This window comes from Choloepus didactylus, chromosome 2 (genome assembly GCF_015220235.1).
Source record: "Choloepus didactylus isolate mChoDid1 chromosome 2, mChoDid1.pri, whole genome shotgun sequence".
Lineage (NCBI taxonomy): Eukaryota > Metazoa > Chordata > Mammalia > Pilosa > Megalonychidae > Choloepus > Choloepus didactylus.
The window spans coordinates 191,844,639-192,083,184 of NC_051308.1; the positions used below are offsets into that span (position 1 = coordinate 191,844,639).

At 40.0% G+C, this 238,546-nt stretch overlaps 2 protein-coding genes and 1 pseudogene across 5 annotated transcripts; 1 reads left to right on the forward strand and 2 right to left on the reverse strand.

Annotated features, from left to right (window-relative positions):
• The first annotated feature begins 24,402 nt into the window (after positions 1-24,402).
• Positions 24,403-178,261, forward strand: USP24 (ubiquitin specific peptidase 24). Of its 3 annotated transcripts, none has more exons than XM_037827113.1 (68): positions 24,403-24,949; positions 55,371-55,536; positions 56,797-56,864; positions 74,140-74,283; positions 74,997-75,119; positions 83,062-83,097; positions 83,464-83,529; positions 87,090-87,155; positions 90,142-90,216; positions 90,795-90,953; positions 92,123-92,237; positions 92,439-92,542; positions 93,753-93,860; positions 94,058-94,153; positions 94,245-94,406; positions 94,584-94,631; positions 99,947-100,054; positions 100,716-100,865; positions 101,510-101,641; positions 102,469-102,580; positions 105,063-105,139; positions 106,099-106,239; positions 106,429-106,482; positions 107,485-107,600; positions 109,078-109,144; positions 109,292-109,402; positions 110,148-110,246; positions 110,341-110,514; positions 113,398-113,483; positions 113,646-113,739; positions 114,791-114,946; positions 118,417-118,514; positions 124,857-124,952; positions 125,075-125,303; positions 126,007-126,166; positions 126,976-127,131; positions 129,334-129,404; positions 130,131-130,291; positions 132,339-132,400; positions 134,246-134,437; positions 135,380-135,497; positions 137,587-137,731; positions 139,881-140,000; positions 140,642-140,767; positions 141,403-141,501; positions 142,426-142,508; positions 142,902-143,043; positions 143,263-143,382; positions 143,782-144,002; positions 144,319-144,443; positions 145,553-145,694; positions 146,140-146,290; positions 147,254-147,349; positions 148,015-148,118; positions 149,579-149,692; positions 154,161-154,257; positions 156,654-156,770; positions 157,165-157,257; positions 158,889-158,991; positions 160,623-160,744; positions 161,652-161,765; positions 165,062-165,127; positions 167,648-167,714; positions 169,599-169,677; positions 171,800-171,875; positions 172,274-172,360; positions 172,739-172,849; positions 175,518-178,261. In XM_037827113.1, the coding sequence occupies exons 1-68, from the start codon at positions 24,629-24,631 to the stop codon at positions 175,578-175,580; spliced, it is 7,860 nt and encodes a 2,619-aa protein (XP_037683041.1). In that variant the 5' UTR covers positions 24,403-24,628; the 3' UTR covers positions 175,581-178,261. The 3 variants fall into 3 exon arrangements, with proteins under 3 accessions (XP_037683041.1, XP_037683042.1, XP_037683043.1); XM_037827114.1 differs by having other exon boundaries at positions 55,374-55,536; XM_037827115.1 differs by lacking the exon at positions 24,403-24,949 and adding an exon at positions 39,368-39,382.
• A 1,293-nt stretch (positions 178,262-179,554) lies between these two features.
• On the reverse strand, positions 179,555-203,575 carry PCSK9 (proprotein convertase subtilisin/kexin type 9). 2 transcript variants are annotated; one of them, XM_037827116.1, is made up of 12 exons: positions 203,119-203,573; positions 199,860-200,051; positions 197,672-197,795; positions 192,064-192,197; positions 191,275-191,416; positions 188,932-189,128; positions 187,539-187,722; positions 186,404-186,577; positions 185,924-186,072; positions 184,963-185,140; positions 183,174-183,355; positions 179,555-181,460 (listed from the first exon to the last, which is right to left on the reverse strand). In XM_037827116.1, the coding sequence occupies exons 1-12, from the start codon at positions 203,314-203,316 to the stop codon at positions 181,248-181,250; spliced, it is 2,067 nt and encodes a 688-aa protein (XP_037683044.1). In that variant the 5' UTR covers positions 203,317-203,573; the 3' UTR covers positions 179,555-181,247. The 2 variants fall into 2 exon arrangements, with proteins under 2 accessions (XP_037683044.1, XP_037683045.1); XM_037827117.1 differs by lacking the exons at positions 183,174-183,355; positions 184,963-185,140 and having other exon boundaries at positions 203,119-203,575.
• An 18,551-nt stretch (positions 203,576-222,126) lies between these two features.
• LOC119514020 lies at positions 222,127-226,049 on the reverse strand (annotated as a pseudogene).
• Between the last annotated feature and the right edge of the window lie 12,497 nt (positions 226,050-238,546).

Consider the following 238,546-nt stretch of genomic DNA (forward strand, 5'->3'; position numbering starts at 1 on the left):
AAATACAAGATACAAACAGAGCCTCTGAAAAAGAAAACTGCAGTTTGGAAGGTACTTCTCAACGTCTATCAAATTTCACCCACCAGTACAAACTTTAACTTCATCCATAAAGCTATCCCTGGTGACAAGATAATCCCTGCCTCTCTGTAGTGTGACTTCTGATCAACACCCACTGACAATAATATGTGCCCAACAGGCACAACTGGGGATGAGGATGCTATGCTTGCCAAAAAGGCTCGTCTTCAGGGATGGAAGACCTGGCTAACTAAGCCAGCTCTTCTTTGGCCAAGACAATTTCTCTGAGAATCCAGTCCTGTGAATTCCCTGCAAAATGGAGCATCCTTCTGGCAGGAACAGGCCAGGAATGATCCCAAACCTGGGGCAATGGCTTCAAAGCTGGGCTGCATGCTACCACTGGAGACCAGCTGAAGAGAGTGTGATTTTCTCTTCCTCTTTCATTCTTTTCTTCTCTCATTCCTCCTGTAGTGTAGGGCTGGGTGATTTAATCACTCATTATGAGACGAAAACAACCACAACTTTCTCATTCACTTTAACCATCTCTCCTGAACAGTTCTATCCAGGGGGAATCTGCTGAGTCAGATTTTTCTTTCACCTGGAATTTCAAGCTCACTTATATTAATTGCTAAAATTCACTACTTTATTTTATTTTACTTTATTTTATTTTATTTTATTTTTGCCACAACTGAGGTACAATCTCCTCTCTTCTGGGCCCTGCTCTGTGTCCCAAGGAGCTAAGTGCCATGGACCATATCCCTTGGGCTTCCTTGCCCTCTGGCTCCTAGTTGGGTCTGGCTGATAAGACGCTGGAAGGAGATTGAGAGTTGGAGGAGTGTGAGGTCAGTACATTTTCTTCCCTCCCTCCCTGCTTCAGCACAGTGGTTGGGGCGATTGTTGCATCCCTCTACAACCTCAGTCCCTGCTGGGCAGCCCCTCCTTCAGGACTCAGGGGTGGCAGAAACTTCTCACTATGGCTAGTCCTTGGGTGCCTCAACAGCCTTTGTTATTTTCTTAATCTGCCTTACCACTGTAAATAGTCCCTTTGTTCAATCTCTTCTGAATTACATCTGAGTATGCTTTCTGCTTCCTACCAGAACTTGCCTTTTTCCCTTTTAATTAGGGGAACAAGGGACAAGCAGTTGAAAGTTAAATGACAATATGAGACAAACATAATAAAATACATGAGAGGAAGTTTAAGTGCCTGTCAAGCAGGGTCTCTAACTTTTTCCAGGTTTCTAATTTAGGATTCTCAAAATCTGTCTCAAAAACACTTTCTTGTGAGTTATAAGATGCCAGTGTGAGTAAATTTCTGGCTAAAAGACGTTTTCAAACCTCAGTTGGTTTAGAATGTTTTGTCTGCCTTTGAGCAACAGTGATTAACTTGGAGAGTTACATGAATTTTCAGAGTTGATTTTTACATGCAGACATTAACTAAAATTCTGAAGTAAATAAAAATCTATCTTTACCTTCCCTTTCCCTGCCTCTTCATCCTGCTCTGGGTATCTTCTTCGACAGGAAAGCAAGGAGGCGAACTCATACAACAAGCTGTTAGTGACCTATTACAGTACTTCCAAACCTAAAATGATTCTAAGATAGTATATCTGGTTTTTACACACCTCTCACCCCTCTGTTCCTCCAATGTCTCACACATGCACATATGCACACACACACAGAAATCTTTAACAGAATGTACAGTTGGCCTGTCCTTGCCCCATGGCCACAGGACAAACCAAAGAGATAGAAAAGATATGAGCTTGGACAAATAATGGGGAAGTCATCAAGAGAAAGCTGGGTCTATGTCTTGAGCAATATTGGGTCAATGTGATCATTTGGTGGTAGTGGTGGCTCAGAATATAGGCAGCATTTCATGTTTCTTTTCTTTTTCAAGGTTGCTAAAGTTTGGGTTGCTTATCCATCAGACTTCTGTATAACAGCGACCCTCCCTCAACCATATCTTGTGCTTTCCTCTGTTGTGTTGACAATTATCTTTTTTTCTTTTCTTCTCTTTTGTTTTTTTTTTTTTTTTTTGCCTCTTATTCAACTATAGCCAGACTGCTCCAGACAATCTATCTATTTAGTTCCAGAAAACTTTCACTTTCCATTAAAGGAAATACTATGGTGGCGATTTGTGACTCATGGGTTATCTTCTTTTCTTTTTATTTCACTTCTGATTAATATGGCACCTTGTAGTAGCTGACAAGTAGGCATGTTAGTTGTGTCTTTATTATTTCTTAAGATAAGAGAGTTTTATTGAGACATGAACTTTATTAAGGCTGGTGGATTGCTTAATACTGTACCTGCACTGAGTTCTGTAGTGAGCTTAGTCATAGAAAGTGCAATCATCCCCACCTCCCCCAAATAATGAAAATAGCACCTGGTAAATGAGCAGATGGAGGTGGATAAAAATTGTATGACTGCTCCAAATCACACTGAACAGCTTCCCAATGACTTGGCCTGGCATTTGAGATTCTCGGCAGGCTGCTTCCTACCTGCATTCCCTCTAACCATATTGTCCAACTGGACCCTGTATTTTTAAATCGGCAGGCTGACTTCTCTGCCTTATTCCAGAATTCAGTACCATTGAGGACCCAGGAATTCATCACAGCATTTATTCCTTCCCTCTTTCATTCACAAAATATTTAGTGTGCATCTACTATATTCTAGGTCTTAGAGAAGGCAGGGCTAACACAGTTCAGAGATGTCTCAGACCCAATGGGTAAGATTGCCTAATTCCATGATGCTTTAGCATTGCCTTTGGGATTTCCCACTAAGCTACGTTTCCAAATTATCCTCTATTAATAATAAACATGATATTTCACATCTGTCTTTACCTTTTATTATATTTCTTGAAATTGTTCAGAACCTGGGAAAGGAAGAAGTATGCAAAATTGTGTGTGCATGTGTGTTTATGTGTACAAGAATATGTTTTGTAGGAAAAGAGTCCACAGGATTCATCCCTCCTCAAAGTTACCTATAATCCCAAAAGAATTAGGAATACTTGCTCTGAAGATTATGATATGATCTCTCCCTTCTCTGAGGGCCCAAGTCACTTGTACCTTTCACAGCTCTTACTACATCTAGCAGGGGTTCACTTCTTTCCTAACAGACTATTAATTCCTTATGGGAAGACTGTATCTTATTGAATAAACAAGCTACAGACTTTGGAATCAGACAGACCTGGGATCAAATCCCAATTCTGCCACTTACTAGCTACAGTCATACCTTGAAGGTATTGCAAGTTTGGTTCCAGACCACTGCAATAAAGTGGGTATCACAAGAAAGTGAGTCACATGAATTTTTTGGTTTCCCAGTGCATGTAAAAGTTATGTTTACACCTCTCTATAGTCTATTCAGTGTGCAATAGCATTATGTCTACAAAAAAAACACTGAACATACCTTAATTTAAAAATACTTTTTTGCTAAAAAATGCCAAACATCTTGCCTCAATATTAATGGCTGCTGAAAGATCAGGGTTGTGGTTGCTGAAGGTTGGAGTTGCTGCAGCAATTTCTTAAAAGAAGACGATGAAGCTTGCTGCTTCAACTGACTCTTCCTTTCATCAAAGATTTCTCTGCAGCATGAGACGTTGTTTAATAGCATTTTATCCACAGTAGAACTTCTTTCAAAATTGGAGTCAAACCTCTCAAACCCTGCTACTGCTTTATCAATTAAGTTTATATAATAATCTAAATCCATTGTTGTCATTTCAGTGTTCATAGCATCTTCATCAGGAGTAGATTCCATCTCAAGAAACCACTTTTCTCCATAAGAAGCAACTCCTCATCCATTCAAGTTTTATCATGAAATTGCAGCAATTCAGTCACAACTTCAAGATACACTTCTAATTCTAGTTCTCTTGCTATTTCCACCACATCTGGAGTTACTTCTCCACTGAAATCTCGAACCCCTCAAAGTCATTAATGAGGGTAGGAATCAAATTCTTCCAAACTCCCATTAATGTTGATATTCTGACCTCCTCCCATGAATCACAAATGTTCTTATGACATCTAGAATGGTGAATCCTTTCCTGAAGGTTTTCAGTTTATTTTGCCCAGATCCATTAGAGGAAGCTACAGTCTTATGAAATGTATTTCTTAAATAAGACTTGAAAGTAGAAATGACTCCTTGATCCATGGGCTGCAAAAATGGATTATGAAATGCTAAATGCTAAATGCAATGCTAAAGCATCATGGATTTATGCAAAATTGTGTGTGCATGTGTGTTTATGTGTACAAGAATATTTAGTGTGCAGAACATAGTACATGCACACTAAATATTTTGTGAATGAAAGATGTAAGGATTAAATGCTGTGATGAATTCCTGGGTTCTCAATGGTACTGAATTCTGGAATAAGGCAGAGAAGTCGGCCTGCTGATTTAAAAATACAGGGTCCAGTTGGACAATATGGTTAGAAGGAATGCAGGTAGGAGGCAGCCTGCCGAGAATCTCAAATGGAAATCCCAAAGGCAAGCATGAAAACAACATTAATCTCATTGTACATATCCATTAGTGCTCTTAGGCAACCAAGTGCATTGTCAATGAGCAATAATATTTTGAAAGCAATCAGGTTTTTTTTCTGAGCAGTAGGTCCCAAGAGTGGGCTTAAAATATTCAGTGAACCATATTGTAAGCAGTTGTGCTGTCATCCAGGCTTTGTTCTTCCATATATAGAATATAGGCAGAGTAAATTTAGTACAATTCTTGAGAGCCCTAGGATTTCTGGAATGGTAAATGAGCATTGGCTTCCATTTAACAAGAGAGTCAGCCTGTCTTTTGAAGCTTTAAAGCCAGGCATTGACTTCTCTTCTCTAGCTAGAAAATTCCTAGATGGTACGTTCTTCTAATAAAGACTGTTTCATCTATATTGAAAATCTGTTGTTTAGTGTAGCCACCTTCATCAATCATCTTAGATATTCTGTATAACTCGCTGCAGCTTCTGCATCAGCACTTACTGCTTCACCTTGCCTTTTTATGTTATGGAGAAAACTTCTTTCCTTATACCTCATGAACCAACCTCTGCTTTTCTTCTACAGCTTCCTTACCTCTCTCAGCTCTCAAAGAGTTGAAGAGAGTTAGGGCCTTGCTATGGATTGGGCTTTGGCTTACGGGAATGTTGTGGCAGGCTTGATCTTCTATTCAGACCACTAAAACTTTCTCCATATCAGCAATAAGGCTGTTTCATTTTCTTATCATTCATATGTTCACTAGAGTAGCACTTTTAATTTCCTTTAAGTACTTTTCCTTTGCATTCACAACTTAGCTAACTGTTTTATACAGGATGCCTAACCTTCAGTCTATCTCAGCCTTCAACACACCTTAATCCTTTCTAGCTTTTGATTTAAAGGGAGAGATGTGCAATTCTTCCTTTCCCTTGAACACTTAGAAGTCATTGTAGGGTTATTAATTGGTCTAATTTCAATATTGTTATAACTGGGGGAATAGGGAGGCCCAAGGAAAGGAAAAGCAACCAGGAACGGCCGGTCAGTGAAGCTATCAGAAGACACACAGCATTTACTGATTAATGGGTGTGGTTGGTGATGCCCCAAAACAACTACAATAATAACATCAAAGATCGCTGACCACAGATCACTGTAACAGATATAACAATAATGACAAAGTTTGAAACATAGTGAGAATTACCAAAATATGACACAGAGAAACAAAGTGAGCACATGCTGTTGGCAAAATGGTGCCAATAGACTTGCTTGACACAGGGTTGAGCAAACCTGCAGTTTGTAAAAATCTCAGTATCTACAAAGCATGATAAAGCAAAGCACAATAAAGTGAATCTCAATAAAACGAGGTATGCCTGTATATGATCTGAGGCAGATCACTTAATTTTTTGATGGTCTGTTATTTTGCTTGAGCCCTATCATAGTCTTCTGAAAACACATCTCCCTTAGCCTCAGGAGAAAGCATGAGACTCAATCTAAACAAAACACAGTACCAATTTTCCTAGCCACACAGATGGACTGCAGAGGCACGTGACCCCAGCTGCCCAGAGGCCCTCTCCAGGAGTTTGCTAAGTGTGTTTCGCAGGGCTGCAGAGTGCTCAGGGCAAGCCTAAGCTATGGCACCACCATGCTTCCATCTTGAGAAGATGTCTGTTCATAAAAGAAATGACTAGACTTGGCTAACAGGTTAACAGAGATAAGAGAAAATGAAACTTGTTGGTTTCAATAATCCAAGCGTCTCACTCATATGAGATAAAACCACCCCTTTTTATTTAAGCTAGTTTGAGCTCAATTTCTGTCACGTGCAGTCAGTCCCAAGCCTGTTTCCCCATCCATAAAGTAGGAATAAGAATACCTATCCCTGGAATTGTTGTGAGGATAAAATAACATGAAGCAAAGAATGTGATCATTCTGCTTGTGACTGTCTCATTTCAACCAGTACCATTTATTTGTTCACCAGTGTGTCCCAAAATGAGTTCCAAGGAACATTAATTACACAGGTTGTTACTAGGTTTTACTTCGGGGGGGGGAGGGGAATGGTGAAATAATTTGAGAAATGCTTGGTTAAACAAAATTCTTTCCCAAGGGACTACCCAGAGTTTCTAATCTTCTCATTCACATCACGAATTTCCAGCTGGGCAAAGTAATATGACCACAAAACCCTATGTCAAGTAGCATCTATGAACCCATTTTGGCAGCTTCTCCCTAGGTGGCTAATTCAGCAGATGTGGCCAGCTCTTCTTCAGTGAGAGTTTGACTGTCATCATCCAGTTCTTTTTCTACTAGGGCAGATTCCCACTCCAGTTCTGATAATTACTAGCTGTGGGTCTTGGAAAAGTTACTTTAATTCTCTGGGTCTCAGCTTCTTTAACTGTAGGGTGAGACTGTTGGACTCCAAGACCCTTAAAAAAAAAACACCGTACTCTCTGCTTGTATGATTATAGAAGGTTCTGGGGGAATCAAACATAATGTATGAAGGTCAGGAAAAAGTCCAGGCTGATGAGTAAGAAAAAAGTGAGCAGAAATGGCAGATAGCAATTAAGATTCACTGCAGTCACTTGAACCAGCTCGGCTTTTTGGAGATTTTATGCCAACGTTTCTAGTAAAATCAATCTCTAAGTCAATGTTCTTAAATAGAGGTTTCTAATGGCACTAGATTGTATGGGACATTGCATTTTAGGTTTGGATGAAATAAAACTAAAGCCTTATTTTAAAAAGTTAATATAACTGAATATTTGCACTATGGATCCTCAAAAGCCAAGAAAACCTACCAAAAGAGAAGGTGGGGAGCAAAACTCATGTTCTTCAGACCTCTGGATTCCTGAATAACTACGTTGTGTTCTTTACTTTCTTATTCAGTTCAAATTTGTCCAAGGCAGCTTTAAACCAAACTCTTTTCTGCCATCCTCAACTAACCTACAGGAAACCTTCTTAGGGATGCTCAGTAAGGGTAAATGAAATAATGAAGGTGAAAATCCTTTGAAAACTGGAAAGCACTTCACAAATATAGTATTTACATTATTATTCATAGCATTTAACATGTAATTTTGACTTTACCACAGATGTGACTTCAGGCAAGTAATTCATCAGCTCCACCTTTCATATAAAATGAATGCAGTAAGGGATAGGAAAGACTAACTAGAAAATGATGAACTCCTCTGAAAATTGAGGGTCACGGCAATGCTTACTAAGTAATAGTAACCATACAACTGTGAAGTTATAAATAGCTCTGCTACTTTTTCACTTGTTGCCATTTTGATTTAGTTCATTAGCTCCACTAACCTATAATTAGTACCAACACCCTGGAAAATTAATCCAGCCTGGTGAGTCAACGCTGGGGAAATGAAACAGACTTCGAAATCAAGTTGGAATTAAGCTGAAGCCTGAGGGCTAGGTCTTCCTGGTTTCAGAGGGAACTAAAAGACTCAAACTCTGATTTTTCAGCTAAATATAAGGGAGTCCATCTTTCGATTTTCAGCGACTGCATTTCAATACTGCTGTCAAGGTAAACATATTCCTTATTAGAATATTCAGTCAACTACAGAATAGGAAAGAGAATTGCAAGTTGTTACATTATTGCTATATATTCCTTCTAAGCATGCAGCTTTGGAGAAGCTAAGCATGCTAATAAAATGAAGAGAAATTTCCCAAATCTTCTCATGGCAGAGATTCTGGGGCCAGCTTGACCAGAAGCATTCTGAGGGTCTGCAGCTGGCACAGGAAGTTTCTCATTGGAAACTGCGAGGTTGCTAAAATCTGTGGATTCACAGAGCCCATGGCAAGTAGTGATGAAGAGGAGTCCCAAGTTACCCAAGTCAAGAGGCCACAAGCAGATCAAAAGGAGTATGGAAAGATGGAATATGGAGACAACTGGCCAGTAGCAGGGAGATAAACATGAAGATCAGTAGACAAAAACGGTCAGTGTGTGCTTCTGGCACTTTCCCCAGAATAAGACTTGCTGTATTTGGATGGCATATAGCATCATGTAAAGGTGAGTTCTGCTGAGTTAAAGGGCAGAAACTGGGCTGTCAGAGAAATAAAATAGGTCTTTTCATTTTTCCTTTTTTTGTAAAATCTTTTCACTTTCCAAATCAAGTAACTCCAGTGTTCTTTCCTTGTAAATGCTTATTTATCAACTTTAACTGCTGTTTTTCCAAGTGTGTGCATATGGTATGATGGTGGAAGTTTGCAGGCAAATGTTCATATTAAATATCAACCCACCTAAGGTAAAGTCATCCTCTTCCCTTACAGTCAAACTATGACCTTGGGAAATACCACCACTATTCTTTTAATCACCCAACCTTAAATTCTTGGAGACTTTCCTTTTCCTTGATCATCACATCCAGTTGCCAAGATCCTGAAAAATCTACCTTACTTCTGCACACTTCTTTTCATTCTTATATACTCAGCTTTTTTGATCTCTTATGCCCAATGCACTAATCTTCTTAAAGCACAGCTTTAATCATGTAATTCTCCAACTCAAAATGTTAATTGGCTGCCCAATGCCTAAAGAATTAAGGAAAAGTCCTCAGTTTGTCAGTCAAAACCTTGGCCCCATGTCCCATGTCTCCCCTCCACTTGGCAATCCAGTAAGATGCACTTCTTTGTGCAGTGGACTCTGGATTCATAGCTCATCCACTACAAGCAGAAGACCTTCCAACGTGGAGATAGAGGGACCAATTTGCAATGTTCACAGGATATGTCTGCCCAATAGTGAGAAGGGCTCAGGTCAACCCATTGCTGCTGCTGAAAAAATAATCATTACTGGACTGCAATTGGGTCGGTCCTATTATCTTCTTTAGTGAAGGCTACCACATTAACTTTTTTTTCCATATTTTTTAATTGTAGAATATAACATATATATAGAAGTGATAACTCTCCAAGTGCAATTAACAAGCAGTTAGAGAGCAGATTTCAAAGAATATCATAGATCACAGTTCCACAGTTTCAGTCACTTCTGCATTGTGAAATATAACATATATACAAAAAAGTAATATCTTTCAAAGTATAATTTAATAAGTAGTTATATAGGAAATTTCCTAAGTTGTTATGATTACAGTACCATAGTTTCAGTTATTTCCTTATTGTGAAATATAATACATATATAAAAAGGGGTGATAGCTTTCAAATTACAATTACCTAGCATCTCGATAGGCCAAATGACCACAGTATGATAAGCCCAAGTCAACAGTAGTCCCAAAAACCTTAAAGAATAACCGGATCCCTATCTGAGACTCTATAACAGTTTCACTCACTAAATTTTTTCTTCAGAATCTTAAATCCTTCAGAGAACTCCTATGCCAGCTAAATCCCCAAACCCAGAGGCAATAGCTTCTTCAAGAACATCAACCAGATGTGTTCCCTTTTCCCATAATGTCAACACCTCTTTTCAACATGAACAAGTTAGGGTGGTCACTGCCTAGATATCCCTGAAGAACAGGAAAAGTGATTAAACTAGAGGAGGGGGTAGCATCAGACAAGATGGAATTTAACAATGCATTATGAATACTGAGTCTCTATATAATTTTCTTTTTCTTGTTTGCTAGGGTATTAGAATAGCTAGAAGAGAAGTATTGAAATGGTGGAACTATAACTCATAGCATCCTTTGAAATTTGTTCTATAGCTACCACATTAACTTTTTTTTTTTTTAATCTTCATTTTATTGAGATATATTCACATACCACGCAGTCATACAAAACAAATTGTACTTTCGATTGTTTACAGTACCATTACATAGTGGTACATTCATCACCCAAATCAATCCCTGACACCTTCATTAGCACACACACAAAAATAACAAGAATAATAATTAGAGTGAAAAAGAGCAATTGAAGTAAAAAAGAACACTGGGTACCTTTGTCTGTTTGTTTCCTTCCCCTATTTTTCTACTCATCCATCCATAAACTAGACAAAGTGGAGTGTGGTCCTTATGGCTTTCCCAATCCCATTGTCACCCCTCATAAGCTACATTTTTATACAACTGTCTTCGAGATTCATGGGTTCTGGGTTGTAGTGTGATAGTTTCAGGTATCCACCACCAGCTACCCCAATTCTTTAGAACCTAAAAAGGGTTGTCTAAAGTGTGCGTAAGAGTGCCCACCAGAGTGACCTCTCGGCTCCTTTTGGAATCTCTCTGCCACTGAAGCTTATTTCATTTCCTTTTCACATCCCCCTTTTGGTCAAGAAGATGTTCTCCATCCCACGATGCCAGGTCTACATTCTTCCCCGGGAGTCATATTCCATGTTGCCAGGGAGATTCACTCCCCTGGGTGTCTGATCCCACGTAGGGGGGAGGGCAGTGATTTCACCTTTCAAATTGGCTTAGCTAGAGAGACAGAGCCACATCTGAGCAACAAAGAGGCATTCGGGAGGAGGCTCTTAGGCACAACCATAGGGAGGCCTAGCCTCTCCTTTGCAGCAACCGTCTTCCCAAGGGTAAAACCTGTGGTAGAGGGTTCAACCCATCAAACCACCAGTCCCCTATGTCTGTACCACATTAACTTTTTTTTTAAATGAGATTGTTCACATACCATACAATTATCCAAAGATCCAAAGTGCCAAAGCGTACAGTTGCCCAAGGTACCATCATGCAGCTGTGCATCCATCACCACAATTAATATTTTTTTGAATTTTTAGAACATTTTCATTACTCCAGAAAAGAAATGAAGACAAAAAAAAGGAAATTCAAATCTTCCCATATCCCTCACCACAGCTCCTCTGTTACTGACTCATAGTATTACTATAGTACATTTGTTGCTGTTGATGAAAGAATGTTAAAATACTACTAACTGCAGTATATAGTTTGCAAAAGGTATACTTTTCTCCCTATATGCCCCTCTATTATTAACTTCTAGTTATAGTGTCTTACATTTGTTCTAGTTTGTGAAAGAGATTTCTGATATTTGTACAATTAATCATAGCCATTGCACATTCAGGATTCGCTGCCCAGGAGTCACTGTTTTATACATTCCCATCTTTTAACCTCTAACTTTCCTTCTGGTGACATACATGAATCTGAGCTTCCCCTTTCCACCACATTCACACTCCGTTCAGCACTGTTAGTTATTCTCACAATGTGCTACCGTCACCTCTATCCATTTTCAAACACCTAAGTTGAACCTAGTTGAACATTCTCCTCATAATAAGCAACCACTCCCTTTCTTTAGACTTGTTCTAAATCCTGGTGACTTATATTTCATGTCTATGAGTTTACATATTATAATTAGTTCATATCAGTGAGACCCTGCAATATTTGTCCTTATGTGTCTGACTTCACTTAATACAGTGTCCTCAAGGTTTCTTCATCGACCCATTTTTTTAAGACAGTTTTGTTCACATCCCATACATTCCATCGATGGTTCCCTGTATAGTCACGTATGTATGTATTCACCACCTTCACCACTATCTATATAAGCACATCTCCATTTCTTCCACAAAGCAGGAGGAAGAGTCAAAGAAGGTAGAGAGATGAAAGAAAAAGAAAAAAGAATGAGAGAAAAAAAAATACATGACAGCTAGGAAGCAACAAAAGGAAAGATAGCATTAATCTAAAGTAGAATAAAGGGTCAGACAACATCACCAATGCCAAGAGTCCCATACCCCTCCCTTATGTCCCCCTCTTATATACATTTAGCTTTGGTATATTGCCTTTGTTACATTAAACAAAGCATAATACAATGTTTCTTTTAATTATAGTCTCTAGTTTGCAATGATTGTATTTTTCCTCCAAAAACACCTTGCAAGGTTGACGTTCATTTGTTTTCCCTTGTGTAAAAACATATTTGTACATTTTATCGCAATTGTTGAGCACTCTAAGTTTCACTGAGTTATAGAGTCCCAGTCTTTATTTTTCCTCTTTCCTTTTGGTGTCCCACATGCTCCTAACCTTCCTCTTTCAACCATACTCACAGTCATCTTTGTTCAGTGTACTTTCATTGCTGTGCTACCATCACCCAAGATTGTGTTCCAAACCTCTAACTCCTGTCTTTTCCTATCTGTCTGCAATGCTCCCTTTAGTATTTCCCATAGTGCAGGTATCTTGTTCACAAACTTTGTCATTGTCTGATTGTCAGAAAATATTTTAAACTCTCCCTCATATTTGAAGGACAGTTTTGCCAGCTATTGGATTCTTGGTAAGCGGTTTTTCTGTTTCAGTATCTTAAATATATCACACCACTTCCTTCTTGCCTCCATGGTTTCTGCTGAGAAATCCACACATAGCCTTATCAAGCTTCCTTTGTATGTGATGGATTGCTTTTCTCTTGCTCCTTTCAGGATTCTCTCTTTGTCTTTGACGTTTGATAATCTGTTTATTAAGTGTCGTGGCATAGGCCTATTCAGATCTATTCTATTTGGGGTATGCTGCACTTCTTGGATGCGTAATTTTATGTCTTTCATAAGAGATGGGTAATTTTCATTGATTATTTCCTCTATTATTGCTTCTGCCCTTTTCCCTTCTCTTCTCCTTCTGGGATACCCATGACACATATATTCATGCATTTCATATTGTCATTCAATTCCCTGAGACATTGCTCATGTTTTTTCTTTCTTTTCCCTATCTGTTCTTTTGTGTGTAGGATTTCAGGTGTCTTGTTCTCCAGTTCCTGAGTGTTTTCTTCTGCCTCGTGAGATCTGCTGTTGTATGTTTCCGTTGTGTCTTTCATCTTTTGTGTTGTGCCTTTCATTTCCATAGATTCTGCCAGTTGTTTTTTCGAACTTTTGATTTCTACCTTATGTATGCCCAGTGTTTCACTATACACTTCATCTCTTTTGCCATATATTCCCTAAATGTTTTGAATTGATTTAGCATTAGTTGTTTCAATTTCTTTACCTCAGTTGAAGTGTAAGTTTGTTCCTTTGACTGGGCCAAAACTTCATTTTTCTTAGTGTAGGTTGTAGTTTTCTGTTGTCTAGGCATCTGGTTTCCTTGGTTACCCCAATCAGGTATTCCCAGACCAGAATAGGCTCAGATCACAGAAGGGGGCAATATTCAGTATCAGGTCTCCTTGAGGGTGTGTCTTAGAAGATTGACACACTCTTTGGGGCCTCAAGCTGCTGTGCTTTTCCTAACCTGCCCAACAGGTGGCACCTGTCAACCTGTAGCTCTTGAATGGTGTAAGGAGGAGTGGTCCCCTTAGTCCTTAGTTTCTGTTTTGGCTGTCCCCCCCCCCCCCCAACTCTAGGGTCTGGTTCTGAATGGGAGGCTGGTAGTAGAGCTGGGCACCACCTCTTCCCTCTTAGGGAAGATACACCCCCTAGGTTTTCATTTGCATCCAAAGAGGCTCTTTGTCTCTCTGACTCTGCTATCTCCACCCTTGTCTGGGTCAGAGAGCTGAGAACTGAATATGGCTGAGGATTTATCCACTGAGCTGCCCAGGTTGAGAGAGAGAAAAAGGGACAGAAAACCCCCCTTCAGGGCCAGTTTATGGTCCCCCCAGCTTCACTCACTGTCCAGAGATAGCACCCAGTCCTCTGGGCACAGAGAAGTCCATCGGCTCTTTAAGCTCAGTCATTACTAAAAGCCTCTGTCTGCTCGTTGTGGATTTTTAGCTTTTATTGAGCAGTCCACATTTGTTAATCAAAACCCCAGTTGGAGCTGGACTGAGGTATATTCGCTTGTTCAGAGAGTGCTGCTCTCTATCATAGCCAGGTTTTGCATTTGGGCTGCCATGGGGGAGGGGCTCTCAGTGCGGGTCCTCAGTCTTTACTTACAGATTTTATGCTGCGATCTCAGGTATTCCTCCCAATCCAGGTTGTTGTATGATGTGTGGACAGTCATGTTTGTCCCCCAGCAGTTATTCCAGATTATTTACTAGTTGTTTCTGGTTTTTTATCAGTTGTTCTAGGGGGACAAACTAACTTTCACTCCTCTCTATGCCACCATCTTCTTTCTCTGTCCACATTAATTTTTAAATGACTCCCCATTTGTCAATGCATTCTCTCTACTAAGGGGTCTAAGGGAGGAACTTCAGGCTTAAAATTGTATTTTCCTCTCCCTTTTCCCAGTTTTCTCCATTTTCCACACTGATTTTTTTTTTTTGCAGTAAATACTCAGAATGCAGATTCCAGTATAAGCAATTCCTCTCTTTCCACAATATGATCACTATATGCTTTTTTAAACAAAATTGTAGCAAACTGAATCCACAAATAACATATAAAAAGAATTATACACCATGACAAAAGAGGATTTATCCCAGGAATTCAAGGTGGGCTTAACACCTAAAAATCAGTTAATGTAATACACCATGTCAATAGAATAAGAGAGGAAAAAAAATGGTCACCTCAATAGATGCAGAAAAAGCATTTGACAAAATCTAACACCTCTGTTGATAAAACACTCAAAAAACTAGAGAAAAGGGAACTTCCTCAACCTCATAAAGGGCAGCTATGAAAAACCCACAGCTAACCTCACACTTAATGCTGAAAACCTGGATCCTTTCCCCCTAAGATCAGGAACAATATATGGATGTCCACTCTTGCCACTTCTATTCTAGCCAAGAGGTTCTAGAAAAAGAACTTTTTGGAAAGGATTAGATAAAACTATCTCTGCTCACAGATGATATGATCTTGTAGATAGAAAATCCTAATGAATCCACAGGAAAACTATTAGAACTAATAAGCAAGTTCAACAAGGTTGCAGTATACAAGGTCAACATACAAAATTTAATTGTATTTCTATATATTTTCAATGAATAATCCAAAAATAAAATTAAGAAAATAATTCAATTCAAAATAGCATCAAAAGGAATAACATGCTTAGGAATAAGTTTAACAAAAGAAATGCAATATTTACACTCTGAAAACTTCAAAACGTCATAGAAAGAAATTTAAAAAGGTATAAATAAATGAAAAAATATCTACATTTATGGATTGGAAAACTTAATATTCTTAAAGAAGACAATACTTACCAAATTGATCTACAGATTCAATGAAATCCCTATCAGAATCCCAGCTGACTTCTCTGTAGAAATTGACAAGCCGATTCTAAAATTTGTTTGGAATTGCAAAGGATCCAGAATAGCCAAAACAGTCTTGAAAAAGAACAAAGTTCGAGGATTCACGCTTCATGATTTAAAAGCTTATTTCAAAGTAACAGTAATCAAAACAGTGTGGTACTGGCTTAGGATAGATGTATAAATCAATGGAATATAATTGAGAGTCCAGAAATAACCCATGTGTTCATGGTCAACTGATTTTCAACAAGGGTGCTTGGATATTCAGTGGGAAACAGAACAGTCTTTTCAACATATGATACTGAGACAACTGCATACCCACAGGCAAAAGGATGAAGTTGGGCTCTTACCTCATACCAGACACAAAAATTAACTCAAAATGGATCAAAGACCTAAATGTAAGCGCTAAAACTATAAAATACTTAGAAGAGAACACTGAGGTGAATGTCAACAACCTTGGATTTGGTAACGGATTCTTAGATATGACACCAAAAACATGAGCAACAAAAATAAAAATAGATCAATTGGGCTTCATCAAAATTTTAAAAATTTGTGCTTTAAAGAGCACTATCAAAAAGTGAAAAGACAGCTAACAGAATGGGAGAAAATATTTGGAAATCATTTATCTGATGAGGAACTTGTATCTAGACTATATAAATAACTCTTAATGCTCAATAATTAAAAAAGACAACCCAATTAGAAATTGGGCAAAATATCTGAGTAGACATTTCTTCAAAGAATATATACAAATAAGCAGCAAGCACATGAACAGATGCTCAACATCATTAGTTGTCAAGGAAGTGCAAATCAAAACCACAATGAGATACCACTTTGTACCCACTAGGATGGCTAAAATAAAGAACTCAGATAATACCAAGTGTTGGAGAAAATGTGGAGAAATTGGAACCCTCATTCCCTCTGCAAGTAGGAATGTAAAAAGGTATAGTCACTTTGGAAAACAAAATGAAAGCTACTCAAAAAGTTAAATATAAAGTTAACATTTGACCCAGCAATTCTACTCCTAAGTATATATTCAAGAGAAATGAAAACATATGTTCACACAAAAATTTGTATATGTTTATAGCAGCATTATTCATTATAGACCAAAAGTGGAAACAACCTAAATTGCTATCAGATGATGAATGGATAAACAAATGTGGTCTATCCATACAATGGAATGTTATTCAGACATAAAAATGAAAGAAGTATTGATAAATGCCACAACATGGAAGAACCTTGGAAACATTATGCTAAGTGAAAGAATCCAGTCACAAAAGACCACATATTTTATGATTCCATTATACGAAATGTCCAGAATCGACAAATCTATAGAGACAGAAAGTAATTAGTTAGGACTGGGCATGTGGTGGGGTGGGGTACTGGGAATGGAGGAATAGGTGGGTAATAGGATTATAGCTAATGGGTATGAGGCTTCTTTTTGAAGTAATGAAAATGTGCTAAAATTGACTGTGATAATGGTTGCACGTACCTGTGAATCTATTTAAAATCATTGAATTGTACTATTTAAATGGGTGAATTATATGGTATGTAAAGTATATCTCAATAAAGCTGTTACTAAAAAAGCCAGTGCCAAAGTAGAGTATTCAATATGCCAATTGATGCTAGTTTTCTGGCTGCTATTATTACTTTTAACACATATATAAATTTATACTCTTCAAAATCTGGTGTATGATATGTCAGCTTACTTCATATTTTCTAAAACTAATTAAAACACACCTGAACTCCCATTTGGCATTGAAACATTCAATTGCCATCATTATTAGGGCTCCCTACTCTACTTCTAAGAGGGATTTATAAAGGTTGAAGGGATCTTCTTCTAGAGCATCAGGAAGGGCCTCTGGTACTTGGTAAGCCTGCACAGACTAAGGTCCTTGCAAGGTTCTGCTGCTTCCCAACCCTGCTAGAGATAGGGGGATTTTGTGGAGGCTAGAAGTCCTGAAACCCTGGCAGACACCCCTTGAGCTCTACTTCCTGGGGAACTGTGAAACAGCAGGGCAAACCCTTACTCCTCAAAGAATCCCCAAAATACTAACTTCTTCACAGTCGTGGAAAATCATCCTCAGGGACCGTTCTTTTTACTCCCAACCTTGGTGTACTTTTCTCCATGTTCTCCTCTTCTGTGGAATTTCTGCTTCCAGCAATAACAGATCATCTTGTTTAAGGCCAACCTTTTTACTGAGAACGAGAAAGTTTGGCAGAATAGAAGAAATATCTTTCTGAAAGCATTGGAAAGTTTCCAGGAAAGTGAGAACTTGAAGGGCCAAATCCCAAAGAGAAAGCACATACAGATAAATAGACAAGCCCACCCTTTGTCAGAGCTTTTCCCTTTGAAGGATTTGGCAATTCCCAAGCAGCAACTGAGAGGCTTCTCAGGCTGAGACGAGAAAAACTGGAGATCAAGGGTCATCTAAAGAGGAGGTACTTTAGTAAACACCCCAGGTTTTCATTTGGTATGATCCTCTCCTAGGAATGTCAGGAATATTTCTAGGGTGGTAAGGAGCTCCTGCCTTATTGGCAAGAGGATCCTGATCCATCCCTTGGGAGTTGTCCAGCCAGGACCCCAAGGTATGAATCTAGAACCTGAGGTGCTAGGGAAAAGAGTTCTTAGTGTTATCCCATCTCGGATGGCATTTGGTTCAGGGCCCCAGGCTTCCTCTATTCATTTTCATACTTGCACAGCTTGTGCAAGAGCTGCCAACTCTCTCAATGTCCTCTCTGGAGATAGGCAAACCAGCCACTTGTGCTAGCCTCCAAGTTGTGTGAATACTGGTGTTCCCCTTTCTGGTGTATCCACTGGGCTATGCTGTCTTGGCAATCATTTCCACTGTCTGAGTCTTTGCCAAGATATCTGCTTCTCTGTTTCCCAGGAGGGAGGTTGCCTGATGGGCAGTCACATGGAAGACCATAACATCTGCCCATGGGTGTTGTAGGCGGTCCCAGATGTCTTGCCATAGTTCAGATCCCATAAAGGATACCAATTTATAAGTCATTTATCAGCTTCCACTGAACAATCCATATTGCTAACCCTTTCATAACTGCCCAGGAATCAGTACAAATGGTGACCAGGTATGGTTCATTCATAAGAACCGAACAGCTCTTATCTTGGCCCATTGACTATTGTATCCCATTCCTATCTCCAGCCACAGGGTGTCCATTGTCAGTTGTATGGCCACTAATGTCCAAGATATTGCAATAATTCTGTGGAGGTGTCCCTTTTCCCTTTATCCATCAAAGCTTTTTTAGAAACTCTAGGGTCTCTTTGTATATGTTATAGGCAGAAGGACTTGTAATGCCAGTGAGATAGGACTAGATGTTGTGTCCCCTCTGCTATAGATATGTTTGGCACCACACCAAAATGCCACACTGGGCTACTGCAAAAGCCAACCTTGCAAACAGCCCACTACCAATCCCTTAATGACATACACAATTTTTATTTCCACTGCCGTATCTCTTGTGGTGGCCTCCTATAGGCTGTTTGTAGTAAAGCTTGGTATACAGCTAGAAATTGCCTTTCTAGGATGATATAACCCTGCTCAGTGTCTTTGAAGAGTTGAGACCCAAATCCTATGTGGATCCATGTCTTCCCATTCCTTTGTCATAGGGCCCACCCCATTCTGTCCTCTATGATAGAGATATCTATCTCAAAGGTTGCTCTGGAGTCACAGTTTGTAGGGCATCTGCTTGGGCTACTAAAATTTTTGCTTTGGCAAAGGCCTCCTCATCCTTGTTCCCCCAATCCCATACTGTTACCTTTTTCATTAGCCTATACAGGGAGCATAGACATTGTGCTAAATAAGGAATGAACATCCTCCAGTAACCCAATAATTCCAAAAAGTCTGCACTTCTTTAACCATCTGTGGGTAAGGGTAAGCTTGGACCTTACATATTATAGTAGAAAGTAAAACGCAAGTCTTACCTGACCATACCACCCCCATGAATTTGACAGTGTTTCCTGGTCACTGTCTTTTCTGGGAGATGAATTCCCCATACTCTTTTCTGGAGGCTGCCAGCCCCTCTCTGTGGCTTTCTGTAAAAGACTTGAGTAAACAGAGGTTAGCAAAATATCACCCATATAGTGTTCTACATATACTCCTGGAAATGGACCCAAGGCAGCCAGGTTCCTGGCTACCATCCATGATAGATAGTAGGGCTATGTATATATCCTTGAGGAAGGACCTGGAATGTCCACTGTCATCTCTCTCATGTAAAGGCAAACATGTCCTGTGACTGTTTACCTATTAGTATACTAAAGAAAGCATTGCTAAATCCAGTAGCACAGTAGGTCCCTAGATGGGTTGTCACTCTCTAATATTTGGGCTATATTGAGCATAGCAGCATGGATGGCAAGAGTCACTTCACTCAGTTCCTGATAATCTGTAGGCATTGTCCATTTTCCATCCAGCTTTCATATAGACCAAACTGTGCTACTGACTCTATGCAAAAGTTAATTTGTAACTTTTCCAATTCCAAGATAGTTGCAAATATTTTTTGTGCCCCTCAGACAACATTGTTTAATAGTCACTGTTCTCCTTGATCATAGTAGGAGGATAGGTTTCCACCACAGCCTTGGTCTGTTTTACCTTATTCTGTGTAAGGGGACGAGCATTCAGAGATGCTCCCCCTCCCTAGCCCTTTGTGCTGATTACCTCAACTGACCCATCAAACTCACTCCCACATTCTAACAGAGTCCATGTCTTTGCATCCCAATCAGGAGCTTTCACATAGCCAGTATTTACACTTTAAGGGAGCCTTTTCTCACACCTTTTTGCATACTGGCAGGCCAAGTTGACCTCATGTCTTGTTCCAACTGCATGTCTTCATCTAGTTTATGTACTTGAGCCTCAGCTGTTAACTTTGCTTCAATAGCCACTCTTATGGCCCACAGGACCTCCCTACTCCAGTCACAAGCAGCTTTGTCTCCTTGCTAAATAAGTGCAATATTAGCCCTTCCAGCTGAGAGGAAAGATCTGCCAGTGATTTGGGAGCATCACCATGCTCCTGGGGTGGCCCATAGACATCCAAAAGATGGAGCCCCACATAGAACCTTGCAGCCAGTCCAGGATTTCCCCAGTTGGTTCCTCTTTTCCCCAGTCCATTTCTCCAGAATCCTGCTGACTATACCAACTGTTGAATTCCCCTGAACCAGCTGCAGGACCTGACACAAAAGAAAAAAAAAATAGGGGAATACCCAGCTGAGACTGTTCCAAATCACCTTATAATGGGACCAGTTGAAACTCTGAAGAAAGAGGCACTAAATTCCAGTGTGATCAGTCCAAAAGCATTTATTAGGGAATCTTACACAGATCTGCAGCTTTCTCACAGTGGACTGTGAGATGGTAAGAAGTTCACTCGAGTATGCCTGTGCCAATGGAGACCACTCTTCAGATTATCTATATTAACAAAGGTGGCTAAGTGTCAGGGGCTTGTGTGCAAATATTGGGAAGACATCTGGGTATGTGCTCTTTTCTCAAAACAAGATGCACTCAAGGTGGCCTACATGTAAGGTTATAGCAACCAAAGCTCAGCACATTTCCAGGATGTTACAGGAAGGGACTTCTGAGGAGGAGGACAGGGGCGAGGTCAATCCTTGGACAGAGAGGGGATACTATATGCATCACACATGTCCTCACTGCAGTTACGTTAATCTTCCTAAAAATTCAAGTAACATCACTTGCCTCCTCTATATAAATGTTATGGTGGCTTCCCATTCCCTCAAAATAAAGTTCAAACTCCTTATCATATTTTAAGTGGCCCTCTGGGATCTGGTGTTTGTCTACATTGCTAGCTTTTTTCTCACTACTACCTCTTTAGAATGCTGCATGCCAACCCTGCTCAAGTGGCTTTTCAGTCCTTGAAATTCCTTTCCTGTCACCCTCTGTGGGGCCTTTGCCCATGCCGTTCCTATTCCCTGGGACTCTCTCCTGTCATCTCATAATCCACTCTTGGCTTTTCTACTTTCTGTCAGATTATAGGTTAAATAGCACTTCCTCTGGGAAGCTTTCCAGCTGCCTCCATAATGCCCTCCTTTACATCCTGAAATTCCCCTCTCAAAGAATCCATCATACCTTATGATTATTGCTCATTTGTGTGTCTCCCTTTATATGCAGTAAGTTCCAAAAGGGCAGAAACTGCATGTCTTGCTCATAATTGTCTCCCTAGTCTTTAGCCTGGCTCAAAATATTAAATATTTTAAAAGTTACTTAATTACTATTAGAGAACCTCATGTCTTGTCTTCAAGACAGTACATCATACATCTCTTCTAGACCTAGATTTTTTTTTTCTTTAGAAGCTTCTAGAGCAGGATATATGTGAATTGAAAGCTATTTAAATTTTTTTTCGGTCCCTTTAACATTTTGTTTTTTATTGCAATAAAAATAAAAATGTAAATTGAAAGTATGAATATTCATACTATAGGCCTCTCCCTGCTATCCCAATTTAACAAGGCTTAAAGTGCTGGCTTGCTTTCTTACATGCAAAAAAGTGTGATTATACTACTTGCATCCTCAAATGACACTCTGGCTTTCCAGTCACTCCAGGATCCGGTTCAAAAATGGCCTTCCTTGTTTTTTGTAGCCTTTTGTGGCTTCTTTCCAGTTTTTATCACAGACTTGTTTTTTTCTGCTTCCTCTTCTCCACTAAGCACAGCTTCCTCTTCATGTTCTATAAACCTGCCACTGTTGATGAGTCTTTTTATGTGCCATCTGAATTGGTCTGCTCTGTCTCATGACCTCTTGGGTTCTAGTTCAAATTTTAATGGTAAACAAATAATGTTTTCTTTACCCGTTACTTTCTCTCTTCTTGTAATTCATTTCTTACTTTGATCACTGAATTAACTCTTCAAAATGGCAAAAATTGAATGTTGTCATGTTGCCCTCATCACATTTTGACTACTTTTTGCACTGTTGCAGTGCCAAGAACAGTACCTGGCATCTAGGAAATATTCAGTATATACTTTTTTGAATAAATTGATTAAATACCTCAGCATGTACTCTATATGATTATAGGTTGCTTATGTAGATTTATAATTTCAATTTTTTGTTTTTCATATGCCACAGATAAGTATAAAAAATTTCATTGAGTAAAGTTGATAAAACTTACTGAAATTTTATTTCAACATATACATTGTTGATGTACACATCATGACCTGATCCAACTATGGCCATTCTTCTTTAGCAGGTTCTCTTCATTGAAGAATGTAAGAATAAAGACAATTTTTTGTAATTTTCATTCACAGATTAAGATTCTTTACTTCGTTAGTATACTAGGCAGTCTTTAACCTATAATCCAGTCTTCAATTAGTGAGACGGATATAGTTACTTCATATAAACAGCAGTGATAAATTCACCCTGTAAATCACATTACTGGTGTTTATAAACATAAGAAACAGGTTACTAGGCAAGAAGGGTTCATGGTCCAGGGAAGAGGATGCTAACAGATAGAGTGCAGAGAAAATTTCTGGGTACTGCCACTAATTTAAAATTTGGGGTCTGTGGAGATCTTAGTGATTGTCGGGTTGGCAACATGAGGGATTTGTTGGGATGAGAGAGAAAGATTATTTAGTAGACTTCAGGTTCAGTAAGAAGCCAGGGTGAGGGTTTAGGAGATGGACTAAGAAAGTATGAAGTGAGATAAGGAAAAGGCATCAGGATCCAGGGAAAGTGGGAAAAGAACCTAGGAGAAGCATGAATTGAAGGAAATGAAGGAGGAAAAATAGCAAGGGCCAGGACTTAGAGGATTGGTTGATCTATAAATATGGCCCTAGAACGTAATATATGGCCCTAGAACTCTAATGCTAAAGGTGGAAAGAGAAAGCAAAGCAAGCAGTCCTTTAAAAAGGGGGGGAAGAGGAATGCTCAAAGATAAAAACAAACAGGCGTGCGATGTCCCCCAAAAGGCAGGAACAAGGGGAACTCGGAGCCAAAGACTGCAGTAGAGACGTGGGTGGGTGGGTCAACATCTGGAAGGGAGTAGAAATCCGAGGTGTGTGTAAGTGTCGCCTAAGGGGGATGATGCAGTCTGGGATTTTGGAGGTTTTCATAGAGCACTCAGATTTAGAGTTCGGTTTGAGAAAACATATTTCAGACGCTTAGAGAATTTCAGCGAAACGGTTTGGTAGATTTCAGTAAGGTTTGGTGGAGGCAGGTGGTCAGTCTATGTTAGAAGGAAAATTCAGTAAGGGTTAGAAATTAATTTCAACAGGTTTAGGGTCTTTTCAGTAAGGACTGGAGGGATTTAGGTTAGGTGAATGTGGAGGTCAATTTCAGCTCGGGTGGGTCGATACGTCTGGTTTGGGGACAGAATATAAATTGGTGTTGCGGTGCATTTCAGACAGCGCTGTGGGTGAATTTCCATGGGATTAGGGTTAATTTACTTCAGAATTGCGGTGCATTTCAGGCAGGGTTGGAGGTAGAGAACAGTCGCGGCTGAGTGAACCCCATTCAGGATGGGGTGCATTTCGGGCCGCGCCGGGGTGAGCAAGCCCAGGACGGGGAGTCCAGTCGGGACTCGGGGAAAGTTCGGGGGTGGGAGCGCGGATACAAGCACCGTCAGGACTGGGAATTTCGATCCGAACGGCTCGGGGGCGGGGGGGTTCGAGTAGGCTCGGAGCGGGCTGAGCGACATTAAGCACTGTGCGAGGTGCACTTGGCTCCAGCCCCTCCCGCTCCCGGGGGAACCTGTTGCTGGAGAAATGGGCGAGCGGCGGAGACGACAGAGGATCCTCCCGCGCCTCTGCTGGGGCCTCGCGGCTGCCCTTTCGCCCTAGAGACGCTCCGCGGCGCAGTCTTTCCCTTCGCTTACCTTACTAAAAGAGAAACACAAAACCCCAGTACCATCCCTCGCTTGTAAACGGCGAGCCTCGCCGCGGCTCGTGCCGCTTCCGGGAGCGGAGGCGCGGCCCAGCGGGCCCCAGGAGGAGCCGGAGGAGGGGAAAGGGGAGGGAGGAGGCCAACATGGCGGCGCGCAGGGCTGGGCCGGGCGGCCGCCGCGCTTGAGCGCTCCACTGTTCTTGTTCAGCTCGCGGCGCCCACGCCCGCACCCAACCTGGCCCCAAGACTGCGGAACACGCAGGGCAGCAGCACAGGGACCCGCCTGGGCGCGGGGGCGGTGCGGAGGCAGGGCCGCGAGGCCGGGGACCCGCAGCTTCGCCGCTTGCCGGCCGGCGCGGCCCGGAGGCCCGAGCCATGGAATCCGAGGAGGAGCAGCACATGACCACACTGCTGTGCATGGGCTTTTCGGACCCCGCCACCATCCGCAAGGCCCTGCGTCTGGCCAAGAACGACATCAACGAGGCCGTGGCACTGCTCACCAACGAGCGGCCGGGCCTGGACTACGGTGGCTACGAGCCCATGGACAGCGGCGGCGGCCCCAGCCCCGGGCCTGGCGGGGGCCCGCGGGGTGACGGCGGGGGTGAGGGCGGCGGCGGCCCCTCCCGCGGCGGGAGCAGTGGAGGCGGGGGCGGCTTCGACCCCCCGCCCGCCTACCATGAGGTGGTGGACGCTGAGGTGAGGAAGGGGCGACACGCTACCCTGGCGCAAGACGCCTCTGGGTTGGAGTTCCGTGGGGAGGGGACACACCCATGGCCTTGGAGCAGGGAGCAAGCATTGGGAGGGGGTTATAATAGAGGAGACCCAGAAAGAGAATGGAGCACTGGGCTCCAGTCTGCATCGGGGGGGAGGGGGGGGGTGTCACCGGAATGGGGTCACGTGGGGAGAGAGATCCACCCAGGAGGGGTCCGAATGGAAGTTAGGGTCGGGATATGGGAGGGGTCTCCTAGGCTGGGGTCTGAGCACGCCAAACGAACTGGCCAAGGCTAGGATCGGGTTTGGGGAGGAGGGTACAAGGTTAGCATCAGAGATGGAGGAAGACTTTATTTAGCCTGGCGTGTGTGATAGGAAGACTCGTTTATTACCGGGGTGGGTGGGGAGTGGGGTAGGGTCAGAAATGGGGTACTAACAGACGAGGCTGGGCTTGGAGATTTCGTGGCACCAGGTTTAAGTGTAAGATGAGGGGAGGCACCAGGTTCAGAGTCTGAGAAAAAGTGGGGTGGGCCAACCAGAGTAGTGGCCTTCGGTGGGGTCAGAGGAAAACTGCTGGGTTTAGGAATGAGGTTTGGATTTTAACCAAGGATCAGAAAGAGGGGAGTTTGAGCAGGGTCTAAAACGAAGAGGGTCTGGGCAGGGGCAGGGAATAACAGAACTTGATTTAAGGTGGGGAGAGGTCCCAGCTGCAATACGTTCTGGGTGGGGGTGGGTGGGAGGGGTGGCAGCTTTAATAAGATCAGGTATAAAAGCAGTAGGGATTGGACAGAGAGGTTAGGGTAAGAGGCCTGGACAGGAATCACATCTGAGGAGGGACTAGGCAGTGGTGGTGACTGGAATTGGAGGATGAGGGGGATCACGTTAGGATGAGCGGAGTATTGGTCACAGATACAGTCAGGGAGGAGGAAAAGTTAGACCTGGGAGAGGGATTATAGTCCTACTGGAGGTGATATGCAGAACAAGAGGGAAAAGGTCAAATAAAATGGGAGTGGGAGAACAGTCTGTTGAAAAAGGTGATGGAGGCCAACGGCCTTGATCAGATCTCAAGTCTAGGTAGAGAAAGCTAGGCCTGTTTAGTTTGGGATATGAACAAAGAACATGGGAAGAAAAAGGACTTTTACTAGTATAAAGACAAAAGATTAGCCAGAAGTAATAGCGCTAGTGAATAAAATTACCTTGCAGAAAAATAGCAGCTTGAAGCAGGAATTTGGGTCAGATTCATTGGAAAGTGCATTTCAAGGGTCCACTTGAGTAGCTTGGCCTGATCACAGAAGAGCCCAGAGCTCAAATTAGTGGATTTGTATTTTTAAATAGAGGTATGAATTTGGATAATTCTTAATGAAGCTAAACTTTCTGAAAGGATTTTTCCTGTGTTAGGTTACATCCTTTGAATTATGTGCTTTTGCAGCAGTTGTTATGGCAGAAGTAGCTTGAAAAATAGGGTAGCACTTCAAAAAAAAAGTTACCTTTCTTCACAAGCTTTCTTGGGTCTCCAGATTTTCACACATTTGATAGATTGTCCTCTGTTGTATCATTGACTCAGCTGTATCATTGACTAGTATATGGAAGTAAATATTGTTGTGATTCCTAGTTTGGGATTTTTTTTTTTAACCCCTACATAGTTAATTAACTGTACTTAAGTAACTTTAAGAAATGAGCTTCTCTTTTCCAGCCCCTCTCATTCCATCCAGTTTAGAAATCAAGAAAAAAGCCATTCTGTTTTTCTGAAGGTAGCTTCTGTAACTTTACAAAGCCCAGTTTGTCCTCCTTTTAATTTCCCATGATTGACAAATCTAATTAAATTATAGTGCATGGTGTTATGTTAACATTAGTTTATTGCTGGTGCATTTAAGTATAAAGAGTTGGGAGTGGCTTATTTGACATGAATGGCAGGCTGTGGAGTTTGCTTTCAAGTAAAAGCCAACTTAGTCTTCATATATTTCCTCTTGACTTGTGGATTTGACCTAGGGGAGACTGCCTCATTTACTTTTGAGAGTACAAGAGGGACTGATGACTGAGGCTGCTTTTACCCATGAAGCACGTTGGCAGAAATGCAGGCAGACACTTTGCTGACACACGGGAGTCTGGTGAGAACGTTTGACTCAGTTTTTGCCCCTGTGGTGTTAAAAATCTTCCTGCATGCCACCTGTACAACTTGTTGATCATCCTTGCCATAGACAATGGGAAACTGGAGCTTTTGATCTTGGGAAATAGGGAAAAGTGCTAATTATTGTTGGGCATCTACCAGTGTGTCAGGCACTGCTTAGGGTGCCTTATACATTTTATTTAATTCTCCGGGAGATAGTTAATAGCATCACTATTTCAGAGATACGATTAGTTAGTTTCAGAGCCTGAACTTGAATCCAAGGCTCTCTGGCTTCAAAGCCAGTGTGCTTTTTTCAGTCTGCTCTACTCATAGTTTTAGGATTGGATTCGTTTGAGAGAAGTATGGATAAAATGGAAAAATAAAGAGGGAAAGAGACATTTGTCAAAGTCTAGGAATGATGTGGTGAGCACTGAATCAAGGCATTAGCAATAGAATAATGGGTAGAATGAAAGGAGAATGATAGATGTATAAAGCAGAAAACTTTAGAAATTCATAATTGGTTCAGCACCCTTGTTTTACAAATGGAACCCTTCAGGCTCCAAAGGGGAAGTGGCTTGCCCCCACAGAGCCACTTATTTGAAGAGGTGGGGCTAAAACTCAGTCCCTTTTACTAGAGTCCAGAGCTTTTTTTCTCTACAGCTGCCTCCCTTCAGAGAAAAAAGGAACAGGACATAGGGTTAAAGGGGATGAAGAAAAAGGAAGTGTAAAAAGACTGGGTAAAGGTTTTCAGACATAGTATAATTTGCCCTTTTTATTTCTAAAAATGATTACCTTATTTTAGATTATATAAATTCATATTTGCTGCATAGGAAATTTCTGTTTCAGTGTCCTCTAAAAATGTTTGGGAACACACATTAAAATCTAATTTGTTAAAAAAGAAAAAGTGATTGAGTTTGTTTTATATTTGTAGTTTTGGAACAGGAGTGATGCTTTCATTCAGTAAACATTTAGTGCCCTCCATATTCCAGGGCCTTGCGAGTATGGTGGTAAACAGAACATGGAGGTTACATTCTAGTGGATCTTATTCCCAACCTCTCATTTTACAAGAAGCGTCTTCCCAAGGTCATGTAGCTAGTTAGGTAAATCAGTTTAGTAATTTGGGGCTCTGCTATAATTAGGATTTCTTTTAAAAATTAAAATTTGGGAAGTAAAAGCAATGGACATCTGGTTCAGTAGAAGCAATGATAATACAGAAGACCCAGATCTAGCAAAGCACATGGATCTGCATAGAAAAGCACCTCTTTAATATCCTTCAATTAGGAATAGGTAGTACTTTGCAGAAAAATTGTTTCGTTGTTACTAGTATGTGGTTAGATGTAGACAAATGTATAATTCTTGGTCTGGAAGGGACTTTGAGAAACTCTCCAGTTTTGATTTTTGAATAGCATTACTTCAGAACCATTCCAAGTCAGATAAGAGTCTGTTCTATTATTAAAGAGAGTGAGATCTCACAACTGCTTGAAATAACTTATCCTGATGTTTAAGCACCCCCACTGTCAGAATTCTTCATTGTTCTTTACATGGGTAATGTAAACCCCTCCGGCCACTAAAAATGTTCACCTGCCCTCCACAGAGAATCAGGAGAGTTGGTCCTTTAAGAATTGTAATCCTATCCAGGGGTCAGTAGAAATCAGAATCAGTTACTATAGTGGATATTTTATAAAATTTAACAATTATGAAATACACCTGATTCGTTATTAAATCTTATTTTGTCTTTAGGAAATATTAAAATGGAATTTTTTGCAGTGAGGTTTCATATTAACTGAGGTGTTTAGTTCTGTGGTAACTAGTATTTCCAGAAATGACATTTAATACTGGAATCCAACAAATGTTTCTTATTTTGTTTCTGTTTTAATGTGGCGTTGCTCTTGGGGGTATTTTGCTAGATTTTGCAAGATTTCATTGTTTTTTTTTTTTAAATTAAGAACACAGAGCTGGTTCTGGGTTATCTCTAAATCACATAAAAATCACATTAATTTGTTGTTCCTTAATTTACCTCATTTCTGCCGTTTTTTTTGGGGGGTGGTCAGTTATAAATGAATTATACCACCAATTTTTATATATTAAGGTTTATATTAATATTCATGTTCTTTTTTCCTAATATAAAACAATCCTAGTATATTTCGATGTGGACTTAATATCAAATAAGTAAATTTTGTTAACTACTAGTGATTTCAGTTTACTGTAATGATGGGTTAACCACCCAATATCACTTCAAGGCTTAAGAATAAAAACTAAAATAATTCCAAAAATTAGTTGAAAGTAGATGAAATGAAAATAGTGAATCTGAAAAACAAATCAGGATAGCCTAATTTTGAAATAAAAATTTCTGTATAATCCAGTATATGTATGTCCTTCAGGAAATAGGCTGATGAGTTCATCTCATGGTTGGAGTCTCACCTTGTAATTACCTGGCCATTTGCTGTTAGCATGAGTGTAATTTGGCATGAAGGACATGCCTTTTGTGTGTCTGTCAGTTTGTGGTTCTAGTGAAATCATAGTAGAAAAGCATAATAAAACTGTTAGGTTAAAATTTGAAACTAATTGCAATATTAGACAAATATAATATTTTAATAGTTTGAGGAAACGGTTTCAACTCTAATACAACTTAAGTGGCAGACATTCAGTGTACTACATATTTTTTGTGCTAAATGCCGAAATATCATAAATATCTGTTATTCAAATCTGAGTGTGAAGGTGCAAAAATTTCAGTTTTAATAAGAACTTTTATGTTTAGAAAGATTAGTAGAATAATGCTTTACCTGGAGTTTATTTGGAGTTCAGTTTTCCAGGAAAATTTTTCAAATTTGGAACTCCTGAGAGAAGTAAAGAAGTAAACACAAAAATACGTAAGATTGAACCATTTCAAAATGCCCCATAAAATCGATGCTTTCATTCTCATGCATTTCACTCATTTGTGTTTCCACTTGATTTTAAACATAGTTCTGATAAGTTTTAATATTCGAGTTCCTATCAAATTAAAAGGGTTTTTTAGGAATCCAAACAAGAGGTGATGAGCTGTTAGAGACAAATGTTTGACAGTGGTGAGAAGTGACAGCTAGCGGCTTGATGGTGAAGGAGAGAATAAAAACTTTGCAAGCAGACTCAACCAAAGCAGGCTAGCCAATTTGTACAGGGTGAATTGAAATAGCTTTATGTACCTCATTACCCTTGAGAGGATAACTATATTTTTAATGATGCCACACTCAAGAAAAGGTTCCAATATGCTCTATTTAAGAAAGTTTAGAAATATATAACACATTTTTTAAGGTTTTAGTTTTTTTTTTTAATGCTGGAGAAGAAGATTGGGAACTAAAGAAGTGAGCTTGAGATACATGGGAAATGCTTTTATAAGGGACATTTGACTCTCAGGATGCTAAATTATGGAAACACTATTAAAAAAGTTGTGCTTCGGTTTCAAAAGAGTAAATGTTTTTTCTCACCTTCCTTCTGGAGAGTTTAGTTTCTTTTTTAAACTTGTATTTCTCATTCTCATTATTATCATAGGAATTTTTATTGTTCAGTTTTGTCACATTTTTCAATCACAGTTGATTTATTAAAAATTTTTGTTAAGCTCATATTGGTATTAGGTGACGTTTGTTGCTGATAATCTCTGATGAACTTTTGGCAAAGTATTTCATAAACATTTTGTTATCATAATGTGTTTATGGGTTCACTTTTCTCTCCAACAATGAGAAACTTGGCTGCCACCATTGGTGGCCTACATTTTTTATTTCAGATTTGAAATGTATATGTTGTGTGAGGGAAGTAGAATCTGTTTTAGAGATGATTACCTTAACTAGTTAATAGAATGTATAACTTAAGATTTTTTTTTAATTTGTTATGAAAAAAAGAACTAATGCAATTAGGTTGAAATTTTATTGTGATAATCTTTCTAGAAATTAAAGTGGTTCAACTATGATACAATGGCCTATGGAATCTTTTCCTAGGGCTGAGTTGAAGATTGGATTTTCCTTTTAGAGATGAATAATATCTTAGGTGTCCATCAAAGTCTTCCCACTTAAGCTTTGTTATTCCACCATGCAATTTGCTTTCCTGTGGTACCTAGCCAGTTATTTGTATTGTGAAATTTGATTGGCATTATTTGCTGTGCTTTCCACTTAAATTTGTGTCTATGTCAGAAATATTTATATAGCAATAATTTAGAAAACAACATGATACAGTCTCTCTCTTTGTAGGTTTTCAAAATGGTTTCTGAAATTAAAATCTTTTTCAGAAAGACTTCTTGTACAGGTGTTTTATTGGCAAGACTTCAGTTTCTTGCCTGGTGTGCTTTTAGAACCTGGCTTTTCATTAACAGGTCAACATTTCTTTTGTTTCTTTTTTCTTTCCATTTCTCACTCCTATATTGTCACTTTTGGTTGAAAATTGAATTATTCTCTCAAACCGATAGCTGGGAATCTACAGTGAAGCATTTTGTTAGCAATTTAAAATATATTTCAGATCTTGTGAATGGCAACACCATTCTCAGTTGTTCTAGAATCCTAATGCCAGTCTAAGTTATCCTACACTCCTTACTCTCTTTTCTTATTGAATAGCCTGTTGATTTTAACCTCTCCTGCTCCTTCTCTTCTTTATTTCCCCACTGTTGCTGCTCTGGTTTCATTCCTTTTTTCTTACTGTTCCTCTGTGCCACAACAGTGATCTCTCTAAAACGAGAAAAGGTTTCTTCATCTCCTTTAGGTAAAATCTAAACTCTTTCAAGGTCTCCAGGCTCCTATTTGGTTTTATCCCCTACTTTCCTGTTCCCTCATCTCCCTTGTAGTTGAGGTGCCATCTATTTCCCAGTTCTCACCAGCCTCCCCCGAACATCTAATCTGCCTGGCTAACATCAATTCAGTCATCAAGGGTAGCTGAAATGCCCCTTGTGTTTCGGATATACATGTATCCCACCACCACATCCTTCCCCTGTATTTGTACACATACCAGTTAAAGCAATGAACTAATTTTAAGTAAAAAATGTTTGCTTAAAAAATGGGAGATGTTACATTCTGCTCGGGGTTCTTTCGTTTGCTGTCTGTGTATCATTGGGCAAGTCAGTTTGCCTCTCTGAGCCTCAGTTTTGTCGTCTGTAAAATGGGGGTCTTGGACCAGAACTGTGGTTCAGTTTTTCATTCATTGTCCTCTTTGAGAAATTAAATGCTCCGGTCCTCTCAGAAAATAGCAAATGTATATATACACAAATTTTGATTTAAGCTACAGCTAAAATATTAATAGTGATTGTCTCTGGGTAATAGGACTGGAAGATTCTGTTTTTTTTTTTTTTGAAATTAAGAAAAGTTTTATTGAGCTTCTTAAAAGTTTATAAACTTTATTAATGTAAAGACAAACTGAGCTGTCTATTAAAACGAGAGTTTTTTTAAAAGCTAAAGTGTTGAATAATTCTTAGAAAAATTATGCGTGTAATCCAAAATTATTTTAAAACTTTAAAAAAGTTTTTTTTAAGCTTTAAAAAATGTAATTCATTTTTTTACCTAGTGGAAATATAGAAAAAAGTGTAGTTTCCTGGCATGTATTAGGAACTATTTTTTTAAATCTAGAATTCATATTTGATTATCTAGTTATTAGATGGCTAATAAAAACTATGGCCCAGAAGATGCAATTCACCAGTATTTTTCAAATTTGAGTCACAATTTAAACTTTGATGGAGTCTCCATTCCTGTTGTTGCTTTTCCTGCCCTGCTGCTCCCCTCCTCTCCCACCAAGTCTCAGTGTTGCATAGCATTTTGCCTTAAATATTTTTAAAATGTTAGTTTATTTTTTTATTGTAGCAAGAAGCCTGAAGACATTATTATATATGATTCCAGTGTGTGTTTTGATTGGCCTTTAGGTTACCTGCCAGATTGTGAAGACTCTCAAAGGTCTGCAACTATATTTTGAAAACATCTGCCTGTAAATCATATATATATGAATCATATATATGTGTATATATATATAGGCCAAGGGGGCAGAATAGAGATTCACACTTGGTTGTCCCTTCCTTGTGGCCTGTAGCAGTGTTACAATTGTAGGGCTGTTGGTAGCCTCCAGACACAACATGACCTGTTGTTTTCAAAAAGGATCCCACTCATTTGACTAAATGTGTTATTTATATACTTTAATGTATCACTCTCATATCTGTCTGTACATTTTTAAGAGTGTGTAGGATAGAAACTCTAGATTTGTGTTAAGTAATGGTACATAACCTGATTCCAATGATAAAAAATAAACATTAAACTGAAAATGTCAGAGAAACAAAACAGTCAGTAGCCTGTTTAACAAAAGTAGTCGCCATCCAGTGGGATTTTATTGAACATTTATTGTGTGCTAGGTGTTGGGAACACAGTGGTGAACAATTCAGACATAGTCCCTTCTCTGTGATACCTTCAAGGCTGGTAGATGTCTCATGCCCTACAGCTAATAAATTATTCTGATTCAGAGGCCTTGAAGAGTTGTGGCTTAAATATGGAAGAGCTTAGACCTGTCAAAAGCATTTGGATAGTACCTCAGGAATTTTTTGTGGTGTAATTTGATCTGTAATGATATCCATTGCCAGAAACCAAATGATACTTCTTTAATGCCAAGGAATGTACAGAATTTGCATTTATTTACTTGTTGAATGTTTAATATACTAGATGATTCTCTCAACCAGTATCTCTTTTAAGAATAGTGCTAATTATTACTTCAATTAAATGTAATTAATTTTTTACATGAATTAAATGTAATTATTTTTACATGATTATGTAAGCTTTATCCAGAAAGAACTGGTTTTATTCTAGACTAAAAATCTCTCACAATTGTGATAATAAATAATAATAATAATAATAAAAACTATTTTAAAGCTAGAGAAGTGGTAATGATTTTAGAAAGACTTATGGTGGAAATAGCAACTGTAAATGAAAACCTGTCTGAGATTAGTAACAATAGCAATCCTTAATTTAATGTAAGTGTTTTGGTTTTTATGGTCAGTTTTATTTTGGAGTGGACTGTCTGTGTTAAAATAATACTTTGAAAATTTTAGTAATTTTCATTTTGTGAGATTTACTTCTCATGATATCTGCTTCATTTTGAAATGTTTTGGTGAGTTATTGTAGCCATAGATCATTCTGTATTTCATTAGTAACAGTTATGGTGTTATATGTATCATATTTGGTTTTGAGAAAATGTCTTGTAGCTATTGAGCAACCTGTACTCTCAATGTTGAAATTTGTACCAATTACTACAACAAAATTGCATTGAAAATTCGTACCATAAAAACATTTGGTTCATGATATGTAAGATATCTATAGGGAGTAATATGTAATAAGGAACTCCTGTTTGCTTTTCTTTACTTTGAGCTTTATATAGCTGAAGTATAAAACATTTCTGTGGTAAAGGAATTCCAAGTGTTTGTTAAGGGGGATCGAAGATCAGAAGCAGTACAAAGTTACCTTGGATTCGTCCGGTTCATAGTGATTATAATATGGGAGAAAAATATTATGAATACTTAAAAGATACACTTCATAAAACAGAAAAGTTATCTTTACAACTGAGAATGTTTCCTGCCTCCCCCTTTCCCTACTCTGGTAAACAAAAGTTGTCAATTTAAAGATTAAGGTTAAGGATTTGTTTCAGGGCTGGAAGGGACCATGGAGGTCTTGTGGTGCTAAATCTTCTCAGTTTAGGGATGAGGACTTTGATGCTTGGCTCGTTAGAAAAGGCAGGAAGGGAAGCCAGCCTTGCTCCCAAAATGTGTTTTGTACACTTTACCATACTATCTTTCTGATAGGAGAACGTCTTTGACTATAAGGTCATTTTTAATGTATCTTTTCTTAAAAACTTTCTGTATTTTAATCGTCACCTTTCCTTTGTTAGATACCACTTTGTTTGGGGAGCAGGGGCAAATTCACAGTTAAATTCACTTTTTTATCGTATGGATTATCTTACTCTTATATTTAGCATTTTTAACTTCAGCTGTTAATAAGTTTATAAAAGATAGTGGACAAGGAGAAGAAGGTGGAGCAATTGCTATCCTTCTGAAGGTGCTGTGTTAGTCTATCGTCTTAACATCCTTATACTTGTCCACCTGCCAAGGACTAACAGCCCCCTGCCTGAATCTGTCCAAGTTACACATGGGTATTGAGTACTGAAAAATAAGCTTTAACCATCAAAATACTAATCTCTTGCACAGTATGCTACATAATTTAATAATTTGTCTGTTTCAGATGTGTATTCTTTGCTTACTTAAAATTGCCTTTCTGTTTTCTAGATACCAGACAGTTTTCATCATGAATGCCAAGTGTAGGTTTGAAATGAAACATTTTGAAAGTGAGCTTGGAATGGTGTTAATGTGCTGAATATGTAATACTTGCTTTAGAGTATATATTTCAATGAATGCAGAAATAAAACAGTGCATATTGCTTAACTGTTAGAGGATACCTTTAGGGGAAAAAAGCAGCCTTAAGATATGCCAGTTCCTTTATGACTCCTTGCCTGTGCACCTAGTTTTTCTCCTACCTGGCATGCCCTCCTTATCCTTCTCTCCCCTTGCCATAGTGAACCGGGAGAGTTGATGTGTAGCCCTGTGGCATCGACCTGAGCCTTGCATTTAATCCTTGCTCTACAAAGTAGATTTAACACAGGCTTATGGTTGGCAGAGATAGATAATGATTATCCTCTTTATTGCAGTTGGCTGACTCTTCTACCACTTTTTCCTTTTCCATTGAGACTCAGATGCTAACATACTGCATGTACTACTGTTAATCCAGTTTGGTTTTGGAGCTTGATACCTTCCATTACACTTCGTTCCACTTATTCTTCCTCTCCACCTAGGTAAAAGTCTCTTCTTTGAGTTTGAATAGACACACTTAGATCTGTCATTGCAGTTATCCCACTGTATTGGAATTGTCCTTTATTTGTCTGTCACCCATACCAAGTTGTGAGTCCTTTGAGGGCAAGGTCTGGTCTTCTGTATTCCAGTAAAGTCCAGGGTAACACTTGATGTAAGAGGTGCTAAATGAAATCAAAGAATATAGTTTGGAAAATATTTAGTTTGCATCACCATTTTGGAACACATTTCCTGCATTCCTGTGTATCAAATAACCTCCTAAAGCTTATTCTTACCCTACACCATAGCTCAAAGATAACATAAATATTTTGGTAGTCTTATAGCAGATTTTTGTCATCGTGTTTGCCTTGTATTACAATTTGTGGGAAGGAACTTTTTTTTGAACTGTTGCTAGCCTCTTTATAATGGACACTGTTTTGGACATAGTACATGAAATTTGAACTTTGGCATATAGTACCACACCCTTTGCTTTTATAAGTTTTTTCTTTAGCATGCATAGAAAAATATTGCACACAGGAAGGAGCATAATGGATTCTAAAAGAAACAAACTTTTTTTTTTTTTTTTTTTAACCTTTAGTAGAACTATTTGCCAGTCTGTTTTGGTACATGATTTAGTTGAGCTCTGTTTCAGTAAGGAGATTATTTGCAGGGGTTGTTTACTTTCTGCAGATGAAAGAGAAAATATGTTTCAGTTTAATTAAAACATAAAACTGATTTTTAGTAGTGGTTTGTGTTTCACATTGTCATATTTGTTTCCTTTATCGTTGACACTATAATCATGATTCACGATGTTACTTTTAATCCAAGTGAATATAATTTTGAGTGTATTAAATGTAATTTGAGTATGTTTTGAGGTAAAGCTATTGAGGCATGTTCGTTTATTCCCCTTCCTTCCCAACTCAATAGAAAGATGCATGGAGACGGTTAGGATAAGGGAAGAAACAGGAGCTTGAGAAGCCACTTGTTCAACAGTGACCAAATACTTACTGGATTCATTTGGTTCTGGTCTGACTTCTGAGAATAAAGAGCTAAGTAAAATACAGTTCCTGCTTTTAAGTTCACAGCCTATTATAGTGTTTCTCAAGGGTGAGTTAGGGGTTGGCCAGCACCAGATCAAAAGCATTTGGGTTGCTCCTTCAGAATAAGCTTGTCCCAACTACCCAAGGAGATTCAGACAGATTAGAGAGTATTGGGTAAAAAGACTTAAATAAAGTGTTAGAAAACGAACGTGTTATGTCAGCTACTAATCTAATGTGGCTGTAATTTGATGTGTATACTAGATGTATTTTTCTCAAGTTTTTATCTTCAGCCATTTCCAACCTATGGAAAAGTCGAAAGAATAGTACAATGAGCACCTGCTTACTGTTCACTTTGATTCAACACTGGCAAACATTTCATGGTGTGGTGATCACCTGGTTGTTGGGTAGGTGATATTGTTTCAGAGATGAAGAATATTAGAGAAGAAAAGATTTGAGGCAGAAGAATACTGTATTCTTTGTAGATATGGTAAATGTGAATTGCCTTTAAGACACCAAGGTTGAAGATAGAAAAAAGAGATACAGCAGAGAGATAGAAACATTCATCTGAAGCTTGAAGAGAGGTATGGGCTACTGTTTATTTTCTGCCTGTTTGCTAGTCACTATAGTCAGCCCTTACCAGGATTCCCTCTCATGCACTTTGGTCCTGCAGCCATGCGTTATTCTCTATTTTTGGTTGAAGAAACTGAGGCACATAGAGGTTAAGAAGCTTATTCAAGGCCACACAGCTAGCAAATGGTGGTGGACTGAATCGACATTTAGATCTGTTGTGTAGGAATATGTAGTAAAGGCAGTTTCAACAAAATAAAGACGGAAAGCTAATTGCTAATGCTAGATAATCACTTAACTAGAACTATAGGCATATTGATGGATTAAGAAATAGTAGTGCTTTGGGAAAAAAAAGAAATTTTAATTGGTAGTCCTCTCTTCTTACCTTCCCAAATGTTGGTTTTGAGTACAGTTATGTAAGGTTTTTTTTGGTTGGTTGGCTGTAAAAACATTTTTGCCTGCATTCTGGTGTGCTTTGGAGGCTGTGCCATTCTACCAGTTTTAGGGGGAACTGGAATACCTCTAAGTCTGCTTAATCTAGAAACTGAGATTTGGAGAAACTTTGACTTGTATTCTTGTCACACAAGGGACTATAAGAAATATGACCTTGGGTGAATTGCAATTCTTAAATTTTAGCCTCAGTTAGTTTGCTTATCTAAAAAAATGATGATGATAATTCTCATCTGAAGGTATCTAAATCTCCTTTCACCATATCCCTCCATCTTCCTGCTGTTGCTGTCTGTTAAAACTGAAGGCCCTACATAACTCCAGTCACTGGGAATGTTCTAAGGAAATTGAAACCAGAACAGCTACCTACTTTTTTTGTTCCTGGGATCAATGATCTATAAGTCCCAAACTATAAATTTAAATGAAAGGATAAATCCTCTATGTAAGGTATCACTTTGAATTATAAGACAACCCCTTCATTTTTATGTATTCTAAGCACATGAATGACAACTGGTGTTGTGTAAGGAACCATGAGAAATCCAGCTTTTGTAGAAAAGTTAGGAAATTATTTACTACTTATAACATGGAATGAAAATGCAGTCCAAGAAAATTTGCAAACAGAATTGAGACACAATGTTTAGTAATTTGGGGACTGCCTGCAAATTATTTACCCATCATCTCCTTTTCTAGGAGGCATTTGCTTTGGTGTGAAATAACAGAAGGAATATCAGATCTGTGAATAACTGCCTCTGAATTGCTTTGAAAATTATTTAATAAATAAGACTGACTATGTCAAGAATTAATAAAAGTGGTTGTGAATTAGTAACTTGGGAGCAGATGTTCATGTTTTCATGTTTTTCCAAAAGCACTTTAAATATATGATATGAATTGTTTGTTTTAGCTGATAGACAAATCTATCTTAAATCATTGTGGAAAAATCAATCTGACACATTTACTTATCTGTACATTGATCAGAAATTCAGAGTTTCCACTGAGTGCATTGTTGGCTAATAGGAAATTCAGTAATTGAATTTAGTATTAAAATAAACTTTAAGCAGCATTGGCAGTCTCTTGTCCGTTAAGTTGAATAATATTCTTTATCCGTGTTTGTTGAGTCAGTGAGCAGATAGGAGCTTATCTCTATACAGCAGGCAGTACCTGCCCAAGTAAGATTTGCTTCTTTAAATAAAGAAGTCTTACATTTTAGTGGTATATCCTTGTAGAGTTCAAGAACAACCAATTTTTGCCTTTTGTAAAACTCAATGAAGGTGGTTTGCTAAATATTAAAACTCATTATTAGTTTAAAAGCTTACACAATGATTTTTTTTTTAACTCATTGCAAGGGTTAAGTAAATTACATTTTTTGTTTACTCAGCTCCCAATAAGATACTTTCTGTATTCACGTTGGTTCATCTGCAGTTTTCAAATGGGTAAGTTTTGGGATATGGGTAGACATATGTATTAATATGTTTAACTGTAAATATAAGAAGTATGTAGAAAAATATTTTTGTCAAAATAATCGAAGTGTTAAGTCTAAAGATCTTTGCTAAAACTTTGTGTGGGTAGATTCACACTCTACAGTGAGTACATATATCAATTCATGAAAAACTTCAATTCCAACAGTTAAAAGTACTAAAATTGTCCTTTATATAAGTAAATAGTAACCCTCATTTAAACAATTTACAAATAGATGATGTAATCACAACTGTTTTTGAATGCCTAGCATGTGCATGACTATCAAGTATTATGGAAGTTACAGAGGTCTTGTTTATATTTTCATTTGTATTTATGGGCATAAATTAGATTACATTTTTAGGAAATAACCTAAAATTTGAAGATTTATGATTATATATATCCAGCAATGCTAATTGTTTTGATCTTAATCCTAAACTGGCCAATTCAAAATCATCAGTAACACATTAGCTCTTCTGTATTATTTTTTCTTGGATAACTAAATACACAATATTCAGTGTTACCAGAAATTTTCAGGTTAAAAGTAACATTCATTACCAAGAATTGATTGCAGAATTCATTTCCCTTCTGCCTTAGTGCCAGAATTATTTATCTTTAACAAATGCTACATTTACATTAATATTGTAAAACGTTTTTTAAAAATTAACTACTTTTAAGTGTTAGATGAAATTGATGTAATGTCATAATAAAAAGCTGTAGAGGCATTGCCTCAAACAGTCAAAAAGGGTAAAAACATTGAGGTTTTATTACTTAATCCACTTGAGAAATAAAGTGGGATTGGTTTTTAAATAATATCTGTAACCCTCTGCCTAGAATGCCCTCTCCCTTAACTTCAGACCGTGTGCAATGCACATTCCCACTGCTCATGCATGCACAGTGACACCACAGGCTGGCTTGGATCCCCTCCCTCTCCCTTGTCTACTTTCATATAGTTCAGCTTTTTAAAGACAAAAGTTGTGTCTTCATATCTATCCCTAGCACTAGACACCTGGTCTGGAACATAAGGAGCGCTCAATAATTATGTTTTAATCAATTTAGAATCACTGATCATTAATGTTTATTTGTGTCACTTGGATTTGGCATCTAATGAGAAAATAGTAAATTACATTCCAGACTTTGTCTTAAAAGCCCAATGCATTATGTCTGTTGGGAGCTATTTTGCAGTGGGGCAAATCTGAGCTGTTCTGTGCATGTTCTCTTGCTCAATCTGTAATTTTTGCCAAGGACAGGCTCTACTCAAAGTGATGACTCAAAATATTAAACCAACCTAAAATATGGATTCATGTCACTATTTCCCCCTCTGTGATTCTCTCTCTCTTTGTGTTGGCAGCAGCCTCCTCGAAGTGTAGTGCTGCTCTGTATCATTTGGTAACCCTTGTGTACAGCATGTCTTTTCCTTCCTTTTTTAAGACCAGGAATATTAACTACATAGGAAGCAACATAAAATTTTTCCATCAAGTCTTCTATTATGTTTTAAATTACTGTGTTAAAATAATGGGCATTGTCATATTTTTTATTATAGAGGGGTATGTACAAGTCAATGTGTTTTGAAATGCTTAGATAACGATATTTGTATACTCACTTGTGTTTAGTGACTATAATTGTTGAACTCATTTTTGTTAATCAAGTTTTCTAATAACAACTTTATTGAGATATAGTTCACATACCTTTTTGTTTGTTTTTCTTCTTAATCATATCTTTTATTGTGGATTATAACATATATACATAGAAGTGATAACTTTCCAAGTGCAATTTAGTTTAACACATAGAGAGCAAATTTCAAAGAATGTTATGGGTTACAGTTCCACCATTTCAATTCTTTCCTTCTAGCCTAGCAACTAAGAAAAAGAAAATTGTATAGAGATTCAGTATTCATAATCCCTTGTTAAATTCCATCTTGTCTGTTGCCACCCCTTCCTCTAGGTTGTCTAGGCAGTGACCACCCTAACTTGTTCATGTTGAAAAGAGATGTCGACATTAATGGGAAAAGGGGACACATCTGGTTGATGTTCTTGAAGAGGTTGTTGCTTCTGGGTTTTGGGACTTAGCTGGCATAGGAGCTCTCTGGAGGATTTAAGTTTCTGAAGAATAAACATAGTGAGTGAAATTTTTATAGAGTCTAGGTAGGGATCTGAGTATTCTTTAGGGTTTTCAGGACTACTGTTGACTTGGGCTTATCATACTGTGGCCATTTGTCATATCTAGCTGAAGCTTGCATAGGAGTAACTTCAGAACAGCCTCTTGACTCCATTTGAAATCTCCCAGCCACTGAAACCCCATTTTGTTACCTTTCTTTTCCAACCCTTTTGGTCAAAAAGGCATTCTCAACCCCTCAATGCCGGGGTCAGTCTCATTCCCAGAATGCGTGTCCCATATCTCCAGGGAGACTCATTCACCTGTGGGGTCCTGTCCCATGTCAGCGAGGAGGGTGATGAATTTATTTGCAGAGATATGCTTAGAAAGAGAAAGTCCACATTTGAGCAACAAGATGTTCTCTGATGGTGACTCCTAGGCATAATTACAGGTAGGCTTAGCCTCCCATTTACAACCATAACTTTCCCAAAAGGAAGCCTCAAGATAGTATGTTTGACTTATAAAGTTGGGGGTTCCTAAATTCACATAGCATATGTTCTGGCCACAGTAATCCATCAGTATCTCACATTATCATCACTTATTTTACAATCCTCATCACTCTCCATTTTAAACAATTCTCATGATCCCAAACACCCCATAGCTTTTTTCAACCCTCAATTATTTGTCCCTAGTTTTTCTGTGGTACTAGTAAGGTATTCCTATTAATTATAGTCCCTAGTATGCACTAGGTAGATTTATCCCATATACCATTCTATTGTCAGCTCTCTGTACCAATGTCATACCTTAGAAGTATACTTGTAAGCACCTATTCATATTAGTAGTGCTGATCTGTGGGGTATATGCCTTTAAATAAACCTTTTCAATCCTATTTGCCTTCCATGCAGCTCTGATACTTATAATCCCATTAACAAACAATCATCACCCCTATCCATTCCCATACCTTTGAATTCACCCTCATTAACATATCTGAACATATTAGATTATCATTCGCCCTTCACTAGCTTCTGTCTATCACTAGGTCTCCAGTATTCTACATTATAAGGCATTGATCTTACATTCTTCAGGGAGTTCATAGTAGTGGTAACATACCATATCTCTCCTTTTGTGTCTTACTTATTTCACTCAGCATTATATCTTCAGAGTTCATCCATGTTGTCGTATGTTTCAGGACCTTGTTCCTTCTTACTGCTGCATAGTATTCCATTGTGTGTATATACCACATTTTGTTTATCCACTCGTCTGTTGAAAGAATACGTGGATTATTTCCATCTCTTGGCAGTTGTGAACAATGCCAATATGAAAATTGGTGTACAAATGTCTGTTCACGTCATTGCTTTCATATCTTCTGGGTATAGACCAAGAAGTGGAATTGCCAGATTGTAAGGTAATTCACTAGCTCGTTTTCTGAGAAACCACCAAATTGTCTTCCCCAGCGACTGTACCATTATACATTCTCAGCAGCAATTAATAAGTGTTCCAATTTTTCCATATCCTCTCCAGCATTTGTTGTTTTCCTGTTTGTTTACTGATTGCCATTCCTATTCGTGTGAGATGGTTTTGATTTGCATTTCCCTAATAGCTAGTGAAGATTAACATTTTTTCATGTGTTTTTTAGCCATTTGCATTTCCTCTTTGGAAAAAAATGCCTTTTCATATCTTTCATATCTTTTGCCCATTTTATAATTGGGCCATTTGTACTATTGTTGTTGAGTTGTAGGATTTCTTTATATATGGAGGATATCAGTCTCGTATCAAATATATATGATTTCCAAATATTTTCTCCCATTGAGTTGGTTGCCTCTCCACCTTTTTGACGAAAACGTTTGAGCACAGAAGCTTTTGACTTTGCATTCCCATTTATCTGTTTTTTCTTTTGTTGCTTGTGCTTTGTGTGTAAGGTCTAAAAATCTATCTCCTATTACTAGGTCTTGAACGTGTTTCCCTGTATTATCTTCTAAGAGTTTTATTTTGCTGCCTCTTATATTGAGATCTTTGATCTACTTTGAGCTAATTTTTATATAGGGTGTGATATAAGGGTCTTCTTTCATTCTTTTGGTCATGGCTATCCAGTTCTCTCAGTTCCATTTGTTGAAGAGACTGTTCTGTGCCATTCAGTGGATTTGGGGGGCCTTATCAAAAATCAGTCGACCATAGATCTGGGGGTCTATTTCTGAACTCTCAATTTGATTCCATTGATCAATACCATGCTAGTACCTTGCTGTTCTGACCACTGTGGCTTTATAGTAGACTTCAAAGTCTGGAAGTGTAAGTCCTCCCACTTCATTCTTCTTCTTAAGGATGTTTTTGGCAATTCAAGGCCCCTTTCCCTTCCAGATAAATTTGATAACTAGCTCTTCCAAGTCTGCAAAGTAGTTTGTTGGAATTTTGATTGGAATTGGGTTGAATCTGTAGATCAGTTTGGGTAGAATTGACATCTTAATGATGTTTAGCCTTCCTATCCATGAGCATGGAATATCTTTCCACCTATTTAGGTCCTTTTTAATTTTTTTTAGTAAAGTTTTATAATTTCCTGTGCAGAGAGAGGTCTTTTACGTCCTTGATGAGGTTTATTCCTATTTAGTTGATTTTTTAAGTTGCTATTGTGAATGGAATTTTTTTTGATTGCCTCTTGAGTTAGTTCATTACTAGTATATAGGAACATAACTGATATGTGCATAATGTTGTATCCCACCACTCTGCTGAATTTATTAGCTCAAGTAGCTTTGTCTTTGATTTCTCAGGATTTTCAAATATGAGATCATATCATCTGCAAATAATGACAGTTTTACTTCTTCCTTTCCAGTTTGGATACTTTTTATTTCTTTGCCTTGGTGAGTTGCTCAGGCCAGAACTTTAGCACAATGTTGAATAATAGAGGTGACAGTGGACATCCTTGTCTCGTTCCTGATCATAATGGGGAGGCTTTTAGTCTCTCACCATTGAGTACTATGCTGGCTGTGGGTTTTTCATATATGCCTTTTATCATACTGAGGAAGTTTCCTTCAGTTCTACCTTTTAAAGTGTTTTTATCAAAAAAGGATGTTGAATTTGGTCAAATGATTTTTCAGCATCTATTGAAATGATCATTTGGTTTTTCCCTTTCCATTTGTTAATGTGTTGTATTTCATTGATTTTCTTATGTTGAACCACCCTTGCATGCCAAGAATGAACCTCACTTGGTCATGGTGTATAATTCTTTTCATGTGCCTTTGGATTCTGTTTGCAAGTATTTTGTTGAGAATTTTTGCATCTATATTCATTAGGGAGATTAGCCTGTAGTTTTCCTTTTTTTGTAGTATCTTTATCTGGTTTTGGTCTCAGGATGATATTAGCTTCTTAAAATGAGTTAGGTAGTGTTCCTCTTTCTTCAATTTGTTGGAAGAGTTTGAGCAGGAATGGTGTCAATTCTTTTTCGAAAGTTTGGTAAAATTTCCTTTTGGCCCTGGGCTTTTATTTGTAGGTTGGTTGTTTTTGTTGTTTTGTTTTGTTTTGTTTTAGCTTTTTAAGCTTTGTTATAGATTTGATTTCTGAAAGGCTTTTACAAATACTGAAGATAGCTTCCAGATCCTCTTTCTTCTTTTTCGGATCTTTGGAGATTATATAAACTACCGGATTTGATGAGTGTAGTTACCATCAATATTCCAAGGAGAAAAACATTCATTGACTTCTTGAAATTATAATTAACATCAATAAATTACAAGTCTGAATAATTCTTCCTTTTTCATAAAAGGCTCAATATAGTTTTAGAAACATGTAGAAAACATTTTTGCGTTTAGATAAGCATTTTAAAATACAAGGTAAGACTACAATGCAGTGACAGGTATTCTTCTGACACTTGTTAACTGGATTAGAAGGCAATCTCCAGAATTCCAGAAATGTTCTAAACAAGTAAAGCACAAATGGAAATATTTTAATTTACAATCAGGATAAACTATATTCAACTAGGAATCAGGCAATCTGGGTTCTAGTCACCATCTTGCACAGTATGATCTTGATTCAATCTCTCAACCTTTGAATACTAGAAGCTCCATCATAAAATGAAAGGGGTGAACTGAGGTCATCTTGAATATCCTTTCCAGCTCTGTTAATTTGTAGTGCCGTGAAATCATAGTTACATGCTCCAAGCTGTTTTGGGTTGGGGATTTTAAACCCTGAAATCAATTTATAGTACTTTCTGAATTTCTACTTCTTTTTTCAATCTTCTTATTAATCAAAAAATACATTTCCATGTTTTTCTATATTTAAATATGTTTTCCTATTTAACTGCCTTTTCATTGTTAGCAGTAAAAAACTTTGTCAAGGATGTATTTTTTATTTCTGAACTCTATTTATCTTCACCTTGCTTTTTTAATTTCTCCAAGGTCTCTTTTGGAGTTGTGGAGGCCAAAAGCTTCACCACTTTCTCATGAGATTTACCACCTTTAACCAAAACCACATCACTGTTCCTGAGTTCTAAGTCCTTGGATAGGTATATTGACAGAGCTCTGCATTAGCCTCTTCTTTTGTGGGAGGTGCTGCAGTAGCTACATTTATGGCTTCAGGTGTCAAATCTTGTTCATTGCACAAGCTTTCTTAGGCATCTCGACATCAAAAAGGAACCAAGTGGGCTTACAAGTACCAGGTCCTGCCCTGAGTGGCCTCAGCCAGCAGCAGAGCCGTAGCATCCTACATCCTGGGGAAGCTCAAGGTGTAGGTAGATTTTTGATGACTGATTGGATCTCTTTGCTTGTGATTGGTTTGTTGAAGTCTTCTATTCTTCTTGGGTCAGTCTGGGTTGTTCATATGTTTCCAGGAAATTGTCCATTTCCTCTATAAATTGTCTAGCTTGTTGGCATACAGTTGTTCGTAGTATCCTCTTATGATTTCTTTTATTTCATTATGCTCTTCTGTAGTCTTTTTGATATCGTTTAAACCTTTGCCATCTCATTGAAGTTGTTTTGGAGATTTGTGTGTACTTCTTTAATTAATTGCTCCAAATTTTGTGTCTCCTCTGGCTTTTCAATTTGTTCATTTGGTTTGTCCATATCTTCTAGAGTCCTCAGGTGTTTTACGATTTTCTGTTGGCTTTGGAGCATTTTCTTGTCTTGATAAGTTTATTTTGGGAAATGCAGGATTATTTGAGCATTTATATATAATTTAGCAGAGCTACAGCTTGCTGGAGTGCAGTTTCCCTATCCTACCAGCAGGTGGCATTCTTGAGCCACCTCTTACTCTCAAGCCAGCCTGCCCCAAACTTCTCTTTGTGCTGGGCTGAGTCCAAACCGGGTGGGGATACAATCCAATCATGGAGAACACCAGTTCTCTGTGTGCCCTGGGGACTGCCTGCCCTGGGATGCAGTGTGGGCCCTGTGCACTTCGGCAGGGAGTCCACTCGGTGGCACCCTCCAGCTCAAACACGTATCCACTCCCTGCCTGCCATGCGCCTGCAAGCCTCTGGCATGGGAGGGGCTCCAGATGTTTCCCTGTGGCGCGCTCTCCTATCCCCACTTCTTGCCCGTGTACACCGTGGACTTCCATGGGGAGAGAGTAAATGCTGCTTCCTGGATTCTTTCACAGGAGTTCCCAGCTGTCTGACTATATATGACCACCTCCCCAATTAACTGCTAAGGTGGGTGCACAGGAGCGGAGAGCCACTGCTCACTCCCTTGTCCAGCCGTCTGGCTGCTGCCACCCGGGAAGTGGTCCTGGCCGAACGAGCTCATCTTGTCCCTTGAGGTGCAGTCTCTCTGTGTTTTTGTCCTCATCCCATCATGTACTGTACGGGTCTCTCCATGGCCAGACACACCAACCACGGTCCTAGGTGTCCTTCAGCTGCTCTCTGGTTTCTTTCATGGAGGAGAAGCTTGCTCCGCCTCGCCCACTCCGCCATCTTCCCAGAAGTCCCACATACCCTTTTAAAATATACATTCACAGAGTTGTGGAGTCATTGCCACTATTTATTTTAGAACATTTTCATCAACCTAAAAAGAAATCATGTATCCATTGGCATTCCCTCCCCATTTTCTCCTCTTTTCAGCCTCTGGCAACCAGTAATCTATCTACTTTCTGTGCCTATGGATTTGCCTATTCTGGACATTTAATATAAAGGGAATCACAATACATAACTTTTATGTCTGGGTTTTTTAACTTAGCATGATATTTTTGAAGTTCATCCTTGTTGTGGCATGTATCAGTAGTTTGTTCGTTTTTAGTGCTAATGTTCCATTGTATGGATGCATCACATTTTGTTTATCCATTCATTAGTTGATGAACATTTGATTTGTTTCCACCCCTTGGCTATTTTGAATAATGTTGCTATGAATATTTCGTGTACATGTTTTTTCATGAACATATGCTTAATTTCTTTGGGGTACCTGAGAGAGGAATTGCTGGATCATATGTTCATTATGATTAACCTTTGAGGAACTAACAAACTTTTTTGCAAAGTGCCTGCACCATTTTATAATCCCACCAGCAGTGTATAAAGGTTCTAAGTTCTCCATGGCCTCACCAGTTCTTCTTGTCATCTTTTTTATTTTAGCCATCCTAGTGTGTGTAGTAGTATCTCGCTGTGGTTTTGATTTGCATTTCCCTAAGGACTAATAATGCTGTGCATCTTTTCATATACTTATAGGCCATTTTGTATCTTCTCTGGAGAAACATCTATTCAAACCCTTTGGCCAATTTTATTTGCTTTTTTATCAAGTTGTAAGAGTTCTTTTATATTCTAGGTACAATTTCCTTATCAGATATATGATTTGTAAATATTCCCTCTCATTTTGTGTGTTGTCTTTTCACTTTCTTGATGGTGTCCTTTGATGCACCAAAGATATTATAATTTCCATGGAGTTGAATTTATCTGTTTTCCTTTTGTTGCTTTTACTTTTGGTGTCTTATCTAAAAAAAATTCCCAAATCCAAAGTCATGAATATTTACTTCTGTGTTACATTTTGAATTAATTTTTTGTGTATGCTGGGAGGTTTAGAGTCCCAATTCTCTTTTTTTGCATGTGGTTATCCAGTTCTTCCATCACATTGTTGAAAAGTATTCTTTTACCACTAAATTGTCTTATCACCCTTGTTGAAAACCAGTTCACCGTAAGTGTAAGGGTTATTTCAGGAATCTCAATCTGTTCTTTTGATCTGTATCTTTATCCTTATGCCAGTATCACAGTGTCTTGATTACTGTAGTTTTGTAGTAAGTTTTGAAATTGGGAGCCAGACTTTGTTCCTTTTCAAGATTGTTTTGGCTCTTCTGGATTCTGCACATTTCTATGTGAATTTCAGGATCAGCTTCTCATTTTCTGTAAAGATACCAGCTGGATGAAGATCGCGTTGAATCGGTAGACCAATTTTGGTAGTATTGCCACATTAACAATATTAAGGTCCAATCCATAAACATGGTATGTCTTTCTATTTACTTAGGTCCTTATTTTCTTTCAGTAATGTTTTGTAGTTTTCAGTGCACAAGTCTTATATTTCTTTGTTAAATATTTTATTTAAAATAAGTATTTAATTTTTTAATGCTATTTGAAATTGAATTTTTTTGTTAATTTCATTTTTGGATTTATATTGATCTTGTATTCTGCAACCTTGCCAAACTCACTTATTAGTTCTAGTAGTTTTGTGTGTGGGGGGGTGTGTTAGGATTTTCTATATACGAGATCATGTCATCCATGAATAGAGATAGTTTAATTCATCCTTTCCAATTTGAATGCCTTTTAGTCCATATTCTTGCCTAATTTTCCCTGGCTAGCACTTCCAGTACAACATTGAATAGAAATTGTGAGAGTAGACATACTTTTCTTGTTCCTGATATTAGAGGACTTACAGCATTCACAATTAAGTATAATGTTAGCCGTGGGTTTTTTGGTGGATTTTTTTTTTATCAGATTGAGAAAATCCTAGTTTGTTAAGTGGTGATGTTTTTTTAAAATCACAAAAATGTGTTGGAATTTGTCAAATGCTTTTTTTGGTCTTTATTAGGATGATCACGTGGTTTTTGTTCTTTATTCTGTTATTATGGTATATTCTATAGATTGATTTTTGAATGTTAAGCCAACCTTGCATTCCTAGGATAAATTTCACTTACAGTGTATAATTCTTTTTATATGTTGCTGGATTCAGTTTGCTAGTATTTTGTTGAGGATTTTTGCTTTTATATTCTTAAGGGATCTTGGCCTATAGTTTTTGTTTTTGTTTCTTGTGATGCATATGTTCATTGTTAATATTAGGGTACTATTGATCTCATAAAATAAACTGGGAAGTGTTCCCTCATTTTCTGTTTTTCTTTTTTTTGGGGGGGGGGAGGGTTGTTTCTAGAATTGGTGTTCATTCTTTAAACATTTCTTGGAATTCACCATTAAAGCCATCTAAATGGTCATGGACTTTTCCTTAGGGGAAGTTTTTAATTATTCATCAATCTCTTTATAGGTCTATTCAGAGTTTCTATTTCTTCTTCACTCAGTTTGGTTGTTTGTGTCTTTCTAGGAATCTGACCATTTCATATAGGTTTTGTAGTTTGTTGGCATACAATTATGGATAGTATTCTCTTATAATCCTTTGTTTTTCTTTAAGATGAGTAGTAATATCCTCTCTTTCATTCCTGATTTTAGTAATTTGAATCTTCTCTCTTTTTTTCTTGATCAGTATAGCTAAAGATTTAGCAGTTTTGTTGATCTTTTTAAACAAACAACTTTGTTTCATTGATTTTTTTCTGTTGTTTTTCTAGTCTCTCTTTCATTAATTTCCATTCTGCTCTCTATGCGTTCCTTCCTTCTACTTGCTTTGGATTTAGTTTGCTCTTCTTTTTCTAGTTTCCTAAAGTGGGAGGTTAGTTAGATTATTGATTTGAGATGTTTCTTCTCTTTTAAATATAGGCATTTACAGCTATAAATTTCCCTTTAAGCACTGCGTTAGCAGTATCCGTACGTTTTGGTATGTTGTGTTTTCATTGATCTCAAAGTATTTTTATATTTCCCTGTTTCTTGTTTGAACCATTGATAACTTAGAAATGTGTTGTTTAATTTCCACATATTTTGAATTCCCTGAATTTCCTTCTGTTATTTCTAATTTCATTCTCTGGTGTTCATTTCAAATTTATTGAGGCTTGTTTTATGACCTAAAATATGGTCTATCCTGGATTATGTGACATTTGTACCAAAAGACTATGTATTTTGTGTTGTTGGGTGTAGTAGTCTATATATTTCAGTTAGTTCTAGTTGGTTTACGGTGTTAAGTCATCTATTCTCTTAGCAATCTTCTGCCTAATTGTTCTATTTTTGAAAGTGAGTACTGAAGTGTTAACTATTATTGTTGAACTGTGTATTTCTCCCTTCAGATTTGTCAGTTTTTGTTTCATGTGATTTGGGTCTCTGTTTTTAGGTGCATATGTTTATAATGGTTAGGTCCTCCTTATGGATTTATCCTTTTATTATTATAAAAGAATCCTTTTTTTGTCTCTCATAACAATTTTTGTTGTCAAGTTGATTTTTTGTGTGATATTAGTGTATCTTTTTCTGATATGTAGTGATTTTAGTCACTACAGGTCTCTTTTGGTTACTGTTTGCATGGAATAGCTTTTTCCATTCCTTTTATCTTTCTGTGTATTGACCCTTTTATCATTATGAAACATTCCTTTTTTTTTTCTAGTAATATTTTTCTTAATGTCTATTCTGTATGATATTACTACATCCACTCCAGCACCCTTATGTTTGCATGATCTTTTTTCATCCTTTTATTTTAACTGTTTGTTTCTTTGAATCTAAAGTATGTCTGTTGTAGACAGCATATAGTTGAGTCATGTTCTTTTATACATTCTATCAATCTCTCCCTTTTGATTGGAGTGTTTAGTTCATTTACATTTAATATAATTACTGATAAGTCAGTATTCACATCTGTCATTTTGCTGTTGGTTTTCAATATGTCTTATGTCTTTTTGTTTTTATAGTCCTCCATTACTGATGTCCTTTGTATTAAATAGATATTTTCTAGTTTAATATTTTAATTACCTTAATGTTTCTTTTTATACACACACACGTGTGTGTGTGTGTGTGTGTGTGTGTGTGTGTATTTGAGTTATTTTCTTAGTGGTTGCCTTGGGGATTACAATTAACATCTTAATTTATAATGATCTCATTTAGATTAATACCAGCTGAATTCCAATAGTGTACAAAAACTTTTCTCCAATGCAGCTTTGTTCCCTCCCCCTCCGTTGTTCTATTGTTGTCAAATTGCATCTTTATACATTATAAGTCCATTAACATAGTTATAATTATTGCTTTATGCAGCCGTTTTTTTATATCAGATAAGAGAAGAATACTGCATTAATGCTGTCTTTATATGAGAGAATGGTGAGGGGGCAGGGAGATGGTGAGAGTGGGATTAAATGTTCATTGGTAAGTTTTTAAGAAAATGAAAGCTTCTTTAAAGCAAGAACTTTTACTGGAACAATATTCATAAAAATGTCAGCATGATTAGTTTTTAAGTGGTAGAATTGATGTTTTTTATTTTTTGCTGTATTCATATTTTCTTAATTTTGTACAATGAACAAATGTTACTTATTTGGTAATTTAAAGCAAGTATATAAAATTACTCAGAAACCAAATTATGTGTGCTACCAAATGGAATGGGCTTCTTGAGTAGAACATACTAAGTATATTTTAACCTTTTTGACCACACTCTTTGTGATTTTAGGTGAATCCCTACCCCATTAATTAAATAGATCCTTCATGTGTAAAATATTAGTATTGAATTCTCTTTGATTCTGTCTGATCCAGATTTCTTTTATATATTTATTCAACTAAATTGTTTGTATTTTAATTTTGAAATAATTTCAGATTACAGAAAAGTTGCAAAAATAGTACAAAGAATTTTTGTATCACCTCCAATCAGGTTCTCCATTTTATCACATTTGCTTTATTATTCTCTCTCTCTGTATATGTATGTATTTACATATCCATATATGTGTGTGTAAAAGTTTGTGTGTGTCTATATATACTTTTTTTTGTTGTTCTTGTACTGAGAGTAAGTTATAGACTTGATGTCCCATTACCCCTAAAAATTCAGTGTGCCCTAAAAATGAGCATGTTGTCTTACATAACCACAGTATAGTTATCAAAATCAGGAAATTAATATTGATCCAGTGTTAAAATTCTTCGAAGTAAACATAAAATAAATTAAAATTCCTGTTTCAAGATCCAGTCCAGAATTCCATGTTGCGTTTGCCTGGCATGTCTCCCTAGTCCCCATCAATCTTTTGGGACTCTGACATTTTTGAAGAATATAAGCTAATTATTTTGTAGACTATGTTTTGGGTTTCCTCATGTTTAGGTTCAGTTTATACATTCTTGGCAGGAGTACCACAGAAGTGATACTGTGTCCCTCACAGTGCATCACATCAGGAGGTACACATCAGTCTCGTTACTGAGGATGTTACAGATCATTTTTCTATCCCAAGGAAGCTCTCAGTTTTAATAGCTGCTTGGTACATTTGATGGTTTCATATATGATTTGATTTATAAACTCCTGTAGAAATTAATTAAAGATGTACCATAGTAATGACACATATCCACTTCAGAATCAGTTAACTGATTTTTTGTGTGTGTTTTTATATGCCTTGATTCTTTCAATTTAGCTTGCTAAATTTATACATTTAGCAATTATCCAATTTTGAGACCATCTTAAATTCTTTACTCTTTAGGTCTTCTCTTGGTCCTTTAAGCATACTTGATTTATTTATAGTGCTTAAGAATTAAATGCATTTCTGAATTATTGTGCTTCAAACCCTGAATTTTCCCTATCCATTATGACTGTAAACCTACTTAATCCATCATCTTTCCCTCATCTCCCAATTTACATTGTCTTGTATTCTGGTTTTAGGTTTTAATCCCCTTGTTTTTTTGTCCTGTTTTCATCACAATTTCATGATGAACCTGAAAAAAATAATCTGAGTTGAATTCCTTTAGATGTCATTAATATGGAATTGAAACTAGTTTTCTTCTATGTGCTTTTATCATTTTTGCTTCATATGTATGGTCTTTTCCTTCATTGACTTTACAGGTGGTTTTTTTTTTTAATGAAATGATTTTATTTTGTAATGATTGAATCATAGAGTAAATTGTGAAAATATTTATATTTTCAAAGAAACCAGAGTAGGTATTAGGCAATTTTGGGGCAGGGGGGAGGGGGTGAGATTCCTTTTGCCTTATTTTAAATTACATGGTGGAAACGAATGGAAAGGCTGACAATTACCTTACTGATAGCTGAAACTTTGTTTGCATAAATTACTTTTTCATTTAACAATATTTATTAAATACTCCTACTTTATGGTAGTTATCAGTTGCTGGGGATATAGAAGGTAAAAAACAGGGCCCATGCCTTCATGGACAATGAGGGGCAAACATTAGATAAATCACAAGTAGATATAAATCACTGCTGTGAATAGTGCTGTGAAGGAGAGGTTCAAGATGTTAAGAGGTTATAGCTATTGGAGGAATTTGACCTAGTTTAGAAGTTTTGGAAAGACTTTACTGAAAAATTTAAGGATGTGTAGGAGTTAAGTAGGTTAAAAAGAGTAGAACTGTGAGTTCAGGAATAATGCATAGAATAATCATGTTACGCTCATATATGCTGGGGGAAAGGAGTTCAGTGAGGGCATGGATGAGACAGTTTATTTCTGCTACATGGTATGTAGGGCCTCCTCTAAAAGACTTGAAGGCTGATGATGTGGAGAGCAAATATGTATATACAGTTGAGGAGACCAGTTAGGAAGCTACTGAAATAATCTAGGCACAAATGATGGTAGCTTGGACTATGAAGTAGCTGTGAAGAAGGATAGTAGTAGATGGATTTGAGAGAGATCTAGGAGGTCGAACAACAGGTCTTGGGGTGGGAAAGGGAGAGCAAGCTGTTAATAAGGATTCCCTGGTTTCTGGCTCAAAGCTGCTAGATGAGTGTGGTGCCATTCACTGGGATGGAGAACCCAGGATTAGGAGAGGATCATAATTTGGGTTGGAGCATGCACTGAATTTGAGAATACTTTGAGATAGACGAGAGAGGGCAAGAGGTAAACAGTTATATATGTGTGTCTACAGCTCAGAGAAGAGGTCTAACTAAACTGGGGATAGATCTTTAGGAGTCATATGCAGTTAGGAGATGACTGAAATCTGGGGTATGGATGAGATCATGCAGGGAGATAGTCTGAAGTGGGAAGAGGGCTTAGCACTGTTTGAGATTTGCGGCACTCCAATATATGATGGCCAGGAAGAGCAGGATAGGCCAGAGAGAGAGAAGATGGATAGGAATGCCAGACTCACGGGAGGATAACAGAAGTCTGCTGTCCTGGGAGGTGAGGGAAGAGTCAAGATACCATTTCAAAAAGAGGGGGTGGGCCAAAGGGTTAGTAATCCTGAGAATTAAGATAAGGACTGAAAAATGTCAGTTCTCTGGTGACCTTAACAATAACCACTTTGGGGAACTAGAGACTGTGGAATCCAGATTGGTGTTGTGTGAGGAGTGAGTCAATGGTGAGGAGATGGAGATCACACATTTTAGATAACTCTTTGGAAAAAATTATCTCTTCAGTGAAAAAAGAGGAGAGGAAGATAGGATGGCTGTCGGAGAAGGTCCGTTTGATAATTTTAATGAGAATTGAGAGAGTTCATTTTTGAAGAAAGAAATGAGGTCACCTTCTAAGAGATGGAGTAGGGATGCCAGAATTATTTGAGATAGTCTTGGTGAACGATGTGAGAAGGAAAAATGAGAGTGGAATCTACGTTGTTGGTATTAATAGTTAACGTTGATTAAACATCTGTATTAAATGTTAAAGTAGTCACTAATTTATTTGCTTTTTATCTTAATTCCTTTTTGTCAGAAGAATGATGAAAATGGAAACTGCTCAGGGGAAGGAATTGAATTCCCTACAACAAATTTATATGAACTGGAAAGCCGTGTTTTGACTGATCATTGGTCCATCCCTTACAAGCGAGAAGAATCACTAGGCAAATGCCTGTTGGCTTCTACCTACCTAGCGAGACTTGGTAAGTTTTCAGACCTCAGAACACATGAAGAAGTTGTTTTGTTAGGAGGCCTGAGTTTAATCTCAGCTCCTGTCATTGCCTGTCTGTATCATCTTGGACAGATCATTGAATCTCTTAGTCTTTGTTTATCCCTTCTGGAATAAAAGCTTTAAACTAAATCACCTGTCTTCTTCAAGCTCCAATAGAATATAAAACTCTTTAAATTATATTTGAAAGGCATTATAGAAATTGAAGTTTACTATATTCCACAGAAACTTAGAGCACTTTAGGCTTAATTCAGCAGTTTAATTTTTTTTTAAGAGAAGAAAGTAATATTTATTTAACAAACATTTTAGTGCTTATTAAGTACCTGGCACTTTCTTAAGGTCTTTACAAATATTAAACTAATAGAGTAATAAAATATCACTAGGTTGAAAGACTGAGTGTTGCTATAAGGAAAACATCTATCAAAACTATAAAAGAGAAATTTATTTTTCATTTTGAATTCAGTTATAGAGAAATTGGGCCACTCTGTGTGATTTTTTTTTTCCTTAAGGGTGTGCATAGTTTACTACAATGATTAAATATGAGGTACCTCAAAAGAAATATTTATTAGGATTTGATTTCACTGCAAGCAGTATGCTTTTATGATTGATATAATACTGGATTCTCAGCAGCAGCATTTATTGAATGCCTCATAGCATCTAGATACTGTGCTAGGCAGTGGGTCTGAATAAAAGAAAATGCATCCAATAGTATTCCCAATGATAAGCAAGATCCGTTTTGAGTTTTTTTAAAAAATGCATTATTTCCAAAGGATGATTTTAAAATGGATTCATTCATTCACTTAGCAAGGATTTATTTATTACTAACTATGTGCCAGATTCAATTCTTTGTATATTATGACACAGAATTCATCAATTTGTTTTAGCAAGTAGGGTAATTTTGGCGTTTGTTGAGAATAGTCATGTTTTTATAGAGCTGTTAAGGAAAACAATAATGGCTGGCAAGTAGTGGCTGTTGGTGATTTATTAACTATCTATTCTGACATGGAAATGTAAGTTCATTCGTTTCACTTCTAATTAGTATTTATTTAGTCTAATGGTGGAGTTGTTTCTTAGCCTGTTCCTACATCAGAAAGTATATATTCTGCTTTTAATAATCCCTTAAAAATCAAGGTTTCTCTGATAAATAATTCCAAATGTATGAATTGGAAATGATGTATATGATTTCTATAACTAAAATCTAAATAAGATATATTCTTTCATTTATTTTACTAAGGTCTTTCTGAATCTGATGAGAATTGTAGAAGATTTATGGATAGGTGTATGCCTGAAGCATTTAAAAAGGTAAGAAAAATATGATAGTCTGATTTTTTGGTGGAGGTGAAGGTGGACAGGGTTTTTTTGTTTGGGTTTTTTATGTGTGAGATCAGTTTATGACTATTGTTCAACTAAGGAATCCTCTAAAAACATAGCTTGAATTTGGAGTTTATAAATGATTTACTTCTTTTATATTCAGTTGTTTGCATATGTCTTCAGTTGAATATAACTTTTACTTCCTATTATTTAATTGTTCAAGAAGAGGTTAAGATAATTATACTAAGAAATTATATGTCTTAGTAAGCTAAGGCTGTGGCTCTTATAAAAAGAGAATATTTGTCAGAAATAAACCATTGTACATTTATTATTTTACTGAGACAGAAGCAGACACTTTAAACTACTGAACGTTTGACTGGATCAGTTATTCTTATTGGCAAATGGGATGCATATGGCAGTCCGAGGTGTAGTAGTACACTCACTCCCATTCTGGTCACATCTCTTACAAAGCCATTTTCCTTAACACCAAGAATGGAGATCATAGGAATCATGTTTCTACAAGCGTTCTGACTCCACCCGATGCCCTTTCCATTACATGTGTCTTGAATCCTCACAGAAACAGGCACTATGTTTGTCATAAACATGTTTGTTTTCCCCAGTGTATAACCAACTGCCTAGCTCATAGAGAGAGCTCCTTAGTAAATCTTTGTTAAATGAATGAATCTCTTGCTGTTTTGTATTCCATTTTTGTCCCATATGCAAGTAAGTCGCTAGAATTGCAGATGGATAAAGTTTGCATTTATCTTAAAACCCAGTAAAGCAAACTGTTCATTTGCAAATGGTTGTTCTCATCTACATTTTGGTAGATAGAATCACCTTGAGTCTAGGGTTTAAAAATAACAAAGTTAATTTTATAAATAAAAATAGCATCATCTTTGAAAAAATGGAGTAATCTTTTAAAATTGTCATTTCAGGGAGAGATTATATGGAATCAAACTTTATTTTCAGTTTGGATGAATTAATCTAACAACTAGTGATATTAAATTGTTTTACATTTTTAAGAATTATTGTACCTTTTTTATAATAGCAAAATTTTTATGATGTAACATACTGTGGCACATTTTTATAGTGTATATATTAGTGTTGAGAAAGAAAATACAAGTTTATTCAGATCGTGGAAAAGGACTTATTAGTTTAAGGAAAGAACCTTCAGGCTAATGATCTCCAGATCCAAAAAACCCTGTTATCAAGACAGTCCACCAGAAAGTTGCATATTTGGACTATAGTACTCTAACTTTATTATTTCAGGGAACTGTGCTTCAGCGAACTGTTTTATATTGTGCCCTCAGCTCTTAGTAGACTATTAGTAACAGTTTGCACAATAAATGGTCACATAAAGAACCCATGTTTATTTGTTAGTTAGTAAAACTACAAGCACGAAAATACCTTGCATTTTGTTTAAAATTTTTAATGTAAAAATGTGTACAGGCATACTTGAGATATTACAGATTCAGTTCCAGACCACTACAATAAAGCAAATATTGCAATAAAGCAAGTTACACAACTTGGTTGGTTTCCCAGTACTTATAAAAGTTTTATTTACACTATACTGTAGTCTGTTAAGTGTACAATAGCATTATGTCTAAAAATATCAATTTACATTCCTTAATTTAAAAATACATTATTGTTAAAAAAGTGCTATCATCTGAACCCTCAGCAAGTCATCATCTTTTTGCTGGTGGAGGCTCTTGCCTCCATGCTGATGGCTGCTGACTGATCAGGGTATTGTTGCTGATGGTTGGGGTGGCTGTGGAAATTTCTTAAAAGAAGACAATGAAGTTTGCCACATCAGTTGACTCTTGGCTCTTCCTTTTATAAAAGATTTCATATGATGCTTTTTGATAGCATTTTACGCACAGTAGAAGTTTTTTCAAAATTGGAGTGAATCCTCTCAAACCCTGCCACTGATTTATCTACTAGGTTTATGTAATACTCGAAATACTTTGTTGTCATTTCAGTATTGTTTACAGCATCTTCACTAGCAGTAGATTCCATCTCAAAAAACCACTTTCTTTGTTCTCCATAAGAAGCAACTCTTCATCCATTCAAGTTTTATCATGTAATTATAGCAATTCAGGCACACCTTCAGGCTCCACTTCTAATTCTAGTTCTCTTGATATTTCCACCACATTTCTTTCCAGAAGATTTTCGATTTACTTTGCCCAGATCCATCAGAGGTATCACTACCCTTATGAAATGTGTCTTAAATAATAAGACTTGGAAGTTGGAATGACTCCTTGATCCATGAGCTGCAGATTGGATATTGTGTTAGCAGGCATGAAAACAACATGAATCTCACTGTACATTTCCATCAAAGCTCTTAGGTGACCAGGTGTATTGTCAGTGAGCAGTCATATTTTGAAAGGAATCTTTTTTTCTAAACAGTAGGTCTCAAGAGTGGGCTTAAAACATCCAGTAAACCATGTTGTAAGCAGATGTGCGGTCATTCCAGGCTTTGTTCTTCCGTATATATAGGGCAGACCTTAATTCTTAAGGTCTCTAGGATTTTTGGAATGGTAAATGGGCATTGGCTTTACCTGGAAGCACAAGCTGCATTAGCTCCTAACAAAGATAGGCAGCCTGTCCTTTGAAGCTTTGAAGTGCAATAAAACGAGGTGTGCCTATATGCCAAATGCTCTCAGAATTAAGGGCTATTACAGAGGATCTAAGATGGCGGCATAGAGAGGAGTGGAAGCTAAGTAGTCCCCCAGGAACAACTAAGAAAAACCAGAAACAACTAGTAAATAATCCGGAATAACTGCAGGGGGACAGACATGACCATCCACTCGTCATACACCAACCTGAATTGAGAGGAATGCCTGAGATCACAGCATAAAATCTGTAAGTAAGAACTGTGGATCCAAATCAGGAGACCCCTCCCCCACAGCCCAAGCTACAAAGCCGCGTGGTGCCAAAGAGAAGCTTTCTCCCAGCAAGCGAATATAGCTCAGCTGAGCTCCAACTGGGGTTTTAATTAGTGAGTATGAACTGCTCACTACAAGGTATGAATCCCCAACAAGTAGACAGAGGCATTGGGTGATGACTGACCTTGGAGAGCCAGGGGGTTGCCTCATACTAGCTCTGTTACTTTTTCGACTCAGTGGAGAAAGCCTCAGCCATTTTCAGGCCCAGTTCTGTGACCCAGAAAGGTGTGTGGCACAGGCAGAGAGCGACCATTGAAGTGCTAATGACCTCCCCCTAAGGCATCTGTCTTCTCTAAGAGGAAAGGGGTGGGGCCCAGCTCTACTACCTGCCTTTCATTCACAACTTACACCAGTCAAGAATTATAGGCTAATCTTTGCATCAGGCAGAGAGCGCCCCTGCACGGCCCGGCAGCCTGGGGCTTCCCTTGAGGGATGACACGCACTAATGACGTAGCACAGCCTTCCCTCAGCAGAGTCCTGGAAGATCACAGCTTAGCAGGGGGGCCCACTCGGAAAACCCAGGGACGCTATGTCAATGCTGGTGGTTTGTGGGTCAGTGACAGAGAAAATCTGGGGCAAAACTGAAATGAAGGTTTAGACTCTTGCAACAGCCTTGAATCTCCGGGAACACCTGGGAGGTTTGAATATTAAAGCAGCCCCACCTCCCTGACCACTCAGACACACACCCCACATTCAGGGCGGACAGCTCCAACAACAAACCCGAAAAGTTCATCAGCTGAACCCCACAAAAATCATTTTCCCGCACACCACAGAGACAGAGTTGGGGAGAACTGACTTGAGGGGTATAGGTGACTCGCAGACACCATCTGCTGATTAGTTGGAGAAAGTGTACGCCACCAACTTGTATTTCTGAAAAATTAGATTGGTTTTTTTTTTTTTTTTACAACTTGAAAGAACCCTATCAAGCAAAGCAAATGCCAAGAGGCCAAAAACAACAGAAAATCTTAATGCATATGATAAAACCAGACGATATGGAGAACCCGATCCCAAACACCCAAATCAAAATATCAGAAGAGATACAGTACTTGGCACAATTAATCAAACAATCACAATCGAGGAGTGAAAACATGGCACAGGATATAAAAGACATGAAGAAGACTGTGGAACAGGATAAAAGGGACATAAAGAAGACCCTAGAAGAGCATAAAGAAGAAATTGTGAGATTAAATAAAAAAATAGAAGATCTTATGGAAATAAAAGAAATTGTTGGCCAAATTAAAAAGACTCTGGATACTCATAATACAAGATTAGAGGAAGTTGAACAACGACTTAGTGTCCTAGAGGTCCACAGAAAATGAAAGAACAAAAGAAAGAATGGAGAAAAAAATCGAAAGGATCTCAGGGATACGACAGATAAAATAAAGCATCCAAATTTAAGACTCATTGGTGTCCCAGAAGGGGAAGAGAAGGGTAAAGGTCTAGGAAGAGTATTCAGAGAAATTGTTGGGGAAAACTTCCCAAACCTTCTACACAATATAAATACACAAAGCATAAATACCCTGCAAACTCCAAATAGAATAAATCCAAATAAACTCACTCCAAGATATATTCTGATCAGACTGTCAAATACTGAAGAGAAGGAGCAAGTTCTGAAAGCAGCAAGAGAAAAGCAATTCACCACATACAAAGGAAACAACATAAGACTAAGTAGTGACTACTCAGCAGCCACCATGGAGGCGAGAAGGCAATGGCATGACATATTTAAAACTCTGAGAGAGAAAAATTTCCAGCCAAGAATAATTTATCCAGCAAAACTCTCCTTCAAATTTGAGGGAGAGCTTAAATTTTTCAGACAGACAAATGCTGAGAGAGTTTGCCAATAAAAGACCGGCCCTACTTCAGATACTAAAGGGAGCCCTACTGACAGAAACAAAGAAAGGAGAAAGAGATATAGAGAATTTTAACAGACATATATAGTACCTTACATCCCAAATCACCAAGACACTCCTTTTTCTCTAGTGATCACGGATCTTTTTCCAGAATGGGCCATATGCTGGGACATAAAACAAGCTTCAATAAATTAAAAAAAAAAAAAATTGAACATATTCAAAGCACATTCTCTGACCACAATGGAATACAAATAGAAGTCAATAATTTTGAACTGTAACTCCACTATTTACTTCCTACATGATATAAAATACACAAACTCTAATGACAAATAGTGGTTTTGAACTCAATGTAAAATATGTAATTTTGGAAAGAACTATATAAAGGTGGGGGAATGGAGGAGTATAGGTACATAGTTTATGTGTCCTATTGAAATTAAGTTGGTATCAAAGAAAAACAAGATTGTTATGGGTTTAAGAGTTTAATTTTAAGCCCCACAGTAAACACAAAGAAATTATCAGAGAATATGACCACAGAGATGAAAAGAAGATTATGGGTTAAGAGAAATGGGAAGGGGCAATGGGGAGTTAAGGAATGAGTGTAGGGTTGCTGTTTGAGGTGAAGGGAAATTTCTAGTAATGGATGGTGGGAAGATGTTAGCATTATAACATTCTAAATGTGATTAATCCCACTAATGGAATACTGGGGGGGGGGGGGAGTCAAATGGGAAGATTTAGGCTGTATATATGTTTCCACAATTGAGAAAAAAGAGGCAGTCTAAGTAGATGACAATTGAATGCCAGGGGTGACCCTGGATGGGATCTGAGGATAGAGGACAGGAGACTCAAAGGACACAGTTGAGACATAAGGAAAAGGAAATATAGAATGTAAGCTTTGTATCATTGTTGAATCTCTTGTACTTCTTAGCTGCGCTTAATGGGATTGCATAAAAGAATGTTCTTGTTCATGGGAGTTGTATATGTGAATTATAGTGTTTGTTCATGGATGTGTGCAGCTAACTCTCTTGTTCAGAAGACAGAGCGATAGATGATGGAAGATAGGGAGAGAGGGAGGGAGGGACGGAGGGAAAGAAATAATGGTCTGACAACATGTTAAAGTTAGTGGATTGCAGTATCGGGGAGGTCAGGGAATGCTGGAGTTCTTTGTATGGGGTTTGTATTGTTTTTGCAACTGTTCCTATAACTTTGAATTTATTTCAAAATAAAATGTAAAAAAAAAAAAACTATTACAAAGGTTCTCTCCCCCATCGATTAGACATATTTCCTTTTATCAGATCAGAAGAACTATAGAATTTTGTGAACCTTTTAGGCTTGGCTGCTAGAAAACTTAGTCGTATCTTACGTAATTGCTATTGTTTCCTTTCACTATATTTTGTGGTATGATGACCCTCCTTCTACACTGTCTCCTAGGCTTTTCTTACAAGCTGCCTCAAATGTTTTAGAAGTAACAAGTGATTTCAAAAATGAGGTACGCAATGGAGCTTTGTTTTCACTTCTACTTCCTTCACCTTTTGCTATTAGGCCAGCCTAGGTACTTTACTGGTGTATTCAAGCAGAGAAGAAAATCTATGTTTAGCCATTATGCATGGTTATATTTAAACCTTGTGAGCATCTTCCCCACAAAGGCACTGCCTGTCTTTCTCCACCTTTTCTAGTATATAGACAGAACTTCATTATCAAAGTAAAAAGTGAACAAATGTGGTAGAGGCAAAGGAGGGGGGCTTAATCTACATTCATTTTTGTAGTCACAGACATCTTCTTAAATACTCAATTCTTACTTCATTTTGCTTTATTACTGAATTTTTAAGTGTAGGAGGAAAGAAATGAATATTTAAGTCAGGCATCCATTTATAATAGCAACCAAAAGAATCAAATATCTAGAAATAAATTTAACCAAGGGCTTAAAGGATATATACACAGAAAACTATAAGATATTGCTAAAGAAATCAAGGAAGACCTAAATAGATGGAAGGACATACCGTGTTCATGGACTGGAAGACTAAGTATAGTTTAATGTATCAGTTCTACCAAAAGTGATTTATAGATTCAATGCAATACCAGTCGAAATCCCAACAACTTACTTTGAAGAAATAGAAAAACCAATAATCAAACTTAATTGGAAGGGCAGGGTGCCCCAAATAGCTAAAAACATCTTGAGAAAGAAAAATGAAGTTGGGTCTCACAGTTCCTGACTTTAAAGTGTATTACAAAGCTACATTGTTGTACTGCATTGTACTGGCGTAAAGATAGATATACTGACCAGTGGAATCAAATGAGAGTTCAGAAATAGACTTTCTCTTCTATGGACAATTGAATTTTGACATGGCGGCCTAGTTTCCTCAACTGGGAAAGAACAGCCTCTTCAACAAATGATGGTGGGAAAACTGGATTTCTATATCTAAAAGAATGAAAGAGGATCCCTGTCTCACACCGTATACAAAAATTTAACTCAAAATGGATCAAAGATCTAAATATTAGAGCTAAGACTATAAACCTCTTAGAAGAAAATGTAGGGAAGTATCTTAAAGATCTTGTGGTAGTAGATAGTTTCTTAGAACTTACACCCAAAGCACAAGCAATGAAAGAAGAAATAGACAAATGTGATCTACTCAAAATTGAATACTTTTGTGCGTCAAAGGACTTTGTCAGGAAAGTAACAAGGCAGCCTACTCAGTGGAAGAAAATATATAGTCGGGCAAAAAAATTCTTGAAAAAATAGTAACCCCTTGATATATGTAAAATCAGTCTTATGCATTTTGCTCTTTTGAGCGAATACTGCAGCTAATTGGTACTTAGAAAATTTGGAACTGAGCTTTTTCTCTGCAGCCATAGACATTTGGAGTCTTTTTAAAGGATCCTCACTGTAGCCAAGATGAAGTTTTTATTGCAGTGTTTTCCCTCTGAAAGGAAATAACTTTCTGAAAGGAAATAACCACTCTGAAAGGAAGTAACCACTATATTTATTTACCATTGTTCCAGTTTGCTAATGCTGCCGTTTTGCAAAACACCGGAAATGGATTGGCTTTTATAAAGGGAGTTTATTTGGTTATAAGTCTTAAGGCCATAAAATGTCCAAGGTAAGTCATCAACAATAGGGTGCCTTCACTGAAAGATGGCCATTGGCATCCGGAAAACCTTGTTAGCTCGGAAGGTACGTGGCTGGTGTCCACTTGCTCCTGGGTTGCGTTTCCAAAATGGTGCTCTCCAAAATGTTGCTCTTGGGGCGTTTTGTCCTCTCTTAGCTGCAGCTCCTCTTCAAAATGTCATTCTCAGTTGCTCTCCAAAATGTCACTCACAGCTGCACTGAGTTCCTTCTGTTTGTCAGCTCCTTTATGTGGCTCCAGTGATTATATCAGACCCACCCTAAATGGGTGGGGTAATGCATCTATGGAAATTATCCAATCAAAGTCATCACCCACAGTTGGGTGGGTCATATCTCCATGGAAACATCCAATCAAAAGGTACACCCTAATCAAAAAGATTAATCAGTCTGCCCCCAGAAGATTGCATCAAAGATAATGGTGTTTTGGGGGCCATAATACATCCAAACCAGCACAGCCATTATTTTATTAACTGAAATTCCTTTATTTTCCATTCTCTGTTCTTGCTGTAATTCCTGAATTAGACTTCCCTAGAAGACTAGAAGCCTGAGTATTAGGGGAATCCAATCATGATGATTTTAGATTCATCTATGTGCCTTTTCTCTCCTTTTTAATAAATGTAAGATACCATTGATTATAAGATGCATTACTGTTTTATAGTTTATGTTTGTGTTGAAGAAAAATAGTTGCTAAGTAAATGGTGCTAGAATTCCTTATCACTTACTTGGAGTTACTGTAGATCTTAGACATTTTTAAAGCTGGATATTACTTTTTTTTTTTTTTTTTTTTTTTTTTTTTTATCATTTTATTGAGATATATTCACATACCACGCAGTCATACAAAACAAATTGTACTTTCGATTGTTTACAGTACCATTACATAGTTGTACATTCATCACCTAAATCAATCCCTGACACCTTCATTAGCACACACACAAAAATAACAAGAATAATAATTAGAGTGAAAAAGAGCAATTGAAGTAAAAAAGAACACTAGGTACCTTTGTCTGTTTGTTTGCTTCCCCTACTTTTCTACACATCCATCCATAAACTAGACAAAGTGGAGTTTGGTCCTTATGGCATTCCCAATCCCACTGTCACCCCTCATAAGCTACATTTTTATACAACTGTCTTCGAGATTCATGGGTTCTGGGTTGTAGTTTAATAGTTTCAGGTATCCACCACCAGCTACCCCAATTCTTTAGAACCTAAAAAAGGTTGTCTAAAGTGTGCGTAAGAGTGCCCACCAGAGTGATCTCTCGGCTCGTTTTGGAATCTCTCTGCCACTGAAGCTTATTTCATTTCCTTTCACATCCCCCTTTTGGTCAAGAAGATGTTCTCCATCCCACGATGCCGGGTCTACATTCCTCCCCGGGAGTCATATTCCACGTTGCCAGGGAGATTCACTTCCCTGGGTGTCTGATCCCACGTAGGGGGGAGGGCAGTGATTTCACCTTTCAAGTTGGCTTAGCCAGAGAGAGAGGGCCACATCTGAGCAACAAAGAGGCATTCAGGAGGAGACTCTTAGGCACAAATACAGGGAGGCCTAGCCTCTCCTTTGCAGCAACCGTCTTCCCAAGGGTAAAACTTATGGTAGAGGGCTCAACCCATCAAACCACCAGTCCCCTATGTCTGTGGTCATGTTAGCAACCATGGAGGTGGGGTAGGCGAATACCCCTGCATTCTCCACAGGCTCCTCAAGGGGGCACTACATCGTTTTTTTGTTTTTTTTTTTTCCTTGTTTGTCTTTTTTCTTCTTTTTTTTTTTTTTAACTTTCCCTTCTTTTTTCAAATCAACTGTATGAAAAAAAAAGTTAAAAAGAAAACAAACATACAATAAAAGAACATTTCAAAGAGACCATAGCAAGGGAGTAAGAAAAAGACAACTAACCTAAGATAACTGCTTAACTTCCAACATGTTCCTACTTTACCCCAAGAAAGTTACATACTATAGCAACATTTCAGTGAACTTGTTCCTACTACATCCATCAGAAATTAACAGACCATAGTCATTTCTGGGCATCCCCAGAACGTTAAATAGCTTATCTGTTCTTCTTGGATTATTGTTCCCCCTTCCTTAATTGCTCTCTACTGCTAGTTCCCCTACATTCTACATTATAAACCATTTGTTTTACATTTTTCAAAGTTCACATTAGTGGTAGCATATAATATTTCTCTTTTTGTGCCTGGCTTATTTCGCTCAGCATTATGTCTTCAAGGTTCATCCATGTTGTCATATATTTCACCAGATCATTCCTTCTTACTGCCGTGTAGTATTCCATCGTGTGTATATACCACATTTTATTTATCCACTCATCTGTTGATGGACATTTGGGTTGTTTCCATCTCTTGGCAATTGTGAATAATGCTGCTATGAACATTGGCGTGCAGATATCTGTTCGTGTCACTGCTTTCCGATCTTCCGGGTATATCCCGAGAAGTGCAATCGCTGGATCGAATGGTAGCTCTATCTCTAGTTTTCTAAGGAACTGCCAGACTGACTTCCAGAGTGGCTGAACCATTATACAGTCCCACCAACAATGAATAAGAGTTCCAATTTCTCCACATCCCCTCCAGCATTTGTAGTTTCCTGTTTGTTTAATGGCAGCCATTCTAACCGGTGTTAGATGGTATCTCATTGTGGTCTTAATTTGCATCTCTCTAATAGCTAGTGAAGCTGAACATTTTTTCATGTGTTTCTTGGCCATTTGTATTTCCTCTTCAGAGAACTGTCTTTTCATATCTTTTGCCCATTTTATAATTGGGCTGTCTGTACTATTGTCATTGAGTTGTAGGATTTCTTTGTATATGCAAGATATCAGTCTTTTGTCAGATACATGGTTTCCAAAAATTTTTTCCCATTGAGTTGGCTGCCTCTTTACCTTTTGAGAAATTCCTTTGAGGTGCAGAAACTTCTAAGCTTGAGGAGTTCCCATTTATCTATTTTCTCTTTTGTTGCTTGTGCTTTGGGTGTAAAGTCTAGGAAGTGGCCGCCTAATACAAGGTCTTGAAGATGTTTTCCTACATTATCTTCTAGGAGTTTAATGGTACTTTCTTTTATATTGAGATCTTTGGTCCATTTTGAGTTAATTTTTGTGTAGGGGGTGAGGTAGGGGTCCTCTTTCATTCTTTTGGATATGGATATCCAACTCTCCCAGCCCCATTTGTTGAAAAGACCATTATGGCTCAGTTCGGTGACTTTGGGGGCCTTATCAAAGATCAGTCGGCCATAGATCTGAGGGTTTATCTCTGAATTCTCAATTCGATTCCATTGATCTATATGTCTATCTTTGTGCCAGTACCATGCTGTTTTGGCAACTGTGGCTTTATAATAAGCTTCAAAGTCAGGGAGTGTAAGTCCTCCCACTTCGTTTTTCTTTTTTAAAGTGTCTTTAGCAATTCGAGGCATCTTCCCTTTCCAAATAAATTTGATAACTAGCTTTTCCAAGTCTGCAAAGTAGGTTGTTGGAATTTTGATTGGGATTGCATTGAATCTGTAGATGAGTTTGGGTAGAATTGACATCTTAATGACATTTAGCCTTCCTATCCATGAACATGGAATATTTTTCCATCTTTTAAGGTCCCCTTCTATTTCTTTTAGTAGAGTTATGTAGTTTTCTTTGTATAGGTCTTTTACATCTTTGGTTAAGTTTATTCCTAGGTACTTGATTTTTTTAGTTGCTATTGAAAATGGTATCTTTTTCTTGAGTGTCTCTTCAGTTTGTTCATTTCTAGCATATAGAAACATTACTGACTTATGTGCATTAATCTTGTATCCCGCTACTTTGCTAAATTTGTTTATTAGCTCTAGTAGGTGTATCGTTGATTTCTCAGGGTTTTCTAGATATAAGATCATATCATCTGCAAACAATGACAGTTTTACTTCTTCTTTTCCAATTTGGATGCCTTTTATTTCTTTGTCTTGCCGGATTGCCCTGGCTAGCACTTCCAGCACAATGTTGAATAACAGTGGTGACAGCGGGCATCCTTGTCTTGTTCCTGATCTTAGAGGGAAGGCTTTCAGTCTCTCACCATTGAGTACTATGCTGGCTGTGGGTTTTTCATATATGCTCTTTATCATGTTGAGGAAGTTTCCTTCAATTCCTACCTTTTGAAGTGTTTTTATCAAAAACGGATGTTGGATTTTGTCAAATGCTTTTTCAGCATCTATTGAGATGATCAATTGATTTTTCCCTTTCGAGTTTTTAATGTGTTGTAATACATTGATTGTTTTTCTTATGTTGAACCATCCTTGCATGCCTGGAATGAACCCCACTTGGTCATGGTGTATGATTTTTTAATGTGTCTTTGGATTCGATTTGCAAGTATTTTGTTGAGGATTTTTGCATCTATATTCATTAGGGAGATTGGCCGGTAGTTTTCCTTTTTTGTAACATCTTTGCCTGGTTTTGGTATTAGATTGATGTTAGCTTCATAAAATGAATTAGGTAGTGTTCCATTTTTTTCAATGTTTTGAAAGAGTTTGAGTAAGATTGGTGTCAGTTCTTTCTGGAAAGTTTGGTAGAATTCCCCTGTGAAGCCATCTGGCCCTGGGCATTTATTTGTGGGAAGATTTTTGATGACTGATTGGATCTCTTTGCTTGTGATGGGTTGGTTGAGGTCTTCTATTTCTTCTCTGGTCAGTCTAGGTTGTTCATATGTTTCCAGGAAATTGTCCATTTCTTCTACATTATCCAGTTTGTTGCCATACAGTTGTTCATAATATCCTCTTATAATTTTTTTAATTTCTTCAGGATCTGCAGTTATGTCACCTTTTTCATTCATTATTTTGTTTATATGGGTCTTCTCTCTTTTTGATTTTGTCAGTCTAGCTAGGGGCTTGTCAATCTTGTTGATCTTCTCAAAGAACCAACTTTTGGTGATATTTATCCTTTCTATTGTTTTTTTGTTCTCTATGTCATTTATTTCTGCTTTAATCCTTGTTATTTCTTTTCTTGTACTTGGTTTAGGATTGGTTTGCTGTTCATTTTCTAGCTTCTTCAGTTGATCCATTAGTTCTTTGATTTTGGCTCTTTCTTCCTTTTTAATATATGCGTTTAGTGCTATAAATTTCCCCCTTAGCACTGCTTTTGCTGCATCCCATAGGTTTTGGTATGTTGTGTTCTCATTTTCATTCGTCTCTATATATTTAGCAATTTCTCTTGCTATTTCTTCTTTAACCCACTGATTGTTTAGGAGTGTGTTGTTTAACCTCCAGGTATTTGTGAATTTTCTAAGTCTCTGATGGTTATTGACTTCTAATTGTATTCCATTGTGGTCAGAGAATGTGCTTTGAATAATTTCAATCTTTTTAAATTTATTGAGGCTTGTTTTATGTCCCAGCATATGATCTATTCTGGAGAAAGTTCCGTGAGCACTAGAAAAGTATGTGTATCCTGTTGATTTGGGATGTAATGTCCTGTAGATGTCTGTTAAATCTAATTCATTTATCAGATTGTTTAGGTTTTCAATTTCCTTATTGGTCTTCTGTCTGGTTGATCTATCTGTAGGAGAGAGTGATGTGTTGAAGTCTCCCACAATTATTGTGGAAACATCAATTGCTTCCTTTAGTTTTGCCAATGTTTCTCTCATGTATTTTGTGGCACCTTGATTGGGTGCATAGACATTTACGATTGTTATTTCTTCTTGCTGAATTGCCCCTTTTATTAGTATGTAGTGGCCTTCTTTGTCTCTCAAAACATCCCTGCATTTGAAGTCTATTTTATCTGAGATTAATATTGCTACACCTGCTTTCTTTTGGCTGTAGCTTGCATGAAATATTTTTTTCCATCCTTTCACTTTCAGTTTCTTTGTGTCCCTGTGTCTAAGATGAGTCTCTTGTATGCAACATATTGATGGTTCATTTTTTTTGATCCATTCTGCGAATCTATATCTTTTAATTGGGGAGTTTAATCCATTTACATTCAACGTTAAAACCGTGAAGGCATTTCTTGAATCGGCCATCTTATCCTTTGGATTATGTTTGCCATATTTTTCCCTCTCTCTATTAATATCCTTTATTGTACCCATACCGAATCTCTTTAGTACTGAACCTTTCTCCAAGTCTCTCTGTCCTGTCTTTGTTTCTCTGTCTGTAGGGCTCCCTTTAGTATCTCCAGTAGGGCAGGTCTCTTGTTAGCAAATTCTCTCAGCATTTCTTTGTCTGTGAAAAATTTAAGCTCTCCCTCAAATTTGAAGGAGAGCTTTGCTGGATAAAGTATTCTTGGCTGGAAATTCCTCTCACTCAGAATTTTAAATATATCGTGCCACTGCCTTCTCGCCTCCATGGTGGCTGCTGAGTAGTCACTACTTAGTCTTATGCTGTTTCCTTTGTATGTGGTGAATTGCTTTTCTCTTGCTGCTTTCAGAACTTGCTCCTTCTCTTCTATGTTGACAGTGTGATCAGTATATGTCTTGGAGTGGGTTTTTTTGGATTTATTCTATTTGGAGTTCGCTGAGCATTTATGATTTGTGTATTTATGTTGTTTAGAAGATTTGGGAAGTTTTCCCCAACAATTTCTTTGAATACTCTTCCTAGACCTTTACCCTTTTCTTCCCCTTCTGGGACACCAATGAGTCTTATATTCGGACGTTTCATATTATCTATCATATCCCTGAGGTCCATTTCGAGTTTTTCAATTTTTTTCCCCATTCTTTCTTTTATGTTTTCATTTTCCATTCTGTCATCTTCCAGGTCACTGATTCGTTGTTCAACTTCCTCTAGTCTTGTACTATGAGTGTCCAGAATCTTTTTAATTTGGTCAACAGTTTCTTTAATTTCCATAAGATCATCCATTTTTTTATTTAGTCTTGCAATGTCTTCTTTATGCTCTTCTAGGGTCTTCTTGATTTCCTTCATATCCCGTACTAGGGTCTCATTGTTCATCTTTAGTTCTTTGAGTAGCTGCTCTAGGTGTGTCTCTTCTGGTCTTTTGATTTGGGTGCTTGGGCTTGGGTTATCCATATCGTCTGGTTTTTTCATATGCTTTATAATTTTCTGTTGTTTTTGGCCTCGTGGCATTTGCTGACCTTGATAGGGTTCTTTTAGGGTTTGTAGACCAGTTGAAGTCCTTATCTCTAATTTATCAGATCTACAGCTTCGTGGAGTACACTTTCTCTAACTAACCAGCAGGTGGCGTCCACGAGCCACCTGTTCTCCACAAGCCAGATCTCCCCTGCTTAGCCTTTTTGGTGAGTGGGGGAGTGAGTCTTGTGGGGCCCAATTGGTGTCCCAAGCTTGCGTGTGTAGTTGGTGTTGCCTGCCCTGTATGTGGGGCGTGTTTCTGGGCAGTCGGGGAGGGGGGGTGGCCCTAACAATCAAATCTCCCTGATGATCCTAGAGTTTTAAAGCTACTGCAATAGTCTAATCCTTCAGTTCAGTCCTGCCACAGTTTGTCTCTGCCACTGACCCACAAGTCTTTGGTATTGGCGTATGGCTCCTGAGACTTGCAAGTGGGCCCCTCTTCCAGGCTGTGCACCCCGGGTCCTCTGTTGAGGGATGACTGTGCTATGTCGCAGGTGAGTGCCGTCCCCCCAGGGCAGTTCTGGGCTGCTGGGCTGTGTTGGGAGGCTCCCAGTCTGCTCAAATGATGGCTGAATGGGGCTCTGTTAATTCACACTGCTCCCCCTTCCCAGCTCTGGGACATTCAGCTGAGGTTGCAGGGAAGGCTAATGTCCACGCCCAGTTTTGTGGTGTGTGCCTGTTATTTGAAGCACTTCCGTCACACTGGGTTGTCTGGGGCAGCTCTGGGCTATGGGGCTGGCGATGGGCAGGAGTGTTTCCTGTCCACCAGGATGGTGGCTGTGAGCGGACACCCCCCTTTTCTTGGGAAGTTGTGTTGTTTAGTGAATTTTCTCAGCCACTGGATTATTGCCTTTTGTCTCAGAGCTCTCTTAGTTCTGCTCTTGACTTGACGTGCCCAAATTTCAATTCTTTGAAGCTTTCTGTATTGAGCTTCTTAGAGTAATTGTTTTAGAAAAAGCAAAAAGGATTTAAAAAAAAAAAAAAAAAAAAAAAAAAAAAAAAAAAAAAAAAACCGGCCCTCCTCAGAGATCTAATGGGTTATTGAAATGCTAATAGACAAAGCAACCAGGGCCATTAAGGAAAAGTGCCCAGGGCAGAGAGATCAGCCTTGCTTCGGGATTTGCATATGCGCCTCAAGGCCTGATCTCCGCCCTTCCCCTTTCTGTGTTCACCAGAACTCCAAAAATCCTCTGCTTTTATTTTGGAGTTTTGCGTGTTGTTTTTTTTCTATGCCTGTCTCCTCTCTGCTGGGCTGGCTGCTCTCAGAGTCTCTGGTGTCTGGCCTCAGTCTATCTATGGTTGGAGTTTGAATCAGTAGAATGAGTTTCCGGTAAGAGCAGCCACTGCAATTCTCCCTTCTCCTTCCTGGAGCTGACAGCCCCTCCTCCCCCGGGACTGAGCCTGGCAGGGAGGGGCGCGGGTCCCCTGGCCGCAAAAACTTACAGATTTCGCTGATCTCAGCAGTTCCACGTTTTCATGAGTGTTGTATGAAGTATGCCCAAAGACAGATTGCTCTGTGGTGTCCAGTCCACGCAGTTCCTGGCTTTTTACCTACTTTCCTGGAGGAGTAACTAAAACATACAGCTCACCAGTCTGCCATCTTGCCCCGCCTCTGGATATTACTTTTGAATATACCAAAAAGTAAAGTATAAGCGAAATAAGTTGGTAAGGTATTTCTAAAACATTTTCACAGCCAGAGTCCTGCTGCCATCTGGCCAACAGATGGCATTATGGGAAGATGAGGTCCTATTTCTGAGATGTTAAAAAATGCAAAAAGAATGTGTTTCAGAATTGATGAAATATAGCATTCATTTCTTAGATTCCAGACGTATTGATTAATAGCGACAGTCAGCCGTCAGGTTATGTTAATGATAATAATCCCTTACTTTTTGTAAAATGTTTCCACATTAATTATATCTTTTGATCCTCATCTGTGTGAAGTGGGCAGGAATTATACCTCTTTAGAGGTGAGAAAACTGAGTCTGTCAGAACTAAGGTAAGTTTGTCCAAGGCCATACAACTAGAAAACAGCAATACCTGGAATGGATCTCAGTGTTTTAATTGTTCTCCACCACTAGGTCTCCCCTAGTAACAATGAAAACTAGAGAAGCAAATAAAAATTTTCTTTTAAGCAAGAAAATTTTTGTTTTCTTCTCATATAAGGAAATTAAAATTCAAAACAAAATAAAACTCTCAGTTGACTATGAAATAAATGAGTAAAAATAAGTATTAGGCTAATAATCTCTTGATTATTTGAGATTGAACTAATAAATGATAGATTTATTCTCTTTTCAAATTATACTCTATTCTGTCCCTTATGTTTTTGTAGCTCCTGACATCAAGTGCTGTTCATAAGTGGGGTACTGAAATTCATGAAGGAATCTACAACATGTTGATGCTATTGATAGAACTGGTTGCAGAGAGAATAAAACAAGATCCAATTCCCATTGGCCTCCTGGGCGTGCTTACAATGGTATAGTATCTCCAAAATGAAGTATTTTTTGTTTTATTTTGTTTAAAATACCTTCTATCCTCTGAATTCTAATTAATAATGAATGATAATGATTTATTTTATCATTAAAGGTATTAGCCTAGCTGTTGGGATTCTTGCTTTTTATTTTTCTTATTTTAAAAGCAGAACACCCAATCTTTTTTTTTTTTTTCAGTTTGAAAGGGGTGGCTTTCTAATTTCAATAGCTTCGCAGCTTATAGAATGATTAAACAGCTTTCCCATTTTTCTCCCTTACTAGTCATATCTTACATGCTTTCACATAGTGTGTTCATGTAGTTTGGTTTCTGGCCTTTTCCTCTTGATAGCTAGCAGCATCTGCATGAAGAAAGGGCCCTCCTGTTTTTTCCCTCCTAACGTCTGTCTTTACTGCCTCTATTGCTAAGCCAACCTGTAGCAATCCTAGCATATCTGGGGCTTTGGCATCACCGTACTCTGAATGAAACCCCTCACCTGTTACCTCCTTTTCTTCCCTCTCAGCAAATGTTGAAAAGAACAGGAGAGTTCCACGCTAATAGTTTGCTCCTGTGCACTAGCCAAGGAAAATGCTTTGTTGGTATTCTTGAAGATTCCACTAATGAAGGAGTCCAAGGCTATATTTTTGTCTTCTTTTTTAATGCTAATATGTGTTGCTATAAAAATAGATAATAATGTTTCTCTCTTCTCTTTGAATCTAGGCTTTCAATCCTGATAATGAATACCATTTTAAAAACAGAATGAAAGTATCTCAAAGGAATTGGGCAGAAGTGTTTGGAGATGGAAATACGTTTGCTGTTTCACCTGTATCCACTTTCCAAAAGGTAAACTTGTTTCATCTTTTTAAAGGGTATGTATTGAAAAAGCAGATTTTCTGTGCTATAAAAATGGCAATTTACAAAAAAGGATTAAGACAATGTATGGCAAATGACAAATATTTCATATGACTCATAAAATTACTTAGAATTTTTTTTCAAACATCACATGCTTTTCCGTAGCTGTTAACTAACATCATGAAGAATTCTATAGATTTGAAATGATACTGAGCGAAATAAGGAATGACCTCATGACTTCAATGCCCTATTTATTTGATTACCAGAACCCAAGTTTAATTGATTCTCCAGTTCTTAGAGATGTTTGAGAGATTAGGACATTTGAAATTATTTGAAATGACTAATTGTACCTAGAGAAAATAATCTAGTAGTTAATCTCATTCATATATAACTTTCTTTTAGATTCCATAAGCATAAAAGATTTTGCTTTTTCAGGTCCAGAAACAATATATTTATTTTATATTTAAATATCTATAGTGTGCCAAGAACACTATATATTATAACCACAAGAAGTACATAATCTAAGCAATCCCTTGGTTCCAACACTCTTTGGTTTTTTGTGGGTTTTTTTTTTAATTCAATTTTATTGAGATTGTTCACATACCATGCAGTCATCCAAAGTGCGCAGTCAGTTGCCCATGGTACCATCATACAGCTATGCATCCATTATTCCAGAAAAGAAATAAAAACAAAAAAGAAAACTCAAATCCTCCCATACCCCTAACTATCTCGCACTCCATTATTGACCCATAGTATTTGTATAGTACATTTGTTACTGTTGATGAAAGAATGTTAAAATACTACTAACTGTAGTACGTAGTTTGCAATAGGTATATTTTTTCCCTATCTACCCCTCTATTATTAACTTCTAGTTAAAGTGTTGTACATTTGTTCTAGTTCATGAAAGAGATTTCTAATATTTGTACAGTTAATCACAGACATTGTCCACCACAAGATTCACGGTTTTATACATCCCCGTATTTTAACTCCCAACTTTCCTTCTGGTGACATACCTGACTCTAAGCTTACCCTTTCCACCACATTCACACACCATTCAGCACTGTTAGTTATTCTCACAATAACTTGCTACCATCACCTCTGACAATTTCCAAACACTTAAGTTCAACCTAATTAAACATTCTGTTCATAATAATCAACCGCTCCCCATTCTTTAGCCTCATTCTATATCCTGATAACTTATATTTCATGCCTGTAAGTTTACATATTATAATTAGTTCGTATCAGTGGGACCATACAATATTTGTCTTTTTGTATCTGACTTATTTCACTCAATATAGTGCCCTCAAGGTTTCTTCATCAACCTGTTTTTTTTTAAGATAGTTTTGTTCACCCACCATACATTCCTTCCTAAGTAAACAATTAGCAGTTCCCTATATAATCACGTATTTATGCATTCACCGCCATCACCACTATCTACATAAGGACATCTCCATTTCTTCTACGAAAAAGGAGGAAGAGTCAAAGAAGGTAGAGAGAAAAAAGAAAAAGAAAAATGACAGCTAAAAAGCAACAAAAGGAAAGATAGAATTAAATTAAATTAACCTTTCAGACAACATCACCAATGCCAAGAGTTCCATACCTCCTTTACATCCCCCTCTTATAGGCATTTAGCTTTGGTATATTGCCTTTGTTACATTAAAGGAAGCATCATACAATGTTTCTGTTAACTATAGAATCTAGTTTGCATTGGTTGTATTTTTTCTCCGATACCACCCCATTTTTAATGCCTTGCAAGATAGACATTCATTTGTTCTCTCTCATATAAAAACATATTTGTACATTTTATCACAATTGTTGAGCACTCTAGGTTTCACTGAGTTATATAGTCCCAGTCTTTATCTTTCCTCTTTCCTTCTGATGTCCCACATGCTCCTAACCTTCCTCTTTCAACCATACTCACAGTCATCTTTGTTCATTGTACTTACATTGTTGTGCTACCATCACGCAAAATTGTGTTCCAAACCTCTCCCTCCTATCTTTTTCTGTCTGTAGTGTTCCCTTTAGTATTTCCTGTAGAGCAGATATTTTATTCACAAACTTTCTCACTGTCTTTGTCAGAGAATATTTTAAACTCTCCCTCATATTTGAAGGACAGTTTTGCCTGATATAGGATTCTTGGTTGGTGGTTTTTCTCTTTCAGTATCTTAAATATATCACCCCACTTCCTTCTTGCCTCCATAGTTTCTACTGAGAAATTTGCACATAGTCTTATCAAGCTTCCTTTGTATGTGATGGGTCGCTTTTCTCTTGCTGCTTTCAGGATTCTCTCTTTGCCTTTTACATTGGATAATTTGATTATTAAGTGTCTTGGCATTGGTCTATTCAGATCTATTCTGTTTGGGGTATGCTGCACTTCTTGGATCTGTAATTTTATGTCTTTCGTAAGAGATGGGAAATTTTCATTGGTTATTTCTTTTATTTTTGCTTCTGCCTCTTTTCCCTTCTCTTCTCCTTCTGGGACCCCCATGACATGTACATTTATGCACTTCATTGTTGTCATTCAATTCCCTAGAACGTTGCTCATATTTTTCCATTCTTTTTTCCTATCTGTTCTTTTGTGTGCGGAATTTCAGGTCTTTTTCTCCAGTTTCTGAGTGTTTTCTTCTGCCTTTTGAAGTCTGCTGTTGTATGTCTCCATTGTGTGTTTCATCTCTTGTGTTTTGCCTTTTATTTCCATAGATTCTGCCAGTAGTTTTTTCAAACTTTCGATTTCTACCATATGTTCGCCCAGTGTTTTCTTTATATCTTTCATTTCTTTTACCATGTCTTCCCTGAACTCATTGACTTGGTTTTTGATATGTTAGCATATTTTTTTGAAAATCTTTAATTGATTGTTTCAATAAAGTGAAACAATAACTCTATCTTAATTGAGGTATAAGTTTGTTTCTTTGGGCCATATCTTCGTTTTTCCTAATCTAATTTGTAGATTTCTGTTGTCTAGACATCTGGTTTTCTTGGGTTACCCCAATCAGATTTTTCCAGACCAGACTGGGTTCAGGTCTCAGAGTGGGGCTATATTCAGAGTCAAGTTTCCCTGAGGGTGTGTCTTAGAAGATTGGCAGACTTTCCTGTGAGGCTTCTAGCTGCCAAGCTTTTCCTAACCTGCCCAGCAGGTGGCGCCTGTCTGCCTCTCGCTCCCTACTGGTGTAAGGAGGTGTAGCCCCTTTAATTCTTAGCTTAGTTTGTTTCTGTTTTGACTGTTTTCCCCCAGGCCCTGGGTTCAGAGTTCTGAAGGGTGGGCCAGCCCTAGAGCTGGGCTCCACTGCCTTCCTCTTAGGGAATATGCACCACTTAGGGAGTTATCTTCCACATTTCAATAGCTCCTTTGTCTCCCTGGCTCTGTTATCTCCACCCCTGTCTGGGTCAGAGCACTGTGAACTGAAAATGGCTGGGGCTCTTTCCACTGAGCCACTCAGGTTGAGAGAGAGAAAAAGGGAAAGGAAGCCCCCTTTCAGAGCCTGTCCACAGCCCCCCAGATTTGCCCTTCGGTGAGATAGAGCACCCAGTCTTCTGGGCTCCCTGTCCCAGGATACAGGTGTTTTCTGGCTCTCTAAGGTCAGTCTCTAAAAGCCTCTGTATTTTTACTTTTTTCTTTTTTTTTAATTTTTTTTTCCCATCAGCCCCACCTCTTCTCCACTGGGGTTTGCTGTGTTTGTAGCTTGTATTCACTAGTCCACATTTGTTAATTAAATCCCCAGTTGGAGTTGGGCGAGCTATATTTGCACGCGCTAAGAATGCTGCTTTCTCCCGCTGTAAGGTCCTGCAGCTCAGCCTGCCGTGGGGGAGAGGGGGCTCCTGGCACAGGTCTGCAGTTTTTACTTACAGATTTTATGCTGTGCTCTGAGCCATTCCACCCAGTCTAGTTTGGTGTACAAAGTGTGGACAGTCACGGTTGTCCCCCAGCAGTTGTTGCAGATTATATACTAGTTGTTCCTGGTTGTTTATTAGTTGCTCCAGGGGACTAACTAAATTCCACACCTCTCTATGCTGCCAGCTTGTCCTTCTCACTCTTTGGTTTTTCAGAAACAGTCGAAAGAAGTTAATTTAGTAGATAGAAAACTTGTCCATTTCTTTAGTAGGAGAGATTTAGCTTAACAATCATTTATTGGCCTTTACTGTGTGTCTGACATCATTGATATAAATGGAATAGTCCTTGCCCTTAATATAAAGAAAAATATAAAGAAAAATAAGACATAGTTCCTAGCTTATGTTATAGTAGAGAAAAATGAACAAAGTTGCATTATAACAAACGGTGCAATTAGAACAATATGTATGATGCATTACATAGATAGGAGAGAGTACTTAATGCTGTATTGGAGGGTCAGGCAGTACTTGAGAGGAGGTAAGAACTGAGTGGAAATGCACTGAGTATGTATTTTGGAATCTAATCACCACAACAACTCTGACTCTGAATTAGGTGATGTTTTTAGCCCCTATTCATAGTTGAGAAACTGAGGCACATGGAGGTTAAGTAACTTGTCCAAGTGCATTTACATACTTAATGGAAGATCCTGTTCAGTCCAGCTCCAAAGATTGCGTTCTTTAACCATATACTGTGCTATCTCCCAAAATATTGAAATCTTCTCTTCAGGTTTGTTGTGGGATTAAATGGCAAGTGTATATAAAAACACTGAACATAGTGGTTCACTATTGTAAGTACTCAGCAAATGTTAGTTCTCTTCCCTTCAATTTATATGTGCAACAATTGAAACTCAGAAAGGTTCAGACCTTATTTCCTCTCATTCCCATGAAGGAATTATTTCTCCTACCACAGAGTCCCTAGATCCCCTTTTCTGTTGCCTTCTCATGCATTTTACTCCTTAAGTTTTCTGTTCTTTCTTTGGTGTCCTCAATCTTTTCCTGCACACTGGAACATTCCCACTGTTTTTCCTTTGTAAGAAGTCTGTCTTTTTTTCATTGTCGGGTTTTGAGATCCCCTCTTTCTTTTTGATATTTGGCAATTCAACTCATGTGATTAACTAAGGTATTCCTTTTATTTATCTTCCTTCAGATTCAGTGGGTTTCTAAATCTAAGGATTGTCTTGCACCTATTCTGGAAAATTCTCAACCATTATCTCTTTAAATATTGCTTTTTCTCCATTAGTGTCTCTTCTTCTGGAACTTTGATTATGTATATATTAGACTTTCTCATTCTCTCCTCATGTCCCTTGATCTCTCTTTATTTTCCGACTTTTTGTCTCCTTGTGCTCATTTGTGATTCTTCTTTTTTAGATCTAAAGTCCAGTTCACTAATCTTTTGCTGTTTGTATCTAAACTCCTCTTTAACCTGTTCATTGAGTCTTTAATTTCAGTTACTGTATTTTTCACTTATGTAAATTCTTTGATTCTTTTTCAGTTCTGCTGAGTCATTTTTATGAGTTCATGTTCTTGACTCCTATTTTCAATCTCTAGGTTCTTATGCTTAATTTATATTCCTTGTGTGATATCTGCAGTTCTGATTCTGCTGGCTTTTCCTTATAATATGTTGTTTTGTACATTTGTACATGTATGTGTATGTTTAGAAATACAAATATATTTTGTTTTTCTGTGAGCTTGTATTTCTTGGAATTTAACCTAGGGGTGTTTTTTTGTTTTGTTTTGTTGGGGTTTCTTTTGGTGGGTGGGGGAGTGGAGTTGAGGCCTGGCTTGAAAGTTCTTTCCTCCAGAAAGAAATTACTAGTGTCTGGGAGCACTACGATCTGGGATGACTTCAGAATAAATTTTCAACTTAAGGTTTTTCAGGACATAAAGTCCCTGTGAATTTGGGCACCCTTACCCTGAGTATATAGCCCTTTGGTTTCCAGCTATATGTAACAATCTCCTGTTATTTCCCCTTTTTCACCCACCACCTTGGCCTTATGTTCTATTTCTTGGGTAGTTTAAGACTATGAAAATGAAAACTCAAGGTCTCTGGGGTTCCACAGATGCCTGTAAGTAGTCTCACAGTCTACTTACCTCACAGGATTCTTGCACTCTTTGTTTTATATTTCTGAGAATCTTGTTGCCAACTCAGCTGTCTGTTTTAAAAGTTTTTGTTTTTTTGTTTGTTAGTTTGTTTTGTTTTTTAATGTTTTATGCAACTGTGTATTTTTAGGAAGATGTTTAGGGTAACTACACTGAAGTCTCCATTAACTCTTTAGGGCATTCCATTCTGCTTCCTTATGCCATCACTTGACTGAAATTGCTCTCATTAGGGTGCCAACAACCTCCATGTTACCAAGTCCAAAGGAAAAGTCTCTTGACCCTGTCAGTAGAATTGGTCACATTCACTTGATCCCTCCTTGAAGCCATTTCCTCCTTGGCTTTTGGGACACTACAGTCTTGCTTTTCTGCCTAGTTTCTAAGCCACTTCTCAGTCTTCTTTGCTGACTCCTTTCTATCCAGCTTTGATCCTGGGCCTTCCTCTCTTTTTTACTATACTTTCTTTAAGAAATATCTTCCATTCTCATGGATTTAAATGCCATCTTTATGCTAATGGCTCTTCAGTTGGTATCTCAGTAGCCCAGACCTCTTCTCTGAGCACACCAGACTTGACGATCCATCTGTCTCCTCTTGGTATCCACACAGACATCTCAAACTTAATGTGTCTAAAACGGAACTTCATTTTGCCTGCCTTCTCCTTTTCTGTAAACAGCATCACCACCTACCTAGTTGCTCAAGCCAAAAACCTAGAAGTCAGCCATGATTCATCTCTTGTTCTTATTCTCTATAACCCAACCATAAATAAGACTTTTGATTTAATCTCAAGTATATCTCCAGTTAGTGTTTCTCTTCTACTACCATCCTACTCCAAACACCATCATATCTTATCTAGTACTGCTCTTCTAACTGGTGTCTCTATTTTACATTCTCTCTTCCATTCCATTCCATTCTCCACATAACTGCAAAAGTACTTTTCTTAAAACATAAAATGTATCACTCTTGTTAAAAAACACTTTTGTTACTTTCCTTCTAAACACAGTCTACAAATTTCTGCATGATCTGACCTCTCTCTGCAACCTCATCTATGCCACTTTTCCCCACTCACCATGTTCCAGCTGGGAGAATTTTCTCTCACCATGTTCCAGCTGGGAGAATTTTCTCTCAGTTCTTCAAACAAGGTAGGCTCTTTTCTGCCTTCTTCTCTACAGGACCTTCACTATTCCAACCTCTCTGCCTGGGCTGTTCTTTGAATAGCTAAATCTGTCTCATCCTTTAGGTTGCAGCTTAAAGACCACCTCTTCCATGACCACCACCCCATGCAAAATACTTCTGTTCCCATTGGAGGACTTTTTGGTTTTCTTTTCATAGGACTCATCACAATTAGAATTATTTTATGTATGTGTTGGTTTACTTGTTTTTTTGTTGTTGTTGTTGTTGACACTACTAGAATATGAGCTCCATGAAAGCAGGTAGCATACCTCCTCTTAGTCATGTTCTATATCTAGGCCCTAGAGCAGTATCCAGACCCTAAAGCAGTAAATGCTCAGGAAAGGAAGAAAAGGAGAAAAGAAAGGGTTTGCTCGGGGATATTTATTAATGATAGAGCTAAGACTAAATTTTAATCTCTCTTTTCCTGATTTACTACTTTTTAGGTTAATAAATTCTTAATTCTAAAAGACACCTTTCTTTAGAAACTTAATTCAAGTTATCCTGTACCTTAGAGAAGTTAAACAACTGATCTCAGCTACCCCAAAATCCATAAATGTCTATATTGTGGCAATTCCACCAAAATACAGACTCAGAGATCCAAAAATAATGTACAGTAATATCAAAGACTCATGTTGAGAAACACTTGAATAAACCTTTCAAAAATATTTTTCAAATTTTAATATTTTTTTCTCCGACCTTTCATTTAGGATAAAAAGAAATATAAGGGTTAATGAACAAGTTTTTATATATCCATCTCAATTTCTATTTTCTTTTCTCATAGGAACCTCATGGATGGGTTGTGGATTTGGTAAATAAGGTATACAACTTATATTAATATGGTCAATGTGATATGTTTTCCATTTTCTAATGAGATTTCCCAGAGTTTGGTGTTTTAAGTAAATAACAGCTACGGAGAAATAATTAGAATTCTGTTGTAAGGAAATAGGTTTTATAGTTTCTTCCCTCTTCTGTATGTGCTATATGTACAGATGAACATCAGCCTTAGGACTTAGCATATCTCCTGCAGTGTACTACAGGAGAATTAGCAATTATCTTCATGATGATTCCTAAGAGACCAATTATAGTAGAGCATAGTGATAAAGTAGAGTATAAGCCTTAGTTGCTTGCCTAAATCATTAATGTATGACATTTTAAAATTAATTTGTACTTTTTTTGTTCTCAGTTCGGAGAATTAGGTGGATTTGCAGCAATCCAAGCCAAGCTCCATTCCGAAGATATAGAACTTGGGGTAAGTTAAACCATTGTATATGCCCTGTGTAGGAGTTCACTTTATTTGGATTTTTATCCAGCCTAGGGGACATGATCTGAACTCATTAAATTAGATATTAAATTATAAGTTAACTCTTTACAGGAGCAGATCTCATGGTTCTGGTAGCCGCATCATAACTAAATCTCAGTATAGGGTGTTTGGTTTTTTTAATCTCATTGATTTTCTTTGCCTCTGGCATTTGTTTCTTAATTTCTGAGAGTTATAAGAAATTATCTTACTGCTTCAGGACAGTTGCCATGTGGCAAGTATACATGTACAAAACAATTTTATGACCCAGTTAAATGGTTATATAAGTTACAATTCATTTCATAGTATCAGGCACAGATAAACTTATCTTATTTCAGCAAGGCTGTTTAGTAAGCTTTTTGGCATAACAGAAAGTTAAAGATAACAAAGGGCTTAGAATCAACCCTGAGGTGCAATGCTATTATATTTTCATGTCAACTTAATTTTCTCAAAAAATTTAACCTTGTGTTTACAGGAATAAATCTCTTTTTCATAGATTGCTCACTGTTTGTAACTGAGAACACTTTATTCTGTTCTCTAGTTAATTAAAATTAGTTAATTCACTTAAAAACTATTGGTTATTATTTGCCACATACGAGACACCATGCTAGCTGCTGCAATTTGTTCGGTGAAGTAAAAGACATGGTAAAATAATGTATCTAAGTGATAACAAATTGTGCTTGCAGTAGTAGTTATTTCTATGGAACCATGACTAATCAACTCCCGTGATATCTCTTTGGTTGGGGGAAATAACAGTGATCAAGGAGAGAGACCAATGGTATGGAAATAGACTGACTGACTCTTGCCACCCACTGTTCATCCTTTAAGGTCAGATGTCTGCCATAAGCACTTCTACAGACACTGATCAGACTGCCTCTTCTTCTTTCCCTGAAAGTATTAACCATATTAAAGGCTGTTGGGCTGTCATTTTGATCCCCATCAAATGGATAAAGTGTGTTAGAAATGACTATATTGACCTGTAAGATAATATATGGTGATTTACAAACCAAAGCACAGCAAAAACTTATTCAGATACAGGGTTTTATTCAGCTTGCTTGTTTCTGAGGAACTGATTGTATAGGTCACTGGACGTATATCAGAAATTCATTTCATTTTTTAAAAATGCTAAACCACTCACTGATTTACTGCAAAGTTAATTTATTAAAAAAAAAAAAAAAAAAAAATACAGAGCAGCCCAAAATTTCTGCCCTACTTGGATGAAAATTGGCTGAGAATAGATACATAGGAATATAGGAATCTGGGCTTGCCCTCATTATTATCAAATATCCTGTGGTTAAAAATTCCTCCACGATTTTTCCCTTAGGTCAAACTGCTTTTCAAAATAACTGGGTTGTTGTTGCAGTTGATGTGAAATTACATTGTTTGAATTGGTTGAGGAGATGGTAAAACTTAAGCATAAGAGAAAGAGAGTCCAAGAATTGAGAATCTACTTTTAGCAAATAAATATAATTTAAATTTCACAATTGTGCATGATTTCTGACCACTTAAGAAGGTGGCCATGTCCCTGAATACATTTAGGCCATGTTATAAGACTAAGTGCAAGTCACATATTTTTGAATTTGAAAAATACTGGGAAAAAATATCGCTTACAGTCCTACCAGTTAAAAATGCCTGTAACAAATGGAAGTTGCCTCTCCCTGTGCCACCCATACCCACACACTCCCATGTCACCAAGGTAATTAGCCATTTAATGCACAGCCTTTTTTTATCTTTCCTAAATTTATGTAAAATATATCTATATATGTTTTCTCTCTCTCTCTCTCTCTCTGTCTCTCTCTCTCTCTCTCTCGGTTTTTCTCTCTTTAAAACTACAGTGTAATCAAGCTATACTTAATAGCATATTTTCATTTATATCACGGACATCCTTCCAGGTCAGTACTATCAGTCTTTTAAATGTGTTCTGCAAATGAGGTACCATGATGCAATCACCTATTAATTGATATTGGATTGTTTCTAAGTTTTTGCTATTCCTTTGACATATATCTTTATGTACGTCTGCCACTATTTCTGAAGGATAGACTCCTAGAAAATGTATTTCTGGGTTAAAGACTACATATGTTTTAATTGATAGTGCTAAATATCTTTCCAAAAATATTGTACCAATATGTACTACCACAAACCCATTTCCAGATATTCTTGTTAGTGCTGGATATTTTCAAACTTTAATTTTGCAACCTGATGAATAGAATATGGTGTTGTATTATTTGTATTGCCATACTCTGATTTCCTGTGAATTTCAGCATTTTTTCAACATGATTATTGTTGTTTGTATTTCTTCTGTGACTTATCCTACATAACTCAGATGTCTATTTTGGATTGTCTGTCTTATTAATTTTTAGAAATCCTTTTTATATTAAACATAATATCACATCTGTCTTGTTTTGTTTGTAAATATTTTCTTCTAGTTTGTTGCTTCCCTTTTAATTTTTATTGATGATGTCGTTCATTGTACAAAAGTTCCAAATTTTTATGTAGTCAGACTTTCCTTTAATGGCCTAAAAGTTTTCTAACCTGCTTAGGAAATGTTTCCTCACCAACAGTTTATAAAAATAGTCTTTTCTTTTATAGTTTATTTTTTAAAACTTAGCTTTCGAATCCATTTAGAGTTTATTTTTACGTATTGTATAAGATAGGGATCCAGTTTTATTTTCTTCCAAATCGATGGCCAATTGTTTTAAGATCTTTTATTAAATAATTCATCTTTTCTCTACTATTTTGATTTGCTGGCTTTAGCGTATGTTAAAGTCCAATATGTATACGGATTTGTTCCTGTATTTCTATTCAGTTTATTCATTCGATCATTTGTTCATTCTTTGGTCCATTTCAGTATTATAGCTACACTGTTTTGATTGTTAGTAGTGCAATATCTGCCCAATATCATTCTTTTCTAAAATTTTCTTGGTTGTGCTCATAGTTTTACTCTTTTGAATGTAGTCACCATGCCAGGTTCCCCTGCAGAAAATTCCCCTGAGATCATGATTGGAATTGCATTAAATTTATAGGTCGGTATGTGGAGAATTGACATTTCTGCAATACTGTTTCTTTCCATTTGGGAACATGTCATCTCTCCACTGATTCATGTCTTTTATGTACTTTAATACAGTTTTATAATTTTCTTCACATTAGACTTATATGTTTTATGTTAAATGTTTTCACTCCTTCCTTAACCTTTCCTTTTTCAATTTTTTTTTTTTTTTTTTTTTTTAGGTATTCTATGGTATAAACTGTAGGATCATTTTATCCAGTCCTCCAAAGAAGTTCTATACCATATTCTGATTTAGATTACTTTAAAATTCTATAATAATTTTAACAAATTGACATCTTTATCAGTTCTTCCTATCTGAGAGTATAGTTTGTCTAGTCATTCAGTTATGACTTGATCAAACCACTACTTAAATTTTTCTCTGATATATGAAAATGGGTTTATTTAATGTTGGAAGGAATAAAACCTTCTCACATTTATTTCTGGCATTCACTGTGTCTCTTTCCAGGCAGTCTCAGCGTTGCTGCAGCCCTTAGGAGTGTGTGCAGAGTACCTCAACTCCTCAGTAGTACAGGTAAAATTAGGCCATTTTACATTTACTTCAGGTGATCCAAGATGTATAGACACTAGTAATTGTTGTTTTATCAGGTTGTTCAGAATTGCACCTAATCAAGGGTAAATAGATTAGCTTTATTATATAAAAAGTATTACCAGAAAATAATCATAGAATGATAAGTAATTTAAAGTATAGGAGACCTCTGACATTTAAGAAGTCTATTTACCTTCAGATTATATTATCAAAAACGATTTCTGTATGATAGCATATATTTCTTTGTTTCCTTATCTGTAGAATGGGCCTATATTACTGCTTTATTCTCAGGATTATTTAAGGGCTCGGTGCCATTATTTATTAAATTAGAGCAGTGTTGAGCAATTATCTAGGCTCTCTTACCAGCTAAGTCACTCACTTCTAAATAACACCTTCACAGCACATCTGTGATTTCCTGCCCCTGCAGAATTGTAAGTCAACAGGTGGTGGAATAGCCAAAGCTATGAGTGTGCAGTTTTCTGATACTAAAGGCCTGTTATACTTTCTCATTTCCTTTTCATTTGAATTTCAAGGGTTGCTGAATAAAATATTTTATTGAAATAACTCCATTTATTATTTTCTTTATAAATTAGTCTGTGAAACATGTAACTTTTACGGGGATTTTTTTTTTTTTTAATTACCATGAATGGTCTTGAAAGCATAGTGTCCTTTGGGGGTAATCTTTTTGTATGCACTATTTCTTCTTTCCAAGTCAAATTTATTTGGGGCCATTTTAACAAGGGACAAATGATTTTTTAGTAGATTCTGGAAATTTCTGCTATTTCTAAATGTTAAATGCTTTCTTTAGATGTCAGGGTAATACTGCTTGATTGATTTTTAAGTGAAATAAGATTGCTGTTTATGTATTTCTTCATTATTTGTATTAACTCTTTAGAAACATCTAGTGTTCTTTCAGTTTATTACACATATAATTGTAATCATTAGTTTTGTAGCTGAAACACTAAGGCATAAAGAAGCAGGGTGATTTAGCTAATAAGGCTTTTAAATAATCTGGATCAGGATTGGATTTTAAATGCATGCTCTTTACCAATGCATTGTTTACTGGAAGGAATTTCAGCATATGTATTCTAGCTGGCAATTAATATTAAAATTCTTTAGAAATTACATGTTTTATTTATAAGCACATTTTACTTTGAAAAGGGTAGGAAGTCTACGACTTTCCATCCAAAGCATGTTTAATTTCATCTTTGTTTTAATTATATCAATCATTCCAAACATCTATAGGCCTTATTCATATAGCAAACAGAAGTAGTGCATATGACAACGTATTTTGCATGGTTTATGCCTGTATTCATTTTTTTAATTAAATGAAAAATATTTATTTATTAAAAAGCTAATAAATACTCATTCTTAATGTTTTAAAAGTTATTCATTCAGCAATAAATTCCTGCCCTGGTACATGTTACTTGACATAAGTTAACAATGTCTCCACCACTTGTTATTTATGTGGCTTTTGATGACTTATTTAACCTCCATGCCTCATCTGTAAAATGATATTGATAATAATATCTATCTCAGAGTTGTGAAGAGTAAACAGGACCTGGCACGTTGCCAAAAAGGACAGTGTTCTAGTTTGCTAATGCTGCCAGAATGCAAAACACCAGAAATGGATTGGCTTTTATAAAAGGGGGTTTATTTGGTTACACAGTTACAGTCTTAAGGCCATAAAGTGTCCAAGGTAACACATCAACAATTGGGTACCTTCACTGGAAGGTGGCCAATGGCGTACGGAAAACCTCTGTTAGGTGGGAAGGTGCGTGGCCGGCGTCTGCTCCAAGTTCTGGTTTCAAAATGGCTTTCTCCCAGGACGTTCCTCTCTAGGCTGCAGCTCCTCAAAAACGTCACTTTTAGTTGCTCTTGCGGTGTTTGTCCTCTCTTAGCTTCTCTGAAGCAAAAGTCTGCTTTCCAAGGCCGTCTCCAAAATGTCTCAGTAAGCTGAAGCTCCTCTCTCAGCTCCTGGGCATTCTTCAGAGTGTCCCTCTTGGCTGTGGCAAGCTTGCTCCTTCTGTCTGAGCTTATACTGCTCCAGTAAACTAATCAAGGCCCATGCTGAATGGGTGTGGCCACACCTCCATGGAAATTATCCAATCATAGTCATCACCCACAGTTGGGTGGGTCGCATCTCCATGGAAACACTCAAAGAATTACAGTCTAATTAACACTGATACGGGGGGCCCACACAAGATTACATCAAAGATAATAGCGTTTTGGAGGACATAATACATTCAAACCGGCACAGGCAGTATGCCTTGTCTCTTACTATAACATTCCTCAGTCCTTATCGTACAGTTGGCATGAGTATAAATGAAAAATTCTATCTAGATAATTGCCTGGTGTCATTTTAATTCATTGCTAATGTGTTCATGGCTTTGATAGCCAAATATTGTCTATCTCCTCTCCTTACCTGCTGTTTCTAAATTTTAAAATTATTTATTGAGGTTGAAGTGGTAATTTAGATCTAGCTAGTATTTTACCACTTCTCACATGCTATTTAGAGTTAGCTATCTGATTGTGCTGCCAGTCTGGAGCAGTGTGTTGGTATGAGTGTCATACAGCGAACAGAAGTAATGCTTATGACAACGTATTTTGCATGGTTTATGACTATTTTCATTTTTTTAATTAAATGAAAAATATTTACTTTATTAAAAAGCTAATAAGTACTCATTCTTAATGTTTTAAAAGTTACTCTATGTGTCTTCAGTTACTCTTCAAAATCACCCCTATAAGATAGTAATGACAGACATTGCATGCATATTACGTGTAAAGAAGCTGAGACACAGAGTCGGTAAGAGTTTACTTGGGGTGGTATTAGCTAGTTAGTTGCAGATCTGGTACTAGATCTTTTCATTGCACACTTTTCTTTGTGAAATGTGAATGAAGAAATCTGTCCTCTTCTGTTTTGGGGACAAATTCAGGAGTGCTTACTCACTGTAGTGCCTTTTTTTTGCAGCCTATGCTAGACCCAGTTATCCTTACTACAATCCAGGATGTGCGGAGTGTGGAGGAGAAGGACCTGAAAGACAAGGTAAGTGCCATCTCCAGCCAAGTAGGCCCCAGTGCCAGTTAATCCACAGAAGCAGAGCCAGGACTTGGGGCAAGATTCACATACCACTGTTCATTAGATTCTACTCACGTGGGTGTACAATTCATATCAAATTAATTTTATGATCCCTAACCTAAAAATGCTTTCTCTGAAAGCATTCGGTTAATAGAATGAACATGGGGTTCTTAGTAAGTGATACCATTCAGAATTTTATAACGTGTTGATTTTGATGCTATTACAATAGCTATAGAATTGGAGAAACTTTTAAATAATGCAGTATTAAAAGTTTCTCCAAAGTTTTTAAAGCAGTTTTAGCATTTAAATTCAACATTGTCTACCTTGAATTTCTCATAGGACCCTGCCCTTTCCTTTGCTGCTCACACATGCTAACACTGGTTTAGAAGCAAAATAATAGTAGGCCATATAGACCATCAAATACCACCAGACTATGGTTATTGAAAATGTCCTATATTTCTTACCTTATATTCCTTTGTGTGTTGAGAAAATTAGGATCAAAATGTTTTTATAGTTCCTTTCTTTTTTTCTTCTTTAATTAAAAGAGATTGGTTAGCATCCCCGAGCTCTTGTCTGCTATTAAGTTACTTTGCATGCGCTTCCAACCGGATCTGGTGACAGTTGTGGACGACCTGCGACTAGACATCCTGCTGCGCATGCTGAAATCACCACATTTTAGTGCCAAAATGAACTCCCTCAAAGAAGTAAGTTTTGCATTTGTTCCTAGAAGATTTAAAGCATATACTTTAAGTTCTGCCAGAACTTGTGATTATCAGTACTAAGCATACATAAAAGTACTGATGTTTTATATGTGGAAAACATCCAGTTGTAATAAAGTTCAACTGTTTGGGGCTATAATGGTATACAAAACATAAGCTATCTTTTTATGTGCATTACATTCAAAATTAATTATCTGAAATATTTGAAATATTTAGCGTTTTTGTGAAATTTCCTAGAAAGTAATCCTTTGGAATATGCAGTTTGGGATTTATGTTTTACCCTAAGGGACCAATTCTTGTTATATTATTTCAGATATGGGTTTCCTTAAACCAAATATTCCAACTGGGGTTGGGGCAAAAACAAAATGACTGCAACTGTGATGTTCTAAGCAAAATGATGGAAAGACTTTCCTGGGACTTCCTAAATTTTACATCAGATCTATACAAATAGCATAGATGGTTTTGGTGAGAAGTAAAGCCAATACAGTTCAGTCATAATTCCAGTTCTTTTTCCTTCAGTTTTGTATTAATTAGGATTCTTACCTGTAGGTGAAATAAACTCTTCTTGAACCATCTTAGGCCAAAAAGGGAATTTGTTGGAAGGAAGCTATACTATTTCACATAAAGGAAGGACTGAATAGCCAGACAATGGACAGGCAATAGGAGCAACTCAAATTTGAGGCATGACACTGCAGAGCCTCTGTGGAAGTCTTGCCTCTGATTTTCTGAGCGTGTTGGCCTCAATCTCTCTCTGCCTGCAGAGTGGCATCTTTAATATGGGAGAGATCATAGCCATTGCTAGCTCCCGAGTTGCACATCCTGCAGTTCCCATTACCAGAGAGGGACTGACACTTTTTCTGTGATCCCAAGTGCAAATTTTGGAGGAAGTGCCCTGATGGAAGTTTGGCTCAGATATTTCTTACTGCTCTAGTCAGCAATGGCCCAGGGAATGAGAACTGTAAGAACTTGGGTCCATGTTCTTTTTAAAGAAACATCACGAATAGTAGTCAACTTCTGTTAACTGACCTTTGATATATGTTTTGGCTAATTATAATACCACATTGTGGCACCATAAAAATAGCAGATTGTGTATGTGAAGATTTTGATTATGAATATTTACATTCAATTCAGTCATAATAATCCTGTCTTTTTAGGTAACCAAACTAATAGAAGATAGCACTTTATCCAAATCTGTGAAGAATGCAATAGATACAGACAGATTATTAGATTGGCTGGTTGAGAACTCAGTTCTGTCAATTGCATTGGAAGGTAAGTTGCTTTAAAAATATTTTTAATTGCCTAATACAGAGTTATAAATAATATATTTTTATATAAAAAGGAACAGAATTATTGCTTTCAGTGTATTAGACTTTAAATTATATATAGCAAATTAACTATTGCATTGAAATAGAAATACATTTAGAGAGTCAGTGTTCACCATCTCTTCCTCTCTGCTGTTTCTTCTATTAGGCAACATAGACCAAGCACAATACTGTGATCGTATAAAAGGAATTATTGAACTCTTGGGCAGTAAATTATCTTTAGATGAGCTCACTAAAATTTGGAAGATACAGGTAAGTTAGTCAGAATTATTTTTGCCCTTTCTGAACACTTCTGGGTTTAATGTGGGTAGTATGCTGAAACAAAAGGCATATGGCCATATTAACAGATAGTATAAAGGGAAATTAAGACAGTAGATTCAAAGGACATTAGTGATTGAGATCGTGGGCTTTGAAGTCAGAGAAGCTAGGATTGGTGCCACTGCCATTAAGGCTTCTGAAATCATTACTTGCTGCCCCAACTGCCAGCACTTTCATCAGTTGTCTGAACCTGAACCAAAAACGGTTCTTCCTTCTTCTTGCCCTCTGATCACCCAGCAGTGCCTCTCATTGGCAGAACATAATTGGCAGATAGCTGGCAGAGGAGTTAAGCGAAATATAATTTGCAGGCTTACAGCCCAGCAATACAGAGCACACAATAGAAGGTCAGGTGTGTGTCTGAGAGGAAACAGTTCCAGGTCCTATAGATTTTACTTCCCATGTCTTTATTGGTTATGTACCTTCCTGTGACTTTGTTTCATGAAAATACTTTTTGAGTCCACATCAGATTGAAAATTAGAGACTATGATATATATTGTATATCCCTACTATATCCAGTGAAATTGCTTTGTGTGCATAGTGGATACTGAACAAATACTTATACAGTAGAATCTAAAAATGTCCATCTTTCATTCTCTCACACAGTAAACAGTGAGGCATGAAGGTGCAAAACTGAGGTTATAAAGTGAGGTTAAACCTTATTAGGATCTATATCTCTGAAGCAGAGCACGTGGGATAAGTAAATATTAATTGAAGTCAGAACCCATCTATGAGCAAAATAAAAAATGAGGCAGGTAATACTCTCAACTAAGGTCTTCAAGATCATTTATAAAATGCCAAGAATGAAGTTTGTCTTGTATTTTCATCAATTTGGGGTTTTTTAGCCAGTTGAAAATATTTTATTCTCCTCCTGAGATGAATATGTCTGATGGAGACCTTGATTCTCTTTTTTTTTTTTTATATTGCCCTTTTAAAGATTTACTGCTTTCAGGAACTTAAGTAAGGCCAACTGATAACCATTAATAATGTTTGCTTCATTTAGTCTTGCAAATATTATGCTGTTACATGCTTGTTAGACTGGAATCCATTTATCTGTGTTACTTTTTTTTTTTTCTTTGACTTTTATAGACTGCCAGGGACAGGACTTAGGTGTTACTAAACTTTTTTCCAATGTCTCCTTTTCTAGTCAGGACAATCATCTACTGTGATTGAGAATATTCATACTATTATTGCTGCAGCAGCTGTGAAATTTAACTCAGATCAGCTTAATCATTTGTTTGTTCTCATTCAGAAGGTATGTGTTTAGTCAAACTTGCTTACTTTTAAATTTTCTTAAAATAAGCTCATTTTGCAGTCCTCCCACATTCCACGTTAGTAGTGTTTAAATGTGTTCTTCTGGCTTTGTTAAATTCTTTCAGCTCAAGTTTAGTTTTTTGCATATTTTACCAGTTTGATAATATTGGATTGTGTCTTTTATTTTCTGTTCCATAGAGCTGGGAGATTGAGACTGATAGAGTAAGACAGAAGCTCTTGAGCCTGATAGGACGAATAGGCCGGGAAGCTCGCTTTGAGACCACTTCTGGAAAGGCAGGAGAATCAAATGAATTTTTCTAGCTACAAATATTTAAAGCAGTTATATTTGCATATTGGTTGCTCACCATATGTGATATTATCATAGGTGTTAGACGTCCTCTGGGAACTGGCTCATCTTCCAACCCTGCCCAGTAGCCTCATTCAGCAAGCCTTGGAGGAGCACCTGACGATCCTTAGTGACGCGTATGCAGTGAAAGAAGCAATCAAGAGGAGCTACATCATCAAGTGCATAGAAGATATTAAAAGGGTGGGTTTTATCTTTGGTCTAATTTTATTGTCAGAACAACATTATTACCCGAGTGATTAGAGCTTAGTAATTTTCCTCCCTTGTTGTGTAAATCAAACTAAATGTCCTGTCTGGAAGCTCTTAACTTAGCATCTAAGTCACCAAGTCACTTATGTTTCTCTCAAAATGAATTTTCAGCCTGGAGAATGGTCAGGTTTGGAAAAAAACAAGAAGGATGGATTCAAGGTAAGAATTTTCATGTGGAACCAACTTCAAGGTATGCTAGTTTAATTCCCTTTAATAAATTGCATCATAATATTAAAATATTAATTTTAATCTTAGAGTGATGTTCTTTACAAACTTGAAAGTTGATGTTTAAATATTTGTTTATGACCTAGGCTTTATTATTTAAAGCTCTGGTAGTTATTGACTCTCAGAGGAAAAATATCCAGGGTCACATTGAAAATGGTTTTATTATGTTATGATCATACAATTATAAGACCTTCAAGTTAGTTTTTCTTTTTAAATTAAATCCATAGTACGCACAATTTTGATAAGTACAGTAGATTCTAATTAAGTGTGCCCTTGAGGGAGAAACAGAGGTATATTAACAGAGTAAGAGAGGGAGAAAGAAAGGAAGAATGGGTTAGTTCATTATTGGCACATGGGTGTTTTTCCGGTTCTTGTTTCAGACCTGTTCCTAAAGTAATTCCTTAGACATTTATTGAGTGAGTGTCTGTTGCTGGGGCTCAGTTTTACAAGGTGGGATTGGGTGGTGACTGCAAGAAGGATGGGATTCTGGTCTCCAGGTTACTGAACATGTGTGACCTTTGAAATGAAGATTAGCAGATAAAGCAGCTCTCCTCTGAGAGGAATGATCACAGTGGCCAGCCCAAGGGAGCATGCTTCCATCCTTGCAGCAGCCCTAATCCAAGGGGCATCCTCCTCCCACTGAGGCCCTCAGTCTACACTGACCAAACTTAAAGCCTAGTATGGGAGGGGTTTCACCCATTTTATTATTAACATAAGAAAAAGGTTTTGGTAAAATAACTAGTGGTTTAGGAATTTCAGTGGTAAAACATTTTCCTTCATTTTCATTAAGTATTTATTTAAAGGATCTTTAATGATCATGAATACTGCTAAGTCATTTTCATTGGTATTTTTAGAGACTCTTTTAGCTCCAAAGAGGCTTTGGTAACTCAATGGACTTTTATTCTCTTTAGTTATATTTGGTTGTAAAGTTCAGTTGAGGGCATTTAAGAACTTTATGTTTTATGTTTCTGACATTGAAAATTTGATCAAGTGAGTTTTCTACATATAAACCTAGCCTTAGAGATTTTAAAAGTCATTCACAAACTGGAGTGGATAACGCCCGTATTATGGGAAATTATTCCTTTAATTCAACAACATTGATCTCTTTCTACTCAAGTGCAATTTGAATTTTTCCAGTTTTTCTCAGCTCACTGATTCAGATAATTTAGCAGTCTCTGTCTTTATGATTGAAACTCATCTAGAGTTACTGAAGGAATTTAGATCTGAAGAGAAAAAAAGGGTATCTATAGAAAATGGTCTTTTCTTCTCAGCAAGACACATTTCTTTATAGATACGAAGGTCATAGCTGAAGGGACCTGCCCTCCCTTCAGAAAAATGGCTTTAGAAACCAGGAAATCCTTTCTGACCTTCTCTGTTCCTTCCTTGTTACAGCTAAGCATTACTTAGCTCTTTTAGCCAGTAGCATCACTGCATCTTTATTGCTTCTCTCTGCAGTCACTTCATTCATGTCTGTTGTTTTATAATAAAACTTCTCAAAAAGTTACAGGGAAATTTTTGGAGTCACTTTGAGAGTCTTGAAAGGAACGTTCTTCCTTTTTCATTTCCACACAGCTCCCTGTAAAGAAATTTCTGGTGAACCATTATTTCATTCCTAATAATAATATCTTGAATTTATGTAGCACTTTTCAGTTTACTAAGTGCTTTCACGGATACTCTCTTAATTACACATTGCTGGAGGGGGGCAGTAGGAGATCAAAGCCCCCTGGATATGACTCCAGGCAGGGGGATGAATTATATACTGCCACTAAAGGTGTTTTTCTATGCTATGCCCTTTCCTGCCAGGCAGCAAGGTGGGCTGACTGGGGATTATGTCTCCCTGCCAGGCTACACAGAAACTAAGCAAAGGGTAAGACAAGATCACCCACCTCTAATTCCCCTCCCACCCTCAGCTACCTCTTTCCCACCAACTGATTTCCCTTCCCTCTGCTTTTGATACTCTTAAAATTCCCAAGTTCCACTGTTGTGTTCAAGAAATTCTGACCTTTATTTCTGTAGATTCTGCCAGGATACCCTTGGCTCCCTTGGTCCTCTTTCCTTTGCTTCCTTTGTGCCTTCCACTGTCTATCCCCAACCCTTTCCCCTCTTATTTCACTTCTTTTTCCTTCATTTAAAAAGTTTAAATGTCTCATCCAAAAAAAGATTACTAAACCAAAAAACCATTTTTATTCAATTAGTAGTGTTTGCATATTCCTTAAGTCATTATATTATCTTAAGGCCCTGGCATAGTGCTTTCAGTAAATGTTGGTTCCCTTCCTCTTACTTCACCTTACAAGGACACTAAAAATCGTTACTTATCCATAGTCAAGTGCCGAAACATGTAACTGAAAGTGAAAGTCACCATACAAACAGTCTCACAGTGATGTGGTTAGTACAGTACAGGAGGAAATATATTTTAAAATTTTCTCCCATGCAAAAATTTTTACTTTGGTTCTAGATAGGTGGCCAAGTCTGGAAGAACAAGACAGATGAGGAAGTGGGGATGTTCAGCTTTGAGAAGAGAGAACTTGAGAAAGAATATGAAAGGTTTCTTCAGCTATTTAGAGGATCATTACAAAGAAGTTTAGTTCAACTTACTCTTTATGTCTCCTAAGAAGTTATGAGGAGGCATGTTTCAATATGATAGATAAAAGAACTTTCTGTGAGAACAGTCTGAAAATAGAATATGCTGCCTCCTGAGGTAGTGAGTTCCACATGACTGGAAATACTAAGAGACTTGTCAGTCATTTAGCCCTGACAAATAAGGGGGATGAAGGCATAGGTTTGCAGGTTCAGCCAGCTGGTCTCTAAGGTTTCATCTAACTTTAAGAGTCTGATTTGGATATCCCATTAACTTCTGCTTATGAAACCTCAACTCTATGACATTATCAGACATGTTCATTTTTATTGTTTACCAAAGTCTTTTGCCCTTTTGTAATTGGAGAAGAATAATTAAAGTTTTTCTTGTAACTTAGGAACATAATGTCATAGATAAAATGAAATAAGTAACATCTTTCCTGTTTGCTAAACTTTAGAGAGGCTGTATCAGAAATAATTCTTAAATTCCAATTTTGTATGATTTTTTTCTTCTCAATTTTATTGTATAATGAATTACCTTCAAAGGATTGTTTTCATTATTAAATAAAAATATTCTAACCATAATTGACTTCACTGGTCATAACAATACTTTTATTGCTAAAGGGTTTATAGTCGTATCCTAATTTTTGTAGTCCTTGCAGGAAGATATCAGTGTGAGTTTAGTCTTAAAGAGTGTTCATTATTGTCATTTCACAACTTTATTTTAGCAGAAATATCTTAGCTAGTCTCACGAGTAGTTGTCCGTTAATGTATACCTTATTTCTCTGATTCTAAGATGCCAATGATTGCAGCATGCATCACAGATTTAATAAATTTGCAGAGAAGAAAAAAAAGTTGTATATTTTATATTTACCAATCAACAATAGCTTATATTTATCTTTATGATTGCATACTGTTCTTTAGAGTCAGGAACAGATTTTGGTCTAAGCCTTTTTTTGACCAGTCACGTACAGCTTCACTTTGGCTATAGTAGTACTTTTGACCTCTGAAGTCTTTAAGCTTGAATGTGTAATTTCAAGGCATTTTGAAGAATTTGGAGTTTTGTATGCTTCTTTTTCATAAAGCTCAGCTTCTTTTTTCCTTTAATTGAGTTTTATATACTCTTGAATTAAGTTCTGCTTTGGACTGAGAGACATTTAATGCCTGAGTGATGTTGCCCTTCACAGGGTATGAGTCTGACACACCACCTTCTCCTGGTTTTGAAAAATTCTTTAGTCTGAGACTGTTGGCAGTTTCTTTGCTTTTAATTGCATTGACATACATGGCAGGCCAGTCAGTGCTTCATCATAGTGTGATCTTTTTTGTTAACATTTTCAATACAAATTAGCGATCCAAATTTAGGTTCAAAATCCATCCTTGTTTGGCACTACCTATACCAAGTAACAACTAAAATGACAGGTAGACGAACAAATACCTTTATTTTTACAGTCATGTATATATAACTTATGTATATAGCTAAGTTTGCGTGTACTTGGGTAAGGACAGCTATATCAAAATTTACTCTTATGCATGGTGGCTGATAAGTTTCTTGTGACATAATTGTAAGAAGTATCAATTTCAGAAATTTTTAAAACCTGTGTCTTAGAATCCACAAAATATACTATTTGCCGACTGGCTAATTTCCCTGAGTCAAGGAAAGCAGTATTGTTTTGGCAGTAGCTTTCTAATTTTTACATATTCCTTAGTAAGATTTTTTCTGCAGAAGACATAAAAAGTTTTTTTCCCCCATTGGGGTCTTCGTCCTACAGGAAAACTTGACAAAACAAGAAGGCTTTTAATAATCAAACTCGGTCTTTAAATGTTAAGGGGCTTCAGTTTTTATCCAGTGTTTTGGTTAGAGACATAATAATTGGTCAATTGATTGATAATATTTAATCTGAAATTCTTACCAAATTTTGTAGTGAAGTAGGGTATAAAATCTCATTGTTTGAAAGATACTGTTTATTAAAAAGCAATTCTCTTTGTAAAGAGTATTGTGTAAACATCAGACTTTTCAGATATGTACCATGAAGATCTGGATTGTCATCTCTACCAGTTTCAGAAATAATATATTTGAAAGTGTTTGAAAAGTATAAAGTGCAGTATTAGTGTAAAGTGACTATAATACTTTAAAAAAATAGAATTACCTGTTATTAAATTGTTTTAACCAGGAGATACAGACAGGTCATGAAAACCTCCTTAAATATTTAGACCACTGTCAATGTCTTGATCATATCATTGGTATCTTAATCATATAATCAGAGAAAGCTATATTTTTGTGCCATTTTACTTATCAGCCAGTTCAGGATTATCCAAGTTTAGCTTTTGCTGTCATTTTATTTATGTCAACATGTCTTAGCAGCCTATGCTACTTAATCTATCCTCTGAAGTTGCTAATTCCTTGTCGTCTGTTTTTTGCTGATGTATCCTTATATATACTGTCGTTTCACATCCACTCCCGTTTGCAGTTCCTGGCCTTAGGAAATTGCATGCAGAATAAGAAGTTGGACACTGAATTATGAGTGCGTGGAGATAAGCTATAATTGAGCAATGTGAAGAGAAAAATAATGGAATATGTAATAAAAGCTAATTGACTTGGAAATTTTTTATAGCTAATTAATTTAGTCTGCCATTTACTTCTTAATTTAATTAATGTAACTTCTTTTTAACTCTAGTCATCTCAACTTAATAATCCCCAGTTTGTATGGGTGGTACCAGCTTTGCGTCAGCTCCATGAAATCACCCGTTCATTTATAAAGCAAACTTATCAAAAGCAAGACAAGGTAAGAGTATAGCTATATTTGATTATTACCCAATTATTTGCATAACCTTTTATAATAACGCATAAGACTGAAACTGCTGAATTTTATAGTCACTGTTTTACATTTTTATGGTTATTAGTGTAATTCAGTTACATTACTTAATAATTTTAAGTTTGAACATCATTCTGCTTTCATTTCTATGCAGCTTTTCTTTTGATATACCCCTAATTCATTTATTTTTTATTTCTTTAACTTATTGAAATAATTAAGCCAATTTTTAAAAACTAGAGTAATATTTTAGAAATATGATTGAAAATATTCAAAAGTTTCCTTTTGTAAAAAGATAAGTTTACTTAAGGAGCTAAAGCCTTCTCAGTGTAATAGTCTTGGGGAGAAAGATCTGGAAAACCATATAAGTGAAATAGTTCATTTGAAAGACTTTTTTCTCTAGCAATAAAAAAGAAATCTCTTTTAGAAGCAAAAAATAAGCAGAGTAGTAAACAATAGGTAATAAATATACATACCAGATTGGCTCTATTTAATTTTAGGTAGGAAATGTGAGTGAGGAAGTCTTTGTTTGCTATCCCTTACCTAGCAGTACATCCTAAAAATAGAAATTTGTGTTAAGCTAAGAATAATTGCAAATTCTCATTCCAATTTTCTTTTTGTTGTTTTTGCCAAGAGCATTATTCAAGACTTGAAGAAAAATTTTGAAATAGTCAAATTGGTAACAGGAAGTTTGATAGCTTGTCATCGACTTGCAGCTGCCATGGCAGGCCCTGGAGGCTTAACTGGATCCACACTAGTGGATGGCCGATACACTTACCGGGAGGTATCAGGCATTGTGTTTTGTTTCATGATACACAGCACTCATTTGACTTTTTTGCCCTTGATTTATGAAAATAGTATTTATAATGTTTATTGCTTGTGACTATAAAGGGGTAGCATGAATTATCTCTTAGTGATGGAACAGTTCTGTAACTTGACTATAATTATTTCAAAACAAAAGTTCAGAAAAATATTTGTCGGTAAATCTTTCTGTAAATCACCAAGAATTGCATACGATAATGTAATAAAGTTAAACACCCTTTCTTTGTCATTGATCTCAAAATAATAGTCATTAATTCTGTGGATAATGACTTTTGTTTTTCAAGTCAATTGATCAGTAATACTATTGTTTTTAAAAAATTAGAAAAAAATCTTAGTTGAGACTCACCAGTTGTGAGTTTATGGTGTTTTACTTTGAGATTGCTGACATTATATTGTATTGGCATCTAAAAGCAACTGAATTTGCAATAGCTCAATACGTACATTATACTGTCAACTTATAAACAGATTTATCACATTTATTGCACCATAAATGATATGAAAAAGCATTTGTTAAAACTTTAAATTTTAAAGTTGTTCTTTTTTTTTTAATTTGCTTTTAAGTACGAATGCCTGGAGTTAACTAATTAGCATCATTTCTTTTTGCAGTATTTAGAAGCACATCTAAAATTTCTGGCATTTTTCTTGCAAGAAGCTACTCTGTATCTGGGTTGGAATCGTGCCAAGGAAATTTGGGAGTGTCTTGTGACTGGTCAGGATGTTTGTGAATTAGATAGAGAGGTAAGAAAATGGTGTTATGGGTGAAGTGAGGCAGGAATTAAATTTAAATATCTAACATTTTTTACATGTCGCACACCTTCATTTCTAAATACTTCAATTTACCTAAGCACGTATTCATACTAATAGGTCAGGAATTTTAAGTGCTGAAAGGATATTTTATATGATATATGTATCTATAGTGTAAATAAATGCTTGAGTTCTTTGGTAATTTTGATACCATTCAGGATAAAATAGAAAATTCAGCCATGTGATACAAAGAACTCTAGTTGTATCTTTTTCATTTTTTCCCTCCCATAAAACTAATTTTTAATTGCCAACAAAATCTTTGAGTACCTGTAATGATGTTGTAACACTAAAGAAGAATAAATTGCATAGAAAATTTTCTAAAAATCTCATTGGATAGCTAAAAACTAGATTAGAACAGGAACAGAACACCTGCTTTGACTTTCTTTCAGTGAATCTGTTTCCTCGTCTCACTTTACAGAATAATATTAACTACTTCATAGGATTGTTGAAATAATTAAATATGTGACATTGCCTAGCACAGTGCCTGGTACATGGTAAGGCTTAATAAATGTAACTGGAAAAACCCAAACATAAAATTCAGTGGAAAGTATAAGCATTTATTTTCATTATCTAAGTGGGAAAGATTGCCAGTAGCTGCTTCAGTTAGGTCCAGAGTTCTGAGCACTTCAGTTTTAAGTGGTGTTTTGTCAATATAAATTTTTGAAATATTCAAAATAATTTATCTTTAACTCCCCAGTTTGGAGTATGCCTTTGTCTGAAATGGATTTTAGTTACAGGGTAATGTTTGTCTTAATCCACAGATGTGTTTTGAATGGTTTACAAAAGGGCAGCATGATCTTGAGAGTGATGTTCAGCAGCAGCTCTTCAAGGAGAAAATTCTTAAATTGGAGTCATATGAAATCACTATGAATGGTAGGAAAAAACCTTGAAGTCATATTTTTTCAGTTCTTTAAATTAATAAATCTTTTCTTCCTGTTCCTCTAATTCCACTTCTCAGAAGCAACTAAACAGTTTGGAATATCCTTTCTGACTTTTTCTTCTATTTATAAAGACACATCTATATATAATCATATATTTATATAAATAGATAAATTTGTTTTTACATTAATAGTATTTTATAATTAAATTTTAAATTATATGACTTGATAACTCAAATTGCCACATTTAGTACAAAAATGATTCATTAAGATAAAAATTGTCAAAGTATAGAAATCTTTTTTAATTGAATTTTTAATTGAGTTAAAAGTCACATACAATAAAATTCACCTTTTTAAAGTATACTATTTAGTAGTTTTCAGTTTATTCACAGAGTTATGCAGTCATCACCACTGTCTAATTTCAGAAATTTTCTTCACTTTTAGAGAAACCCCATACCTATTAGCAGTCACTCCCCATTCCCCCAGCCTCTGGCAACCTCTAATCTGTTTTCTGTCTCTATGGATTACGCTATTCTGGATATTTCATATAAATTTCAGATTTCTGTCCTTTTGGTTCTGGCTTATTTCACTCAACATGTCTTCAAGGTTCTTCATCCAGGTTGTAGCGTTTATCAGTACTTCATTCCTTTTTATAGCTGAATAATATTCCTTTGTATGGATATACCACATTTTGTTTATCTGTTCATCAGTTGATGGGCATTTTGGTTTTCACTTTTTGACTATTATCATTAATGCTGCTGTGAATATTCATATGCAAGTTTTTGTGTGAACACAGGTCTTCATTTTTCTTAGGTATGTACCTAGGAGTGGAATTTCTGGGTTATATAATGGTAACTATATCTTTAAAATTTTCAGGAGCTGCAAATCTTTTCCAAAGCATCTGTACCATATTGCTTTTCAAGCAGGAATGTATGAGGGTTCCAATTTCTCCACATTGTCACCAACACTTGTTATTTGTCTTTTGTATTATAGGAATTGTAGTGGGTGTGAAGTGGTATCTTGTGATTTGCATATCCCTGGTGGCTAACGATGTTGAGTTTATTTTCATGTGCTGATTGACCATTTTTTTTTTTTAATTCAGTTTTATTGAAATATATTCATAAACCATACAGTCATCCATGGTATACAATCAACTGTTCACAGTATGATCATATAGTTATGCGTTCATCACCACAATCTATTTCTGAACATTTTCCTTACATCAGAAAGAATCAGAATAAGAATAAAAAATAAAAGTGAAAAGAGAATACCCAAACCATCCCCCCATCCCACCCTATTTGTCATTTAGTTTTTACTCCCATTTTTCTACTGATTTTTTTTCAATTTTTTAACTTTGTTTATCAAAAAATTAAAAACAAACAGGCAAACAACAACCAATAAAACCCCACAACATTTCAAACAAAGCAATGGATTAAGGAAAACAAATAACCTAAAATAACTACTTTGCTTCCAATATGTTCCTACCATACCCCAAGAAAATTAATAAACCATGTCCAAACAGAGGAGTAAGAAAAACAAATAATCTAAAATAACTACATTGCTTCCAACATGTTCCTACCATACCCCAAGAAAATTAACAACCCCTAAGAAAACAAAGGAATAAGAAAAAAAAAAAAAACCTAAAATAACTCTATTGCTTCCAACATGATCTTACTATATCCAAGAAAGTTTACAAACCATAATCATTCCTGAGCATTCCCATAACATTGAGATTACCCTCCATAGTTTATCTGTTCTTATTAGATTATCATTCCCCCTCCACTAATTGGTATCTCTAGGTCCCCTACATTCTACAGTATAAAACATTGTACATTTTTCACAGAATTCACATTAGTGGTAACATACAATATCTCTCTTTTTGTGCCTGGCTTATTTTGCTCAGCATTATGTCTTTTTTTTTTTTTTTTTTAATCTTCATTTTATTGAGATATATTCATATACCACTCAGTCATACAAAACAAATCGTATTTTCGATTGTTCACAGTACCATTACATAGTTGTACATTCATCACCCAAATCAATCCCTGATGATTGACCATTTTTATATCTTCTTTGGGGAAATGTCTAATCAGATCCTTTGCCCATTTTTAAATTGTTTTTATTATTGAACTGTAAAAGTTCTTTATAAAGTCTGGATATAAGTTCCTTAGCAGATATATGATTTGCAAATATTTGTCTCCCATTTTCACTTCATGATAGTGTCCTTTAAATCAAGTGGTTTTAAATTTGATGAAGTCCTTATTATCAGTTTTTTCTTTTGTTGCTTGTGCTTTTGGCATCATATCTAAGAAACTGTTTCCTGATCTAAGGTCAGGAAGATTTGTACCTGTTTTCTTCTAAGAGTTTTGTAGTTTGAGCTCTTACATATAGGTCTTTGATTCACTTTGACTCTTTTGTTTTTGATTATCTGTGTTGTTTAGAATGCATAGATTTAATCTGGTGTTTTGTAATTTCAGGTTTTAACTTATTTAAGACTTTTTTTGAAAATGTGAATCTCTGTGATCATCGATTGAAAAGACAGGGAGCTCAGTTGGTAAGTCCATTATTCTCAAATCTAGATATTAAAAATCTAGATAATTTGTATCTTGTAAAATGTGATATTCAGCAAAAACATGTTACAATTGAGAGAAAACACATATTCTTTAAAGACGGGGCATCTCCTTGACTGCTGTCTTCTGCATTGAAGATGGAGCTTCTTTTAGGGTGTAATGCCAGCCTCACTTTCCAGCATAAACAGGCCTCCACGGTTGTCCAGGATGTCTCAGATCCCTCTGTTCTTGCTGATCATGGGGCAGCTGGTGGCCCTGCTGTGGCCAAGTGAATTTGGAGTAGGGACAGTTACATCTAAGCTTCCAACATCTTCATTTCTGGGATGGTAATGGCAAAGATTTCAGGGAGAAAGTTAGGAGTAGACAGTAAAGCAGGAAAATGAGGATCTATAGAAGGTTTACAGTTTGTATTTACAAGTGCACCTTAAAAAAGAAAGGCAGAAAACAGCTATTTTTCCAAATCCATTTCATTCACAACCTGGCTTCCTAGGGTGGTAAGATTTTTTATAAGATATAAGCCCTGGATCCTGCCATTTCTAACTGAGCTTTGGCCAGACCAGATCAGACCCCAAGACTTAGTAATAACTTCTAGCTTGATTCCAATTCCTTTTGAAGAAAGAGCCTATCTCATTCCTGCATTGTTTCTGCTTCATTAGCCTTTCTGGATAGATGTCCAGCTTGAGTTTTGGGATGTCTGGAGAAAACTTTTTATCTATATTGGCTCACATGGAGGTTGCCCAGTATTTCTGTGGTGGATTGTTCTTTGTTTTAAAGCTCCATGTCAGTACAATAGTGTTTTCATATGTAGGTGGCTTTTTGCAGCCTTAATTCATATTAAACTTGAGTTGTTGACTCTTGGTGCAACAGAAAATAATTGTCTTTAATTTTGTGACCTTGATGTGCTATATAATTTAGGTTTTTTTTTTTTTTTTCTTTTGAACAGTATGTAGAAAAGCTGGAATTGATAGGAATGGATTTCATTTGGAAAATAGCCATGGAATCACCTGATGAAGAAATTGCTAATGAAGCTATTCAGTTAATCATAAACTATAGTTACATTAATCTGAATCCTAGGTTAAAGAAGGTGGGTATATAAAGAAAGAAATTACTCCTACACAAAAAAAGCAGAAAATGATACATATTTTCACTGATAAGTTGTGATCCTTGGCATGCTTGAAAAATTGGCATTTTTTTCTTATATTTTGTCCTTAGTAATGATTAAAACTAAATGACAAAATGCTAATTTTAATTTCCATATACCTCTTACTTTCAGGATTCAGTATCTTTACATAAGAAATTCATTGCTGATTGCTACACAAGATTAGAAGTGAGTAACATTTTATTTAAACTGTTTTTTAAATAAATACTTGGCTTTTTCCTATTATAATTTTATATTTTGAGATAGTCTATAATGTTGATATTCATGGCTGGGTCCTACTGAAGAATTTGTAAACAGCACCATATTGTGGCATAGGGAACAGATATTTGGCTTGATGCTCCCAATACAGAAGTGTACTTAATGGTAAATCTCATGTCTCAATTCCCTCTCTTTCGGGTATAGAAACTCTCTTTAGAAAACAGGTTTATTGTATATTCCACACTTCTAATCTATTGTTTTTCTCCATTTTCTTTCTCTGTGACTTTTATACAAGCACGTGCTTCCTTTCCTTGCCTATCCCAGGCTTCACCTCATTTATATCACAAATGCTATTAAAGGCAACAGTAGGACACTCAGTAGTAGGTGATATTGGTTGTCTTTGTCCATTAGAAGCCTGCCGTGTAATACTATCTCATATATATTTCCAGTGCCTTATTTCCAGTATGAGGGTTAAAGTATTAAACATTCATTTTCATTCTCAGTTGGTGCTTATTTCAGTTTTATATAACTGAAAAAGAGTATTCTAAAAGCTTAAAATGCTACTGCCCCCAAATGTCTATAAGTTAAACCTTCTGGTGATGAATATGTGCTAGAACCTGTGTAGGATTTCGCAAGTTGTCTGTGACTTCATCTAAATATATTATCATAAAAACATTTACAGTATTTAAATACCCCTAAATGAGGCATCATTCAAATGTTAACATATATAGAACAATAGATCTCATTTGGGGGCTCTTTTGCCAGACATTTTGCCATGTCTGGAGATTTTTTTTGGTTGTCACACCTTGGGGAGTAGGTGCTACAGGCATCAAGTGTATAGAAGTCAAAGATGCTTGCTAAATGTCCTAGAATGCACAGGATAGCCCCCTACAACAAAAAGTTCCATGACCCAAAACGTCAGTAGAGCTGAGGCTGAACAACCCTGATATAGAATTATTGCATATTTTATAGGCAGCCAGTTCAGCACTTGGTGGCCCCACTCTAACACATGCTGTGACCAGAGCCACAAAAATGCTTACAGCAACTGCCATGCCAACTGTAGCAACATCAGTTCAGTCTCCATATAGGTAAGTGATTGCAGAAGTGAAAACAAATACTCACACAGTGCATAGATAATATGCAAGTTTAAAATATTTATGGGTATCTTTTTTTTTTTTTTCTGTGAAGATCTCAATTATTGGTTTCTTCATTTTATACGGTAACTTTCACAAACTGCTATATCCTGGGAAATCAGTGTATTCCTCATCATATACCACCAAGTCTGTGTCTCTTTTTAAGATATGTAGGTAATCAAAACCACACCAGATATTGCTCTGTCCCCTGCCCTTTTACCTAGTAGACAAGTTTGTTGATGTTTTGTTGTTGTTGTTGTTTAATTGGATTCATTTTAATTTTATTCTGTGTAATATATGTAGCCTACTTTTTAGGATGGAATAAAGATACTCATTGTATTAAGAGTATTGTTTTTCAAGTTTAAAATATTTACATGTTTAAACAAAGGCTACCTTTTTTCTCCTTGAATAGTCAAAACCAGGGAATTAATAGAGTAAGCAAAATGAAGTGAAAGATGCTGGTTAGCTAAAATTATGCACTAAAATATAAACATAGTTGTTGAAATATTATTTACTTAAAATTATTTTTCAAAGTTATTTTTAGCAAGAACTTTATCCCCAAATATTTGTTAAAACTTTAAACTGATACTGTCTTTTAATCACATTGCCGTGTTTAGTTTTTTGCAAATATTATCGGTGAAATCTGAGTTCAGCATTTGCTGTAGTCCTTTGATATAGTAAGGTGAAATGAATGTTTAGTAACATTAGAGTGACTTAAACATTTTGTGGGCTTTTGTGAGCCTTCCATTACCAGTGAGCAGCACCAAATCAGTGATGTCCAGGAACCGTGGCCAGGGTGCAAGGGAAGGGCCCACTTTCTGTCAGTGATTCCGCTGCCCTCTAGTGAGACAGCTTTCTCTACTCTTGAAATGACTTTTTTTTCCCCCATTTACAATTGGGGATATTCCTTTTCTTTTTAAATCCTTCCTTTCAAAGAGAATCAAAACAATATCCTTGCCCACATTCTTCTTCTCTGCCTTCCTTTTTAAAATGAGTTAAGTACTGTTAGCTATATTTTATTAATGTTGAAAGAAGGAAGAGGCCAATAAAACTCAACCTTCTCAGACATTGTTTTAAATGGCAGAAAGTGGTTGTAGATTCAATTCATGATGTAAACACTAGCGTAGACTTTTGCATTCCCACGTTCTTAGAATTATAATTCAAATAGACTTTCATTAAAAAGAAAAGGGAAGAAAAGAAAACGTGTGGGGCGGGGCAGGCTTCTCCTTCCATATCCCATCTGTGCACTACAGCTGTAACCTGTTTGAATCACCTCTCCATTGGATGAAAGGGAAGTTTAGTCTTTGCAAATTTCAGTCTTTGACCATTGAGTTTTAACTGTGGTTGTGGTTTTGGTGAAACAGACTGAAATTGAGCTCAAGTCGGCAATTCATTTCAAATATGTTTAAGAAAATTTCTTTTTAATCCGTAGATCTACTAAACTTGTAATAATTGAGAGATTGCTGCTTCTGGCAGAACGTTATGTGATTACTATAGAGGTAAGCCTCTCTTTTTAAAGCTACTTCATTCATGTATTGCTAGACTAAATGTGTTAGGTGTGTATTTTTAAGATGTTTAACAGTGTCACTGTGTATCTGACTTGTTTAATTTATATATATATGTAATTTATATATCTCTCCTTCAAGGATTTTTACTCTGTTCCACGAACTATTCTACCTCATGGTGCCTCATTTCATGGACATCTTTTAACTCTTAATGTTACCTATGAATCTACCAAAGATACCTTCACTGTAGAGGTAGGTTTACATTAAACTCTGTAGACATTTTCATGTTTTCTTGTTCTTTTCATAAAAATAGTGTTGATTGAAATAGCTGCATGAATAACTATTCTAAAAGCTGTTTGGTAAACACATAGACTAAAGACCTGAAATGAAAGGAAACTGATGGAGTACAAGCAGATACATAAGTAAGCATACAGTATAATGTCACATGTTGATAAGTGTTACAGAGAATAAGAATAAAGTGGGATAAACTGATAGAGTGATGTATATGCATAAAATATCATGTCTTATAAAGACATACAGAGAAAATCTCTTTGAAAAGGTAATGACATTTGAGCAAAGACTTGAATGAAATGATGACAGAGTCAGCCAGGCAGCTCTCTGGGAGAAGAGTTTCCAAGCAAAGAGAACAGTAGTTACCAAGGCCCTGAGGTAGGGGCTTGCTTGGCTTGTTCAGTGACAAGCAAGGTGGCTGGGTGACTGGAGCACAGTGAGAAAGGGAAAAAAGTGGAAGACAGTACAGTGGGAGGCCCCAAGAGGCCTTGAGAATAGACTTGAGATTTTATTCTATGTATGATGGGAAGGGATTGGAGTATGAGATAGAACTTTTAATTATAGCAGAAGGGAGACCTCACAAGGGCAGGGATTCTTGGTTTTGGGTTCTCTGCTCTGTACCCAGCTTATGCGGCTTCTAGAATAGTTGTTTAAATGAACAAATAAATGAATTAACTCAAGACAATGTTGTAATTTTATTTTACAGGCTCACAGCAATGAAACCATAGGGAGTGTCCGGTGGAAGATAGCTAAGCAGTTGTGCTCTCCTGTGGATAATATACAGATATTTACAAATGATAGTCTGGTGGGTTTAAATAAACAGTTTATGGCACTTCAACCTGATAAGAGTACTTTCCTCTTCCTTTCCCCTTCAGTAATTAAGAAACCACTTTTTGCAGCTGACAGTGAATAAAGATCAAAAACTACTCCACCAACTGGGCTTTTCCGATGAACAAGTCCTTACAGTAAAGACTTCTGGCAGCGGGACCCCATCTGGGAGCTCAGCAGATTCCTCAACCAGCTCCAGCAGCAGCAGCAGTGGAGTTTTCAGTTCATCATATGCCATGGAGCAGGTACTGAGCAATAAATTTCAATTTAAAAGCAAGAATTTAACAATCATTTTCTTTTTGTATTCGGCTCATATGGATCTGGATTATTGTGTCCTTTTCTGTCAGACAAGTCCTCACCCTTCAGAATTGTATCACTGAGAAATGCTGACATTTAACTGGTAGAAGAAAATGTATGATTTATCAGTCTTCTGAACTGTAGAACATTCTGTCTGCTACTCACTGCTCCTCTTATACATCTCTCTTCATTGATTCATTGATTTTTCCCTCTCTACTGGGTCATTCCTATTAGCACTGAAATATGCTGTGTTATTTCTCCCACCTTTAAATAAAACCAGAAAAATTCATTCTTTACCCCAGTTCCGTCTTCGGTTATTACCCCATTCTTTCCTCCCCAAGTCAACAAAGCTCTTTGAAAGTGTTTCTAGGTTCCCTTTGCCGTTTTGTCTTGACACACTCCAGTCATGCTCTTTTCAAGATAATCTGTCACCTCCATCTCTCAGTACTCCTCTTGCTTGACATTTCAGCAGCAGTTGACACATATGATCTCTTTCCCTTGAAATAGTTCTTTCACTTGACTTTCAGCACTTGCCTGACTCTCCTCTTACCTCTCTGGCTGCACTGTTTTTGTCTCCTTTGCTATTTCCTCCTCATCTCCCTCATGCTTATACCAAGGAATTCCAAGACTCAGACCTTGGACCTCTCCTCTATCCTGTGTGCTAATTTCCTTTGTAATTTCATCCAACCTTAAAGCTTTAAATATTGTACGCACATTGATAACATCATCTTTAGCCTGAACTCTAGATATAGGAATCCATCTGCTTATTCAACATCTTCTCTTAAATGTCTGATAGGCATGCCAATCCTAATGTTTCCAGAACTGAACTCCTTATACCCCCACCGCTTTCCCCTCACCTCACACCTCTTCATCTCACAGTCTTGCCCTGTTTCAGTTAATGGCATCCCCATTCTTCTCTTTGCTCAATCCAAAATCCTTGGTGCTATCCTTGGGTTCCTTCTTTCTCTCACAGCCATATCCCTCAGGAGATCCTTGATTCTACCTTTAAAATACATTTCTACCTCCACAGCTTCCACACTGTTGCAGGCAACCATCATCCCTCACCTGGAGTGTGTCAGTAGGGCTCTAACTAGTGTCATGGCTTCTGCCCTTGAACCAGTCTCCACATAGCCACCAGCAGCCCATGATCTTATCAAATATAAGTCATATTATGCCGCTCCTTAGTTCAGATCCTCCAATGGCCCCTTCTCTCACCTAGAATAAGAGCCAGAGTGTTTATTAGGATGCACTGGGCCCAACTGACATGCTCTGTCTGACCTCTTTGAGTTCGTCTGAGAATTCTGAGCTCCTCTTACCACCTTCCGTTCATTCACACCATTCCAGCCATACTGGCCTCCATATAGGTCCTCAAACCATGTAGGACCTGTGTACTTGCTCTTCCCTTTGCCTAGAGAATGCCCTTTTATGATAGCCAGGTGGTTCACTCTCAGTTTCCTCACCTTGTATTCAAATGTTGCAGTCTCAGTGACGCCTTCTTTAGCAACCCTGTCTAAATTTTCAACCCACAACCCTAACCTTTTGCTTCTCATTTCCTTTCCCTACTTTACCTTTCTTTTTCTTTAACAATGTATTTTATTTATTCTTGTTTATTACTTGTCTCCGCCAGTAAAATGTAAACTCAGGAGAGCTTTTTCTTTTTTTTTTTGTCTCATATCCCCAGCACCTAAAATGGTACCTAGAACATAATAAATACCTAATTAGTATTTGTTGAATGCATTCATGCATCAATTGTTCAGTTTATTTATTTTGCACCTTCTCTTGTGTCAGGAACTGAGCTTGGCACCAAGAGTACGAAGTTGAAAAGAATTATTCTGCTTTCCAGGCTTTTACAGCCCAGAGAAATGAAGCAAAATAATACTAAATATTACGTAAAGAAAAAATATTTAAAAGACCCGTGGAATGTTTTTCCCCAGGGTTATTATATATATCCCTTTTATGTAATTCTCAGTGTAAGATCTTTGTGTGACTGTGCCTTTTTAATTATAGACCACAACCTTGCTATAGATATCAAAGGACTCTCTTTAGGTTTGGTATTAGTGTGGTGGGTTTTTAAGTAACTATACTTACATGTAGTGAGGATTTAAGAAAGATACCCCTCGCAGGAGGGTATTATGTCAGCTAATTATCAAAAAATACACTATACAGAGCTCTTAAAGTTTACCATTATTTTTAAACTATCTTATTTATCCTGAATTTATTAAAATGTTTCCCCTATATAAATACATTCTATAGTGGTGCCCAGTGTTTCTTATTGCTTACAGCAATAAGTAAATAGTACTCTTATCACATCTGAATTTCTTCCATGCCATTATATACTTTTTTATTGTTTCTCATCTTTAGATAAAAACAGGGTAACTTCTTCTTATCAGTTTAAATTACGTATATACATGTCCATTATATGTGACAAATATATACTACTTTAATACTCCCTTTAAAATGCTCATTATCTTGTTCGCTGCAGACAAGCGATGATCGGCTTTTGAAGGCACCTGCTGTTCGTTATATTAATTACATATGCCCCTTGTTTTACCTCTCTTCTGCCGCCTGCCTTTTGGCGTCTTAGCCCCTTCCCCAGCAGTTGGATAGGGGAAGGGACGCCAGGTAACAAACACCAGAAGGTAGTGACTCCCCCACTCTCTTGTGTTCCCACGTGTTGTTCTTTAATGCAGATGAGCACTGTGCTCCCCTCAAGCTTTGTGGTGGCCAGTCTTTCAGAAACATTTTTCTTTTTTTTTTAATTGTTTGTCAGTTTGATGAGAAAAGGGGAAAATTCTTTTGTGAATTTGTATTTATATTTTGTTTTCCCTCAGGAGAAATCCCTCCCTGGTGTTGTGATGGCACTTGTATGTAATGTATTTGACATGCTTTATCAGCTTGCCAATCTCGAGGAGCCAAGGTAAATATAAGTGTTTATGAAGCTTGAAAGAGAGAAAGTTACTAAGATTGGGGAACCTAGTAACTTTTCACTGGAAATGTACTTTACTTAACATTCCTTATTAAATGACTTCCTTAATGAAACTGCGACTTAAGTGAAAAAATTGTCTTTGAAAAATTTCAGGATAACTCTACGAGTACGAAAGCTTCTGCTCTTGATACCCACTGATCCAGCCATTCAGGAAGCCCTTGATCAACTTGATTCTTTAGGAAGAAAGGTATGAATATCTTGGACAGTTACTCACCTGGCATGGAAATTTTATATCATGATCCAGTGAAAATACAACATGAAATCATATTAAGGCCGTATGATACCATCTTTCCCATAAAGATTTTTCCACTTAGGAAAAATACCTTTGTCCTAAATGAAATCGGAACTCATATTAGGTTTTAAAGTATTTAGATAAAATCAGTAATGACACCAAATTTTAGAACTGGAAGAACCTTTAGTATCATCTACTTCTAACCCCCTTGATCATATGTTAGGAAACCAAAGCCTCATGAAAAGTGATTTGTCCAGAATCACTCTAGTTCTGATTGTATTCAGATGATTTTCTTCTGTTGTCATGGTGCCTCTCTGAATGTGATTGTTGCATAAGGTGGAGTAGCTTGCATAAAATATTATCATTTAATTTTTTCACAGTTGATATTTAAAGTTCACTGTTTAATTTTTTAGAATGTTGTTCCTTTAGGGTTTTATATATTGAAATTGTGTTTTACCTATAATAATTGTTTAATTTTATTCTCAGAATAAATTCGTTTAGAACAAAGTTGTTAGTATTGCTAAGTTGTGTATTTTATATTTCAGTGGTTGAAGTTTAGATCAGCTCATAATCTTGTCATGTATGGTTTATGTATTAATTTGGGAGAGAAGAAAACTAATGTAATTTACAAAATGTATCACTAATATTAGCTTTAAAAAAAATCCCCAAGACCACCACTTTAGCAGCATTATAATTAAAAATATTTAGGTATACAAATTTTAAAACACTGAAACAAATTTAAATGACCTTGCTAGTGTTGCGGAGAAAGCATTCTCAAAGGCCTGCATGTAGTGTTTGAATACTGTTGAGCACTTAAGATTTGTATGACAAGGTTGGATGTTTTTGTTAGTTACTACAGTGATGATTTTATGAGATTAATTTTTTTAAAATTTCACTGGCATGGCTTATATTGAAGAGGAAAAGATATTAGAATATGTACTGAGATCTGTTTCTCTCTAATTTGTTATCTTAAGATATGTATTCCTTTTTTTTCTTTGAATCGTAGAAAACATTGCTGTCTGAATCAAGTTCTCAGTCTTCAAAATCCCCATCCCTCTCTTCAAAGCAGCAGCATCAGCCTAGTGCCAGTTCAATTTTAGAAAGTCTGTTTCGATCTTTTGCTCCAGGAATGTCCACCTTCAGAGTGCTGTACAACTTAGAAGTAAGAAACCTAATTTCTTTTCATTTTCGTTTAATAGAACCATTTTGATTTATAGAGTCATGCTTTTGGATGTCAAAAAAATAAGTAAAGAGATATCTCTTATTATGAAATGATCTGTTAAAAGGTTAGTTTTGAAAAAGGGAAAAAAGAATATAAAGTGGAACTTTTTGTTGTTGTTTGCCTTTGAAAATGCTTGATATTTTTCAGTTTGTACCTGTGTACATTGTAAAATATTTGCAAAATAGCTTCTCTTTAAGTAAGTATAAACCTTATATATTAAATGTCTGGAAGTTTTGCACATTCTGTGTAATATGACTTATTAATCCACAGTTTTCTTGTAATTAAATGCATCCTCATTTTTTAAAAAGGTATTGTAATTTGTCAGCCTTACACTGTGAGGAATTTGTTGGTAAGGGTGTTAAATGTTAACATTTTTATTTCAAGGTAAAAAAAAAAGAAAAGCTGTTGAAAGTATTTGAGGGAAAAAAAAAAACCTTTGTTACCTTCATCCACCCCAGCCCCACCAAAGTGGGGTTAGATTAATAGATTTAGTTCTGGATACGTTTACTAATTGTTTCTTTTTTATAAGTTGTTGTCGTAGTCAAAGGGTTGGAGTTGAAAAAACTAGGTATTTGCTTAGAGATGTTACAAGTAAGACATATGGAAAGCTGGATATACTGAGTCTGGAAAGTGAAGCATAAGCAAAGCATCCTGGGAGCAGTTCTGCTCTATGAGAGTGATGGGTCATACCCTCCATGGCAGTTCAGCTCTAAAGAAAATAAAGTCCTGAGTGATTTTACTTTGTTCTAAAAGGCTATAGCCAGACAGTTATTTATTAAAGAATACAGATTAAAACCCAAACAGCCTTATTATTTATCTTGCCACAACAAAAGTCATTGGTAAGAGCTGCATCTACATTTTTTCCAAGTTTTATTTTATCTGACAATATAATTTGGAGTATATAATTATATTCATTCATTTTTCTGCTCTATATTGCTTTTATGTTCAAGATGTGATAACATTTCATATTTACCTTAAAATAATAATTCTGGAGGAAAAAAATGTGTTCAAAAAAAGAAAATATTACACAAATAAATGAACCATTTAAAAATAAAGCACATCCTTATTTAAAGTGGAACTTTAAAAATGTATGCAATATTACAAAATAGAAAATTGCTTAGAAAATGTTGGCCAATTTAAGCTTGTAAAATTTGCATCTTGCAATTAATGCCAGATTTGTTGTTTGCTTTTGAATTGCCAAAGAGTTAAGTTATAATTCTTAACACCTGCATTTGAAAACACCTAGGAAAACATGATGGGGAAAGGTTGTCATCAACTACCTACATTGCATTATCTTAGAGCCAAATTACTATAACAGCATAATAGTAAAATATCTCCAGTATAACTTTAGGACTTCTAAGTAACTTTAATTCGTTTGTTAGGTTGTCTTTTGTTTTGGGCACACATAACATTTGGGAAATCTAATGCTCCAGAAAGCACTTATTTTGGCTATTACCTGAAAGGTTAATTTCCTTGCATTTTGATCTTTAACTTAGGTTTGCCTGCTAGGGAATTTCAAAGCAGATATTCAAAGAGCCTTTCCTTTGAAGAAACTGTCATCTTCACAGACTTGTACATTAAGCATGGGTAGTATGCTCTTATGGATGAAGGGCCATCAACATGCAGGAAAGAGTAGAAGAGCAGAGGATTCCAGTTCTCTCATGTAGTCCTCATAATCTAAGGCTCATGAGCCTGTTAACACATAGGTTCATAGAAGCACATTTTCTAGAACAAAACTGATTAACTACATCTAGTTTAAAATCCTAGGGGAGCTAGGATAATATATATACATACATATGTATTTTTTTATCATAAGTAAATGAGCAAATGCCGAGCAAGCACTTGTACTAAACACCTTACCTTCATGTTATCTTATTGAATCCATACAATCTTCAGAGGTGGAAATATTGCCCCCATTTCACTGATAAAAAAAACTGAGGCAAAAAGGAAAATATATGCCTAAGGTCTCTCCATTACTGTGCTGGTTTGAATGTATTATGTCCTCCAGAAAAAGCCATATTCTTTGATGCAATCTTGTGGGGCAGACATATTAGTGGGGATTAAGTTGGAACGTTTGGATTAGGTTGTTGGCATGAAAATGCCCCCCACCCAACTGTAGGTGATAACTCTAATGAGATATTTCCATGGAGGCATGGCCCCACCCATTCAGGGTGGGCCTTGATCTGTGGAGCCATATAAATGAGCTGACAAACAAAAGGAACTCAGTGCAGCTGTGAGTGATGTTTTGAAGAGGAGCTACAGCCAAGAGGGACACTTTGAAGAAAGAACAGGAGCTGCAGATGAGAGATCATTTGAAGACGGCCGTTGAAAGCAGACTCTTGCTCCAGAGAAGCTAACAGAGGACAAATACCCCAAGTGCAACTAAGAGTGACATTTTTGAGGAACTGCAGCCTAGAGAGGAACATCCTGGGAGAAAGCCATTTTGAAACCAGAACTTTGGAGCAGATGCCAGCCACGTGCCTTCCAAGCTAACAGAGGTTTTCCAGATGCCATTGGCCATTCTCCAGTGAAGGTACCCAATTGCTGATGTGTTACCTTGGACACTTTATGGCCTTAAGACTGTAACTGTGTAACCAAATAAACTCCCTTTTATAAAAGCCAATCCATCTCTGGTGTTTTGCATTCTGGCAGCATTAGCAAACTAGAACAGTTACTAAGTGGTAAAACTGAAATATGAGCTAGATTTGTATTTCTGGTACTATATTATGTTTATTTATATGAAATAATTCTCTTCTTATCCAAATAGTCAGTTAAAATTTCCTTTAGGTAGGAAAGGTAGTGCTACCAAAGGGACATGGACAGTCATGTCAGACACACCTGGATTTGAATCCTAGCCATGTAACTTTGGGTGGGGTGTCACTTAGCCACTCAAGTCTCATTTCCCTCACCTAATAAAGTAGAATGTACATGCTAGGCCTAGGTAGATAAATAGATAATGCACATTGAGTACCTTATCTTATACTTCATCTTATGGTTAGCATTTGTTGAGCATGGTAGATGCCCAATAAATAGGAGTTAGAGTAATTAAGGCGCTCATCTAGCATTGCAAATATATCGGCTCTTTTATAAAACTTTGGTTTATAGACTTTTCAGGAACACATCTAGCACATCATACAAAGTTATCTGTTCTTATCTAAACCCGAGGGTCATGTAAAGAAGAGCACCAACTTTCTTCTGAATGGAAATATTTTTGTTACTAAGTAAACAATTTGAAAAACATGATCATTTTAATTGTAAACCATCAGAACCTTTACACTTCTGGAGGAAAGAATGAACAGTGTGGCAGCATTTAAAGAGATTGACTCAGGTTGTCTGAATGTTTTACTTAGTAAAGGGGCAATTTCTGCTGGAAATGTTGGGATGATTAATTGTGCTTTTCTGTTTCCTAGGTTCTGAGCTCCAAACTCATGCCTACAGCTGATGATGACATGGCAAGAAGCTGTGCAAAATCCTTTTGTGAGAACTTCCTCAAGGCAGGAGGTTTGAGGTTAGAGTTTCGATGTAATGTTATGTGGGTTCCAAAAGGGAATATAGTTATTTTAGTTAATTTCTTCCAAAAAGCTTTGCTTATTCCTATAAGATATTACCTGAAGCATATAAAAGCTATAATGAGAAGAAACGGTGTTCCAATCCTTTAGAATATTTTAATTCATTTTATGATTTTTGATTATTTGAAAAAGTTACAGAAGCAAGCCTCTTTCCTCTCTGGTAATGGGAAAAATTCTTAAAAAGAATTGTGGCAAGAGGGCTATGTCTGTTACTTTTGATTTCCACATCAGTTTGGGATAAGGTGAATTTGATTCCCAATTACCCATATTGTGTAAGGCATATCTCTTAGTGGTGGAGATGCAATGATAAATTATATATTACCCCTGCCCTTGAGATGCTCATGGTTTAAAAAAGAATATGATTGACATTGAAGTAGAGACATAAAAAAAGTGCTTGGGGAGAGGGTCAAAAATAAAGCCATGGTTAAATTTGCTTGAGGGTAGTAAGGTTAGGAAATGCTTCGCAAGAAGTGGCATTTGTGCTGGGGATTGAGAAATAAGTAGCAATTCCCTAGGTAAATAACGAGGGAAAGGGCATTTGGGGGTGGGGTAGGGATGGAGAGAGGCACATAATGAGTAAAAGCATGGAGGTGCATGACCTGTCCTGGGAACTACAATTGCCTGGTAAGGCTAGAGCAAAGAAGAAAAATATATAAGAAAGAGTCACCTTGAGGAATTTGGACATTGTCTTATAGGCCATGGAAAAACAGGAAGTTTCTAAGCAAGGAATTACCTAGAACAATTACTCTGACAGCAGTGGAGAAGATGAATAGAAGTGGGAGAAACTGGAGGCAGGGGAAACTGTTAAGAGCTGTGGCAGTGGTACAGAGAAGAGAGGACAAGTCTTAAATTGAGGACAGTGGCAGGGTGACATTTATAAGGTAAAACAGACAAGTTTTTGTGAGTAGTTTGATATGGGGTAGGGACATTTAGTAATTGTAGAAAGTTACAATTTCTGGCTTGGGAGAGTGGGTGAATGGTGAATCTTTAGTTAATATGGGGAGTATTCTAAGTTTGGGGGGGATGGAGTTAATGGGAAGGCAAAGAAATAAATTTAACTGGATATGAGAGGTACTGCTGTGCATCATATGAAGTGGATGGCTTGGATATGGTGTTTAGGAGAGAAGTGGAGAATGGTGTTAGAACTCTGGAAGAGACTTCAGTGTGTAAGTAAAGCCATTACGGCATAAGCCAGCTGACAAAAAGAGTTGAGTGGCAGTTTAAGGTAAGGAAGTAGAATCAGTACGTAGAAAACTCTCCTTTAAGATGAGTGAGGAAAAGGGGGTGACAGCAGCTTGAAGGGAAGAATAGCTGGGGGAAAAGTTTGCTTTTCTGTTTTGATTTGAGGTTGTGGAAGATTTGGTTCTCATTGTAGATTGACTAGAGGGAATGAATAAAGAAGAAGAAAATAGAGATAAAAGACAAAGGAATTTTTAGCCCTATCTGGATTTGCCCCAGTAGGGAGTAGGCATGCCATTTCCTCTGGGCTAGATAGAAGTGAAGACCAACTTGAAGATTGTGCAAAGGATAGTTGAAGGAATTCCTCTTTGGAGGTCCTGAAGGAAAGAGAAGTTGGGTTGGGACCTTGAGATAAAGGGGATGGGAAAAAGGGAAACGGGGCCTAAAAGAATTCACAAGCATTGTGGGAGGTCAAGCACACATCTACAGTTTTATTCTTTGTTCAAATTTTAAAGATGTTTTTAATAAAACTCACTTCAGATTACTCAGCCAATTATAGAGCCAGTAATAAAAACATTTTACTTTTGGCTTGTTTTTGTTTGTCAGTTAATTCATGTACTGAACATTGTTCTAAGCATGGGAACAGAGCAGTGAATAGATTAGATAAAAATCCCTGTCCTCATGAAGCTTACATTCTAGAGGAAGAGACAAACAATAAATAAATAAGTAAAAGTGTGTGTCAGGGGAGAACCTAAGATGGCGGCTAGGTGAGACAGGGCAAAAAAACAACTCTGTGAAAAATACTAGATAAAACCAGAAAGTGATCCAGAACACCAGTTTCAGCAATGCACCAGCTGGACAAGGTCTGCTAAAACCACAGGGACTGTGCACTTGGTGAAACCGGGAGTCTGCATTCTGAAACGAGTGAGTAAGCCAGCTGAAAATCCTGCAGCCGCGCTGCAGTGTGGGGAACCGGGGATTGGCGTTTGGAGACAGACTAGTTCTTCTTAAAAAAAAAAACAACCCAGGAGCGGCTGCAGTTACGATGGCGAGAACCACGCAGTGAAGCACGGCAGGAGCGGTCTGTGCCAACCTCTCGGTGTCTGGCATTGAGGATAGACCACTGCTGATTCCCTCAGGGCCAGGAGGGCAGAGGGGAGAGCCAAAAGTAGAAAGAAACTGTGCTGCTTGCAGCTGGCTCCCCTGTGGGCTGGAGACACTCCTGCCCGGGGCCATACCCATAAGCCCAGAGCCATGCCAGGAAACCCAGTGTGATGGGGAGTGTATCCCATGGCACTGCACACATGCCACAATATCGGCCGTGGACAGTGGCCTTGGGTGCATGCACAGCTAGTTGTCCCAGAGCTGGGAAGGCAGAGCTGTGCGAAAAGGGGAGGTTTGAGACGCCCCATTCAGCCATCTTTGCATCAGGCTGGGAATGCCCCTGTACAGCCCGACGGCCCGGGGCTTCCCTTGAGGGACTGTGCACACTTGTGACGTAGCACAGCCTTCCCTCAGCAGAGGTCCTGGAAGATCACAGCTGAGAACGGGGTGGGGGGGGGGGTCCCACTCAGAAATCCCAGGGACCCTAGTCAATGCTGGGGCTTTGTAGGTCAGTGGCAGAGAAAATCTGGGGCAAAACTGAAATGAAGGCTTAGACTCTTGCAACAGCCTTGAATTTCCGGGATCATTTGGGAGGTTTGATTATTAAAGCTGCCCTGCCTCCCTAACCACCCAGACACACGCCCCACAGTCAGGGTAGACAGCACCAACAACACACCCAAACTGAGTTCACCAATTGAACCCCACAAGAATCATTTCCGCACACACCACAAAGTCAAGGTTGAGGAGAACTGACTTGAGGGGTGTAGGTGACTCGCAGATGCCATCTGCTGGTTAGTTAGAGAAAGTGTATGCCACCAAGATATAGATCTGAAAAATTAGATTGGTATTTTTTACAACTTGAAAGAACCCTATCAAGCAAAGCAAATGCCAAGAGGCCAAAAACAACAGAAAATCTTAAAGCATGTGCTAAAACCAGATGATATGGAGAACACAATCCCAAAGACCCAAATCAAATTATCAGAAGAGACACAGTACTTGGCACAGTTAATCAAAGGACTATAGTCAAAGAATGAGAGCATGGCACAGGATATAAAGGACATGAAGAAGAACATGGCACAGGATATAAACGACATAAAGAAGACCCTAAAAGAGCATAAAGAAGAAATTGTAAGAGTAAATAAAAAAATAGAAGATGTTATGGAAATAAAAGAAACTGTTGGTCAAATTAAAAAGACTCTGGATACTCATAATACAAGATTAGAGGAAGTTGAACAACGACTCAGTGTCCTGAGGTCCACAGAACAGAAAATGAAAGAACAAAAGAAAGAATGGAGAAAAAAATTGAAAAAATCGAAATGGATCTCAGGGATACGATAGATAAAATAAAACGTCCAAATTTAAGACTCATTGGTGTCCCAGAAGGGGAAGAGAAGGGTAAAGGTCTAGAAAGAGTATTCAAAGAAATTGTTGGGGGAAAACTTCCCAAACCTTCTACACAATATAAATACGCAAAGCATAAATGCCCAGCGACTCCAAGTAGAATAAATCCAAATAAACACACTCCAAGACATATTTTGATCAGACTGTCAAATACTGAAGAGAAGGAGCAAGTTCTGAAAGCAGCAAGAGAAAAGCAATTCACCACATACAAAGGAAACAACATAAGACTAAGTAGTGGCTACTCAGTGGCCACCATGAAGGCAAGAAAGCAGTGGCATGACATATTTAAAATTCTGAGAGAGAAAAATTTCCAACCAAGAATACTTTATCCAGCAAAACTCTCCTTCAGATTTGAGGGAGAGCTTAAATTTTTCAGACAAACAAACGCTGAGAGGTTTTGCCAGTCAAAGACCTGCCCTACTTCAGATACTAAAGGGAGCCCTACTGACAGAGAAACAAAGAAAGAAGAGAGAGATATAGAGAAATTTAACAGGCATATATAGAACCTTACATCCCAAATCACCAGGACACACATTTTTCTCTAGTGATCATGAATCTTTCTCCAGAATAGACCATATGCTGGGACATAAAACAAGCCTCAATAAATTAAAAAAAAAAAAAAAAAAAAAAAACATATTCAAAGCACATTCTCTGACCACAATGGAATACAAATAGAAGTCACTAATTTTTGAATTGTAACTCCACTATTTACTTCCTACATCATATAAAATACACAAACTCTAATGACAGATCAGTGGTTTTGGACTCAATGTAAAATATGTAATTTTTGACAAGAACTATATAAAGGTGGGGGAATTGAGGAGTATAGAAACATAGTTTACGTGTCCTATTGAAGTTAAGTTGGTATCAAAGAAAAACAAGATTGTTATGGATTTAAGAGGTTGATTTTAAGCCCCACAGTAAACACAAATTATCAGAGAATGTGACCATAGAGATGAAAAGTATAGTATGGGTTACGAGAAGTGGGGAAAGGGGCAATTGGGCGTTAAGAAATGAGTGTAGGGCTGCTGTTTATAGTGAAGGGAAATTTCTAGTAATGGATGGTGGAAAGGTAATAGCATTACAACATTCTAAATGTAATTAATCACACTAATGGAATGCTAGGGAGGGGGTGGAATGGGAAGATTTAGGCTGTATATATGTTTCCACAATTGAAAAAAAAAAAAAATCTAAATAGATGACAATTGAATGCCAAGGGTGACCCTGGATGGGATCTGAGCTTGGAGGACAGGAGGCTCAAAGGGACACAGTTGAGACATAAGGAAAAAAAAAAAAAAGGAAATATAGAATGTAAGATTGTATCAACATTGAATTTCTTGAATTTCTTAGCTGCGTTTAGTGGGTTTGCAAAAAAGAATGTTCTTGTTTGTGGGAATTGTATATGTGAATTATAGTGTTTGTTCAAGGATGTGTGCAGCTAGCTCTCATATGTTCAGAAGACAGAGCAATAGATGATGGATGATAGGGAGGGAGGGAGGGAGGGAAAGAGAAATGGCTGTGTGACAGCATGTTAAAGTTGGTGGATGGGGTATTGGGGGAGGGGGGTCAGGGTATGCTGGAGTTCTGTGTATGGGGTTTGTATTGTTTTTGCAACTGTTCCTATAACTTTGAATTTATTTCAAATTAAAATTAAAAAAAAAAAAGAAAAAAAAAGTGTGTATCAGACAGTGATAAGAGCTGTAGAGAAAAATAAGACAAGGAAGGGAGTATGGGGGGTGTTGCAATTTTTAATAGGGTCATCAGGGAAAGCTTCACTGATGAGGTGATATTTTACAAAAACCTTAAGAGGTGAGGGAGTGAAGCATGGAGATGCCTGGGGAAAAGCTTTCCAGAGGGAGCAAACAACACATAACCCCTGCAGTGGGGACATAACCTCTTGTGTTCAGAGACCAGCAGGAGGCCAGTGTGGTGGGGGTACAGTGGGTGAGGCAGAGTATTGGGAAGGAGGTTAGGAAAGTCCCAGATGTCACGTTATATAAGCTCTTACAGGTTACTGTGAAGACTCCCCTTTTTTCTCTGAAGGAAGTAGGTAGCCTAGCTTTGGAGGATTTTGTGCAGAGCAGTGCCATGATCTTGACTTACACTTTAAGAGGATCACTTGGGTTGATATTCAGAGAGTAAACTTGGGTAGATGGATGATCAAGAGGAGAAGCCATTAGGCCATCTAGGAAGCTTTTGCAGTAACATAGGTTGTGGTGGATGTGTTGAGAAACAGCTTGATTGAATACATGAGATCTGGATATATTTTTTAATTGATAGTTCAACTAGTACCAAGAGAGCAGTTTTTCATTGAACTCAAACCATTTAGTGAAAAGGGGAAGTATGTAAACACTCTGTCTTGGATATCTTTTTGGCTAGGCAAGGAGTCTAATTCTAAAATGGACCAGGAGGATTATAGACATCATAGGAAGTAATTGTGATAGAAATCTGTATGGTCTATTTTTATGTAAGGCTCTTGTAGAAACTTTAAGTAATTGATAACATTTATGAACAATTAAATTACATAAATTTTCTTTGGAAGGAATAGAGGTCTTTAATATCCAGCCTTTTTTCTTTTCTTTTCTTTTCTTTTTAAGTTTGGTTGTAAATGTCATGCAAAGGGATTCCATCCCATCAGAAGTAGACTATGAAACAAGGCAGGGTGTTTATTCCATCTGTCTACAACTTGCAAGGTATGTAAATATATTGTATCAGCTTTATAAGGCTATACTTGCCTTTATTCTTCTTCCAAAACCCCATAATTTAAAAGTGTGAAATGGCCTTGCATAAGCCTAGCTTTTTATTTCACTTTAAGATTTTTACTTGTCGGACAAACAATGCCCACATTATTAGATGAAGACCTCACCAAAGATGGCATAGAAGCACTTTCTTCTCGCCCATTCCGAAATGTCAGCCGACAGACAAGCAGGCAGATGTCCTTATGTGGAACCCCAGAAAAGTCATCCTACCGACAACTGTCAGTATCTGATAGGTCCTCTATTAGGGTTGAGGAAATCATCCCTGCTGCACGAGTTGCAATACAAGTAAGTGATTTGTGTATTCAAGAAATATTAAGTACTTCCTATTTAGAAGGCACTATTTGGTGGGGAGAGGGCACTGTGTAGATATAAAAATGATGAAGAAATGAATATTGCCTTCAGAAAACTTATTGTAAGAAGAGAATGCTAGTGCAGAAATAACTGTAATTCAAGATAGAAAATATCAAGTGGTAAAAGAGAACTGCAAAGGCATATGTTCTATGGGCCAACAAAGGAAGAATTTTTACCTTCACCTGTGGCTATCATGGATGATTTTGTATAGGAGGTAGCATTTGGTGTTAGGCCTTGACGAGTACATAGGGATTAGATTATTTGGAGAATTGGGGAGAGAAGAGCTGTTCCAGCAGAAGGGAGAGCATGACCACAATTAAGAGATACAAAGCCAGAGCTTGTATGTGATATATTCACATAGGTCAAAACATAGTTATGTGGGAAGGAGGAAATAATAAAGATTAGAATGGCAAAGGGTAATTTGAGACCAGATCATGGAAATCGGAGTCTGTTCTATGGGTAATGGAGAGACATTAAAAGTCTTTTAACAGTGTGATAGTGTTAAGAAGGCTGTGCTTTTGGATAATCTTGGAGGGGAAAGAGTTACAAAATTCAGACCAATAAGAAGGTTATAGAAGTAAGTGGAATGTCCTCAAGTGCTGCCTTTTCTCTTAACATTCTTTCCTTACTTCTTTAGACAATGGAAGTAAGTGATTTCACTTCTACTGTGGCTTGTTTCATGAGGTTGTCATGGGCTGCAGCTGCAGGACGACTTGACCTTGTTGGCAGTAGCCAACCGATTAAAGAAAGTAATTCTTTGTTTCCTGGTGGAATTCGAAACAGACTCAGCAGTTCAGGTATTAACCAGAAAAAATAATTAGATCATTGGACGGGAAATAGCTATAAGAATCATATATGTATATATGTTTGTCAGAATCACAAAAAGAAGAAAACTTTCTCTTACTTTTGAGCCTGAGTAAAAATTCATTAAGCCATACGCTCAAAAATGTTGCACATTACTGTATGTATGTCATACATGATTTAAGAAAAAAAGTGTTTATAAACACATAGAGTGAGGAAACGGAATCAAGCAGAATTTTTAACATAGCTGAGTGTAAAAGCTGTCATGGGCCAAATGATTGTGACTGTAATGCAAATTCGTCTAGAATTCCTATGTAGAAAACAGTTGCTTCTTGGTTTGGTCAGTTGTTTTCTATTAGGCCTTCATAAATAGCTTTATTTCTCAGCCTCATTTGGTTTTCCTGCTCAGTCTACATGCTTCTAAATACCTCGATCATAAAAAAGTTTTTAAAATATATGTCAAACAGTAAAATGCAGAAATGTTAAGTATACAGAATTTTCATATACATATAATTCAAGATCAAGATACAAGATACAGAACATTCCAAATACCCTAGAAAAACTCTCTTGTGCCCCTAAGATTTGTTTTGCCTGATAAACATATTTTGCAGGTTTCCAAATGTGTTTTAAGTGTAAAGCAGTTATAGTGTTAGAAACAAAGTGATTAAATCGTTCTTATTTCTTAGGCTAAAGTGCTTTCTTGAACTATTTGATTTCACAGGGTTCTGGAATACATTAAAAGAATATTCGAAGATTGCATAGTTCCTGTAGGATCCACAGTGAACTTCTGCTTGCTTATTTTTAGGAAGCAATTGCAGCTCTGGAAGTGAAGGAGAAGCAGTTGCCCTGCATGCAGGAATCTGTGTTCGACAACAGTCTGTATCCACCAAAGACTCGCTGATTGCTGGAGAGGCTTTGTCTCTCCTTGTTACGTGCCTACAGCTTCGGAGCCAGCAGCTGGGTATGTAGGACACCTGCTTGTGATTAATCACTTTTAGGGAAAGGCCAGGTTTCTGTTGGAGATGATTTATATTTCTTCATAGATAAGATCATATTACTAGAAATGAAAATGGGGGGAAAGTTGGTATATGGAGTATGTAAGTATAGTCCTAGAGTAGTTAAATTCTAAACAAGTCTTTATTGAGCATTTTATCTCCAGAGTCCCATGGTAGGTGTTACAAGGACAGTGTGTCTGTCCTCCAGGAGCTTACTGTCCAGTTGAGGTATGAAAACAACCCAAATTTACTGTTTCATAAAATTATAGAATTAGAATTATGTATCAATTTCTAAATTGATAGTGACTCCAGTATTAAGAATTATAAAACTTAAGGTTTTCCCTTTCATGTTTATTCATGGCTTTAGCACACTGGGGCTATTGTTCTTTTAACATTAGAACACCCCAGGGCTCAGTCCCTCATCATTACCTCTTCTCTGTCTACACTCAGCCTCATGGTGATCTCATCCTGTTTCTCTGCCTTAAATTCCATCTATGTGCTGGTGACTGCTAAATTTGAATCTGTAGCTTAGACCTCTCCCCTGATTCTCTTCACTTGGATATCAAATAGACATCCCAAACTTAACATGTCCAGAACTGAACTCATAATCTTACCCATATTAAGCAAAACTTTTCCCAGCTTAGTTAATGGCAGTTTCATTTTTCCAGTTGTTCTGGCCAAAATCTTGGCGTCATCCTTGATTTCTTCTTTTTCACATATCCTTCTTCAAACTGTATTGACATTCCACCCCTTAGTACCACCTCCACTATTAATGCCCCTTCTGATCTGCCATCATCTCTGTTGAATTATAGCAATAGTTTTCTAATTAATCTCCCTGCTTCTGCCCTTGCAGTTTAGTCTCTGCACAGTAACCAGAGTGAACCTTTAAAATTTAAGTCAGATTGTGTTGCTTCTCCGTTCAAGCCTTCCAGTGGCTTCTCAGTTCACACAGAGTGTTTACCAAGACCTCTAAGGCTGGACACAGTCCACCCCCTCGATACCTCTTTGCCTTCCCCTTGTCTCATTCTCCTCCTCTCCCTCTCATCCACTGTGTTTCAACCATCCTGGCCTTGCTGTTCCCCCTGCACGCCAGGTACTTTCCTGCTCAGGGCCCTTACACTGGCTCTTCCCTATTTCTGGTCTGTTCTTTCCCCATATATCCAAAAGTGTCACTTTCTTAGTGAGCTGTTTCCTGACCACCTTTTAAAAAATTACAACCCTCCCCTCAACCCTGCCCTTCTCAAATCTCTTACCTTATTTTTTTCTATAGCACTTATCACTTTATAACATACAATATAATTTACTTATTTGTCATGTCTATTGTTATCATCCCTTCCCTAACAAGATTGTAAGTTCCAGGAGGACAGAGAGTTTTGTCCACTTTGTTCCCTGCTAAATCTGTAGCACCCAAGTACTTCCTAATGTGTAGTAGGCCCTCAAATATTCAGGAATGAAGTCTTAGCAACTCTACTTTAAAAAATTGTACCAACACATAGGAGCCCTATTCCTAAGCCATCATTACTGAATCAGACTGCTTGTTATGTAGAATTGGTGATCATTCTGTATTTAGTATAGCATCCAAACTAATCACATAAACCAGAGGCAAAGGTAAGCATATAGAAAAAGTTAAATATTTATGGAACTTTTAAGATAGTGTACAGAATTATTTACTTTGAGCAAGAATGCTTTTGAAGATTTCTATATGAGAAGTCATTATGAAATATTCTTAAACATGTGACATACTCTCTTTGATTTCCCTAGAATTGTTTAATTTATTTAGAGATATTTTCAAATCAAGATGAAAAATTATGTTCCCTCCAAACTTTTGTTTTTCATTTGTAAGTTTATTTTAGAGTACGTTTTGTAGCTCACAAGTATTGGTAGTTGTTTAGTACAATAAATATTTATTCTGTAACTGAAAGGTGCAAGGCGTTATTGTACTAAAATAAATGTGGGGGTACAAAGATGACTAAGACATGATTCCTGCTCTTGAGCTTCTTAGAACTTCCTGTGGTAAACTGATGGACATAGAAACAGTTGTAGAAGGTCCTGAATTCTGATAACATTTAGAAGAAAAGCTGAATTTCTGCTCAAATTAAGCTTAAGAAATTATTCAAAAATTTTGTCTAACTTGATTATTTTTTTCTCTTAATTCTCCTTATTGTTAGCATCTTTCTATAATTTGCCCTGTGTTGCTGATTTTATCATCGATATTCTGCTTGGATCTCCAAGTGCTGAAGTAAGGATTTTTAAAATTGCTATATAAAAATCCTTTTGGTTCCATTCCATTGTGGGTCTCTTGGATACCCATGAACATTGTGGGGAGTACAGAAGGAATGGCATTTAGTCCTCTCAGGGAGTCACACAAAGAGGCCTCAAACCATGCTGAAGGCAGAGTGGCCATTCTGCCTTCCTTTCTCCTACCTCCTCCATATTCCACCAAAAGTTAGGAGACTGCTGCTATAATTCATAGGAGACTAATTAGATTTAATTTTATCATGAAAAAACAGTTTACGTTTGTATAAAACAAACATTGAAACAGCCAATGTTCAACGTCCATAGTTTACCAAGGCAGCTGGTGTTAAATGTTAACTTATTGGTTAAAAGCAGGAAAGACCAATTTTAAGCTGTGAACTTTCATTAGGTTTTAGAATTCTGAATTTTTTACTTGACCTTAAAAATTAACTTTTTGAACACTTGGAAAGATTTTTTATCTTATTTTTATTTACATTAAGTTGTACACATATTGATTGGAATAGAAGCAGTTCCTAAACGGTACTTATTTTTAATCAGCCCTAGTTTATGCAGTGGAAACTCTGCCATTAACAATTGAAATTCTCATGCCTTTGTAGTACCCTCAGTAACTTGAATGAATAAATAGTATAGCCTTTGGAGGAAAGTAATATTTTAACGCTTAAATGTTGATTGGTTTATACATCCTTTGCGATTAATATTATAATTTCAGATTCGCCGTGTTGCCTGTGATCAGCTGTATACACTTAGTCAGACAGATACTTCAGCTCACCCAGATGTACAGAAGCCAAATCAGTTTCTCTTAGGCGTCATTCTCACGGCTCAGCTACCTCTCTGGTCCCCAACCAGTATTATGAGAGGGGTCAATCAGAGGTATGTAATAAAGATTAAAAAGCTCAACTTACACAGAAAAAGAGAAAGAATAAATAATGATTTATGTTCTTCCTCCCTAAAGTCCACAGTGTGCTACTGAGATGATCAAAGAATTTCTTCTTTCTTTTTCTAACGTTTGTGCCCTGAAAGAGAGGGCATTTCAGTTTTTTCTCCCCATTCAGGACAGGAGAATTAGAAGAAACACTACCAGGCTTTCTCCTCCTCTGCGGTCCCCAAACCCCACCTCCACCCCATCTGGTCCACCTACCCTAAGGAAAAGGAGGCACTCATCTGGTCGGTGAGAGCCTGAAATTATTTGAGCCAGTCACTATGTAAATGTCACACTGCCTGTGACCTTTACTTTCTCAGCATATTTCTTGGCTCCATGTCTAGAGGTAGCTGAAGTATTCTTCCAGCTTGGTTTTACACATGCCTGGGCAGGCAGGAAAGGCTTGTGGTCCATGCCCAAAGGATGACTTGGGTGATTCCATCCTGCCTGTCCATCTTACAGAAGGCTGCATGCTTGGGTGCCCTGATCTAAGCCCAAGATGGGAGATAGGAGGCTCCATTTTGACTTTGACCTCAACTTTAAGCCACTTTCTCCAACTCACCTTTACCAGAGAGCTCCTCCCATGGCACTTACAAGGTGCTATAGGGATTTGTGAAATCTAGATTTGCTTTCCTTTATAAATTAAAGCCTTGGCAGGAAAGAGGAATTAGGGCTACTCTGAGCTTCTAACTATAAACTTCTAAGCCTTGATTCTTTTTAGTAGCTAAATTTTCTGATATAAAATGTATAATCTAAAATTTCCTCAAATTGAGTTATAATTTAATCTGTCATTTTACAGTTCTTCATTACAGGATTAAATGTGTATTTCAAAATTTGTTATGTTCTCACACACTTCCTAATATATGGGGATTCATGGTCTACATATAAAAGTCTCAAATATTATTTTGAAACAACCTTTTAACACTCTAGATTTATAAGTAAGGAAGAAGTCAGAATATTGGTTTCTTAAATAAGATCATTGTGGATGACTTAGAAATGTTAAAAATTTAGCTAATAACAATTATGTTACAGTTTATCAACAAGATTTAACCTGAATTAGACATTAGCTGTGTGTTTCTAATAATGAAAAGTAATTATTTAATGGTGTAAAACCAAATGCCAGAAGATAGTACATATTTTCCCTTATTAATAATAGTAATGATGTTGATGATAGCACTTGCCATGTGCTAATTATGTGCCACATAGCATGCTAAATTCTATATATATATTCATCATTTAATCCTGAAAACTGCCAAATGAGTTGGGCAGTATGATTATCCCTATTTTTTTTTAACAATCATAATCCTTGGGAAATTATATGCTCTCATCATTTAGTCCATGTTTGAGGCTCTTTCATTTAGTTTTTGTGAATGTGTATGTGTGTATTTCTAATACTCTAATAAGCATTTCAGAAATTAGAAAACTGGGAGTTAGAGGTGAAATAAATTGTCCATTGTCCATGGACACTTAGGTATGAGGAATGGATCCAGGTTTAAAACCAAGTCCTGTCTGATTCTAAAACCTGTGCTGTTCAAATACTTTCCCTGTCTCATATTCTTCTTACCCTGCTTTATTTTCTTTCTTAGCACTTACCACTTGACATATATGTGCATTTTTACTTGGCTCCTGTGTTCTTTTGTTTACAATTTCCATAAAACAGTTCCAGGCATATGGTAGATGCTTAATAAGTACTGGTTGATCATTTGTATGAATGCATTACATATGCCATCAATGCATACATTATTACAAGATGTTACCAATTTATTGTTCATTCTCTTTACACTATTATTATTCCTATACCATATGTATATATGTAAACTCATTAATGTGCTTCTTGCTTAAATATAGACACTGAATCAATATAAAAATAGTTATCTTATGCTTAGGAAAATTCTTTTTCAGTTGTTTTATGAGGAAAATACTTGTTCTTAATAAGGAAAATAATTTTTATTTTCAAATAAACCGCTTTCTAATAACTGAAACCTATCTGATTTTCAGACTATTATCTCAGTGTATGGAGTATTTTGATCTGAGATGCCAATTATTAGATGATCTGACAAGTAAGTAAATGTCTAAATGTCTGACGGATTTGTCTTGGAGATTGGAGAAGCAGGGGAAATAAGAGAGAAGATCAAATGAGCACTTATAAATGTGACATATATCTCAGATATGAGTAGGATTGTGATTATTGTTTGAAGTTGAATTTTGTTTTCTTGAAAAGATCACATAAGCCATGAGCTCTCCAACCATTAATGTAGCTGATTTTGAAAAGTGTTCAGACGCTCATGTTTTAATTACACTAACAGAACTATTAGCAAGAGTCATTTTCTCAAGTGTTTTCAGTTCTGGCAAATTCAAAGGTTGATCATTGAGGGAAAAAGGAAATCCATTGAGGCATGTTGATAAAGAAATTAGTTAAAATTTTGGTTAGGTGATGGAACTATTGTTAGATATTCTCTTGCTAGGGAGTTTGGACTTTAATCATCTGTGCTTACCCTGAAATAATGCAAATGTTATGTTGGAAAGCTCTGTGTTAATTTTAGTTGTTCAAATCAAGAGTTTGTTGGTTTAGTACCCATTCTCTTACACAAAGGAGTTGCTTCTACTTACAGGAAATAATAAAATAAAAATCAGGATCAACAAAAATACTAATTGGCAAAGAATGTCAAGGCCAGGAAGAAAAAAAATGTACCTTGTACATATAGTCAGGGTGTAAAGCCTTACACGGTCAGAATTTGGTTGTGAAGTTCCTGGAGGCCAAAGGTAAAAAGGAAACAGCACATGGTTGGTTGTTCTGAACACCCTAGAAGAGACTGAATGGTTTCTCTAAAGAAGCAAATTTTTTTTTTTTTTTAAGTGACTGTCTTATATAGAAAGTACAGTAGGTAGCTAAGAAAATTTAGAAATAAAAATTGGCTATACACATACAACTTTAGAATGAATGAACAAATTATTAATGTAGGCCTTCTATATTATTTAGTGATAAATGAGGAATCCAGCATCCCTTACTGGGGCTTGGGGGTTGGGGGCGGGACATAACTGCTCAGGTAATATGTTGTGAAACAACAATGGTTGCCATTTTTGGAATATTTGTTATATGCCATTGACTGTACTAGGCGCTTTATAAACAGCATGCTGCAGGGTAGGTGTTAGCCCCATTTGATAAGTGAAGAAACAAGGCCTCACCGCAGGTAAATAATAGAAAGCGTATCCGGTTCCGGTCCAGTTTGGGCGACCCTGAAGTATCTCTCTCCATCTCACCATACAGGGACCATGCTTGCTTGTCACTGTTGTGCAGGGGAAGTAGAGTATAACCACTCTTTTTCTCCTCCCAAGTCCTAACTTCCAGGATAGAATTTTGCTATAAATGCTTGTTCAGAGGGAAAAGTGAAATACTTAATGTGAAAGAGCAGAACAGATCGCAGAAGTTTGGTTCTTTGGTTTAGAAACCTGGGCCCTGACTGCTACACTACTGACCTTTTTCTCCTTTGCAGAACTCCATCCTCCCTTGACTTGGCTCTCCTCATACCTCTCTCTCCCTTCCTTCTCTAGAATGTTCTCTGGGACATCTGCTAATGCCTACCAAGCAGACACTTCTTAGGAACAAAGATTGTCTCTCTCTTATATCCCCAACATATAACACAGTGACCCACCAGAGGAGGCACTCAGTAAATGTTTGGTTTATGAGTGAAGGAATGACTGAGGGAAGGAATGAATATGCATGAGCCTTCATAGTCCCTGTGGGCAGCAGCGCTAGCCTGCTATTAATTAATGACAGTTCTTTGAGATGTATTAAGTGAAAGATCGGGACTTGACTTTGCTTGCTTTAATTTGGGATTTTGAGTCTGTGAAGGAGAATTCTTTGTAATTGTTTTTTGGTTTTTGTTTTTTTTCCCTCTTCTTAGCTTCAGAAATGGAGCAGTTAAGAATCAGCCCAGCTACCATGCTTGAAGATGAGATTACTTGGTTGGATAACTTTGAACCTAATCGCACAGCTGAATGTGAGACCAGTGAAGCGGATAACATCTTATTGGCAGGACACCTACGGCTCATTAAGACACTTCTTTCACTCTGTGGGGCAGAAAAGGAAATGCTTGGTAATTATTGCTTAGTCTTACCATGTGGCAGAATACCTCAGTTCTCAGTTATTGCCATAATGCCATGTGTAATTGGGGAAATTAAGTAGATGCTTAGTGTTCCATGGAAAATTGACCCTTCAGACAGTAGGAGATTGTCTGGAATGTTTGTGGCTAAACAAATTGAAAGTATATTTTTACCTGTATCATTAGAACTCAAAACATTTGATCATGTAACTTCATAATACCAAGTAATATTTATAATTCAAAGTAGATTTTTCTTTTTGCCATTATGTACTTTATAGTAAATAATCTGTTGTACCTCTTGTTCCTTTTGAGTGGCAATTCTCATCTGGGGAGGCAGCTCCCAACCACCATCCCCAGATGGAGGGGTACATATGAGACACTTCTGGGTACATATTAGCTTGTAAAAGCATATTCAGTATTATAAATTATATATAGAAAACAAATCAAAACATCACCTATTACTTTTATTAGACAAACTAAGCACTGCTACAGTGGGGATACATAGAAAAGAGTGATTCTCAACCAGGGAGAGAAAGTCACATCATATTTATCTAATGAAGTCAAGGTTTAAAAAGTTTTAAAAAAACATTTACCTGGACTCCCCTATTTCTAGAGTAGGGATTAAGTTCCACTCAAGCCATTCTGCCTTTTGGTGTTCTTGACACCTTGTGTTTCTAAAATGGAAGCTTGATTCCTTTCACTATATTTTAAGCTCATAAAGGAAGGTACCCTCACTTGTCAATCTTTGTATCCTCTCCCTTGATCACCGACCCTCTCAATCCCACAGAGCCTTGTCTTGTAGTAAGAGCTCAAAAAATAAGCATTAAGTTAAATTAAATGCCCTGTCATTGGGTGGCCTTGGGGAAGTTCAAGACAGGAACTTTGAATTAAAATATAAGTATTCTTCCTCAACATGAATATTATGCTCTATTCCAGGTTCATCACTCATTAAACCATTGTTAGATGACTTCCTTTTCCGAGCTTCTAGAATTATTTTAAATAGTCATTCTCCAGCTGGCAGTGCCGCCATCAGTCAACAGGACTTTCATCCAAAGTATGGAAAATGCACGTTGTGTTCAGTTTTGGTAAAAATTCTAATTTGAAACTTTAGTACAGAAAGGTTTCCTTAACTTGAGTTTGTCTTCCATCTTGTGTGTATATATCTTATCCACTATATAAAGAAATGTATGTAAAGGGCCTTAGCATAAAGCCTGTCTGGCACATAGTAGTTGCTGAGCAAACATGCTAATACCATTATAAGAATTACGTCCAAAGTAAAAATAAACAGGTTCTGAATAGTCTTGAGAAAAATATAGGTGCTTTAGTGCATGAACCTTGTTATTTGCTCAGTATTGATTGTGTCTTGAAAATTGAAAGTGCTGGCAAATTACCTAATAATTTTAGAATCAAATTTTATCTAGTTTTTATGGGTAGAAATCTCTTGGTAAAGTTGATTCTATTTAGGTGATATTTATACTCTTGTGGATGGGAGGAGGAGGTGGCTAAAGTTGCCATCTCATTTGTTCTGAATCTAACTTTGTTCTTTTCTCATGAAAACCTGAGTTATTTTAGTAATCCTAAAGGAACTAAAGATTTGGTATTTTTAAACAATGAAAAAAATTTCTATACAATTTCAGTGGTAATTGAAATGGGGATGGCATAATAAGAAATCTTTTATGGAATCTTAAGGAGGTATCTTATGTATAAATATTTCTCTCCCTTGAGATTCCCATATTTGTAAAATTAGAACTCTTGGCTGTGATCCCTATCCTCCATCCCCCACCCCAGGCTTGTTCTGGAAGATTTGGTTCTAGCTCCATGGGAGGCTTTTATTAAAGCAGTAGTTCTGTGTATGTACATACATACACACACACAAGTATATTTCAGTTCTCAGTGAACACAAAATAAATCTTCAGTAATTTTTATTGATATTTTTATTTATGAAACCTTCTCTTGATATTTCTTAAAAGCAATACTTCCATCAGCAAGAAGTGTTTTTTAAATCATGTATGGTGACTTGAATAGAAAAGGAAGTATTTTGTTTCATCCTTCCCCATTGTACTAGATGGGGTTCATTTATCACAATAATTCCCAACCTTTTTCCACCAAAATCCTGAAGCCAGAAAGGGATTTAAAATGCATAGTATAGCTCTTTTCAGAAGCAATGCTGTTCTTTATCATAATAACAAAATGGCAATCTTCATGTTCAGCCTGTGTGTATGGTACCTCCCTGCTTGCCTTTTACCTCTCCTTTGCAACCCAGAAATCCAGACTAGAAGCAAAGGGCAGTGCTAGCTCCATGGCCATTGTCCTCAGTGCCTGGTGCAGTCCTGATCACAATCCCTTCTTGAACACATTTCCTACACTCCATAACTATTTCACTTAAAGATTGATGTCCTCTTTTCTATGTATCCTTCCTAACCCATAATCCCCTCAGTAATGCAAGGTTAGCATAGGTTACAGTGAGAAATTACTGTCCATCTCCAAAATGATTTCTGCTAAAGGCAGGAAGTATAAAAAGCCTTTGGTTTCCTGCTGAATGCTTGCTAGTTATCTACTATGTCACTTTAAACAATTGATTTGACAAATTTTATATATATATATATATGTCCATTTTTTCAGCAAAATGAGAAGCTGATTACTGTCCTTGATGAATTTTTGATCAATAGGCACATATAAAATATTTATGAGTATCTACTCTGATTTGAATAGATTTCAGCCAAGTAAATACTTGAATTTGAATAATACCTACAAAAACCTTCTTTCTACCTACTTTAATTGAAAGATAGCTATTCCTATCTCATATTTTTTATAAAGTTCCCAGTTTTTTCCTTCTCCATTCCTGGTGATCCATTCCTTAAAGTATACTTTGGAGTCATAAACAAAAGAATTTTGCTGTTTTATCATCAGGCAAAGGAGATACTTAGCTCTCAACCGTATTCATTCCTCCTGTATCCATGACCTCTTCCTTTGTTGAGGAAGCACTTCCCAGTAGATTATTACATTTCTGAGTTCGGACTTGCCTTAACTATGCTTGAGATAGTTCATCTTTTATACTTTTCATTTCAAATAGTGATATAGTTTAATGAGCAATTTAAATTGATTCTTCATTGTTGAAACTAATTTGTATATTTTGTTTTCAGGTGTAGTACAGTGAATAGCCGACTGGCAGCCTATGAAGTCCTTGTAATGTTAGCTGATAGCTCACCTTCAAATCTTCAAATTATTACAAAAGAACTACTTTCGATGCATCATCAACCTGACCCTGCTCTTACCAAGGAGTTTGATGTAGGTTTTCTAAATCTTGATGCACTTAATTTTTTAGGATTATCACTTAAACATATAATTTTAAAACTATATTTGCATTCTCCTAACTACAATGAAAGTCAATATTATTCTTTTGCTTATTATGTTCATATGCTCAAGTCAACTATAAAGTTAAGTTCATTACCAAATGTTACCCTTTTAATAAAAAGGGAGAGACATGTTCAAATTGGTCAATAAGTATTCTTAGTAAAAAGTATCATCTAACCTATTTTTTTTTATGTAACGGTGCTTGGCACAGTGCCAGGCATTAGAGCTACAAAGTTATACAAACAGTACTTCTATCACAGTACAGTGCATGTTCAGTTAAATTCAGAAAAGATTTATTGAGATAACTGTTGGCTTTTGGCTCTCAAAAATGAGATGTGATTCCAGTCCTCAAGAAAGTCAGTGTTTAGTAGGAGAGACAGACCCATAAGCAGTGTGACAAGTTTTAAGACAGAGGTAAGTACTGAGTGCTCTGCTAGCACAGAGGGGCACTTCATCACCAGCTGGTGGTATCTTTGAAGGCTTCTTAGAGAACGTGGAACTTAAAATAGACCATCAAAGACAAGTGAGCCAGTTAAAGTTGGGAAAGTTGTCCCAGCAAAGATATGGATCCATGAACAGATAATGTATATTGGAATCTGCAAGAGGGAAGCAAGTTCCAGGTGCTACTGGATTACCAGATCAAGAGTGGGAGTCTTTGGGCACGCTTTTCAATCTGCCTTTGCATTCTGTTACATCACAGGAAGTCAGTCTTGTCCCTTTGATACCTGAGCTGAGTATTATGGAACAAATAGAAGGTAGTCAGTAAAGAAGTGGGGACAGTTGTCCTAGATAGAGAAAAGAGCACTTAAAAAGCCTTAGAAATGTGAGAGCACATAAATTGAGAAGCATTTTAGTATCAAAATGTTTACTTTATAATATGTATGCTATGTTTTAATTTTACAAGCATTTATTTAATAATCAGGTTAAAATGAAAAGTCTAATTTTTCATAAGTCAGAAATTATACCAGCATCATGAAGAAAAAATTATATAGAAATACTTGCTTTTATGAGCGCTGTTATGAGCCAGGTTTTCTCATTTTGTAGCATTCTTTTTTTTTTTTTAATCTATGCTTTGGATTGCAAAGAAATGTAAATGTAAATTAGATCTTAGAAATCATCTTGCTCTAAATGTATGTCTAATGTTAATGAAAAGTATGTAATATTTGGCAGTTCTTTGAGGTCCAGAATACCTACAGGTTTTTGTTGGTTGGTTGGTTTATGACTTGGATACAGATACTTGATTTATGCAGATAACATGATTCTGGTCATGGTATTAGAAACAAGATTCTGCTCTAATAGCATTTCAAGTGGGTCATTCCAATATTTGAAAAAGTGCCATGTTGAAACTATCTGATATACTTTTTCTGGATTGTTTCTACCCTGACAAGCACAATACTAGAATCCACAGTATTACAAAACATCTTTAAGTGAAATGCAAGGGTGTTTACCTGTTTATTTGTGTGCATATTAGAGGAATTTTAATAAAAGAATGTTGATTTCTCAAAAAGGAAGAGAATGAATATAAGCCTTCCTTGACCAACATCCATATGGTTCTGGATTCTTCATAGTAAACGCTTTCATAGAACCATATTCATTTTCTTCAGAGTACTTATCTCAGTTTATAAATGTATATTAATATAATTATTTGATTAATGCCTGTCTACAGTGCTAGATTGCAAATGCCTGAGATCAGGGACCATGTACATTTCTGTCCTCTTCTACGTTCCTGGCATAGTGCCTGGAACATAGAAGGCCCTCAAAAAATGTTTGCTGAATGATAAGCAAGTGACTGAATGCATGACTACATAAATGGATGAACAAATGCATACCTTCTCTGTGCCAGGTATTGTACTTCATGAACTAAAAATAATTGTTGAGAAAAAAAGCATTTGTAATTGTATTAGCATCTGCAGAAGTAATTCATGAATCATAGGTTTTATAGTATGACTTTCAAACACACTGGATATATAAATATGTGAGTATATCTTTCTTACCAGACATCCCATGTAGCTATAGTGGAAATGTGCTCATGGCAGAGATGCTAATTCTCTTTCTCTACTATTTCTACTACTCTCTTTTCTAGTACCTTCCCCCAGTAGATAGCAGGTCCAGTTCAGGGTTTGTGGGGCTGAGGAATGGTGGTGCCACTTGTTACATGAATGCAGTCTTCCAGCAACTATATATGCAGCCTGGTCTCCCTGAGGTGATTCCCTTCTTCTTTCCTGTTTGGTATGATAGTGGGTACATTACTTGAAAATGGTTCTGTATGTATATGTTGTTTCTCAGGTTTACTAACACTAGGCATTACTTGGGATTTTTTAGTAGCTTCTGAAATCTGTATAGTGTGTTGTTCATAGTCGCTCATTTGTATGAATCTGCCCATGTAAATGCTGCCTGTGTGACAGATGGACTTGAGCTAATGTGAACTTTGAACTCCAAAGTTATCCTCAAATTCCATTCCATAAAATTTACTAGCATTTTTGGTATTTTAGAAATACCAAAGGCTCTGTCACCAGCACTTTATAATAGTATAGTAATACCTTGTGATACAGCTATCAGTAGTTTTCACAGTTTTTCCTATGTATCATGTCATACTGATTTATTGTAGAAATCCTTGTATGACTAGTTCCAGTTTTGCATAATCAAATGGTGGCTCGAAGAAATAATTTGTTCATGATTACACCAGCTAGAAAGCGTTGCAGCTAAAGAGATGTAGAGTCATAGCTACATCCAAACATACATAGCATTGTAAGATGGCAATGTAGGTACTAACACTTAGATATGTCCATATTTTCTATGAAGCAGTTAAATATTTCTAACATAGTAAATTTCATTTCTTTGTAGTCATTACTCTCAGTGGATGATGACATGGACAATCCAGATGATAGTGTATTCTACCAAGTGCAGTCTCTCTTTGGACATTTGATGGAAAGCAAGTTGCAGTATTATGTCCCTGAGAACTTTTGGAAGGTATTTCATGCAGTAACTCTCTTCAGATTTAAAAATGTTATGTATTTGGAGTTTAGCTACATTCTCTCTAGTGATAATGGTTTCTGGTCTTTATTAACTCTAAACTAATCCCATTGCCAAGAACCTATAAAAGTACAGGCTATGCCATTCTTTCTGAAATCAGAGCTTGGTTTCAGATGATTAAAATGTTGAGAAGAATAGTCATTCATAATTTCTAAGGATCTTGTGATCTTAATTTTGAATGCTTCTCACAGTTCTTATTTTACCACTGAAATATTGTTTCAAAGCATTCCTTTTAACATGTGCCAATTTCACTAATGCCTTTGAATAAAGAATACTAGCATGGCTTTAGACTATTTCATATAATGGAGGATTACCTTATGTTTTCCCCCACAGGTTGGTCAGTTTCTAAGAGAAAAAATTGTTTGTTCTGTGGCCTTAGATCTCACCCTAAACCTACCTCTAGTTTCATAGATTTGTTATGATTACAAGGAACCAGGGAAATCTATAGATGGCTGAACACAAGCAAACCTCAATTAAGTAAAAGCTTTCACGTTGCTTAATTGCTCCTTTTTCACTGTATTTAGAAATTAATGTTTTTGTATTTAACAACGTACTTAATTCTTGTTACATAGATTTTCAAGATGTGGAACAAGGAACTTTATGTGAGAGAACAGCAGGATGCATATGAATTCTTTACTAGTCTCATTGATCAGATGGATGAATATCTCAAGGTAATGTTTCACTTTTCCTCTAATTCCCTCAAACTCTAGTTTTAGTATGAGAACAGTGTCTTGGGATTTGGGATAACTGTGAAATTAATAAATCAGGAATCAATAATCTTTAGCACCACAACTATAATCCATTTCTTCTGGATTTGGACATCAGAATATACATAGATCACTAGAATTATATGCTTCTTGGTTCATCTAACACTTGATGATCATGTAACTCTTAATCTATATCTACATAAACATATGTATCTACATACTCTTACTGTATATCCATTGAAGTAACCTGGCCTCGGAGGAGTAGAGCAGTCACTGATGAACTGTTGGCCCCATGCAGAGCAGCCTTGGAACTCAGGTTTCTCTATCAAAGGGGACAAAGTGTCCAGAGTAAAAAGTTGTTTTTGGTGATGTTTAAACCCAGTTTTCTACCTCTATCCAGTAGAACATGTGACTAACTTCCTAAATGGTATTGGCTTCTAAGATACAAACAGTCTACCATCACCACCACCATTTGCCTCTCCTATCAGTAGGCACAATTTTCTCATTTCTTTTTTTTTAATAACTTACAAACTTATAACATTCTACCTATTAAAAAAAGAAAAGATGTGGAGAGTTGCTACTAATTTGGTAATTGTGACATGGGGACAAGGATTCAGAATCATCGTGGAGAAGGCTCCATTTGTCATGAGCTGTGACTAACAGCAGTCTCTCCTCTGCCTTTTCTCATATTTGCATTACCCTAACAGTTTAGAGGTCTAATGATGGGTTAATTATCCTTCCATTAGTTTCCAGCTTAACTATCAGAATAATTCATTTTATGAAATGAAATTGAAATCTTTGTTTAACTTAGGTCTAAATAAAATTTTATATAAACAACCTATAAGTTCTAGGGGCATCAGGTAAAATCTTGCCTTTTTATTCCAACAGAAAATGGGGAGGGAGCAAATTTTTAAGAATACTTTTCAGGGCATCTATTCTGATCAGAAGATCTGTAAAGACTGTCCTCACAGGTTAGTGAAGCTGTCGCTGGCAAAAAAAAAAATGATGGTCATTATTTTAAATGATTCTTGTATGTTGTGAATTTTGCATCAGTTGAGAGACTTGCAGATATATTTCTTAATGGGTGTATAAATGCTTATTGAATTAAATTTCTTCAATTTCCAAGTTTTGTGGTCTTTAGGAAATAACTTGTTGAAATTCATAATTTTAAACAATTTTAAATTGTCAAAAATTGGTGTTTTTATTTGGTAGTGTACTTTTTTTTTGAAAGAATGAGGGGAAAGATAGGTGTAATTTCACCAATTATGAATGCAGCTCTGTGTTCAAACTCAGGTATTATAATAATTTTAAGATATATAAGTCACATCATTGATCAAGATTTTTCTCTTATTTTTCCTAATCAGATATGAGCGTGAGGAAGCTTTCATGGCTCTCAACCTAGGAGTTACTTCTTGTCAGAGTTTGGAAATTTCCTTGGATCAGTTTGTTAGAGGAGAAGTTCTAGAGGGAAGTAATGCATATTACTGTGAAAAGTGTAAAGAAAAGGTATTTTATTTAACCCTTTTTAAAAACAAGATTAATTTGTTATTCATGTAATTTTGTCTCTACGTTTTTTGTAAAATCAATATTACTCTCCTATTGCTTCTTCCATAGGTCATGTTTTCACATTGGTGGGAAGGGCCTTTAGAAATGTATGACCTTTGCATGAATTACTTTGCTGTTTTATTTTCTCCATGGAGATAATTGGTTTTTGCTTTTCTTTAGAGAATAACAGTGAAAAGGACCTGTATTAAGTCTTTACCTAGCATCTTGGTAATTCACCTAATGAGATTTGGATTTGACTGGGAGAGTGGACGCTCCATTAAATATGATGAACAAATAAGGGTAACTTTTTTTTCCCTGCTGAAATTTCTTCCAGCCATTACCTCACTTTCTGTTTCACTGTTTCCTTCCTATATTTTCACATTTCTCCTAAAACATGAAAGGCTTTGGCTCTCAGAAATATACAGCTCCTTGCCCTAAGCAGCTGTTGCTAGTAGAATAGGCAGATCTACAAACAAGTGCTAGCTGTGAAATAAAATGCTTTCCCTGCTGCTCAAACCAGAGGCTACTTATGATACTTTCCCAATCTGTCAGCCATTCTGAGATTTTGGACTTGAATTGGAGAAGTAGTCCTAGCTTAAATTAGGAAAAGGCATCCCCCTTATTTGTATCTGACTTAATTGGGTAGTGCTTGTTTATCTTACTAACCAATGTTAATGTGGTCTTTTTGCCTTTAAATAGTTTCCCTGGATGCTAAATATGGAACCTTACACAGTTTCGGGAATGGCTCGCCAAGATTCATCTTCTGAAGTTGGTGAAAATGGGCGAAGTATGGATCAGGGAGGTGGAGGATCCCCACGCAAAAAAGTTGCCCTCACAGAAAACTATGAACTTGTCGGTGTCATTGTACACAGCGGGCAGGCACACGCAGGTCACTACTACTCCTTCATTAAGGATAGGCGGTAAGGGTTTCTTGAGGCAGCACTCCCTCCCAGCCCTATCAGCAGTCTTTCCTTGGCTCTCCCTACCCTTCTCTATCATCCCCACTTATCAGTATGGTGCAAAGAAGCTCTTGCATTGCTCTTTGATCTTCACTTTGAATTTTTAAAGCTAGGTGTGACTGTTTTTCTCCTTCAAATAACTGTTGCTACATTTTTCTTAGATAATTTCCAAATGGTAATCACGTACTTTATTTGTAAACAGTACATAGAGATAAATCCTATAGAGGTGGAAATGTTTGTTTTTTCACCTTTAATTTGTCTTGTCTTTGGATTCTAGGGGATGTGGAAAAGGAAAGTGGTATAAATTTAATGACACAGTTATAGAAGAATTTGACCTAAATGATGAGACCTTGGAGTATGAATGCTTTGGAGGAGAATACAGACCAAAAGTTTATGATCAAAGTAAGTATTTACAAACAGGTACTTGCCGTTAGCTTTATTTTTGTATTTCATGGTTTTCTATCAAATTGGAAGCAGAAATTTTTACATAAATGTACAATAGATATTATTCTATAGTACTATGCTCTAGCTGTAGAACCAAGAGTTATCTTTGACACCCAGAGTGAAAATATTCAAGCTGCTTACAAATATTTTTTAAAATAATTCCTTACAGCATGAGGGGAGGGGAGAGTAAAGAAAGTCAAGAAGAAGAAATAAATATCAAAGAGAAAATAATGAACAAAGAATTTCCAACTTAAAAAGAGTTTCGGAAGAAGTAGTTGTCCACTAAAATTTTCAAATTTCCTTTTCACCTATTCGGGGGTATGGTTAATTAGAGGAGACATTTCTAGCCTCTGTGTTCTTTAAAATCATATTTACTTGTAATTTGACAAAGCAATCTTTTTCTTCATAATCCCTATCCCCAGAAAAAAAAAAAAAGTATAAAGAAAAGTGTTACAAACCCCAATCAGAATTTGCTGTTTGTGGGGGAAAAAAAACATTTCACAGAGACCTTAGCAGTGTGAAACCATCTGAAGTATGGTATTTCTTGTCTGATTTTGAAATTTTTAAGCAGCATTTCTAAGTTTCTACCTGTATTACACCCATTATATTAGGTCTTGTTATCACTTTATGGTAGTGATGCATCTAATAGTAATAACCTTTAATGGTTGAATGTAGTAGTTGTAAAATTTGCCTAAAAATTTTTGGCTGGCGATGCAGAAATGGTTAAGTGAAGCCAATTATAATCCCATCCATTGCCACAGAACATATTTTTAAATGTTGCTGGCTTTTTGCTTAAACTTATACTTGCCTAGTAGTATGTACCTTCTTTCTGTTAAGTTGTTACCATGTAACCCTCAAGCGAGTGATCTGCTGTAGTCCGAGAACTGAAGCGTCCTGACTTCCATTCTAAGCAGTACTCTAAAAAGATGCACATTTTACTTAAACTTTGCACTTCATAAATTTAGTAAGTGGTTGCTTACTGGATTTATGGACCCTTCATTTTAGATTATGAAGACAAGAAAAACTTCCTTATTTACAGACTTCTTTCTTAATGTCTTATTATAAAGCAAACCCATATACTGATGTACGCCGAAGATACTGGAATGCCTATATGCTCTTCTATCAAAGGATTTCTGATCAAAATTCCCCAGTATTACCAAAGAAAAGTCGAGTCAGCGTTGTACGACAGGAAGCTGAGGATCTCTCTCTGTAAGTTTCTCTTCCTGTATAATTTGCTGTGTGATTTCATTAGGTGATATTTTAATCCTTGAGAATGTACTGTTATAGATTTAAAGATAATCAGCTAGGGAGAAATTCTAAAAAGAAAGTAAATCCCTCCATCCTTTTCCTTTCTTCTTACTGCTACCTAGTCATTATTTCTTTGGCAAGAAATTATATTATATTTAGAAATGTGCATTAATTATTTCATTCTAGAATTGAGATTTTAAAATATCTGAATACTCTTTATGTCCAAAGGATAGGACTCTGACAACACTATCAGAAAGTTTGTTTGTGTCTTTTGTTGAATGGTTCTTTTGTCCATGAATTTGCATTTTAATGTATTGGATCAAGAAAGCTTACAATTTATTTTTACGTTTTATGCCTTGTTCATGAGTTTATACTACATACACAGTTTTCTGATTCTGTATCTTAGGTCAGCTCCATCTTCACCAGAAATTTCACCTCAGTCATCTCCTCGGCCCCATAGGCCTAATAATGACCGACTCTCTATTCTAACCAAGCTGGTTAAAAAAGGAGAGAAAAAGGGGCTATTTGTGGAAAAAATGCCTGTTCGCATATACCAGGTAACAACTGTGTAAAAATTCTGAGGGAATTCATCTCATAGGTCCAGAGGTACTTGGTCTTCTTGTGGATTTAGTTGTACCCCTAGTGCCCCATGATCTCACACACCTTGTCTCATAACTCTTTTATACTGGTTCCAGAGATAGCTGTAGGGTTAGTGCCACACAAAGTATTAAGAACACAAATATGAGTGCACACTCTAGGTTGGTCAGCACTATCCCTGATCTGCTGTGTGATTGTGGGATATCACAAATGAGGAAGGTGGTACCGTAAGGAAACAGACATGCTGAAATTAGCATTTCATCTTAAGTAAGAAACAAGCTAAGGCTCAGAACCTGTGGGTTAAACTAATATGATAATAATAACCATTCTTTTATTTCACCTACTCTGTATTACATACGTTAAACAAATCCTTAATTCTTAAAACCCTCTTGTGGAGTAGCAGGTTTTCTGCCCATTTTTCAGATGGAAAAACTGAGGCTCAAAAATGGAGAAATGGCCTGCCAATGTCACAGAGTCAGGATTAAAATTCAGAACTGTTGACTACCCAGTCCAGGCTTTGGCTTCATACACTAAGGAGCAAAAGCTAAGTAGCCAAAACATGGAGTCTTTCATTAAGAGAGAAAGAATTAAGCCATCTGATAAAAGTAGAGCATGAAGTTGGTTGTACTTAAGAAAGCTATTTGTCCTTTCTCACCCAAAATATCCAATTAGAAATCACTTTCCTGCAAGCAGAGGTTTTCCCAAATTTCCAAAAAGGATTTGGTTTAGGGAATTATAAAGTCACCTTTTTGCAGCTTCTGTGTTTGAAAGCAAGATTTTCCTCCCTCCTTTTTTTAAAAATTCAAAGCAAGAGGAAGGGGATTTATAAACCATAAAAAAACATTTTTGCCTCCTGCTTGAAATGTCCTCCAAATATTAAATATTTTGTCCTGTTTCTGAAAAATAATTACTTTCTTTCGTAGATGGTAAGAGATGAAAACCTCAAGTTTATGAAGAACAGAGATGTATACAGTAGCGACTATTTCAGTTTTGTTTTGTCTTTAGCTTCGTTGAATGCTGTAAGTAGCCAATTGGGTCATTTCTAAAGAAATAAGAAAGAGTTACAGTTAAATATCTTTTAACTTAAACTTCATCCTCATCCTCACTCTCAATTGTTAGAATTCAAATTAGATACAAAAAAAATTTTCCTGTAAATGTGTCACTTATTTGGTGATATTAAAATATCAGCAGTGTTCACAGTATCTAATGTAGATTGTGAGTGGGTGCAGTTTCCACCTCCTGGCTTTTTTTAAGTGCCCTTGTTTAGAATTTATAAAAAAAAGTTCATGGAGTATCCATGTGGTGATGTCAATAGAGAGTGGACTTTGTAGGGATTAATTTCCTAATTTGTAATCAGATATTACCAGACTTCCAAGTACTTCTTTTTTCTTGAGTACCATGATTCTTGTTAAGTTACCAATAAGAAAAATCTTTCCTAGTCTGTTGATAGCTTATGTAATATTCTGTGGTCTAATAGCTCTTTTGAGAGAACCTCATACAAGAAATGAAGAGGATGTCATTTTGTAACATCTTTTTACACTCAAAAGGAACATTTTCTATAATAAATTGGCTATGTATTTCTTATTGATATTTAACTTTATTGTATGTATCATTCAATATTGCACATTAATAACAAAGTGTAATAATCTATAAAACTCTATCATTCCCCCCACCCCTTTCCTAGACTAAATTAAAGCATCCATATTATCCTTGCATGGCCAAGGTCAGCTTACAACTTGCCATTCAATTCCTTTTTCAAACTTATCTACGGACAAAGAAAAAACTCAGGTGAGAAGTGATATGTTTTTAATAGTGTGTTTTTATGAAAGGCATTGATTAATTCAATTAATTCAACTTTTCAAAACATTTTGAAGGCACTATTTAATATACTCAGATGATTAAGACATGATCCCTCTCTTTAAGAAAGTTCTAACCTAATAGGAAAGATAGGTCAGACAAACAAAAAGGAAATAACTGTAGTACAATGCGTAAGTGCTGTGGGTCTTTTGGAAGTGGGCAAAACCATATCCAGGTATGGGAATTCAGGTAGGTGTTAAGAGGATTTTGAAAGGCAAAATATAGACAACACAGACAGATCATTCTAGTCAGGGGGGGCAGTTGTGAGTAACAGACAAGACTGGCCTAAGGAACCAATGTACTAGTTCGGTTTTACTAGTACATATAAGGGACTCATTTGAGGTGACACCTCATTGTTGGGTTTGGATGAGATCGTTAAGTGTCTTGAGTACCAGAGTAAGGAGTTTCAGCTTTGTTCAGTAGGAGCTTATGGAAGGGAGGCATTCTGTTCAGAGTAGTGCCTTAGAAACTCTGGACTCTGATTACGTCTTGTTCATCATTAGTTTTTATCCTCAGCACCTAGTAGATTTCTGGCTGAATAGTTGTTTTATGAATAAATGAGCAAAGAATGAAGAGTGGATGAGCAGTGATTTGTAGGACAAGCCTGGAGTATGGAGAGACTCAGGGTGAGGAGACCAGTAGTTCCCATTCTGACTCACTAGCATAGTGAGCTTTTCCAGGGGTGGAGAGGCTTGGAGGAATATTTTCTAGTCAGGATACTCTTGAGGAGAAAATGAATATGGTGGCAACTCCATTTTTATGTGGAATAATCAAAGATATATTAAGTGATATCAGCATTATTTGATTGAGAAAGAATAATGTGTTCCTTTTTTTAATGTCTGGCACAGATAATGGGATTAAGTGAGGAAATTCATTAATTTGTGAAATTTGCTCAAGCTGTCTACACATCGCACCCTATTTTGTTTATGTTTAATTTTTGGGGGGCTGAGGAACTGGTGCCAGGTCATGGCTAGTATATATTTTTATTCCATAAAGTAGGATATCATGGAATAAAACAGTCATTTCAATAAGGTATAAAAATGTTAATGTAGTAAGCTGTCCTAAGTGGTAGTTTTATGAACATTAATTAATTAGCAAAACAAAATCCTACTGGTCAGTCCTTTTTTTCAGATAGAAGTTGTTTGAGGAAGTACAGAAGATAAGAGTTTGAAGTCTGAGGCATAAGATACTTCACATGTTTTTTTGGGGGGAATGTCATACTACAAGTAACCAAAAAATACAAAAAGTACTCACTTCTAGGGTACATTGAGCCATGTTAGTCAGCAGTCATTGAATATTTAACTTATTTCTCCTCCAAAAAAAAGAGTGGTACTCCATAGGGTTATTTGCTGGGACACACCCTTAACACTGCTGTCTTTGCTTTTTTAAAGGGTTGACACTGAAGAATGGATCGCCACTATTGAAGCATTACTTTCAAAAAGTTTTGATGCCTGTCAGTGGCTAGTTGAATATTTTATTAGTTCTGAAGGACGAGAATTGATAAAGTAAGTGTCGAGATCTTTTTGTTAAAAGAAATTTATGTCGCATCTAGTGATTTCAAGCTAAGGTTCCTTGTAACCCTTTTTATTTTGATTTGAAATGATTTTTCTGAAACTGTCTTCATTGAAGCAGTGGGGCAGTGATTCAGCTCACTCCAAAATCATGCATTCCAAATCATCTCTGTTGGACTCAAGTGAGACAAGTGTTTATCAAATGCAAGGAGAACTTGTGAGGCAGATAGCCAAGTGCTCACTGGCAAGCATGTCTTAAATCCCTGCTGTGGCTCAGGGGATTCAGAAATGCAGGTTCCTTCCCTTAGGGACTCATAGGCAGGTGGCAAGTTAGAGAAGTAAACAATCCTCGTTTACTACATGGTCCACAATATTGTCTTACTATGTTTGGATTCTGGCTAAGAAATTATTTTTTAAAAAATCTACTGATAGTGTAGTTACCTATGATAGTATATTTACCTATAATATTTTTTTAATTGCCTTTTCTGGTAAAAACTCAAGATCACTAGAGTGTTCAGCACTTCACTCTCAATCACCTTTACGCAGTCAGCTTCTCTTAAGGTTCTTGAAGAGTTCAGTATTCATGTAGAGGACCCAGTGAGTATCTTGATTTCTCAGTGTCCTGACTCCTTACCCCAGGGTCTCTTCCTTCAGTTTGCCTCAGCTACACTCTCCCAGTGTCACTCCCTTGACCTTTTCCTCACCCATCCTTCCAGCCCACTGGCTCTTACCAATACCTCAGCACTTTTGTCCTTCTTTCCCTCCATCATACTAACCACATAAAATTCCAGCCCCAGAGGAATTCCCCCTTCTTCCTTGTACTTGCTCAAATGAACTTGGCTAAGGAAAGGCATACAACTGAGCAGAATTCTGTAACTGTAATTCAATCACCAATTTGCAGTGCTACCTGACAATCTAGACAGCCCCCTGTCACATATTCCACAAACCTACCAGAGTCTGCTCCCATCTTCTCCTTTCCTCCTGTTATAACGGAGGAAGTATCCTCCCTCCTGTCAAAATTAATCTCTCCACAAGTGCAAACCTGCTCAAGGAAGCTGATACTTTAATTATCGGCTCTCCTTCCTGCATCTTCACCTTCTGGAATTCTCTACTGGGTCACTTCCATCAGCTTATAAATATGCTCTGGTAAGTCTCAACTGAAACACACAACAGAGAATCCAGAATTGCAAGTCCCTTACCACAGGGACATCGTAGTCTGGTGGCAAGTTAGAGATCTAACTGAAACTCTCTTGATTCCATATCCCCTTCACCTCTAAGTCTGAGCTCCAGACATTTATTCATTTGCCTACTTGAGATCTCCACCTCTTCTTCCTGCAGGGTATCTCCACACAGCACCCGAAGTGTTCTTTTTGAAACAAATCAGTTCACCTTACTTCTTGGCTGAAAAATTCTTCAGTGTATTCCCATCACATGCAAAATAAAATCCAAAATCTTTATCATAGACCACAAAGCCTTAATTGATCTGGCCTTTGTCTGCCTTTCCAGATTTACCTTGTTTAATTTTCCTCCTCACTTTTGCTTCAGCCACAGTGACTTGTTGGTTCCTTGACATGCTAAGCTTTTTTTTAGCTACTAAAGACCTTTGCACCTGTTGTTCCCTCTATCTGGAGTATTCTCCCCTCCAATTTTTGCATAGGAAGCACCTTCTCATCCTTCAGGTGTCAGCTTAAGTGACACTTGCTTAGAGAGGCTTTTTTCCAATTACCCAATCTGAAGTGTTTGTCTACTCTCAATTGTTTTGCCTGTCTTCCCCACCAAACTTCAGCTTGAGAGCAGAGGCCAAGTCTTTTTGAGTCCCTACTTTACACAAAGAGTCTGGCAAATAATAAGCACTCACATATTTATACATGCATATAGTTCATAAGGAGAGAGAAAATAAACACTTTGAAGTGTTACATGTCCATCACTTTAGAGTTAGCATTAAAGATAACCTTTTACTCCATTTTTTCCAGTTAATTGCAAATGTCTTTCCGATAGAAGGACTCTTGTGTGTCCTGCTAGGCATTAGAATTTCAGAGTCATCTTCCATTTGGATGGAACATGGAAGATATTTAGTCTACTCTCTTATATCCAAGCAGGCTTGCTTTTAAATATATTCAGAGAAACTGTAATTTCCTTTGGTAGTGTGCTTTGGTTTCTTAGTATTCCTGATTGTCAAGAATCGCAGTGAATTACTAATCCATAGTCTTCCTGAGGGAATATATTATATTCTGCCACTATCAATTTCTATAATTTCATGTTTGAAAAATTACTATTCTCTAATTGCTTATTTCTTTGGAACCTTTAAGATAACTTTTGTTAGCATTGTTACAACTAAAAATATAAATAAATATATACTGTACTGATTTTTAGTATCACTGAACGTGAAGAGGGCATTGTCTTTTAGATCAGCCCCTCAGTGTGGTCCTTGTTTTGAGATGTAATTGTAAAAAATTAATTTAGTAGTAAATATTGCTTGCAAGTTGATCTAAAGAAATTTAAACTACTTAAAGCATAAAAGATACTTTACATCTTTTTAAAAGCTCTTCATTGTGTAAATTTTCAAACATACACAAAAGTAGACCGAATAGGAACTCTTTCACATACCCATTCCCCAGCTCAGCTCCAGTTGTCAACATTTTACCAATCTTGTTTTATCTGCCCAACCCTACACACATGCACGCATCCACACCCACCTGCTTTTTTTTTTTTCCTCTGAAGTATTTGAAAGCAAATTTCAGGTGACAATAATTTCACTATAAATTTTTTAGCTTGTGTCTCTATTAGGTAAAGTTTAAAAATGTGGATATATAAGCACCTTACCATTATCACACCAAACAAAATTAATAATAATTCTCTCACATCTTATACCCAGTCCATGTTCACATTTCCTCAGAGTTCTCAAAAATGTCATTTTACCATTGAGTTTGTACAAATTGGGATCAAAACAAGGTCCACATGTTGCATTTGACTTATATGTCTCTTAAGACTCTTTCGTCTATTTTTATACCCCCTTCCTCACTGCCCCCTTTTTTTGTCATGCCATTTTTTGTAGGGGAAGGCTGGTCATTTGTCCTCTAGAACTCCCCATGTTCTGGATTTGTTTGCATTGTCATGGTACCACCTAATGTGATGTGATAGGATGAATGTGGCACCCCTTCTTTCCAAACTTGAATCTGATCAAGCCTCTAGACCTAAATATTAGGAGATTATTTGCTGTCTTTTAAATTTTTTATAGTTCCACTTATAATCTTAGTGGATTTTGAGCAGAGCCTTGTCTCTCTGGTTCAAACTAGGTACCTATAAGTAGCATCAACAGTTACATGGAATGAGCATAAGTAGAGCACCTCGAAAGGGTCCACTTTCATCTTCCTCTTGGGAGAGAGCAAGCAGAGTTGTCAGCATATTTGTGAGAGGGGAGGAAGGGAGGCAGATGATCTCCCCAAACACGCAGAGACAAGATCGGCTTTCACCGCTATCACCTAAAGGAAGTGTCTCAAGACAGCTTTGACTTTAGTCATCAAAATTAGGTTACATTTAAATCTTTAATATGGAGTAGTGAGAATTTTCTGTTAAGAAACAGCAAAGATAGATAGGTAATATTGGTTGTCACATCGAAGTGAGTGTATAAAGCAGAGAGAGAAGAAAACTGGCTTTGGAGCAAACATGCAGGTTATCTAGTTGTTCTCAGGTGATAACCGTCATACAGCCCCAAAGAGCAATGTATCTGCCCAGCCATGCCCTCCATCACCTCTGAGATCACCTCATCTACCAACTGGGAAGGTTAATGGAACCTACCTCATTGGCTCTGTTAAAGACTGGATTAAACAGTGCATCTGCTGTGCTTAATATAGTGCCTGAGTGTAACACTAAAAAATAACACTAGTAAATGTTAACTACTATAATAACAATGATTATGATAATGATAATAATAGGACAAGAAAGGAAGGAGGCAAGGACCTCTTCAGCCTCAAATGCTTCTAGAAGGTCGTCATAAGAGGTTAAGGGTAGAGGTGAGGGAGGAGAGGAGAAGTTAAAAGGCTAGAAATATAGGTGAATAGGGAGATCTGGAGATGTTATCTGGTTTCCAAACCTTAGCTAGTATCTTCTATGAAATTGAAGAGGTGCCAAGAAGAGCTACTCCTGCATTTATGAATTTGTAAAATTTTGGGTTCTTTGCCTTTGAATCTCTTTAAATTCAAATTTACATTTAAACAGATACTCTTTCAAGAAGAGAGGGAGAAGGGAAAAAATCCACTTTTCAATGTTCCAGGGTCCTGGTTTACTGTTTGGCCTTCTTCCTTCCTCACCGTGGCCCACAAGTGTGCTAAGCTCTCAGGAAACTTGAGCTCTGATCTTAAAGTAATTTTGTTTCTTGGATGTTAGGTGGGACCTGTGTTGGAAGGTCGGAGTAAATAGAAAGCTGGCTTGCATTTTGACTCCGTATTTCTCTTTATTTTAGGATTTTCTTGTTGGAGTGCAGTGTGAGAGAAGTACGAGTTGCCGTGGCCACCATTCTGGAGAAAACCCTAGACAGTGCCTTGTTTTATCAGGATAAGGTCAGTCTCATTTTTAAAATCTGATGTATGCATTCTGTTTTTTACCCAGTGTTTTAAATTGCACATAATAAGAGAGCCTAGGATTGGTGTCTGATAATTTTGCCATATAAACCTTCTGCAAACTGACTATCTGATAAATGTCAGGATGGCAGGCTTTCTCTCCCCTCCTCTCATATCCCAGAAATCAGGGTAGGAAAGGAATTTTGGTCTGCTTTGGGATTTTTTCTCTAGAACACCCCCTTTTCAAAGTCCTCTCTCAGGAGTTTGTTTCAAATCTCTCTGAATTGAAGATGGGCTGAGTCTAGAGACTCTAGTCTAGACCAGCAGACATTTTGAGCTGCCCCTGGCTTTGTCTCTTTCCTCACCTTATAAGCTCTTTACCTGATCTAAACCTGCAATTGGCAATCAAACTAGATAGTGGTGTTCATCCAGGGGCACTGGCCAAAACAGTTCTTTCATGGGTCTCCACTACTCCGTAATCTGTATTTCTGTTCCTCTGAATTTCTTCTTCTCCCTAACCCTATTTTCTGCAACATACTGTCTGGTTCACAGTTCTACATACACACATGCTAAAACAAACCATGGTATTTATTGCCATCCTCACTCCCCAAAGATATAAAGTCTTAGGGAAATAAAAAAAACATTCATTTTAAGTCTGATATTTAGTATGTTATTAAGTCCTAGCAAATACAGCTTTCACTTCCCAAAGTTTGCTGTTTCAAACAGCTGGCACTACATGGAAAACTTTGAAAAATGTTACTTTCAGAACCAATTGGCTCCTTCGGTGGCTGGAGGCAGTGTGTCACAGTGAACTAAATACAATGCTAGGAATTGCTGCTTTGAATTCAGATATTGACTTTGCTGTGCAACCTTGAGCAAATCCTCTAAAGAGGACATTAATCAGGATACAGCATCCGGTACCCGAGCACTTAGTTCCTTCAGCAATGCATGATGCGGGGTGCGCTGTGAGAGCAGACAAACTCAGGAGCTTTGCACAGTCCAGAATGAACAAGGAAATCAAGTATGCCCATAAGGAAGGACCTACAAGAAGGTTTCTCAATTCCGGGATTCATGAGGAAGTTGAGGTTTACTCTTCAGGCAGTGATTTTCAATCAGTTTTAACAGCAGAAACCATTTCTCAAACCAAACCTTACCTGGATGTAGAATATATATAAGATAGGTATGGGGAGTTGCTGTAGTTCATGTCAGGGTGGGGTTTCCAGCCCTACCTTCAGTGGTCCCTGAGGGCAGTAGTGCGAACAGCATTCTTCCAACATGCCCCTATGAAAGTATTTCTAAGATGTTTTGAGAATATTCAACATGAGGACCGTGTCATCCTCCTTCTTCCTCCCATGTACCGTGCAAACAAAGGATAAAGGCAGAATTAGTGCAGTTTCTCTAAGGACAGGGTCAGGCCACAGTATATTGCCCCACCAGCCTTTAAAGGCAGGACTGCAAGTGGTAGAAAGGAAAGGAAGGAAGCAGAGGGCATATGCATGGAATCCATTTGCCTCAGTAAATGCTATTTGATATCCAGCTGATACATTTTATGTCTTTTTTTTCCCTCCATAATGCAATTGGTGTCTCTTGCCACCCACTTTAGAATTGTAAAGTACTTTGAAAATGAAGTCCTATATAAATGCTAAATCTTACTGTATTTATGATGGGTGTGACAGGATGAATGGGAATATTTCAAAAGTCTACTAATAGCGTCTTCAGAGGAAATGAACCAATAGGAGTAGTAAGCTTGGTCTTAATTTTCAGATCACAGATGAATTTATAGGGACTTGTCCAAAAACACAGTTGGGGTGGGAGGGAAAGAAGAAGCAATGTGATAACCAAAATGGTTTCTAAACAGATAAAATGTTTTTCAAAGCTTTCCATGAGGCGTCAGCGGGCTTTCAAGTAAGTTCACAGTTGAGTTGATATTACCGTTGTCATTCTGTCAGGCTGTTGCTCTCCATTTGCTCCATTGGCTTGATTTCTAGCTCCTATGCCTGTGTCTGTGTTTTTTATTCTTTGCATCTGTGATTATGTGAAGAAGTAGCATAGTGGAGGGAGGGATTCAGAAATATGTCTCTCCTCAGCACCCCTCCTTTTTTTAAGAGACAGAAATTGACTCTGGAGAAAATGCAGCCATTAGAATCATACCCTTGACTCTGAAATCGAGGAAACAAAATTAGACTTTCCCTTTAATTAATTCTACAGTACCAGTCTGTCCCTAAAAGGTAAAACTGATAATTCTGTATTCACTCTCCAAAAGAAATCCATCTGAATCCAAGACTGGATTGTATCGATCAGACTTTCCTTTTGTTCTTATGTTTATTTCAAATTAATCCTTTTACAAATGTCTTATATTCTTTTTATTCATGTGATTTCATCTTTCCTCTAACCAGTTAAAAAGCCTTCATCAGTTACTGGAAGTATTACTTGCTCTGTTGGATAAAGATGTTCCAGAAAATTGTAAAAACTGTGCTCAGTACTTTTTCCTGTTCAACACTTTTGTACAAAAGGTAAATGATTTTTTTTCCCCCTAATACACAGGATTTATAGTCTGGGGGAAAAAAATGGCAAGGAATTTTAGACAATGAAAACTTTTAGGCTGCCCTTTTAGGATATGTATAGTTTTATGAGTATTCTTAAAAGTCATAATTAGTGGATTAGATTACTTGTAAAAATTCTGATACAGATAGGTACAGTTATTCTTTGCCAATACAAGAAATCTGCGTTAAAACTAGTGGTTAACTGTATTTTTGGTAGCCATTGTGAAGCATTGTGAGGCTGTCGAAACTCAGGAGCTTTTTAAATTAAATTTTATCAGATACTTCTATATGTAAATTACAGCATTTAAAAATATATTTTGTCTGAGTAGGAATATAATTTGTCATTCTCTATATCTTGTGACAGCAAGGTATTAGGGCTGGAGATCTTCTTCTGAGGCATTCAGCACTGCGACACATGATCAGCTTTCTCCTAGGGGCCAACCGACAAAACAATCAGGTAACGACAACTTTCAGGTTCCTGGTGAGATATCCATGCTTCTCACAGCTACTTTGTTTCTCTTTGTATGTGATAGATATTTTCATTTTAATTTCATAAGAGTCCAGGTACTAAGACTATCTACTTTAAACATTCTTTAGAGTTCACTCGTTTTTACAATTTCCTCATGGAATTTAATCTAGTAATAACCCATGGAAATGATTGACTAGAAGATCAGTCAAAATGTGAGGTGCTGATTGCCAGAGGAGGGCAAGATGGATTCTAAGTTGGGCATTAGAAAGCCTTCAATGAATAAATGACACTGGGGTCCTCAACTTCCTCTCTGGGGCTGTGAACACGGCTATTTTGGAGGTCATTGTTTTAAGTCAGATGTTGATAACAAGGCCAGAATTCAAATGAAGTTGTATTGTTATAATCTGAATGATATTACAAATATAATACTCATTCAGAAAATTAAAGGGGAGTTCTTTTGTAATAAAAGGGTTGGAGATATGTATCCGAAAATAACTCTTCTTTTTGAAGTTACTGTATTGGTATGGTTCTCCCACACATTATGTTTATTTTGTTTGATAGATTTAAAATACCCAAAATGTTAATGCGGGATAATGATAAGTAATATTTATGGAGTGCCTATTATGTGCCAGATACAACCGATCACTTTACATGCTCTACCTCTGATACTAACTGTTCAGTAAAGTGGGCCATTCCATCATCACTCTCAGGCAAGAATTAAAGCACAGAGAAGTTAAGTCACTTGTTCAAGGTCATGAAGCTAAAGCATAGTGGAGCAGGGATTCAGATCCTGCTATTGCAATCCTAAAGCCTCAGCCTTTCCCTCCTATATATGCATTGCATAGGCAAGGCTTTCCTCATGCTTCCCTTTCGTTAATAAGGGGACAGACTTGCTGCTTAGGCCTCCTCTCTACTTCCTGTCATATCACCATACTGCTCTTATTCTCCCATATCAAAAACCAGTACTGACACCATAGCATGCTCTGGGCGTTGATGTTATGTCAAAATTTACCATATCCATTTTTCACAACAAGCTGTTCTGTATCCAGGCTCCATTGACTTAATTGATTGGTAATTGATTTAAATTCACTCTAATTCAGCTGCATATATAATTGTTATCATATATTAATGGAGTACATTTTTACTTTTGAGAACATTTTCATTGTTATTATTTCATTTGATCCTTACAACCATGAAATAGGCAGAACACGTAGCATCATCTCTCCCATTATATGAAGAGGTCAGATACTGTTACTGTAAAGAACTCACCCACATTCATTCAGGGCAGGGAGTGATAGGGCTATGGCCAGACCTCCAGATTCCAGCCCTGTGGGTTTTTCCCATTTTACTGTGGAACAGGAAGATTATTTAGCATATCATAAGCATACAATACACAATTTGGATACATGAATGGATTTGTCTTAGAATATGTGTGAATATGTCTAGGGTGGAAAACACTTTTGAGCTAGCCTAAAATCTATGACTTTATTATACTTTGACCTCTTCCACTATCAAGCGTTAGTAACCCAAAATATTATGAAGCAGCAAATCTTTTCTCTTGCTTTTCATGTTATTTCTAACCAAAACACTGAGATCCACTTTATCTTCTCTGACAACAGATACGTCGATGGAGTTCAGCACAAGCCCGAGAATTTGGGAATCTTCACAATACGGTGGCCTTGCTCGTACTGCATTCAGATGTCTCTTCCCAAAGGAACGTTGGTAAGTTTTAGTGTATCTTTAATACATCAGAAAAAAGAACAGATACTGAATTTGTCTAGCATGGAGAGTAATCATGTTAGTAATTAATGGGGTATCGCTTCTAATTTGACTATTTTATATTTGAAAAGCACTTGAATTTTTTTGTTTTAATTCATGTTAAACTTCACCTTATTTTAAATCTAGTTTTTCACAAGACAAAGTAAATAAATCATTTGTTTGGGGGAGAGGTTATATAAGGATTAAATAAAACAACCCCAGGATTAAAGGCTAATTCAAATATCATTCATCACTAATAAATGGCACGACTGATGTAGTGGGGAAAATAGCCAAGGTGCGGTCGGAGTCTGCTAACTGTGTGAACTTGACCAAGCCCCCTGCCCTTTGTGATCCTTGATACAGAATAGGAATATTAAAAACATAACCTCCCCCCAAATTGTATAAAGATTAATGGGATAAAATATTATTAAAGTACTTTGTAGAAACAAAGGGGACTCAGGTGTAAGTTATGTCATTGAAATATATTTGGAAGTAAAATGGAGTTAGTAGCATTTCTGTTTTGCCACCCAGAACCAAGAGTACCGTCATCGTTTAATACAACAAAGATTTAAGTTGTCCCTCTGTGGTTGTTCAACATTCCAAACTACTTTTGTACTGTTTTCATGCTGTTCCTAGGCCTTGTCATGGCAGTACTATCAACAATGACAGTAATAATACAACAAAGCAGCTGAGGTTTATTTTTTCAGTGCTTTCTGTGTACTATGCCTTTACATGGTACTTGAAATTTATCAATTGTGTTTAATACCCACAGCCAGCCTCTGCGGGGTATAATCTCCGAGAGATGAGGAACCTAAGACATAGAGAAGTTTAGTAACTTCTGCAGGGTCTTCTGCGAATGGTCTAGTAGCAGCCAGTATGTGAATGCAAGCATTGTGATCCCAGGGCCTGGGCTTCGTCCCTTGTGCCCCACTGGTAGGGTTTTAATGTTCTCTGGCCGGGAATATTTAAAGGCATAAAACTAGCTAAAGATCATGGTATTACCCTGATTTGGAAGTGCTTATTGACTCTCTAAAGGAACACTGGAGGGACACTCTGATGGTGTCACGTAGAGTTTACTTCCTGAACTCTGACTCATTCACCCAAAAAGACAAAGCTGGCTAATTGGTGAGTTCATAAAGGCTTGTAAAAAAATTAGAGTGTGGATCCTTATTTTTCTGCCAAATGGTGTAACCTCTTCCATATAGGTTGATTTTGCTTAGCATAGGTGGTATTGGTCATTATTTGAGAAAGTGTGCTTATCCAGTGTTTCTTCAGATGGAGCTTTGGGCATTTTTTCATATACTATTTATGTTTTTACCCCTTTGAAGATTGTCTTGGTGGGGAATCACTGGAGATGTAGAGATGTTAATAGTCACACCGACCGCTTAGGCATAGTTGAGGAAGTAGGTAAGCATTTTCTTTTGTCTGAGTGTGTGGCTCCCCCTACTAGACTGTGAGGGATCAGATCCTAAGTACTCAGCAATTGTGTGTGTGAATCTTGAGAGAAACGCAGTACCTTATGGATATTTATTTCCTAAAATAACACCAAGTGAGATGGGTTTTGTTTTGTGTTTTGTTTCTTTGGTCTCCTAAAGCTCCTGGTATGTTTAAACAACGGCCACCTATTAGCATTGCTCCCTCAAGCCCTCTGCTGCCCCTCCACGAGGAAGTAGAAGCCTTACTGTTCTTGTCTGAAGGGAAACCTTACTTGTTAGAGGTATGTACTTGTTTTTCTAACATCATTTTCTTTTAATTTTAATTATTTTCTTCTATTTGAGGAAAAATGCTTTTTGTTATTAGTTACCTTTTGCATGTTACTCTAATGAGAGAGAGTTGGCATCAAAACCTACTAATGTTAAGAGAAGAAATTATTCTTTCTAATTAATTTTGTATATATATATCAAAAGATGGATGGATGGATGGATGGATGGATGGCCGGCAAAAGAAATGGCATCTCAATCAGTTAAAATTACTCAGTTTATGATCAGAGGGGTTTGTTCTTTTTTGTGGGTGCCTGGTCCTGGAATACTGCAGCTCTCGACCACATGTTTTTTAAACCCCAGGAATATTGAATTGGGTTGCTCTTAGCCCTCCTCTTGTGGCACACTGTCATTCCTGGCCTCTGCATGGCCCATCCTCACTCCCAGTCCCTTCCCCTTCCTCTCAGAACTACTCTCTTGTGAATTTAACCTTCTGATCCTTCTTCCATAACTTGATTTACATATATATATGAATCTTTGAACAATATTATCATACTGGTTTTTAAAATTACACCAACAGTGCTATGCTTTATACCTCATTTTGCTTCTTTTTTAAAACTCAACAGTATATATATTTTTTGGATCTATCTGGGATTATTTTAACCTTTCAGGGGCATTTACCTTTGAAAATCTGATGAAAGTAACTCTCTTCCCAAAAAAAGGTGCACATTTGCACAAAATCATATTCAGAAAGGCCCAGACACTCTGAAATCTATCCATAGACCTCTAGCAGTTAAGAAACCCTATTTTTAGGCAGTGTTAACAATCTTAAATCTAGATAAATTTCTGTTAAAACCAGTAACAGCATATCGGCTGTTAACTATGACAAGAGAATAGGTTACTCCTTTTGTATCCTCCCACTAGGTGATGTTTGCTTTGCGAGAGCTGACGGGCTCACTCTTGGCACTCATTGAGATGGTGGTGTACTGCTGTTTCTGTAATGAACATTTTTCCTTCACTATGCTGCATTTCATTAAGGTAAGACCTCAGTTAAACTTAGTGAAAGCCTGATTGCCTTCAGTGAAGATTCTAAATATAGGAGTGCATACCTTTGCTCGAGGACAATGTGCTTTTTTTTAAAACAACATTAATTGTTTTTCCTAACCATAAAAAAATAGCATAAACTTGCTTTAGAAAATGCAGGGACAAAAATGAAGCAAAATAAAAGAACTCATAATCCCATTATTGATAATCACCATGAACATACTGTTATGTTTCACTTTTATTTCCTATGTTTGTATTTTATCATAATTGAGATTTTGTCTTTAAAATTTTATATCTTTTTTTACTTGACATTATAAATATTTTCAATATCATTTTAAGTTATCTATGGCTGTAATAGGTCATCCTCTTGTGTACCATAATTTACTTAACCATTCCATTTCTAGTGATGTACATTTGTATTGTGTTCAATTTTTAACTGTTAAAAATTGTTAATAATAATGTTTTTGGAATCATTATCATACGAGAATGTTTTTCCAATTTCAGATTATTTTCCCAGACAACATTTCAAATATCAAAAGATTTTTTTCTCACCTTCTGAAATAGAGATATGGTTAATTATGAAGCCTTGATTCGTATAATAATTACTGTTACTTATATTGCACTGACTGGGTGTCAAGCACTGTTCCAAGTATATTACATATTTTAACTCATTTAATTCTCAAATAGTCCTGTGAGCATATTATTATCACCATTTTAAAGTTTAAGACATTGAGGCATAGAGTAAGTGACTTGCCCCAGGTCACAAGTGGCAGAATGGGAATTTGAACCAGACAGTCTTGCTTTGGGGATCCATGCTCTTGACCATATTGTTTAGTGTCTTTCTAGGTATTATCAGAAAAACCCTTAAGCCTACAAAATGTCATTTTAACTTCTTGTTAATCATTAGTTTTTAATTATATGGACAGTACATGACTACATTCTCTTTGTCAAAAATTAAAACATATGAATAAAGCCAAAGTCCACTTTGGTTACCACTAACCAGCCCTGTCCCCTCTTCTCCAGCCCACCCTAAGGATCAGTATTGTCATGTCAGTACATTTCCTTCCAGATCTCTTTCTGTGGATTTACAGTGCCTTAGTTTGTACCTTTTTACCTCACCACTGTTTATAATGCCGATACATTTAGTGTTAACAAGTAGCAGGTAATTGACGGTTTATGTTTGCAGGCTCTTATTAAAATGTGTTTTGCCCTTAGCCTTTTCTATACAGATCTATATCAGAGTTGATTAAGCGCCTCTGTTAATTGTTTACTAATTATATGACTTTGGGCAGTTTCCTTCTGTGTAAAATGGGGGGAAACATTACTTGACCTTAAAGGTTGTGAGGATTCATTGAAGGATATATATAGTGCTTACTTAGTACCACACCTGGCACCTTAGAAGTGTGGTATTTTAATGCAATGCCCTTTTCTACCACAGAAGTGTTTTAATGAGTTGGATTTGTTATTACATCCTCAGTTTACATTAAAGCTCATTATTGGCTTAATATAGACTTCTATTTGAAGACATCATCTATCCCATTACCCAGCTTCCCATTCTTAAATCAGTAGGACTCATTTTTCTCAGGTCTAGGGACCAGGAAATACCTTTGTTCTGCTGAACGAACCAGTGGGCTTTTTAGAGGGACTCGGAACCTTGTAACCCATCATATTTCTCTTGATTTGGCAACTAGAAAAGATAGACTTGAATTTCTTGTCCAACTGGTAGAACCCTAATGAGTTCATTTTTGCATATGAACTTCTCGTATTTCTTTTTTCTTTCAAATTAAAATAATACATGCAAATTTTTAAAAAAGAAACAATACAAAAGAGTTGAGTGAAAAGTTAAGTCCCCCTTCCATCCTCTCCTCTGATTCTCAGTTCCCTTTCCTTGACCAGTTTATTCTGGATCCTTCTAGAGATAAATATGATTGTAGATGCAGACTATATGCACATATATGCCCTTTTTGAAAAACATAAATGGTAACATATGGTACATACTGTTATATATTTTTTTTTATTTAACAATATATCTTAGAAACCATCTCTTGTCAGTGCCTATAGATTGACCTCATTCTTTTCAGCAGCTATATATCTTATATACAATCTTGCCTTTATAGTCTCTGAATTCTGTTTTTAACCTGGTTTTATTTAAACTTTTTTATTATAAAATTTCTCTATCAAAATTAGGTTCAGTTGCATGTAACAAAAAATAAAATAACAGGGCTTTACAATAATGTAGCAGTTCACTTTTCCTCTCATACAGTAAAGGTAAGAGGCAGACAGGGTGGTGTTGCAGCTCTGGTCCTAAAGGACCTAGGCTCTTTCAGTATTTCTGCTCTGCCAACCTCAGTGAGTTCTTGACATCTCAAGGTCACCCTGTGGTCCCCAACCAAATGCTGCAGCTCCAGCCATCATCTCCATATTTGAGGCCTAAAGAAGGGGAAGGAGTAGGAGCAAAAGGTTTTAAAGAGTCTGCCCAACAACTTCCAACATCTCATTGGTCACTCTGTCTATAAAAGAGGATTGGAAATAGTCTTTAGTTGGATTCCTTGCACCCCAAATAATATAAATGTTTTTGTTCATAGAAGAGAAGGTTACTGAGTACAGGCACCTAGCAGTCGTTGCCATAGTCCCTGCCCCTGATAAAAACATAAGCCAGGACAAAAGGCTATATCGCAAAAGGTTAATCTCTTCCATATCCCCAAGCTCATTTAATAGGTTCTTGTGTATCTGTGTGTATCCACAAATGTTTATATACATCCATATATATGTATAAATTTATTAAAATACACAAAGGAATGTGAGTTTTATGCAACTTGCTTTCTTCATTTAGTGTATCTGGGGAAATTTTTCAGTTTCAAAACCCTACTTTTTCCTGTACTTTACTTGTAACATACTTACCTCAGGGCATTATCATTTACATTCTTAGAGCTACACTAGTATTATCTGGGGCAAAGTAGAATGTGTATAAATAAAATACAAATGTAAATTAGGGTCTCTTTAGTAACTTGAAATGTCTTCTTTTCCTTTCTTCCTTTCCCCTCACTCATACTTTCATAATATAGTATCACAGGGTGTTGACACTGGAAGGCACCTTAAAGGTTGTTTATTTCAGTCCTTAGAAAACTGAGCATTTGGGAAAACTGAGGCCTGGAAAAGGAATTGACTAGCCCAGGGTCAGGCAGATAGTGGTAGAACTAGGGCTTGAATCCAACATTGTTGATTCCCACTTTAATGTGCTTTCTGTTGAAGATTTATTGCAATTTTTATGCTTTTAAAAAATATTTCAGAATCAACTAGAAACAGCTCCACCCCATGAGTTAAAGAATACGTTCCAACTACTTCATGAGATATTGGTAAGTCATAAATTTTCTGATTCACTTATACTTGTGTATTTATTATTAGTCAGCATGTGTTTAGAAATAAAAAGTCATGTGTCCTTTTATTGTTTTTTCCATTCATTCGGTCTGCATGTATTGAGCCCTCCTGCTATCAGTCATGTGCTTTATGTGTTATTGATTTAGAGACGAACAATAATAAAATTCTATTTCCTAGGAGCTCACAGTTTAGTAAGGGAGTCAGACAAGTACACAAACAATTATAGTACAGAGAGCAGCAGGGTAATCATGCTGGTTAACCTTTCTCAAGGCCTCACTACAGACCAATTATGTGCTAAGCACAAATATTACCTCATTTAAACCTCATGATAACCCTCAGAGGTAAATCACTGGCTCTGTGGTTCATCAACTCAAAGACACTGTTGATTGTAAAAACCACAGTATTTTATATTTACTAAAAAATCATTTTAAGAGCCATGAAACTGAAATGTAATTGATTACAAGATGCATCCCAGTTTCAGATATGTGAAAAGCAAGGATGGGGGTGGTGGGAAACGGTTTTAGTGGCTAAATACAGTATTATTGGAAACCTAGACTTAAGAGAGATGGAATGATTTATCCAAGGCCACCAGGTAATAAGTGGCAGAGCTGGGATCTGAGCCAGGCAACTGGCCCCAGAGCCCATGCTCTCTGCCAACTCCTTAGGAGTTCGGTGAATTATAAGTAGACAGTAGACCAGAAAAAAGGGAACTGAGTTTGATCTTAGGAAAAGAAACCCAAACCAGATAGTGAAGGGCATTAGGTACCAGTGCTATATGGGCCAGTGGTTGCACACTGTTGGCCTGGTGTCCAAGTTCAGCCTATAGGCTTGTTTTGTTTGGCCTACTTTATATTTTCCTTGATTTCTGAATTCCAGCCTATCTTAAAAAGTCAGGCCATCTAGCCATATTGGCCCCATTTCCTGCATGCCACAGTCATTTAGAGCAGAAGCATCTTGTTCCCTTTGGGTGAGGCATGTGGTCTCCAATTCCCCACTTCATCACTGCTTCTTATTGTCTGACAGCTAGCCCACTGTGCTCATTTCAGTTGTCTTCCTGGTGTCTGAATGCATTTGAGGATGCATCCCTTGCTGTCAGTGATGGAGAGCCATGGAAGGTGTTTTATTTTTCTTGGCTGCTCAAGCAAATACCATGAAATGGGTTGGCTTAAACAATGAGAATTTATTACCTTACAGTTTGAGGCTAAAAGAAAGTCCAAATCAAGGCATCATCAAGGTGATGCTTTCTTCTCAAAGACTGGCCTTCTGGGGCTGGCTGCCAGCGATGCTTGGCTTCTCAGTAGCATGGCAGAAACACATGGCAGCATCTCCTGGTCTCTCGCTTCTCTTCCGGGTTCCGTTGATACCCAGCCTCTTGCTTCCTGTGGCTTTCTTCTTCATGTGTCTGAATTGCACTCTGCTTATAAGAACTCCAGTAATAGGATTAAGACCCATCTTGATTGAGGCGGGCCACACCTTCTTAACTGAAGTAACCTCATCAAAAGTTTCTACTTACAGTGGGCCCACACCCACAGGAATGATTAAATTTAGGAACATGTTTTTCTGGAGTACACACAGCTCCAACCCATCACAGAAGCATTTTAAGCAGGAGAATGACATCACCTGATATGTGTCTTAGCAAGATCCCTTTGCAGTTGTTTTGAAGGACAGGCTAAAGGAAGCAAGGTTAGGAATTGGAAGACCATATAGGAATCAGTGGCTATAAACTGAGTGAGAAGTAACAAGCCTTATGCTAAGAGGGAGCAAGGGACAGACCATGAGGTGTTTTGGAAAGAGAATCAGTAGAATTCGGTGACTGCTTATGAGCTAATGAGAGAGACGAGCCCAGAAGCACCTTTAAAGACAAGGGTCTATGTTCCCTTTAGGTCCCTGATACTTAATATAGGCCTTGGCATTTAATAAATTGTTTTTGAATAAAGAAATAAATGATATATGTCATTGATAAAAAGCTTATCTTTCTGGTCCTTTACTTCCTTTTGGTCCTAGTGCTTTTAAAACTTTGGAAGATCGTTGGTCTTCAAGGGTAGAATAGTGTATCACTCATCTGATCAACAGCTCTATATCGTTTGCTAAACTGCACTTGTACAAGCAGGTAGGAAGACATAGATCCTTCCCTGTGCAGCACGGCAGACACCTTCACATCCACTTTTAGAGCCTGTATTATAGCAAAACTTTAACACGTTTTTAGCCAACCTTTAGACATTAAGTCTCTATTCCTTGGGATCATGAAATATACTTCTTTATAGTTGGTAGGAACACATAGATATGAAATGAATGGATCTTCAAATATTACTTAATAGCTTTTCATCTTCAGCTTAAAATTTAAGATATTTTTAACATTTGTGGCAATGACATTTGTTCTTACTGGGTTTTGTTAAGTTATAAACTAAATTAATTTCTTGAATTATAAAAAAGGTACCAGTGGCTACCATACATGTTCTTTTTTTCATTCACCAACCTTTATTTCCCTTCTTATATAGGTCATTGAAGATCCCATACAAGTAGAGCGAGTCAAATTTGTATTTGAGACGGAAAATGGATTACTAGGCAAGTATGCCTTGCCTTATTAATAAACGTTGTTAGTAAATATGGGGATAATCTGTGTTTTAGCCAGTCTCTTCACTGACAGATCTACCTCCCACTGCTCTTTACTAAGATCAAGAGTATTCCATAAAAAATGTGGTTAGAGCTTCTGGGGTCCCTGTTTCTAGTCAGGGGAATTAAAACCAGAGAGGATCTTATAGTCGTGGAACCCCTCCTGCTTTTAATCAGCAAGATGCAGCTTGGAGTCCTTTGACATGGTCAGATAAGATTCAGGGGTCCTGTGACTTGTTCAACAAGCTAAAAACCACGTTCTGATGTAGTAAATCTATCATTCCACTCTACAACCATTGGGGAGGGGAAAAAACTACAACCATAGACTCAGGATATTGCCAAGCTTGTGAGTGCCATTATTTTTTTTATTTCTAGTATGAATTTACCCAAATTTTCATTGCCTACCCAAAAAAAGTTTTTTAGTCAGAACTTTCTTTGTCAGAAGGCTAAATTGACTTTAATGAGCTATTTATTAGAAAATATTTGGTTGGAAGAAATTTTAGCCAACTCTACCATCCGCCTGTATTTCCAATTAATCTGAGTCATTTTAGATGTTGTTATGTATTAACAGGAGATTTAGAGCCTCCTTTCATTACAGAAAAGAGCTTTAAGCGAGAAAGTTCTATAGGTGCAGCTTCCCAGGCCGCCCTGTAGAGTGGTGCACTCTACTCAGAGCAGCACTCAGGCCCTCCGAAACCTCGAAACCTCAAGACTGTAAGCGCCTCGGGAGCAGGGACCAGGTCTTATTATCTGTAAACCCCTAAGGCACAGAACAGGGACTCAGGAAATATTTGTTGAACTGAACTAGTATCATAATTTTCTATCTGTTAAACCACAGTGTTACAACTACTGTTCCTTCAGCCAAGAAAAATTTTAGTTCTTTTTCAGTTCTCCTAGAAGTCTAACTTTCACACCTCTACGTATTTTTTGTTTTGGTTTTTGTTTTTGTTTTGCAACTTAAGTTGTCAGAGAGCAAATTTCAAAGAATGTTATGTGTTACACTTTCACAGTTTCAGTTATTTCCTTATTGTGAAATATAACATATTTGCAAAAAGGTAATAACTTTCAAAGTACAATTTAACAGGTAGTTATGTAGAAAGTTTCCAAAAATGTTATGAGTTACAGTACCATACTTTCAGTTATTTCCTTATTGTGAGATATAACATATATACAAAAAAGGTGGTAACTGAGATAAACCATATATACAAAAAGATTTTAACTTTCAAATTACAATTTAAGAAGTAGCTATAGAGGAAATTTCAAAAGATGCTGTGGGTTACATTTCCACCATTTCAGTTCTTCTAGCTATTCCAATACCCCAGCAACTAAGAAAAAGAAAATTATATAGAGATTCAGTATTCATAATCCTTTGTTAAATTCCATCTTGTCTGTTGCTACCCCTTCCTCTAGTTTAATCACTTTCCCAATCTTCAGGAATGTCTAGGGAGTGATCACCCTAACTTGTTCATGTTGCAAAGGGATGTTGACATTATAGGAAAAGGGAACACATCTGGTTGATGTTCTTGAAGAGGCTATTGCCTCTAGGTTTTGGGACTTAGTTGGCATAGGAGCTCTCTAGAGGATTTAAGTTTCTGAAGAATAAACTTTAGTGAGTGAAACTTTATATATAGAGTTTGTAACTTTGTAAAGTAGTGTCTCTACCCATTCGAGTTCGGAGGATCCTGTTCATTCAGGCACAAACATGGTTCTGGTTAAGTTATTCCTTATCTGTTCATCAAAGTAATTTGCAAATTTTCCGAGCAAGGAGAGAGCTTGATATTACTTGGGCCCCTCAGTTTAGCACTTTATTGAAAGTTTTCTCTTCTTTTCCTTTAGCTTTGATGCACCATAGTAATCATGTGGACAGCAGTCGGTGCTACCAGTGTGTTAAATTTCTTGTAACTCTTGCTCAAAAGTAAGTACTGGCTTGAAACACAGGAATGTTTTATTTAAAAGTCAAATAGGACTGAAAAAATCTGCCATTAGTTTTAGTACCTAGAGAGCCTGACTCAGTCAGGGCATGTTTGTTTGAAAGGTGCAGGAGCCTATTCAGATGATCTCAAAAAGGTGTGAAGGGGGAATATTAAAAGGGTAGCAAATTTTATGGAATTCAAGAGAAAAAAAGGCTCAACAGCCAGGCTTGATGCAGGAATCAAGACAGATTTGGGGAACTTATCTCTGAAGAACTCTAATGTAACCCAGCTGCTAACTCTTTTAAGCTCTAGGTCCCCAATTTCAAAATCGTCTCCCAAGAGAGGAAAGCATGTTAGTTACAACTATTGAGCCTTTATGAACCCAGGCAGCTTGCTAGGTACTGGCCATGTATTATCTCATTTAATCTTTGCAACAACCTAATGAAGATAGGTACTGTTATTAGTTCCATGCCATTGGTGGTGGTTGTAGTTTGCTGATGCTGCCAGAATGCAAAACACCAGAAATGGACTGGCTTTTAAAAAGGGGGTTTATTTGGTTACAAAGTTACAGTCTTAAGGCCATAAAATGTCCAAGGTAACACATCAACAATCAGGTACCTTCACTGGAGGATGGCCAGTGGTGTCCGGAAAACCTCTGTTAGCTGGGAAGGCACGTGGCTGGCATCTGCTCCAAAGTTCTGGTTTCAAAATGGCTTTCTCCCAAAACGTTCCTCTCTAGGCTGCAGTTCCTCAAAAATGTCACTCTTAGTTGCTCTTGGAGCGTTTGTCCTCTCTTACCTTCTCCGGAACAAGAGTCTGCTTTCAACGGCTGTCTTCAAAATGTCTCTCATCTGCAGCTCCAGTGCTTTCTTCAAATGTCCCTCTTGGCTGTAGCTCCTCTTCAAAATGTCACTCACAGCTGCACTGAGTTCCTTCTGTTTGTCAGCTCATTTATATGGCTCCAGTGATCAAGGCCCACCCTGAATGGGTGGGGCCAAGCCTCCATGGAAATTATCTCATCAGAGTTATCACCTACAGTTGGGTGGGGCACATTTCCATGGAATCACTCAAAGAATTCCAGTCTAATCAGCACTTAAACGTCTGCCCCACAAGATTGTATCAAAGAATATGGCTTTTTCTGGGGGACATAATACATTCAAACCGGCACAGTGGTTTGGTTTAAGTGACATGCCTGGATCATTGAGCTGAGTCTTGAACACAGGTTGATTGACTTCAAAGCAAAGGTCTTTAATGTTAGAAGGAACCTTTATGGTTAGCTAGTTCAGTGCTCTTATTTTGTACATAGGCAAACAAAAGATTAGAGTAACTACGTGATAACCCAGGGTTATTGAGCTGTGACTAAGGCCTGTCAGCCAGGCTACTCCACCAAGACTCAGTCTTTTGCCAAGCCTTCTTTATAGCTTAATTTACTTTGCTCCAAATTTGTGCTGATTCTTAGACACAGGGATTGCCATCCTGTGACTCTTACCAAAATAAGATTGAGAAGTCTGTTGGGTTTAGTCTGGTGTATTTGAGCTTCCTGAACAGATGTAAATTAGAGCCTAAGTGAAATAATCCACCAACATGCATTTTCCTGATGTCACGGCATTGTGGACACAGATCGGTATCATTCTACCACAATTGTAGGTTCATTAAGGCTTGAAATTGGCAGCATGTTATCATGTTATCATAAGTGTTTGCCTACAGATGGCATTTCTAAGTAGTATTGGGGCCAGCAGATACTCAGTCCAAATGTCAATGATAATAGTCAAAACCCAAAGATGTCCTTATATATACTTCCACATCCATCACACATCCATCTGTACACACACATGGAATCGCAGTATCAAAATTCATTATGGATTTTTTGTTTTCTTTTGTTACCAAGTGTCTGAGAGTTAGAGCTAGATGGGGACTTTGGCCACATATTTGCCCTTTGGTGACTTTTGAAGTTTAAACATGTGAATGTATTACCTTTCCCAACCAAAAAAGGGTAAAAATTCAATATAAAGGGAACTAAATTTAAATGAACATGCTGTTTTCAAAATAAAAGAGCAATGGAGATAAAACAAGTGTATTTGGAAAGAAAGCACTTGGCTAATACAAGTATCCTTCAATCTCCAGGTGTCCTGCTGCTAAAGAGTATTTCAAAGAGAATTCCCATCATTGGAGTTGGGCTGTGCAGTGGTTACAGAAGAAGGTAATGGAATTTTGAACTTTTCTGGATGTAACATAGGATGTAATAACAGCATATCTTATCAGGAAAAATCTCTTAAACATGATTTGGAGAGTGACTTCAAACATTTTCTTTAATATAGTTGATACTTGCCTTTATGCATTAAATTGGTATCTTAATACATGTGTCTTAAGTGGATGGGTGAAAAGGTGAGGATGATTATATAAGCAGCGGCATTTTCTTGAGGTCCTAAAAGTGGAAGTAGAATCTTCCATGAACTAGTCTCCTGGTGTGATAGGTCTAGTAGATTTTAGCTGTATTTTAGATGATTTTTATATGCTTACTATCTAACAATAGAAATTGTGGAATCACATAGACTTATTTGTCATCTCTGATGACAAATTTTTGACCTTTCATCTCAGATGTCAGAACATTACTGGACACCACAGAGTAATGTCTCTAATGAAACATCAACTGGAAAAACCTTTCAGCGAACCATATCAGCCCAGGTGAGGATGCCTTTTTGTTCTTTATGGTGTGAAATACAGTATGTAGGATTATCAGTAGGCTTCTCAGGAACTGCACCTTCAGCCAAGAGAGGTTCTGGGTTGGAAATGAGAAAGGATAGAAGAAATAATTGAATTTTTGTGAAAAGACAGCAGATTGGTTTACACTTAGGCAAATCTTTGCAAATTATTCGCCTGAAAGAAAAGAGATTCAGTCTGGGCCGCCTGACAACCTGGGGAAGTGGTGAGCCGTGCGCTCTGGTGGCTGACAAAGCTTACCCTCGGGGCTCCCAGTGCCCACCAGAGGTAAAAGGAAGGGCTCTGGGGTTGCTGTTGTCACTGGACACCCCCTAACTTTGTGTGTGTTTAATTCTCTTGTAGGACACATTAGCATATGCCACAGCTTTGTTGAATGAAAAAGAGCAATCTGGAAGCAGTAATGGGTCAGAGAGCAGTCCTGCCAACGAGAATGGAGAGAGGCATTTACAACAGGTATGACCATAGTGCATGGCTTGGGTAGAAGGGTGGAGCATATGCTTCAGTTTTCGAAAAGAATTTCTATAATCAGAAAAAAAAAAATCTTTTCTGGAGTATGCATCTAAAGAGACACAGCCCTCCCTCTAGTGCATTCTCTTTGTGGGGACACTATGACCTGAGGGTATTCTTGGTTCAAATAAAACCATTCATGTCCTGGAATCTCAGTTCAGGACTCACTAACAATAAGCTCACCAAGTTGAGCAGTGCTGCAGTGGGAAATTAATTCAGGGCTTTCAGGTTTCTCCAGCTGGCCTAATTCTAATCAACTTGAGATAGTCTTAATAAAGCCAGGCCACAGATGTCTTTGTTCCAGCTTGTTCCCTGTGCTTTGCCAGGTTACTAAAAACCACTTCCTCCTCCTTCTGCTTTCACCAGCTTTCCTGGAAACATGGACCTTTGAAAGAAAGGGCCCACGCTATTGAAATATACCTACCTGTCAGGAGAGTCAAAGAATAATCTTAACCTGTTTTTCTTTAAACAAACAAACAAAAAAGGAACACTTTCAATACTGATCACTTTAGTAGGAAAAGAAAAGAGATATTTATTGAACATCTATGTGCAAAATAATGAAGTAAATATAAACATTACTGCATTTGTTGTGTCTTCCCCACTGGTCTATAATCTTCCCTAACAGCAGTCTCCTCTGTTGGTCCAGCACAGTGCCTGGCACAGAGTAGGTCCTCATTAAATGAATGTGGTTGATGTTGTATGCACCATTTTTTTAAAATGTTATTTTTTTGGATCCTCATAGCAACTTTGTGAGGTAATACTACCCTGATTTTACAGAGAAGGAAACTGCGGTTCAGCATAGTGATGAGACTTAACCCATGGTCATTCTTGGTGGTTTACCTTATCAACTACATATCTGTAGAGAAAATATTAGACAAGAACAGCTGGCTCCAAACTTACATCTCCCCTGTGTCTGCATGTCCTCATCTCCTCCCCTGTTACGGTGCAGGAGATTTCCCTCCTTCCACCCAGGGCATCTGGCCTTCATTCCCTCCCACCGCCTCAGAAACCCTATATTCTGTCTTTCTCTCTTGGTATCTTGGACTGATCCCTCTCTGCTGGATCATTCCCAGCAGTGTTTCAACATATTCTGTGTTCCCTGTCCTTTATCCCTTGCCATCTTTCCTCTTCTTCATAGCCAACCTTCTCAAAAGAACTAGCTAAACTTAACTGTCTCCATCTTCTTACCTTTCACTCATTATTCACCCTCTTCTCTCCAAATAAGCAATTGGGGTGACAAGTGACCTCCATTTTTCAGTCCTCATCTTGGTTGGACACTCAGCACCATCCGACGCTACTGATGCCTCCTCCATTTTTGAAGCCCCCTCTTTCCAGGGCCTCCATGACATTTCACTCCCCTAGTTTCCTTCCAACTCCTCTAGCTGGTCTTTCCCAGTCTCTTCTAGGCCACCAGTAATGTTCCTCAAGTCTCCACCCTATATCCTCCTCCCTCCACCCCCACTCAATACTTTCCCATCCACACCCACAGCCTTGATTCTTCTGAGTTCCAGACCTGAACATCCAGCTCTCTTCTTGGCATCTCCACTTGACCTGTCTCAAAGATTCCTCAAACGCCACATGCCCAGCCCTTCCTCACTGACAACCCCCCACACACACACACACACACCAAAGCTGGTCTACCTTCATTGTTCCTTATTTCATAAATAAGACCATTGTCTACCATGGTGTCAGCTCCCTCACACGCTGCAGTCAATTTCACCAGTCTTCTCAGGCTGACCTCTTAAACATCCCTCATCCATTTACTGCCACCTGTCATAAGCACCCTAGTCTCTGTAAGATCCCTGTAAGAGCCTCCCCTCTTGCTTCACTCCAGTTCATTTGCTAAACCTCTCAGAGGCTTTCTATTGCTGTTAGGATAGGTTAGGATAGAGGCTAAAATCTTCAACAGTCCTGCTTGATTTGGCCTCTGCATATCTCTGTACCCACATTCTCTAGATTCTAGATACAATGAACTTCTTTTAATTTATCAAATAAATTTTGTTTCTTCCACCTCAGGTCCCTGTCACACTCAGCCCTGTGATAGTTTACATGTCACTTCCTCAAAGAGACTTCCCTGCCCCACTGCCCTCTCCACACTCCCAGCTAGTTCTGTCCCAAGGCACACGGTAGGCATTGAAAAATACTTACTAAGCCTACAAACCAAAGGCTACACACACAGTTGGTGACTCAGCAGAATTCAGACCAAGGAATGACCCGGAGCCATCTTTGGCAGCATGGTGCAGTACAAAGAGCCAAACACAGTGCCCTGAGCCAAGCAGGGATCACCAGCAGCCAGGCCCTCTCTCTGCTTCATCACGTTACCAACTCTGAGTTCCAGTGCCTGCCTGCACTGTGACTTTAGTTAAGTCATTGGGTTGTTTCAATAACTAAATAAGTTCATGGAAATGAAAGTGTTTTGCATAATCATGAATCATGTCAAATATAAGGTGTTATAATAATCACTATGTTTTATTACCCTTTGATAAGCATTAAACTAAGTTGTCAAATGAGGATGGGTTTTAATTACAGAACACAAATAAGTCAGACAGTATAAAGGAACTTTTTTCTCCAACTTTAGTATATATACATTTTAACTTCCTTTTCTTTCTCAAAGGGTTCAGAATCACCCATGCTGATTGGTGAGTTAAGAAGTGACCTTGACGATGTTGATCCTTAGAGGAAACGTGCAGCACATGATGAGGAATCCAACCACAATCATAACCACAATCACTGGATGCTCAACACCTTTTTGAAGTAAGAATCTCATGCTTGAAACCTTTAGAAGAACCTGGAGATGGAACTGGTAGAACCTTCCAAGACATTGGAGAGCTTGTGTTTTGAAAAGAAAACACCCTCTGGCCAGCAGAAAGTTTGGGAGCTCTTTGGCAGTGAGAGAACTCTGGCATGTGGATCAGCTGTCCCAGGAGGACAATCCATATGTGAATTAATTAACATTTTTGAGAAGATTTTAGGAAATAAAGCCAGTGGCAGACTTTTTTGTTACATGAACATACAAGAGTGAGGGTAAAGCTGTTGCTTCCTCTATGATACTACAAAAGAAATTCCTTTGGTTTTATATTAAAAAAAAAAAAAAGCAAGCTGCCTTTAGATGCGTGGGGGCAAATTTTTAACCTTGCAGTAATAGGAATATCCAATTTAAAATGATATAAGGACGTGATAAAATTCATTTTCATTGTAAAATAGTAGTTAAAGAATTCAGTTTACACAGACCTTTGTATTTAATATGTCTCCCTATTTGTATAGAATTTCAGAAGGGTCTGGATGCATAAGCTTGGATCTTGATGAAACGCTACCAGGATCAAAAATTGGGACATTATTATGCTCTTTAAGGTATTTTTCTGATATAATTGAGATTAAAAAGAGCAATAAAAAAATACTGTGTTCTCCAAAAGTACGGGGTACATTCTTTGACATCAGTCATTAAAGAAGTTATGTTGTTCCCAAAACAAATTTTTAAAAACACCAAATAAAAAGCACTTTAAGATATAATTTTATTGCAGTTTGACTTCATAAAATCATCTTTTTAATGCTTGGAGACATATTGAATAAACTGTAGTCTTAAATCATGTGACCTGCAATCATTTGCTTTTGCTTAAAACATAATTACTGAAACCTTTGGTATTGGTTAAATATGAAGTTAAATGTCTGAGTTGGGAGACATTGCTTTGTGAGTTTTGTAGTAATTTTAATGCAGAGAAAGAATTTGAGACTTTGTTTCTCCTCAACCTGACTAGTGAATACTGAAAAGACAGGGACAAGTCTTAAGGTTTATTTTCCCGGAAATAACTGGAAAGCACTGGAATAACCATCCATTTAGTTGTTTTTCCCAAGTATAGCTGGTATAGATACCAGCTCCAGGAGAGAGAGACGGGGGTGGGGAGTGCCAATGCATTTCATTAATTTTATATATTTTGTATTTTGAGTTGCTCACCCACATTTTTGGCCTTTTTTTTTTCAACTCGCCACACACAGAACTAGGGAAGCCTTAGGAAGTGCCAGGTTGCCACTGTCAGTTATATTTGCCAAGTCAAAGAGGCGCAGCCAACCCCACGGTGCCTTGTCTAGATTGCTTTTGCATTTTATTTGGACACGTGACAGGGCAGACAGCTTTTCACTGCTGTGCACTTTCAGTAAGTCAGTCATTTCACTATTGAACTGCTAAAGTTACTGTGCAGTCGGGATTCAATTTGTAATTTTGTAGCTTTCTGCAAGCTAGTGTTAGCTATTGTCAAATATGCTGAGTGAATGGAAGGGCCAGCATTGAAGAGCAGAACTGTGTCCTCAGAGAAACAACAGAGGCAGCTGGCAACTTGTGTATGGTCCTCACGTTCTTGCAGTTTTAAATGTGATGTTTTAGAAGAGGTTTTAAGTACGTGAATACTCCATGTCCTACTCTTTGCTGTACCCCATCCTTTCCACCCCCATCCTCACCAAAAGATTGTGTGAGACATGACATTGAAATGCTGGTGGTGATATGGATTGGAATGTCATTGCTGGCAACTGCACTCTCAGGAGCCGAAATTCAGGAGTGAAATTGCCACTTCTAGCTCCCCTTATTTCCTATGGAAACAATGCCTTCCACAACCCCCTGACACCTGCTGTCCTCACCGTCAAGCTCATCAGGATCACGCACCACTATCACGTATTACACGCTTTGGTTCATTTTGCTTATGTTGTCGCTACAACGAACATCGTTTTCACTTTGCCAGTTACCACTTGATTTCCAAAGGCTGTAGTCTACAAGCCTGCTGATGAATTTTTTTAATGTAGTACAACGAAGTGACAATTGTGACAGGCTTACCTTGGAAAGAAGAGTTGTCATTTTTACCGCCAGTTTTTTGGATGAAGATGTTTTTATAAATCTTTCAAAATGATCTGCAAATCTAGCAGGAATTGCACAACTAACTCAATGCTGTGTGTTCTCAAGAAGCTCCCTTAGTGAAGGCCTTCCCAAAGGATGGCCGATCAGCCCATTAAAGGCGTCCTGGGAAAGAGAACAAAAAGAGTGTCCCCGTGGGCATCTTGCCTATGACTTCTCCTGGAGTACTCACATGGTCACTCACAACTAGAATAAAGTATAAGACTAGAGCATCTTGTCATCGGACTCACCCTGTCTTGCCCACCCTCCCTGCTAACATCGAGGTGTGTGCAGTTACCTTTTGAGCTTGGAACAAGCAGACTGGAATTTTCCTCTGCTACCTCTTGTGTACAAAATCTTGTTTATAAAATTTCAAAAGGAAATAGATGAACTAGGGAAGAATCTCAGTTCTAAATTTGGTTCATGAGTATCAGAGTTCTCAGCTTCTAGGAGCATAAAATAAATTTTTCAAAAATACAGAGTTGGAGTCAGGCTGACATTTTTCTCAATATATCAGAATGCAGCCATGGTGTGGGGGACATGGGCCTGTGGTCTGCTACCAAATAATACTGTGTTTCCTTTTGGTACTTTGCATTGAAGATGGGGGATATGGGTCTTCTAAGCCTTTTGCTGTTCTTCTGGAGAGTCTGACCACATTAGGATTCATTCACAAAGCCTGGAAAAGGAGGCCAAACTGTGCTGATGGCCTCCCCCATAGCTTTCAGGTCCCTCCCAAGTAGTTCCCAGCATAAATCATGTCCCCTGGTCAAGCTTGGTTTCTTGCTAGACTTCACGGGTCCCAGCCTCATTCCTAATGTCTTGCCTTTGCTCAAACGGTCCCCCTTCCCTGGGATGTTTGCCAGCCCAGAGCAGCCGTCTCTTCCTGTGGCCCAAGCCCATCCCCCCACTCCCCAGTGGCCACCTGTCGACCAGCGGCAGGAACCATGTTCCCTTCTCTCAAGTCATGGAGTTGTTAGGGTGTGGATTCTAACAAAATGACACGTGATTCTGCGCCATCGGAGTGGGGGAGGGGGTGTGGATAGCATCGCATGACGGGCACAGGTGCCAGTGGGCATCGAGGCACAGTTCTGGCATTTGAGGCCTCGGCATCTGTCAGCTCTTGAACGCCTTCCAGATAGGACACTAAATTGTCAGAAAATAGAATGTGGGAGAATTTGTTGCCTTGGCAGGCAGATTCCCTTATTTGTGTAGTGATACATCTTGCTGAAGACAGCTGCACTCTCCAAGCCTCAGAATGGATGGTGGGGACTGGGAGGTCCCATGTTAAATGGGATCATTAGACTTTGCAAACTGGAAAGAGATCTGGGATTGTTTGTAATTTCAAATCATGAAAATGATCAAGGACATAAGCACTGACTGCTCATTACAGAAATTACAGAAGCCTCTGGCACTCAGGGAACTAATTTATTCCATAAACATTCACTCCAGGCCAGGCTCTGTGCTAGATTCTGGGGAAAGAAGAATGGAAAGAACATCAGGAGCTCAGAGTTCGGTGAAGGACAAGGATGATACAGCCTCTAGAACACTGTAAGGGGACAAGTCACCAAGGAGAAACCCTAATGCTTTGGGGAGTCAGGAAAGCTATAGAAGACATTGATTCCATTCCCAGGATAGGTATAAAGAAAGAAGAAGCTCCCGTTACCAGCTTCCATGCACCCATCAAGTGCTTTGATTTACTCAGCCATTCAACAAAATTTTACCAAGTGCCTGGTATAAGCAAGGTATCGTAGACACTCAAATCCAGGCAAGAGTCATGACAAAGTTGTTTTTATTTTAAAAACTCACTGTATAATAAAAATGCTACAAAATCTAGAATAAATACCTTCAGGTTACAAAAGCAAAACAGAGAGGTCTATCTAGAAAAGCTTCTTGGCTATAAAAAGGCAGCAGAGAGCGCTGTTCACAAACAGACCAGAAAGACAAACCCAGGCTGTTTGGTTTGCTCAAGGGGAGGGAAGGGGGAGGCACAAGGATAGTTGCCCTCTCCCCCCATCCTTCAGAGGGCCCTCCACCCCAGGCCATAGTGAATCAGGTGAGGGTAACCACAGCAAAAGCTCCTTCCTGCAGAGACCGGAAGCCCAGGAGCAAGCAGGGTGAGACAAGCTCTGCTATGGCTCACTGTGCTGCTACCTTAGGTCTGTGTTCCCCTTCTGAGCAAACTGGGGAACACATGAAAATGGGGTGCCCAGCCTGGTGCTTTCAAAAGAGGCTTGGCTGTAGCGTGGCCAGATCTGGGTTTGTGTCCTTGTGCCACCTCACTTCCTGGCTGTGTGGGCTTGAAGGGCACTTTCCTGCTCTGGCTCACAGTTTCTTCCTCCATGAAGTAGGGGTGATAGTGAGCAGGGTAGTTGAGAAGACGATGGGGTGATGTGTGTCAGTGGAGGCCAATCCTGGGTGGATAACAAGGCTTGGACTAGAGCAGGGGTAGGGCGGCCACGAGAAACACAGGCACAGCCCCTGATCCTGCTGCTGGCAGCTCAGAGGGGTGGACACAAGGCTAGGAATTTCATCCACAAAATCTGTCTTCCAGGCAGTGAATCCTAACAGCAGGAGGGCCCACAGATGGAAATCACTACCTTGATGAGAACTGAGACCCAGGGAGAGCAAGAGAAGGACTCAAACCCAAGTCTCCTGGCAGCTGACAGCTTATTTTTCTGGCCTCAATTTCCTCATCTGTCCAATGGGTAGAATGGGCCCTGCCTCTGTTCCAGGGCTGCTCTGAAACCCTGTGAGAATGTGGCTGCAGATGCACTTTGGACACTCTGAACACTTTGAAGTGCTGGCCAGATCTGGGGTAGCATCACCTCCTGCCATTTCCCCCAGACACACACACACCCGTGCCCTACTAATCGGGGCCCTCAGAGGCTTCTCCAAAGTGAGCAAGAGTCGAGGGGCACCTCTATTCACACTCCCTTGCCCTGACTGATATCTGGCCCCTTTTAGCACCCGTGTGCCTCCTCACCTCCCCACCCCACAGGGAGCATACTGCCTCCTTCATGGAGATGTGAGCAATAAATGCCTGGCACGTAGTAGGAGCTCAGTAAATGATAATTCGGTCCCCAGGTGTTGGCGTCTTGGGAAAGGCTGATGGGAAACAGCACAGCAGAACTCATCTCAGTGGTGGATAGCAGGCCCGGCCCCCACAGTGCTGCAGGAAGCTTTGGTGGCACCTCCAACCCTGCTACACTCGGCCTTCTCTTCAGCTTAGGCCCAGGGAGGGGGAGACCAAGTTCTCCCAGGCAAGGAGCCCAGCCCACCCCAACCACCAGGGCCAGCAGTTCCAGGAAGGCCCAGGCCATGGAGGGCTGAGGAAGGGCCATCTGGGGACCTGAAGGGAAGTCGGAACCATTTCAGAGCACCACCCCGAACTGGAGCCATAGTCCCCAGCTCCTGACCCCTCCCCATATGCCACAGCCTGCAGGGGCGGGGCGGGGCAGGGGGCTGTCACTGGAACTCCTGGGAGACCTGCTCGGAGGGTTGGCTCCGGCAGCACACAGCAACGGCCACTGTGGTCTCGCTGGCTCTGCCTCCTGTGCCAATGTCCTGGCTCCTCACCACGCATGTGTTGTCCATGGCGTAAGCCCCCAGAATGGGGGAGGCCCCGGGGAGTGCACTGCAGCCCGTCAGGGTCCAGCCCTCCTCACAGGCCACAGTCACCTGCCAGAGCACAGGGAGAAGAAGGAAGCACATGTCCAGCCCCCCGTGCAGGCCAGGCACCCCCCACCCCACGCTGCTCCCTTCTTCCTCACATGAGCAGCCAGTGGGATCCAAAGCACAGAGAGGTTTCTCTCTGAGACCACTTCCCACACCAGCTCTGCGACTTCCGCCAGAGGAGCTGTGTCCAAACATGCTGACCAAATGTGCACCAGGCTCTTGCTTCCGGCAACATCCACACAGCAATACAAATTCTTCATCTCCCCTCCCCCCCACCAAGGCTACATCTCCCTGTTTTCCCCTCCCAGTTAACGGCAATTCCATCTGTCCAGTAGCCCAGAGAAAGCCTTGGAATCAGTCTCTGCTTATCCCACCCACATCTAATCCTTTATGAGATCCTGTGGGCAGCTCCTTTGAGTTCCAGAATCCAACCACATCTGGCCATCCTGGTCCCAGCCCCACCACCTCTGGCCTGGACTATGGCAGGAGCCCCCCATCCAATCTCCCCACTTCTGCCTGAGCCCCCACGGTCTCTTCTCAGCTCAGCGACCTGAGTGAGCCTGTCAACCCCCAGTCTGGATCACATCCTCCCTCCTGGGCTCAGAGTCCTGCGTGGCTCCCAGGTCACTCGGGGTGAAAATCACAGCCCTTACTGTGGCCCTCGGACCGGGGCTGACCTGGCCCTGGCCCCTCTCTGGGTTCCTCTGTCCCCACCTCTCCTCACTCACTCGGTTTCTGAGGGCCTCTGGGCAGCCCTCCACCTCAGGGCCTTTGGCCTGCTGTTCCTTCTGCCTGAAACACTGTTCCCTACAACAGCCTCATGGCTTTCGTCCTCAGCTCCTTCAGTCTTTGCTGAAATGGCACTCTCTCAGTGAGACCTTTCCTGATGCCTCCCACCCCCCATTCCCTTCCCTGCTCTATTTTTCTCCATAATGCTTATCAACCTTTCAGTACTACATCATTTCATTATTTTGCTTACTGTCTCCCCCACTAGCATGGACGCTCCAGGAGGGAAGAATGCAGATGTTTGTCGGTTTTGTATTCCCAACATCTGGAATATCGCAGCACTCAGTGCATGTTGAGTAAGTGATTGGATATGAAACAGCTCTTCCCCTCTAGGAATGCATAATCCAGACCACAATTACCACAGTCTTGCACTTTTGAAAATCCACTCTGAGTTAGTTAACTCCCAGGGTTTCCTTTTAAGAAGCTCCCTGTGGCTCTTCAAAAGGAGTTGCAGAGCAACCATTGATGCATGGTCTGCTTTCCAGGAACCCAGCTGCTCTGGAGGTTTCTGCAGGCCACAGCTGTCACTCCCCAGGTCTCTGTGCTGGCCTCACCTGGTGCTCCTCAGACTTTAGCGCTCAGCCCAGGTGTCCCCTCCCCTGTGTCCCCAGAGTCCAGCGGAGCTCCAGGCCCCAAACAACTTCCCAGCACGTTTGTTAATGGGTCCATCAGTAAATGCCTATTCTCCACAAAGGGAAGCAGGGCACCCCAATGGAAACCTCACTATCTTGGACAAAAGCCAAACCAGACCCAGGCGCATGCAAACATGCACACACAATTGCAAAAGCTGCCAGCAGCATCTACCCCACAAACCATCCACAGAGGCATGAGGGTGTGGTGGTGACAAATGCTGACACAGAGAAACCACCACGGGACACATGCCACCCCCACAGGGCACCAGGTGTCCATCCCTCCCCACACATCCCTCACCTTCTCTGCAGGGGCCAGAATGCTGTGCTCCCTGACTTTGCACTCCAGACCTGGGGCATGGCAGCAGGAAGCGTGGACGCTGGCCTTCCTGTGGCCCACACACTGGTCAGGCTGACCTCGTGGCCGGGGCCCAGGCCGCCTAGGGGTGCCAAGGTCCTCTGTCTCCCAGTGGGAACTGCAGCCTGGGGCAGAGAAGGGCCAGATCAGACACTGGAACACCTGGGGGACCCTCTGCCACTCCTCCTCACTTCCATCAGACCCCTTCTCTTTAGATTTTGAGAAACCCAGAAACAAATCAAGGTAGGAAAGAAACCCTGGCCTGGCCTGGATCACGGGACTCCTGGATTCTCAGCTCAACTCTGCCACTGATCTGCTGTGTGACCTTGGGAAAGTACTCAATCTCTCTGAGCCTTAGATTCTCAGGGCAAATAGTCACCTCTCCACCCACAGATGGGGAGCTCTGTGGTAGGAGCCCCCAGGCCTGAAATGCTAAAACAGGAGCTCTAGCTCCCCCAGCCCCTTCCTGCACAGCCAGATGAGCTTGGGATCTATCTGGAGACTCCCTCCGTGGGCTTGGAAGCCAGACACACCCACTGGCTTCCAGACCTCGGATAGTGGTTACTCAGCTACCCCAAGCCCCAATTTCCCTATTTGTAAAATGAGATGTTGTGAAGATGAAATAAGGACCCACACATGAAGCCCCAGCACCATGCCTGGCACACAGCGAGTGTTCTGTGTCTCAGGCATGGCCTTGGCTGCAGTTCCCTTAGCTGTAGAAGAGGGATCAGTTGGACCTGCCTCATCGATGTGGGTTCTAAGGTTCCTGTGACTCCTAATTGGCACATGTGCTCAAGCTTATCTGTGAGTGTCCCCAAAGGGAAGAGTGATTGGAACATGGTGGACTTCCCACCAAGCCAGGGCCCGAGGCAGCACATGGCCAGCAGGCTGTGCCCTGGATGAGGGTACCAGCCGCCTGACAGGGCTCATATTTCCAAAGCAGTCTGCTCATCCTAGGACCAAGTCCCACCCATCACCCTCCTTCCCCTAACCTTCAGTGGCTCCCCAGTACACACTTGACTGAGAACCAACGCCTGAGCCACGAACACCAACCAGCTCCTTACGTCTACCCAAACCATTCCAGGGATATCCCACAGTCCATCCAAGCTGGCCGGCTCAGCCTCCTCCCGACCCCGGGAGCACCATCCCTCCATCCCCACAAGATCTCAGTCCCTGACTTCCTGTGACCTGCCCAATTGCCCAGAGCACTTTTTGTGGCCCATCTATAGTTACTGGTAACAGAGAATGGATATTAAAGCAGTGGATGACGATGTTCCTAATGAGAGCTAGCATTTCTAATGTCCCAGCATCAAGCTAAGTGCTTAGCACTGGGCATCTCCATTTTACTCATGAGGAAACTGAGGCACAGAATGGTGAAGGAGCTTGCCCAGGTCACAACAATTTTTAGTGGCAGAGTGAAATGCAAACCAAGTTCTGCCCAGCTTTCATATTCGGCCTCTGAGCCACCTCCCTGAACTGCTTCCCCTGCACTGTCCTGCCCCTCATAAATGTTACCCCATGACATGCCAGGTATGCCCGGAATCCCCTCTATGGGAGAAGGAAGCTGAGATGGAGAGAGGTTGAGCTGCCTGCTCAGGGACACCCGGTGTGGAGGTGGCAGAACTGGGATTCACGCTGGGCTCTCTTGTCTCCCGAGGCTGATGGATCATCCCCCAAGAGGACTCAGTCCAGTGGGGACCCCACCTCCTCCCAGCCCCATCCCCAGTCCTACCTGTGAGCACATGGCCCTGCTGGTGGCAGTGGGCACGGGTCTCCACCCCAACCCCAGTCGGCGGAGCTGTGTGAACACTGCAGTTGGCCCGGGGCAGCAGGCAGCACCGGGCCACAGAGTAGACACCCTGACCCCCGAACGCATTGTGGGCCAGGCAGACCTGCCTGCCCTTCCGGGCCTGGGAGCCAAAGACAGAAACAGGAGCCAGCTTGAGAAAGGCCTTCAGAAGCACAGTGTGAGGGGGGCCAGAAGGGGCCTTCTCAGAGGGATCGGGTCTGAGCCCCTCAAATTCTCTTCAGCATCCCTGCTGGGAGCCAGTCAGCCCCTGGGGACAAGGAGCTCCCTCTGCCCAAGGCAGCCTATAAAGTTCCATCTCTGAGAGTGGCTTCCAAGTGGAGATGCGGGGACAGCCAAGATGGCAGACGGGGACCCGGCCCCTCTCACCCTCAGCCTCTCGCCCCTGCACCCCCTTGCACACTCACAGACACTGTCCCCCAGGTCAGAAATGCCTGCCTGCGCTCACCCTTCTGGCTCAGCCACGGCCCTTCTACCCAGCTGCCGTGGCCAACCCTGCGTCCTTCACATCAGTTCCCCTGTTGTGCTCATTTGAGAAGATTTCTCAACTCCCAGAACCATGGAACGTCTGAGCAACAAGAACCCTGGAGACCTTGAGTTCAGGGGCAGCAAATCCCTGCACACGAGCTGCCCACCTCCCAGGAAACCTTCCGGCTCTCTCCATAAACTCGCCTCCGTCCCCTACCACGCGGCTGGCCTGTGAGACAAGCTGAGCCCCCTCTGCCTGCTCCGGCCCAATCCTTTAAGCTTGTGGATGGGCAACTGGAGTCCAGGGGACAGAGGGACTTGCTGGGGGTCACCGAGGGCTCTGGCTGAACTGGGCCTAGATGCCAGAATCTTGCTCTGGGCACCGACGCACGCAAACGACAGGGAGGGCTGCGGGCACCTGAATGCGCTCGCCCCGCCGCTTCCCGCTCCGGGAGAAACTGGAGCAGCTCAGCAGCTCCTCGTCTGCGGTGCAGAGGGCCGTGGCCGTGGCCGCCCGTCGGGGCCCCGAGTGCGCTGACCACACGGTCCGGCAGAACAGCTGCCCACCTGCAACACAGCCCTGGGGTGAGGGCGGAGCCCCGGGGGCACCGGGAGCCCCCGTGACGGCTCTGCTCACAGAGGACTCCAGAAAAATCTTCCATTCGTGGTAGGGAAAGAAGGGCTTAAACACACGTTTGACTTTTTCCATTAAGACATTTTATAAAAACGTTTCAAAGCCCTTTCACTGCCAGTTCTCGTTCAGTCTTCCCCACTCCTAGGAGTCGGGTGCTATGAGCCTCCTTGGACAGACACAAGGGAAGAGGCTGCCCGAGGTCACACAGACCTCAGGCCTCCTGGGCCCCAGTCTGGAATCTGCCCACCCCACCACCCCACTCACCTGCTCCAGGGGAGCTGGGGGGCAGTGTGGCCACCAGGTTAGGGGTCAGTGCCTGCTGGTCCTCAGGAAACCAGGCCTCATTGATGACATCTTTGGCAGAGAAATGGATCAGTCTCTGCCTGATCTCGGCCAGGGTGAGCTCCGGCTCGGCAGTCAGCATCACGGCCACAATGCCTGGGTGGTGGGGGCGGGCCGTGAGAGACAGCGAGCTGGCCCTCCTTCCCACCCTGGGGACTCCTCTGCTAGTGCACGCATGCAGACACACACAACACCTGCACAGACATGCATGCACACCTGCACAATCTATGTACACACATGTGCACACATACACACATGCAAGTATGCACACAGACATCATACTTGCTAACACACACATACATGCATACACAGACATGATGCAAGCCAACACACACACATACGTGCACATACACAAAGACACGATGCACGCCAATACACATACATGCCTGCACACACACAGACATGATTCACACTGATATGCACAAACACATACCTGCCCATGCACAGACACGATGCATGATAACACGCACACACACATATCTGCACACACATAGACATGATGCAGGTTGACACACACACACAAACACAAAGACATGCACATGTTTGCATATGCATGTATGCACACATACACACACACACAGACACAAAAATGTGCATGCACACAGATAGAGACATGCCCACACAGAGTCATGCCAAGCTTTTCTTTCAGAAGTTAAACCACCCACAATCACTTACTAAATAAAAGCCAAACAGTGAGACCATCTTATGTCCTGCTCTCACACCACTGGGCCTCGGTAATCTACTGTTGTTTGCCAGGTAAACTCCTATTCATCCTTCCAACCCAAGATCAAGTCCTCCCACCCAGCCCCAGGAAAACTCCAATTGCAGGCTGGGCAGGTGCCTCCTCTGGGCTCCCTCTTGATACAGCCCTGATTCATCTGTGTTACCTGTTTGTGCATCTGCCTCCCCCATCAGACTGAGTGTCCTTGAGGGCACATCAGGTCTGATTCATCCCCCTGTCCAGCACAGAGCCTGGCACACAGAGGTCCTAGCGCAGACCCTGTCTACCAAAGGGCCTGTCGGAAGCATGGTGGACCAGGGTGGAGCAGTGACTCACCAGCCACGTGGGCAGCAGCCTGTGATGTCCCGCTCTGTGACGTGAAGCAGGTGCTGCAGTCACTGGAGGCACCGATGATGTCATCCCCTGGGGCAAAGAGGTCCACACAATGGCCAAAATTTGTCCCCGTGATTCCCAGGGTCACAGGCTGATCCTGGGCATCAGTGGCCCCAACAGTGATGACCTGGAGAGGTGAGAGGAGGCAGACAGGGGAGCCAAGGAGTGGGGCTACAGGGACAGGCTGAGACCTTGCCAGCTGGGCTGGACAACTCCTACATACCTGCTAGGGCCTCACCCAAATGTCCCCTCTGGAGGGAAATCTGACTACAGACCAGGCTCTGGGCACCCCCTGCCCCACCCCAATGTGGCCCTCTGACCCTACCATATGTCAAGCACCATTCCCCAAGCTGGGGATATACACACAGACAAACCTCCTTCCCCATTGGGTGCTTATATTCTGGTGGGGAAACAGACAAGAAACAAACAGTAATGGTAAACTATATGGTGTGTTAGCTGATTATAAATGCTCTGGAGAAAAGCAGAGGGAACACAAGATGGACATGCTGGTTTCCTTCAATGCAATTTTAAATTTGGCAGCCAGAGAAGGCCTGGGTTATCACTGCCATGTTCACATCTGCATCCCCTGCCCCAGTGCATGCACACAGCAGACTGCGACCCTCCTTGAAGTGAGACAGGGTTCCCCCAGCACCCAAACAGCCCCGCCACCCAGCAAGTGCCCTGCGAATGTTTGTCAGATGAATGAACGGATCACGGACCCCGAGACTGTCAGCATCTCCAGGGCGGAGGCTTGGTCTCTTCACCTCTCCCCACTGCCTGGAACAGAGCCTGGAACAGAGCCTGGCGCACAGCGGGCACTTGGGGTGTTGGTCAAAGGAGGACTTTGGGCCTCACCTGCTCCGATTCTGATTAGACCCACTGGGGTGGCAGCCCGCCGGGGCCTTGGGGAATTGGACGAAGGGAATCTCTAAGAGTATTGGCCAGGAGAGTAGGGTGGGTGGTTTCCAGTTTTATGCACAGCCTTAAGGAGGACAGAACAGGGTGAGGCAGGTAGAAAGCCAAAGAGGCGATTGTGTCAACTCAGGAGAGAGAAGATGGGGGGCCAAGACGAGGGTCGAGATTGTGGGGATGGGGGCAGGGGAGAGGGATTCAGGAGACATTTGGGTGGGGAACGGCCAGGACATGGGGGTGTGGCTTGGAGTGGACAATGCTGCACACAGACTCTAGGAACGTGGGGGCTCAAGTCCACCCCTCCCCAAGCTCCAACATCTGGGGTGTCTGAGAACTCTTCCCAACGCTAGGCTAGTCCAGCCTGGGTGCCCCCTCCACGAAGCCCCCAGCACGCCCACCCACCCGCGTTCCCAGCAGCACCTACCTCGGGAGCCGAGGCTGGTGAGTACAGGCAGGCATCGTCACGGAAGTTACCAGCGGCGGCCACCAACACTGCCCCCGTCCCCGCCAGGCGCTGGCAGGCGGCGTTGAGGACCCGGCTGTACCCACCCGCCAGGGGCAGCAGCACGACCAGAGGCCCCATGGGCTGGGACAGCTGGCTTTTCCGAATAAACTCCAGGCCTGAAGGACAAAGCCAGGGGCAGGGTCTGGGGGCTCAGGGCTCGCCTTGGCCCCCCTTCCCACATGCACACCCCGAGGTGCAGGACGTGCATTAACCATGGGGGGTGGCATGTGGGTACCAGCCAGCGAGCACTGTCTCTAAGGGCCTGAATATACAAACATACATGATCCCGCATTATTATCCCTTTCCAGGAAATGGAGGTGCCGAGAGGATCAGCCAAGACCAAAGGGAAAGGAAGGGCCCCCTCTGCCCACCTCTGACCTTCACCTTCATCGCCACCCTAAAGGCCCCTCCGCAAGAACCACACAAAGGCGGGCACGAGTCCTGGCTCCCCACTCGCTAGCTGAGTGGCGCTGGCCCTCTGAGCGCCCCCAAGTCCTCATTTGGAAAGCGGGGCAGCTGCTCCCCGGGTTGTTGTGAGGCTCAACTGCAGCCCTGAAGCCGGAGGGACCCAACGTCTCTCCACCCTTGGGAGTGCCACTCCCTCTGACCTCCGCAGCCCTCATCGTCTTAGAGCTGCTTCAGCCACTTGCCGGCCTGGGGTTGCCACCCGGTACCAGGGGACCTGGAGCTGACAGCTTCTCCTCTCAGGCTCGGGCTCCTGCTCTGTCAGTTAGGGTGTGGCCAGCTGACCTCTCAGATCCTTCTGGATCCGGACCTCTGTAACGTCCCCGGGGGCTCCAGCCACCATGGGAGCTGGGGGTGGGAGTCAGGGTTCCACAGCCACCCCCTTCCCAGGAGACAGAGGTGAGGTGCCTAACATCAGGGAGGGGGCAAAGAGGAACTGGGGCACAGCAGTCACAGTGACAGCTGCCATTTAGTAAGCACCAACTGTGTGCATAGCACTGTGCTCAGCACTTGACAGGCTTTACCTCAATTATCCTGCTTACAGAGGAGGAAAGTGACGGTAACAAAAGTAATAGCTACTGTTTGGGGAGCGTCTGCTCTGTGCCAGGCAATGAATGGGGGCTTTAGATACTCTGTCCAGGATCCCAAGGAGGGGACCTGTTGTTTCACAGGAAGCCTCCTTCCCCCACCCACGCTCTAAGACCAGAGCACCAGGCCTGGGAGGCCTTCACAGGGAGGGCAAGTTGAGGCTCAAGGCCTCCCTCTGCACATCCGTGCACTGGCCTTGGGGAACTGGCCTCCTGAGCTTAGGTCGGTCAATAAAGGGGTGGGACAGGCATGAGGGCATGAGCCACCTGATGGGGCAGGGGGTTATTGATTCTCACCTTAAAAAACTATCATCAAAACCTGTGCTCCAGAGAGGGCAGTCCCAGGGCAAAGCTCACCCAGCCCAAGGCAGGCTCCCGGGCCTCACAGCGGTTCACACGGGCCTGGGGCTGTCGCTGCCAGCTCAGGGGCCATGTCTGCTCAAAGAAGGCACCTTCTCCAGTGAGGTCACTGGCTCCAGCTATGTGACCCTGGGTAATTCATCTCCCCTCTCTGAGCTGGTTTCCCGCCATTGGGATATCTGATTACCAGGGACCCCAATGGCAGCCCCAGGGCCTGGTTACAAAGTCCCTGTTCAGCCTGGCCACAGGAGAACTCAATAATTGAGAGCTCTCTCCCTCTTCTCTGTGCACAGGCCCCCTAGAGTCCTAGCTCTCTGCTGGACCTTGCCGAGGCCCAGCTGGGTGGTCTAGATGGAGTAACCTGCAAACGTTTTGAAAACGTCCTCTGCCAGTTGCTCCACCGTGTCTATTTGGATGGGGTGACTTGCAGGGCCCAATCAGACATGCAAGGGAATGAGTCCCCTGGTTTCAGAGCTATGTAAGCAGAAGATGGCAAAAGTTTGCTTAGATAACCTCAAGGGTCCATCCAATTCTAAGATAACATGGAAAAAGATGTAGAGATTTCAAAGGATTTGAAAAGGGGAGCAGGGTGGAACTGGAGAAAGACCACTGACCCAGAGGTCAATCTGTGCCCTGCCCCTCTCTGCACCTCGGCTTCTCTCCCTGCACCTGTGACCTCCCATGACCCCGGGGCCTGCCAGTCCTGACCCTCCGGGACTCTCTGGCTCTGGAGCAGAGGCTGCCTCAGCCTCCTGGGTCAGGAGAGGTTCTCCCTGGGCGTAAGCCGCCTTCCCGGCCAGGTTTGAACGGAGAGAGGCCACGGAGCGGGGTGCTCTGAAGCGTCACTCACCAGCGAGGGTGCTGCTGACCGCCCCCCTGCCTTGGCAGTTGAGCACGCGCAGGCTGCGCAGGCTGGCGCCCTTGGCCACGCCGGCGTCCCGGCCGCTGACCACTCCTGCCAGGTGAGTGCCATGGCTGTCACACTTGTTTGCCTGTGTGACCAACACAAGGGCTGTCATGGGCTGAACTGTGTCCCCAGAAAAGTCAGGCTGAAGTCCTAATCAGCAGTCCCTCAGGATGTGACCTTTTTGGGAAATGAGGTCGTTACAGATGGAATGGGGCAAGTTGTGATGACACCGTAGTGGAGTAAGTGGGCCCCTAGCCAGCATGACCCGTGTCCTTAGAAGAAGGGAGGAGCTGGCAGAGACAGAAAGAGGACGCGGAGATGAGTGATGCAGCTGCAAGCCAAGGATGCTGGGGGCCACCAGAAGCCAGGAGGGAGGCAGGGACAGATTCAGAGGGAGCGTGGCCCTGCCGACACCTTAAATCTCAGACCTCTGGCCTCAAGAACTGTGAGGCAATGAATTTCTGATGTTTTAAACCACCCAGTTTGTGGCCCTTTGTTAGAGCAGCCCTGGGAGACGAAGACAGGGCCGTGTGGAAAGCCCACCCACACGAGTGAGCAGACACACAGCCCCCACCCCTCATCTGACCACAGGGAAGGGGCAGCGACAGCCGGGGAGGCCAGGCCCACAGTGTAGCTGCCAGGCTCGGGGGGTGGCGGTCCCCACCCGCCTCAGATGAGGGGTGAGGGGGAGGCAGCCCCCCACCTGGTGGGCATGGCCAGGAGGGCGCTTACCTGTCTGTGAAAGCGTGTCCCGTCCTCTTCCGGCATGTTCTCGAAGTCGGTGATGGTGACCCTGCCCTCGATTTCCCGGTGGCCACTCTGGATGCTGGTGTCCAAGAGGTACACCTCCACCAGGCCGCCTCCACCTTCCCACGGCGACATTCACGGGAAGGAAAGAAGAACCATGAGGTTAATATAAGAGTTAATACGTGTCAACCACCTGTCGCAGGCATGGTTCTAAGCACTTTAAATATTAACTCATTGAACCTTCAAAAGTCCCTTGTGCTGTCATTTATTTTCCTCTTTCTTTTGCCTCTCTACCTTCTTTGACTCTCCCTCCTGCCTTGTGGAAGAAATGTAGATGCCCTTATATAGATAGTGGTGAAGGTGGTGAACACATAAATGTATGACCATGCAGAGAACCATCAATTATTTACTTGGGATGGAATGTATGGTGAGTGAACAAAACCATATTAAAAAAAAAAATGGGTTGATGACAAAACCTCAAGGGCAATATACTGAGTGAAATAAGCCAGACACATAAGGACAATTATTGCAGGGTCTCACTGATAGGAACTAATTATAATATGTAATCTCAAAGACATGAAATATAAGGTACCAGGATATAGGACAAGGCTTAAGAATGGGGAGTGGTTGCTTAGTATGAGCAGAATGTTCAACTACGATGAACTTAAATGTTTGGAAATAAACAGAGGTGTAGGTAGCAAGATGTGAGAATAACTAACAGCGCCGAATGGTGTGTGAGTGAGGTGGAAAGGGGAAGCTCAGAGTCATATATGTCACCAGAAGGAAAGTTGGAGGTCAAAAGATGGGAATGTATAAAACTGAATCCTATGGTGGGCAATGTCCATGATTAACTGTACAAATATTAGAAAACTCTTCCATGAACCAGAACAAATGTATGACAATACAACTAGAAGTTAACAATAGAGGGACATATAGGGAAGAAATATATACCTATTGCAAACTATACACTACAGTTTGTAGTATTTCAACATTCTTTCATAAACAGTAACAAATGTACTATACCAACACTACGAGTCAGTAATTGAGAGGGATTGGTTAGGGATACAGGAGGATTCGAGTTTCCTTTTCTTTTCCTTTTTTTTTCCCCCCATCTTTCACTTTATTTCTGGCCTGGAGTAATGAAAAGTTTCTAAAAATTGAACAAAAATTAAGTGTGGTGATGGATGCACAGCTGTAAGAGGGTACCAGGGGCAACTGACTGTACACTTGGATCTTTGGATAATTGTATGGTATCTGAACAATCCCAATTAAAAAAAAAAAAAAAAGTCCCTCGTGAGGTATGAACTATTATATCTTTAGTTTACAGACAAGGAAAGTGTGGCACAGCGAGGTTAAGCCATTTGTCCAAGGCCATGGAGGTGGCAAATGCATCAGAACCAGGCAGTCTGGCTTCATAATATCAATGCAGATATGAAATAATAACATAAACTTTTGAAGAATATTGCGGTGAAATAATCCAATCCCCTGTTTCTAGCCTTTTTACATCTCAGCCAGCCTGGGAGGGAGACAGGCAGGAGTTGAGGCACAGAAGCAAGCTGAGCTGACTGGGATGTCTGGGTCGTCTGAGCTGGCCAGCCCATTTTACAGATAGGAAACTGAGGCTTGGAATCCACGGCTTTCTCCATTCCACAAGGGTGCTGCTAAGAGTGGGTGTTTCTGATGGCACGAGTTACAGCCTCAGAGACACCAGCCGGGCTGGAAATTCACCAAGAGCCCACCATCTATAGGCACTTTATTTTTATAATCATTTCTACTCAGGTGAGCTCAGCTTCTCCGAGAAGCAGGCACCAAGATGGAATTAGATCCGTGCAGAACAAAGAGGGTGGGAGCAGGAGAAGCCGGGCGAGCTGCAGCCTGCCAGCCAGGGATGCGGTCAGGTCTGGTCCCGGACTGTGGAAGGAGAGCGGGAAGGAGGGTGGGGAGGGGAGAAAGAGCCCTGGACCCTGAACGACAGTGAGGTTCTGAGACCATCTCAGCCAGGCTAAGGGGAGTCCCCAAGCAGTCTGCCCAGTAGAGGGGCCCAGCAGCAGCAGAAATGACCAGCCCTAGCACCCTGCCATGCTCAGTCACCACTCCTCCACGAATCCTGCAGCGGATGAGAAGGGGCAACCCGCAGAGCCCATCCTCCATCTCAGGGCAGAGGGGGAAGCAGAGGCTGGGGGCCGTTCAGTGGCCGCTCTGCGATCCCACCCTGATTTCAGGCGAGGCCAGCCCCCACCCGGCGCTTCCCACCACACCGCCTTGGGGCAGAAGAGCCAGAGCCGGTTTGACGGAGCTGTCAGCACCGGGCCTGGGCACGCACGGTCCGTGTGCCCTTGGCCTCCCGTCTCAGCAGGAACCTGCACTGGCCCAGCACCCCTAAGCACCTCTTTTACTTCCCAATTGAGCTGGACAGGTGCCCAGCCGTGCACCTCAGGCTGCTCCTCCAAGCAGTTCCTGGATTCTCATTCATCACCGGGCACCTCTGCCACGTCGGGCCCCAGCTGGGAAGCCGGGAGGCAGAGAGGGCTCCAAGCTCAGACCTGGGAACACCCTGAGGCCCAAGGGTGCTGGTGGCCCCGCAGGAACCACTAGATATTGAGCTGGGGGAGAACGCAACGGGGTCAGCGAGGCGGGCAGGGGCCAGGCACCGTGATAACCGCACTGAGCAGAGGCCCTGGGCTGGGAGCTGGGGGCACAGGTGCTCGGGAACTGGCTGGCAGGAGAGGCAGACACATCCACGGCGGGTAGAAGCTCATCCAGGGACGGGCACAGGAACTGTTCCTCTCTACAGACAAAACCGACACAGCAGACACACAAACAGGGAGAGCATGCCGGAGAACTTCTAGTTCATGCTCCTCTTGGTGGGGAGAAAGCTGAGGCTGCAGTTGTGGGGTGTATGCACCAGGACCCCTGTGACACTGAGGTCACATCCTGGGCAAGGGGGCTACGGGGTGGCCCCAGCAGAACCCAGCAGAGGTTCGGGGTTCAGAGAGGCAGCTCCCACCCTTCCGAACCCAGGCTGGAGAAAAGAGGCTCCTTTCGGCCCACCCCAAGCCCCCAGCACCCCCTCGGGGCTCAAGCAAGGGCGCAAGCCAAAGGCCACCTGCAGGCAAATCCAGGGGCTTCCAGCAAGATGCCAGAAAGGGCCAGGCCCAGTGTGGATGGGACACCGTGCCTGCTGGGCCCTTCCTAGGAGCCATCCTTCTATCCTTCCAGCCCCCCGTGTGAGGTGGAGACTGTTGTCCCATGTTAGGGGGGGAAAAGGTGGCCTTAAGAGGTACCATCATTATCAGGGGTAAAGGGAACTCGGAATGCCTCTTTCAGCCTCTGGCTTGGCACAGGAGCTCTGTCCCACTCCTGCTTGCATAGTTCCAAAACGGGAAGCTCACTCCCTTCGCTAGGCAGTCTCCACCATGACTGCGAAGGCCGGCCCATAGCCAGGTCCTTCCTTGTGCCTCTGCCCCCAGGCCCCTCATGCCCTAGACCCTGCTCACCTGGTCCTTCTCTCATTTCATCAAAGGCCCCCTCCCTTCCACCTCGCCTTTAGTCCATGTTTCACTCCTCCTTGGACATCCTCCCCTTGCACGGCCGATGCAAGTCTTAGCTTGAACGTCTCCTCCTCCAGGAAGCCCTTCCTGACCTCTCAACAGTCAGCCACATCTGCCTGTTTCACATGCTCACTGCTGCCTGACCTCACAGCTCTGACCCACCGGAACTGATCAGAGCCCTGTGGCTATTTGTTTAAATAACATTCTGCCCTTCTTTGCACACAATAAGCTCTGCAGTGGGTGCTAGAGAAAGTATTGATGATTGGAAGAGAAAGGTGATAGGCTAACATTCATTACACACCCTCACTACACCCCAGGTGTGGCTTAGGACACACTACAACAAGAAATCATTTAACCCTCATGACAACCCCAAAGGTAGGAACTAATATTACCTCCATTTCACAGAGGAACCAGAGGCCCAGAGAGGGTCAGTGACTTATCCAAGGTCACACAGCTCAAGAGTGCCAAGTCTGGGTTTGAGCATGGTGGTGTGGCTCCAGAGCCCCTGCTCATCACCTCACCTCTCTGCTATGTGGCCTCCCATGAAAGAAAGGTATCTGCCCTGCGCCTGTCTGCTTGGTGCCCCCACCCTGCCCTAGCCCAAAAGCCTTTAGACACGTCCTTGATGTGACCCTGGAATGGACTTCACACGGCTGCCTTGCTCCCCTGCCATTTCCCACAATTACTGGGCACAGGTGGGGGGGGTGAGACAATCTTGTGGGCACCTCACTGGGGGATAATTCTAGCCTGGGGGTGGAGGGATGAGGGGGAAAGATCTTCTCTCTCCCCTGCTTGGCTTGGGGTCTCTCTGACCATCTGCTCAGTGTACCTTCCCCATTCCTGACACTCGCTAGCTCTGGGAGGTCCCTGAGCCAGGGCTGCAGAAAGCTAGGAGGTCCCCCTAGAGAGGCATAGCCTGGGGGAAGGACAGGCTCTTCCTGCAAAGGGGCACGGGCCCAACCCCTGGCCAGAGGCTTGCTCAGCCCATGTCAGCACACTCCACCTGACCAGGCCTCCCTCTGCCACCAACACCCTTGTCAGATGATGCAACATGCTCTGTACGTCCCGCTTCTCTCCCTGCCCTGGCCGGGAGCCCCAGAGGTTCTGGCACAACTACTGCAACTCAGAACCTGTGCAACCTCTTTCTGTCCAAAAGCCGCTGCACATCCTCCACCTCACTGGATCCTCACAACTACCCTGAGAGGAGGACAGGGAAGGGGTTACCATGCCCATTTTACAGATAAGGAAGGAGAGGCTCAGAGACGGATGTGGCTTCCCAATACCCCACGAACTGGTAAGGGGAGGAGGCGGAACTCGCCCCGAGATCTGTCTGAGTCCAGAATGTTGCGTCGACTTTCCTCTGAGCTCCAGACCTCCTGACCACAACACATGGGCACCTCGAACTCAACATGTCCCTGCTCTTCTCCCCCACACCGGGCCCACTTCCGGTCTTCCCCAACCCAAGAAAAGGCACCTCCATCCACCTATGAGACGCTGTCAGAACCCAGGACTTTTTCCTTGACAGCCCCTCTCCTGCCTGCCCACGCCCTGCTTGCACCTGGCAGTGGGACGAGTGTGAGGGAGGGCCTGCAGGGTCCCGGGCAGGGAGGCTGTGAGGCCCCACGGTGCCAGGCGGAGGCTGAGCAGGGAGACCAGACACCCAGGCGTGGGCAGCTCAGACAGGGCCTGGCCAGTCTCCTCAGGGCAGCTAGGAGTCACTGAGACCTGTGGGCCCTTGTGGGGAGCCACAGATTTACTCTCTCCTTGACAAGTGTAGCCTGCTGGACCACTCCGGATGAAGAGAAGAGGTAAACAGCTGGAAGAGGGGCTCCTTTAGCAAAGATTCCTGCATTCTACCTGGGACAATAGGAAGACATGGGGGGCGGTGGAGGGTGGGGGTGGGACAGAAATAGAGCAGTTGGTGGAGTGTGCTGAGATCTAAAGACCCCCGAGAGGGGAGAACCATCGGGAGGGAGGAGAGAGGGAAAGGGCAGTGGACTCAGCTTGCCCAGCAGGGGGCAAGGGGCTGCTGGGGGTCTTACTGGGGGGGTGGTATCCATCCTCCTGGTACCGTGCAGGGATGATCCGCCCCAGGTTCCAGGGGATGCTCTGGGCAAAGACAGAGGAGTCTTCCTCGATGTACTCCACGTGGGGCAGCCGCAGGGCCTGCAGGAAGTCAGAGAGGCCAGGACCCGGCTTCAATGGCCATTTGGCCAACGGCAAACACAGCCACGGCCCTTGCCCCCAGGTGATCCAGTCTGTCTCCGGGTCACACCCCTGCATCCTCCCACCTCACCCTGGCAGGTTCCCTGCTGCTGCCCAGAATGACAGACAAGGAGGGGGATTTCCTCACTCCCGGATCAGCTGGGGAGCCACAGCTCCGATGATATCCCAGCAGCAGGGCCAGAGGATTCCTTCAGGAAAGTCTGACCATGGCATCGCATCTGGGGTGCCAGGCAGTGCCCAGGCTCTGGGCAGGCTGCACAGGAAGTAGAGCTCAGGGCCTGGGCTGGACACCCAAACCATGACCACCGGGCTGGCCATTCTCTTTGCCCCTCAGATCGATCCCCAGCTTCTCCGTTCTGTTCAGAGCCCCAGGAGGCTGACGCTGGAGCCTTCGAAACCCAGGCTCCCTCGCAGAGGGCTTCTGGTTGGACTCGGCCAATGGGAGGCTCCCTCAGGAGTCTGGCGAATGATGCCTCCCTGCTTCGGCCCCCCTTGGACAGTCCAGCCTCCATGCCACCAGCTCACACTGGGCTCAGGTAACACTTTCCTCTCCCTGCACTTCAGATCTGGGGGTGGGGGTGGTGGGTAACAGCTTCCCACTGCAATTTGTCTCTGGATGCCTCAGTATCTCCATGGGTTCCCTTAATCCCACCCACGACTCAGTGGGTTTCTGCCTTTTGCACTACTTAAACCCTTTACCATCTCATTCCTATTATGACCCCCACCCCACCCCCGCCCCAGGCTCCCAGGGAGGTGGAGGCACTCACCCAGGGTTAAACAAATGAAGTGGCTGAGCCAGGACTTGAACCCAGGCTGGTGTACACCAGAGCTCTCAATGGCGAGTGCCCGCAGCCTTCTGCTCAGCCCTGCCCTCCTCCAAGAAGCGGCCCTCGCCCGCGGGCCTCACGCTCGCCACCTTACACTGTGGCGGCATCTTAATCATTTGCCACCACCACTGAGCACACTGCACCACAGTTAACTGGACCGACCACCATACGTCAGTCTGTCCTTCTCAACAGTGAGCTCAACGGAAAGGGCTGGGTCTGGTTCATCTTCGCATCCTCAGCACACAGTGGGTGCCTGTTAAATGTGTGTTGAGCAGGCTGACTGAAGACATTTACTTTACTTGCCTGCCCCTGCCCCCCACTATGATGGGTCCCCAAGGGAGGGACCATATCCAATGCATGCCGTCACCCTGTAGGACTTGGTACACAATAGTTGTTCAACCACCATATGATGAACTAATTAAACCATATAGCACTAGTGGAGTTAGGAGACCTGGGTGAGTCCAAATTCTGCTCTGCTAGTTACATGCCCACTCTGGGCATCAGTGTCTGTGGGAGGCTGTGAAGCACCTCAGCCAAGCAGAGAATCAGTGTGAAAACAGGAACCATGGGGTCTCATCAAGTTGAGGTGGAGGGGGAGGGCAAGGAATGGGGCTGGAGGGATAGGGGCAGGGGCAAAAACCAGAAAGGCTTTTACGACTGGCACCTGAAGCACTAGGGCCAGGGTGGAGAGACAGGAAGTCCCTTTCTTCCCCTCCACCAAAGATGTGACATCAGGGCTGAGCTGGGTGGAAAGGATTCTTTCCTAGAAGTGGAACCTTATTCTCGATAGCATTGGCTTCAAACGAATCTGTTCCCTGGATCCTTGAGCCCCCTTGAATGTCACAGGAGCTTCATCCCTCCTAGGTTTCCCGCAGGCAGCAGGTGTGTCAGCACGAAGACCACTGGCAGGCAGACAGAGCTAGGTTTGGTCCCAGCTCTGCCTTGGCTGGCTGGGGGTCCTTTCTGAACCTTGGTCTCCTCATTTTTCAAATGAAGATGGACATACCATTGGAAGATGGCTCAAAGGGCATTCCATACACAAAGCCAGGAGCCACTCTGAATGGTATCCAGTAAGTGCTCAATAAATGCTCACTATGTCCTTCTGATTTTCGATGATGGGCACACTTTAGGACAGTCCCCAGGGTGTATACGCCATGCTCCAGGGGTGGCGGCTCACCAGGTCCAAGAGGTCGCTGCTCATCTTCACCAGGAAGCCAGGGAAGAGGTTGTGGAAGACGTGCAGGATCTTGGTGAGGTAGCCCCGGCGGGCGGCGCGGGCCTGCAGGCGGCGGGCGGTGCGCTCCGTCTGTGAGCGGTGGGTCTCTTCTTTCAGCACCACCACATAGGTGCCCGGCAGCCTCCAGGCGTCCTGGCCCAGAGCGAGGAGGAGTGACACGATGACATTAAAACAAAAGACCTCCCTGTACTTATATCCCACCTCTATTTACAAAGAATTACAACAAAAGAAAAGAAAGAAACATAATAAAGTATAGAAAACTATAAAGAGAAGTTACCAAATTAGGACCAAAAAAACAAAAAAAGCTACCTCTGGGCCAACTGTTCAGAGTAACATAGTTTATGCAACACTTTTAAATTTGGCAATCAGGCAAAAAATGGAACTGCTGGCCACAATCAATGACCTGCCCTTGGCTCACTGTCCGGACCCAGCCAAGGCCTGTTTGCCCTTGAAGGCCCTGCCCAAGGCCGCTGCCTACCTGAGGCCTTCCAGTGACACACCACTCCCCGCCTGCACCCCAGTCAGAAGAAATCACTCCCTCCCCTTTCTAGCACGTTCATGATTCCCTCCAGAGGCCTTCCAGTGTAGGGGAAATATCATGGGCTTTGAAGCCAGGAGAGCATGCACCTGAATCCCAACCCCATTATTTACCACGGGCAAGTCACTTAACCTCTCTGAGCCTTGGGTGGCTCCTCTACATTGTGGGAACCATAACTCCTGTGGCACAGGCCTTCTGGGAAGCTAAGTGAGAAGGTTGTATAAAGCATCCCCACCCCCCATGCTTTGCAAATGCGTGGAAGGGATGATTGAATGAGCAAAGGGAACACTTCTCAATCGGAGGGGGACGGGGTGGAAGCTCCAGGCTGTGGTCTATAGGAATAGGTATGTTTGGTCTCCATTAGATCTTGAATGCTCCTACTGCTCTCAAACAGACACACACATGCTCAAGAACTTTCAATGGCTCCCCACAGCCTAACAGATTAAAGTCCAAGCTCCGTGCCTGGCACTCAAGGCCCTTTTGGGTCCCCACTTCAAACTGTCTCTGCAACCTCATCTTCCATGTCTCTCATGGGCACACTGGACCCAGCCAATTGTCTGGACCCCTCCAGAACATTCAGGCCAAATGGGTTTTGAAATTCAGAATTGATTTGGACTTAAGAAAGGTAGTACTGGGCAGTGAGGATGCTCAGAGGAGTCTTGAGCAGCATCCAGTAAACTTACCCTTTATTTATGCAGCAAAACATAATATGAACAGTCGCACGAGTAGAATAAATAAAGATCACAAATCACTGCAAGTTAGTTCAAGTCAGGTTTTATCACCAAATGAATTACAAAAAAAAAAATCCTTTTGGTTTTCAGAACATTCTGCATTTCAGAAGCCAGTAAGGGACATGTGCTCCCTGTTCTCCACCTCTGGCCATCCCAGCTCTGTGCCTTTGTTCATGCTACTTCCTCTACCTATAGCGAAATTCCCCTGCCACCTTCACTTGTTGAATTTCTGTTTATGCTTCAAAGGCTCATCTGAAATGCCCTCCACCAAATGAAATCTAATGAATTGGAGGGAACTCTTGGCCTGAGAGTCTGGTTCTAATCCTCCAGTAGAGTAGGGTATCCCTCTCTGGGACTCAGTTTCTCATGTGTACAATCAAAGGTTTGGTCTGAAATCCTTTTCTGCCTGCCAAAAATGTGTTCATTCTAAATTTGATCCACACAAAATATCTCTGGATTGAATGAATAAACTAACATTAGGAAGCTCCTGTTCCAAATTTCCGCTTGGGTGGAAATGTCCTCAAGTGCTGGCCTCAGGCAGTTGTCCAGCACCTGCCTACTCACCTGTCACTACTCCTACAACAGCTATTTGGGGGGCATCAGGACTTGGGATGCCCTTTCTTATCCTGGCCGCAATCCAGCAACATCATCTAGAAGGTGAAAGGCTCAGGGAACGAGGATGAGAGCACTTTGGGCTAGCAAACCCCATTCTCCTGTGGGAGCCAGACTGAAGGTTAACTCAGGAGCACAGGCAGCTCTAGGGGCCTGGCATCCAGCAGCCAGGGAATACTGAGGCAGAGGTGGGGAGGGGGAGGGGGGAGAAGGGCAGGCCAGGCTGATGACAGCAGCAGAGGATTATCACCTCCCCTTTAAAGATAAGGAAATGGAAGAGCAAAGAGATTCAGTGACTTGCCAAGCACCATACAACTGGGGAGTGATGGAGTCAAGACTCAAACGTGGATCTGACTCCAAGCCCCAACCAGGCCCTGGGAAGGTTGTAAAAGGAGGCAACCAATGGTCCTCAACCTGGGGGAGGAGCTTCCCACAGGCCCAGGGCCAGGTGCTTGCAGAGATTTCCAGGCACCTCTTCCCCACCCCAGACTCTGCCGACGAATGGTGGGCTCACCTTCTGGGGTCCCAGGTGCCAGGCCGCCAGTCTCCATTCCCTCCACCTCAAAAACAACAGCCCTTCCCAGCCACCTCCCAAGCACCCACCCTAAGGACCCCAACGGGCCTCGATAATAATTCTGTGTCTTCCCCTTTTGTTTTGTTCTTTTCTTGGGTCAAAAGAGATGCGACATTAGAATATAAATACTGTGGCATGAAGACATTGCCTCCCGCCCCCAATGTTTGCCATCTGCCCTCTCTCCCCTGTCTCAGGCAGCGCTCTCTTTCTTCCAGACCTCCATCCCACCCACATACACGCGCATCACCACACACACTTCATCCACTGCCTTTAGATCCCCAACCAAGTCAGGACACATAATAATAGTAAGCCAGCGTTCTTTCTCCCAGCCAATCGCGGTTCTAAGCGCGTTCCAGGCATTGATTCATTTAATCACGGGAGCCTCGGTGGTGGAGAACGACTGAAATCCAGGCAGATGATCCTAGGAGTACTCTGTGCTCTCCCTACTTTGCGCCTCCCTGCCTCCCACCCCTGCGAACCTTCCCACAGCGCAGTGCAGCGGTGCGCTCCCGCCACTGCACCCTCACGTACCCTCAAAGCGCAGGCCGCCCCCAGTACCCCGCACGCGGCGCCTGCAGCCCCGAGATCCGCGCCAAGCCCCTAGACCAGTGCGCAGAGGGCGCTCGGAGACCTTTACTCCGGCACTTCCCTTATACCAGGAAACTGAGGTGGGAGAGCCGACTGCCGCCCGCGCATCGGTCCCCGAGACGGGTCTGCCCCCGCCGCCCGCCCCCATGCCCGCACCTTGGCACAGCGGTGGAAGGTGGCGGTGGCCATATTCTGGGCAGCATCGGCCGGGCCGTCCTCCTCAGACTGGAAGGTGAACACCAGCTCCTCGTAGTCGCCGTCCTCGTCTTCCTGCGCGTGGGCGCCAGCAGGGCCCAGGAACACAAGCAGCAGCAGCAGTGGCCGCCACCGCCGCTCGGAACCGCAGGTGCCCATCAGGGAGGAAGGAGAGGTTTGCGCGGGAGCGTAGAGACCAAGACTCGCTCGCGATCGACGCGGGGTCGCGCCTTATACCCCGGCTGGAGGATGCGCGCGAGGGGGCGCCGGGGGCTGGGAACTGCACGCCGCCGCGTCTCGGGCTCCGGGGGTCTCTCTGCCTGGCTCACGCCTCCCTACTCCGACGCGGAGCTGAAAGGCGCAGCGCCAGCCTGCAGCCCTGCGCACGTCGACGCCGCGGCGGAAACCTTCTAGGGTGCGGGTGCGCGACGCCTGGGGCTTGGGGAGATCACGCCACCCGAGCCCCATCGGATGATCCTATCTGATTAAACATTAACGGAGCCCCGAGCTTGGTGGATCAGATTTCTGCCTGGTTCTCCCGTGACAGCGTCAGATTACTCTCAGAAGAAGGAAAGAACAAGCCCGAATCCTAATTGGGCTGGAAAACGGGCCCCGCTCGGAGTCCAGCCTGCGATGCCAGACTCCGAGTTGGGTTGCCGGGCTCTACCTCGTCAGTGGCCACCCCTCCTCCCACTTAGGCGCTGTTTAACCACCCACTCCGGGCCCTTTTTCTCGCCGCTACCAGGGACCCCACCTAAGCACTCTGACCCTGACTCCTCAGTGCCCACCAACTTCTTTTCGCGGCCTTAGCCTGGCACCCCGGGCGCTTCTAAACTTAGCCTCGGCCCATTATGCACACTGCACGCGGACCTCACCAACCAGCAGTCTTGAAGACACTGCTTGCTTCCAATTTAGAGAGTGCTTCCAACAGCATAGTGTAACTTAGCCCACTCCATCCCATCCTCAGGAATTCCTTTTCTTTTTTCAAAGTCCAGCCCTAATGCCACCTCCTTCACAGAGCGTTACCTGAGCCCGATTACCACCACATAGCTGCTCCCTCCCCTGCACCCAGCTGCTCAGCCCTATCCTCCACCATACCTCAGTGTCCTCTCTGTTCTCCCTTTTGTCTCCCTCACTAGGCTGTGAGCACCTTGAGGGCTGGGAATGCAGTCTAATTTCCCAGTCCCAGTACAGTGCCCGACACAAAGAAGGTGATCGATAGTCACTTTCTGAATGAATGAGAATGAGTGAGCGAATGAATGAGACTCACCTCATTCCATGTTGAAAGAAACTCAGACCAAATCACTGAACTCATTAACTCCTCACTATCAGGAACCAAGGGACACTGTCACCTCTATTCTAGGATCCTGGAAAAATCAGAATGGGAGTGAATGGGGGTGATCAGTAGGAGACAGTTTGATGAGAAAAAGCAAAACCAAATCTGAGTTGCATCACAAAGTAATACTGAGCACAAGAAGCCAGGCCCCAAAGAGTCATACTGTAGACAAATAAGACAAAACTGATGCTTGGTGTTAGAAGTCAGGATATTTGCTACACTGGGGAAACAGGACGTCATTATACTTTCAAGGGCCCTAGGCACTTTTGCCTTCAGAGGTCCCATCTCCATTTTTTAACGCATTTTTTTTATTGTGAACTTTAACATATATACATAACAGTGATAACTTTCAAAGTACAATTTAACAAGTAATTAGGGAACAAATTTCAAAGAATGTCATTGGTCACAGTTCCACAACTTCAGCTATTTCCATTATTGTAAAATCTAACGTACAAAGAGAAAGGTGTTAACTTTCGATGTACAGCTCAACAAGCAGTTATATCAGTAATTTCAAAAATTGTTATGGGTTACAGCTCCACAGTTTCAGTTCTTTCTTTGTTATGCAATATAAGGTATATACAGAAAGGTGAAGACTTTCAAAGCAATTCAACTAGTAGCTATAGAGTAAATTTCAAAGGATGTTATAGGGTACAGTGCACCATGTCATTTACCTCCTTCCAGCTATTCCAACACCCCAAGATCTAAAATATATATATATTTATTTATTTATTAATTTATATAAAGTTTCAGCATTCATAGACCTTTATTAAATCTTGTCTTGTTTGTTACTACCCCTTCCTCTCACTTAATCTCTTTCTCCATATTTAGGGATGTCTAAGGCAGTGAGCACCCTAACTTGTTAATATTGAAAGGGAGTGTCAACAGTATGGGGAAGGGGGCTGCATCTGATTGTTGTTCTTCAAGAGGCTATTGCCTCTGGGTTTTAGGACTTGTCTGGCATCCATTTAAAATATATGCATATATGTTATTATTATATTTTATGACTGCATTGGTGTAAAAATTAATATATTAACATTATATGTTCAAATATTTCCTTTGATCTAAAAGTTCTTTTTTTCTGACTTTAAAAGAGAGTAAAACATTTTCATGGGCCCCTAAAAGTACTATGAGCCTGGGGGCTTGGAGGGACAGGAAGTAACTGGGGCAGGGGGAGTCAAGGGGGCTTTTCTGGTGCTAGTTATGCTGCTTCTTAACCTGCATGTGGTTATACAGGATAGTTCACCTTCTAATGGTTCATCAGGCTGTTCATTTATCATTTGTGTCCTTTTCTGTACCTGATTCTTTATTAAAAGTGTATTCTTAAAATACCCGTATTGCTGAGAAATCAAATGAGGAGCATGGTAAAGGGGCAAATGTTCAGGCCTCCCCACCAGAGGCTCAGGTTCATTAAATCTGGGGTGTGACCAGGAATATGAGTTTTTAATCCCCACCCCTACTCCCATTCTGGATTAGGTAGCCTGAGGTCCAGCCATGATGAAATGCTGCTGAGTGGGGCTGTGAAGTACCAACAAAAGTGATCCATTGTGACCGGCTTTCCAGGGATGCTGAGATCCCAGGTGTGGCCCACACTTTCAAAATCACATTGATTACCTTGTAAGGCGGAGACTATCATCTCACAAAAACACCCATGCAAAAGATCCGGCTTACATAAATTTTTCTCTCCAGCCAGTACTAGTCTACCTGCATTTCATCTACCAGATTTTTTTCTACAACGATTCAGTTTTTTTAATCTACAAAGATTTCATATTTTTGCATTCAAGAATTCCATTATAGGCATAAGCTGTGTGCTCCAAACAATTCCATTTGCAAAGATTCCTTTCACACACCGTGTCCAACAGCTCAGTGATACCCTCCAAGAGTCTAGTAAAAACCAACTGTGTGCAAGGCAGAAGGATGCATAGGTGAAAAAACAGCTCCAGACCTCAGAGTGTATCTGAGCATAACACGTAGATCACTCTTCCCAGAAGGGCTCTACTGGGAAGAAACAAAGGAAGCTTTATGATTTCACTTTGCAGTTGAGTAGCAGGTGCTGAGAATGACTTGCTCCAAACCTAGGTCTTTGGACTCCAAAGTTAGTGCCCTTTCCACCTTGTTTGCAAAGACCTCACTCCAGAGAGTCAACTGAACAAAGGCTGTGCAACCAGGGGATCAGACCCTCCACTTGACAGTGACCTCCGTGAGGTCAGAGCCATGTCCGCTTTGTTCCCCCATTGTGTATCTGACAGCACAAAATAGGAGCTGACTGTCTGCTAGAAGGGGGAACGTGTGGCTCTCTGCAGGCAGTGGATGCTCTCCTTCCTGTTGCCTGTAAATTGAATTGAATTTGAAACATGCTTTGGCAGCTTCCTCATCTAAGGTCCCCTCCTGTAGCGAGACTAGCCCTTCAGAGATGGGAACAAGCTTTCCCCGCTGCTCCCCTTTAGGACACTAGGCTTCTCATCTACAGGGAGGATGACGGGGCACAAGCACGGAGGGACGAGAGGATGCCCCATTTCCTTTGCCTGGAAATGCTGTAGAGTGATTAGTGGGGGTGTTTGGATGGAGATGGGAGTGAGGGGAAGGAAACCCCGCAGGCTTCCTTGACTCAGTGACAGATGGAACCAGAGGGGCAGTCTCTTCTCATCCCACATCCTCCACTGCTCTCTTTGAGGGGCCAGCCTCAGCTGGGCCCCCGGCCACTTGGCAGGGCTTTCATCCTTCACTAATTCCCCATAAGGCCTCTGAAGCAGCTGGGTCACCTCTTCCCTGGAGTCCGCCCTCCATGCCCTGGCCAGCTGATGGCCAGCCTCCTCCCCACAAAGCACAGGGGCGGTCAGGGTAAGGCAGAAGGTCCTGCCGGGTCCTGCCTTCCACTCCAGTGCTTCTGGGTCAACGCCCATCATTTTCTCCCCCTTCCTTCCTCTTTCAGAGATCGGCCTCCCATCTGCACTCACCCTCCTCCCGCCCCAATCTGGCCTCTCCGGGCTCTCATTTATACAGCATGCCCTCTCCCCCTCCTATCTCCAGATGCCTCTTCTCCTCTCCTTCCTTCCCTTCACCCCATAAGCATTCCCAAATCCCCTCCATTCTAATAATGCCCTCCCTCCATTTTCCCTCTCCTTCAAAATGGTCTTTTGTCCCTTAACTTCCATTCGCTGCCTGAAGGAGTAGTTGGAACTCACATCCCATGCTCCCTCAACACCTTCTCCAGCTGCAGAGCCTAGGAGTCTGAAACTGCTATTGACATGAATATAAATTAAGACCATTTACAAGTATCAACATTTTGAATGTGCATACTTTTTTTTGGGGGGGGGAGCATCTTTTTTTCTGTATATGTTTAATTAAAAACACTTTTTTACATGAAAATATTTTTTTAATGCATGTAGTTCAAAATAGTATACCATGAAAAGTGCATTTCTCCTCCACCCCTAGCCCTTCTACTTCCCCAGGAGCAACAGCTACGACCCATTTAATTGGGTTTAAATGGGCTTTTAAACATCTATTTTATGATTTTTTATCTTTATCAAATAATTTTAAAAAATTCAAACAAAACAACACAAAGGAATAAGAAAAACAAATAACCTAAAATAACTACATTGCTTCCAAAATGTTCCTACCATACCCTAAGAAAATTAACAAATCATAGTCATTCCTGAGCATTCCCATATCATTAAGATTACTCTCCAATATCTTATGATTTATTTTTAATTTTTTATTTATATGGGTGGGGTGGGGAGCAAACACCTTGATCTTTTTAGGTCCTGGTGGCTCCAACCCAGCCCTAATCTCGGGATTAAGATCACATCGGTGCGTCTACATCTCCCTCATTCTTCTGGTTGCAGGGTATCCTGTTCCAGGTATGTCCCACAGTGTCTTTACCCAATCCCCTATCCATGAATGTGTAGGTTGGTTCTCATCTTTTGTTGTTATGAACCAAGCTGAAATGACTATCCTCATTTGTGCCTTTTTGCACATATATGAGCATGTCTGTTTCATAAATTCCTAAAAGTAGAATTTCTGGGCGAAAGGCATGCACTCCATATTGATATAGTCCCACCAGCAATGCTTGTGAAATCAGTCAGAACAGTCTAGGTTCTGCTTCCATGACACACACACTCAAATCTCAGGGGCATAAAATGACAAAGGTTTCTTTCTCTCTCACACAACATGTCCATTGTGGCTTTGCCCCACATTGTATCATCCTCACCCCAGAGCCAAGCCGACCAAGCAGCCGTCATTTGGAGCACCGCTGGACATGGTGGCAGAGAGTGACAGCGGTGAATGCCATGCGGCTTCCACCCACAGGTCACATGGACACTCCCCAATCCAAGGGGTGGAAACGTGCAATTGCACCAAGCACCCAGAAGGAGGAAATGAAAACTTGGTGAATGGTGCAGCTGTGACTACACACAGGGCCACAGCCCGGCCAACAGAGCATTGTCAAACATTTTGATTTTCTGTTAAAAATAATCTTCATTTGTTTGTCTTTGAACTGTCTCTTCTGGTCCTTTGCCCATTGCTCAATTTGGTTGTTTATCTTTGGTTTATGACTGCAATAGCTTTTCTTTTCTTTTCTTTTTCCCAGATGTTAAGATATATTCACATACCATATATTCCATCCAAAGTATACAATCAGTATCTCCCAATACCATCGCTTAGTCATGCAATCATCCTCACACTCACTTTTAGACCATTTTCATTACTCTAAAGAGAAAATTAACAGATAAACACAATAAAAGAAAACCCAAAACCTCCCATATCCCTTATCTCCCCCTATTATTGATCCCTAGTTTTGATGTGCTGGTTGATGAAAGAATTTTAAACTATTGCTGTTAACTATAGTCCACAGCTTGCAATAAGTATTTCCCCTCCCCCCACATACCACTCTATTTTTTAACTCTTTGTACAAGTATTGTATATTTGGACCGGTTCATGCAAGACTTATTTAAATTTGTAGTGTTAATCGGTGACATACATGACTCTAAACAACTCCTTTCAACCAAAATCACCTACAATACAGCACTATTTCTCATATTCTCACTAACGAGCTACACTCACCCCATATCTATTTCCAAACATTTTAAGTTCAACCTCATTATACATTCTGAACATTTTAGGTTACCACTCCCCCTTCTCTAACTTCTGTCTATCTCCAGGTACCCTATATTCTTCATTTTAAGACTCTGAGTTTACGTATTCTAGTTAGTTCATATTAGTGAAATCATACAATATCTGTCCTTTTGTGTCTGATTTATTTTACTCAGCCTTACATCGAGAGTCATCCATGTTGTTGCATGCTTCAGGACCTCATCTCTTCTTACTGTTACATGATATTCCATCATATGTGGTATATACATACACATTTGTTTATCCATTCATCTGTTGATGGGCATTTGGACTGTATCCATCTCTTGGCAATTGTGAACAATGCTGCTATGAATACCAGTGTGCAAATGTCAGTTCGTGTCACCGCTTTCAGATCTTTTGGGTATTAACGAGTAGCAGAATTGCCAGGTCACATGACAACTCAATATTTAGTTTTCTGAGGAACTGCCAAACTTTTGCCTTCCACAGCAGCTGTACCGTTTTACACTTCCACCAGCAGTGAATAACATTCCTATTTCTCCACATCCTCTCCAATACTTGTAGTTTCCTGTCTGTTTAATAGCAGCCATTCTTGTAGGTGTGAAATATCTCATTGTGGCTTTGATTTGCATTTCCCTAATTGCTAATGAAGATGAACATCTTTTCATGTGCTTTTTAGCCATTTGTATTTCCCTTTTGGAGAAATGTTAATTCATATCTTTTGCCCATTTTATACTTGGGTTGTTTGTCCTTTTATTGCTGAGTTATGGGATTTCTTTATCTATTCTGGATATCAAACCCTTATCAGATATATAGTTACCAAATATTTTCTCCCATTGAATTAGCTGCCTTTTCACCCATTTGACAAAGTCTTTTGAAGCATAGAAGTGTTCTATCTTGAGGATTTCTCATTTATCTATTTTTTCTTTCATTGCTTCTAAGAAGCTACCTCCTATCACTAAGTCTTGAAGATGTTTCCCTACATTTTCTTCTAGGGGTTTTATGGTACTGACACTTGTATTTAGGTCTTTGATCCACTTTGAGTTAATGTTTGTATAGGGTGTAAGATAGGGATCTTTTTTCATTCCTATGGCTATGGATATCCAGCACCATTTATTGAAGAGACTATTCTGTCCCAGTTCAATGGATTTGGGGGTCGTGTCAAAAATCAAATGACCATAGATTTGAAGATGAATTTCTGAGCTCTCAATTCACTTCCATTGATCAATATGTCTATCTTTGTGCCAGTACCATGTTGTTTTGACCTCTGTGACTTTACAGTAAGATTTAAGGTCAGGAAGTGTAAAACCTCCCACGTCATTCTTCTTTTTCAGCATATTTTTGGCTTTGAGGCTTCTTTCCCTTCCAAATAAATTTGGTAAATAACTTCTCCAATTCTGCAAAGTAGGTGGCTGGAATTTTGATTGGGACTGCATTGACTCTGTAGATCAATTTGGATAGAACTGACATCTTAACAACATTTAGTCAGGCACTCTTTTTCACTCATACTAGTTAATAAGCGTGTGTCTGGTGGAGAAGGGTTTCTCATCACATTTTTCACAGCTCTCAAAGGCCTCCCTTTCTACCTTACTGGGAAGGGCCTAGTTCTCCTCCATCTCTGTGATGGACTCGACCACACAAACACAGCTGTTATGCCAGAAAACCTGAAAACCTGGGCTCCCCCCCACTCTGCCATTCCTCTTACCCTCCCACCCAGTCAGTCAGTAAGTCTTGTAGATTCCACTTCCAGAAGACGTCTCAAATTAGTCCACTCCTCTCCATCTCTATGGCCACTCACTATCATCTCTCACCCGGAACACTGCAATGACTTCCCAAGTGGCCAGTCAGCATCTCCTTGCTGCCTTCTAATTCCCCACAGAGCAACCAGAGCAATCTCTTAAAAACATCCATCAGATCATATCACCCCTCAAGTTAAAGCCTTTCTATGATTTCCCATTGCATCTACAGCACATTCTGCACTCCTTTCTCCAACCCATGTCCCATATCCGTAACCCACGTGGCCTTGCATGATCTTCCTCTGCAAAGCTCTCCACCTTCACTTTGAGACATTCTTTTAACTCCCTCTGCTCAGTCACACTGGCCTCTCAGTTCTTAAACCTGTCAGACTCCAGCTTTCAAGCAGTTCATTATTCCTGTATCTCCCTGTTGTTTTTTTGGTTTGGTTTTGTTTTTTGGTGTGTTTTTTTTTTTTTTTTTTTTTTTTTTTGCCATATCTGAGTATCAATTTGACTGTTTACTTAATACTTTTCCATTAAATCAACTCCCTTATTCCACTCATATTTATTTTTAAATAATACTTTATATCAGTGCCATAAATGGAAAATCAGAATCCCTTGAAATAAATAGAAAGTCTCTGTAAAAATAAATGCATGTGTATTAAAATTACCTCACTCTGTATCAGTAACGCTATCCATACCTCACTTAGGGAAGCACTACATCAGATTCTACACATGTTGCATTCCCTGCCTGGAATGTTCCACCATGACCCTTCTAAATGGCAGTTTCTTCTTATCCTTCACAACTCCTAAATATTACCCCCTCACCAAATACCGTCCTATGTCATCAGGTTTCTTCTGCCCCATTTTCAAAGCACTTTGTTATCTTCATAGCACTTTTCTCTACTGATTTGTTTATTGATGTCTTCCTAACTGAAATATAAGCTCCATAAAGGCAGAGACCATATCTGGTTCACTGCTGTCCTTAGTATCTAGCATAGTGCCTTGTGCACATAGACAATAAATACTGAAGTAAGGCTTTCTCAGTACCATACTGGCTGCCTCTACCATCTGAAAAAGCTAATCCTTCAGAAACTCTTCCCCTAAAGGTTCTCCTAGCCCATCTTAGTGTTTGCATGTCCCAGTGATTTTGCAATACTGGGCTGAAGCTAAAGGTGTATAATAGGTTCCCAAAAGTAGATTTCAAGATTTGAAAGCATCTTTGGGAAAGTGAAGACAGGCAAAAACATATTTCTCTGGAGGTGACCTAAGGTTACATGGACTGAGGAACAGAATGGTGAACTGTGGTGTATGCATACAATGGAACATTGAGCAACTACCAGAAGGAGTGAAGCTGTGAGACACATAACGAGGTGAATGGATCCTGTACACAGTATTTGAGTGAAGTATGCCAGAAATAAAGGCAAACACTATAATGCCTCACCAATATGGAGTAACTACAATGTGTAAACTCAGAATTGAATCTTAGAACATAGCCTAACATGGACATGATTATTGTAACAGTCTCTAGATTGTAAGCTCTTACAGCAGTCAACTCTATTCCTAAATTGTAATGCCTATCTCTAAACGTTGAGACGCTGATCCCTTAGTGTATAACCTGATTGGTCTCTGGAACAATGTGTATCTCTGAGACACCTGAAACTCAGAGCTAGAGCTTCGCAGATATGAATGTCAGCATTAGTGCATACGGCAATTGTTAAAAAAAAGCTGAAAAAGAGCCCAGACTTCAATTAGTGATATGAATGAAGCAGATCTGGTTAAGACTAGGGCAAACCGGGCCAAAGGGTAAAGGTCAAAACTGACTGTGTTTTAAAACTTCAACTTCCATGTGAGACCAAGGAAAGAGATGTCTATTTGGTGCAGGATCTATATTTTCTAAATAGTATAACTCTACAGTCGGTTTGTTCAAACACCACAATCACATGGAACATTGAATAGGAAGTGAGATACGGTAGGTTAGTATAGGTTAGAGTGAAATAGTGGACACATCCCAAAGTAATGTGGGCAGAGAATAAGAAATACATTTACAGCCTCCCCACCCCACCCTGAGGAGCTGGGGGAAGGTACAGAAGTGTTGGACTTCCCCACCTGGACTGGTGTTGATGTTGTCACAAAAATTGGGACTGGCAGTTTGATGTGCCAAGCCCTCTATCATGGGACTTGCCCTTGTGGGGCTCATTACTGCAAAGGAGAGGCTAAACTTGCATACAGTTGTGCCTAAGAGTCTCCCCCTGAGTACCTCTTTGTTGCTCAGATGTGGCCCTCTCTCTCTCTAACTGAGCCACCTCAGCAGGTGAACTCGCTGCCCTCCCCGCTGCATGGGATCCAACTCCCAGGTGTGTAAATCTCCCTGGCAATGCAGGATATGACTCCCGGGGATGAATCTGGACCCAGCATCGTGGGATTGAGAGTATCTTCTTGACCAAAAGGGGCATGCAAAATGAGACGAAATAGTTTCAGTGGCTGAGAGATTTCAAATGGAGTCAAGAGGTCACTCTGGTGGACATTCTAATGCACTATATAGATAACACCTCTTAGGTTTAATGTATTGGAATAGCTAGAAGTAAATACCTGAAACTACCAAACTCCAACCCAGCAGTCTGGACTCCTGAAGATGATTATATAATAATGTAGATTACAAGGGGTGACAGTATGATTGTGAAAACCTTGTGGATCACACTCCCTTTATCTAGTGTATGGATGGATGAGAAGAAAAATGGGGATAAAAACTAAATGACAAATAGGGTGGGATGGGGGGATGGTTTGGGTGTTCTTTTTTCACTTTTATTTTTTATTCTTATTCTGATGCTTTCTGATGTAAGGAAAATGTTCAGAAATAGATTGTGGTGATGAATACATAACTATAGGATCATACTGTGAACAGTTGATTGTATACCATGGATGATTGTATGGTATGTGAATATATTTCAATAAAACTGAATTTTAAAATATATATATATATTAAAAAAAATATTTCTCATAACCAGGCCAAATGAAGGCTCACAGCAGCTTTTAAAAAGTACTATCATTTTAGGTTTTTATGCTAAATATAAATGACTACTCACTTGTGAAGTGAAGAATTTATTTAATTAAAATGAATGTGATCTTTTTCTTTAAAAATCCCATACAACTTAAGATGGGCTACAAATGGAAGTTTAGGAATATTTTTACTATACTGGGTATTCTATGGTATAATTTACTACAATCTGATTTTTTATCATATTTTTAACTGTAGAATATAACATATATACATAGAAATGTTAACTTTCCAAGTGCAAATTTAACAAGTAGCTAGAGAGCAAATTTCAAAGAATGTTATGGGTTACAGTTCCACAGTTTCAGTTACTTCCTTATTGTGATATATAATATATATGCAAAAAGGTAATATCTTTCAAAGTATGATTTAATAAGTAGTTGTATAGGAAATTTCTAAAAATGTTGAGTTACCGTACATAGTTGCAGTCATTTCCTTATTGTGAAATATAACATACACATAAAAAGATGAAAATTTTCAAATTACAATTTAACAAGTAGCTATAGAATAAACTTCTAAGGATGCCATGGGTAACAGTTCCACCATTTCAATTCTTTCCTTCTAGCTATTCTAAACCCTAGCAACCAAGAAGAAGAAACTTAAGAGATTCAGTATTCATAGTCCTTTGTTAAATTCCATCCATTCTGTTGCTACCCCTTCCTTGAGTTTAATCACTTTCCTGATTTTAGGGATATCTAGACAGTGACCACCCTAACTTGTTCATGTTAAAAAGGAGTGTCGACATTATGAGAAAAGGGGACCCATCCGGTTGATGTTCTTGAAGAGGCTATTGCCTCTGGGTTTTGGGACTTAGCTGGCATAGGAGTTCTCTGGAGGATTTAAGTTTCTGAGGAATAAACTTAGTGAAACTTTTATGGAGTCTCAGATGGGGATTCAGGTATTCTTTAGGGTTTTCAGGACTACTGTTGACTTGGGCTTATTACACTGTGGCCATTTGGCATGTCTAGCTAAAGCTTGCATAGGAGTAACCTCCAGGATAGCCTCTTGAATCTATTTGAATTCTCTTAGACACTGAAACCTTACTTTGTTCCCTTTCTTTTCCCCCTTTTGGTCAAAAAGGCATTCTAAACCCTCAATACCAGGGTCAGGCTCATTCCTGGAATCCATGTCCCACATTGCCAGGAAGATTCATTCATCTGGGGGGTCCTGTCCCACATCAGGGGGAGGGTGATGAATTTATTTGGAAAGTTAGTCTTAGAGAGAGAAAGTCCACATGTGCAACAAAAGAAGTTCTCTGGAGGTGACTCCTAGGCTTAATTATAGGTGGGCTTAGCCTCCCCTTTACAGCCATAAGTTTCACCAGAGCAAGCCTTAAAATCAAGGGCTTTACTTATAAAGTAGGGGGTTCCTAAGTTCACATAACATATGTTATGTCCACGATAATACATCCATATCTCACATTATCATCACTTAGTTGAAAAATCCTCATCACTCTCCATTTTAAATAATTCTCATGACCCAAAACACCTATAGCTCTTGTCAGACCTTAATTATTTGTCCCTAGTATTTGTGGGGTTCTAGTATGTATTCCTATTAATTATAGTCCCTAGTATGCAATAGGTAGATTTTTCCCAAATACCATTCTGTTGTCAACTCTCTGTACTAGTGTCATACCTTAGAAGTATATCATGCAAGCACCTATCTATATTTGTGGTGCTGATCTGTGGGATATATGCCTTTAAACAACCCCTTTCAATCTTACTCACCTGCACTACAGCTCTGATACTTATAATCCCATTAACAAACAGTTGTCACCCCTATTCATTCCCATACCTGTGAATTCACAATCATTAACATATCTGAACATATTATATTATTATTCTCCCTTACTAGTTTCTGTCTATCACTAGGTCCCCAATATTCTACATTATAAGACATTAATTTTATATTGTTCAGGGAGTTCACAGAAGTGCTAACATACAATATCTCTCCTTTTGTGTCTGATGTATTTCACTCAGCATTATATCTTCAAGTTTCATCCACGTTGCCTTATGTTTCAGGACCTTTTTCCTTCTTACTGCTGTATAGTATTCCACCATATGTATATACCACATTTTGTTTATCCACTGGTCTGTTGAAGGACACTTGGATTGTTTCCATCTCTTGGCAATTGTGAACAATGCTGCTGTGAACATCAGTGTACAAATGTCTGTTCGTGTCACTGCTTTTATATCTTTTGGGTATATACTGAGAAGTGGAATTGACGGATCGTAGGGTAATTCAACATCTGATTTTCTGAGAATTGCCAAACTGACTTCCCCAGCAGCTGTACCATTATACATTTCCACCAGCAATGAATAAGAATTCCAATTTCTCCACATTCTCTTCAGTGTTTTTTGGTTCCTGTTTGTTTAATGGCAGCCATTCTTATTGGTGTGAGATGGTATCTCACTGTGATTTTGATTTGCGTTTCCCTAATAGCTAGTGAAGATGAACAGTTTTTTCAAGTGTTTTTTAGCCATTTGTATTTCCTTTTCAGAAAAATATCTATTCATATTGTGCCAGTTTGAATATATTGTGTCCCCCAAACACCATTATCTTTGATGTAATCTTGTGTGGGCAGACGTTATCAGTGTTGATTAGATTGTAATTCTTTGAGTGTTTCTGTGGAGATGTGCCCCACCCAGCTGTGGGTGATGACTCTGATTGGATAATTTCCATGGAGGTGTTGCTCCACCCATTCGGGGTGGGTCTAAGTTGAGTCACTGGAGCCAAATAAGTGAGCTGACAAGCAGGGGGATCTCAATGCTGTGAGTGATGTTTTGAAGAGGAGCTACAGCCAAGAGGGACACTGAAGAAAGCACAGGAGCTGCAGATGAGAGACAGTTTGAAGACGGTTGTTGAAAGCAGACTCTTGCTCTGGAGAATCTGAGAGTGGACAAATATCCCAAGTACAACTAAGAGTGACATTTTTGAGGCACTGCAGCCTAGAGAGGAACGTCCTGGGAGAAAGCCATTTTGAAACCAGAAATTTGGAACAGATGCCAGCCATGTGCCTTCCCAGCTAACAGAGGTTTTCCGGACACCATTGGCCATCCTCCAGTGAAGGTACTCGATTGCTGATGCGTTACTTTGGACACTTTATGGCCTTAAGACTATAACTGTGTAACCAAATAAACCCCCTTTATAAAAGCCAGTCCATTTCTGGTGTTTTGCATTCTGGCAGCATTAGCAAACTAGAACATGTATCTTTTGCCCATTTTATAATTGGTCTGTTTGTACTATTGTTGTTGAGTTGGAGGATTTCTTTATATATGCAGCATATCAGTCTCTTATCAGATATATAGTTTCTAAATATTTTCTCCCATTGCATTGGCTGCCTCTTCACCTTTTTGACAAAGTTTTTTGAGGCCCAGAAGTTTTTGATTTTGAGGAGTTCCCATTTGTCTATTTTTTTTTTCTTTTGTTGCTTGTGCTTTGGGTGTAAGGTCTAAGAAGTAACCTCCTATTACTAAGTCCAGAAGATGTTTCCCTATATTATCTGCTAAGAGTTTCATTGTGCTGTCTCTTATATTGAGGTCTTTGATTCACTCTGAGTTAATTTTTGTATAGGGTGTGAGGTAGGAGTCCTCTTTCATCCTTTTGGTTATGGATATCCAGTTCTCCCAGCCCCATTTGTTGAAAAGACTGTTCTGTCCCCATGTTGTGGATTTGGGGACCTTATCAAAAATCAGTCAGCCATAGATCTGGGGGTCTATTTCGGAATTCTAAATTCAATTCCACTGATCCATATGTCTACCCTTCTGCCAATACCATGCTGTTTTGACCACTGTAGCTTTATAGTAGGCTTCAAAGGCTGGAAGTGTAAGTCCGGCTTTGCTCTTCTTTTTAAAAATTGTTTTGGCAATTCAAGGTCCCTTTCCCTTCCAAATAAATTTGATAACTAACTCTTCCAAGTCTGCAAAGTAGGTTGTTGGAATTTTGATAGGAATTGTGTTGAATCTGTAGATCAGTTTGGGTAGAATTGACATCTTAACGACGTTTAGTCTTCCTATCCACGAGCATGGAACATTTTTCCAACTACTTAGGTCCTTTTTCGTTTCTTTTAGTAAAGTTTTGTAATTTTCTTTGTAGAAGTCTTTTACATCCTTGGTTAAGTTTAATCCTAGGTACTTGATTTTTTTAGTCGCTATTGTGAGTGAAATTTTTTTTGTTTGATTGCTTCTTCAGCTAGGTCATTACTAGTATGTAGGAACATTACTGACCTACATGCATTAATCTTATATCCTGCCACTCTGCTGAATTTGTTTATTAGCTCAAGTAGCTTTGTCATTGAATTCTCAGGATTTTCTAAATATAAGATCATATCATCTGCAAATAATGACAGTTTTACTTCTTCCTTTCCAATTTGGATACCTTTTATTTCTTTGTCTTGGCGTATTTCTCTGGCTAGAACTTCTAGCACAATGTTGAATAATAGAGGTGACAGTGGTCATCCTTGTCTCATTCCCAATCTTAGGGGGAAGGCTTTCAGCCTCTCACCATTGAGTACTATGTTGGCTGTGGGTTTTTCATATATGCCCTTTATCATATTGAGGAAGGTTCCCTCAATTCCTACCTTTTGAAGTATTTTTATCAAAAAGATATGTTGAATCTTGTCAAATGCTCTTTCAGCATCTATTAAGATGATCATTTGGTTTTTCCCTTTTGATTTGTTAATGTGTTGAATTAAATTAATTGATTTTCTTATGTTGAACCACCCTTGCATGCCAGGAATGAACCCCAGTTGGTTGGGTGTATAATTCTTTTAATGTGCCTTTAGATTCGACTTGCAAGTATTTTGTTTAGGATTTTTGCATCTCCATTAGGGAGATTAGCCTATTATAATTTTCCTTTTTTGTAGTATTTTTATCTGGTTTTGGTCTCAGGGTGATATTAGCTTCATAAAATGAGTTAGGTAGTGTTCCTTTTTCTTTAATTTTTTGAAAGAGTTTGAGCAGGAATGGTGTCAATTCTTTTTGGAAAGTTTGGTAAAATTCCCCTGTGAAGATATCTGGCCCTGGGCTTTTGTTTGTAGGGAGATTTTTTGATGACTGATGATTGGCTCTCTGCTTGCAATTGGTTCATTGAGGTCTTCTGTTGCTTCTTGGGTCAGTCTAGTTTGTTCATATGTTTCCAGGAAATTGTTCATTTACTCTAAATTGTCTGGCTTGTTGGCATACAGTTGATCGTAGTCTCCTCTTATGACTTTTTTTTGTTTCTTTGGGATCCATAATAATTATCCCCTTCTCATTTCTGATTCTGTTTATTTGGGTCTTCTCTCTTTTTTACTCTGTCAGTCTAGCTAAGGGTCTGTCAATCTTCTTGATCTTCTCAAAGAACCAACTTTTGGTTTTATTTATTCTCTGTATTGTTGTTGGTTTTTTTTGTTTTGTTTTTTGTTTTTTTTGTTGTTGTTGTTGTTCTCCAGCTCATTTATTTCTGCTTTAATCTTTGTTATCTCTTTTCTTCTACTTGCTTTAGGGTTAGTTTGCTGACCATTCTCTAGCCTCTTCAGTTGTTCAGTTAGGTCTTTGGTTTAGCTCTTTCTTGCTTTTTGACATATGCATTTAGAGCTATAAATTTCCCACCCAGAACCGCCTTCACTGCATCCAACAAATTTTGATATATTGTGTTCTTGCTTTCATTCATCTTTAGATATTTCCTATTTCTCATGCAATTTCTTCTTTGGCCCAATGGTTGTTTAGGAATGTGCTGTTTAACCTCCATATATTTGTGAAAGATCTGGTTCTTTGGTGGTTATTGATTTCTACTTGCATTCCATTATGGTCAGAGAATGTGCTTTGAGTAATTTCAATCTTTTAAAATTTATCGAGACTTGTTTTGTGCCCCAGCGTATGATCTATCCTGGAGAACACTCCATAGGCACTAGAGAAGGATGTATACCCTGGTAATTTAGAATGTAATGATCTTTATATGTCTGTTAAATCTAATTCATTTATCATATTGTTTAAATTCTCAATTTCCTTATTGGTTCTTTCGAGTTGTTCTATCTATAGAAGAGAGTGGTGTATTGAAGTCTCCCACTATTGTTGTAGATATGTCTATTGCTCCTTTCAGTTTACCCATTGTTTGTCTCTGTATTTGGAAGCTCCTTGATTGGGTGCATAAACATTTCTGATTGTTATTTCTTCTTGGTGAATTGTCCCTTTTATTAATATATAGTAGCCTTCTTTGTCTCTTATGACATCTTTGCATTTAAAGTTTATTTTGTCCAATATTAGTATAGCTACCCAAGCTTTCTTTTGGTTGTAGTTTATGTAGAATATTTTTTTCTATCCTTTCACTTTCAGTCTCTTTGTGTTGTAGGGTCTAAGATGAATCTCTTTTAAACAGCATATCTATGGCTCATACTTTTTAATCCATTCTGCCAGCCTGTATCTTTTAATTGGAGAGTTTAATCCATTCACATTGAAAATTATTACTGTGAAGGGAGCTCTTGAACCAGCCATCTTATCCTTTGGTTTTTAGTTGTTAGATCTGTTTATTTCCCTTCTCTTTTTTTCCTTTAAGTTACCCTTACTAATAGTCTTCAGTTCTGTGACCTACTCTAGACCTCTCTCTCCTTTCTTTTTTTTTTACTCAGCTGGTAGAGCTCCCTTTAGTATTTCTTGCAGGACAGGTCTTTTGTTAACAAATTCTCTAAGCATTTGTCTGCCTGTGAAAATTTTAAGCCCTCCCTCAGTTTTGAAGGAGAGCTTTGCTGGATAAAGAATTCCTGGCTGGCAATTTTTCTCTTTCAGAATCTTAAATATGTCATACCACTGCCTTCTCACCTCCATGGTGCCTGTTGAGCAGTCAGTACTTATTCTTATGTTGTTTCCCTTGTATGGGGTGAATTGCTTTTCTCTTGCTGCTTTCAGAATTTTCTCTTTCTCTTCAGCATTTGACAATCTAATCAGTAATGTCTTGAAGTAGGTTTGTTTGGATTTATTCTATTTTGAGATCATTGAACATCTTTGATTTGCATATTCATATCATTTAGAAGGGTTGAGAAGTTTTCCCCAACTATGTCTTGAAACACTCTTCCTAGCCCTTTACCCTTCTCTTTTCCTTCTGGGACACCAATGATTCTTATATTTGTTTGCTTCATGTTTTCCATCATTTCTCTGAGATCCATTTCAAATTTTTCCATTTTTTTCACCATTTGTTCTTTTGCATGTTCACATTTGATTGCTCTATCTTCTAGTTCATTTATTCTTTCTTCTGCCTCTTCAAATCTGTTGTTGTGTACCTCTAGTATATTTTTAATTTGATCCACAGTGTTTTCTATTTCCATAAGATATACTATCTTTTATTTACTGCTTCAAATTCTTCTTTATGCTCTTCTAGAGTCTTCTCGATTTCTTTTATGTCTTTAGCCATCTTGTTGAAGTTGTTTTGGAGATTTGTTTGTACTTCCTTAATTAATTGCTCTAAATTTTGTGTCCCTTCTGGCTTTTTAATTTGTTCATTTGGCTTGTCCATGTCTTCTAGATTCTTCAAGTGCTTTGTGATATTCTGTTGGATTCCAGGCATTTGCTTGTCTTGACAAGGTTATTTTGGAAAATGCAGGATTATTTGAGCATTTATATGTAATTTGGAAGAGTTACAGCTTGCTAGAGTACAGTTTCCCAATCTTACCAGCAGGTGGTGCTACTGAGCTACAGCTTGTTGGAGTGCAGTTTCCTATCTTCCAGCAGACACCACTGTCAAGCTTTTTCCCTTGAACTTCTGGGCACTGGGTAGAGCCCAAATCAGGTGGGGAACCAATCCGTGCACCAGTTCTCCATGTGCACCAGGGACTGCTTTCCCTGGGTCTGCGATTTGGGTCCTGAGCAGTTAGTCAGGGGGTCTGCTCAAGGACATCCTGCAGATTGAACGTGCCCTGCTCCATGCCTTCTGTGCGCCTGCAAGTCTCTGGGGTGTGGAAGGGGCCCCCAATGTGCTGGTATGGCTCCTTCTCCTATCCCCGCTTCTTGCTGCTGCACACCCCCATCCACCCTCAGACATCCATGGGGGGAGAGCAAATGCTGCCTCCCAGGTTTCGTCACGGGAGCTTCCAGCTATCTTGCTATGGAGGATCACCTCCCCAGCTAATTGCGAAGATACATACACAGGAGTGGAGAGCCACTGCTCACTCCCTTGCCCAGAGGTCATCCGCCACTGCTGGCCTAGGAGGTGGACCCTGCTGAACAAACTCACTCCACCACTGAAGTCACCATCTCTCTCATTTTTGTCCACATCCCTTCCACATTCTGTGGGAGACCCTCTATGGCCAGTCATAGCCCAAAACCATGGTCCCTGCAATCTGATTTTATCAACAATTAGCACTATTATGTCTAGGAAAAAAATCCCTTTCTCTGGTTCTAGACAACAGGGGCAAGATTAATCATGCATAAGAGTGTCATTTAGGTGGTCTCTTTAACAGTTCTCTGTGCTGGTTTCTCAGGAGAATGAAATTCAATTTCGGGGTGATTTTCTCCTAACTAGCTCACTCACAAGATCACAGTCTGCCAGCTAGTTCTCTAAGGATGAATTAACTTGTAGCATGGATGCAGAAAACATTTTCCCTTTATTTTCAATCTTGTTTCTAGTCATTCTTAGGTACTTCAGAGTTGTATTCTTATGTAGCATGTTAGCAATCAGTTCTCAACCTTCGGGCCCAGTATCACTAAACCTAAGGTTTAAATAAATGAGATTAAGTTGTTTCTCAAGCGGTTTTGCTGCATAGTATGTGCTCACATCACTGAGGAGGTTATATCCAACATCCAAACCAATAATATATGGATTTTTCTTTAAAATCCTGGAAAGAATCCAAAAATCTTCACCTGTTACTCTTTGTACTGGCATTAGGTGATTGTTGCCAGCAATGTTTAATGTGATTCCTTTTCCCAATCCCTTTTTACTTTCTTCATCTACTTCCTGGAGTTTATTCAATATAAAAGGATTAATTTTCTGTACACATATTACAATAATAATCTTGGAGACTGGAAACTGATGCTGAAATCAGATGAAGAGGCGGGTATGATCCGGTGGCTCAGGCACCTACGCCGTTGGTGCATTTTGCCCGGGCCAGGCGGGCACCGAAGAACCTTCTAGTTCTTACCAAGCTCTTCAGCCGAGGCCAGGGTCAGAGTGGGGACCCAAGTGGGCTCTGGGTCCAGGGTGGGGGAGCTGTCCCCTCCCAGGGGAGCCACAGGTTCCTCTCTGTTATAGTTTTTTATATATTTTCACAATTAGCCTGTTGTTTGTCCTATATGTTACAGATCTGTTTTTCCAGTTTGTTGATTAATTTTTGACTTTTGCATTTTTTCCAGACAGAAACTTCAAATGTTTTTAGGTAACAAAATTTACCAGTCTTTCATTTGATGACTTCTGGATTTTGTGCTGTGCTTGAAAGGACTCCCCTTAATGAAGATTATGTAAAAATTGATTTTTTTTACTGCTTAAACTTCAGCTCCAGCTAGAATTTATTTCTGTATAAGGAATGAGGATTATTCCTTGCCGATGGTTAGCCCATTGCTTCAAAACCGTTTATTTGATAACTCATCTTTTCTCCACTAACTGGAAATGCCACCTTATCAGAAACTAAATTCCATTATAACTTCGCATCTCCTTCTGACTATCTGTTCTGCTCCATCAATCTCTCATACACAGCAGCATTATTCACAATAGCTAAAAGAGAGAAACAATCCAAGCGTCCATCAGCAAATGAATGGATAAATAAATTATGGTATATACATACAATGGAATATTATTCAGCCATAAAAAAGAATGACATTTGATACATGCTACAGGATGGATGAACCTTGAAAACATTATGTTAAGTGAAATAAGCCAGACACAAAAGTATAAATATTGTATGATTCCACTTGTATGAAATATCTAGAGTAAGTAAATTCATAGAGAACCAAAAATAGAGGTTATCAGGGGCTAGGATGAGGAGGAATGGGGAGTTATTGCTTAATGGGTACAAAGTTTTTATTTGGAATGAGGAAAATGTTTTGGGAATCAATGGTGGTGATGCTAGCACAACATTGTAAATGTAATTAATGCCAGCAAATCGCAAACTTAAAAATGGTTAAAGTGGCAAACTGTGCTATATATATGTTACCACAATAATTTTTTTTAATGTGAATACATTCCAACCTAGCAATGTTACTTCTACTGATTTATCCCAAGGAAATAATTAGACAAATGGACAAAGCAGTACTATTGGTACAAAAATAATCATTGTGGAAAATGGAGCCTTAACGTAATCTAGCAAGGACTCCAGAGCTATTTGCCCATTCTCAAAGGATGAGATGGAGCTGGCCAGTGGCCCAGGATGAGTGGGGGGAAAGGGGGGTGGTCAAGGGCAGGAGCTTACTCATTAATAAGAAATTCTGCTGTGTCATGGGTGTGCTCGGCTCTTTAAAAAGCCCTACTCATTAAGGGTTCCAGGGTGCGGGAAGCCCAGGTACTGTGGGGTGGCACCAGAGTAGTGATGTTTTTTTGCTTTTTTTTCCCCAAGTCAAACTACATCCAGCTTTATTAAAGATACTTTTCATAAACAATCATGGTATTTCAGGCAGGATGTGGGCAGACAATCGTTAACAGCCTACAACTTTCAAACTCCCTTCTTCAATACACTACCCAAATCAGAAAGCCGCTATAAAACCCAATGAAGTCTTCATTTGATGTTCTGAACAGGGAAAGTTTAAGAGTGAGGATTAACATTTCACATTTAGCATGTTGTTTGACAGCTTTTCACAAGCCGACCCTGACTTTCAGGAAATGAAATGACGATGGCAGAATTAGCAGTTTGAATTTGCACAATCTAAATAAGGACTCGCTGTTCTTTTGCGAGATGCCATCTCAGGGGCATCACTGGAAGGTCCAGAGTGCCTGACATTCTGGGAACCAGCTCTTGTGGGTCAGGCCCCAACAGGTTTAAGGGATTCAAGTCTGTACTGAAGGCTGAGAGGGAGAAGAGGACATAAGGACATAAAAACGAATTTTAGTTTTTCTGTACCACAAGGCATTCGTGCCAAGCTGGCTTATGTATGTCAACATCAGGGAATCCCATGTCCTGGGAGTAAAGAGGAAGTATCTCAAAATTAGAGGGGAAAAGCGTTTTCCTTCCTATCAATCCAGCTTCAGAGACATTCTGTTACATTTGCCCCTTCCCCAAAAACCAACAACGAAGTGTTCTGTGTGCCAACAACATAGCATTTAAAAAAAAAAAAAATTCTGCATTTTTATAAAACTTGATAAAAAATAGTATTTCAAGCTGTACAATCACAGATGTATACATTTATAAAAAAAACGCACATACTTCCCTTGGCATCTCCAGCGCCTTCAGCTTTCTGTGCCTGGTCTGTTTTGGCATCTCCAGGTTCTGCAGTGCTGTTCTGTGCTTGCCAGTGTCAGCTTTCCCCTTTTTCCTTTGGGTACCTTCTCTCCCTGCTTCGCAGGGTCCTTTTTAAGCTTGGGTTCTGGCTTTGGAGGAGCAGGTTTAGCAGATAACCTTGCAGATCTCTGGTTAGTCTTTTACCTTGGCTTTATCTCCTTTAGCATCCCCTTCAGCCTTTCTCTCGGGTATGGTGGTGCCGGGGGTGGGACGTAGGCGTTGGGTGCAGAGATGCAGCGGCGCGTGGGCTGTGGTCGGTCCACGGTTGGTTCTCTCCTCTTCCATGAGAGTATGTTTTGAGTCTCCCTCTGGCTGCCCAGCTGCCTGCCTCTTGGGGAGGGGTGATTATGGGCTCCGATGGCAACATGCAGATTCACTTAGCTCTTTTCTCCCTTCTAGCCTTACAAACCATTCACTTTGATCTGCCAGGGTGTCATATGCTTTCATTTGCTCTCACTGAATTCGTTCAATAGTTCAGCAACTGAAATATCTATCAAAGGAGTGAAAAATTTAATCTATTCATATGATGGAATAGTTTGCAGTTGTTAAAAAGAATGAAATCGAGGCTTATATCCCTAGATGGAAAGATGTCCCAAATTAATTGATAACTTTCTTCTCTTTAGACATTTTCTTTTGAAATAATTTCAAACTCACATGACAGTTGCAAAAATAATGCAAAACCAATATAGAGTATTCCCACAATACCCCCTGCTGACACCCAAATCCACCAGTTTTAACATTTTGCCCATTTGTCTTATTCTATCTATCTAATTTGATAACTTTTTAAAACTCTGTTATGATCTGTGAAAGTCTGAAAAAAATGCCCCCCGTAGATACATTCACTTTCTAAGAACTGGAACCTATGAATATTACCTTATTGGGCAAAAGGTGTGATTAAGTTAAGGCTCTCGAGAGGTTGTGTTTATCCTGGATTATTTGGGTGGGCCCTAAGTCCAAATACAAGGGTCCTTATAAAAAGGTACTGGTCTAGATGCTGGGTTATATCAGAAAGAGAACTGACACACAGGGGGAGGCCACACGAGGATGGAGGCAGATTCGGAGCCAAGGGACACCAAGGAATGCCAACAGCCAGCAGAACCCAGAAGATGCATGTTTTGGTTTGCTAAAGCTGCCAGAATGCAACATACCAGAAATGGGTTGGCTTTTAACAATGGGGATTTATTAAGGTACAAGTTACAATTCTCAAGCCATGAAAATGTCCAAATTAAGGCATCAGCAAGAGGATTCCTTCCCTGAAGAAAGGCTGCTGGCATCCGGGGTTAGATAGCAAGGCACATGGCCAGCAGCTGCTGGTTCTTCACTCCCAGGTTCCTCTGCTTTCAGCTTCTGATTCCAGTGGTTTCTCTCTCAGTGTCTGTGGGTTCTCTGTTAGCATCTCTGGGGTGTTTCTCTCTCTCTAAACTCTCTCCAAATATCTCTGCCTTTTGTCCGCTCATAAAGGACTCCAACAAAGGATTAAGACCCACCTAGAATGGGCTGGGTAACTTCTCAATTGAAATAACCTAACCCAAAGATCCCATCTATAATAGGCCTGCACCCACAGGGATGGATTAAAAGAACATGACCTTTTCTGGGGTACATAACAGCTCCGAACCAGCACAAGGCAGGAAACAGATTCTCCCACAGAGACCTGGGTGGGAGACTTCTTCTGGCCTCCACAACTGTGAGAGAATAAATTTTTGTTGTTTTAAGCCAACAAGTTTGTGGTAATTTGTTACAACAGCTGCAGGAAATTAATGCATGATCCCATTTCAACAGAATGGTTATATGTGTATATAAAATATTTACCTCTGCATAGATAGTACAGTCTAAGGTATAAATCCTGAAATTGAGTTATGGGGGATTCTCAGTGTCTATGTTATATAGTCCTGTAATGTTTGGAACTATAAAATAAGCATGGTGCCTCTCCTAATAGCCAGTTAGAACTCCTCACCTTTGCCCACAAAGCTTTTTTGCTCTCCTCTCATTTGCCCCTTTGCCATGAGGCCTGCTGGGGCTGGGAGCATCATATCTGTTTAAAAAAGGAGGAAATTGAAGCCCAGTGAGGGGGAGCACCTTGCTGACAGTTAGCTGGTGTACTGGTTTGTATATATTACACCCCCAGAAAAAGCCACGTTCTTTGATGCAATCTTGGGGGGGCAGATGAATTAGTGTTGATTAAGTTGATGTTTCTTAAAGTCCAGGAAACCTGGGAGTCCTGGGGCTGGGCGCACTGCAGGATGCCTCCTTGGAGTCAGGGCTCGTCCTACAGAAACCTACTGGCTCTTAGTCCAGCCGGCTAGTGGTGGGTAGTGGGGAGGGTAGAGGGGAAGTGGTGGTGGTGGGGAGGATTCCTAGAAGAAGTGGGGAGGGGAGAGATGTAGAAAGGGGTAGAGCTGCAGTTCCCTGCTTGAGTGCATTTGCTCCCAAGTAGGATAAGGGAAGCATCAGAAAGGGACAAATATAAATGGCCACCTGCAAATCTAACTTTCAGGTACTGTGTGTGTCTTGTCCATGGGACCATAAACTTGTCAGAGGCAGGGACCTGGTCTGAGTCATCCTGGTGTCCCCAGCACCAGGCCAGAAGCTGACCCAGTATATATTTAATGAATGATTTAATTCATTACCTATGATGTGCCAGGTACTGCTCTAGATGCTGGGTTATATCAGTGAACAAGAGAGACAAAATCCCTGCCCTCATGCAGCCCTGTCTCTAGCAGAATATAAGGTATAATAAATAAGCCAAACATGCAGTGCAAGAGATGGTGACAAGAACTATGGAGAAAGCAAAAAGGGAAGGGGATAAGAGGTCTGTAGGAAGCCAGATGGGAGAGCTACAGTTTTAAATAGGTGGTCCCAGGAGGCCTCGTAAGCAGGGAAGAGCATCCCAGGCAGAGGGAACAGCATGTGCAAAGGCCCAGAAATGAGAGGGAGCCAGGAGGGAGCAGCCTGAGGGGCCGGCCAGGGCAGACCTCTCTGAGGACTCGACTTTTCTCTCAGAAGATGGGAAGCAGTTTCAAAGCAGAGAAGCAATATGATCTGATTTATGTTTTTTAAAGGATCACACTGACTGCTGTTTAGAAAGTAGACTATAGCAGCAAGGGTAGAACCAGAGAAACTATCCAGGAGACTGCTGGTGTATTTCAGAGAGAGACAGTGGTGGCATGGAAGGGGGTAGCTGTAGGGCAGCAAGAGGCACTGGATTCTGGATATATTTTGAAGGTAGGGCCTGTTGGATTTGCAGACAATTCAGAAGTAGGATATTAAAGAAAGAGGAGGCAGGGTTCATGGTTTTGGCCTATGCTACTGGAAGGACAGAGTTGCCATTTACTGAAATGGGGAAGTCCAGGGAGGAGATGATTTGCAGGGAGAATGGGCTCTGGTGAGACCTCTCTGAGCCGTTTACAGGATGTCCAAGCTGAGACGTCGCCTAGGTAGTGGGATGTAGGTTCAGGGGAAACCTGAGCTGGGTGTTGTCAGCACATCGATGCTATTCAAAGCCACGAGCCAGAGAGATCATCACCAAGAGAGCATGTCCAGGAGGAGGAAGACATCAACCTGCCTGCAGGTCAAGTAGGGTGAGGATGGAAAATTGATTTAGCTAATCAGATGACTGCATCCAGTGATCAGATTTGGCAACGTGAAGATCACTGGAATGGTTAGGGCAAAATCCTGGTTGAAGAGGGTTCAAGAGAGGATGCAGGAAAAGGAACTATAGACAGCCAGCAAGTATGGACAGCTCTTTCCAGGAATCTTCCTGTAAACAGAGCAGGAAAATGGCTGGTGGCCAGAGGGAGTACGAGACCAAGAAAGTTTTATTTTTCTAATGGAGGGTATTGAGCATGGTGGTGGGCTGATGGGAATAATAAAATGGAGAGGAGGGAAAGAAAATGATATAGGAGAGGGGCGAGCATGTCTTACTTAGGGGAGATAGTGCATAGTAGAGGGTTTATCCTTCAGACAGGGGCAGTCACTTTACCCAGAATAACAGGCAGGAGGTGGAAGGGGACACAGAAGCAGGCAGGAGGGAGGATGGGAAGGTGGGAGTTTGTATAAGTTCCATCTTTATTGCATCTAGTTTCTCTCTGAAATAGGAAGCAAGTCATCAGCTGTAAGGAAGGGTGCAGGAGACAGTTTTGGAGGTTTGAGGAGAAAGGAGAAGGTATGATGTTGTCATCAGCTGGCAAGGCACATGGTTTAGGAACATGAGCTCTGAAGCCAGACTGACTGAGCTGGATGCCCAGCTTAGCCTTGTATACCTGTGTGACCTTGGGCAAGTCACTCTGTCTCTTTCTGTGCTTTAGTGTCCTCATCTGTAAAATGGGAATAGTGATAGAACCTTCCTCTTAGAGATATACGAGGATTAAAGGAGTTAGTATTTGTCAAAAGCTTAGACTAGTGCTTACAAATTATAAGCACTGTGTAAGCGTTTATTAAAATAAAACATAAATAACTTGGCGAGAGTTGAGTGGACTCAGGAGATGGGTGGGTTTGTGGGCCACCCTCAAGGACTTGCTTGGGATTGTGGTTGATAACTGAGTGACTCCAGAAGGCATGTGAGCTTCTCTCCTGCAGAGTTGGCTTTATCCAGGGTTGAGTTTTTGCCCTGTTGGTCATGGGTGTGGGCCAAGGAGCAAATATAAGGACAGACCATGAAGGCTAAGGTGTGAGGGCTGAGAGGGTGGGAGACGGACGGTAGGTGTCCACAGGCTGAAGAAAGTTGGAGTAGGGAGGGCAGTGGAAAAGGGGAGAGTGGTGATCAGAAACTGGGTGTTTGAAATTGAGGCTCTGGAGGAGGCACAGGCATCAGTAGAGACAAGGTCAAGAGCATGGCTGTGGGAGTGAGTGGCTGAGGAAGGCCTCGAGGTGGAGGGATGGAGAGGACTGAGCTTAGGAGGGTCGTCTGTGTGGAAGAGGACAGGAGAAAGTGGCCAAGAGCCAGAAGCGAAAGTCTTAGTTGATGAGAGGTGAGGGGTCGTGGTCCAGGGGGCGGTGGGTGAATGACAACGCATCAACAAACGTTTCAACGTGGAGTGTCTTTAGAGGGTGGAAGGACAAGGATCTGGGGGGTAGTGAGGAGCCAGGAAGCCCCTACCCCGCCACAGGTCTGGGGGTGGGGAGAGGAAAGGGGGAAGCCGTGTCCTTAGGGGATGGGGATTTTTGGATTTTCCTCAGAGAAAGAAGTGGAAGGAAATGTTCTGAGAAATGACTGAGGATAAGACGGCTGCTGGTGGTGGACCAGGATTTCCCAAGTGCACAGTGAAGAGTTTCAGGAAGGGAGGAAGGGGGGAAGGACTGAAGACGGAGGGAGGGAGGGCCCAAAGGAACCAGGTCTCTCCCAGGAAGCTCCAGCTGGCCAGGGGCGGTGGCCATACCCAGCTGGGCCAGCAGAGGGCGCGCAGTGCCCGGTGTGAGACCCCACCTACTGCCTAGGTCTGGCAGAGCTCAACAGTGTCTGGCACCCTGCCCCGGTCCCAGTGGCAAATCAGACCCAGCCCTACTGTTAGCAAGCCCTCAGGAGGCAGAAAAGAACACAGACATCTGTGATAAGAGGCAGGAAGAGAGAACTCACACAGGCAAGGGACAGGCATTGTGCATGGGAGCCCCTTCAGTTGGGCACTAAATCCAGGCAGGCTTCCCAGAGGAGGCAACTCAGGCTTTGTGGTCCAGCTGCAATGGGGTAATACATCCAGGGAACAGCGCATGGCCCAGCTGGGCAACATTGGAACAAGAGGCTGAAAACAGTGGATGGTGCTAGGGCAAGGAGTGGTCCCTTTCCAAGGGTTGGGGGATCCTGAGAGGTTCGGAACAAAAGAGGGCTGGAACCAGAGCACCAGCCTCAGTGATGCTTTCACCTGCTCCCAGGCCCTCCCTTGGGAACCAGTACAAAACTCCCATGCTCCACAAGCCTTCATCACTCCCCTCCCCACCTCTTTCCAGGGGCTCCCTTGCCTGCCACTTAATGGAGAAAATGGAGCCCAGGGAGCTTGAATGTCCTCATCTTCCTGGCACTCACCTCATGTACCCCTTCTCCATCCATGCACCGCCTTTCTCCCTGCTGGTTTAAAGGAAAGAGATGTCTAGTTACTGCAACCTTGCCCCCCAGCCTCCTCCAGGATCTATTCTCTGATATTTCTGTCTCCATTTCACTATCCTCCATCTCCTCTTCCCTGCACCCCCAATGGCCTATTGAGTACACTCAGATCTCTTCCACCTAGATAAACAAACCAACCAAACAGAACAAAAGTCCCCCCTCCTACCTGTTCCTACATCTACTCCTATGCTCTCTCCATGTCCCCCCTATACACTCCCCAACCCCTGCCACTTCCCAGGGCTTCCCAGGCACTGCTCTTGCCAAAGCCTCGTCAGCCCTGCTTGTGTTTCTCCATGAGCTGTCCAGGAACCACTTAAATTAGAACTGTGGGGTGGAGTGGTGGACAAACCTGTGAGAAGTGCAGATTCCACTAACTGAACTGGAATCTCTAGGAGCTGGGCCTAGGAACCTGCATTTTATAAGCTCCCCAGGAGACTCTGAAGCCGCCCAGACTTTGGGAATCCAGATTTACTACATACTCATGGGGCACTGCCTCGCTTGGTCCACTCCACAGCCATCGGGCTGGTCCAAGCCTTGGCTCAGGCCCTTCCCTCCTCCTAGAACACCAAGAATTCTTCAACTGGTAATGCATACATGTTCTTCGGGACCCACTTCATGGGTCACCTCCTCCAGGCAGCACTCCTTGAACACTGTGCACCCACAGCTCCCCAAGCTCTCATCTCTGCTTTACCATGGGATATTGACAATTTTGTGTGGGGAGCAAACTTGCAGGGGAACAAAGAATGGATGACGGGGGCCTGGCAGAGGCAGAACAGATAGGCCTTGGTGGTGGATGGGACAGAGAATAGTCTTATCTGGAACACAAGTTCTAATCCCAGCTCTGCCCCAAATCCCATGGTGTGACCCTGGGCAAGTCCTACCCCTCTCCTAGCCTGAGTTCATTCATCAGTGAAATGGCCACAATAAGTCCAACCTCACCAAGGAGATGTGAAGCCAAATGAGATGACAGATCTGACAACGTTTTATGTTCTCATAACACAAACAAAGGAGAGAGCTTCAGAGCATCAGATATGTACAGAGGGAGGGAGAGGAAGGGCAGACCTGTAAATAGGTAAATAGTCAGGTGGAAGCCCCCCCTCACCCCCCCCCCCACATGTGCACCCACATGCGCACTCCCAGGCCGATGCACACCACACCAGACCTGGGTCATGCACTGGCAATTTGAATCAAAAAGACCCCAAGGGCATGCCCCCAATTTGCATGAAGTGCCCCTGGGCTTAGGAAGAAAGGAAAGAATTCCTGGCTGCCCCAGGGAAGCAGAGGTGGGGACCAGGAGGAATGTGTCATGGGTAGCTTCCGGTGCCACCAGCTCTCACCCCCAAGCGTCAAGGCTCCCCTCCCTTCCTGGTGGGGGCATTAATGGAGCAAGGAAGCCAGTCTCTGGGCCTGCAAGGAGGGTCAGGGACCCCGAAGCCCAGCCCAGCTGTAGCCGCCTGGCCCCCGGCGCCGGCCTGGCTCCTCTTCCCGGGCTCTCACCAGCCCTGTGAGGCAGGTGGGCGGGGGCTGCTGCACCCCCCGCACAGTGAGGAAACGGGGGACAGGAAAGATCTCACAGGGAACATGGGGCAGGGTGCAGATTCTCACCCCAGGCAGGAGGTGGGGTGGCATTAACTGTACCCCATCATTTAGATGAGAAAACTGAGGCTCAGACAAATGACTTGAGCCTGGGGATTCTGAGGATGAAGGGGGAAAAGCACAGGAGGAGGAAGGAGGGGGAGAGAAGATCAGCTGTGAGGCACGAAGCTGCCCCCAACTGGGCTGGTCCATCCCACGCTAACAGGCAAGGAGGTGGGGTGGAGGCTGGCATCACTGGAGGCCGAACCCTGAGGGTCCCGACCCCCCACCCAGATAAAACCTCGCTGCTCTTAAGGGACCCCTGCCTCTAGTGCTCATCTCAGGTGGCACCTGCCTCACAGGGAGATCAAATCAGCTGGTACATGAAGGGGCACATAGAAGCAGCTACAGGTGCTGGTCATCTGTGTCCTGGAGGTGGCACAGAGTGCAGCTCGGCAGGGCCCTGGGGGGTCTGCTGGGTGGATAATCAACGTCCTCCCCCAGGCGGCCTTCCCCTTTTGTTCTTCGCTGGCATTTCCCCCTTCTTTCCTTGCTTTACCCCAGGGTCACTTTCACAGCGCTAATCCCTGGTTTGTTGTGGGAAGGGATGGCAAAGCCGCCTCCCTCATGCAAACCTGTGTTTACAGCTAATACAGGTGCTGCCAACCGTCAGCTCCACCTGCTGGCCCCACAACTGCTCCATCTTCCTGGGGCCTCAGGCTGGGATCCCGGAGCAGCTGTGGCAGGGCTCCTCTTCCCCTGGCCATCGAGAACCCGCCTGAAGGGCCAGCCAGAGGGGAAGGCCCAGCGCCCAATCCTGAGGAAGGACAGACATGTCCTGGTGGGAGCTGAGGGGCCTGCTGAGGTCAGGAGCTCCCAGTCTGGCCTCAAAGCCCAGAAACAAGTGGAAGTGGAGACTTGTGCGGTAGGGGGTAGGAAACAGAAAGGGCAGTGACTGCGGCTGGCTGGGGTCTCTTGCGGCCAGTCACATTGAGGACCGCGCTCCGTTCACCTCCCCTCACGGAGCGTTAGGTTTTCCTCTTTCACTGGGACCATGATACCTGGCCTACGTCCCTCCTAAGGTTAGAATCATGGGCTGTTTGGGATTTGGAGATGGGGCCTTCGTAGGTCAAGTCCAACCTCTCACTTGGTGCTTAAGCCCACTCTTGGCCTACCAGCAGACTCCCTGGGATCTGAGTTGCTGCTGGCAATGAACTACTTATTTATTTTTTTAGTAATAGAATGAGCATCATTATTTATTTTTTGATCATAAAATGTTCTTTTCTAATCATTATTTACATGCTTATTATAAAAATTTCTTAAAGTAAAAAATATGAATCCCAACACCCAGAGATGGATGACTTTAATTTTTTCTATTTCTATTTGGACATAAAGATATACACATGTATATAGGATCATATTCTATATACCTATCGGGAGTGCAGTTGGCTGCAAGCACACTAGCTTAAACGAGTAAGGGTTCATTTTCTCACACAGCTAGACGGCAGGGTTGCCAGCCTTGGTCACCAGTTCGAGAATGTCAGGTCCAGCATCTCTGATTCCCCTTGGCATTTCTCTCACGGAGGAAGACAGCTGCGGGACCACCCAGCCACCTTGTCAGTGTTCACGACCACAAAGCTGCTCACCTCTGCCTTTTTATTGGGAAAGCAAAAGCTGTTTCAGAAGCAATTCCCAGTGGATTGCTTTTTAGGTTTCATGGGCCAGAACTGGGTCTCATGGCCACACCAAGCAGCAGAGAATAGGATTACCATGATTGACCTTTTATCAGCCATAATGTGGGCATGGGGTTCCCCTCAAACAAAATCAAGGAAGGAGGAAATAGCTGTGTCTGCCACATGCTCTTTCATTATCTCTCTTTTTCTTGATTATATATCATGAACATTTTTCCACATCAAAAAATACGACTCAGTCACGCATTTAACAATTGTTTATCAGGGCCTACCATGTTTAGGAATTTAGCCAGGCACGGAGGACACACTAATGAATATAATAGACAGAATTCCTGTCTTCTTGGAGCTCCACATCTAATGAAGGATACAGAGAGCCACTGAAGAAATTTACCAATAAAAGTGAAATTACAGCTATGATATGTGCTGCAAAGGAGAGGTATCTAGTGCTGTGAGAGCAGGTAAAAGGGGAGGTTGATTCAATCAGGAGGGTCAACATTTTTAATGGCTTCATACCATCCCTTTGCATGGATGTAGCACATTTAGTCAACCTCCTATTGCTGCACATTGAGACTCTTTCCACATGTGAACTATGGTGAACAGCTCCACAAAACACCCTTCCTTAAGGACATCTAGGTGTACCTGTCCACCCATTTCCTCAGGATAAATTCCCAGTTGTGAAATTGCTGTCAACACATGGTAAGGCAGCTAATACACCTGGCCAATAGCCCTCCCCCAAGGGAGTATCATTTCTATCCCACTATGAATGTAAGAAAGAGCCCTGCTCCTCCATGCTCTGCCAACAACACCTATTATCATCTTTAAAGAATGTTATGGGTGAAACATGGTCTCTTGCTGTTTTCATTTACATTTCTTTAATTATTTGAAAAGGTGGCCACAATTGCATTTGTTTCTTTTCGGGAGTCAAAGATCAACTCCCTTTCCTACCTGATTCTTATCTTTCTCTATGTTAAAAATAGTTCCTTCTGTCTATCAGAAATGCTACTGTCCATTCTTTGGGCAGCTCTGAGTGTTACCAAGTCCTTGATAACCAATTTAAAAAGTAAACAACAAATTAAACCTTTGCACTTTAGAGTCACCTGGCTGACATTGAAAATACAGACTCCTGGGTCCCCTCCACGAGCTCTCTGGGTGGATCTAGGACACTGGATTTTTGAAACTTGCCCAGGGTGGGCGGACATAGCCAGCCCAGCCAGCTCCACTGACCTGCATGGGGGGAGTGCTGATGATAGACAGCTTAGGTGCCAACCTCAAGTCTACGCTGTCTCCTGATGTACACGTACACAGTACGTATTTCCCTCATCTCTGCAAATGATGACAATAATAATAATAAGCATTATCTCATCTAATCCTCGCAACATGCTTATCAGGTAGATATGTATTACCTCTATTTTATTGACAAGAAAACTGAGGGCTGGAGAGGGTAAGACTGTTGTCCACAGTCTCAGAAGTGGCTGGTAAAGAAGCCTGATTTTGAACCCAGGGCCGATTACTCCAAAGCAAGTGTCCCTCTTTCCTGTACTCTGCAGTCTCTGTTCCTGGGCCAAGGCTTCAGGTGAAAAGCGGGTTCAGTTCAGTTTAATTCAGTTCAATTCCACTCTGCTCCACCGGCACTGCTGCCACTTGTTTTTTCCGAGTCCTGGGGATAGCAGAACAAGCAGGAAGGGGCCCCTGTTCTGGAAGGAACTCCTAGTCCAGGTGGGGAGACCGGCACGCACACAGCCAGCTAGTGGGAAGGGCTGGGAACAAGGGGTACCAGAGTTTGGGAAGGAGTCAGAGGAGAGGGTGGGCTGGAGATGGATTCTGCCCTGGGAGGGGACGGCAGGGCCTGTTCAGGCTCCAGGGAACAGGTGGAATTTGAGGCAGGCCTTGATGGAGAAGGGGATGAAGGGCACCCAGGCAGAGGCAGCAGCCTGAGCAAAGGCAGGATGGCGTGAAAGTCAGGCTTCCAGTGGCCGCTGCCCTGGGGGACATGGTGGATGATTCAGCTGGAAAAGACATTTGAGGCCAGATCGTAAAGGGCTTCAAATGCCAGACTGTGGAATCTGGCCCTGATGCTCTGGGCAATAGGGAGTCACGGAAGGCGTGGGAGTAGGGGTGTGTCTGCCCTCAGCTGTGGCACAGGGAAAGGTGCAGGTAGATGCTCAGTGGAAACTTAGCTGTCTGATTTGTTGGTGTGTCTTTCTCCACACTAGAGCCAGAATGACCTGAGGTTACTGGATGATTCCTGCCAGGAATGGAAGGTCCTGCAGCTACACCTCCTCTCCTCCATTTAGACTTTCTCTGGAACAATAGGTAAGTTACTCAGCCTTTCTGAGCTTCAGTTTCCTCACCTGGAAAATACGGATAATGCACCAACCTTGCAGATTTTGAGAATGAAATGAGATTATGTGAACCAACATAGTAGATGCTTTAATAAGTCTTATTATGTGTGGATCAGGTGGAATAGTGGAAAGCACGCAGGCTCCAAGGACCTAAATTTGAGTCCCAGCCCTGCCCCTGCCATGCCCATCTCCAAGAGGACTGAATTCAGTGAGATGACACACATGAAGCACTCGGCACTCAGCAGATGCTCAATGACCTTGTTTTCTGTCGTTTGACCAAGCAAAAAACAACCCTGCTTCTCCTCCGTGCTTCTGGGCTGCTTTTCCTCTCACTCAGCTGACAGCCCCCTCCTCACTGTCCCGCGGGAGGCATTTTATACATGCCTTACCTCCTGTTGCCTGCCGACAGCCCACCTGCCCCTCAGCACCTGGCACACAGGAGATGTTCTTTAACCTCTGCAAAGAGATTTCACACACATCTTCTCCCCGATGAATCTGCTCACTCAGTGTCGTATTGACATGCAAGAGAGAGTTGCTCTCCCCTGCACAGATAAGGAAACTGAGACCCCCGAGAGGGGAGAAAGGAGACTGACCCTGTTGAAGTGCTTACTATGTGCTGGAGGCTTCACACCCATTAGTTATCTTTCAATACAGCCCAAGAAGTAGGTGTTATCCTCCCCATGGCATAAATGTGGACACCGAGGCTCAGAGAAGGGCAATAACTTGTTCAGGGTCACACAGCAAGAACTAGCAAAGGCTGAGTGCAAACCCAGGTCTTTCTGACTCTAGTATCTGAGATTTGGAACAAACATTTGCAACATGGTGTCAACAGCTCTGTTCCCCAGGACTGCTGCAAGGATCAGATGGGGTAATAGGTATGAGGTGCCTGGTGTAGTGGCAGGCACACAGTGCCCAAAGTGGGATCTTGTCCACTCTGCCCAACTGTAGAGAGAAAAGGGACAGAAGCCCAGGGAAGGGGCTGCAACTTGCCCAAGGTCACATGGCAAGCAGTTGGCAGAGCCCAAGCTTCCCGCCCCCAGGCTTGCACTCTCTTCCTTTCCCACCCCTTCCCAGGTAAGG

Bases quoted from the DNA above. Each gene is read 5' to 3' on its own strand.
- PCSK9 (XM_037827116.1), bottom strand. From the start codon at position 203,316: ATGGGCACCTGCGGTTCCGAGCGGCGGTGGCGGCCACTGCTGCTGCTG. The intron at 189,129-191,274 runs GTGAGTGACGCT...TTTGTCCTTCAG, and splicing joins GGTCAGCAGCACCCTCGCTG to GCCTGGAGTTTATTCGGAAA. The intron at 186,073-186,403 runs GTGAGTGGGGTG...GCTGTGTTGCAG, and splicing joins CCCCAGCTCCCCTGGAGCAG to GTGGGCAGCTGTTCTGCCGG.
- USP24 (XM_037827113.1), top strand. From the start codon at position 24,629: ATGGAATCCGAGGAGGAGCAGCACATGACCACACTGCTGTGCATGGGC. The intron at 100,055-100,715 runs GTAAGAGTATAG...GTTTTTGCCAAG, and splicing joins CTTATCAAAAGCAAGACAAG to AGCATTATTCAAGACTTGAA. The intron at 106,483-107,484 runs GTGAGTAACATT...CATATTTTATAG, and splicing joins ATTGCTACACAAGATTAGAA to GCAGCCAGTTCAGCACTTGG.